Below are 259915 nucleotides of genomic sequence, written 5' to 3'. Positions count from 1 at the left end.
CATTTTATCCCTCTAAACTTCAAATATGTACGCTTTATCCTTTAAGGTTAGTTACATCATTGTTAACACGGTTAAGATAAAACTATATTTTACAAGACCAAAATACCCCTGGCTAATTGTTGAATGCATATAATAATTGTAATCTCTAATAAATGACTATTTTTTCAACAATTAGTAAATCGATTTAAATACAAGGCCTAGAAAATATACAAAAGTGCTCTATATTCCGGTTTAAAAAGGGTAGTATTATCCAACACCCACTCTGCACGGGTAGTAACGTCTTTTTATCAAAATTTGGGATGGAAAGTATTATTATGTTACTATTGATATTTGAGTAACCAATATAAGAGGAAAATAAGTGTATATATTTGAAGTTCAGGAGGAGGAGTGCAAGGCAAACCATGCTTTTCCTATGCTTGCTTGCAATTTGCAAACACGAACCCCTTTGGCAAAATGAGGAGCAATACCGCATGCGTTTGGTCATGTGATGATGGATGATATGGATGAGAAGATGGGAGAGATGAGTGCGCAAGACACAAATTCATTTCATTTCCGGTTCGGAGGAGTTGGACATAACTGCCACTCCGCCCAATAAAGGATCGAATGTTACCACTTGCTGTCCTTTCCATTTTTATGCTTTTGTACGTACGTCCTTTTTTTTTATAATTTGATGATTCCCCTCCAAGTGTAAGTGTTAAGAGTAAGTGTAATGTTTTTTTTTTTTTTTTTAGACTCCTCCTGCCTCTCTCTCTTTTCGCCTTTTTCTTGATTTGCTTCTTTAATCATCAACAAGTCAAGTCTCTCTTTACCTTGTTTTTTTGGCTAGGGGAAATGGTAAAAGAAATTGAGAGAGCTGGTCGGGACTCAGGTGTGGAAATGGCGATGATGATGATGCTGCATGGAATTGAGAAGCGTATGATTACATGCCAGGTGGAGCGGAGTAGTGAAGGGCATGGAAGGGAGTTAGCACTTAGCAGAAGTAGTAGACAGACACGAGGACTAGCCGTACTTTGGCTGCATCTCCAGAGCCACCACCTCACCTCATCTCCCCTCCGTCGTGAATGGAGGATCCATTAGCGTCCACAGAACAGACAAGCAAACAAACAAACAAATTACTCTTCTTAACAAACAGACAAAACAAATGGAGGAGTACTGTAGTAGTTGCAGGCTGGCCGAGTGCCAGAGACTTAACATAATAACAGTAGGAGCAGGGAGTATGTATAACAAACTATATATATATCCTCCATCTGCTGCTGATGCACTGCACGTACTAACAGATTAATCCACACAACAATCGAATGCCGTTGCTGTTGTTGTTGTTAAAGAGCATTGTACTATAGACCAGTAGTAGTGGCTCTACGTCCCACATATATATTTATATATATATATTGTATCTACACACACACACACACAGAGATTCATGTATACATAGGAATGTAGATACATATAATAAGAAGTGAGTGCAGTCATCATCGGCGCCATCCTCATTCATGTATACTCTGTGCGTATAATGGCGGAGCCACCTCCTCATCACCTCCATCATCATCATCATCCACACTTTCCCACTACTCCCAACATCATCTACGACTTCATCACGCAACCTGCTGCAGAACCCAACCCCCATCATCCCCCTCCAAAACCAAAACCAAAACCAAAACCCTACCCGCTCTCTTCATCCTCCTCCACTCCTCCTCGAATGTTCTCCTGTCTCTACTGTTCCCGCAACTTCTGCACTTCTCAAGCTTTGGGAGGCCACCAAAACGCCCACAAGCGTGAAAGAGCTGCCGCCCGCAGGACTTCCTTCGCCGCCTCCTCCTTTTCTTCCCGCAACCCTCCCCAAATATCGCCCAATCCGCCTCCCCTCCCCTCCTCCTTGGACCTAAACCCCCCTTCTTCTAACTCGTCTTACGGCTGCTGCCGCCAACTCCACCGACACCCGCTTGATCATGCCTCTCCGCCACCATTCCCTTCCTTCCCCGGGTTCGCCGCTCCTCCTCCGCCCCCTCTTGCTGCACCTGAACTTCATCACATTATTCCTGCCGGCTCATCCGCGTCGTGGACTACGATAGTCGATCTGGAGTGCTCCAACACTACTTCTTGTACTACTACTACTGCTACTAGTAACTTGGACCTTACCCTCCATTTATGAATTGCCTGTCAACGGATACCAGTTATGATTGCAGATTTTTGAGAATCCAGTCCACTTTTGCATGGATATGCAGCATCACCCCACCCACTCAACGCCTCCTTCTCCCCCCAAAAAAAACCACTCCTCCCGCTCTCTCTGTCTTTTTGTTTTTGGTAGATTCATTCAACTTTGTTAAGTTTGATCAACTATAGCCTAGGCTGCGTACGTGTACTAGCAATCGAGGGGAGGATTGATTGCACGAATTTAATTCATTAAGCCTTCTACTTTTGAATCTTTCTTCTTCTTCTTTTTTCGTTCGATATTCGCTCGCTTGATTTAGAATTACTACTATATACTTTAATCGAAGGAGACGTTGATGCATGTTTGATGTTACATGAGTTGTTTAACAGGAGTTATGATCTCGCTTTCTCTGTGAATTGTGATCAAAACAACAATGCAATGCAATGCAATGCGCTTTCACTCACATGATTTGTTTATTTTTGGCACCAGTACAGTACAGTACAGTGCCCCCAGCGGGCACTTTCATTTCACGTACGTTTGAACATTTTAACGTGATTTGAATAGTTTTTTTTTTTTTTATTGTCGACGCAGGGGTGTTCGGGACCATTAGGCCCGACTAATTCTCTGCAGCTGTGAGAGCCCTGCCCCAAGGTTCACAGCGCGTTAGCTCCCCGGGGGTCGATCCAGTGACCTGCCCCTTATGAGGGGACTACGGAAACCAATCGATCTGCCTGGGCGAGGGCTGATTTGAATAGATTCTTGTTTTCCTAATTTCTTGATCAGATCAGAGACATGTGAATTCTAACTTGAATTTTGTAAGGACTAATTAAGGAGTGAGTTCCACTAAACTTTGTAGTAAATCCTTTTTTAAGTAAGTTTCAATTTTTCTCAATTAATTAACCAACCAGCACTAATTCAATTCATTGATTGATTTGTGCCTAGCCTTTTAAATTTGTTAGTAGTAGTACGCAGTACATTTTAGAAGAAAGAATGAAAGGGATGGGATGGAGCCGGCTTTTGAGATTTCTTCTGGGATTAGATTTATGTATCTAACTTTCGTCAAAAAAAAGCCATTTCTTAGGAATAGGTCAAGAGGCAAATTCCTGCAAGGGTAGTTATACTGGGTTTCGTGGGGGGTCGTCACTTCTTAGTAGCAGCGGGCCTACTGGCTTGCCCTTGTGGGATTGCCATCCCACATCGGTTCTTGGGGGGTTTGGGGTTGGGTTTATAAGTCCCTGGGAGGACCTCAAAAATTGCCGGCTTTTGAGGTTTCTTCTGAGATTAGATTTATGTATCTAACTTTCGTAAAAAAAAAAAAAGGATGGGGCTGCAGTATTCAAGACTGATGATGGAAGATGCTTTGCAACACGTACGTACAAATTACGACTACTATGTACTCACCAACTTTGCATCTATCCGCGGTTAGCAGAGGCTAGGTAGCTTAGCTAGTACGTAGGTAGCAGAATATCCTGACGTTTGATCATGCATGCAGTAGTACATGGTACTGCTACTGTATTATTCCCTATTCACCTAAACTCTTTTATCTACGGACTACTAACTAATTTCAACTCCTTTGTTTGTGGTATCTACATTACCAGTTAGCTGATGCTATTGATTGATTGATGCAAGTAAGTTCCCCCCCCCCCCACCCCCTCTGGTTAATTGTGCATATCTCAAAGATTATATATATATGCAAATTTTTTTTTTACGTATGAAAAGGTCAAATCCCACTTCTTTAATGACAAAAAATAAATATGGATTGAATCCAATCTCTTCTTTTTGTTGTTTTTTTGAAAAAAATGTATATAGTTTGAATCAAATCCCACTTTTTTTTGGGATAAAAATGAATATGCGTCGAATCAATTTTTTTTTTAACTATAAATGAGATCTAACATTTTTACTGTTGAACAAAAAAAAAAAAACTATGTGTGAGTCACATGATCAATTCAGGTAAAAAGTGGTCGAAAACTTACTTTGGAATCAAATTTTACTGATCTAATTTTATAAGAAACGTAAAGTCACTATTATTTTTAAAAGTAAAGCATGACCAGATGAAATTTGACGAAATGTGAATGATAATATCCGAAACATTTGGGAGGGTGCTAAGATTGAATGAGTGTGTGCTAGTTTACGTGATTCCGTATTAGTATATTATATAATCCATCTCCATCTGCCACCCCATCCATGAATTCAACTCCTCATCCTCGTGTTTGACACAATTATCCACTCTAACATCATCCATTAATCCACAAGTCGTGATTTACGTGCACATTCCATCTTTCACATCTGCATGCTCCATGAACGAACTCCAGTCCTGACTGATTCACCGCACTAAGCCCACCTAATTTGTGTTATTGCGCAGCTGCTGCATTTTTGCTATGGGTTTCAACGTGTACAATATGTATTCCGTACGTCTCAACCCATTACAAACTAAACATTTACACTCCCGGAGCAGACACCAGAAAAAAAAAAAAAAAGAAACTCAAAACGTTTTGCCCCGTGCAACCAACAATCTTGATTAATGTTTTAGTAGTACTACCATTTGTTTTGTTTACAAGTAGTACGTACGTAGTTGAATTAGCGCGAGGAAAGGGATACCACGGTACATTAGGACTATTAATAGAGCTAGACCAACTTGAACTCAACTCGTTCGGTCCAAAATGGTCCGATCAATCTAACCTTTCATTGAATTGGGCAGAGGTGGGAACTAAAATTTAGACTCGAATTCAATATGAGCCAAATTTGAATCTTGCTAGACTCAACTCGTTGAATTAGCATGAGACAAGGGATACCACGGTACATTAGGACTATTAATAGAGCTAGACCAACTTGAACTCAACTCGTTCGGTTTAAAAAGGTCCGATCAATTTAACCTTTGATTGAATTGGGCAGAGGTGGGAACTAAAATTTAGACTCGAATTAAATATGAGCCAAATTTGAATCTTGTTAGACTCAACTCGTTGAATTAGCATGAGAAAAGGGATACCACGGTACATTAGGACTATTAATAGAGCTAGATCAACTTGAACTCAACTCATTCGGTCTAAAAAGGTCCGATCAATCTAACCTTTCATTGAATTGGGCAGAGGTGGGAACTAAAATTTAGACTCGAATTCAATATGAGCCAAATTTGAATCTTGCTAGACTCAACTCGTTGAATTAGCGCGAGGAAAGGGATACCACGGTACATTAGGACTATTAACAGAGCTAGACCAACTTGAACTCAACTCGTTCGGTTTAAAAAGGTCCGATCAATTTAACCTTTCATTGAATTGGGCAGAGGTGGGAACTAAAATTTAGACTCGAATTCAATATGAGCCAAATTTGAATCTTGCTAGACTCATCTCGATTAAGGTCCAATCCGTTAATTTGTGTGTGTATATATATATATATATATATATAATTACTAATACTGTGTCTAAATGTCAAAATATATCAAAATCTAGCGAAATTTCTATAAGAGCAAAGGAATTCAATTTTGCATATGGATAATTTAGGCACACCTTCCCCTTGCAAGCGCTTAATTCATTCTTTGTTCTGTGGTCTCTATTTAAAATGATAGAATCAAATATAATAGATTGTAGTTCGATTGGTTGTCGTTTTTGGTTAAAAATTATAATAGTTCAAGATATGGTGCCAATTTCCCTTCAGATGATAGGGCATGTGTGTAGCTTGTGAATCTAGAGTTAAAAACTTTAGGATCAGAATCTAATAGACTTCTCAGTTTGAAGTTGTCCGACGCTTGGATGAGCATACAGGGTTTGACCTCTTACGAAAGATTGTGGAATTCTGGATTTTCTTATTCCTCCATTGCTAAAGATTAGTTGGACTTATGCTAGTTCACAATAAAATGGCAGCTTTCTTATTCCTCTCGGGTCATTCACTGCCAACAAATGAAGTGGATAAACTAATTAGTAGGAACAAATTGAGAAGGCTACGGAGAAATTTCAACTCATTTGAGAATATATTAACTGCTGATCATGTTTTATTACTATTTTTCATGCATTTTGAATCAATTAGATATAACTATTGTTGAAAAATTCTTGATTTGTATACTTTTTAAATGTTGTGGATGTTAAATTGACTTTACAACTTAATAGTTATACTCATTAATAATTAAAATGATTAAGGAGTAATAAGTGAGTTGGACTAAATCCGAATTAGACTCAAAGTCGTAATGTTTTGGGAGTTCGAGTGTGAGTTTCACATTTCTCAATTCGAAACTCATAATTCAAAGTCTAAAAGTGTTACTAACTAACTACATACATGAGCTGAGCCGAACCTTATAAACTAATTAAAAGCCGACTCAGATGGATGATTGGATTGATAGGTCTACGGTACATGTAGTAACTGTGCCTGATATTACCATAATAAATTGACTGCGGAATATTCCCTTTTGCCCTAGTCGCTTGGCTTGGACTTTGCCCCAAAAACTTTTCATCAAAGCTCAAAAGTAGGAACCTCAGCATCGAAGCCATTCACAGCCTGATAAGTCAATCGAGCCAATACATTCCGATACGGATCGTTCTCTCTTTTCTCCTTCAAGTATGCAATGCAACTCTCGACCTCAGATTTTACCTGAATATATACTTGCTGGGCTTCGTCTCTTCTTTTCAAATCCTGCTTCCTGCCTGCAATTAAACAACAACAAACACACTCTTTGGCACCTTCAAAACACGCTCTAATTTAAACAAACATTTAAAAAGAACAAAATAGCTAGGTTTCAACAGCTAAGACGGATCTTTATCAGCAACCATGACTGATCCGACTACCTTACACCTCTCTAAACTTTAAGGTGAATTCATATTCATATTGGTGTAATTCTGCCAATGTTAATGGGCACTCTCTCTGAATTAAGTCCAGTCCAGTAACACTACTTTTTTCTACATTGTTCGGCATGTCAAATGCTTGCACAAAGCGTCTGTAACTGTGTTGTTCCCTCTAAATATATCTCTGCAGCCCCGGCCCAGAAGAGAGAACTGTAAATAAATAAAAGAGGGTACTTCACCTTCTGTTTCAATTGGCTTCCCAAAGAGGAAATATAACCTCCCAGGAACCTTGGGTAGAATGACAGGGAGATGTATATCTTGGTTAGCAATCTCTCCTTCACGTTCACTCCTAGATTTGCATAATAGAGAAACCATATCAAACAAAAAGGCAAGCAACTTCAAGACAAAAAAACAATGACGAATCACAAGGTTAGGATCAGGAAAGAAACTGATAATAGAACACAGGTAACTGGTAGTTGCACATTGGGTTGACTAGAATAGTAAAGTGATTCAGCCACCGTCATTTAGCTACTCAAGGGCACTTGAATGATGCTATAACGATCACTTCTTTTGTCACAAAGCCAGATCATGAAATGACTCTTTTACTTAGTCTCTCAATTTCACAAGCCAGATGAAATGAACAACATGACCATGTATCAACAATACAACAAGCACAGATGTACAGCAAGTTTCTTTAGCAAAAGTTCTGAAAGGATTTTCTTTCGTTCCCCAAGAGAAAAAGGAAAATCTCAGGGTCAAGGCATAATGTAGCAAATTATGACACCTTAAATTCACTGCTTCATCAGTTAGCTCCCGTGTAAATGCCTCAAAATATGGGATCTTCATGAGGTCGTCGTAATCAAAAAGCAGCTGAGAAGGAACAGAAAAAGACACGCTATATTAGGGCCCATCCAGTGATAGAAAGTTGAAGGTATCAAAACAGCTAGTAGTGATATGAGGTTCTCTTGCATAGAAGTGGAAGTTCTACGTAGCATTGTCAATAAACAGGAGTTGAAAAGTGAAATGAGACTCAAATTACGTCCACTTAATCTTCTTCAAAAGCAAATATATAGAGCAAAGCTCTTGATAAGAAATTCCACATAAAATTCTAGGCTTAATAAAGACTCCAATGGAAAAGCTCTGTGAATTGACACCAAGACTCTTTGAGTGTTGGAATGTCATGAACATGGTCCGAGTAATACTGAACAAAAAAAAAAGCTGAATTTTTCTGGAGTAAACAAAAAATTAATGCAGCAATTGTATTCTACCAACTAAGTGATAGGATAAGAAGTGGAAACTATCAGACGAACTTGGCCAAAATCATCTTCTCCAACTGCTCCGAAAGGAATTATTTTTGCACCAAATCTAGCTGCCATTCTGACAAACTCAGACTGTTCGGGCCAAATTAATTTGTGCTCCTCACCCTGAAAAAGAAATACACAAGTAGAAAAATGCGGAATTTCAGTTCTATGCTACGGAAATTACTTGGTTTTATTCGTTTATCCTTCTCAAAGGAAAACAACCAACAGATTACTCTCTTTCGAGAAAGGGCAAGTTCTCTACCAAAAGCTGGTGAAAAGAAGGAGAGTCAGAAGATTATTTAAGCTACGCTGTGACAAAGCACAACACCACAATTCAGGACCAGTCAAATATACAATACCTGGCATAATGTAGTCATTACGGTTAATAACCCAAGGGGATCTTAATGGAATTATCTATTACCTTTCGATGAAGAGCCTCCCTCATGCCCCCTGGATACAATAGGACATGGGATTTTGTAGAAAAAAGCTTATAAAAAGTAGTTGCTGATGCTGGAACTGCACCCATAAATCGAAATGCATCGTATGTTGACAAATCAGGTAGTTTTCCATCTTTCAACCTTTTAAATGCCATTGGATGTGCAATGCCTCTCAAAACAATGTTTCTTTCCATCCAAAAGCGTGCTACTAGAGGGATCAACTCAAAACCTAGCATCATGTGATAACCAACATATAAAACTGGTCCCTGACAAGGAATCCCTTTAAGGCCCTGAACAATCTTTCCATTCTCCAATGTCGAAAGCATCACCGGATTGCATGCCACCTCGGTCCATCTGGAGCAGAGAAACCTTGGAGTATAAACTATCTAAACGGATTCAACATTTCAGAAAATATTATCTTACACTGTATTATCTATTTCCAAAAAGAAGTATCATATCGGTGTATTGACAATTGACGACTATCTTCACGCAAACACCTCTGTTAAACTGTCACTTGGTCATCCAGAAGACAGAGAAAAACCTACCATAGTAATGGCATGACAAAAAATGTAGAACATACTACAGATTCCTGATTCAAATATCCTTTTCGTGGAACTGAAATGTCGGTAATTTAAAAAGAAGCATCCAAAAAAAAAAGCTTGTTCCCCATGATCGGTCGAAACAGTGTCATGAAACTTCGCATAATAAAGAATTTCTTAAGGACAGGCTTCTTTAGAACCCTTATAATTGACTATACTGAAATTATAAAAGAAGATATCAAGATTTTCAGGTTGCTCCCTCAGTACCCATCATACCTGTGTGGTTCATATATTTGTTCGAATTCAGGAGGTTTGGGCGGCAAGTAATCCAAAACATAATCAACGCATCTTCCACGTTGATAAAAGCTTGCACACTTAATGATTGTCACCAGATCGAAACCATCTTCCTGTATATACCATTCAAATTAGCGCCCAAAAAGATCAATTGTTAAGCAAAGATAGAGACAGAGGAGGGGTGTTAGAAGATTTGTTGTTTGTCTTCTTTCTTTCGAGGGTTAAGGAAGATCACTAAGTCAAGAGTGTATCATACCAAGAAAGGAACATGACCTCTGTCGCTAAATGTTCGGATTTGACAATCTGGCAACAAGCGACGAAGCCTTTCTCCTTCTTCTTCACTTGGTAACATTGAATCTCTTCCACTACATTGATATATAATCCAACCCCATCAACAGAGTTGAAAGGTAAGCAATAGTTTAGCAATTTGCAGAAAACCAGCAACTCTGTGCATTCTTGAATTTTGTAATTGAGCAATAGACTCACCACGATGGTAATTCTATGAAAATAAAAGGTTATTAATGGAATCGTTGGAAACAGAAAGGAAACTTCATATAAATTACTTTTAGTAAGTGAAATTAGATGTGAAAGCCTAAAAGGCTGAGAGGGAGACCTGGAAAGGATTAGAGTCCGAGCTTTGATAGCATGAAGACGTGAATTTGAAAATGCTTCAGCTGATTTGAGCATCTTCAGTTTCCAATTGAGGGTTTCTACACCTAAAAGATCAGCCAGAACCTGGGACCCTCATTATTAAATGAAGTTGATGTAGTATAAAATAAAATTCCGGCAGCATCATGATGAATAACACCAACAGAAGTAAGAAACTATATTAGCCGTCTCTGACTTGTTACTATCTAGTCTATTGCATGGTTGGCAAAAAAGAAAACCACGTTCTGGTTTGTCAAAAGCTAGATAACTACAGAGAGGAAACTTCAAGATGCCCATGGTGGCATTATTGATTAAAGAACAACATGAGGAAAAAGAAAAAAGAAAAGAAAAAAAATCATCTGTCTAGGAGAAAACAGTAGATTATTCTCTAGCATTCTTGACAAGAGAACCAGTTAAATAAATGCTTAGAAGTCCATGGATAGAAAAGATGTGACTCACAGAAATATAGGATGATACCGCTCTGGCAGCCTGAGACAACTCTCCAACTGTTTGTTCGAGGGGGAGGCTTTTCTGCAGAGCACCCATGGCCATTCTTGAAGGGATACCTAAGTACGGCAAAGTAGTCTTATTGGATAATACGACAGAGCATGTCACTTTGTTGCTTGTCTTTAAAGGGATATGTGTCAATCTATCGGTAATAGTAGAGATGAGTGCAAAGCGAAGTAAGTCATCAAAACGTAGCACATAATGAAATGACAACTTGGTAATTGGAATGAATGCTGAGTGATCAAAAAGAGGCAAGAGCACCTACCTGATGATAGACATAGCATATAAAGCAAGCTCGGATTCATCTCCTTGGGCATGAGATGTGAGAAAGGTAGCAGAGGGAGCAGCTGGGATTTACTGAAACACGTAGCTGCCAGGCACCAAAGTGGAGCAGAAATTCAAGTTATTATGCCATGAATTGTACAAGCAATACAAGAAAAAGAAACAGGATGTTTTAAGGCAAGAGAAGAAAAATATAGTTCCAAAACCTGGGTTGGCCAAAACTAAGACGAGATCAATGTCGGGATTTCGGGAAGCAATAGCCAGGGCAAGGCATCCCCCAAAAGATTCTCCAACAAGATATACAGGTGTGTGGGGTCTGCGGGAGTTCTCTGACCTGACCGTTTCCTCAACCAGCTTCACCAGGTCTAGAAATGCAACGGTACATAGCGGTGACAAAATTGGAGATAATAACACTAGACTGTCTAAGAAAACGTAGCACTACTAGCAGTTGCTTACTTCTCTTACTACCAAAACCAAAATTATAAAGAACTAAACCCCAAGCTCTTGTGTTACCATTTTTCCCCGACTTTTCACTTACTGTGATAGACTCGTAAATGTTGAGACTTGAGAGAGAGAAGAAAGGACCTGAAAAGGATGAACGATCCGAGAGGGGGATGTGCAAGCACCATACGTTAAAAATCCTTTCACATTGAGGAACGAAAACAGAAAAAGCATCAGCTACACTGTCCTTCTCCATATTTTAATCACTAAGATAAAAAGTACTAGCAGCTAATATGGTAGTAGTACGCATCAAAACTGCTTAATAGCTTTGATAAGATGGCAAAAAAGGACTTACTCGCCTAGTTTTTTGCATTGCAACAGAAGTCCGGATCCAACACCGTCCACCCCTGCATTACTAACCTTCTTCATGTATTTTCTGAAACTCGACAAATATAAAAGTACCACTTTGTCTTCTTTTTTTCTCCACCAACAAAGACTCTGTTGATAGGTTATCTTTCTTTCAATAAATAAATCAAAAATTGAAGACTAGGTTGCCAGCTGAAGATTCATCGCCAATATTACACCATTGTTTTAATACTTTTGAGGGCGGAGAAATTACAACTAATTTTCATGCTAAAATGATTGCCTACAAATTCGCGCAAGTTCTGTTACTTATTTTTGACAGACAGCCAAAAGAGGAACTATTTATTTTTAAAAAAAAAAAAAAAACTATTTATTTGTGGGCAAAAGTGCTGTACTTTTTGTGGGTTAAAGTATAAAAGAAATCTCTTCTGGTATTAGTTGCTCAAAACGTTTTGGATGGATGTCCTAGGCACAAACCAAAACGTTTTGACCAGCATTACTCATTAGTAAACATGGCTAATGGTGCACACTGGATGGCTACTAGTAGTAGTAGGCAGTGACCGCTGACCTGGTAAGTAAAGCAAGAGAGGATTGTGGTTTTTGGAAGAAGAGGCAGAGTGAGAGGAGGAGCAGTGGCAGTCCAAGAGACAAAACCAGCGCGGAGGCCCACCGTCAGCCTCGGATCGGAGGACCAAATCCTCCGATACTTGAAAGTAGTCTATTAAACCAGGACTCATCACAACCCCTCCTGCTGCCGCTGCTGCTTCTTGCTTGGTAGTAGTAGTAGTAGTAGTAGAGAGATGGGGCTGCCGCCTGCTGCTGTTGCTGTTGCTGTCGCTGTCGATGTCGCTGTCGGGGGGGAGGAGTACCGAACTTTGTCCTGGTGGTGGTGGTGGTTCAGCTGAGACAATCGGTTGCCTGCAATTCAGCGATGAAGCACCCGCTTTAGAACCGTTGGAGTATCGCGGTAATAATCTTCTTCTGCCACATATTCTTGTTCTTGGGTAACTGGAGGACATTTTGTGGTGACCGTAGATATCATCTGTACAGGGCCAAAAGCAGGAAGCTGGTGCAACTGCAACCACCCCACTTCCCATGAGCGCCATGGATCCTAGACACCGGTGACAGCAGTAGTAGAGACTCGAGATCCCGTCTCCACCGGGCTAGGCCTCCTAATTAATTAAGTAATGAGTACAATTTAAATGTGGATTTAGGACAAACAAGATAGGCTGTTAAAGTAGGAGCAGGGACCAATCATTTTGTTTTGATTGCGCCTCTGTGTCGTTAGTTTGACTGCCCTTATATTGCTACAACACAACACAACACAACACAACACCACTAGTGTCTTTATTACCAATAGGAATGGGAGCCTACCACAACACAACAAGTGTCTTATCAGGATCATCTCATTTTACTGTACTACCACAACTAACTAGTGTATTATTTATATGCCACCCACTCCCTCCAGGCTCCATCCAACTCCCAGCCCACAGGCGAACAACGGTCATCAGACGACTCTCTCTCCCTCTCTGGACTCTTTGGTTTTCTTCCTATTTCCTGTCTTTTCCGCATGTTTTGGGATCATATGGCATTCCCAGCCTCCAAAACAGAACTCTTCAAGTCAAGATTTGCATTTCCGCTCTCTTTGTTCTGGCAGTCTATTATTTGCACACGCACACACACACACACAAAGAAAAGAAAAAGGTCACAATGGGCGGCGTACCGTCCAATATTTCCATCCATAAAAATAATCCGATTGATTGAAAGTAGGATATATATGCGCTGGACAGCTTGGGACGATATCAAAGGAAAATATGGAGGCGTAGGGTTGAATTGTAAGACAATAATAAAAAATATGTGATGGAGCGATGATGCGTGCATCAGTCTATAGATTATTTTTCTCGGAGTTTATTAGTCTAAAAGTTCTATCCACCATTCATTATTGATTTCTAACTTGTTCCAGTACATTGTCTTACAAAAATAAGCATGTTTTTGAAAATAAATCTAATTCCCACAATAACTTAAAAAGTCGGTGCAGAGGCCCCATTCTGGGACCGTGCACGTGGCAGCCCAGGGTCGACCCGAGTTGGGCTTGCACCCCGGGCCCATAGGGGAACAGCCCAGACCGCACGATGGCTAGGGCTCCCCCGGGGGCCCGAGAGCTACCCCGCAGAGGGCGGGAAGAATCCCCCGCAGCGCGGGGCTGGGGGCTATCCACGGCAAGTCCCGAAACGTACGGAGGTCGGACTCTTCAGCAGGTATAAATGGTAACACATACTTACTGTACAAGGTACGCTCACTATTGGCAATTGACCCCCGTCTGCTTTACTGCTAGTACTCCCCCTACTCCCCGGAGAACTAACTTGACCGTCGGAGTGCCCTCGGGGACCACCTCGGGGCCCCCTTCGTTAGCTCACCCTCGTTCGTTTAGCAGGCTTGGAACCAGCTCTCCCATCAACACCCCGAGCTCATCAAGCCAGCTCGGTCCGGGGAAGTTTCGTGCTTCTTCAGTTGGCGCCGTCTGTGGGAACCCGAAGGTACGAGTATTTGAGTTGATGGCGAGAACGCGTTCCAAGCGAACCATGGACAACACTGATCCCGGGGGCGGCGAGGGATCCCGGCGGCTGGAGACCGAGGCGGCCCGGGACGCCAGGGGCTCGACCCTTTCGGGGGAACGGAAACAGCAGATATACCAATTTGTAACCGAAAACCTCCCCATGCTGGAAGACATAATCCGGCAAGCGAAGGAGGGGGGTGAGGCCGGCGGTGCGCAGACCTCTAAGGCGAAGGGAAAGGAGAAGGAATCGCTCCCCATCCCCTCAGAGGACGAGTCACGGGACCAGCCCCCCAGGAGGAAGCGACCGCGGACTCCTCCCAGGCCGCGAGCCTCGGTGGTAGGGGACAGCAAGAGGTATTCTCGTGACCGATCCGCCGGGGGCCGCTTGAGGAACCCCTCTTCGTGGAAGTTCGCGGGGAACGGACCGGAGCGATCCCCCGCCCGGTCCATTCAGAGCCGACCGCGGGATCCTCCTCAGCGGCAACCCGTCCGGGACGAACTCGAGCAGATCCTGTGGCCACAACAGTATGAGGATAACTACGCAGCCTTGCCCTTCACCCGAGAGGTAGAGGACTACCCGCTACCTCGGAGGTTCAAAATTCCGAACATCGAGCTGTACGATGGTTCGACGGACCCGGAAGACCACCTCTCGGTCTTCATGACGCACATGCGTCTGCAGACCGCTGCGGATGCACTCCGTTGCAAGACCTTCCCCATGTTCCTGAAGGGTAAGGCCCGGCTCTGGTTCTAGGGCCTAGCGCCGGGGTCTATCCGGAATTTCACCGAGCTGGCCAGGCAGTTCACTGCCCAGTTCGTCTCCTCGAAGACTTACTCGAAAAACGCGGCTCACTTGATGGCCGTCAAGTAGAAGCCGGATGAGTCCCTGAAGAATTTCATGACGCGCTTCAACACGGAAAGCCTGCAGATCAGGGACAAAGATGAGAAGGTGGTCATGGCTGCCTTCATGAACGGGCTAAGGGTAGAGGAGCTCTACTACAAGCTCGTCGAGCAGCCCCCTAAGAATCTGGGAGAGCTCCTGAACCGGGCTCACGCTGTTGCTAACGCAGAGGAGGCCGGCCGCCTGAAACGGGAATCAGATCGGGAGTTCGGGGACAGGAAAGGACGAGCAAACCCCCCTGAAACTAAGGACGGCCAAGTCAGGAAGAACGTCTTCGATCGCCTCTCCAAGGACAGGGCCCCCGCTCAACCGTCGCTCCCTGAAAAAGGGTACACACCCCTAACCCGGCCAAGGGCGCAAATCCTGGCTGTCATGGAGACGGAGGGCCTGGGAGACCGGCCGCCTAAAATGGGCACACCTCGGAATAAGAGAAACCAGGACCGGTACTGTGCCTTCCACAGGGACGTCGGGCACGATACTGAGGGGTGCTGGGCCCTCAAGAAGGAGATCGAGGACCTTGTTCAGCGAGGCTTCTTGGGTCTATTTGTACGTCAAGGCCGTCCCGGCCAAGAGTTGGGACGCACCTACCGTGGAGAGAAAGACGAGGGTCAGCACCGGGACCGACCTGATCGGCGTGGCGCACCCCGTGGCTATTCACCCGACCAGGATGCCAGAACTTGGCCGGGGTGATCAACACCATTGCTGGCGGTCCCACAGGGGGAGACAGCCATACAGCTCGAAAAAATAAGCGACCTCCTCCTGCGGGAGACGACTCCCTAAAACGCCTGCGCATGGACGAAGAGATCACCTTCGGACCGAGGGATGCGGTCCCCTTGGCATCTGGCAATCATGAGGCCATCGTGATAGACGTCGTCACCAATAACGTTCGGGTGAAGAAGGTGTACGTCGACCAAGGGAGTGCGGTCGACATTATGTTCTATCGGGTGTTCAAGGAGCTCGGCCTGGAGGATGGACAGCTGACCCCTGTGCGGACACCTCAGGTAGGCTTTACGGGTCCACCCATCAGCCCGGAGGGAATGATCCCCCTGATGGTCACAGTTGGTCAGGCACCCAGATGCCGGACCATCCTTGTCAACTTTGTGGTGGTCAAGCAGCCGTCCCCGTACAACATATTTCTAGGCCGGCCTACATTGAATGCCCTTCGAGCTATTCCTTCAACACTCCACCTCAGCGTCAAATTCCCCACCCCTGGGGGAATTGCCGAGGTGCATGGGGATCCAGAAGTGGCCCGAACCTGTTACCTAGCCATGCTCAGGGGGCCTGAGAAGGTGGTCGCTCAGACAACCAGCTTGGAGCCCTACATCCCGGGAGAGGAGGAGCGGCAACTGGATACACCGGATGTGATCGAGGACTTTCCGTTGAAAGATGGGAGGCCTGACCAGACAGTCCGTATTGGTGCGTCACTGCCGCCCAGAGAGAAGGACGACCTGAAGGCCCTCTTGAGGGAATACGCCCAGGTTTTTGTTTGGACGGTAGAGGACATGCCCGGGATTCCGACCGACCTGGCCGTCCACCACCTTAACATAGATTCTCGCTTCAAACCGGTGAAGCAGAAAAAGAGAAACTTCGCCCCCGAGAGGAATGAGGTGATCAGGAAGGAGGTTGGAAAGTTGCTGGAATTCAAAATCATCATGGAAGTCTACTACCCGACCTGGTTGGCCAACCCGGTTCTGGTAAAGAAGGAGGACCAGTCCTGGAGGATGTGCGTCGACTTTACGGACCTCAATAGAGCTTATCCGAAGGATTGCTTCCCCTTGCCAAGGATAGACAGGTTAGTAGATGCCACTGTTGGTTTTGATGTTTTGTGTTTCCTAGATGCCTTCAAGGGATACCACCAGATAAAGATGGCCGAGGAGGATCGAGAAAAAACATCCTTCATCACCGAGGAAGGGACCTACTGCTACCGAACGATGCCGTTCGGACTGAAGAACGCTGGGGCTACCTACCAGCGTTTGGTCAACAAACTGTTTCAGAACCAGATCGGTAGGAACATGGAGGTTTACGTGGACGACATGATCGTCAAGAGCCGGGCAGGACCCCAGCTCGTCCCCGACCTGAGGGAGATCCTGAACATCCTCCGGGAAAGTCGGATGCGGTTGAACCCGAAGAAGTGCACCTTCGGAGTTAGGTCGGGCCGATTCCTCGGTTTCTTGGTCTCCCGAGAAGGGATCCGGGCCAACCCCGAGAAACTCCAGGCCATCATGGACATGGCCTCTCCGCGGAATGTGAAGGAGGTCCAGCGACTCACGGGAAGGATGGCCGCCCTGAATAGATTCCTCTCTCGGTCCGCAGTGAGGGGGCTTCCCTTCTTCCGGATCCTTAAGTCACCCAAAGACTTTCAGTGGACCGAGAAGTGCGAGAAGGCCTTCGCCGACCTCAAGGCGTATCTGGTCGAGCTACCCACCCTGACCGCCCCAGAACAGGGGGACACCTTGTTCCTGTACTTGTCCGCCTGCAACGAGACCGTTAGCGCGGTTCTGGTGCGGGAAGACAGGGGGGCTCAGAGGCCGATATACTATGTCAGCCGAGCCCTACAGGGGCCGGAGACCCGATACACGCCGGCCGAAAAACTAGTCCTGGCTTTGGTGCACGCCGCCCGGAAACTCCGGACTTATTTCCAGGCCCACAGCATCGTCGTTATGACCGACCAGCCTCTTCGACAGATACTCACAAAACCCAAGGTCTCAGGCAGGATGACTAAGTGGGCCGTCGAGTTAGCCGAGCACGATATCGGCTACCGACCCCGCACGGCCATCAAAGCCCAGGCCCTGGCCGACTTTCTCGCGGAAGGCGCCAGTCTGTCCACGACCGAGCCGAGCACTCTGCTGGAGGAGGTCGGGCCAGTAGAGCCTTGGGTGTTGTTCGTGGACGGAGCCTCGAGCAGGGAGGGGAGCGGAGCCGGCCTGCTACTCACCTCGCCAACGGAGGAAGAGCTGACTTATGCTCTCCGGTTTGACTTCCCGACATCCAACAACGAGGCTGAGTACGAAGCCCTGCTGAAAGGATTGAGGATAGCCCACCAGATGGGTGTGACCGCGATCAGGGTCCGGAGCGACTCGCAGCTCGTAGTCTACCAAGTCCGCGGGGAGTACGAGGCCAAGGAGGACGTCATGAAAAAGTACTTGGCTAAGGTGCAGGATGCGATAAAGCTTTTCAGCCTCTTTGAGATTGAGCGGGTGCCACGGTCGCAGAACAAGCGGGCGGACGCCCTGTCGAAACTGGCGTCCTCCTCGTTTGCTCACCTGAGCAAGGAAGTCCTGGTAGAGGTGGTGAAGCAGAAAAGTATTGACCAGATCCAGGTCCTAACTCTAGACAGCTCGGCCACCTGGATGACCCCTCTCATACAGTTCCTCAGCTCGGGCGCCCTGCCTGAGAACAAAACCGAGGCTCGTAGAATCCAGTTCAGGGCTGCTAAGTACGCCTACGCCGGGGGAGCCCTCTATAGGAGGTCGTACTTATCCCCCTGACTAAAGTGTGTGACCCCTGAGGAGGGCGATTATGTCCTCCGCGAGATCCACGAAGGGATATGCGCGGCACACGTCGGCTCCCGGGTACTGGCCAAGAAGTGCCTTCTCCTGGGCTACTATTGGCCTACGGTCTTCCGAGATGCCGCAGAACTGGTTCAGAAATGCCGAGTTTGCCAGGTACATGCCCCACTGCGCCACCAGCCCACTCAGGAGATGGTCCTCATCCACAGTCCTTGGCCCTTCGCCCAGTGGGGGATAGACCTCCTGGGTCCCTTCCCCCGAGCTCCTGGCAGGTACAAACACCTAGTGGTGGCCATCGACTATTTCACAAAGTGGATGGAAGCCGAACCATTGGCCAGTATCTCGGGAAAAGCAATACAGAAGTTCTTCTGGAAGAACATAGTCTGCCGCTTTGGAATACCGCATGTCCTGATATCCGACAACGGGCGACAGTTTGCTGAAAACCCCTTCAAAAGCTGGTGCGCAGAGCTAGGGATTAACCAGCACTTTACCTCGGTCGGGCACCCTCAGGCCAACGGTCAGGTGGAAAACGTTAATCGAACAATCCTGCAGGGGCTGAAGACCAGATTGGAGCTAGCCCAGTATAACTGGTTGGATGAACTCCCTAGTGTCCTCTGGGCTTACCGCACTACGCCCAGGGCGGCAACCCACGAGACCCCGTTCTCTCTGACATACGGGGTGGAGGCTGTGGTACCAGCGGAGATTGGCCTCCCCTCGCCCCGGACACAGAACTTCGTTGCGACCGCCAACGAGGAAGAGTTGAGGTACGACTTAGACACATTGGAGGCCAAGCGAGAGGAGGCGGCAGTACGAATGGCTAAGTACAAAAGTCAGATCTCCCGCTATCACAACGCCAGGGTTAGGTCCGTAAAATACCGGCCGGGCGACCTTGTCCTGAGGAAAAACTCGGTCAGCCGAGCTCATGCCTCCAACAAGCTCGATCCAAATTGGGAAGGGCCATACAAGGTCTCGGAGGCAAGCCGAGCTGGGTATTGCAAACTCGCAAGGATGGACGGATCCGAGGTACCCCGCACTTGGCACTTCTCCAATCTGCGACTGTTTGTAGCGTAGGTTAGACCAGGCTTTTCAATTGTCCGATTCTTGGGAATTTCAATTTTATCATTCAATAAAGGCTCGACTTTCGAGTTTCAGTTTCGTTTGTACTTGTCTGTCTTTTGAGTTTTTTTTTTAAACACTAGCACACTTAGCGCTCCTTCACTAAATGTCCTAGTGGGGGGCTAGGGAGGAAGATGCGGTAGTGTTCGACCCAGGAGGTCGGTGCGATTGAAAGGCCTTTCAAGGGTTCTGAAAGTGTAACGCTCGACCCAGGAGTCCGAAGCTCGACCCAGGAGGTCGGCGGGACTATCCTGAAAGTTTCGAGTGAACTATTGAGGGTTCGTTGGAATTCGGGAGTCCGGGAGTTCGGCGTTCGACCCAGGAGGCCGGCAGGGCTATCCTGGAGGTTTGGTGCTCAGTCGGCACTGATACCATAAAATCTTAACGTGTTCGACCCAGGAGGTCGGCACGATGGGGATACTTGGAAGGTTTGGTGGTAATAGGTGTTTTGTGTTCTTGGAAGGTTTGGTGTTCGACCCGAGAGGTCGGCACAATCTTAACGTGTTCGACCCAGGAGGTCGGCACCGATACCATAAGCTCTTAACGCTAGTAATTGACGCGGGAGTGTTCGACTTGAGAGGTCGGCTCCAGTTAAAACTCCTAGGTTAGCGTCTGACCCAGGAGGTCGGCATCTGGCTTTCGTTATCGCAAGTAAGGCACGGGAAAGAATTGTAAGAAAGTATCCTCCGAATTTCATATATACATTCAGGGCCTATCTATTACAGAACTTCCAGCCTATCTATTACAGAACTTCCAGCCTGTCTATTACAGGGCGAGAGGCCTAGCCACGCTTTTCTTCTGGCCGGCGACTTGCTGGAGGCAGGAGCTGAAGGTACACCTCAAACATGTTGAGAGGTAGGAGCTGAAGGTGCACCTTAAGCATATTGGAGGTCGGGTGGAGAAAGCTGTTAAAAAGGGAGATGGACCCTCAAGAGCATTTTTAACTGGAGCATGGTCACATCCTTATAAGGCTCTCCGTCTCAGATGGACCCTCAAGGGCATTTTCAACTGGAGCATGGTCACATCCTTATAAGGCTCTCCGTCTCAGATGGACCCTCAAGGGCATTTTCAACTGGAGCATGGTCACATCCTTATAGGGAGACGGAAAGGGTTTCTGGAGTGGCCAGCCTTAGGCCACGGGCTCCTTCCCAGAAGCCCTGCCAGGCGTCTCCTTCTCCTCCAGGGGGAGCTCCGCCAGCTCGGCTCCCACATCACTCCTCCCCACCAGATCCCTCAGGGCATACCCCTTGCGGTACCCATCGAAGAGCCAATCCAGCTTCTCCTCGGCCGTGGGATTGTAGTCCTTGAAATCTGCCAAGTTGAAGCCAGGTAGGTTGAGGCCCTTCACCTTGTCCAGGGTCCGCGTGGCGCCCATCTGGAAGATGGGCTGATTGAGGCAGGCCACGTCATCGGCGAACTGGTCGGAGCAGAGGAAGTCCCGAACAGCCTTCTTGCGCTCCCGGCTTAGGGCGCCAGAGAGCTCAAAGGCGTGCTCCTCCCTCAGTTTCTCCACGCCCCTCTTCTCCTGGTCTAGCTCAGACCGGGTGGAGGCGAGTTGGACCTGGGAGTCCTCCAGCCCCTTCTCAGCCTTGCCCAACTTGGCCTTAAGGGAGTCTACCTCCTTAAGGGCCTGGGCGAGCTTCTGCTCGGTTTCCCGATTCTTCTTCTGCATCTTCTCCAAGTCGGGAGACAACTCGGAGAAGCGGGTCAGCAGTGCGGCGTCGGCAGCATGGGCCTAGGAGGAGGAGAGTAGACGTTAGCATTTCATCAAAGGAAGGGACGAAGTTCCAAGGGGCGTAGGTAGAAAAGGGGGCTTACTTGGGCCTGGGCGGTGCAGTACGCGTCCTGGAGTTCGGACGGGCTGGCCAGCTCCATCCACTTCCTGTCTCGGGGAAGGACGGACCCCGTAACCCACTCGCGAGCCACCTCGGGGAATTGGGCTCGGTCATTGATGGAGAGCTCCCAAGACGGGCAGAAGCGCCGGGGATCATGCATCGTGGGGGCCTGCCCCGGCTTTGTGGGAGCCACGTGGCGGAAGTACCACAAGCTCGGGGGGCGCTCTCCTGGGCGTGCTCCTCCGCGGAGCCTACCCCCAGGTGGACAGGACCCCCAGATGTCAGCAGGAGGGGGCGCTGGGTTGGGCCCTGCGCAGATTTCTTCCCAGGCTGGGAAGGCTCGTCTTGTCGCCCCCTCTTCTGCCCCGTTGCCTTCTTCTTTCCGGGGGCTGGCTTGGAGGGGGACTGAGCTTTGGAGGCCTCCTTCTGGGGGGCCAAACTGCCCCCAGGAGTCGCCGAGGCCTCCGGGGCCTTCTTCGCCGCCTCAGGCTGTTCAGTGGAGGCCGTCTCCTCAGTCGGCGCGCCCAGTAGCCTTGAGAGCCTCTTCACTGCAAAAAAAAAAAAAAAAAAAAACAGAACCAGGTTAGTGCTACAAGCCGAGGAAATGTAAGGGGCAAGGATACAAATAACAGAAGAGCAGATCACGAGGGACCAGGAGCAGTATTATAGGTGCCTTGGTCGGCAGTGGAGAACTCCACCCTCCGGGGGACCCGGACAGCTTCCCCAGCAGCCCGGCTGCGGAGATCTGCTCAGTGGAGAATTTGGCTGCGTACAGCTTCACCGCCGAGCCCAACAGCTGGCCAAAGGTCTCAGGGTCCAGGTCCTCCGGATAGGGGTCGTCTCCGACCCCCCAACCTTCCACGCATGGCGGGGGAATCGCGTGTTTTTAACAAAAAAGAATCCCCCTTCCAGTTTTTCACGGAAGAAGGGACCCCATACAGCAGATCCTGGGCACCCTTCCCGTCGCGATTGCTGGGAGAGCGGCGGCAGAAGTAGTACCACCCAGGGAGAGAAGCCTTGAGGGCATAGTGGGAACGGAAGAGGGAGAGAGAATAGGGGATGGAGCAGATCTGGCAGTAGATCAGGAATCCGACGATGATCCTGATCGAGTTGGGGTGGACCTGGGTTATCCTGAGCCCCCAGTAGCTCAGGATCTCGGCCAGGGCTGGAGGAATGGGGAGTCGAAACCCCGCGACCAATTGCTCCTTGTAGATGGCCACAAAGCCTGGGGGAGGTCGGCAGGCCCGGTCGGTAGGTCCGGCAGCTCGGGGCTCGAAAGCCGAAGGAATAGAGAAGGATGCGGCCAGATCGGCCACCGCCCCGGGCGAGAGGGTGGTCTCCTCCCGGTCGGGGTGACCGTAGTTAAATTCAGAGTCATCCCCCTGCTCGGCGGTAGGGGTCCCCTCTGAGGAGTCCCTGTCCTCCCCAGCTCCTTCCTGGGCCCCTCCGGGGGAGTTGTGTGGTGACCTGGGGGAGGGGACGGAAGCGGCTCGCTGCTCGATGAGGGCATCGAGCTCGGCCACCTCCTCCAGGAGCCGGGCGGAAGGGGAATGAGTGGATGGAGAACTCATGACGTCAATGGGCTCAAGTAAATCAGGAATGGGAAAGTTGGGGTTGGAAGCAGAGCAGGAAGAGGGAGAAGGAGAGGGAGACGATGAAGATGAAGATGAAGATGAAGAGGAAATGAAGATTCTGGTGGCTCTACGACGGACTGGAGTCTGAGAGGCGGTGGAAGTAACGTCGGAGAGGCCCGACATAAAATGCAAAGGATAGCAAAAGGAAGAAAGAAAATGCGAGAAAAGGGGGTGAAAGGACTTACTGATGGTCGGAGTGAAGAAAGGGGTGGAGAAGTCGCCGGAATCTGGGCGCTGTTGGCCGGAAGTGCACTACTGGAGTTGGAAACGCACGAGAAAATGAGAAAATGGCAAATAGAGTTAACCGGATTTTGGGCAGCCACTATTTATAGGGGGCAGAATGGGGGGAAAGCGGTTACTTGAATTTGAACCGTCCCATGTGAACACATTTAATGGGGGTACAGAGACCGAAGGGACGCGACAACTGAAAGGACGCGGGCGCCACTTCCCAATGTCAGCACTGCACCGGGGGTGACCGCGGCAGAGCAGTGTAATGATGGGATTCCACGTGGCTAAGTGGTAGATCAGGTCTGCCTGGGAGCCCGACCTAACCTAGGGGGCTAGTGCAGAGGCCCCATCCTGGGACCGTGCACGTGGCAGCCCAGGGTCTACCCGAGCTGGGCTTGCACCCCGGGCCCATAGGGGAACAGCCCAGACCGCACGATGGCTAGGGCTCCCCCGGGGGCCCGAGAGCTACCCCGCAGAGGGCGGGAAGAATCCCCCGCAGCGCGGGGCTGGGGGCTATCCACGGCAAGTCCCGGAACGTACGGAGGTCGGACTCTTCAGCAGGTATAAATGGTAACACATACTTACTGTACAAGGTACGCTCACTATTGGCAATTGACCCCCGTCTGCTTTACTGCTAGTACTCCCCCTACTCCCCGGAGAACTAACTTGACCGTCGGAGTGCCCTCGGGGACCACCTCGGGGCCCCCTTCGTTAGCTCACCCTCGTTCGTTTAGCAGGCTTGGAACCAGCTCTCCCATCAACACCCCGAGCTCATCAAGCCAGCTCGGTCCGGGGAAGTTCCGTGCTTCTTCAGTCGGTAACTTTTGAAGTCCTGCGAGGGACTTATCTACCCCATTGTTCCATTATTGATTTCTACTAGTTGGCATTTTTCTTTGTTTTTGGCAGTAATTCAGCTCGGGATTGATTTGAGACATTAATTATTATTATTATTGATTTGAGCCAAATCCCTTTCAATTGTGGAGCCCTGGATCCGAATGAAAGCGACTGCCAAGCCACGCTTTGTCCTGTAGGGCCAACGCCAAATCTCTGCCTGCCAATGGGCTCCACGCGACTTCTTTTTTCTTTTTTTTTTTTTTTGAAGGAACGCGGCTGTTCAAATCAATCAAGTTTTCTTTTTCTTTTTCTTTTTTTTTGGGTTGGCGATTGCGTGAGATTAAAGGCCAAGATGAGAGAAACCCGAAAATGAATTGTAAGTTAAGTGTATATAGGACGAAGGACAAGTAACCTCTCTCGTCTCGGCTGCTGGTTATCCGCGTGGCTTAAAAGTCCAACGGTACATGCTGCTCCACCATTTACGGTGAAATTTTTCAGTAATTAATTTAGCAATAATCATTTAAAATATCCCTCGTATTTTATCAGATAAAATTTATGCCTCTTACAAAATCAAGTCAATAAAATTTAATTTCAATATTGATTTTTGACCCTTTTTTTTTTTACTCTAAAGCTACCGCGTGACTCACGCATGATCACTTTTATATGGATAAAAACAGTTACAACCTGCTTTGTAATTAAATAAATGACCCAATTTATATCCATGTTTTTCCCTAAAAAAGTAAGATCTAAAAAAACCATATTCATTTTTCTCTTTAAAAAGAGCAAAATGACGCAATCCATATTTATTTTTTGCTACTAAAAAAGTGAGATATGATGTTTTTGTATATAAAAAAAATGATTGCGCGTAGTGATTTTAGACTAAAATTAGTTGAAAACTTAAATTGAGATCAAAATTTGCTAATTTGGATTTATAAGGATCGTAAAATTAACATTTTAAAAATGAAAGATGGAAGAAAATTCATTTGAATAATTTTTCCAATAATTTACCATAATGGTTCTCCGAGTTATTTTGAATTCCTTCCTCGCCACACCTTCTTCTACCTCCCTCCTACACTGTGGTTTAAGTACCAAGTAAATGTGAACATGAATTAGGGTCTGTTTAGGAGTGCAGTACTTTTTTTAAAAAATAAAAATAAAAATACTTTTGAGGTGTTTGGTGAACATCAAACTATAAATATAAAAGTTAGAGTTTCGAATGTTAAAAGCACTTTTGTCTTTCAACGGTAAATAATAAACACACACACACACACTTAGAATCTAAAGCTTTGCTTGGATTGTTATTTTCCGTAGAATAAGATAATTTCACGGGTTTACCCAGAAGGCAATTGCTGTTAAAAGCATTTTTGAAAAAAATTCAAATTTGGTGTTTTTTAGAATAACTTTTTTGTATTTTAAAAATAAACACGAAATTTAATTATTTTACCCTTATATTACGAATTCAGTAGAACAGACAAATCAATTTAAAAAATTTAAACATGATGATTGATGGAGCAAAGACGTGGATCATGGCTTTAAGTGCAAGGGTTCGGTGTGCTAAATCTAAATGACGATTACCCCTTTCAGACGAAACCAGTTCAACGTGATTTTTTGTTTTTTTTTGGTTTTAAGGAAAAAAATGTTGGGTCACACTCCAGGGACAACGGATTCATTGACCAAAAGGTGGGATTTAATGCTTTACTTTTGAGGAAATATGTTACTACAAACCACCGATAGATAACTACTAAATCATCAAAGAGTTTTGTACACTACTGTAAAAAAAAAATTATTGTACTTAAATTCTAAAAATGACCCGGCCGCTTGTCATTCTCATCTTTTCCAAGTTTGGGTGCTTTTGTGGCAGCGTCCAGAGAATGGTGGTTTTGTCAAGTAATTTAAACAAGAAGGAGATTTTGTTGTATTGTTAATATCATTATTATTATTAATAATATTATAATGATAGGTAGAGTAAGTACATGAATTGAATATATAGATGCAGATGCAGATGCAGATGGTCGTACGCTACACTTGATTGATTTTGTCTGTCATAGAGAAATGGTACAGTGCAGGTAGGCAGCTACGGTATTCATAAATGCGGGTTCACAGATACGGACGCAACAATAATAATATAACAATTAGGGACTGATGATACTAATAAGCTAACGTACGTTTTCTTTGAAGCAGTAGTAACTAATAGTTTGTGAAATAATTTATAAGGTTCTTCTTCTCTTCTCACGTAAATAAATGTCTACATACAAATCATGATTAGCGGTCGAGAGACGAGAGACGAGAGGGAGTCGTTTCCTTAATTAATTTCTAAAACTAGTTTTTTTTTTTTGTTTTTTGGAGGGGGGAGGAGGGAGAGGTTTATTGATTTATTCATCAATTAAAAGGTTTCTGGTTTTGTCTCCGGGTTCATTCTAGTCTAGCGGATATAGGTCTATAAATTGTTTGTCACGATGTAAGGAGGAGTAATAGATGCAGCAGCATTGACAAAAAACACGCAGCAGCAGCAGCAGCAGCAGCAGCAGTAGCAGTAGTACTATTAGGGCTGTCAGCAAGCAATGGAGTTGCAGATGACAAGAGAAAACGCAGACTATACAGTTAGGGCGGCATCTTCACCACAACCGAAAATGGGCGGCGGAGAGGGAGCCGTAGATGATCATGAAGGACAGTCTCTGAGCAGCAGGAGGAGGAGGTGGCGGACGAAAGCCCTGGTCATCACTCAACTCACCCTTCGAGCTTTAGTGGTGGCCTTCTCCTTGGCCGCAATCATCATCACGATCACTGCTAAGCAGACAGTGAATGTTGGCATACTTACTTTTACAGCCCGATACAACTACTCATCTGCCATGAGGTGCTTCTATTTTTATTTATTTATTTATTTAATTTTACTCCTCCTAATGATCTCTTAATATTCGTTGCCTCGTGTTTTCTCCATCATGTGTGAGTGTGTGTTGTTAAATAAATCCGCAGGTTCCAATTGGGAGCAAACTCTGTTGTATGCGCTCTCTCTTTTCTGTCGATGCTCCTCTTCGTCCTCCCTCTCCGCTCCGCTCATCCTCAATCAGAACCCCCCGGAAACTACTTCTATTTGCTTTTGCACGATATGGTACTTGATGATCACTACTACTCTGCTTCCCCCAGAATATTAGTACTGTAGTATGCTGCTGCTGCTGCTAGTTCTTTTCTTTTCTTTCAGTAGACAGTAGTAGTATGAATGTGTTTTTGAAAAAGCCAGGCAGCGCATGTTTTAATCGTCGTTCCGGCTGACAGGTGTTGACGATGTTGGTGATATCGGGATGTGCAGCGGGTTCTACTGTTGGCTATTTGGCCAAATATGGACAGGAGCAGGGCAGCTGGATTGCCTTCTGCACGTACCTCCACCGGTTCTGTAATCAACTGCAGGCGGCTCTTGCATTCGCTTACTTGGCTTTCTTTTGCATGTTTGTGCTCACCATCGTGGCTGCTTCCAAGCTCAAGTCTCATGTTAGATAGAACTTACAAGAAGAGTACTCAACTCTGTGTGGTTTGTATTTTGTGTAATTTGTAAGCTTTTGCTGGAGGACAATTTGTGAGCACGGAATCAAATTAATTAATACTACTATTCCTAGCCGTCATTGACGCCACGAGTGATTAAAATCTCTATTCTAGTAACCACGACTTCAACTTCCTACTTGTGGTAAATGTCGCCCAGACAATCAACAAGGAGGCAGATATACAAAAAATAAAAAATTTTAACAGTCCATTTCAGGGACAGGGAGGACTTGGGAAAGAGAAATCCATCCGTCCGTCCGCCCAATTCCATCCTCCCGATTCCTTATCATCAGATGATACTTGCTATCATCATCCATTAACGACGAGGAGGAGGAGGAGGAGAGATACTAGTAGTAGTAGCATCGAGGTGGGCGACTGGATTTGGTGCTGTGGCTGGCTGGCTGGCTGGTGGTGGCCGGTGGGTGGTCTATACTCTTTTCTACTAACTAATAAATTTTAGTTTTAATTCAATGTGGAGAAATGGAATTTACCTATATATATATATTTTTTTTTTGATGAAAACGGAAATGCTAAATTATTAAGTATTATTATTAGTAGCAGTAGCAGACTAGTAGTAGTAGTGTGGTAGGGATTTTCTCCCCAACCCAGCGTTGGACTCGGCTATCTTCTTCTTGTACGACTTCCCCATTATTTACTGGGTAATAAAAAATTACCACTTTTATTTCTAATAATAATAAAACTCCTACTACGAATAGATTTGATTTGAGCAGTGCTAATTGACTTTTTGTTTCTCTTTTTTCCAATCACAACTGACTGGGTGTACGTATCGGACGATGGTGATGCAGAGGAGGATGGCGAATCCGGGATTGATCTGGTGGCATTTGGCTGCCTTCTTCGTTTTTCTGGTATCAGTATCGCCGGCTAACGGCGACGACGGACCTTTCATCCTGGCCCACAAGAAGCCCACCCTCACCAGGCTCAAGTCCGGCGCCGAACGTATCTCTGTCTCTATCGACGTCTACAACCAAGGATCTGCGTACGTTTCAACTCCCAACTTCCTTGTCCCCCGCTCCCCCCCCCCCCCCCTCTTTTCTCTCCAAAAAAAAAAAAAAACAAGCCCTTATCATCTACCGTATCAGATCTGATCTGTTTTTCCACATACGGTAGTACCCATTCTCTTGCCTGCTTTGCTCTTCTATACTCGTCCTAGTACTTGTTTCTTTTATGTGATCCGTGCGACGCTCTGTTTTGTTTTGGTTGCCGAATTCCAACAATTACTTTCTTATGTTTTGTATTTATTGCCTTTTTTTTTTCTTACTATGTTTCTATTTTTCACCTCCAATTGTTGAATCGTCACGTGTTTTTCCACCTCGTCTCATATCTACTTAGCTGGATTTCCTTGTCCAAACACCCCTCCTTCCCGGTTCTCCCCCCACCGCCTGCGCCCCCCGGGGGGTGGGGGTGGTGGTGTTGGTGGGGGATCTGCCAATTCCTGCCCTGATTCTTCGGTGCAACTTCAATCTTGACTGTTTTCCTTTGTTTTTAATTTGATGAGTTTGCAAACTAATACTGGGACTATGCTATCTCCCCTTGTCTTGGTTCTGCCTACTCAATCATGCATTTCAAAACTAGGACAATTTCTTAAACTAAGATTTCCAGTGTGACAAACTTTAGAACTAGAAATTTTGATTAATTTGGAGGAGGACGTAAACCTAGATTTTGATTCTTCTATTCTAATTCATCGATTGCGTTTCTAAAGATTTAGGAGTAATTATTTCCCTCCGTGTTTAAAGTTTCTGCATTTTGCCATTACCTAAGAGTTTAATATAGTTCAGTGTATCCTACATATTATCTTATTCTCTTCATGATTCCAAAGTGAAAATCAATGTCGAACATTGGAATGAACTTGTCAATCACTTCAAGTTGTTGCTTTCAATTGACTTTCACCGGCTGTTATGCTGTCCGCTGAGCTTTCTCCATATGCTCCAAAGCATCATCTCCATTTAACACTTTTTCTCTTGTTTTCCCCCTCTCTCTGGTTTTCAATATCCTCGGAGCTTCTTGTGACAGTATATGAAACTCTATGCAGGACGGCCTATGATGTGACTCTCAATGACGATAGCTGGTCCCGAGATGTATTTGACATTGTCGGTGGTAACACCTCAATGTCATGGGAAAGGCTTGATGCGTGAGTTCCGGACTTCCCTCCTGCTAAATGATATTGTGAAACCTTATTCACCTTTAATTACTGGTTGCTTTGCCCTCTATCTGTTTGCAGTGGGGCTTTTCTAGCACATTCCTTTGAGTTAGAAGCCAAAGTTAAAACACTGTTTTATGGTGCACCTGCTGTTATCACTTTCCGTGTCCCCACAAAGGCAGCCCTCCAGGTTTGGCTGTTTCACAAATTATCTGTTCCCTTAGCATCCTTTGTCTAAAACATTTATAATATATACGATCTTCAATGTTTTGCTGGTTGCCATTGTAGGAAGCATACTCAACGCCAATCCTACCCCTTGACATTCTAGCTGATAGGCCTCCTGAGAAAAAGTTTGACTGGGTAAGCGTCATGCCAGCTGGATGCCTATAACCTTCTTATGCATTCTTAATGTTCGAAGACTAACTAAGTGTGTGATTCTTTGCATGGAATTTCCTTCTTGCTGGTCGCTTGATGTTTTCAGGCTAAGGTATGATTCGCTGTACTTATTCTTTGGAATTTAGAGTTCCCAAGATCAAAATTCTATCGTTGTTGCTTTACGCTTTAATTCTGCACTCTTTGGACGGAGAGAGTAGGATTGCAAGAGGACCAAGAAGGGACCTAGAGATATCAAAGAGAGAGTGTGTGTCTGTGCATGTACAAAAATTGTGTAGTAGAGAGTTTTTGGTTAGCAATGTATCGTAGGTTGTGATAATGGACCTGTTTGATTTCTTTTCTCTTTACCCACCCACCCCCCCCAACAGAAAAAAAACAAAAACAAAAAAAAAAAAGAGAAGAAGTTTGTAGTAGTACTGGCATATGTAGGTTCAGTGTTTGTTTACATTCTATTTGAATTGGTTTGTTGCTTCTAATGAAGTCTCTCTTGGATATGCCACTGATGTGCAATAATCTTCAAATCTTCTAGCCCTTTTTTTGGTAAATTATCTTTTTGTATAAGCTCTCTGTCTCCTTTTTTGCAGAGGTTGTTGGCAAAATATGGGTCCTTAATCTCAGTTGTCTCCATTGTAACTTTATTCATTTACTTGGTTGCAACCCCGTCCAAATCCGGTGCTGCAAAGACTAGCAAGAAAAAGCGCTGATTGTCGAGGAGCCGAAGGGCTGAGATTGTCGAGGAGCTGAAGCTCATCTTCCACTCGCTGCCTTGCCACTTGATTTATGTTGTAGGCAGGAACTTGGCTTTCTCGCTCCCCATTCTGCTATGTTGTCACTAGTCGAATAGTTGTTCTCTATCATCAATTTAGTTGTACTTTTTATGATCTTAGAACAGTTTTGGCAATTTATGGAAAGCTAGTCATGAAATGGGAACAATTTTTGACAATTTGGATAGCGAATTTTGAAGCTAGTTTGCAATTGGTATGGAGCAGATTACCACTACAGGATCTTTTCTCATCTGCCTATAACTAGCTGATTTTAATATATATATATATATATATGAGATAAAAAAAATAGAAAATGACTTTATAGTAATTTTTATGATATGATATATGTGAGATAAAAATGTGGATAAAAAATGATTTTTATTTTTGTGATATTTATTTATAGTAAATTTTGTGATGTGATACATGTAAGATAAAAGGTTCAGTTTTTGTGAAATTTATTAATTGTAAATTTTGTGATGTGATATATATGAGATAGAAAGCTTTACGTAAAACTTGCTTATGAGGCGAGGGAAAAAAATTCACCAAGGCAAGGGGTGTTTTCTTTTTATTTTTTATTTTTTGCCTCTTCGCTCCCGTCCCTCCTACTAGTCTCTATGGCAGGTTTTTTAATCTTTCTTTTTTGGTAGAGTGCAAGGTATTTGTGTGTGCGTGGGTTTTTTTTAAAAAAAAAAAAAAAAAAAATAACCTCTATACCTAGCGAGACAGTGGGCAGAGGAATATACCCTGAGTTGTGCTTAGAGCATTCACAATGCTATTACACCTTGTGGAGTGTAATCCACATGCCACATCAGCATTCCACTTTCTCCTCTTTTATTACACTTTCACTCACAATGGATTACACTCCATAAGGTGTAATAGCATGGATCCACAATTAAATCAAATATTTATTTTAATAATGCATAACTCATATCCCATAAATATATAAAGTAATTTTGTTATTTTTAAAAAATAAAGTACTAACTTTCATTAAATTTTTTACATTTTGAATTTTTTATTTTCTAAAAATGATATTATTAATTTTTAAGTTTTGAATAATATATCTTTTTCTATCTTTCAAAAATAATATATTGTTTTTTTTTCAAAAATAATTATGCAGGAAATTAAACAAATATTTGATACTATAAATGCGAAGATATCATAATAATTCATACTTAATTAATAATTCGACATGTAATTAGTTGAACTCCATAACATAATGGGATTACATTTAATCATGGTCCCACCTTCTAATGGGATTACACGCATCATATCCATGATGCGTGTAATCTCCATGACACGGCTCCAATGGGAGACCGTGTCATGGAGTGGTGTAATGGCCCTCCATTACACCCGTGCTGCTGTTGCTCTTAAAGCAAGTTAAGAAGGGGTTTGAAGCTGCTTCCAGTTTTGTATAGGCTATAATGCTATATGTGAGCAAGCACTCTGTTGGCATTCTTGTACGAGGCAAAAAGATCTTATTCTGTGCTTCAATTGTTCTAAAAGTATCGTGTGATTGTGAAGCGTGTAGGGTATCCAGGCCGTCAAACAGATTTTACTCTACTCGCTATTATTTGGTGCAGAGATTGGGGGTAAACTTGGGACAGGGCTGCAAACGAATCGAGCCGAATCGAGTTTTGAGCTAATCGAATCGAGTCTCGACTGAATTTTATCCAGTTTGAACTCGACGAATCGGCGATTTTCAAGCTCGAGCTCGACTCGAATCAAGTCGAGCCGAGCTCAAGCTCGAGCTCGAAAAAAATAAAAAATAATAAATTTATTTTTTAAAAAATAAATAAAATAATATTTTTTTAAATAAATAATAAAATATTAAGAATATATACGTAATTTTATTATGAAAATAAAAAATATATATATAATATACGTAATTTTATTATAAAAATAAAAAATAAAAAATAAAAATAAAAAATAAAAAATAAAATATACGTAATTTTATTATTAAATAAAAATAATAAATAATAAATAAATAAATATATATATATATATATAGTCAAGCTCGCGAGCTAACGAGCTTAATATTCTGAATTCGAATTCGAGCTCGAGTATGACTCGAACCGGCTCGAGCTCGACTCGAGCGGCTCGATTCGTTTGCATCCATATTTGGGACTACCGATCGATCATGGATTGGTATAGAGGGAGTTGTCTCCTTGATCATGGAGTGGTTAGCCGTATCTTGTATGTAGCATGGTGGTGGTAGATTGCCAAATGCTAAGATGAAATTAACGGTGGTGGTGATATCGGTCTCCGGCGGCCCATAAGGCGGCCTTTGGCTTTGTGGTCGTTAGGATGGCCTTTTATCCGCAATCTCACCATTAATTAATCACACCGTTATAATTATGCTTGGACTGATCAGGATCCGGACCGCAGTGCTGGAATCGAAAATGTACGAGAGAGACGACCAATGATGGTGGGCGTTGGCAATTGGCATTGATGGTGGTGGGTGAAGATTATGATGATGAAAGAGGGGTCTCCTTGCCCTTGGGCAGGTGATGAGGAGGAGGTGCTTTGAGATTCTATGCAAGTGATTATGAATAATGTATTTCAATTCTCAACGCGAATAATTTAATGATTTTCTGTACACTTTTATCCTCGTTCACTAGTGGCCAAATTTGATAAAAAGCCCTTAAACGTGACACACTCTATTATTATTACAGTAGTATTACTGAGGGATTTATTTACAATAATATATTATTAAGGGGCCAAAAGTGTGAAATGGAAATAGTTTCGGGGTCGGTCGGACGATTTATTTCCTGTTTCGCGGACCCCACCCCCCCCCCCCAACAAGTAGATCCCAGCTGTATGGAAATGGAATAGCATACATATATGTATATTCCAATGGACGTGGCACCTTGTGATTGGGGGTGATGCCTGCCAAATTTCCAGGAAGAAAAGCCTATCTTCTCTCCCCAGCATTTCATAAAGGGCAAAGAAAGTGGACTAAATTATTTCCTCGGTAAATTGGAGGGGAAAGGGGGAAGGGTAACCAAATCGCTCCGATCACATCTTCCCGCTTTACCAGATACCTCAGAAATTCACTACTACCAGTGATGAGTTACCAAAAAGCATCGCCTTATCCCCCTCCAGGTACCCCGCCCACTGCCAGCAACTCCCTCTCTACCACCAAGATTTCCTTATTTTCGTTGATCAACTAGTAGTCTTTGTTTTTATCTTCTTTTCTTTTTTTTTTCCTTTTCTTCCTTTTGATGGTTTGTTTTGACCTGTAATTTATGTCAAAATCAGGGACTGCGTATGCTGCTCCACCGCCACCGGGCTACCCATCAGCACCACCCCCACCCTCCTATGGAGGATACCCTCCACCAGGACCACCACCACCACCACCACCCTCAGGCTACCCTTATCCGCCACCCCCACGTCCTGAGGGTTACCAGCAGTATTTCAACCACGGCTATCCTCCTCCGCCTCCGCCTCCACCCCAACCTTATGGGGCCTACCATTCCGAGCATCACCACAACGATCACGATGACCATTCTGGTTGTTCCTCTTTCCTCCGTGGCTGGTACCTCCAACTCTACTCACTGTCTCTTATTTATTGCCATTTTGCTTTATCCGGATGTCTTCTTATGCTTCTCTTTCTTTTTCTTTTTCAATTTTTTTTTTGGGGTTAGAATTTCTTAAAATGGTGATTTTGATCAAGTCAAACTGGTTTCGTATCCCCAGAGCCTTTTACCATCGGAGAATTGTTTTGAGCTGGGCTTATATGAAGTCTTTTTTTTACCGGATTCTCTATGCTTTCTTCCAACTCCTTTTTTTTTTTTCCTTTTAAATTTAAATCTACCTCTCTGTCTTTACGATCCCGACCGAATCAAACGTGGATTATGATCCGATCAGTCACTTAATGGTTAAATGAATTTGTTTTCAACAACGACCTGGTCTCATGCTTCCTATGTTTCTCTGAATTGCTTATATTTTAGCCATGCATTATACAGTTTTAAATGAGTCTACTACCCTTCTAATGCTTCCTAACACACTGAATTGCTTCCTCCGCCGCACCCTGCACCCTTCCTTTCATCATTCTTTTCTAGCTATTCATCCAGAAAGAACCGCCTTATGGTATTTAAGACACAAGTCTGTTGGTTGTTGACAAAATCATATAGTAACTAGTTTTAGGTGTGAGCGCCATATGTGGTGTGATACATCTGTTTCCTTTTTTGGCTGACCTGCCCCGATCATGAAGCAAATCATACTTTTCCATGTCATTTGCTTGCAGATATTTTCTTGCCTTTCTCTACCGTGTCATCTTACTGCTTCTGCAAGACTGCTTCTTGTTGTTTATTATCCTGCTGGCTTCTTGCTTAAACAGAACAGTATTCTTTGTAGTCATCATTGTCCAATATCTCAATTTAACACAGTTGCCTTTTTTAACCATTCTGTTTCCTGATTTAACTAGCTAGGTAGAAACACCTCAAATGGTTTAGATATCTTGGACCTTCTCTTGTTTATTCTTGTACGTGATGATAGATAATGGATTAAAATGCTGTTGTTCCTCACCTTACAACATCTTTCAGAAGTATTGTCTCAAAGTGGGTCACATTCTAGATGTAAAGTACTTATGTTGACTGAAGGAGCAGGAGGTTGGATATTAAGTGTGACTTTTAGTTAATATATTGAGACTCGTGGAGCATCTTTAAATTCCTGTTTTCCTCTGTTTTCTTTGCATATTTAGTCATCGTCTTCGATTAGATATCTGTGCTTATGTCAGAATCCTACATTTGATATGCAAATGCACACTGCTTGGACTTTCGCCTGCTCCAAGAACCGCACCAATATCCATAAAGCACCTTAATTCATTCATAGTCAAGCAGTTTTTTAAACTCATTTGTTCTTGCCTAGTTGTTTTGAATTTTATGGATTTGTGTACTGTAGATCTCTAGGCTCTAGACACTGCTCAGGCTGACTGAAGGTATGATGTCTTTCAAGCAAATTCTCATAAAGATATTACTACTACACGGTGGTTGGTGCTATATCGTGCTAGCTTCTGTAAGGATTCATTATTAGCAATCGGCTGTGTTTAATTAATGTTCACAAACTTGATTTAGAAGTAAAAAATAATAAAGGAAAGTATAGGAGTAATAAATATCATTATCTTGTGAGCAACTGAGCCTTGTGCAAAGGTACGGTTGCTTTGCTTGCTTGTGATTCCAACTTGGTACACCTTGTCTTTTGTATATGGTATCTTACTCTGTTCTTTGAAGTCTTTCCCACCCTGGACCCCGACCTCCCTACACGTTAGACACGGTATGGACTTAGCATGGTAAATCTGATAACGTTTCTTGTGCAAATGCAGTTTGGCTGCCCTCTGTTGCTGTTGTCTGTTGGAGGAATGCTGCTTCTGAGGCCCTGAGTCAGGTTCTTAAATTCATTAGGTACCTGTATTCATCTTGTTGGTTTACAGCGAGTGTTGTTCATCCGTGTATTCATAATCAGTACTGTCATGCGATATTAAGAGATTTTATTTAAGGACCCTTTTGGATTGCTCTCATGAGTGATCATATTGTGTTGTATAAAATGTAAGATACTCTCTGTTATTTTCGAAGTGAATGTGTATTTGCACCGCCTATTTATTTTGCACGCCATACACATTTGCTGATTTATGCTAAATGCTCATTCAGACACGAAAACAAACATGAAATTTGGAAGTTGTCCGCATCATTATCCTTGTGAAGAAATTAGGAAGTTGATTCTAGTTGGTGCACTTTTTAGTTTTTTATACTACCCAGTTTGGGAAGTACAATTTGATAATAAAAAATCTATCCTATTTCAATTATGGTGAAGGAGTAAATTGGATTGAAAAAAGAAAAAAAAAAAAGGGTTAGAGGGTGTAACGTCTCTACCTGTTTTTAATCAATATGAACTGAGGGCCTTTCAAAAAAAAAAGATCTCTCTTCAAGTTTCACGGATACGAGTTTTCGCAGTTTAATAAAGAAAAAAGAAAGTGTGCATTTCCCATCTCAAACCTGTGCCTGTTTGATGCCAAACTAAGTGAAACTGGGAGTTTGAAAATTAAGGCATCATCATCAACTTTTACAGCAAATGATTGGATTAGTTTCGGGACGACTTGATGAGGGAAGAGTTGGTGTATCGTGTAACTAACTGAAATTCTTTCCTTTAGTTACGAGGATGAGGATGCAGGGAGGCTGGTGCTGCACTGTCAAATGCTAAATGTTGCCGGATAAATCATCATTGTGGTTAGACCAATATCAAAACGATAATTGTGGTTGATCCTGTGATTAGGGGAGAGACTCTTAGAATTCTCCTTATTTATATTGTAAGGTTAGGTTCAGAAATCAAATTTTGGGCCTATTAGTTGGAGGAGGTGGGGAGGGATGGAATTTAGTTGGAGTGGGAGATTTAAAAAAAAAAAAGCAAGAGACAGTACCAAATGCTATTGCTTTCGCCCCAGGAATGGGCAGCCTGATGACTTCCAAACCTTAATTAAGTGCCTTTTCTTGAATTTCTTCCCGGATTGGCTGCTCACGGCGAGCAACTGACTTATCCGATTTCACACTTCAAAATTTTGAAATTCACAAATAAAAGAGCGAGGAGAGTGGCAACAGATCCTAGTCAAGTACTTGGCTGGCATCCTATCTAGGCCTGTCAACGGGTCGGGTCTAGACCCGGATCCGGACCGGATCCGTGAAATTATTGCGGGTATGGGTAGGGATTTAATTCCGTTTCCTGGATCCGGATCCGGATCCGTTTTGTCAAACAAAAAAACGGGTCGGATACGGAATATAGTATTCCGACCCGTATTAGACCCGGATCCGGATATAAATGAATTAATAATTTAAAAAATATATATTTATCAATATAATTTGATTAGGGTGATGTATTTTAATAAAATTAATTTGATTTCTTTTCTTATTTGGTTTTTTCTTTGCATTAGTTAGAAATTAGTTTATAAATATATTTTTTTCTCATTTTTATTAGAAATTATAAAATTTGGTAAATTTGTTCGGGTAGACCCGGATCCGGATCCGGGACCCGCCGGATCCGGATCCGAAACATAGAATAAAAGACCCGTCAGGTAAACGGGTCGGGTCCGGATCCGGGATAGTAATTCGGGTCCGGGTCCGGGTCCGGAATAATGAATTCCGGCCCGGACCCGGCCCGTTGACAGCCCTAATCCTATCTTCCACTCCTCTTTCCCTAGACCAATTGTTGAGTTGCCAGCCTAGCTGCCCTGCATCAACTTTGGGGAAATTTGCACCAGTCGTCCCTCATAAATTATAAATAGAGATCGAGAAAACTGGAGGTAAAGAGGAAACAAAAGCTGATTATGGACCGGTATGGGATCCACAATGGATGGGATGGTTGGTTGGAGATTGATGATATTTGCTCACAAAGCAGATTCGACAAGATTGCCATTGCAAGATGGGTTGCGCTGGCCACAAGTCTCCGTGCTCCAAACATCTCATTTCGTAAGTGAATGAACAAACACAAGCCCCTTCATTTAAAAACAAAAGTAACGAAACTAAAAAAATACTTGTACAATCACTTGAAGAATCTACAACTACAGCCGAAGATAAAAGACTGGACGATTTAAAAGGGCCAATCTGGTAACCGAATGTTTCAATGATTAAATTGGAAGCACAATCCTCCTGGTACTTCACCTAAACTGCGTGATGGTACAAAAGCTGATAACTGAAGAGTTTCAACCTCCTACAACGTCCACACAAAGGCTGGAGCGTCTTTCCGCGGCCCGACTAACGTTCGATACAAGTACATCTTCTCTACCTTCTGTTTGTCATCAGTGCTAGCCTCCATCTGCTCATTTTCATTAATGATCTCCACATTCAGCCTCGGCATCTTCATTGCAAGCTTCTTGCATGCTTCAAGGGTCACTTCACAGGACGACATCCAAAGGGATCGCATTGTTTCATACTTTCCCATGTCCGCTAGAAGTGCCACATCACCAAAAGGGCTGTCCCTGATCTCAAGCTTTTTAAGCTTCTTGCACCCATTCAGCACATAGAGCATTCCCTTGTCACTCTCCCCAGCAAATGCTATTGAGAGCATTTCTAGCTGCTCAGCATACATTCCTATATAAAGGAAAACCTGGTCAGTTAGAAGGCCAGAGACTGACAATCGCTTGAGACCCTTGCATGATTGAACAATTGCCCCAAAGCCTTCATCAAGTGGCAGCTGTGTGACTGCATCTGGTACAGTTGGGTTAAGAGTGCACAATCTGAATCTAATGAAATTGGGGCAATTTTTTGCTACAGTTATCAGTGCAGCATTGGTCATCTGCTGGCAAAAATAGAGAATTGAATTCAGCTTGGGGCAGCCGGCAGATACAGCCACCAAGCCCTCTTCAGTCACAGCTGTATACCCAACTCCATGGGGATCAAATGGAAAAACCCTCAATTCTTGCAATTCTTTACATGTGGAAGCCACAACACCAAGCCCTTTATCCCCAATGGTGTCCAGAATCTGCAAGATCAACATTCGAATTAGTTACTGTAGTTTTAACATAAGAAAACAGTAAAATAATAAGTATATCAAAAAGGGCTAAAAGGTCAAACCCATAGGCGTTCCAGTTTCTTGCAGTGACGAATTAGGTTCACGAGTTCATTACTGTAGATTCCTGGTGCATAGCTCAAATTCAGTGAAGTCAAACTCGAGCATAAGGGGTATATTGAAGGCAAGCAGCGAGAAGCAACTTCTAGAAACCCTGACAAGCTCCTAATTGACGTACAATTCTGGATAGCATTCTTCAATTTATGATAGGTCTCAGAATCAGGATCATGGACAAAAGATCCTGTTCCTAAGTCAACCAAATGAGGTGCTTGCGCCAAGATCCTTTGCAGGGCATCAAGCGGCACAGCATGGTTCAACCTGAGACTTCTCAGGTTTGGGCATCTTGCAACAAGCCTCTCTAGAGCTGCCAAATTGACTTCTCCCTTGAGGCATGCAAAATTTAAAGAGACAAGGGACGTACAGCTGTCTGGAAAGCAGCTAAGCCACTGCCCTCTTCGATCCTCCACCTCGTTCTCTTGCAAGTCCAACTCCCTCAGAGACCTGACATTAGCAAGTCAGAAACGAAGGAAACAGAAATACTGGTCGGCAGAATCCCCATAAATATGTCAGAAAATCCACCCACCCTACATCCCTGACTCCACTTCACTAGAGACTAAATAACAGGCGGTGCCACTTTTTGGTTGAGGTGCACAGAGCACTTGATTATGGATACATAAGTCAATAATCCAGTAATGAAGGGAACCATTACGAATGCAACAAATTGAAGAAACTTTTCTTCTATCACACAGCATTAGTAGAAGCCGAACCTAAACATATGTTTTCAAGCAAAAGTAAAGTTAGTTGGCAAGGTAAATTGGAATCCAAGGACATAACACCAAGTGCTAAGCCACCCAGCAGAGAAGAATTGTGAAGAATTTAATTGAGATGACCATGGGTTAACTTGATAAAACAATTTGGCAGTTCTCCTGAATTGCTTTGCCAGGTGCATAAAAGCTCTTACCAACCATGGCAAATAATACAAGTATTCAGTTGGTATTTGGCCAAACGAGAACACATCAGCACATCAGTTGGTTAATTTCTTTGACACAATTGTGGAGCATAGCATGGAACAGTGAGTGTAAATCAGAGCTAATAGTGGAAGTACATTCCACGGAAGCCACTCGAAGAAAGAAAGTAAAAAAGAAGCAGAAGCAGCATTAGTAGCAGGAATAAAGAGGAGGGAAGGCAGCTAGTAAGTAGATACGGGGATGTGCGGCAGTACCTGCAATTGGCAGCGATGGCAGCAAGGCCGTCGGTGGTGAAGCCTTCACAGCTAACTAAGACCAAAGACTTGAAAGAGGGAAAAGAATGGGCGAGAAGGTCGAGTGTGTCGTCGGAAAGGACCATCCTTTTCAACCTGAGCTCCTCGAGATTGGCACGGGCCTTGACCATGGCATCAATCCAGGGGTGGAGGTAGCCGCCCCAATCAGGGGGGACTAAATTGAAGTCGGCGAAATGGGGTTTGCCTTTGAGGGTCAAGGACCTAACCCGAGGGAACGTAGAGAGTAGCCTCTCCGGGCTCACCGCATAGCAGTTCCCGACGAAAACTTTCTCCCTGCTGAACCTCTCCACTCGGCACCAGGATTTGCACACCAGCGACACCGCATTCCGGTCCCGGTGCGACGACAAGAAATCGAACACGTGCTCCAAAACTTCCTCCGGAAAGTAATTAATCGTGCTCTGAAAAACGCACATCCTTATGGATCCAGAGGCTACCTAGTGTCCACCACTCGGGCTTTTCCTAGTAAACCCGACCCGATCCAAGCACAAGAGGGACTTGATGCAGACCAAGAAGCTCTCTTTCTCCAACGGATTAAATATTTTCAACATCCATCATCCCAAACTAGTATTGGATTTACTTGCTTGCTTACTACTAGTAGTATGAACAGCCACCACTACTACTACTACTTCTTTTTTTTCCCAAAAAAAAAAAAAAAAAACTTTTCCTGACCAGATCTGGATGAGTAAACCAACCTAGCTACAGTAGATCTGAACAACAATTTATGAGGCCAAAACTGAAGCTAGAGAAAGGAATGATTGTACTCCTTGTACCCTTTCACCTCTCAGATCAGATCCGATCTGATCTGAAAAAAAAAACAAAAAACAAAAGGAAAAAGAAAGAAAGAAACGACGAGCGGAGATTTGTTTTGGGGGGCGGAAAAATAAGAACAAGAAAAAAGAGAGAGACTTATTAGTGCTGCAACTCCGTTTATACGGATGGTTGAGAAATGCAACGAAAAGAAAATAAAACAAAAATACAGCCCCAAGTACTGAAAGGGAATGCAGCAAGCAAGCCCAGGAATTCACTGGTTTGTTATTTTGGTTGTGGATTAAAGGATTAGGAGGGGAAAAAAAATGGGGAGGGGAGGGATATTTAGTAGTGATTACTGACCAGCTATCAGGTTATCACAATCATCATCATCTCATCTAATATCAACAAAAATTAAAAAAGAGGAACCGAAAAAAAAAAGTAAAAATACAGTATCACAGAGACCAAAAAAACCCTCTTAAGATTTATGATGAATAATTGTCCAGATCTGGGCAAACAACACAACTTCCCCAGCCCAATACAAGAAAAAACAAATTTTTTTTTTTTGGAAGGGGGAGGGTGCGGATGAGCTGTGGTGGTGGCTGTTGCTGGGGGAGGGAAGTGGTGTTAAAATGTATATGATATTCTTTTGGTTTTCCCTTTTTTTTTTGGGCAATCAAGTCAGAGTCAGTAGTGTCAAAGAAGACTAGGATTGTAGGGCTAAGTAGAATGGATAGAGGAAGGAGAGGGAAGGGGGGAGAGAGAGAGTTGAGTGGAGAAAGAAAGGGTGAATGAGCGAATGAATGGGAATTATAGCAACTCCAATCATCAATCATCCGTCCATCAGATGAAGAGATGATGAATCATCATGAACGTGAGGGAGGGAGAGTGTCCGTGGTGTGGTGTGGTTCGTCTCCTCTCCGTGTGTGTAAAATGAGACAGTACTAGTACAGTAGTACTCCTTCCCTATCTATCATCCCTGGCTCAGTCTTCTTGGTTTCCTCAAAAAATATATTTATCTAAGAAATACGATACGTTTTCTCCATTTATACCCTACCCACACCACACCACACCACACCATACCATTTGTTAGGCTTTTTTTCAATTTATTTGTGGTCCGCTGTCTCCTACACACAAAAAGGATCAAATTTTTATATTTAATTTTTTTAAAGAAAAATGCTTACCTTAAAAGGGGACTATTTACAAAGTGATCCCTGTCGTGATATTCACAAAATGAGCTTGTTGCCCTGCTTCTTATCCACTGTGTAACCCACACATAGTCATATTTTTAGATGAAAAATGATCATATTCTACCTTTTCTAAGGGCAAAAATAGTTGTGGGTCCGGTAAAATTTGTTTAGTTGCAAATCTTTTTTAGAGACAAAAATGAATTTGGATCAGCTTATTTATTTAACTATAAATGGAATCAAATATTTTTACACCCAGTTACATAGTGTATTCATACTAAAACGTGGTCAGAAACCTAAATTGGGACCAAATTTAGTTGACTTGATTTCGTAAGAAACGTAAAATCAGCATTTTTAAAGTAAAAGGCAAAAAAAATTCATTTGACAAAATATAAAGGACATTTTAAACAATTTTCCTTAGTATTTAATTTGTCAGCACAAATACGTGCCAAATATCAAGTCCTCTGTGGTTTTCAGGTCAATTCATTAAACTTTTCTCCCTTGGCTGTTAAAGTTAAAATTTGGCGCAATTTACAGAGCGTAACATTTTGGTTGTTAAAGTTACCTTTAAAAGAGAGAGAGAGGAATATATGCAAAACAGACCGGATTGTAACAACTTTCTTTCACGCTCCATCTTGTGTTTGGTTAGTAGCCCGAAGACAAATAGCCGATTCAAAGACCTATAGAGCTTGATGCAATCGGCCCAAATATGGGTCCAGAATCTAAAAATATAATGGAGACGAAGAGCTAACAAATTTTAATAATCAGATTTCTACGGTTTTAGATACCAACTGTTTTTTCCCCCCCAAAATCGAATATTTCAATCTATCTCTCTTCGAAAACAAATGATAAAATTCCAATTACACTGGATGCATATAAGTGAATCCTTCATATGAGAAAATTGTTCCCTGTTATTCTCTACATTTTCTATAATTTTGTTTGTTTTGTTATTTTACGTATATCACATCGCATTGAAGCGTTATCTCAAATAAGAAAAAAAAAATTTAGATAATATGGCAGTAATTAATATTTTGTATTTTGTGGATTGAGACGAAGTGTTGTGTCTGTTCTTTGTGGGCTTTGAGAAATCTAGCATAAGCTTTTGACATTGTTTTCCGCCGTACTACATTAATTTTGGACCCAACATCCTAAGGTCAAGTATCGAAACAAATAAGATTGTTAAAAGTAATTCTCCAGACACGAGTCGACTGGTCTAGTCAACATTAGCCACCCCCTCCTTTCTTCCCCTCTTTCTTTTTTTTTTCTCATTTTTGGTCGCAGTGATTATTTCTTGAAGTTTATCTTTGACAAAAGACCACAAGAGGGTGATACCCAAAAAAAAAAATCGCAATCACAGGATGATATGTAAGGATAACAAATAATAATAATAATAACAACAAGAAGTTGTGATCAATTAGGCATGCAATCTAAGTAGAAAATATAATATATATATATATATTGTGTGTGTGTTTTTTTTGGGATTTTTTTGTATATGTGCATATTTTTATGGGATATTTTCACAAACCTTCCTTGAAGTATCTGACAGTTGCCGAGCTCCCCTCAAGTTTTAGAAATTACACATAGTTTCCTTATTTTTACTATTTAGATAACAAGATAGACCCATCAAGTTATATTTTTTTCAAATATCCTAAATTACCCTTGTTCTATAAAAAATAAAAGAAAACTAGTTTCCTCAACACTTTCTTCCAAGTTTGTAACAACACCACCACCAAGCAAACATTTCAAACTCCAATGCCAAATCTAATTATTTCCAAACGTATGACAAACCTACTAAACAAGTAGTTTGAATAGTTCAAGAATTTTAGCAGCTCAAAAAATCTCAACATCTGTCTTGTAATATCATCGCAGTTTAAATGTTTTTGAAAAATCAATTCTCCTTTGACAACCAACAACCAAACTTACACTCTAAATTTCAATTCAATACTTAACATTACCGCAAAACAAATAATAATCTAACCTACCATCACCAGTAGAACAGTATTACGACCTCCATAGAAATATATATTAACGTTGTAAAACAGAGTAAAGCCATCCATAACAAAACCAAAACCAACAATATTAATCAAGTAAAGAAAATCAAATGCATTTATTAACATCCTATACAAGTCTTCAGGATAATAATTAACCCAACAATTTTTCCACTAATCCCTCCTTCCAATGTTTCTTAGATATCAATTGCATTATTTATTTCTTCGTCATCAATACAAGTATATTCATTTCTCTTTAGTTGACAATGAAATCTGCTCCTGCAAGTAAAATAGTGCTATATTCAGCAAGTAAATAGCGATGGTTATGGTATGATAGGCCATCACTAAGATAAACAGAGATGTGGATATAGATAAAAAGGAAAAGGAAAGGAAAGGTAAAGGAACAATGAGAGAAAGGAAAAAAGAATCGTTGTTTACAAGAGTGAGAAAAAAAAAAAGAAAGAAGAAATAACTATTGGTAGACAATAGAAAAGGTAGGGTTTCTTTTTATTGGTTCTATTTAACCCTTGCATCATATTATGAAATATCTATTAAGTGAATGACATTATAGTCATATTATTACAATAAGGGAGGTTAGTATAATCTTTTAAATCTGAAGGGAGCCGAGTGAAATTGTCAAAAACCTCAGGAGAAGTTTGTGAAATTATCCCTATTTTTATAATTATATAAAGAGAGGAGAATTGAGCATTGTTATAAGTAGGAGGTGTGAGTGGCTACTTTGGCATACTAACGAGGGAAATGAAGGAACTAGTGCTTAGACGGAAGGATGATGTGAGTATAAAGCCCTGAGACACGTTAACTCGCCTAGCTTCCCTCTCTGATTTTACTTGTTGGCGGTAAGACTATAAGAATTAACCAAATAACTTATCTTGGCAATTAGTACGAAAGAAGCTAAGAAACAATTATTAACACGCCTAGCTTCCCTCTTTTTTTTTTTTTTTTTTTCTCTTTATTATTGTTATTATTATTTTTTTATACCTATGCATGTCACGTTTATCAACTTTTGGCACAGGGCTTAAGGAAATAGCTAAGTAGGCATTTGTATATAACTAGACATGACTTATGAATGTGTGTTTTTTGCAGACTTGAAATTTGTAGTGGCAGAAGAAGCTTGTATTCATTTTCGAATAGAAATATCAGCTTTTTCAGTTAATTAAGGAAAGAAAAAAAAGCTTTTTTCTTTTCGGTTGAACTATGTGTTATTTTAAAGACCGATGAGGGACACGAAAGAAGCAGACACGCGCACGCTTACGTATTTTACGATTTGTATTGACGTTTGATTACGCAGTTGAAGCTGTTAACAGGCGGAGGAGGAGCACCGACCACCGAGCCACCGACTCATTCGCGGACCAATGAGACAATGAAACAATAAATTGAGGATTCATCACCATTCCACTAGTCAGTATCCGGCGGAGCAGTGAATATTAATGCAAAACTGAAACAGGGCCCGTAGCCGTAGGTAAAGCAGGATCGGGAGACTAGTCCTGAGATTTCAGTCGTGTGCGTATTAGCATCTAGGCAATTCATAACAATGGCATCCACTAACGCACTCTGTATCAAATCGATATTGCACAAAACATGAAAAATAATAATAAATTACACGTTGAAAAACCATAGTGGCTAACGTCTTATTAGTCTTGTTTTAATTTCTTTCTTGTATTTGATGGGTAAAAGGTTTGTTTGAATGTATTAAGGGTGCGTTTGATTTACGGATTAGATGAGGCGATTATTTATTCTCCGACTATTCATGTTGGGTTGAGTCATCCTTAGATGAGTAATTTTATCTAGGGTTTGGTTAGTCTTACATTAGATAGGATGCGTTAGGAAATAACATCATTCTGTGTTTGGTTAGAGATAAGATGAGGTGAGATTGCGTAGATATAGACCAAAATACTCTTTTGTCAAACCAACCATTAAGAGTATTAATCGGTCTTGATAAACCCAAATTCGACTTGTAAAAGGTAGAAATTTTGGATTTTGGGTCTCAAGCTAACACTATGAGACCATACTTGAGTTACAAATATGTTGGAGTTTTGAATTTAGTTCAAATTTGACTCAAAGTCACAAGTCTCAATTGACATATCTAACCTTTTATGAACTAAAATTGACCGAGCAAGTATGGTTTTGTTTTTAGTAAAGGTAAATTAGTCAAAATATTAATTTTATTAATAGTAGGGGTAAATTAAATTAGTTCAAAATTTAGTTATTTCATTAACATGGAAAAATTAATCCAAAATATAATTTTTTTATTAGTAGGGACAAATTTGTCCAAAATTTTAATTATTTCATTAATATGGACAGATGAATAAAAAAATTAGTTTTATCCCCCATCTAGGGGATTAATTCAGTTAAGTGGGATGTATCATTCCATGTGAAAAAATCAACAAAAAATAGGATGGCGCGGGATTAATAATTTAATCCCGTGACATCCTGCAAAACAAACAAACCCTAAGAGTATTACTATTACTCATATACTTATTAGGATTTAAAAGGGAAAAGAAAATGATAAAGAAAAAGAAGAAGCTGCTCCTTAACTCTAATTGTTTCGGTAAATAAATAATGAAAGGACTAAAAGGAAAGAGAGATAGTACTACTAGTACTACAAAAGCCCCGTTTGGAATAATAGTGACTTATAAAAAACCACTTCTAACAGAAAAAAGGACTTTTAAGTTATCAAAAGGCGAGTTGCTTAAATTATGAAAAATTAGTTACCAAACGCTATAGAAGTACTTTTAATGTTTAAAATATTTTTTTTTAATAAACGCATTGCAATCCTAAACGGGGTCTAAATAAGGTGCCAATACATGTCAGTTTAATTAGTGAGGAACCAAGGATCAATCGTAACCTTATAAAATAATGTGTGTTTGAATCTTATTATTGATGTGAAACGTTGCGGTGATAGGTGATATGTAAAACTTTTCGTAGATGGCAGGAAGGCATGTAAACAATAAGGGAAATGGAAGACACGAATGATATGAACGAAAGTTGAAATAGGGAGACACACATGATACAGAGTCAATAGGAAAATTGTATTAATAGATAATTTGTAAGAACTTTTAGAAATGATTTATTGTCTCAGAAGCATGTTTCAACTTGCGGTGGGAGACCAAAACTGAAATCATCCAAGTTTTATTCGCATCGAAACAAAAAGGGAAAAAAAAATGAGGAGGAGGACAAAGGGAGACACACATGACATGGGGGAAGCCAAAAAGGGCGACATACATGACATGAAGGAAGGTGAATTTTTTCCTTTGTTTTTAAAAATTAAAAAAGAGGACTTGCGGTGAGCTAAATAGCATTATATGTTGGGATAATTTCAAAAACTTCCCTTGAGGGTTTTCACAATTTCACTGTCCTCTCTCTTGAAATTTATAAAATTACATTTACCTCTCTTGGCAAGATCGTGGGCCCAATTGCTTACATCACATGGGGAAAAATTACTCATATACCCTAAGACATTTATTCGTTATTATAATGATTGAGTAATTAGGTCTAATTAACTATTGGTAACTAATTAATGAAAATAGCGGTTTGGAATTCCTTTAATGATGAACAGTAACTTGCAATTATAAAATAATGCCAATTGATATACCAAATGGCTCAATTTTGTTACTTAAAGAACTTGATAATGACTAGAAATTTGTTGTACACAATGTGAAAAAAGGTGTTGTGATAAAAGAAAGAAAACTCAAGGCAAAAAAAAAAAAGACTGTTTATAAGGAAATTTTCTCTGAAACTCTTAAAACTGTGATGGTTGTAAAAGTGGTTTCGTGGAAGTGAAAAAGAAGGGAGAGAGAAGAACAGCAAAATTCAATACATTTTTTTGGTTCAAAATCACAAAAATCGTAGCAAACCTCGTGTAGAGATAGATAAATGGCATGTTTTGTTGAATCTTGCGATCATTGATATTGTTTTGTAGTTGTTTTTTTTTTGTTGTCTAATGTATTGATTGTAAATTTTTTGAGTAGTGAAATGTGAGCGTTAATTTTTTTCAGCATTTATTTATTTTCATTATTTTTTTGATATAACTTATATACATCCATAAGGGGTATTTATGGAATAAATCTTTCTTCTCTTCCCTTAAAGTGCCTTTTGAATGATATATATATATTTGTTTTATAACTTGGACTGATTTTGTTATCAAAATCTTAATCTCTCTAACTAAGGGGAGGTGAGTGACATTTTGTCCCTTATATGTTTGGTTTATTAGATGAGTGACATAGTAGCAGTAGCAGTAGTACCGTAGTCGTAATACTGCTCCCTTACGGATATGAAACGAGATACCCTCAAACATTTAACGGCCGTGACGTTGGATATAATGTGGGAAAGGGTCCCATTTCACCGCTCCGACGTGGGAATTGTGGGCGGAGTCTCCACGTCCATTCAGATCGACGACGTCACGAAACAAAAGCCAAGCGGTTTCGGTTTTGCTTTCGACCTTCCTTCCTATAGAGTCCTACTACTCCTAGCCTAGCCTTCCATCTACGTACAAGTTATTCGTAATGATTAGCAGTATAACGTAGCACTGTAATCAATTGGTACTAAGCAGTAAGTAGTAAGTACTACTGCTGCTATATCATAAAGTAGTAGTATAAAATATGCGGGGTTTGTAGTGCGTAGTAGATGATGGATGGTCGAGAGAGTATTGGATTGGAGGACGGAAATTCCAACGCGCACCCGAACCCAGAGTAGACTGTACTGTAGAGAGCCAGAGCGAGAGTGTCTTTTTTTTTTTTTTTTTTCTTTGCTTAAAATATATATACACACACACACACTCGTAAGTCGTAACTCGTAAGAAGAAGACAGACAGAAAGAAAGAAGGAAAGAAATTAAGGAGGGGAGGGGAGGGCAGATCTCTAAGATGATGAATGGACGGATGAGCAGGTGGCAGAAAAGAGAGGGGGCAGTCCAACACCTGGCACCTTACCCACACCACCTCACCTCATCTCCCGTCTGCAATGCATCCGCCATACATACCATTCTAAGCAGTCTTCCTTCCTTCTCCTTCTATATACGTACCTTCTGCGTGTAATGGCTTCTGCATTTTGCACCATCAATCCTCTACATTCCCACAATCCCTCTATGCATTAAGCCAATAAAACCTCAGCTTGCCTTGTATATATATATACATATACATATATATATATATATATAACTGCTACTACTTGCTAATTAAGCTAGGCTACCATAGTGGCCTATTGTACTAATGCAGACGAAATCCAACAATATTATGATTAATTAATTCACAGCCACAACGTACTCTCCACTCTTAACTAACTAACTAACCTGTCACTAATTCTTTTAAATTATACTATGTATATATATACATATGTATATAGCTTACCACGCAACGTCATATACTAGTAGTGGAGTGGAGTATATATTATCAATTTATGTACCTCTCCAAAATGACCAGTTAAGCTATAAGCTAAGCTGCACGCCTACTTCAACGCAACAATTACACTACTACTTTCAAGTGCAGGATATGCTACGTACTATCATCTATATACAGTATTCAAGGAAAACTGAGACCACTACTGTTGGTACTAGTACTGGTGCATGCTAGCCGCTGTTGTAATGTTGTATGAGAAGCTATTAATTACTACATTCATCACATAATTAACTTAAGAGTCCTCCCTCCGAATCCAAATTAGTCCAGGAGATGAATTAATTGGTAGCTACATAAATACATATCTAATAATAATCATGTAGAGGTTCCAAACTAGCTATTTGAGGCATGTACGCTACTGGTATCATTATCATATACTACTACTACTACTACTACTACTACTACTACTACTACTACTACTACTACTACTACTACTACTACTACACACTGAGAAGGATGATCAACGAGTAATGCTTAAATCACTCAAAACTGAGAAACGCCACCTTGGATAATGAACGGTACGGTGCAGCACAAATGTCAGTAGGATTTTCTTTTCTTTTTTTTTTTTAAAAAAAAGAAAATCCTTGTAGTCTTCGCTCTTCACGTACATCCTTTTGCCGAGTTCCGGACAAATGCATCCTACTGTTCTTCTTTTTCTTTTTCTTTTTTTCATTCAAAATGAAAAACAAGTCCCCCCATATATTTATCGATCACTTCATCATCAACTTGTTCTTCTCTGTCATTATTAATTAATACAAGTAGAGAGTATCAGTGCATCTCTATCTCCCCAACTTCCCCTCCTCACCATAACTCGCCTCTCTTTTTCCACAACACAACTCTCTCACTCACAAACATCAGAGCCAAGAAGAAAGGCACCAGAAACCCAGGGGGAGCAGGAGGGGGGGGGGGGGGAGTAAAAAATAAAAAATAAAACTACCACCACTACTACTACTACTTATACTGCTAATGCTGCTGAAAAAGAGATACCACTATCCACTAGTAGAAAACTAGAAGAAGAGAGAGAGAGAGGCCAGTCACAAGTCACAAGAATTCACAGCCCTACGGCCCCCTGCCCAGTGGCCGGTTTGCAGGACTAAACACCACAGTTGCAGCTAGCGCAAAGGCTTTTAGACATTTAACATTATCATTTATCATCATCCTATCCTCCAGGATCATCATGGACATGGAGACAACCGAGGCCTATGGAATGGTGTCAAGTGCGACCGAATTGTTGAGCTTCGTAACGAAGCAAGCAGTGGAAAATACCAACAACCCCGGACATTTTGATCATGGGGTCGTGGTCCCTGGCGGCGCGGCGGGAGGATCAGGTGGCCTGGGAAGTAGCAGTGGTGGTAATGTGGGTGGTGGCCCGGGAAGTACAGGTGAGGGCAGCTTGAAGATGAATAGCGGTCAGAAGAAGAAAAGGATTTCCAGAGTGAAGCGGTCTTCAATGAGCACCTTGCGTCTCCCCTTCGACACCACCACTAGTAGCTCCAATGCCTCTCAATTTGTTCCCGCACGTGTAAGCTTTTTTCTTTTCCTTCCTTTTTTATTTTTAACTAAACCTTCCAGCTGGGACCATTTCTTGCTTTCTCTCTTAACACCCTCTCACTCACTCGCCTTCCTACTCTGCTGCTTTTCTTTTCCTTTTTTTTTTTTTTTTTTTTTTTTATAAATTTTAAGAACAAATACTACTAGTTCGTACCCCAACTCCTCCTCCTCCTTTTTTCCTCTGTTTGTTCTTTGTTGTAGTTTCATTTCATATACAGGTTCTTTTTTTCTTTTTTTTTTGGGGGAAGGGGGGTTGGTGGGGGTTAGGGAAAAAATATAATAACTTTCTTGCTCTTTTTTATCTCTCCTTTTTTTTAAAAAATAAAAAATACAAAAATCTCCATCGGGTTTCCTCATGTGGGAGTGGGGGCTCTGATTTTGGTCTGTCTGGTGATTGATGCGTGGAAATTGAGTTGTCCGGAACCCGAATGCTACTGGTACATGGATGATGGATGATGGATGACGGATGACGGCGTCTGATTATTATGAGCAGTATTTATTTTCGGTTTATGTAAACCAAGTTTGGGGTGGTGGTGGCAGGGCTATTGATTGCAAATAGTAGTTTGTGTAATGTAAAAATCTGTATGTATACTCCATTCCATAGGATAGGAGTAGTAACTTACTAAGTAGCAGTAGTAGTAGTAGTGTGTTTTTTACTGAAGAATACTAGTAGTATCATGGGGTAGTAAGTAGGAGGCGGGAGGGCGGGCTGGAAATAATAGGAGACTTGGGCGGGTGGGCGGTGTTTCCTTGTTGGATTGGTAGGGGCGGCGGGTGAAGAAACCACCCGAATAGCGCAACCCATTGAGAGTGAGAGTGTGTGTGTAGTATAGCAGCAGTAGTTAGTAGTTATATTAGTGATAGAAAAGAGTAGCAGCGGTAGCAGCAGCAGTGTGTTTGGTACAATTAAGCAGAGGAAGCAGTGGTAACTTCAGATGCGTGTCATTTTGTGACTGAGTCCCTCTCCAATGTTTGCCTCTTTCTCCCACTATTTTTTTTCCTTCCTAAAAAAAATAAAAAATAAAAAATTTGAAAACAGAAATAAATCTGTCCATTTGTTGTTGTCTTACCAATTTGGACTCAGGTTGTTTGTCGATCTTTGTGGGGAACAGTGCACTGCACTTTCCCTTCGTTAGTTTCTAACTTTCTTTTCTTTTGTTTCCTTTCTCTCTTCCCTATTTGACGAGGCGGTGCTGCTTACGATGATCGGTTTCTTCCTTCTCTTTCTTTCGTTCGTTGTGGGGGTGGGTGAGGGGTTGCTTGGCTTGATACTGTACGTAATTCTTTCTCAGGCTGGAAACGGTGCCTAGATTCTGTGTCTGTGGATTTTTGACGAGGATCCCTTCTTTTAATTAAACTATTCAAAGTAAGAATTTCGTACTGGGGTGGATGCACGCGTCGGTTACCCGCTCCGTACCTCATTTGACTGATCCAACCGACACCTTACGGCTCAGGTATTTTTTAACCCTTATCCACTCCATACCTTTCATTGGGGTTGATCGATTACCCGCTCCGTACATCATTTGACTAACCTAACAGACACACCTTACGGCTCATGCATTTTTTTTTTTAACCCTTATCCGCACATATATTCAATAATCGGGTGTCCGCTGAAATAAGGTTAGATTAACGGATACCTCGTCCCCACTCCGCTCATCATTTAAATTTTTTTAAAAAAATAATTTATATTAATTTAATTTTGTGTATATTACATATTTATCCAAAATTTAATGAAGATTTTTTCTAAAAAAAAAAAAAAAATTTCTACCAAGAAACAAATATGAGAAGAGAATATAAGAAAAAGGAAACAATTCAAAGAATTCAAAATCAATGAAAATTTGAAATAAATAATATCTTTTTTTAAAAATATATATTACACATTGATTAAACTCTTTTTTAAAAAGTATAAGATCGTAACCTTTACAAATGAATCTTGTAAACAAATTATAATCACCGATATTTTTAATATAATTTGTTTAATAAAATTATTTATTTAGCTTCAAAAATATTATTTTGTTGTATGTGTGTGTGTAAATTTTAATCATGTGATTCTAAACCGCACCGTGTCTAAACCAAAGAAAAAATATTAATAAACAACTCTTTTTAACCTACTTGTACTGATGTTCCATATCAAAGACGGGAATGGGGGGAACTTTTCGTTAATACCCAGGAAAGAACAATCCTAATCCATTGACCACCATTAAAAATAAAAATAAAAATAAAAATAAAACTGGACCAAAACCAAATCACCAAATATATATATATATATATATATATATATATATATATATAGGTAGTACGACGCACAGATACAAAGGCGCACACACACAGACACACACACTCTACAGTCTACTCCCATCCCATCATCCCATGTTAGTGAAAGCACTCAGCACAGCCTTGTTTCAGTTTCACACACAGCTTTGAACTCAACGAAGGACACAGGACACACTACTCTGTTTCCCGTTGTATTCATCACGCTACACCAGGAGAATCGAGATTAACGTTAGAAACCGCAAGCAAGAATATTTTGTTTTTCAAGTGTACCACAGTCCATGATACCAGTTTCGCCGCTGAAGCTGCCTTGCTCCTGCCGGTTAAATACACATCAACTCCAATCGGAACGATTCTGGTTGGTCCACGGCAGCCCCCCCCCCCCCCCTCTCCCAGGGGCTTATGAGTTGGTGATAATAATCAGTAAAGTCCAATTCTACCTAGTACCCAATTGATCCTCCTCATTCTAGTATAAGATCCTGTTTCTTCATTACCAGTTTCCTTCATTTTGTTTGTAATTAGTCCTTGTCATTGGATTGTCATTCTACGCGTGTTGCTTGGATTTTATTGCAGCTTACCTGCTTGAATTAAAGCACTGAAATTCTGTTGCGTCTTTCTGTGAAATTCGGCCCTTGGCTGAACCAGTCATACAAGGTACATGGCTAGGTATTATCAGCTGCTGAAACGGAAGGCCGCAGCAAACAGTTTACCGGTTCATCACTTGAAGCACGGATCGCGGCATGCAATGCACTTTTCTTTTTCTTTTCCTTTTTTTTTTTTGTTATTCTTTTAGTGCAACTTAATGGAGCTATTAGCTCCATTATGGTTCTGTCTAACCAGCTGTCAAATCTATTAGGAAATTGTGATCTACAGAATGATATGATATTACTAGTGTGTTCTGTGCTACCACTTCTGTGTTGCTGTCCATATCTGTAGTTGTACTTTTTAAGGTCATCATCTATAGCATAAAAACTTGCAGTTCCTGCAAAACTATCAGTGAAGTGTTGCTACTGTCCTGAGAGCTGGTAATTTGTGGATTACTATTGTATGTCGACAGAAGGCCTACCTTCCTGGCTTCACCCCTTGATTATGGAATCCGCTATTGTGGTACAGTCAGATTGTAACATCAATGAAGAGGATCCAGAAACCCAACATTTATAGCTGTTAATTGTAATATGAGCAAATGTAGAACTGGGGAAGAGGTGGAGGTTTTGCCTAGCACTCACTCATAGGCTATACGATCCACTCGCAGCATTTTTACTTTGCAGAGGGTCGGAGAACATGAATAGATTGGATCCAGAAAACTCAACACTTGCATTTGTGATATGAGGAAATGTAGGACTAAGGCTGAAGTGGAGGTTCTGCTGAATGCTTCCTTAGAATTATTCGCTCATAGGCTACAATAGCATTTTTACTTTGCAGTGGATCCTTTACTCAAGTGCTTTAATCTTCTTGTAAGTGGATTTTTGGCGGCGGTCAAAATTCATATGCCACAGCAGTTAACTCAGACGCCTTCTGTCAGAAACTGCCGCTACAAGTATATTCTGTAACCAGTTTCTGCAACAGTTGAAGATATATAGTGGCGGCCAGGAACGTGCCAGGGAAAAGTTTCCCACTTTGCAAATTCCTATTTGGTCGCACAAAATTGGCTGGCATGTGAGGTTGCTGCTGGAATTATTTAAAAGCACCTTTTTCTGTGTTTAGGAGAATGAAAGACATGCAGCAGAGGTCAGGGATAGGTTGGCAGAATCTTTAGCAGGAGTTACCAATTCTCTAAGTTGCTTCAGTGTTGTGCAACATGTGAAATGGCCCATTGGGTGACTAGTTGATCATATCCGTCATCTTCATTTTGTGTCGTTCTGAAAGTAGTCCTTCTAATGGTTTGTTATGTGCACTTTAAGCGGCGGCCAGGCTAGCGCCACCACTATTTGGAAAATTCTTAATTGATTAACTGCTTTAAGTTAGTGAAATGCTAGTTTAGAATTAAGTGGTCAATAGGTGCCCTGTTTATTTTGGTTGCTCTTTTTTCCAGCAAATTCTGCGCATTAACTGATTCATATCTGTTGCTCTTTATTTCTGGTGAATTTGGTCTTTGTATGTTAAATAATTTAAGGTTGCTCCAAAAAGTAAGTAGTTTTGATTTCATGGCTTTATGCTTTAGGTAATTGATCCAACAAGGCTCAGATTTCTTTTTGAAAAGGAGCTTCAGAGAAGCGATGTTGGCCCTCTTAGGCGGATAGTTCTCCCAAAGGTAGGCATTTGGATTTTCTCCCCTTCGGTTTGGTGTTTTTGTATTGTTACATTAAGTACTTTTCCATGATGCTGTATTTTAATGCAAATGCTGATTCTACTTGTTAATGTGATGGATTCAGAGAGCAGCCGAGGAATATCTTCCTGTACTTGAGTCCAAGGAAGGGATGTTCATTACCATGGATGATATGGATGGTAATCATGTTTGGCGACTCAAGTTTAGGTAAGAACTTTCTGGCTTCTTCATCTTGTATGCTAAGGGGTCATCTTGACTAGCTTTTTGATTTTATTATTTTCACAGGATTCCCATGATCGACCAAGCTTTTTTGTTTGATCATCATATTCTCTTGTAGAAACCATATCATAACTCAGGATGACTGTAACTCAAAATCTAGACACTCAGCTTGTTCCCTACCATTGCTTTGGCTCTAGGTTCAGCGAAACTAAGGCCTTGAAAGGTTTAGGCCTGATAATATTCTCTCATTTGAATTGAATGTCTTTGTTGAATGACTATTATGAGGTGAAGCATTCTTACGTGGAACATTGGTTGATCTTTCTAGAGGTAATAGAGCGGTCATTGTTAAAATGTTCTCCTTCATAATGCAGATTCTGGCCTAACAACAACAGTCGAATGTATCTGTTTGAGAACACAGGTGCCAATTTTAGAGCCTTTTTATGACGTCTTTTATGTGCTATTTGTGGATTTCTTTGGTCAAACTCACTTGAGGACATGTAAAATCTCTTAAAGGGGTATTTGTCAAGACTCATGGCTTACGACATGGAGACTACATTGTTCTGTATCAGGATTTGGTGGGCCGCAACTATGTAAGCAGCAATCACCCTCAATCTTGACCATTCCCCATGAAATCCACTGTTTTACACTAATTTGAGATTTGCGTTAAGGCTGAAACCATTCTCCTGATTTTTGATAGGTCATTCAGGCTAGGAAAGCATCTGATTCGGTTGTACATGATACTTCTGGACATGGAGCTCAAGGCATCCTAAGTGATTATGCAGCAAGTGATGTTGTCCAGGGCCCTGAGTCGGAGATAAATGCATCCGGATATATCCCTGAGATGTTCCCTCCTGTGAATGAGATGGGTGACATGTCCTTCATATACGACACTAGCTTCTCAAATGACTCCCCACTCGATTATCTGGGTGGACCGATGACTGACTTCTCGAGGGTAGGAGGACATGAATCAAACTTTGGATCGATCGACAACTTGTCTCTTGACGATTTCTTCTGACTTTATCCTCTAAAATGGTGCAATAGGAATAAGATGTTGTATGCTGGCACTGGTACTACTTGCTAAGCTACTCTTTCCAATAAAACTCGGAAAAGAAGATGGGGAATGTATGTTGTGAACTTATAGCCCTGCGTATATATATGTTCGCAAATGTATGTTATCAGGAATAAAGTTGTGAAATACTACTACTATTACTCTATTGCTGTGGACTATATTCTGAGTTCCCGGAACTGCAAAATAGCCATTTCAGCTTTTATTATTCCCAAGGCCAGATGAGAGTAATGGCAACTGTAGGATGTAGGACGATCGCAGTCCAGAAAAAATATATATATACACGAATATCTTCCTATTCATAGCTATCTTCATTCATCCATTCGATACAGTTTATTGAATTGATGTTTACCAGGTTGTCTAGGTAATACTTCTGACTGGAGAACAAACATTAAAATGAAGCCAGTTAAGAAAGTAAGGAGATATGCTGGTGCGTCCAAAAGCTATGCCTGTTCTGCACTGCAATCTTCTCATGCATTTGACTTGACTGCTGCTAAAACTCTGTCCTTGTGGCAAATAGCATCCATGAAACGCGGTACGCTTAAATGTCTTGAGAAGAAGATTGCATTCATATCGTACTCGAAAGCTAAATGTCTAACCATGACAATAATATATTATATAGTAGTAGTACTCTACTTAGTACTACATTAGAGAAGGAACAACACGCTGCAGTTATTTACCCATAGCTTGTCGGTATTTTTTTTTTTTTTTTTCAAAAATTTATGAGTAAATTATTTATCTTTCTTTTTGAGATAAATTTGCAAGCAAAATATTATTTATTAATCTCTCAAAAACAATTATTTATCTTTCTTTTTCTTTTTCCCAGGAGAGAGAAAACATTTGACTGAGGCTGTGTGTTTGACACCCGTGAGTCGTGACCAGGGGTTGGGCTGTTATCCCCTCTAAAACACTACACGCGGTGCGGGAAACGGTTTTTTAAGTATCACTCCGGAGAGGCCATCCAAATTTTAAACCTCGTCCGCCGTCAACAAACAAACCAGGTATTGATATCTTGATTCTCATCTGAACATGGAATAATAATACTAGCAACATTTTGCCCCCTGTTCCGAGCTTGTGAAGAATTAAACATAACGTATCTAAAATGACGCCGCCCCAAAAAAACAAAAAAAGCACAATATATTTGATAATCCCCTTTCTCGTAAAAACTCCAAGAAGACTAAATGACAAACAGCAAAATTGAATACACGTAGAACCATTGTAAAAAATGATATGGATACACCAGCTGTATCTTTGCTTCGAGTAGATGGCCAGAAGCCACCGGCACCAGAATTCTGCCCATTATTTCTAAGTCATTCATTGTTGTGACGACAAGTATCACCGACAATCCTGTTTCTATTTCTACAAAACTTTCTGAAGGTCAACAATTTGCGGAGATTCTAAACCTCCAGGAATCCAAAATCATCATCGAAATTCAACAATTATGTCTGAATTCTATAAAGGATCATTAATTAAGTGCATCAGCTACTCAAAAATTATTAATCCCTCCCTTGGCTTAATCTCAATGTCTCCAAACAGCTTAGGAAATGTTCAGCTGAGCCTACACCTTTGCAAGCTCAGTGGCAGGGACAGCTGCTGGTGCAACACCACCGGTCGTCGGCCTGATATAACCATCAACAATTAACCAAGTCAGCTCTTCCAAAGAAATCAAACACGCCTTAAGCTTCACAAGACAAGAGAGTCATCCTCACATAGCAGCAAAATGAATCACCGTCTTAAAACACAATGGGGTACCATGAGGTGCAATCATAATTGACAATGTCCAAAACATTGGTTAAAAAAAAAACTTACAGTCCAACAAAAACTTTGAAAGCATCATAGATTCCCCATTGGGCTCCAGTAAGAGTTCCAATCATGACAATACGCAGAGGAAGTCCCCGAGTGAAAAGACCCCAAACGCCAAGCTTTTTCACGGCCTACAGATTTCAAATAAGAGCATGACAAAAGAATAAATTAATATTTTTTTATAGGAGGGGAGGAAGAAGGGGGAAGTGGGGAGAGAGCAGGTAGCAGCAAGGCTTGTCAACTCACATCACCAACAGTAGCATCCTTGGCATTGTTGAGGAATGAGACAAGATTATCAGCAGGGTGAGATACAATAGCACAGAAGACACCAGCCACATAACCACCAGCAAAGCTCACTCCAAGCTGCAGAGTTTTGCTGCACTCATTCTTAGGTGTAGGGATACCATGCTTGTAGATCATTTCCACAATAGTCTCAAAAGATGCAAACTTCATCATTGTATCTGCAGATAATTTGTGTCAATTCAGCAGTACAGAAGTCACAGTGAATTACCAGTGTAATTTCATTGGGTAAGACTACTAAGGTGAAAGAAAGGAGGATCTACCAAGAAACCAGAAACAAGATTGGAATTTTACATCCCTGAAAAAACCATCAGAGTTCCAGCCACCAGATCCAACTAACCGCAATAGTGCATATTTATTTGAGGTTTTAATCAAGTTATGATCAACCTTATCAAGACACAAGGATATCTTTATGGGAAAGATCACTGATAGCTTCCCCTTAATTGAAGCCTTTCCCATATCTTCTTTATGATGCTTCTTGTGTGGGAAGGGGGTAATTGAGGGAGGAGAGATCAGCAACACTAGGTCCAAAACCATCTTGTAAATGTTTCAAATAAGCTAATTCATTTTTTATAAGAAAAACTAAGAATGAGATGCATACCATATCATATATGTAGAAAGTATCAAGTATAACGTTTCACCATGCAAATATAGCTCTTCACACAACTAATTGGACCTGACCCGCGCTTCCCTCCGGGATACATGAATCATTCTTCTTAATGTTACAGAAGCAGTGTACAATCCATATTAACAGATAAGATATTTTCATCAATGCCAAGACTCGATACTTATGACAAAGGCTGCGTAACATAACAGGACGCTATTTTTGCTTTGCTCTACATTGCCACATAACTCAAAAAAGATCAATAGATATGAAATCTACATCAGCAGCAATTGACCTTTGACATAAAAGGACTGCTAAATAACCCACCATCAGGCATGATTAAAAATCAAGAACCTATCAATGGAGTTAAAAACACTTTTAACTACCACGCTGGTCAGAAAGTACTGACAGATGCACATTTACAACCACCAGGACAAAAAAAAAAAACGCAGCAGCTACATCTATTCATGGTCCAACCCCATAAATGAGTAAATTAACTTGATTGGAGAAAATATCAGAACTTCAGCTGGTTGGGCGTAGAGAAAAAATTCATGGTCAAAGAATAAAAATAAAAATAAAGAAAAACTTGCAAAGGGGGGGGGGGGGGGGGGGGGAGGGGGGAAATGCGTAAAGGAAAAATCCGGTAAACAAGACAAAAAAGAGACAAAGATGAATTTGCAGCAAACATGTAGTACAACTCCTAAAACCGTGGGAAAAAGAAAACCCTAAACAAGAACATGTAAAGAAGCAAAACAAAAGGTTATTTTGCATATGCCTCAACTTACATGGAATTTGACGACCCCAAAGAGGAACCAATCCTTTGTACAACCTGAAAAAGTTGACAAGACATAAAAGCTATTTGCATCTATCAACTTTGAGCCTGAGATCAGTTTAAAAATGACAAACAAGCACATGACATACCCAAGAGCACCTTCAGACTTGACGAACTTGGGAAGTCCATCGGATAATCCTCTAGCAAAACCAGGCTGAGTCTGAACGCGAACCTTTACAGCCTCAAAGGGGCAAAGAGCAATGTCAGCAATGAACTCCGCAGAAGCTGAGCCAGCAAGGTAGATGAGAGTCTTGTATTTGGAGGCATACTCGGGACCAGCAATGTCAGAATAGTACTTCTTGAAGAATTCATAGAATCCAAACTTGCAGGCGCCCTGGGCACTGTAACCAAGCAGGGTCGGGACCCATCCCCTGAAGAATCCCCTGATTCCTTGTTCTCTCAACAAGACTCCGAAACCAGATGAAATGCTCTTGTACTTAGATGGGTCAATCTGACACGTAAAAAAATGTCAGTTAAGTTGACACAGAAGATCACAAGATGTGTACTAAAGAAAGGAGAATCAGTTAATCAGGTGGAACAAAGCTTGCCAGGAAAAGAAAAAGAAACAAGAAAACCAGATCCATTCAAGCGCGCATACCAGAACCCAATTTGAAAGAGAAACTGTAGCGCAAGCAACATATCATTAGAAGAATCAACTGAATAAAAACTGATCCAGATTTGACAAACTTAAGATAACATGGGACGAAGCTTTCAACTAGGAAAGAGGTTAACATAAGCTAATCACAGATCCACAGACCAGTAAAAGAAAAAAAAATAAAACTTGATAACTATGAAAGGAAAATATTGGTTTTTTTTGTGGGGATACAGCAAAAAGGGCAAAAATAGATCTACTGATAATTTAAAAAGAAAAACATAAAATAAAAAAGGAAGAAACAGATAAGTAAAGACATAAGCAGGTCACAAACGAAAGGGAAAAAAACATAGATGCAAGTAAGAGTGTGGTAATATGAAGTAGATCTGAAGACAAATTAGATAGTAAAAAGGGAAGGGGAAGGGGAATAGATCTGGGGTAAAGTGGTTTTTTTTTCTTTTATTGGGAGGAAGGATTGAGAGAGAGAGAGAGACAGACCTGCATATTACATTTGACGAGGTCAAGAGGAGTGACAGCCGTGTGGGTAAGACCGCAGCTCAAGATTCCACCAACGGTACAGGCAGCGTAATATTGCGAGGAATACAACTCGACCTTGCCGGGCTCGGAGGGGGCGGGGATGGCAAAGGCGGTCTTGGGGGAGGAAGATGAGGGAGAGACGACATCTTTGGGAAGGGAGTCAAAACCACCTAGGGTTTTAGAAGTCAAAGGAGAAGAAGAGTAAAGGAAGGTTGGAATGAGAGATTGACGGGGGGAACGATCGGGGAATGGGAGAGCCATGGCGGGTGAATCAGAACAAGAGACAGAGATCTCCGTACGCGAACCAAAAAATTTTGAAGAGATCCCTTCGCCTTCGATATCGATCTCTATCTCTCTGTGTCTCTGTCTCTCTGTCTGTTCAAGGCTCTTCGACGGAAACCAGGAAAATGAAAAGCAGCTGCCCTAAATACCTGCGCCCTCCAAAACATTTGGCCCTCTGCGTCGTTTATGGGCAGGCAAACCCTCTTCCCTCCCTCCTCTTTTCTCGCTCCTCGTTTACCAATTTGGACCCCACCAAATTCTTTTCCTTCTTTTTTTTTTTCTTTCCCCATCTCCGGCCCTGTCTCCAAATTTCCATCCATACCCCTCCACTCTACAGTGATGAGTGATCACACAAGGTATATTCCCTTTTTTTTTCATTTGAGGAAAAAAATATTTTTTTTTGTGCTAGATTTCCTTTTTTTTCTCTCTCTCTCTCTCTTTGTTTTCTTTTGATCTCTTCTTAATTTTGTAGACACTTTTTTTAGTCCCTGTTTTATAAAAAAATATTTTTTTTTAACAGAAAATTCGTTTGCTGTTGATATCGAATCAAATGGTCCTGCCCACCAATAAATAACAAAACTGGCGCACAAAACAGAAGAGAAGAGTTTGCCAATGCAACGGTGGGAGCGTTGGCAGAGTCAGCAGTCAGTCATTGAGGAGTCAACTGCTACTAATAAGTATATATATATATATACTAGGCCGGGAATGGCCGTGCATCGCGCGGGTGTTTGGCGCGTATGATTAAAAAGAATTTTTTAAATGTATGTGGTGAGCAATTAAATAAAGATAAAACTAAGATAACAACACATATTAAGTAATATTAAGGAAATATAGCTTCTGCTGAAACCATTATAAAATGCTGAATGTAAAGGCTGAAAAAATAACACAGGCTTGGAAGTCGAAATGGAGAAAATTGAAAAATGTGAAGGAGGAAAAATTGAAAGAGCCATAACTGAAGCAGTAGACAATAACTCAGCAGTATATCCACCTTATTGGGCGTTTAATTGGGATGTAAATAGTATTTTATTGTTGGTAGAAAAGTTGTTTCAAGGCCGAGCTTATAATTATTAGTGTTGATATAATTATGAATGTTTCAAACAATTGAAATGGAGTTATATTGCAATTACTGAGGTTATAATTACATGGCTCTATTAACATAATAACCCCATTTTGGTAATTGTACAAAAACACAACTTATATGAATTAGACCAAATGCACAAATGATTGTCAAATAAGCCCATATTCCATAAATACCCAGATGTGTCTATAAATACAATATTTAAATGTACAAACATGGGGCTTTAATGTAAAAACAATTAAACACATGCTGCAATCAGTTGCACTAAAAGGTTGAAAAAAGTAACACATTTTTCAAATTCCCAAAATACCTCCACCTATGCAGTTGAAATTGAACTTCCTCTTTTGACCAATACTCAATCTTATATAGTATAAGTATATATATATATATATATATATATATAAGAGGAGGAGACATATTCAGAGTGTTGGGAGGGAGATGTGCATATTTTAGCCATTCTCTGCTTGTTAAGCTGTTTATTATGGTTGAAGCAGAGTTGACATTTTTTTTATCGCAACGATAGGATTCCTATAACCTAAACTAATCTAATCTAAGGGGGAGGGGGAGGGGACTCGATGTGACAATGACCCAAAATCTTGTCAGAGTTGAACTAGCACATGACCCATCAAGAACCCAAAATCTGACCATGACCCAAAACTTGAAGCTGAATCTGAAACCCGAAGCTCTGATATCAGTTTGTTAGGTTTGGTCCCAGGAAATTGACCAACGAGAATAATGTGATTCGATCAAAATGACTTACGTCCACGGGTGAAGGGGTAACGGATTTACTATAACAGAAAGAAAGTACAAAAGAGGAAGTACAAAACCCTAGGAAATAATTCCTTAGTCCAAAAGCCACCTAAAACTGAAAATACAAAAGAAACTAAATAGCACTAAATGCTTAATGATCCAAAGGCCCATGACTTGCTCTTTTGGTTTGATGCCAAACCAAAACTCCTCTCAAATTGGGGTACGAACCCCCTAAAATTCTCTTGGATTGGCGCACATGGCACTAGGGCTGGTGCCCAAGTGCCATGTGCTAGTTTAGGTTATGCTAAACTAGCATAATCATGTACAGAGTTGACATTTTTTTTTGTCGATGTGAATAGAAACTCCGTCGAAAATAATCAACGAAAACCTTCACATATTGTGACAATTTTTGATAGGAGGCAAGGATCGAACTCTTGACCTCCCAACACCACCAAGCCTTAGAAGGCTGGACAATGACCACTGGACGTTGAAGCAGAGTTGATAGTAGACCAGAAATATGCATACATTGATCCACGGCCTAACAAAAAAACACGAAGTGTAAATGGTCAAATTGGATTTGGATCATTAGCGCTGTGCATGCCCCAAAAAAAACTTGGGGTTTAAGAAAACAGGGAGAGAAAGATAACCCTAAATTGGTATGCTGGTAGTAAAAAAAAGAATACTGTCTGATTCCAATCAGAAGCATCATGAAAATAATTTTAACATCCTCACTGGAAAAATGCAACTCCTCCTAAACGCCGCCTTTCCCCCAAAAGAAAAAAATAATAATAATAACTACTACTATATCTCCAAAATTTTGTTTGTCCTCCCAATTACAGTACACCATGACCAAGTAGTACCTGTCTCACTGTGATGACAACACCTTATTGTTTACCCCACAAAAAAAGCTAGTAGTAGTAAAAGAATCACTCCAAGGCCATCCATCCATCCATCATCCCGCCATTCCCCCCCCCTTCCACCAACAATTTGTTTTCTCTGGAGTGTCCAAAGCCTGGAAATAATTTTTAGCCAAGATTACGAGAACCAAATTAAAATCCTTGCTGCTTTCCACCCTGTGCCGACGATCCTCTCTTCTACAAGTACAACAAATACAATTAGCCCCCCCCCCCCCCAAAAAAAAACCAAATGCTACGAGCCAGGGAGGGACCAAACTCCCCTCCTCTTGATGGCAGATTGACATCCAATCCCCCCACAGCGACCATCTTTTAACTAACTAGAGAAGTCTAAGGTGGGCAGTATCGTTCAATCTCTTTATTTGCCAACCCATTTTCCACGAGTGCTGTAAGACCGTAACTGAAGAATCTTCGATCCAGAGTTTATGTGACATCACTGAACCGCATCCGAGGATGCCTGTAAGGAGACACTTTATTGGCACCGAGTGAGTAAAAACACCAACAGATGAAGAGGCACACGATGCGGTGCTCCTGACATTGATGTCTCGAATTAGGTCTTGATTCGTGGGTTGTCGAGGAGACATCTCATCATCAGCCTCGTGATCTCCAGTGGAGGTAACAATCTGTAGCCTGCTCTTACCAGACTTCTTCCGTGGAAACCCCTGTCGATGCCTGTGTACCAAATCCCAGTTAGCTGGATGGAGCGAGAGTCCATCTCTGTCATGAATGGAGTTAGTATATACATGAGAGCTGCGATGTGGAAACCCCTGCGTCTCACACTGATCTGGCGGTGACAAGTCAGATCCGAATTTTTCAGGCAATCGCAAAAGAGTTCCATTTAGGAACTGAACCATTCGAAATTCAACCTGCCTCAGTGATTCTCCAGATGGTGCAGAAAAATCAGGCTGTAACCTTTCTATGAAGCTCAGAGTTTCAGGTGTATATATTTCTGATCGGTGGCAACCCTCCCAATGACCCTGACTCATCTCCATAAGCACATCAGAAGATTGTATCTGTTCCTCCGGAAAATTTAATTCCTGCATCATTTAATGCATCACCCAGTTCAGCAGAAAGCAAGAAGCAATTTGTACGGGTTTTAACTGCCACTACTAGCATATTACACCTAGAGATTTCCAGATTAGCTAGTAATAGTTGTTCATCGCAAGATGTTGCTCAGACCTAAGACAAAAATTAAAGCCAAGACATATAGCTAATTCAACTGACCAAAACCTTGGGTCAAACTTAATCACCTTATTATATCCAATTTTATCAATGAGCACCATCATAAGCCAATCAATGTCCAGTTCTGATATGCCTTTGATTTTGTCTGAGTATATTACAATTTACCTGCCACAACTTCACTGGCAATACGGTCTTCCCACTCTTTGTTATTAGTTCATTTTCCCAGACTCATTTATATATTCAAGAAAGCTATGGATCTATATCCCATCTTATTTACAAGTTACAACACACTGGAAATGCAGAGACCAAGATATCAAGATCACCCAGAACTACAACTAGATGTCATAACCTGATTGAAGAAACTAAGCGCCAGTTGTAGGGCTGTTCAAACCAACCCGACCCGACCTGAAATTTCTTGGTACCCAAACTGCTTTTGAGAGCCGGGCAAGTTAAGGTTCAGGTTAGTAGCTACACGGGTCGGTTTGCAGTTAACCTTTTCTTTTCCTCTCTCTCCTTTCCGTATGGAAAGTTAACTATGTAAATTTATTTATCAAAACCAAAAATCAGGTCTAATCATCTCTCAAAAAAATTTTATGTGAGATGATGTACATTATTATTTCAACAATATACCGTTGTTAACTTTTTATTAAAAGTTAAACTTGTTAATTATATAACTTCTCATTTTTTGTTGCTGTACATCAATGTTATTTTAAAATTTTGGTTAGATGAATATATAAGGGATGATAGCTATGGAATCATTGTTAATTTTAATAATGAACAAATAATGTTGTAGAATTTTGGTTAGTTTTTAATCACTTATTGTTTTAAACATAGACACCGGGTTGGGTACATATGAGTACCCGAACCAGTGGGTGCCTAAACCATTGTGCCAGGTACCTGACGTGGGGGCAGTTACGGTTTGACTTTGTGTTGAACCGTTAGAATCAAGTCCTTCACAATTTTGCTCTGCGGCCCGACCTGTGAACACCCTAGCCAAGCAAGTAGTCATGTTTGAACTCTATCTCAAAGACGCAGTAGATGAATTCCCTAGAGTATCTCTACATAAAGCACAAGGGAAATCTTATCTTCAGAGATATTAAACCAAAATCTCTGATACAGTGTTCTGTCTTAACAAACTTAGCCAAGCAGAGATTACTAGCAAATATGTCTTCTTTTCCACAAGCACATGTAGTACTTGATACAGCAAGCTTTGGCCGGACGCACAACAATTTGTGGCATTTATTTGACAATTCATAGAATGTACAAGAAAAAGTTGCAGGAGAACCCACAATGAACAAGGAAAAAAGGGTAGAGTGTTGGCTGAGAAAAATAGAGAAAAACCTTTTGAAATAAAACTTCTTAGCAATTAAGACAACAAATATTACAGCAATTAAACCATTATTTCAAATTTCAACTAGCTGTTCTCTACACAAACAAATGGTGAGAATTGTTTCTGGATATATACTGTACTTTGAACTGTTGGATATAGTGTTTGTCCAATATAAGAATCTGTCGAGGGCAAAATTTTGCTTCCTCAAAAATTTAAGTTCAAAAACATGCCAAAAAAGGAAGTTTTTAGTCTTTTCCTTTTAAAAAAATAAAAGCAAAGGAAATTTAGTATCTGAAAGTCAGAATACAATCTGACCACAAATTGAAATCATACAAGATTTAGGCCTCTGGATGAAGCTCTAGGTTAGCAGCTCAAGTTAAACAGGATAATTTCCTTTATACCCCTGAAAATTTAAATAATTACTGAAACAAATATGTCCTTATTTGTGAATGCTAATAAGGTTTTGTGAACCTTGCTACAAACCCAGGGCAGATAAGTACATTTTTAAAAAAATCATAATTAGAAACTGGTGTAGAATGCACAAAGTTGGGATGCCCAGCTGAACACTCAATGAATCTTTAATATTTAACACTCAATAATCAAGGAACCTGTCACTGATTCCCTTCCAGTGCACTTTCACGGCTTGCAAAATAAAGAAAAGAATGTAAACACCATTTTACGTCTAGCGCTAATTTAGATATTAAATCAAGCCACTAGCTTTCTCTCAGAAAGAAACATACACAGACACGGAGCAAAAAGAAGAAAAACTGGCTCATCTTGTTTTGCACTGTAGGGGCAAGCGGTTCACATGTTGACTTCAATCATTTTATGCTGTCATTAAGAATACAACTACTTTGGTGGATATGGTCACTATAAGAAAATAAAAATGGCAGTCAACAAAAAGAGCCCATAAGTTAAATCATAAGTCCCTCCTTTCAATGGAGACCTCCACCAACCTTCCTCCATTCCACACCCCAGGCATCCAAAAATAAAAAAGAAATTGTGAGCCCTAGTTAGTTCATGATTTTGTGAAAGTAAAGCTTTTGGTTGAAGAGATATGGGAACAAAAGCAATAGATTATGCAATACATGTTATTTGAGAACTTTGAGAGACTTGTGCCGAGGGAAAGCAAATGAACTTGAGGGATGTTGGAATAAGAAAGATATAGCCTTTAGGCATTTAAAGTGGAAAAATATCCAATGCCAAAAGTAGTTGGATTTCAGATTTCAAAAGCATGTCAGTGACAGAAGCAGGGGGATGGTATCACCAGGACTTATCAAGGTTTCTTAAGTCATCATCTTGTCAGTTTCCTATGACCTGAGACCCAAAAAAAAATCTGAAAAATTTGAAATGACCTGCTTAACTAAGCCTAACATACCACAAAAGTGAGCAGCGTCCTAAACAAACCTATTTCTCTGCAGATGATGACCACAATAAAACCGTGTTTCCAAAAAAGTCGATGATGTGTTTATGAGTAGTTTGTGCATGTACAAATAATAAATAGGTCTGTGAAAGCAATATCTTGTAAATGGCCCTGGAAAGAGACAAAAAAGTAGCAAAGAAAGTCAAGGTGAAAATGAAATAGTTATTTGTCCAGGGAAAGAGGTATTATTTTCCTAGATTCCAATGGTTAGGAAATTTTTTATTCCATCATGAAGACTTAGCCTGCAACATTCACAAATCTAAAATAGTTACCACATTTTCACAATAGGGCTGAACAAGGAAATACAGCTGAGTAAATATCTGATAGTAATGTAGTGTCAGATAGATACTCCTCCTCCTTGCTTAACTTCCATTAAGTCTCCAAATCACCAGCCTTGAAGGTTCCAAAAGTCTTTTACATTTTTTAACAAAAAAAGGGCTTAGATTTTATATCACCACTTGGGCATGCATACGAAGTTGTGAAGCTTTGAGGAGATGTGTGAGAATGACAGAAGGCACTACAACCAAACAATGGTTGCTAACACTGGAGCAACAGCAGACAAACCTTTGGATTATTAGCATTTCATTTGGATGCAACTCGTGAGAAAGCTGGGCTTGCTTCCATTTGGGGAACAAAGGGGTTTCAAGCTGGGTAAGGACTACAAAAGCCAACGAAATGAAGTATTTATTATTTCTACTTGGTTTTTAATGTCTTGCTCCAATACCACCTCCCCACCAAACTAAGGACCATAAGATTAAAGGCCGGAAAGTGCAAATATGCTTCCAAAATGGTCTGGTTAGAAGATCAAGCTGGACGGGAGCACATTTAGGATTGCCCAGATCATAACACGGTAGTAAAACAGCTGAATATGGGGAATAGGAAAAAAGTGGCGTCAGTGAGTAATGAGATACAAAATTACATGATAGGAATAATTTTAGCATATTCGTATTTGGTGAAGCACTCCGAAGAGAAGGGGGAAAAAACACAAACGCAGAAATCTCCTCAGTAACAATATAGGTGCGTATTACTATTTTTTTTCTTTTGTGATTGTGTATATTACTGCAAAGTACGGGTAGTAGAGTAAACTACCTGGCAAACCAAAACTGCGGTAGCTCGGGCGCGATCCAACGGGGAGCCATAAACAGCACTGAATCGAACCCCCTGTGACTTTAAGAACACCGCCAGGGCTCTGGCCTGACGCCTCCCGTTGGGGGTGAGGGCCGCCTCGGGGCACCTTCCGGCGATCAAATCAGGCCTGAGATTCATGTGGCACTCGCCGTGACAGATAAGATAGACCTCGGTGAGGGTGCGATCATCGTCCACCAACGCCACCGCATCGGAAGGGGAGGCCCGGGAGAAATGCGGTGGCAGGGAAGGGGGAGGGGGAGGGGGAGCCAAGACATTATAAGGGTCCCAGACCTTGATGGATGGGCCAAGACGGGGAGTGCCCAAGGAGGAGAGCTGAGGGGATAGAGGGGAGGCGGAGGCGTGACAGGGTAACATTTCAGGCTCTTGTTCGAGAACCTTCTTGGCTAGATTGCTGCCCCCGCCGTCGCCCAATTGCCTAATCTGATTGGGGTTATCCATATTGTGCGTATTGTCGTCGTCGTCTTCTTCATTTGCTTCCTCCTCCTCCTCATCTTCTTCTTCTTCTTCTTCTTCCGAGGGGACTTGGGCAGACTGGGAAGAGCCCATAATGTTCAGATTTATGGACTGTAGTCCAAGAGATGGGAGCTGGGGGAATTCTGAATGGAGAGCTTTGTGTAATTTTGAAGCAGATCTCCGTTTCTTTCTCCGTTACTTTGGTTTTCGATTGAGATTTGATTTTGAGGGTGTCTAATATTTAATCTTCTTCTACTAGTAAATGAGTCAGTAGCATCAGAATACTACGAAATGGTGTCATGATTCAAACGGGATGGATACATCATACATACATACGGCGTATAATCCTGGTGATATATTTTTTTAAATATAATTGAAAAATCTCAAATTCGGATTTTACACTTGTACTCCTTACCCTGGACCACCCCACCCCTTCATCTCCAATCCCGTGTTAAATTAATTATTTGGATTCTAAAATAAGTATTTTTTTCTCTTTAGATATTTTTTGACAATTTGAATAATTTAAAAAATATCAAGGTTTATAAAATGGATGATGGTTCTCTAAATGGGCATGATTTTTTCCTATAAAAAGAATAATTTCTTAGCAATTTTTTTTTTTAAAAAAAAAAAGAGTCCTTTAAGGAACTATAGAATTTTCCCGTAGCTAGATAGACTACTGCTTTTGCCCAAAAAATTTTTTTAAAAAAAAACGACTACTAATGTGTTTCCTCTTTTAAACTAGACTAGAAGTAGCATCATGTTTGATTGGTTTAGCAATAATCACTCGTATCAAGAAATAGTACTACACTAATAAATCAACTTTGTTTTAGGCAAGAGGCAAGTTGACCAGGAAAAGGGATTCAAAATCCTTTTTGGACTACAGATAGGGAGTCAAATATCGCATCCTACAATTCAAATATTCAAAAATGTGCATTTGGATTTTCATTCGGTGTGGATTTAGTAGCATGAAACATGGGTTTTGGAAGTGGATTGTTGCTTGATCCCAATCTAGATCCAAACTCTTATGAATTTAAAAAAGCAAATCCCTGGGTACCTATTGAGCATTCATAGATTTTTTTTTCTCAACATGAAAAACCAAAGTAAAAATATTAAAAATAACATAAATATCATTTAATTTTTGTTCACAAATAATAAAAATCAACTAATTCTATTTATTTCAAAAGCTTCATACATACGATGCATATATATGTGTGTGTGATCCACACACATATACATACATATATATATATATATATATATACACACATATACATACATGTATACATGGATCTAGACAGAATTTGGGTTAAAAAAATTATGTTTGGCCCGTGTAAGATTCAATTCAATCCATTGACATTAGTTTTGATGCCATTTCCTTTAGGTGGTACTGGAAGTAAAGGAATTACAGTTACTACTAGCAATAGTTAGTATATTCTATAGCAAAAATCAAGTTTGATTTGGATTGTGTATTTTTCTAGTGTTTGTCTAAAATTTTATTATAACTCATTCAAAAATTGTTGCCAAAAGCCTTTCTATGTATTTGAAAATATTCAAGGAATAGTTGTAAAACTCCACTACCCCAAGTAACATCTATCCTGGTTACAACACTAACCGGAAACCACCACTACCCTTATCTTATCTAGCGCCCTCTCCTTTATCTTTTCCTTTTTCCACTGCCATCTCAACCTCTATCATACTCACACAACCATCCCACCCTCGTTCTTTCTCCTTGATCCATCCTACCACTCCCTCATCATTTTTTTTGTCACCTACTGTGGCCATATCTTATCTCCCCATATATATATATATATATGTATATATTTATTGCTTTTCTTTCTCCATCTATTCTTTCTTATCTATTTTCTGGCCTAGATTGGACAGGGAAAAGGCAAAAGTCCATGAGAGGGAAAGAGAAGAATGGGGAAAAATGAGGAGAATAAACAGAAATGCACAAGGGAAGAACAAATGAGAGGTAAGTAGGGATGACAGAAGTAGAAAGAGAAGAGAAAAAGGGAAAAAAATGAGAAGAAATGAGAGATGAGAGGAGATGGCAGAAGTAGAGAGGGAGGAAAATAGGAGAATGGGACAATGGAAAATGTGACGATGGTGGATAGGAAGAAGACGACGACAATAATAATGATGGGAAGCACTACAGTAACGGTGGATCGATTGATTTTTTTTTTTTGTTTTTGTATATTTTTCCCTAGAGAATTATTATTTAACACGCTAACGTCTCTAACATAACATATAAATAGTACTCCATATATTATTCAAGACGACACTAATAAAAAGTAATCCACATCAACATCAACATTTTGCAACTTCTTAAGAGGTAATCCACGTCAATATTCCACTACTTAGTATATGTACATGTATAATTTGTTTATTTAACATTCTATAGTAATGCTCGTTACAATTACTCGATAGCAATATGTCAGCAAGTATTGTTATTTAACAGTTAATGGTTCTTAACCTATATGTGCGCGCGCGTATACATACACATACATATATATACACACATAAAACTAACATATAAATAATACTCTATCTACTCCATCTACATGACACTAGTAAGAGGTAATTTATGTTAATATCTTGCTGTTGATTAAGAGGTGATTCATGTCAACATTTCACTGCTTACTAAGAGGTAATCCATGTCAATATTCTGCTGCTTAATACATGTACATGTATATTTTATTTGTTTAATACCCAACAGTAACACCGACTTCGATTACTTGACAGTAATATATTAGGAAATAGTACGTACTATAATTACTTGACAGTGATATATTAGCAAGTGAATAGTCAATCTGTTTGGCTGGTGTATTTTTTTTAGTATTTGTATAAAATTTTACTGTAATTTATTGTAAAATATGTAGAAAAAAACTTTTGCATATTTGAGTGTTTTGGGAAATTGAAAAACTTTTTTGTTCTTTTTATTTCTTCTTATTTTTTCCCCTATTACTTCCTCTCCATCATCACTAATCTTCCCTCTCTCTCTCCACTAATGTCATTGTTAGCCCACTACCATACATTCTATTTTGTTTATTTTGTCTCTCGCTCCCTCTCATCTTCCTTCATTCTCCTCTCATTTCCTCTCTCCCTGCTACTTTGACTCCATTTTCTTCCTCACCCTGCCTTTTTCCAAAGAGTTGTTGGGAGGAGGAGGGGTGAGGGAAAGGGGATAGCAGGGAAGGGAGAACGGGGGACGAGGTAGGAAAAGGAGAGGATGAAGAGGGGAAAAAAAGAAGAGGGGAGGGTGAGGTTGTGGCGGATGTGAGCTAAGGTGGGAGGATGGCAGTAGATTAGGAAAACGGGCATATGTTTTTAAGTGTTTTGAGGTGTTTATTTTAAAAATTTTGTAATTTTTTTTGAAGGAAAATATTATCTACACTCCAAGTTTTGTTATCACATTCTCACTATCATTTTAATTATATATTTTTTATTTATTGAATTATATGATAAAATAAATCATGGGAGTATAAATAACAAAACATGGAGTGCAGATAATTTGTTATTTGAAAAAATGGGGTAGCAGCAAGTAGGCACTTTAGCAGCATGGGATGTATAGTATTAAGTATATAAAGCGTTAAAGCACTGTAGTACACACGGGTACTTGGTACGAGTAGTAAGTACGTATGTAATAAGTTGACGGGTTTTAAGTATTCAGCGGCGCATAGAGGGGCGGATTGAGTTGGGGACGAGACGCCGCCGCGCTCGATGTCTCTGTCTCTCGTTAGACTCACAGCGGTCCGTCCTGGATTCAAAAAACTCTCGATTCCTGTTGGCGTATTACCATTAGAGCATCCCAATTAGGCGGCGGTCAAAAGTGGGGAGCGGACTCTCTTCGACCCACATCCCCCAACCCAGAGATCCTGGCCACATTTTCTTCTCCTCCATTCGCACTTAAGGTATGTAAATCCTCCAACTTCCTAAATTTTATTTCCTTTTCTGCGTCTTTCTTTCATACTATTCCCAGAAACGGCGCCAAATCCGCACATTTCTTGGTAAGGAAGGAGAGAGAATTTCCCATTATCGTTCCATAAAACCAAAGTAATACTCCGTAGTTGATTTGATTTTCTATTTCCTAATTGAATCTTTCGTCTTTCTACGTGTCGAGAGAGCCGAGCCCAGCAATAGTACACATGGTAGCATTACGATGGGTGAGAGAGAGGCTCAGGCTCAACTCCCCCCGACTTTGTTGTCTTCCAAATTCCAAGCTCTCTTGATGAAATCCCATTTCGTCGTCTATGCCTCATCTGCTTCTTCTTCAACCCAACGCCCCCAAATAAATTACTAGTGTACATGTTCCCATTTGAGGAGGACAAAGATTAAGCTACTCCCTAAGGCCTTCATTTTCATTTCATCTTTCTCTTGAACCCACATTCCTATTTTTGTTCCTAAAACTGTAAGCAATTCCAAGTTCGGTAACATTAGCAACCTATTGTTTCCTTCTACTTCAATTTTGATTTCCATTTTCTGTGGTTTCGTTTATTTGGACTAATTGATTGACTATGCATTTTGCAGGTTGTTTGATTAGCTGATCGGAGCCTTTCCAGATTTATATATTTGCAGGGAGAGCTTTGTATTGGCTCTCTCTGCTCTATATCATACCCTAGTCTGCCACTCTATTTGTCGAACTAACTCAATTTTTATTGGCTGGTTTTTTGCTGAGCTTATTAGAAGATAGCTCTTTACTTCATTATCATGGCAACTTCGATGCATTCTGTATGTGGAGTTAAAACTCCTTTCCAGGCGTCCCCCTGGAGATGCTCGCGCTTCCAACCACTTCTTCAGTCCCAGCAACGCTTTGAGTCTTCTGTCTCCTTGCTTTCTTTACCTGGGGGTTTTTCATCCCTCAAGGTATCATATCAGGAACGAGATATTAGAGTCCGATGTCAAGGAGGAAATCTCCACATTCTTGAACGCGGCCAAACTGAGACCCATGATTTTGAAGAATCAGCTAACGAATTGACCTGTGTGATGAAGTTTGGTGGATCTTCAGTTGCCTCTGCTGAGAGGATGAGAGAGGTTGCTGATCTCATATGCAGCTTCCCTGAAGAGAGGCCCATCATTGTTCTCTCTGCCATGGGGAAGACAACTAACAATCTTTTGCAGGTTTTCCCTCTGTTTGTCATTTCTTTAAGCATGCTGGCAGCCTTTTGACAAGTTTGGAACCAAATTTTCTTCCTTCTGCTTTGTACAGTATTGAACATGCTGAATATTGAAATTTCAATTTGAACTGTTCTCTCAGGCGGGAGAAAAGGCTGTAAGTTGTGGTGTTTCAAATGTTAATGAGCTTGAAGAGCTGGACATTATCAAGGAGTTGCATTTGAGGTAAAGCTGGAAGAAAAACTATATGTTTTCTTTTGTATTTGGGGTTTCCTCCCCAATCATATACAGGAATCCTTAGTTGGGCCTCCCTTACATTTCTCACGATCACTTTCCTGCTCAGGACTGTGTGCGAGCTTGGACTTGAAAGCTCTATCATTTCAAGTGAGTTTTTGCAATAAAAGTAGTTTTATATTTTATGGATCCTAGGATTCTTCAGTTGTACGTGCTAGTTTTGATAATAAATCAAATATTTGTAATTCTTTTTTTAGCTTATATAGCTGATTTCAAAATTTCATGTTCTAGCTAATTACTTGAAAAGCCAATTTTATGTTGCCTTAAATTGTGTATCAGTTCATTTATGTTTCTCATCCATGTACTTCAATTTCTCCTCACCTTCATTCCCATCGTCCTATTAACCCCTTACATCAGTTCCCAATAATAATTGATGCATATGCTGCTAGCAACCTGCTGCTTTCGTGTAAATGTTTGTTGTATCTGTAGTTAAATTCTTCTGAATGATTTCTTTGAATTATGTAGACTTTGGTTTTGTGTTCATTATTGTTTATCAGACGGTGAAAGATATTTTGGACACCTTATCCAAACTCGTTCAGATAGGTAGCATTTGTTACTATTTTCATTGGATTTTGCTTGTGTAAAAATGTATGCAGAGCGCCTAGATGAGTTAGAGCAACTCCTGAAGGGTATTGCAATGATGAAAGAGTTGACTCTTCGCACTAGGGACTACTTGGTGTCATTTGGAGAGTGCATGTCCACGAGGATTTTTGCTGCATATCTAAATAGAATTGGTGTGAAAGCTCGCCAAGTACGCCCCATTGTGGTGAATTTTGCTACATTTGCTCCATACTTTCATTGGAGTCTAACTCTTGTGTGCTCTATTCTTGCAGTATGATGCATTTGAGATTGGTTTTATAACTACAGATGATTTTACCAATGCGGATATATTGGAAGCAACTTATCCAGCTGTTGCAAAGAGATTACATGATGACTGGATCAGTGACCCAGCAATTCCTATCGTTACGGGCTTCCTTGGAAAGGTCCTTCCATTTTGAGATTCCATACCATTTTAATTGGGCAGTGATTTGCTTTATTTCGATGACTTTTTTGCTTGAAAAGTAAATCCTTTGGTATTTTGAATTGTAGGGCTGGAGAACTTGTGCAGTCACAACATTCGGCAGGGGCGGTAGTGATTTGACTGCCACAACTATCGGCAAAGCCTTGGGGTTGCGTGAAATTCAGGTCAGTGGAGACCCTTTATGCATGTCCAATGTTATCTTGCTACTTATGCTGCATTTTTGCTAACGGTTTGATTTGTAATATGTCAATCTTTACTCATGCAATGTCCGTATAGGTCTAGAAAGATTTTGTACTTATTGTGCACGTGTTGATTCTGTTATCATCTACAAAGACAATGTGATGTTTTGAAGGTTGGATATACAAGTTTTAATCTTTAATCAATCAATCTCTCAGGTGTGGAAAGATGTTGATGGTGTTTTGACCTGTGATCCTAACATATACTCCCGTGCAGAACCAGTACCCTTTTTAACTTTTGAAGAGGCTGCTGAGCTTGCATATTTTGGTGCACAGGTATGATGAAATTGCAATTAACATAGTGATAGTTTTTCCATTGAGTATCTTTTGTTGTAAGGGTTGGTGGTATAAAGGAGTGGCCTCTTTCAGACCCTAAATCTATCTTGTCTAAGTGCTAGTCTCAAGGTTTAACGCCCGATTGAGTGAAAGAATTGGACACCATCTATATAAATTTCCTGGCTAATTGCTTGATTGGATCCCTGTGCATGACAGTACTTATTTCCTTTGTATGACCAATTAGAATGACATCTGTTGACCTCCGCTACACAATTTCTTTCATGAATGATATCTGTTGACCTCCGCCATGCAACTTCTTTCAGGAATCGCAATTTTTCTAAGCTAGGTGGTGTTTTCCTGAAAAAGTTGCATGTCATCTTTTCTGTTCTTCATGACCCAGATCTTACCAGTTAATTTCTGTCCTTCTGCTTTGGGATCCAAGTAGATGGCACCATTAGGAATGATCAGGACATTTTTATGTATTGATAGGATTTAGTTGCCAATAACAAAAAGACAAAGGTTTAATGCAGCCACGTATTCATTGGATAAAAAATGTGTTTCAATTAATCCTTCTACAGGTCCTCCATCCGCAGTCTATGAGGCCAGCTAGGGAAGCTGACATACCTGTTAGAGTTAAAAACTCGTACAATCCCAAGGCTCCTGGGACCCTGATTACCAGAGCAAGAGACATGAGTGAGGTTTGTTGAGTTCCAGTCATAAGCTTGATACCATTTATGAAATTATCCTAAATCTTATGCAGTTCTTTTGCCATTGGCAGGCTGTACTAACTAGCATTGTCTTGAAACGTAATGTTACCATGTTGGACATTGTTAGCACTCGCATGCTTGGTCAGTTTGGTTTCCTTGCTAAGGTAAAAACAATCATATCATCAAGAGACAATGCTCCCTACTCTGGGCTTATGAGACTACCTTAATCTGATACCAATGTTTCTGTCCTAAATCAGGTTTTCTCTATCTTCGAAGATTTGGGCATATCCGTTGATGTTGTAGCCACTAGTGAAGTTAGTATATCCTTGACATTGGATCCGTCGAAGCTCTGGAGCAGAGAATTAATACAGCAGGTACATGCTATTGTTAATTGGTCATATTATACTTTCATGATGGATTTCTCCAGTTCGGAATATTGGCTCTGTGAAGGATGCTTGAACTCATTCTGCTTTCTGTTTTACACCTTTGCCTTACCTAATCTAGCCATGGGGTATAACCTTTAAATTTAGCAGGAGTTGGATCACGTCGTGGAGGAGCTTGAGAAAGTAGCAGTTGTGAATCTCCTTCAGCGCAGATCAATCATTTCTTTGATTGGGAATGTTCAGAGATCCTCATTAATATTAGAAAAGGTTAGTTACGCATTTGCAATCATTACTCATGATTGCTACTTAGTGTTTTATCATGAGAACTACAGTGCTTTTAGAACATGTTTTCTAAGCAGCTTTTGGTACTCTTGCTGTGTTACTGTAGATCTCTCTCTCTCATAAGTTATCTGCCACCTACAAATTTTGCATCTCTATGCGTTTTAGGATGGAGTAGTGAATTAATTTGCTTTTATAAGAACAAAAGTATTGTCTAATTAAGGATCTATTTTAATGGTTTACCTACTTAGAATTATACTCTTTTGAGTAACTTTTGCCACTTATTATAGGAACATGTGATAGTATAGATGCTAGATATGGCTAATGAAGTTAGCCTTGTGCTTTCTCATACTCTTGACTAACTAAAATGTGATAGTCGTTTGTTGCCTTTGTTGCTATGTCTTTTCTGTTCTTCCAAAAAGAGTCAATTTGCAAACATTCTCTTTTTCCTACAGAAACAGTTAGTAAGATACAAGATGGTAAATAGATTTGTAAGTGGAAGCCTGAAACTACCCAAGTCTATACCTTTTAGAGATGCAATCTCTGGCAATATCTGGTTCAATTCAATGATAAAGCAGCAAAATTCCTCGGACTTTGATCTAAATTATCACTTTTACATCCATGAAACTTTTGCAAACTACCCCATCAACTTGGGAATTGTTCCCGATAGCTGCGGTTTCCTCGGACTTTGATCTAAATTACTACTTTTATATCCATGAAACTGTTACCCTAGGAAATGATAAGAAGAATTTGACAACTCCATTTCCTCCAAACCTCTGTTCTCCTAGGGCGGTGCTTCCTAAATGAGTTGGTTTTGCTAGGTTGGCTTTCCTTAACTGGAAGTGTGAATGATCCTTGGTGTTGTTATGGCAGGCTTTCCACGTTCTTCGGACTAATGGAGTGAATGTTCAGATGATCTCTCAAGGTGCATCTAAGGTATCTATGGCTTACGCTGTTCAGCTCATGGTTATGCTTCATTTGCTCGTGGATGTTCCTAAACAGATATGATAACATAGGCGCAACATATGTGGTTGCTTGGTGAAAGCTCTGGGATGCAGAAAATAGCTTGAAATCTGTAGCTCCTGCACTGTATACCTCTTTTGGTAGACGATCCTAATTGATCTTTTAATTTGGTAATCAGGTGAACATCTCATTGATAGTGAACGACAGTGAAGCAGAACAGTGTGTCAGGGCTCTTCACTCTGCGTTCTTTGAGAGCAATCTTTCAGATCTTTACTGGGGAAGCAGATCAGGAAATGGTTCGGTACCAACAGAGTCGAATGGATATTGACGTATGCTGCTTGTTGGGTGAAATCCTAGTTGGCATACCGGGAATTCACCCCACCCACATTTGTCTTCAGTCCTTTTGTCTGGTTTGTGGTCTGGTATTGTACCGTATATTGAAATATCAATTGAACTATGTAATTTGGTCCGCGCTGCACGGGATGAGATATTATTTATGGTGCACAAGATAAGATAAAGAGAGGCGTATGTTTTTGGGAGGAATCCAGCCCCCCTTGATGAGTTGTGGCAAAGATTTGACAAAAGTGCGTGCGTGCGAAGGAATGGTTGGTTTGTTGTAATGATCATCAGGTCATGAAAAGCAGCCAGCGGCATTGCACTTTTTGATCTCGTGCTGGTCTTTGGGGAAGTTTGAAATTGTGGGCCGTGGGGAATTGTTTTGCCTTGCGGCTCTTCAAAGCGCTCCATCACGGGCATTTGATCGACATAGATTTGGAGAACTAATCGTGTTGTTGGGTCCAAGGGCGACCCGTTAACGTGTTCAAGCGTCATCTCTACTAGCTGGGCTCTGTAGTCCGTTCCCGAGCAGTAGGAGAGTTATCAGTGCTTGAGGCGCACTCAGTGCATGTGTAACTGTGACTGAATAACGGAAGAAAAATTGATAAAATTATTATTTTTTGTTGGAAATTGAAGTATTATGGGAAAAGTAAATTATAGTACTCCCTTTGACTCATATTGATGGTTCTAGTTTTTTTTTTCACACAGTTTAAGAAAAAATAGTTAAATTTGTTGGAAAAACAAATTTAGATTGCTATTTTTCTAAAATATCCTTACATTAAATAAAATTGGCTTTTCATGTATCAATATGTTTTGGAAAATCTAAATGCATTAAATGGGGTAGGTTATATTCAATATTAACAAAATATATTAAATAAAGTAGTTTATACTTTATAGTAAGAACAACTTACATTAAATAAATAAGGGTATTTGAGAGAAATTAAAAGACAATTACATTTTTCAATTGAAAAGTGGACTACAATTTGGGACAGACGAAAAAGAAAAACATAACTACTATCAAAGTGAGACGGAGGGAGTACTTCAACAAGTAATAATATAATTTCTCTTTGAAGCTATATATGCTGATTTACCAGGCAAATAAATTTGTGACGGCTTATTTAGTGAAAGGATACTAAAGAAATTAGGATTATCTGCGGAAGCATTCTATGCTGCAGGAAAGTAAAAATTTAAAAGAGTTGAACACAACATAAATGATGTAGCTCTCTCTAAAGATGATGAGGGTAAATTTAGCTGTGTAATAGGACAAGTGCCATAATTTGTTTACAATGCCGAGGAGACTTTCGATTGAGGTCAAAATGTAGAGGTTCTGGATTTTAATCTTTCTACTCCCTCTTCACTCCTTAAATTTCATCCTTCTTTTGTTAGGGAAATTTTTTTTTTGTTTTACATCAGAAGCGTACGAAATATGAGACAAGATAATGAAATTTTGTTTTACGTCAAAAGCGTCCGAAGGATGAGACAAGATAATGATGATAAAAATGAAAGAAAGACAGGAAAAAAAAAAAAAAAATATATATATATATATATATATATGAGGTGTGGGGTGAGGAGAGCATGGGCCTGAAACTCAAAAGCCCAGCTGGAAGGGAACAAACGTGTCTCGTGGATTTGATTTGAGAAGAAGCTCTCAATATGTAAAACCCAACACAGCCCAGCCCAGCCCACACCTAAATTAAAATTTTAAATACCAGTACTAGGGTTTCTTTTTGGATGAGCTACTGGTTGGCCGGCCTAGCAAGGGTCTTCTTCTTCCCACTCCCAGGTGTAGTAGCAATATATATACTACTACTCCATTATCATTGGACGGACACACAGAGATAGACGAAGGTCTCGGAGGTAGATTTAAATGGCGTGCCATATCGATTTCAGATGCTTAGACGAAGGTTTCGGAGGCAAAACTCTCAAGCGCAAGAGATCCCTCCACCTCCAGCATCAGAATCATGACCATTCCGCCGCCACGGATGACATGGAGTTGGAGGATTTTGAGGCGGACGAGGATAACACCAACCTTCCGTCCAACAAGAGGCAGGCGGTGACCTCATCGGACAACCCGAACAAGCCGGTGGGTCTGCCCACCAGCTCCGGCAGCCGGAACGTGTCGGGGAGGAATTGGAAGCAGGTGAGGACGCTCAGGGCGTCGGCGAGGAACGCGAGCAGGAAGAGGAGCACGACGGCGGAGGAGCAGCGGAAGAGGGAGAGGGAGATAAAGAAGGCGTATCAGGAGAGGATGAAGGAACTGAAGGAGGAGATAAGGCAGAACAAGGCGGAGAAGAGGAAGAAGAGGGAGGAGAGGGAGAAGAGGAAGCAGGACAACATCCTGAGGTCGGGAACCAAGCTTCAGAAGATCACTAATCCTAAGACTCTCAAGAAGATTTCCAAGTCTGCTAAGCAGCGCAAGTTGCTCAAGCTTCTTCCTGATGCTGATCCTCCTGCCAAGTAGTAGCCCTATCAATCCTTTTGAATCCAATTAGTGGGCGACTTTTCAAAATTTCAATTAGTCGTCATGAGTTTTAAGGCAGCATAGCATGGCTCATGATGTGCAAAGAAGAAGGAGGAGAAGAAGAAGAAAGGAGTGCGCCATCCCCCGCTTATAGATCAGTTTTCGAAGATAATAGTAGAGTAGATCCATGTCATGTGTAGTGTATTCCTCGTTTGTTTGCGCGGACGGCAGCATCACATATAGAGCATCATATTAATTAATCACACTTACCTCTCAAGCAAAGCATCCAGAATTTGTAGTTGCAAGAAAAATAAAAAGTAATATTCACGTTCATTATTCCAGAATGCAAAGCATTTTATTATTTCACAACATCACCACATTGATGGTCTATGATTTACTTTCAGAAATAGAAATAGGAGTAGGTTAATACCACTGCTACAATTAATTATTACAGTAGTATGTGATATAATAACACGCAGGGGCTGAGGCACCGAGGCAGCAAGTGCAAGGGACAAGGAGTTCACTGCTACCTGCATTTTGGTGTTGGTGTGTATATGTTGAACTGGTTCTTGATTGCAAAATTAGATTGGAATTGGATGCTTTGGAGTTGGAACTTCGGACCACATTTGTAGAGCTCGAACGGTACCCGAAAAGGCCACCCCTCCCCTACATACTTTTCCAGGGAGTGGAGGATGGTGGGGTTGTGGATAAACCGTTTTTACTTTTTTCAAAGAAATTTCATAATTGGTGGTCACCCACCCGTCGTCGTTTACGTGCGTAAAAATTGTTACTGCTACCAGAACCAGCAGCATTAGATGCCCTGTCTAAAAGGCCCAAATGTTCAAAACCGTAACCTACTTGGGGCCCCGCTAGCAGTTCAACATTAATCTATTGTTCCTTACAACTGGCAATGCAGATACCAGCTTTCTTAATAAAAGCAGTAATTTTCCGTTCCCTAAATCAAGAACATTGATAAAAAAAAAATTGCCAGAAACAGCCGAGAGGCTGATTTCCGCTCATGCCTTCTCATTCTTACAACTGAAGGTACTGTAGCCTACATACTCGACATGTAGGACACAGTTACATGAAAATCAGTGAGGGCATGCTTTCCTCTCATATCAGTCAAAGCTTTTCACAACAAAAGACAGAACATTCCCAATGCATGAATTCGGGATTACAAATAGCTCATGTCTGGATGTCGTAGTCCTGACCTTTCAGAGGTCTAAAAGAAACCAAATCATATCAAACTTTTTCTTCAAGTCCATGACTCAACATGGATCTTCAGAATCAAAGCCCCCATTAATGCAAGTTGAATAATACCCAGTCAAGCACTCGCACCAAGCACAGGAACAATGGGCAGATAGATAACTGGAGTAGAGTCATTTGTATAAGTACCTGAGCCAATATAAATCATTTGACCAAAAACCAGGATGATCAGGCTTTTCAAACATACAGATGCATGACTCTCAGACAGCCCCGTGTATTTTCTCAATCATCAATCAGAACTCAAAGAATGTCTGACACACACCAAATCTTCCAATTTGTTCCCATCCATTTTGTACAGAGAGACCCCATGCATCTGCATAAAATGATCCCGTGCTTCTTGTCTTAAACTATTGAAAGGCATAACTTCCCATTTGCTGTAATTTGAATTTTTCCTTACACGACTCATGTCTGGAGATCCAGATACAGGGCCCCTGCTGTAGCTACCTGCATCGCCCCATACCTTACAACTGCCAAATTGCCCAAATGCACCTTCTTGGCCAGATAAAATCCTCTTCAAGCGCAATGCTGCCATATGAGCCCTCTGTATTGTTTCTCGGCTTGGAACATCAGACCAGTTTTGCTTTCTTTTTGATCTCATGGGAGAATGGATCCTAATAACCTGAACGGTGAATAGTATTGTATTGGTGAATGTACCCAAAACAATCAATCTCGGAAAATCAAAACAAGCAAGTTATTACTTACACCAAGACACTCTAGGAGTTGATAGTATGCTCTTCCCTGAAGTGGATTATGCCCTTTCTTGGGCTCAGAAAAGTACCTGGTCCTGAAAAATGGTGATTTTTGAGTTATTGGATTTTTTCCTTTTCTCTTTTTTTTTGTTTTTGTTTTGGGGGGGGGGGGGTGTTTAGTGGCTGCATATATTCACAAAATGACCATAAATGTTTTTTCGACCTCTGAAGAATATAAGCAAAGACTGACCATTCCGTGTAGCCAGGATCTACAGTGAAACCATATATGTCGACATCATCACACATCGAAAGTGCCAATTCTATTGATTTCATTCCAGTTCCCTTGGCACCCCGCCGCAGGACAATACCTTGGAAGAGATACACAGGATTTGGGATGCCCTACAACAAAATTGTGAAGGTATAATCCTGGCTCATTTACTTTGCATGTCAACTCCAAAAGAAATTTTTTTTTCTAACAACAAATAGATAGTGTACATACGGTAACTAAATGCTGATTGGAATGCTTAGTAAGTAGTCCCCTGATTTTATCATGATAGCCTTGTCCTCCTTGTAAATAGCGTTTCCATCTTAGTTCGACAAGAATTAAATGTTATCACAGAGGTGACACACTTTTATCCCAAAATAATAATCTCCTAGTGTTCTAATGAGCTCACCAGGGCCATCCAGGTTAATTTCTATATTATTCTTGAATTCAATACTGTGTTCTGAATTTGTAATTTATTCCAAGAAGTCCTTTAGTAGATAATTTCATCATCTTAATCATTGGGACTGAAATCCTATTCTCAAAGCTCATAAATTGCACTTTATCTTTGAAAGGATAAACACAAGGCATTCAACAAAGTACCTTATCATTGCATTGAAATCTCTATGAGTTAGACTTTTGATAATTAGAGCTAGGTCGGCTGCAACAGCGAAGGGAAAAGATAATCACAAGGCATCCTATAATAAAAAGTACCTTTATCATTGCATTGAAATCTCTATGAGTGACACTTTTGATAATGAGTACTTCGTCAACTGCAACAAAGAACCAAGGAAAAAGTTTAAGTGCTGATGACTGATGCTTATCATGACACTGCCAATATTCTGCTTCCTTTTGATCTTGAGAAAACTGAAAGATCAATGCCACACTCTACAGAAACTAATAAAGAAGTTAAAAGGTTTTGAACACATTTTTTTTTTATCAACAAAAATTTAAACAAGTCATTATTGCTTGAGTGATCATCATAAAAGAACTCAGTGCATAGTCTCATTACAATATCAAGAGATCTGAGAAGAAACAATCTAAGAAAATTGACAAATAAAATTGACAAAGAAAGGACAAATTATGCATTCGGCAGAAGGTGAGGAACCAAATGTTTTACATCAAAAACTGTAAGAACTTGAAGCTAGATGCAGCCTAGCCATCACCATGCAGAGACCAGCACAAAGAAAATAATTGTGCCAAGTCAAGGAACTGTACAGGGCACCCAAAAAAAAAAAAAAATTTACCTGATCCATTTAGGATTGTAACCATATTACGAGCAGCACCCCTTACTACCAACCGAAAATCCCTTTTCAGTCCAACATACTTGGCATATTTCTGGAAAAGTATAAAAGGACAAAGTCTGAAAAGAAATCCCAGAAATACACGTACATGATAAGAGTACCTAAAATTATTGGTTAATTCCCTCTATCTATACTGGTCACTTAACCTAATTAAAGCTACCAAACATGCATGACGGCATCTTTGTCTTTTTTTTTAGTAACTCAGTTAAGCATAAGAAAGTTCCCCTCGGCAGCAACCCCTTAGATGAATCTGAACCTTACTTCAATTTTGACAAGAAGCTAAGACATTTCATGATATGTGAAGTTCACTACAGAAGCATGGAAATGCATCTCAGTTTTAACTTTTCTAAGGTCAGCTCCATCAATTGTCATCAGTATTGTTAAAACTATACATTCAAGAATACAAAGACAAACCAGAAAGGCAGTGGATCACCAGGTGAATCATGGTATACGATGATTCACCTCTGCTACACAATCTTATTGCATGTACTCTGATAAGTTAAAAAGGAAAATCTAACAATTTATACCTCTGGCTAACCCCAAAAACAAAAATTATAAGGAAATCTGGAAGTACCTCATTTACAGGTGCCTCATTGTCTCGTATAACAGCATCATGACTATCAATTTCCTCACCAAACTCAGTCTTCAATAGATCTCCCGAATTTCCAACAACGGCACAGGTTGCAAACTGACGAGGGTGAAAGGGAGGCTTTGCTGGTAAAAGTAGATTAAGATGCTCCTCGCAGAGAGTCCTATTGTAGCACTTGTCTGCACCTCTGCGGCAAAAGGCAGTTAACAAAACAAGACCAGGAAAAGGAATATTTAAAGTTTTGAGGTCATCATATACAGAAAGGAAAAAAAGAAACTGCAAATTGTGTTGAAAAGAACATACAGCTGTGCTATTCTTTTAGCTGCATAGTCTAACCAGCCATCAGGACGAGCATCCAGGTATTCTCTTGTTAACACAGTAGTCATATTCCGATACTGCATTTCAGATAGTTAGTTCAGTTTGTGATTGTTGAAGTGGCTAGCCTAAAGAATAAAGAGTGAATAGGTCAGTAGAAACCTGTTCCCACAGAAGAAGGGCTTCACAGGTGTCATAAGTATACTCCAAGGGTTCAAAGATCTTAAATTGTTCATTATACTGCAAAGAAAATGTAATGCAATTGTGATGAAGAATTTCTGTTTTTCATTTTTTTTTGGGTTGGGGGGGGGGGGGGGTGGGGTGTTTCAAGGTTCAGCCAATATTGTAAAAATGTAGATGTGAAGATGTTAGTGAAGAAGAGACACGAACCCAGGTGCTATTAGTTCCTTGAGGGAACTTGAGTACCAGTTTACAGTGATCAATAATGATAGCAGTAAGTCCGAGGCCTCTGTTAGCCTACAAGCAAGTTTCAAAACTAAATCAGGGAAAAGCAGGAATTATGAAAGAATTGAGAGATGAATATTGAGTATATGGCAGAAAGGAAGGGTGACAAGTTTTTGAAACCCACTCAGTGCAATCAGAATGAAAGATGGCAATTAACAAGGGTGATCATTTTCACAACCGACCCTGTACAATCAGAATGACATAAGAAAGAAAGATAGATGCATATCTGGCAGATAGGAAAACCGCCCAATGCAATCAAATAATAAAGCAGATTTCTGCAGTAACTAATAATAAGACGTTAAGAAATAGTATAAAAAACACAAGCACATGGATGTAATAACAGGCCAAAGAAATGGGGTAATTCTGGATTATAATGTTGAAGAACTAAACCACACAAAATGCCAAGCAAGGAGTGGCGAAAGAACAAGTGTTCTTGTGAGTACATAAAGATGCGGACTATTTGATAGGTATCTCATGCTCGCTTCTGATATGATATGATCTCCAAAAAGATATTACCAGGCCCTCTTATCTGAAAGGGAGAAAAAAATAAAAATAAAAACGAACCACACATTGCTGGACACTAGACTGAAAGTCAGATAAAATCCGAAATTCCTCCTCGTTGTTGTGGATATTTACTGCTCTCTGCTTCTGATTGCCTCCTGCCGGAAAAAAAAAAGAGAGATAGAACACGAATGGGATTAGTGCAGAACTACAGGGTATTTAAAGATATGACCGATAAAAGAAGGAAAAAAGAAAAAAGAGATTAGTAAGAATAGGAGGCGTACCGGTGAAGAAAGAGGACTGAATTAGGAAGACGATAAGAGAGAAGACAGCGGCGGCGCAGACCAGATGGAGAAGAGCGGGCCTCCTACTAATTAAGGCCAGGTTATTGGCCGCCGATGTCGATGCTGACGATAACTGCGGCTTCAGATGTCTGGTCATATTTATTATTATCTATCCAAATCAAGGGCTCATAATGTTTTAAGCGAGCGGAGCGGAGAGCTGCCTTCTCAAGAATGAGCAGACCCCGACTGCCAAGTAACCAACCGACCACCTAACATTTAACAAAAGCTCCTCTCCGCCTCCTCGCTCCTCCCTCCTCCGCCTCCTCCTGTTGCTGCTTTGGACCTTCTACTTCAGCTCAACTAGGGCTGCAAACGAGCCGAGCCGAGTCGAGTTTTGGACTTATCGAGCCGAGCTCGATTTAATAAAATGTAGGCTCGAGTTCGAGCTCGAGCTCGACTCGACTAAGAAAAATCCAAGCTCGAGCTTGACTCGATAAGGCTCGCGAGTTGTAGCTCGATTTTTGGCTCGCGAGCAGCTTGAATTGTGAGCTCGAATTTCTGGCTCGTGAGCAGCTCGTTAGCTCGAATTTTTGGCAATTAATCTAACAAAAACAGCATTTTATCAACTTATTCCTAACCAAATTAATAGCCTACAATTCATGGCTACAATTGACCAAAACTTTACACATGATCATAATTGAAAAAGTCTAGAATTTAAATGCCCAGCACTTCACACAAGTTCAACATTCTCAGTCACAAAGTTCAACAACAGAAAATAAGTAAATAACAGCTAAAAGCTGGCCAAGATTTCTCCACGTCTCCTTTCCAGCTTCCAACAAGTGAGCTGTAAAAAAAATAGCCAAACACCAACCAATAGAATAAGTCAAAAAATCAGCCAATGTAGCCAACATAGTAACAAATTTATCAAGTTTAAGGCTGTCAATCTAGCCAAAATCATTGAATTTGCATTTGCCTCCTAATGTTTCATCACAGAAAGTCATAGATAGATAATCACATATACAAAAGCATACTACTTAGCCAAAGGAAAAGAAAACTAGACCACAAATAAATCAAGGTCAATCATAAGTCTTGCTACAAACTAAGTACAATCATTGATTTATGATCACATTTATAATCTCTTAACTCACTATCATGAGCCCATCCTTAAATATAAACAGCCAAAATATAGCATGAAACTGACCCCAAAAAAACTACAAAAAAAATAAGCATTCTCAAGAAGCATTCTAAAATTAAAAGAAATTTTTTTCCCCTGCAGGTTTACCTCTTCATTAATTGCCAATGCCACACAACTTCTCAAATAAGCATTCTCAACCCATCCCTCCCCTTTGTCAAATAAGCATCACAAGTAGTATGAACGGATCCTCAGTTGTACCAAACAGTCTACTGATTGGGATGACAGAGCAATCACAATGCAGACTCATAAAAGGGTACGAGAAAATAATTGCAGAGCCTGCAATAGAGAGTTCTCTCATTTTAGTTCACACGTCCATTCAAGTTTTGGAAGCAAGTAGGCCAGAATGTCAAGTGCACAACCACACCTCTCTGTCTTTCACATGCACAAACTGATGGCCGGAACACATCGGAATATCACTACTATGGAAAGAGTCGTTAATTTACCCTTATTAGATTAGAAGGTGTTTATGCTCATTAAATTACCCTGATTCTGTTGCTGTGGTAAGAATGTTAGAGAATTATTTAATGAAAGTGTCATGTTTATGAGTTTATCGAGGCGGCATAAAATGAAAATCATCATGTTAACAATAATCATAACCCGGAAGATTAAATACTCAAAACAACTTACTATAGTCCGGTCTTCACACACACACACACGCAAAAAAAAAAGGAAAAAGAAGAAAAAAGAAAACTTCCTCTTCTTTTACTATAGGCTGTAGCTGGCACTAATAAATCAGCCTTGCATAAGATTAGACACAAACAGCAGAAATCTGGTTTTGGATTATTTTGCCTCAAACATTTTTCTCTAAAATAAATAAATGGGAAGTGAAACGGACTTACAATGTGGCAAAGAAGAAAAGGATTCTTCTGGGTCAATAGTCCAAGAGGAAGAAGCGAGTGAGAGCTCGATGAAGAAAATTGTGTTGCAGAGATGCCGATGCTGCTTAGCTGCTACTACTTCTAATGTAAAGGAAGCTGACAAACGGGAGAAAGGTTAGGGGCTTAGGGCTATGAAGTGTTGGTCATTCATTGAGGGGTGGCTGTGGCGGTGGCTAGGGTTTGTGTGAGAAATTGTGAAGGAAAGACGGAAAGAGAGATACGGGAGGAAGCAATTAGAAATGGAATGCTGGAAATGAAACTTTTGATGAATTCTAAGTAATTAGTTATAAAAATAGGGATATTTTTGTAATTTCACAAGGCTCGTCTGAGATGGCTCGAATTTGACTCGCTTTATAAACTAGCAAAATATGACCGTGCTTGCGCACGGTGGAAAAATATTTTTGAATATGCCCAGTAAAAGTTAATAATGATAAAATTTGTGCTTAATTAGTTGTTAATTTGTTAAGGAGAATACTTTTTAGTAGTATAATTCAGTAGTTAAAAATAAATTGCATACATGTTCCAGGCGTTAGGAAAGAATGAAGCGGTACTATAATGAAGCATCTTAGCAAAAGACGGATGCAACCTCGAAGCCCACAAATGGGTAAATGGTGGTATAGGTAAACGACTAACAAGAATGAAACTTGTCTTAAGCAAAAAATTCTAAACTTTATTTTTTCTATCTTCATAAGAAAAGCATTTATCCTTAACTTAAATAGTAGCTAACATAACAACTAATTTTACACTGGCAAGCTGATCAGTCTATCCTACTTGCAAGTTGACTACAAACTTTGGAAATTGAGCAAAACTCATGCTTGCTCCGTTACAATTGTTTTTTACCCTCGCTCAACTCTCAGAAAGTTAAAAAACCAAGAAGCTAATCTAAATACATGTGTATCAAATGTAGCAAGAGTGACAAATAATTCCCATCTGAATTAACTTGCCCTGTAACGTTCAATCAATCATTCTACATAAAACAATTGAGCCATTGGATCTGGTATTAAATTGCCCTGTAACGTTCAATGGATCATTCTCCATTAATACAATTGAGCCATTGGTACTGCACACAACTCCACTGTTGCCGTAGTTGCCTCTATTTTCACCAGCTCTAGGCAGGATTTACCTTCAAACCTTTTCGCCATAACCACTATAAGCTTGCCTTAACAATCACATCAATCCCACGTCCCTCCAAGTTAATAAGTGCAGCTCCATCAAAGTTCGCTTTTATCAACACCCAAATTCAGACTGTATTAATTTGCTGAGACCACTGCTGACACATTCCACCAGCTCCACTCGGTTTCCTTAATTCTCAAAGTAAACTAATTCCAAAAGGAAACCGTTGCAAAGGATCCTTAGCTTGACCACCATGAAGCACAACATTCCTAATGGATTTGATTTTCTGTAAAGTTATTGAGTAAAATAGATGCAACTAAAAAGATAGCAACAGGGAAAATAACATAGCTAAATAAAATTTAACAGGCGTGGAGTAAAAAAACAATTTAAGAATTTTAATATTTACAATAATGGATTAAAATCTATATCCAAAACTAATAGGTAGCGCTCGCCCTTTGTAGCAACACAAGAACAAACATAAGTAATTTTCTATTACACTGTATATTGGCTAATATTTACAGCCTTATAACACAATGCAAATCTTTTCAGCCGGAATCCCTCAAATTTAAACAAGAAATTTGATGAACGGTAGACTGCAAAACTTCCAAATAGTTCATGTTTGCATTGTCAACCGAACAGCAAATATAGGACTCCAATAGCAAAGCAACAAGTGAAAACACAACTACACATGCATATGCCACCAATGGCACTTCAGGAGAAACAGGAAGAAACTTAACAAATTTGCTTCATGGTTCAAGCACTGAATTACAATAACAAACTATTGGTACCTAAATTTGATCGTGATGTTAATCTAAAAATGTGAAGCTTATTGCACCAGAAATACCTCATCTTTTTAAGGGGTCCTACAATTTCCTGGATACCCATCTGTATTGATACGACTTGGAGAGAGAGCTCTTTTTGTTATTCAAATGGATTTATGAAGGCTGTGCTATTAGCTACTGGTTTATGTTTTGCTTTCCTCTTACATGGTAAAGAATCGACTCTTCACAGCATTATCAATCCTATTTGTACAGACGAAAATTAGTCCATACCAATGAATACCTTTTATGACTAAGTCTAAACTGCTCAGAATTATTGAAATACTGAAAAAGTAGATCTGATCACCTTGCATCAATACTTGCCTCTTGCAATTTTAGTCCATCTGTTCTCAAATATCTTGTAGGCTTGCATGTCATGTTTAGATTTCAGAAATTTAATAAGATTGGTGAAATTATGCAATCAATCCTAGATCCAATGTCATGTAATGGAAAAATCAATTTAGCATATTTGAAGTCAGGGAAAAAAATGGAAGCAAACATGAATAACATCCTCCAGTTACTCTATCGACTAATTTCATAAAACTGGATGATTCCATAAAGACGAAAAAGTCGCAAAGGCCCTATAATGTGCGAATAGCCAATAGCAGCAAATTAAGGTAAAAAACAGATGATACAAAAACAAGGGTAAAAGCAAGCAATAGCTAGATTCCTAGAAGCAAGTAATAAATGTTTAAGCATTCTAGATAACAAAAAATTATCTAAAAATCAATTACAATGGCCCTCAAGCAAGCCTCGCCCATATCAGAAGTTAGAACATTTATTAATTTTAAATTTAATCCATGCCAACCCAAATAACCATTTCCATTCTATAGAAACAAAAAAAATGAGAGAAACTGTGATAGTAAGCCAGTTATTCAGAGGTTGAGTACTTAAAGTACAACATGAATTTAAGCACCTAAGATTCAAAGTTCTGGTTGCCTTAAGAAAAGACGCACCAAATTCAACCTGAGAGCAAGCTTTGGTGTCGTTCACCCCTTCACTTCCCCTCCCTTTCTCTTCATGGCTTTGGTGTCGTTCAAGATCCCTAGCAAACTTAGACTGCCGGAATATGCCATGGCAGTGAAGTTAGTTCCAAGGATTCTCTGAAGTCAAATTCGGGCGACTTCAGGAAAGCGTTCAGCATGATTGATGGGTTAATTTCTCGTCCCCTTTTTCCGGATTGTCCATTGATTGATTAAGGAAGGGGTGAGTTTTTATCCCGTCAATTTAGAAGACTGAAGTTTAATATGAAGAGAGATGTAACAATTGTCTGGGGTTTTTAGAGAGGAAAAAATGGAGAGGCATGGAGGAGGTTGAGTTGCAAATGGTGTTTTTTGAGAAGTGAGAAAAGAAAGAGAAGATGCAAATGGTAAGAGAGGAAGAAGGTGAATAAAACGAGGCTTTTGCCTCGGGCCCCTTAAAGCTAAAGCATCGTTCCTTTTTTATGCTTTTCATATAGACATACTGATTTCTTTTGGGTTCCAACACATTATTCCCTTTGAGTTCCAAGGCACAAAAGAATTCAACCTAAAAACAAATTCTTACACAATATGCATGTGCACTGCACATGGAGGACGACCATGTTTTGGCAATCTCCATTCTCACTTTATATACATTCTTTAAATTAAACAAACTGTTTGAGTTCGATTCGAATTCGAATTTGACCGAACTCGAGTTGAACTTTGACTCGAGCCGCTTAGCGGCTCGCAAGCGCGTGCAGTCTTAAGCTCAACAAAAACTGCCAACTAAACTCGTGCTTGCTTTGGGTCTCTTCCTGTTTTCATTTTAAATATGACCTAGCAAGCATGACAAATTACGAAAACCTGAAAACGAAACACAAATTAGAAGTTGGAAACCATAGTGAATTCCCTCCAAATGCAAATCGTTTTAAAATTCAGGAACAAATCCATTTTCTTCATACCCTCAACGAGTGATTATGTGGTCATTTGATGCGCGAAATTTTTCTTTTTCTTCTTAATTGTGGTAACTAAGATCTTTGTGGTCAAGTAGCATTTGCAAATTATTGATAATTAATCCATACAATTGATTGATTCTTAGTTACTAAGTACTATTTCTTAGAAGCGAAAATGACTAAAATGGCCCCTCACATTTAAATTTTTTTTTTCAAACGTATGACAAACATTCCAATTTGGTCCCAACTCCCATAATCTATTTCTGACCAAAATTTCGACTTAAAACAATGCACGTCCAAATCGTGTTGTCATACTTTCAAGAGCACAATAATTTTCTTATTAAAACAGAACCCTCCAACTCCTTCGCCCCTCCGCCCAGAAACGGTGGTGCGAAGCCTTTCAAATTTTAACAAAGAAAGCATTCCCATTCCCATATTGTTTCTACAATGTATGTACTGAGAGTATGAGCATAGAATTTGGACGAGCATTTTTAGGCCAAAAGTATGGTCGGAACTCTCCACGCGAGAGGGGCAATTTGGCATATTGTTTTAGAAATGGGGGGACCAAAAAATACTTCTTTCGAAATGTTAGGAACCATATTGGTCATTCTCCCTTCTTTGATTCTGCAATTTATTTGTCCTCCTACAATAGCATAGTTCTTGTCTGGTTCAGATACCCGATATATTCTAAGAGCCCCTCGCTCGTCGCGTACATATTACATATTGACAACCAGAAACAAAGAGGTGTTTGAACTAAGGCCAAAAGAACAAATGTAGAGCGCAGACCACTCCCAGTGTAAAAGCAGATGTTCCAATATTCACAGATGCTAGTGGCTTATATCATTCTCTATCGGATCGGTCTGTCGATCAAGCTTCAATAGCGCCGACTGCCAGCTGTTGAAAGGAGAACACGACTAGGCTTTTTCCCTTTCTTTCCCATCTTGTTCACCTCGGCAACATCAGTCCTTTCAGGAGGTTTTCCTCTGGATGTTATATTGGCGAAAGAGGGTCCGCTGTTGTTCCTTGTCCCTGGAAAATTTTATTGGTCAATAATTAGTACAACAGTCGATCTCCAAAGATATAAAAAATGTCTATTTGCTGGTCATAGACAGCAATCCCAGGTCCAAATGAAAGATGCACCAAAGTGAAATCTCAACCACATCCCACCAAAGAGGACTGACAGTAGTGCTCCTATCTTTTTTCAAAATTACAGCATCGTATGTTACGACATACCAGTTGACACTTCCATTCCTGTGTGAGAACGAGCCTCCTCAATTTTTAGAGCTGGAGAATCATGGGCAGCAGCAAAACCCAGCCTAGCAACATTTGAAAATGACTGCCTTTCTCGAATATTTGGAGGACTTGATGACGTCGTAGTGGAAGTTCCCAAGACTTGGAATTGGCAAGCACAAGCAGATTAAAATAATGAGAAATGCCAATATCAATAGTTGTGGGGAACAGAAAGTGTCAGCTGCACAAGGTAAGACAGTACACAAAAAACTTCCATGTGAAGACAAGAAAATTTCGAGGCAAAGGGATTTTTTTTTTTTTTAATTAACAGATAAAGAAAACATGCACAGCATCAAACTACTGAAAACTCATCTAGTACAAAATCATTAAAAGTCCAATAACTACGGTGCCAATACTTCAGCATTCAAATGTCAAAAGTAGACTGCATCGTTACGGTGCTCAACTGTTAACTACAGTGCCACTAGTTTAGCATTCAAATGTCAAAAGTAAACTGCATCATTACGGTGCTCAACTGTCATGTTACACCATATTCAATCAATTTAACATAGATAGTTTATCACCTTCAAAGTCGTCAATGGAGAAATTAGGCGGTTCGTCATGAGGGGTATGCTCCAAATTAAGCGACATGGCATAATTTGACCCAACAGCTTCAGCCTTGACTTTGTCACGGTGTTCCTAGAAATGTAATCATCAAGTTGAATACAACAGATCCTTTAATTAATATGTGTGTGTGTGTGTATAATGAACGTAACTTAACATTTCATCTAGCTATTTAAAGCAAAAACAAATTCACAATTCTGTATGTAGTGGATATTAAGAAAGAAGGTGATCTTAGCTTCACCTAATTGTGTTAAATAGCCTCAAGAATTAAATCACATAGGCCGCAAACTGAACAGTTGAAAGAAAAAGGAGGAGCAGAAGAAGCAGCAAAGAGTAACAGGCCTATTAAGATTCTACCCTAAGTTACATAAGGTTTCTGACTTTTGGCAGTTAAACAAGCCAATTCACGAAATATGAGAGAAAGAGAGAGAAAGAGAGAGAGAGAGAGTGAGAGAGAATAGAAGTATTATATGATGAAACTACACATACAAAGCCTTTCATTGCAGCAACAGGCAAATCGCGGAATAGTAATTTAAGAAGTAAAGGACAAAATTGTCCAAATTCAAAAGTCAGATACCTTCCTTGCGACTCGCTTCCTTTGCTTTTCCCTGTTCCTGATTTCGTCCAAGAACGGAGAAAGGGAATCAGCAGGCAGTACCTCACTAAGATCAATCTCACAAAACTGTTAATTCAGAAGTAAATAGTAGTGAGAAATCCAGGATTTTACTAAAAGATAAGATTTCAAACAGGGCCACTGCATTCTTTTCCCTTCCACGATTTCTTCTTTGTTTATCCACCTTTTGTGTTCATTTTTCTTTTTTCCCATCATGGTTCTTTCGATTATGAAAGTACCTGAAATGTTGCTGTCAAAGAAAAATGGCCTAGATAGCGATAACGCCTTCTCATTGCCTCTGACTGTGTTACTGATTCCAACTGTAAGATCTTCCCAGTGATTCTGTGATTGACACTTTCAAAAATTATCTCAAAGAGCTTAAAAAACTTTCAAACCACTAATCACTATTACAAATGATCAAGAGTATTTTACTTCAAGTATCTCATTAGAATAAAACACATCCGATTAAAAAAGATGGCTTATATGGAAAACCAGACAAGCAAGCACCATAATCACAGACCTGTTCGGAAGTCTATCATAGCTCCCATAATGATGTAACAGACACTTCATGTTTAAAGGATGAAGGATAAGGTTTTGGCCATCAACCGCCTGAAATAGGCCAGGGAAAAAACCCATAAGCAAAGGGGATTGCAATGACATAACGAAAAGTAGTGCAAGAATCACCATCACCTGGTAAAAATTGTACGAATCGCTGTCCTTTCCACCATTGCACCCATCAAACCTTACTTGTAAACTCTTATTATCCCTCGATGAAGATGAAGAAAATCTGTCACGGTCATCTAATGATTCTCGTAAATCAGAAGTTTCAAGAGAACTTGACGACACATCTGGAGTTGAAGTTTCTACCCATAATGACTTGTCACCAACAGAATTAGACGGAGATCCCCATGGAGATTCGTACACATCTACACCAATATTGGATACTCTTGCAGTAGGAGGAGATCCAGGAAAAGTTGTTAAAGAGGAATTGAGCCTGCTAGTCATATAGCCATTAGAAACCTGGCGCTCATTCCAATATTTCTTTCTCTGCTCCAACTGCTTTATTGCAGCACAGACATACGGAAGTTTCTCCATATCATCTACTAGGCCTGAATCTGCCCTGGCTAACCAACTATCTAGATCTGACATTGCTTCTCTAACTGAAAGGTCCACATCTGAAGTAAATGTAAACTTTGAGAAGGAATCATGAACTTCATCAATTGTATCTATCCCTTCATTATTTTTCAGAGATAACCGAAAAGAATCTTTTTGACGGGTTAAGAGCCAAAATTCTATGACATCACCAATAGAGTACAGCTTAACATTTTCGATATAGATGGTATACAAATCCTTTGAAGATATCATCATGAAACACAAGGGACACTGCTTACTGTATTCAGCTTTACGATCATCTTCACCCAACATTAAATACTGCATAACACAAGGAAAACAAAAGATATGACCACAAGAAGTTATCTGTGGACATAGAGGTTTGTCCAAACATATTGGACAGTGTACTTCAAACGGAGTAAAATACTTGAGACAGATTATGTCTTCCCACAATAGCATCTTATCCGGGTCCATGGATTCAGGTTCATAGTTTCCTGAATCTAAAATAACGAACTTGTAATTTGCCTGAATAAACAAGTCTTTATTGTAAGGCTTTCTCCTCTGCTGTCTTCTGGGAGGTGGGGCCCGAGGCCTAGGATTTTGCCGAGAAATGGGATCATAATGAAAATTGAGCAAGTGGTTACCACTAACCATCAGGGTCTTCCTTCCAGCTGAAGTTGTAGAACTTCCTCTAGGACCTCCTCTCGAAGTAGTGCTCTGACCATTGTTTGGGGAAGCAACTGATTGAGACAATTTTCCTTGATCTTGAATAGATCGAAGTCCATCACCTACTTGATCAGCAACATTTACCATATTCTTTCCAGCACCATGTTTCTCCCAATAGTTTACCTTAGGAAAGGAGAACAAAGCATTTGAGTAGAGAATCAGATTTAGAGCTTACAAGCAACAATTTTAACTTGAACAGTTACTAGCACAGCAGCCAATGCTGATAAGGAATTGAAGTAGGACGCACAAAAAAGCGACTAGATTCAATCACTGGAATAGAAAAGCTGAAGAGCAGCAAATTATACCTTTTCAGAAGGTCCATCAGAATCGTCATGTGCAGCTTGTATGACTGGTCCCAAAATAAGCCAAAACAAAGTAATAAGCAGAAAAAAAAAATTTAAGGGAGTTGAAAGTACTAAAAAAACTGCATTCTTGTGAAAATGCACACTAGAATAAAAAAGAAAGAAATTATGAGAGTAAGTAGGAGTAGGAGTAGGAGTAGGAGAAGGAGAAGGAGAAGGAGAAGGAGTAAATAAGGAAGGGTTCAGGCATCGGTTGTTCAAGGGGGGGAAGACTATCACAGGTAAACAGCAACAGGGAGTGCATAGTAAAGCAAGAAATGAAAAAAGGCATCTGAGATTAGATAAATTTAAGTGAGGGTAGAAACACAAATCAAATTCAAAACCAACAATTAAAGACGTTGACAAGGTAAATTCGATGGGAAGAAGAAGGAACAAGATGAAGCAATTTAAATTAGACAAATAAAATCTGCTACAATTTTTATTTTTATTATTCTTGTTCTTTTTGGTGGGGCTTATGATGAAGGAAACCTAGAATAGAGTAAGTGGTCTAAACCAAAGTTTGAAAATGAATGAGAAATTGATGATGCACATTTGCGTGATAAATAGTTTAGGGTTTGGCAGAAGAAAAGCAACAGTAGTAGCAAAACCTCGTGCACGTATCATAAGAAGTTTTCGTTCAATCGTAAATAAACACTGTTGTTTTTAAGTTGGATTTTGAAGACATCGACTTTGAGTACATGGAATTGAGTTCTAGTTCTTGTCCTACTTGTTCTCTCCCAATTGCAAGAACTCTCTACCGCCGCCGCCCCCGCCTAAACAGGTGTAATCCAATCGCGACTTGAGGCTCTCCGTTCCCTTTTTCTTGTCATCTCTGTCACTGTTGATCCAACCCTTCTCAACAGTTCTCGCCTACCCATAAACTACAAACCCCCCGGAGATGGCTCAGCAAATTACAGCTCAAACTCAATTTTCCAAAGAAGTGGTCGATTTGTCTAATTAGTTATCGAAAGCCATTAGAAATAGAGAAAACAAAAGCAAGGATAATAATAACCCTAGCAGTAAAAACCAGGAAATAAATAAATAACGAGCAAGAGCAGCAGAGGAACTAAATTAGTAACAGTAGACAAATTTTTTTGAAAAAAAAAGTTCGGAAAAACAGGGGGGGTAAAAAAAAAAATAAATTTCACCTGCGGTATCATGGTAAGAAGCAGAGTCAGAGATTCGGACGGATCGGAGGACGGCGGAAGGAGACAAATGCTGCAGCTGCTGTTGTTGTTGGGAAGAAGGAAGAGGTGAGATGAAGCTGCCATGATCAGAATTAGGAGTTTGCGGAGAGACTGTAGACGATGATGAGGACGACGACGACGAAGAAGCAGGTGTGTTGGAGGGCAAGATGGACATCAAACACACTCTTTCTGTTTCCTGCTAAACTCACCGTACCTGCGACACGGCAAACAGACAGAGATAGAGAGAGAGAGAGAGCTCCGGTTTGTTTTGTTAGTTTTTCTTTTTTCTTTTTTGGTTAAAAAGTAAAACTGGAGGAGGAAAAATTTTTAAAAAGAAAAGAAAAAAAAACCTGGTGGGCTTACCTTGTGTGGCGGCCCAACGACCGAGCCCATTAATCCACTTCGAACTGTTCTTCCCAAGCCCAACAATAGTAGCAGGTGAGGCACATACCATCATGTGTTTGAATATTTGGGAAAAAAGCAAATAATAAAAAATATGGAATAAAAAATTAATTTGAGAGTTTTTTGGAAGGTGATACCATATTCATTAGTGAATTAATTAATTGAAGAGTGTAATAATAATTATGTAATGGATTAGTTAATCCGTTAATCGAGGAGTGTAATGATAGTTATATAGTGATAATTAAGTTGAAGTGAAAGATTTTCTAGATAAGATGTGAATAAATAATGATAAATGTTGCGAATGTGTTTTTGAAGAGATAACTCTTTTTTTTTTTTTTTTTGGTTAACACTAAATCCTGCTCCCATTTATATACTCACATGCTTTGGTTATATAATAAGATGGTAAGATACAAGTATGAATGGCCGCGTGTGTTTGTTCAGATTAGATGGAGCATATTATCACATCTCTTTAAAAGTAGTCTAATATGTATTATTAGTTAGTAAATAATAATAGTAACTCAATCCTAGTCAGACTCTCTCTTTTTTATTATCTACGTAAATGCAAATGCAACGACGAGACTAGTCTTTTTTTTTTTTTTTTTGTCAACAAAAATACATTTGTATAACCTATTCTATCCTCTAATCTAAAGGGGAGGGGGAGCCTAAGAAAGCTGTGATAGAAAACTAGTAGGTATACAGACCCAACTAGATCAAGAGAATACTCTGACACAACTCTTAGATTTTTTTCGCTGCAGGTGAGATTTGAATTCACTTAGAGCCCAAGGAGGGACTTAAGCCCCTCCCTGATGGCCACTGGGCCCAGTGGTTACAACGACGAGACTAGTCAATCAGCAACGATTCACCGACCCCCCGGGTCTCCTCCGTCAGCCGCCTGAGTCGATGTGACGGCTTTTGTCAAAGATGATTTGATTCGTCAGAGGAGAGATCAATTCGGCCTGTATTAACAAAAAAAGGGAGAAGCTAGCAGAAACAAATTAAATCGCAGCCCCTCTTCTTCAACTTCCTCTTCTGTTAGTGTTAGCCACACACTCCATGCCATCCAAATTCCAATCGTCTACTATACTACAGTTAATCAAATCTCTTTCCACTGATACAGGCATATGCGTCCAGCCATTATTGTTTTTCTTCCTTTCCTTTACACCAACCAACACAACGAAAAAACAAACTGGCACACACACATGGTCTGGTCCGACATAGAAAACAGATCTACCAAGACGCACTGCTGGGAATAAAAGACCCATACCCACCACCCCTTCTCTCCCTCTCGGAGATTCAAGAGCCAAACATTCTAATATAATCAAATTCAACTTCAAATGTGCGAATCTCCGATGGAGCCAGTTCCACCTCCAGTCTTGTAGGATCAAAGGCTCCTCCTCTTAAACCCCTGCGTTCTTCAGAAGCCCCTTCTACTCGCCACTCTAGTCTCTTCTTCTCCATCTCACTTCTTTCTTGATTAGCAGACAAATTCATCTCTGTCACCTTGCTAATCTGCAAAACATATCGACACCATCAATTTGATTGCTTTGTGACACCCACCCGGGAAAAAAAAAAAACCATGCTCATAACTAGATAGATAAATGTTAAAAAAAAGTAGCATTTCTATTGCCTTCTTTCCCGGGAAAAGCTTCTTCAGTTCCACTTTTTCCATGACCGAGTAGTCTCTGTCTTCACCAGTCTTTCCATGCATCAAATACACCCGACATGGAGAAGAAGAAAAACAAATTAGCCTCAACAGTATAATCACTAGATATTGGGCACCAAATGTACAGCTAACGAGTCTGACATTTGACACTGAAAACATCCACAGCTAATGCAAAGGTGGTAATAAAAACAGGACGACAAGCACTAGTCTGAAAAGAAAAGCACTTGATATCATTGCCATTATTTTTCCACCTCTCTCTCTCTCTCTCTCTTCCCCTCTCCCTCTCTAATTATTACTATTATTAAATCATTGTAGTTCAAACACACTGGAACATGTCCTTAAAGGGTGTATACAAGTTATTACAGTTTTCTTAAGCCAGATTCAATCACAAAACAACAGCAAAATGCAGCTTTTCTAATAGCTTAAAGACGACGGAAGCAAGTCAAAAGTCAAATACCTCATATAGGTGAGCCAACCGTAGTAGTACTTTGCCATTCTCCAGTTCCTGCAATTGAACAGCAAAAAAATTGAATTTGCTGGACTGATGTATGAAAGGTTCTAATTAGCATATCAAGTGGGTAAATTTTTTCAAGTTGAAGCAGAAAGAAGTATTCCAAATTGAAGCATGCACACATTCACTTGCTCTTACTAGTATTGCATCCACATTCATGCATAAGTTTGTACACACGAGTCCAAAGAAAGTTCAGAAGGCTTCTAGCCAAACGTGCCTGAAGCGTAATAATTGCAATATTCTCGGGTAAGCTATAGGCAGGATCAATAGCAGAAAATGCAGCTACGTGAGTCCCCATCCAGTTGTTCCCATCCTGCAGAAGAAAAAGTTAAATCACCTAGATTTGGTGATCATTTGATAAAAGCAACTTTAAATGCACCTACCTGTTCAGCAAATGCTAGGAGCAGTGGAGAATAAATCTCCTGGCCAAACGCACGACGCCACTTTGCCCCCTCTCCCCGGGGATCAATTCTGAGATAGAATTTCCCTTGAATCTGCATGAAGGGGGAACAGGTGACCCAACTAACAATGAAGACGAGAAAAAAAAATTTAAGGGAATTTGGTTGCTGATAGAGATTATCAAGTTATTGAGATTTGTCAGCCAATGATGTACAACAGTAAAGCCCAACTGTACTTAGCAGATAATAAACACATTTCTTTCTTTATAATTGTTATGGTTGATTAAAATGGAGAATATCCCTACCATCAAACCTTTGCAAGTGTTGTGAACACAAACTTCTTCATTCAGTGCCTCACCAACACCTCTAGCATCATCATTAAGCAACCTCCTATGGAGCAAGATGCAATAATGTGCATCACAAACCATATATGATTGATTAAAAAGCAATTAAAATAGAATAAATGTTCGTTTTCAGAGGTATAATTAACTAACTAACAACCATAACTCTGGCAAACCAGACCTGTGAAGCATAACTTCTATTTGACCATCCACCAGACTTGTTGCACCAACTGCTCGGTCCACCAGAACTGAAAGTTCAATATCTTCATCCTCCAAATATATACCCAAATTTATCTAATGATAAAGAAAGAGGAAAAACGTATAAGCACATTAATCAACAGGCACAACACGCATTCATGATGCATAGGATGGTAAATCTTGCAAGTTATATTTTAATCATAGAGCAACAATAACAAATCAAAGATTCAGTCAGGATAGCAACAATAATGACATACAGGATAGTAGTTTCCAGCTATTGGTTGGTGTACTTGCAAATCCCAATCAGATCTGTAGTCTCGCACCTGGAGGACATCAAACTTAAATGCACTAAAAAGGAGAATAGTAACAAATCTTGAAACGTCAAGTTAGCAACTCTTCTTTATCCTTTTATATAGGGGGTTCAAAAGGTGGAGGAAAGAACTAACAAGCTCCAAAAATATATATTTATGCACAAGGGCACGCTACCAGACAAAGACCCTTGGCTTCTCTCTTCTTGTGAATATCAACAGAAACTAAAATTAGGTTCATATAGTTATGTAAATTGGTGATCAAGCATATACGTACTCTTTTGATGAAATCTCTCCCATTAGAATCTGTATAGAAAGTTCTATTGCTCCTCAAGGAGGTGGCAATTCTAGCTATTACTTCCTTACCAACACCATCATCCACAGGTATAGGACCAATCTGATAATAGACATGTGAAAGTTAGAACATCAAGCGACCATAAGAGCCTATGAGAATAATAAAGGTGAACTTACAGTAAACTCAACTTCAGCGTGTTCCTTCTCCTTGTATACCCTTGTGACCTGTCTAAATTCAACTTTCATCAGTCAACGTTAAAAATCCTTGCATTAGCAAGCCAATCGATAAGTTTCAACCGGATCTCTCAGATACTACATCTCAACGGAAACTGCTGTTGTTATGGATTTTATTGACTTTTGGTAGCTAAGCGATCCAAGTGCTTAACAAGATTTATGCCCAATCTGATTTGGTATCTTTACTCATTATATTGTACAACCTTTAAAATAACTTACTCAAGCGATACAAAAAAGTACAATTTCTATAATTCCTATAAATATCAAAAGACATGAAATAATACAATGATTTTAGTGTAATTAATATACTTGCCAATGATGTAGATAACAGTTTTTTACAAAGAACACAAAGAAATCAAACTAATTAAAAGGGATGAAGCTGCTAGAAGAAACAGAGACAAACTAAGAAATAAATAAATCTGAGTTCAGGCTAGCAAGTAGAATTTGTAAATCTGATTGGTGGATCACAAAACTCTCTTCAGTTAGGCGTGCACCCTAAGAGAGAGAAATGTAGTGATTTCATATTCTGCTTTCACTGTGGTAGCATCTCTTATTGTGCCATTATCCGCTAAGTACATCAAACATGACCTTTCTCAGTATATGGTGCCAACAATTGAAATTTGCGCCTACCCAGAACTTGTTCTGCATATCATCCATTTGGTATTCGCAGATCTTTCTAGCATTTTTCTCCATTCTATCATGTACATTGGTACTAATTGCACTCATATTCACATTAGACACATTAACATGACTTCAAAAGTTAGGACTAAGTTAATCTAACTAGTTCTATTTAGAATAGTTTCAGCTTCTGAAAGCACACAAAACTAGGTTCGACGATAGCTCGTTGCAATTGAAACTAGGATAGCAATTGTATAAGCTGTTACGTATTTTCCAAATGTAGGCCACCTGATGTAGCCATGAACTCAGCTGTTGATGTATTTCATCCAATAACGGACCCCGCACAACTGTCAAGGGAACCTAATTGAGGAGGACGGATCAAAATCAATTGTTTCCCATAATCTGCATTGCACATGACTACAAGCTAAATACTAAAGCTGAAAAGCCATAAAGAACAGAATACCTGGCTATCAGATTTTACAGGGAATGTACCATTTGGACGGAAGATATATGCCCCAGATGCCTTCCAAAATAAGGAGAATCCGTAAGTTAAAAACCAAATAAAGAATTCAATTCAGTAAATTAACGAACGTTGTTGCATGCTTAAATAAAAAGAAGACGTACAAAAAAATGCAAAGAATAGGGAATTCATTAAAAAGATGAAAATACCTGATTAACTCTGTCAGTACCATTATAACCAGAATAATAGCCATATGATTGTCCAGCAAATGCTGTGACCTTTATAATGAAACAAACAACAATCGATATCAGAATTATCTTTTCCTGTAACCTCATTCCATAAGCTTTTCAGAAGTCCCTATTTTAAGCAGATTCAAGAAACCTTGTTAGGTTGATTGTAACCATTGTCTTTGTCAATGATCACACTACTGTTTCCAAGTTAAATGACAAAACACTAACATTGGATAAAGGAAAAAAGAGAGTGGATGGCAGTAGATGCTACTATTAATTTGGGAGAAACCAAAAGAAAACATTATAAGATGAAAAATCTGGGAAAAAAACATGCATACCTGATTCCTGCTATTAATGTAACTGGTAAGCTTTCCTTCATCTGCAGTGTAAAGCAGTTTCAAATTTCCTTGACCAACTTCAATCGTATTATTACTATCTCTTTCTGACAGAGACCATTTGGAGATGACAGACCTAGAACCTGCTCCCAAAAATTTAGAAAGGGAATAAAAATTAGAGAAAACCAAGAACATCAACAAAAACAAATCTGTTTTCATAGTAACCAATTCAGGTTCTACATTCTTATATAGAACCACAACAACGTGAGACACGTTGTGATAAGTTGACCTGTTTTTCTTGAGCTTGAGACTATGTAAGTACTGAAACCAAGGGGTGGTACAGATGCTGAGAAGGCGAGCCAATATTTATCCGAGTCAGTAGCAGATCCACCCAAATTTCCCTTTAGATGATAGTTTCTGGTTGACAAAGAGGCACTGGAAATAGGAATTAGCTGAGACTCAATCTCTCTTCCATCAGAATCCTGAACGATTAACCCCTGGGAAGAAACCTGCAAATTCCAAAATGTTCACCATTTTTATATCCAGAAACTTGAAAAGGGCATTTTCCATTAGGGTGTTCGCCACTGTCTATGCTCTTAGGATATCCTCTCTTATGGACCACAAAAGGGCCTTGGGACAGGTCTCAAGTTCAAATATACTGCCACTAGGGGTTACCCGATAGGTTTTGAAGTAAAGACTTCACCCCAAAACTTAAACTGAATATTCCTAGTTTGTTTCTCATACATAGATTGTACTTCAAGAAGATATGTTTTCTCACATCTTTTTCAATAACTTTGCATAGTTTATTGCATGCAGCTTACAAGTCTTAGATAATGCACTACAATATACTTCATGATTCAACAAGGTTTCCTGCTTCATGATTGTACTATATTGTGATATAGTATATCATCATTTTTACTACTTACTTTACATATGTTTTACCAGCACAAACCATTTCCTTACTACTGGATCAATGGCTGAATAATTTTCTTAGGATTCTGCATAATTTCCTTTCTACTTCTTCCTTTTAGACTAAGTGTCTTACCTCTATTTTTTTTTTATTGTTGAAATTAACTGCAATGAATATGATAAAACTTTTCTGGTGGTAATTGGATTTTCAGCTCATCAAAGTTGGAGCTGTGGGCATTCTTTCTGTCCCTGAAGGCGAAGCAGAAGGAACCAACCCAAATGGGTGTGCGAGCACTTCCTCAAGTTTGTGCACACATTTTTCTTAAATAGAAATCAGTACCTGGTACCTACAATGCTTTTCTGGGTAAGGTTGGTGCGCAATTTACAAACCTCACAGGATTTAGGGGAAGTTTGGAAAAATTTTCTAATCTCAGTCCTTTATGCAGGTAGACCTCAACATCAGCATACCTACCTGTACCATCCTTTTAACATAATCCCCTTGAAAAAATATGAAACTCAGATCAAATTGTGTGCAACATAATGGCATTTGAGAAAAAGTCAATAATTGATGCAAGTAACATTCAGTTTCCCAATGATAATTTGACAATTTAAAACATGTTAAAACACAAAAAATCACACATTAGCCCAAGTTTAAAACATGGTATATTTGCCAAGCATTCCCCCAAACAATTTAATCAAAAAGAACAGGGAAATTTGCCAAATTGGTCCCTAACATTACAAAAAAAACTTTTTTAGTCCCTAACATTTAAAATCAACCAGAATTGTCCCTAACATTTAAATTATGATCCATTTTGGTCCTAATGCTTGTATTTGCTCATTTCTCCAACTAAAAATAGCACGCCTCTCTCACATGGGCATATTTTCAAGGGCAAAACTGGAAAAACACTTCATTTCCAGTTGAAAGCAAAAGTACACGGGACCCCATTACTCTCTCTCACCCTCACCCTGCCTTGTTAGCCTTGAGTTCCACTCTGCTATTTCCTCTTCAATTCACTTCACTCTTTCTCTCTATCTCTCTTTCTTTCTTTTTCTCTCTCCTTTCCAGCTTTATATATTTGTAGCAACAATAGCTAGTAGTATTAGTGGTACAACAGAAAGTGAGGGTAATGGAGGAATAGTTTAAAGGGTTTTAGTGGGTTTTGGCTGTTTTTTGTTTGTCTCTTCCTCTTTTCCGGTTTTCTTCTTCTTCTTCTAAATCCCTTCAACTGGGATTTTTTTGAAACTTGTGCCGAGGCGAATTTTATTCGACTTCTCCAGTTTTCTGCTATTGTTACTAAGGAGTAGGGAAGTCATTTAGGTAGGAGAATTTTTGGGGCCTTCCATTCAGCTTTGATTCTGCATTTTCTGTAATTCTTTTTCTACTTATGGCACATAAAGGGCTAAAACTGTTTCCTTTTATGAAAATTTACCCTATGAAAATCGATTTGCCTGGGTTGTTTTTGAGAATTCGGGAGATGCATACCAAGGGGAAGAGTACGAACATGTAAAGTTTGAGTTTTTATAGTTATTACTTTTCTTTTTGGTTTTGAGAGCCAAAATTACCAAAGTTTCAAAATGAAGTATGTTTTCTGGTTTTACCCTTGAAAATATGTCCACGTGAAAGAGGCGTGCTATTTCTAGTCAAAGAAATGAGCAAATACAATCATTAGGACCAAAATGGATCATAATTTAAATGTTAGGGACAATTATGGCTGATTTTAAATATTAGGGACTAAAAAAGTTTTTTTGAAAAATGTTAGGGACCAATTTGGCAAATTTCCCAAAAGAAAAAGCTACGAACACAAGACATTTACATTTTTTCAGTTCATTAGTTACTGGTGCTGAGTATCGCTTAACAACCCATGTCATTAGAAGAATCCATTCCAAAGGTGAAAGCTAGATCACATCTACTGGCTAATCGCAAATTCTCCACCAAAAAAGCAGAGACTTTTCAACAAACATTGAAAAAACAACAAAAAAGTTGAGGGAAACACTTACAGGAATTCGAATGATTTCAACTCTTTTCCATCCTATAGGATTATAGGCAACCACAACCTAACAAAGGTGACAATAAAAAAAACAAAAAATAAGGACAACAGACAGAACCCACACATCAAGGTGACAAAAGAATGAACAGGAAAGAACAAAGGAATGGTATATACATACCAAACTTTTCCCGTTTAATAAATTGGCTTCCGTAGGAGGACAGTAACTGATATTGAGTAGAGGGCACTAAAAACAGACATAAATAAGGATCAGGCCATATCTTTAATCATGTACAAACAGAAAGAGAGAGGGCAGTTATGAACAGACAGAAACATTATAAATGCAACAGCCAACAGAACAAGAATTGATTGTTGGAGTAACTATCATGGTTCATCACACTCCACGTAAATGACACCACTTAAGCAATTATAATGTCTCGCATTGTCTATTTTTTTACGACGACTTGTGTAGTAAAAGGTTTACAGAAACTCGTCTAATCGAATTTGAGCACTCATAGTGATAATTCATCAGATAAGCATCTTTAGATGGTAAACATTTTATAGCATAATAGTTGTTTATCACTGTCGAGGGGTGCAGATACCTACTTGTTTATTATATGAAAATGATCTAGAAATATCCATAAAAAAAATTAATGCTGTCTACCAAAGTCAGGATGTATGGAAAACTAGAATCACATAACTCCTTTTCCACAAGTAGCAAGCGAATAAGCTGAAGAATTCTAGGATCTACATAAGTGTGATATGTATATAGGTATTGCCTGCTCAAATTTAGTGACTGGATTGTTGTGTCTAGTGCTTAATTTTGACTCTGCTAAAAACGCCAGAGAAGCTGCCACCACTTTCTCAGCCTGCAAAAGTCAATATTCAGAACAGCTAAGAGATTTAGTTCTATAGCTGCAATAAAACAAGTAAGAGGCCAGAGAGCTGATAGGACCAAAAAATGAGAGTGAGATGACTATCCATTGCGCATAAATATTTGATCTGATCGATGAGCACCTCTGTATAGCCAATTGAAAGTCTCATCGCATAATCAGCAGCCACGTGCTCTCTTTCCGTTCCAGTGATGGCATCATGGTGTTGCGCAATTGCAAGAGCATCAGCCAGTGCATCTGTGTTTGGTCCCAAATTACTCCGGCCTTTAAAAAATTCCAATTGTCTGGCTGCCTAATATGGTTCCGAGGAAAATATTACATTTCAATAAGTGCAACACGCCACAAGCATAAAAATGACTTCATCACACTTTTCAGATCAGGTAATGGGGGACAAAGAGCCTACCAAAAGATAACCACTCATCATTCTGACATAACCTTTCAAGGCTGGCCTACTGGTAAAGTAACCAGTCCAATATGCATTTTCCCGATCAGCATACCTAGATCACATATTTGTTAAAAAATCTGGAAAAGTGATTGAAGAGAAAGCTCACTATATCCCGTGCATTCAATATATATTACTCACGGGAAGAAGTCACCAGTTTTGAGCGGCCATTTCTCATTGGCAGTATGTTTTGCTTCTGTATAAATGGATGGTGTAGAATACAGAGCATTTACACGCCCATCCTAAGTATTTCTCAAGAGGTTTCAATATGTTAATAAAAGTAAAACTAGATGCTATAAGGGGGAAAATATGCATAAATAAGCTTGTATCTGCTTCATTGGTCAACTCTAGTAGAAAATGTGTACCATGTTCACATAATGAATAAATTTATCCATCTGCCTGAACCATGAAAGCGCATATTGATACCGAAAGTCTTCCCCCATAGTCCACATTATATGGTTTGTTCTGGTCACATTTGCCTGGAAAAGGACAAAAGAATGATGAAGCTACAAACAAATGACAATGAGCACATACTAATTCAAAACTTTTTCACGAGCTGAGGATTTCTGAAAATGCTCTCAAGAACTTCCAAATTTCAAAATTTTTACACATTATTCCATGCAAGGCACTCTAATCCCCTTTTTCATAAAGAATTTTTCTACCAAATGGCAAGGAAAAATCTATCAAGGGCTATGCCACCAAAAGTATAATGCACGTATTGAGATTGAGGAGGCTACCTAGAGCAGCACATTGAATATCCAACAAAACCACAAACAAAACTTGAGAGCATATGGTGCAATCAGCAAATTATACCTGTGCCAGAGCAGCTATGACAAAATCATCGACTCGCTCTTTAACATTGTAGTCAAAAAGGGTGAGATCATCCTGCATCCAGGTCCATGGATCTAAGGCCACCATGCAATATCAAATGCAACATTTTGAAAAAGATATTGCAGAAATGAAAAACCTGAATTGGAGCGGACACGTCATTTACTTCAAACGTGAAACCATCAGGAGGACTATAGTGCACGGGGAATATCCCAGTGAATATCTGATTTACAGGGTTAGAAGATTAGTCTGATTGTTGACACATCTAAGTTGAAGATTTTTATTATATTTCTGACTGAAACATGGTTAGAAGTTCAGTATCCCACGCCATGCATCCAGTAGTAGCTAGCACATGCCAAGAGTCAGACAACATGGAAAGCAAAGAAGGCAGGTTGAGTTCCAGGAGTTTCCAAGTCAAAGACCTGTGACGAAGAGCCAAGTGACTGAGATCCCTGCCAAACAACCTCCAGTGACTTGTCAGTCTTGCGCTTAGCCCTATCTTGGTAATCAATACGTGCAAAAAATAGGGAGTCAAATCCCAGCTGCAATAAGATCAGTAGCGACGTGAATCAGAATGTTGATAGGTGGTGCAGTTGGAAGACAATCTTTCACTGTACAAATATAGACCAGGAGGCACAAGAATTTAGTAGAATAGGAAAGTCAAGATAGTATCTTATTGCACCTCAGCACCGAGCAGATAAGCCTGAACAGCAGAATGCCCAAAAGGATCAATCTGCCAACCAACTCTTGGTTTCTGATTGAATTCGTGTTTTATAAAACGATGTCCCAGAGTTGTCTGATCAATCATGTCAATGTAATGCGGAGTTGCCTCATCATGCATGCACATGCCCCCATTTCTAACCAACCAGAAAGAAAGATTGACGAGCCAAATGAATTGTGTGGACTGAAAAATTGATGCGAGGGAGAGTTCAAAGGACACGGTGAAAGATAAGTTAGTAAATACATAAATTCAAGGCGACCAGAATTGACAAGGTCCCTGACTTCGGCCTTGAGAGTGTCACTCTGCTGCCTCCACCAGCGCTGGAAGAATGCCTGAGAGCATTGTCCTGGGTTAGAACAAACCTTAAAAACAGACAAATAAAATAAGAAAAGAAAAGGAGTAGTCCGTCCTAGCTGAAAATGAAATTCAGTGCGTTGTAAAATATGCGAAGGAACATGCCATTTCGACATAAATGAACCTCCGATTGGGGTCATCGAGAAGGGCTGAGATGACAGAATCCAAGACGTTTTGCACACAAGCTCCCTGCACATAGTGGGTGGGGTTGATTAATTAGTCGGCGGTAAAATAAGGGGTAGCTATCCTCCTCCCGCATACCAAGTCCACCAGCAGTTAAGAATGAGAGTAACCGTAATAGGGGAGAGAGAGAGGAGTCATAGAAGAGAAAGAAAATGAAGGGGTGAGGAGGGTGGGGGGCGCAGAATTTTGGGGAAATGGGAAGAGAACAACAAGCTAAGATGATAGTAGCAGTAGTAGTAGTAGTTTTTTTATTAAAAAAAAAAAAAAAGGGAGTAGGGAGAGGGGAGAGGGGAGAGGGGAGAGGAGGAGAGGCGGACCCGAATGGAATTGTTAGCACCGGCATAGTACTGATCAATGGTCTTCAACCAACCGACGTCGTCGTGAGAGTGGGGAACTAAGTGGACGTTGATTTTGTGAGGGTCGATGGCCATGGTAGTGTTGTAGAACATGTACTTGGCCTGAGTCGCCGGGAGCAGGCAGATGATGATGATGATGGTGGTGGTGATCGTAGCCATAGAGAAGCAGCCGCATTCAAACAACGAGAAGATGAAGAAGTTGTTCTTGTTGATGATGATGTTCTTCTTCATCAGCTAATTAATTAATTTAACTAGTAGTAGCAGTCGTCTACCGCCAATACAAGATTGTAGGGCACCGGCCTGCCTTAGAGGAGAGGGAGAGGGAGAGGCTTCACGCCTTCACCCAAGAGGAAGAAGAAGAAAGAAAGAAATACACCACGGACTTAGCACTAGTGATGATTAAGAAGAAGCAGAAATGAAATGATGGAGTAGTAGCAGACTCCTCCAAAATGGGCCCCCGAGGAGCACAGTAATTGGAGCGTGAGGGGGGGCGTGGGCTGGGTTTTTGAGGGCAAATGTTAGTGGGATTGGGCCGTTTGGGCTGTTTAAATAATGAGCAAGTGAACTGATGGATGGGGGACTGCAGGGGAGACTGGGCCGTTTGGCCTATTGATACATGAACAGTGCAACGGACGATGCTGGATCATACATTTCCATCATCATCAGTCGTCGGATCGGGTCTCATATCAACTGGAACCACCGCCATCATCAGATGTATATACACTACTGACTGCCGTGTAGCTATCTGCTCTTTTTCACAATAATCAATTTGCTAGCTACTGCTCTACTGCTAAGGTATTATTTATATATTCAATATTAGTCCTAGTAGGGAGGGGAGGTGTTCTCCTGGACTTCGGGTGAGGAAGACGATGGAAGACAGTTTCCGGGTTCGGGTGGACAGGGTTTTTGGGTCGCTCGTCTCTTCTTCTCCTTCCAATAATCGCAATAGTAACCATACGCCGCCGTCGTCGTCGTCTTTGACTTCTCTTTGGAGCCTCTCCGACCAAGAGATTGAGAGAAAGGAATGGAAGAGAGACTCCCCCGACTGCCCTCCTCGTTCCCCTTCCCCGCCTTCCAACCTTCACCACCCTCTCCTCTCCTCCTCCTCCTCCTTCTCGCCTTCCACTGCCGCCCTATCTCTTCCTCCACCTCACCGACAGCACCTCTATCCCGACCGCGGTAACTACGACCACCAGGACCACATCAGGAATAACGAGGAGCAGGAGGAGGACAATCCGGCGGGCAAAGGCCACCAAGATCACGAGGACGGACAAGATTGGGATATTCGATCCTCCATTGGCCTCGACTGCACTCTTGACTTTGAGGTATCCCACCCCCCAATTCTCCTCTTCCTTTCTTTCTTTTTGGGATGTAGGTAGCTATGTATGTGTGTGTGTATATTATCATGCGGAATTAAACCCCCCAAAAAATAATAATAATAATAGCACTACTCTGGCAGTGTTCTTCATTGATACCCTGCGCTCAGCTCTCATTCTTGCTTATCACCTGGCTGGAAACGTTTAAAAAAATAATTAAAAAAACAACAACTACTACTACAACTACAACAACAGCAACCAAAGAGAGAAACAAAACTGAACACTGACTCCCTACAACATTGCCACAAGAAGAAGGAGATGGTAGGCTTGTTGACTCTGATTGGGGCTGTTGCTTCTCGTCATTTACTACTTGTCTTTCTCCATGGTTGTCTATCTTTTGTTAATACTACTATCTCGCTATTATTTGCATTTGCAACAAAGGAACAATTTTATTCCCAGGGGTCACCAACCAGTTTTACTGTTTATAACCTGCCTAGTGTATCTATTCTTACAGGATGAGGAAGATGAATATGACAAAGTGGCTGTAGGCAGGGAAAAAGCTGGTGATATCCTATGCATGGGCGATGTTGTCGACTATGGAATCGAAGTAAATGCCCACAATGAACTTCCCAGCTCATTTAAGGATGCTCCCAGAGACCCCCGTGCAAATCACATGGCTGCTAAACTCAGGCTCAGGGAAGATGCAGAAGCTGCTGGAGATTTTGATACCTCCAAACTTTCTGAGATGTGCATGTCGTCTCTAACGAATAGACAGGGTCAACAAAAAGTAGAGGATCTTGTCACTCCGAAACCAATTCTGAGGAAGAGGGAAAACCCCATCCACAAGAAGTCACCGAAACGTGTCCGCTTCCATGAGCAGCAGCAGCCTAATTTAGGACCCAATGATTCGGCTCTCGGTACTTGTTCGCCAGAAGAAATTTCCTCCTCAGAAGAAGCACTTGATTTGCCTGGCAATCAATCTTTAGTGGTAGAAGCTAAAGCATCAGATGTTGAATCTAGTGTCCCCCTGAAATCCTCCTCCAGTGGAGAATCTGCTTTGCTGGAGGATGCGTCTACTGTGCCTCGAGTTTCTAACTATATTCCGGACTATTTAAGGAACCCCACAAGGTATACACGCTATGATCTCGCTTCATCCTATGATACAGATGAAGAATCCAATCGGAAGGCCTACATGGAGTTTCTGAATCAGGTGAACCCTGCAGAAACGCACCCCGACGAGGCATCTCTCACTTTTCAACATCCGTTGACCTTTACTCCAAAAAAGAAGGAGCATGACTTGTCGATGGTGAAGGAGAATGGGGTTAAGCAAAACCAGGTTGAAGTTTCAAAGGACAAACCCATTGCTGTTGGCATTGCAGCTGGTGATGCCTATGCCCAGGACAATGAAGTCTGTGCTATGGAGGAAGATGGGTTTGAAACTGTGGTTTGTAAAAACTCACAGAAACCAGGTCGCAGGTACCGGAGTAGGACTAGGACGGGTATGGATTCTGATGATCATGTAACTTGAGTGCAACTTCTTCAGCATATTGCTGCTGATGGAATGGGATCCTCCGGTAACTGGTTATCACTCTGAAAGAAAACTTGACATCTACTTTCTTGATGCTTAATAGTTGCTTTACAAAATGTTGAGTTGGTAGGCGATGTAATCTCTGAAAGACCTTGCAGCTTTCTACTACACGTTTGGAGTATATGCCATTCTGTGGAGTTGACCATGATCAGTTTTTTTTATTTTAAACACCATGAGTAAGTTGTTCAGGAAGCCATGTGCAGTATTTTCTCTGGAGTTAATTGTTCAGTCGAGGATGGTTGTGTGTTGTGTTGTCCTTGGCTGACCAGAACGTCAAGGATGTCGCTTTTGATATTTCTGCACGGTCAATACCTGTCATGGTTCTCGTTGCAGAATTGCGCACTCTCAAACGAGTAATGACAGAATTTAGCAAAGACCCTCTCACCGCTTTCATTATTGTTTCAGTGCTCTATATTATTACTAGGAGGATGCGCGGTGTAATTTTCAATCTTGACCATAAATGCCCAATTATTCAAATTCAGATATTAAATATGAAAAAGATTATTAGATGCTTCTCCTCTTATCGCATGGACGAATACCCTGCAACCAGATTATTAGATGAAAAAGATTCAGGCTTCAATATGAATGTAGAAATTATGCAAATAAAATCTGAATCTTGAGTAATATATTCACCTCTACCAAATATCCTCTAGTCTTTCATAAACAAGAAAAAAAAGGAAAATGGAAAATTCACTGGATTTAAGTGGAAGTAGTCATAATATTTTAGTTCTAAAAGAAATATTCAAGAGTTCCAAATAATTCCCTTGAACTGGATAAAGCATTTGAGCTTAGTAATTAAATCAAAGGTTCCTTTCTACCCGACTTGAAACCAAGAAAATCAGAATGCTATCCACAGCCACAAGAATGTTCACGTTTAAAATCAAAAGTGCACACATAACCTTCAAAGGACCTACCAAATGCTCTTGACAAAGTTCTAATGCAACAATAGGAGGACAATTAAGGCTTGAAATTGCAGCATGCCGACTATTTCCTGCATTTGCCAACATGAGTGGCAAGATATCCGTCCTGTCTGTATGCCATCACCACCAAATACCCCAACAACAGTTTGCATAGTCCTGTAGTGTAAGAATAAATCATCATAACCAAAAGCATACAGTCAAGGTGCCAAAGCATGCCTTTTCATATCAGGTTAGAGCTTGTGGAGCAACTATTCAGTTGAATGTATAACAGTTAACTTTAGTCTCTTTGAATCAGGGGACAGAAGGTATTGACAGCAATTACCCTATAAAACGTCATCCCATTGTACTTGAAAATGTGTGCTCAACCATATGGGAATGGCATTGACAGATCACAACTTAATGCTCAAAAAAAGAAAGGACCAAAGAGATAGTCATTGATCTATAATTTAGAGGTACTATCAGGTTTTGAGGCTAGCTGCAGCCTAATTCTGCTGGAGTTTCTTTCTTCATACAAGAAATTCAGTTTACTAGTTCAAGAAATGAAAATATGTATGTTTAAGCAATTGGATAAGCAAACCCAACATTGACTGCAAAAATGCCAGAATAGAAGAGTTTGAGGAGTCATTCTTTCCAAAAATGATAGCTTATGGTAGTTAATACACGAAAAGTTAAGAGAATTGGTACCTTAGCAATGGAGATGTGACAACTAATTCAATCCTGTTCAAAAGCCCACTTGTATGTACATGCTTGCGCAAATTATCAACCTGATACAGGAGCTAAAGATTGTCATACCCTATAGTTACCATTAAGGACTTTGTTCTAGATTGAAAAACAAAATAGAGGTAAGAGATTCAACTGTGCATCACAGGAAGTCAGCTATTTCCCACCTGTTGCCAGCCAAGTGGAGTAAGGTGTGCGTCGAAATATTCTGGAGACGTATATGCTTTATAGTTCTTATCCCCTTCCACATTATGGAATCCTTGAGCATGCCTCACCTAAGTTATTTCACAAAATAAAAACTTAAAAGAGTAGCTCCCAAAATGCTATACAGCATAAAAACTCTTGGCAACATTGTGCAGGCAACACAGATACATGTAAAAACTAGAGCTCCAACACTGGGAAGTCAACACATTTTTGTCTCTAGCTTTCCTGCTATACATTGATCATCCCAGAACAGAATGAGAAACTGCATTTTACAATCTAATAGGCATCAACTCATGAGCTTATCTTGGTGTAATTCTGTCTGGATGCATATAACCCATGCCCTCTATCAAATTAACAACATGCAGCAGTAAACGCATTGGGAAGTAATGTGGTGATAAAGAAAGCAAATCTCAGGGTTTATTGAAAACAAAATTCCTTAAATGCCTAAACTTCTAACATCTTACAACTTCATGAGGGAAACTTCTCCATCAAAACTTGGTAACAATCCAAAAAGAACTTGATGCTCAGAGAGTTGAGAAGCCATTCCCTTAGTAATCCGAACACGACGGCACCAATTCACCCTCAATGCATGACAGAGTAACATAGTCATTGACCAGCATAGTGAGTTTGTAATCTCTCCTCTCAAACTCAAGCTAGCAAAAACACAGAAGATCAAAAAGTCAGTAATGAGGTGAGATGACACTATGCATTTCACTTAACAGAGTTCAACTTTTAGAAGCATCCCAGTTGACAGTCTCACCACTTTCTGCACTCGCTCATTAGCAGTTGGAGTTCCTCCAAGGACGGACTCAGGAAGATATGGGCTACTAACGCGCACTTCATTCATCACAACTATAGTAGTCTTGTCCCAGTGCACTGGAAGCCTGTATACATGATGAAATTAGTAATATGAATCATAATCCTTTGTTTCATCTTTATTTGGGGTTATGCATAAGATAAATTTAAAGGTCGAACAAATACTAAATGAAAAGTAGCCACTAACAGTAAATAACACCATAAAAATCACTAAAACAACTCTTCTTAAACGATAACATACAAATGGTCATCCAGATAGTTCTTTTCTGGATGACATAAGGTAGCTGAATGTATTAAATATTCAAATGTGATGGTCTAATCAGGATATGTGTGTGTATGTGTGCACGCTCGCACGAGAGAGGGAGAGAGAGAGAAATTTGGAGAAGCATTCTTTTTCTTTTTTGTTTTTGGGAGGGGGGTGGGGGAATCACCACAGTGTAGCACCTCTATTAGCTTTGCCCAAAAATGTCAGCATGCTATGCATATAATGGATTCAGGATGCCAGAAATGCTGTAGAGTTTCACTAAAGTACTAGAGCCAACTGCTTGCACTCATGTCCATGAGTCAGTTAACTGCATTTTTAAGAAGCTCAGGGGGCTTATTCTTCTGTTCTCCTGAGAAATTTCTGATGAAGACCATAGACATTAAACAATTTCAGGCTCGGTTAATCAGATGATTCTAACCAGATTCCTATATGAAGAAATGAAAACTAAATACCAAAGTTGAAAGCAGAGGACTGCCATTTAGAAGGATTGACATGTTTCCTTGAAGACGTCTCCCTTGGTGGTGTTGGCAAGAAGAAATATATTAGTCTTCTCATGAATTTAGACAACATGGATGGATTTGTTTTGCGTACAACATTCATATGGTGCACAATGACATTCGAAGAATTAAAAAGGAGATTCTGCACAGGAATAAGATTTTTCAGCAGTTTTGCTCTCTAATTCTGCATCTAACACAACTTCTAAAATGGAGTTGTTTTATGCATCTGACCCTCAAGGCTAAGCTATTCGAATAGCCCAATGAACTTTATGAAATTAACAATCTCAAACCTGATAGAACCTTTAAATGGAAGCCATACTATCTAGTCAACATCTATGATCTTTCACTGGAAACAATTATTTTGATTAGTAAAGATTTCTTTATGACGATAGACCCTTGGAGTTGTATAACCACAATTAATTCTTGAAATAACATGCCATTTAGTTCATGCAAAAATCTGTTTTTTGCCAACAATTGGATGTCATAACAACACTAGCATTACCAGAACGTATTTATCACAAAATTGAAATAACAAGTCAAGACTGCAAAGAACCAATATTTTCAACTAGTACAAGAGGAAAGAAAAATCTTCATAAAATATACTGAAAAATCATATTGAGAAAGTCAAACCGGTAATAGAAGATCAAGAAACAACAATAAAGAAATGACAAACACAAAAACTTACGTTTTGGACAGAGCATAAAAAATGCTCTGAGCTTCAGCTGTAACACCAATCCCAAATCTTTCAGCCACCAACTCACCTTGCCTAATGAAAAATGCCACTTATAAAATCAACCACAATAATCACAAAATAGTCCAAATCCACAACTTCGTCAGAAATTTTTAAAAAATAATTCGAAATACCTAATAGCAGAGTCTTCTCTGGCTTGACGATTATTAATATCAATAAAACATTTCTTGAGATCAAGAGGGTCTTCACCTTGACCCAAAAAAGTAAACTCCTTTAGTTTCTATCGTCGTTGCCCCCTCAAATACACATCTCAGCTAGCCTTGCCTCTAAAGCCTCTAATCCTGCATACAATTATGTTTTGGGATGAAAAAAAGCAACTCTACTCACTTAAAGATGAGTGAAAAGCCAAAAGCAGAAAGGAAAAACTTCTGGTATATAGAATTTCGACAAAATGTCTAAACTCAGCGTTGCTCATCTAAAATGAACCCGATATGAGCAAAAGGGACAGTAATATTCCAATTTTATATTTAAATTAAAGGAAAAAAATGCAACGACAAATTGGGAAGAAGAAAAGGTTGAGCTTATTTGGGCGAGGAAATAACCCATTTTTTAGAAACTTACCATATAGAGACGACCTTCAAAAGAGAAAACAGAACTTAGAAAATCCCATGAGGGTGGTGGAGGGAATTTTCAAAATCTGTACCTGCAACATTACAACATCATAAAAGAAAAAAATTAGACAACAAAACTCGTAAATAATTGGGGGGAAAAGAACCAGAAGGCTGAAGAGGCTTTGGAAGAAAGAAGAGAAGAAGCAAGAAGAGGTTTTTTTTTTTTAAGAAAAGAACCGAAACAAAGCAGGGCTCATTATCACAAGCACCTAATCCTCGGGATAGAACAGAAAGAAACAGTGGGCGAAATGTACGGCTGCTGAGCACAAAGTCACTTCGCCCACCTTCTCCAACACCGCATTACCAATACAACCTCCAGAAAATAGCAGAACAAAAAAATTCAATAAAAGGGCAACTGTAAAAAAGAGAAGCGAAGTGTTAAAATGGTAAATATCAACGGGGCTAGGAGCCCAACGACTGCATTAGCAAATGACTGCTTCACCGGTTCAGGAGCAGCCACAAGGAGAAAATAGCCTGTGCAAAAATTGTACGACAAATACACAACCACATGAAAGTCAAATGGCAAGGAAGAAGGAGAAAGAAGAAGTAAAGAAAAGTCACAATCTCTCATCAGAGGTATTGTACGGTAAAGTTAGAGGTGGCAAAATGGGCGGGATGGGCGGGATTTGCTTGGGTTTGTGATGGAACCGAGTCATATGAGTTTGGGCCCAACCTTACCCGTATGTGTTTTGGGACTAACTTGGGCGGGATCACTTTGGGATGGGTTTAGATTGATCCCGCCCAATACCCAAATCTATTTTCTACATATTTTTTTTCCTTTAATTCATTTTTATTTTTTATATAATTTTAATATTTTTGATTTATTAAATTTTTTTTAGTTTTATTAAATAAACATGCAAGTGCTTTATACTCAAGATTCCCATCAAAAATTGGATTAACAAATAAAAGAAAAAATAGATATACAGTCATATTCCAACATATATCAAGATGGCCAAGGTACTTAAGGTGTTGAATATTTATTCTCATCATTGTCCAAAGATGACAGGTCTAAATTGACTGAAATGTTGAAAATTCTTGTGGACAATGACTAGGAAAACTACTAGATTATATTCTCTAGTATGACTATAAAAATTGTTAAAGATAATTTTTGAATCTAAGACTCCGTTTGGATTGGCTATTTTTTCAAAAAATAAGTTTTTCAAATATAATGTTACAGTAATATACAATAACTCAAAAAACATCCCATCCATATTAGTATATCAAATATTTCAAAAAAATTTTATAGTAAAAATTTTTCATATACACTGTTATAATAAAATATTTCAAAAATACCCCCCAAAAATAGCTAAACCAAACAGAGCCCTTGTTATTTGAGCCCAATGGGTACCCAAGTATTTCCCAAGTATTCCCATCAATTAATGGGTACAATTGGGATTTGTCCCATTTTAAACCCAATATCAAAATCCAATACCCATCCCGCCCAAAGTCCCCATGGGCATGGGTAATCCATTGGGACTTGGGACAAATTGCCACCTCTAGGTACAGTACAGAAACAGAGCTCCGATAGGAAGGTGAAGAAAGAAGAAGCTCTCTACCAAAGCCAGCCAACAACCGACTACCAAACAACTACTCCGCTGTTTTTTGACCAAAAAAAAAATCGGACAGCATGAGGAAGGTGAGTATTATTATCACCACTATGACTCTGTTTGTCAGTTCCATACAGGCAAGCAAAACACACCCCATCTACGTTGAGCAGGTGCACGACTGCAACTTTTCCACCCATCACAAAGCGACACATCAGCAAACCACACACCTTTGACAACTTTCCTAAGCACTTAGTCTACTTTAGGTTGATATGATGATTGATATTTATCACCACTATCGGTCCATTGCTCGGTTCCATGCAAGCGGCTAAATTTTCCTAAGCACTCAAAACATTTCCATTCATTCAAAACACACCCAACACCGCAAAGCAAGCATTGAGCACGTGGAGTAGGACGACAACATTTCCACCCATCACAAAGCGACACATCAGCACCACACAGAAGACGATTTGGCAACTTTCCTAAGCACTTAGACTATATATGGTTGAGGAATGGCAATGGGGCGGGTCCCCCGCCCCAACCCCGCCCGTTGCCATCCCTATATATTATTATTATATTTCAAATTGAAGGATCGCACCTGGATTGTTTACATCCGCCTTTCCATTGGCTTAATACCCATGGGTAAATGCCGAAATGGGATAAGGAGCCAGGACATGTCATTGGATGAGGCCTTTATTGAACCATTCTTTTTCCTCGCAGCATAATATCCTGAAATTTTAATCGGAATGGTATCGGTAGGGCAATGGATGTAGGAGGAAATTTAAGATAAAGACCATTCCAAGTCTTGTATATTGCAGCTGCCCCACAAAGGCGGACGTAAAAGAACCCAGAAATGGGTGACCCCCTTATTCTTTTTTCTTTTTTCCGGGCAAACATTATTGGATATCCACGGTGTTTAACGGAACTAAGGTCGGAATAATTGACCGGAATAGAATTAAAAATCCCAGGATGCTTCCCTAAAAGATGACAATTCATGGACTGACTCTTTAATTGGGGCACCCACCTACTTCTGAGCAAATGGGAATTATCATGCCAGCATGCAGCAGAGAATTTTCCAGAAGTCTCGATTGGATATGAACAATTAAAGATGGAATGAATGAATAGAGTCATGCAACATTTCCGAAAAGTTTGAAGAGCAATCATCATAGTCCCAAGTGAAGTGCAGCACGAGACGTAAAATCACTTTTTCTCCCTTACCAATACACACTTTTCTATTAAAGCATTAAAATCACTTTTTCCTTTGAGCAAGGCATCAATATAGGGGATCTAATTCATCCCCATTTTGCAGATTCTCAGTCGTAAAGGGGCGAGTCAAGAGCAAGAATTACAGTTTAAATATAAACATTACCCCAATAATTGGCAAGCAAAAGTTTAAGAGAAACTGCATTTCAGTAACTCCCCCAACCCTGCCTGCCACCACCCCTCGGGAATGGGGCTTAACAAGAACAAAAAGGTACAAGCAAACACAAACGCGGGGAGCCAAGACCATCCAACTAGAACAAGCGTTTCCTACAATCAGCTGCACCGCAGTAGCAAGGCATCTGCTTAATAATGCCATCAGGGCCTGCAACACTATCAAGGGCGTACCCGTAGTCGTATGTAAGCTCCTTTAGAAAGACACAAGAAGACAATGAGATACTACTTGATCTACTGCTAACAAAGATTTAAATTAATAATATGGAGAAAGCATTCTTTCAATCAAAGACACAGAATAGCTAAGATCATTATCAAAAAGAAACAAGAATGGAAAATAACTAGATTCCAAATAAAATATATCAGTTATTACTCTGAAAGGAAGTCCTTATCACACTGCAATTCAATGAAACTTCTAGGGTCAATCTCATTGACTTTGCAGAAAAACCATCCAATTGACATTTGAAAAACCTGAAAACCTAAGGTTTTATGTTCAATGCGATGTCCTGATTGTGCACTCGTCCACAAGGCTTAAGCAAAAAGTACTTGAAGCACGGGAGTATACAGATCAGCTTAAGATATTATATCAAGTAGTTGGCCAAGATAATCAATTTTCAGCATAACTTCATGAAAACCAGAAGACTGAAAAGCGTAGGAACATCCAGTTGCTTAATGGTTTGTAGAAAGAAGTAGAGACGTTCTTTTTTCAGTTACTGGTTGAAGTAAGGTTTTGAGCTTACATAAGACATACAAAAGCTATCATTTATTGCTGATAAGCAACTGCTACAACTGCACGTACTAATTGTGTTTGCTAAATGTCAAAGTACATAAAGGTGTCAAAGCCCTGAGAGAAAAAACAAGCGAAGAAAGAACCTTTAGTGGGGGTATATTATCTGCAGCAATGAGCACCACCCTTGCAAGTTTGATATCATGGTGGGTGCTCAAAATACACTGGACAAAGAGGTTAGGCTGACAACTGTGGTTGATGAACCTTGCAACATTGCCTGCAGAGCCAGCATCAATGCAGAACTCTGGGACACTTTCAGACATCTTATCATCATCATTCTCCAGATTTACAGGTAATGATACATCTCGCAATCGTCTCTGCAGAGAAAGCCTCTGGAATTAAGAGCAACAAAAGGGGAAAACTTGCAACAGAGGAAAGTGGGAGGGGAGAAAGGGTGGTTTTTTGGTTGGTGTGGGGGGAAGAGCGCAACAAGTGCATTTTGTGTCCATGAAAAAAAAAACTACTGAAAAGATCAATTTCGTCATCTTGGGTGTAAGATTTTTTACACCAGGTATTGTTGGGATGTTACATCTGTACACAAAATATAAATGGTACAAGTTACAAAGCTTACTAACGTCTCAAGCTTCCCTGAAAGGAACAAAATACTTAGTCCTGACAAGTTTAGTCCTTGGGTACTAAAATTTATCCTAACTTCATGAGCATCTTGAAACACCTCACTAGATTTGGCCATGGTCTTTTATCTGCCACATCAATCTTGCGAGAGGTTGAGCACCCTCTTCACCCAGGAGTTAGAAGAGACGGAAGCAATAATATCAGGAAACAAGGGAGATAAGAAAAAAACTCCTTACGAGGGAGACAGACAGAACAGCATGATTACCGCATCGCAAAGATGATTTCACAATGATTACAAAATCTGTGTATCAAGCTTTCTAAGGGTACTTTCTGCTATGGGCCTCAGGAAAACAAGTGTGCACTAATTATAGAAAATATTTTCAAAGGGCACAAGCAAAATAAAATGCAACCATACAGCTTTAATTTGAAACTTGTCAGGGCAAGCCGGCAAGTGTGATTGCATAGGGTCAAAAAGAATTTACATACCTCTCGTCCATCCAGCCCCTTCATTGTCTGCAAACAATCTATGTCAAATATGTAACTGTTTCCAGCAGCAGAGTCGATATCATCTGTCTTTGTTAGACGCCCTATATATTCACAAATGGGTGCACCAGAAGGTATATAATCCCAACATCTGACACCCCAACCCCTATTTGGAGTACGAAAAACCTGTTATTGTGATATACAAATTGTTAAGACATTAAAGGGATTAATAGCAAGTAATAGAATGCACAGCACTTGAATGGTTAAGTCAGAAAACCTCTAAACGATACTTCAGTCCTCTTTGAGAGATCCGATTTACACAACCAGGTCCACAACCACAATTTGGATTGCACTCAAATACAACAGCCTTGGGTTCAATCAACCTATGAAGACAGATGGTAAGAAAAGCACCAAGTGGTCACAACTAATATATCTGTTTTTGAGCGTCCTAGTTATATAACTACTCCAATCTTCTCTAATTAAATTTTTGTTTTACCCAATGGGTCTCTGCCCAAACTAAGTCAATAGAAGTGGGATAAGTCAATACATGAGAACAAATAAACAACCCAGAACAATTCTTCAACACATTACAGCATTGTTAGGATGATCAACTAAGAGGATCAAACAGTTAGTATACTCTGTCTTATTAAGAGTGAGGAAAGGATATCTGAACCCACTCCCCCCCCCCCCCAAAAAAAAGAAAAAAAGGTTGCACTTTTATTTGGCATGCAACAGTCACTGTAGACATTTTGAGTAGCAGGAAAATTTAGTTGACCTCAACCATGGGAGAAAAGGATTTGAAGAACTGGATTTACCTCTCTTCCATCATGAGAAGGTCGAAGTGCTAAAATATGATGTTAGATTTGCCCAGTGATTAATGGGAAATGACTAGAGAAGCAAAGTTATTGACTAGTTGGAGCCTGAGATTCAGAAGATAAGGAGATAGAATTGCCTAGATTCTGGCATCCGCAGATCTCATTTAGTCAATATGGAGAGAGAGGGTGGAAGAGCTTCTCAAAAGTTGGAAAACTCAACATGGACTCTGACACGCAATATTATCTCTTTTACTTGCATATTGTATAATAGCTGCTTACCTTCTTGTGTAGCCTAATTTATGGATTTCGTCAACAAAATTTAAAGATGGTCAGTACACTGCTGTATTTCCTTTTCTCCAAGTCAATAAAAAAAAATTACTTACCAGAAAGAAGAATTTTTTTGGCAAAATCTAACAAAAGCCCTAAAGATTAGGGAACTAATAATGTCTTACCTGCCACCATCACGGAAAACATACGGAAAGTCTGAACCATTTAACTTAGCACAGGCACAAACTCCAGGATCGGTGCATGTGCCCCTACAACTACATCCAGAAGCATTCAAAGGAAGCTTAACATTTTTAGCAAATTTCATGTCCTTATGGTAGGTGAAGCCTGAATATCAACATAAGGGGGGAAAATGGAAAATAGTTCAGTGCAAGTACCCAGCAGAGCTAGTAAAACCAAGACGAAGACATGAACAAGACATATTGCTTTCTAGAATTGAACAAGATTACGAACAGAACATCTGGATTGGCAAAATAATGGATAATGACAAGCTCCAAAAATGATGTACTCAAAGAATGCAAGACAAATATTCGCCTGAACATCAAAGTTCAAACTACAACCTCATATTCAATATCCCAAAATATATCCATCCAAAGGATATTGACTCATGTTGACTCCTAATTACTTATATTTGCATACTAACCATTTTTTGGTTTATCAGCGAGGCATACAATGAAGTAAGACATTCGACAGGGAAGCTGCAGAAAATTCTACTTGACATTAGGAAGCCAACAGAAACAGAAGTACGGCCTGTCAACAACTGAAAAAATGCCCTTTGTCTCTACTCCCTAATTCTATTCTCCAACCATGACAACCCAAAATCCCACTATTTTCGTATGCCAATTCTTTGTTTTCCTCCCTTTCCTATAAAAGTGGAAGCACCACAATTGCAACAATAAAATAATCAAGATACATAGAAAAACTTTTCAAAAACTTGGTAATCTTCCATGAAATTTAACATTTTCAGCAGAGCGAGAGTCAGATATTCAAGTAAAAACAGCAGCATTTTTTTCCACATCACATGTTTAACTGAAGGGCTCAGGGAAATGAAAATGTTGCTACAAACATTGCTTCAGACAAGAGTGGACTTCTCCATGGAAAAACCAGGAAAATATATATATATACAACAATCCACATCATGGGCCAGAGTTGCTTGCATGAAAAGCTGCAGCAATAGATGGAAAAAGTATGCACAATCAAGTCCTTAAAACCAAATCTGGCTTTGTGTTAATGCTTTAAATTTATAAAGTTAACAGTGATCATTACACATATTCCATTTCATTGTCCTTAAAATTAAGGCCAAGACGAGTTTAAAACATCCCTGACCAGGAACAGACCTTGCCTCTATAAATTTGTATAAAATTAAAATCAATCTCCAAATGTAAGGTTGCTTTTAGACAGAAATATTGCATGACATGCCGAGACACCATCTAGCTAGTACATTTTTCATTGTAAAACATGAGGGAACAACATCAATTCCTCTACCATATTTAATCAAGTTCATAACAAGTTTTTTCTTCATGGGGAAAACACACATTTCAGTACTCACGTTACGAAGGGAGACCAAATGCAATCTAAAGCAGAATTTGACACAGGAAGGAAGCATAAAGTAAAGTAACAGAAACCAAATACTGCCATTCAATCAATGTCAAAGATCAAAATTTCAGTTAATATGTTCAACTCAACATACCTGTAGGTGGAACTGGAGGATCATCAACCAAATTGGTTGCTGGAATTGGAATATCCTCCTGCCCTCCAGTAATGTCCTTGCAAACCAACCTTTTTACATAATTACAATAAGATTCTACCTTTCCAATGTAGATAAAAAGGTAAAAAGAGATGTTTATGCAACTAGGAAAGGCTTTCATCATACCCACGTATTTCAGCAATGGAGTCAGGCACACGACTTCGAGTATAATGCACCTGAATTCAAAGGAAAAAGTTTAATGACACCATCAATTGAAAATGCTTTAGCTCATGTGATTATAGTATAACTTGTGTTGTGTCAGCTAAAAACTTATTTGAATTGCCTGACAAAATCCAAAGTGCTCAAGCTAGAAAGTCTAAAATGGGCTAAGCTTTGGCTTTCAGTACAACAACCGAGACACGTAAATACAGAATAAAGAAACTAAACTCATCCTTCATGTGTAAAAGAAATAGTGCTATTCCACTGAACCGTCATCAATTTTCTTCTCTCAGCTCATTTAACAATTAGTTCATCAGACTTCTAAAGGGTGATCTTCAATTTTGGTGGTATTCTACACAATTCATATTGAGAAGATTTCAAACTCAACTAATTCCCCCGAGTATTCTTGTTTGGCTGCTAGAGGAATCGAAAAGCCAAGACAAAATTAAGGTTCAAACTATTGCAGCAACACATACTTTTCAAAGAGGCTAAGCTCAAACTTGGAATTCAGATCAAGAATGAGCTAGAAACTGCAAAAAACAGCCAGGCCCAAACAAAAGTTAGGAACATCCCCTCAATAAGCCTACATTAAGTAACTAATTTGGCTAAACAAAAGCAGCCATCAAGTTGACATGTACAAAATCATGAGTTACTAAGAAGACATCTACCTAGAAGAATGCATACAATTCCAGGTAAAAAATTACAGCTTCTTAGCTTTTAATAACCATTATTAGTTTAACAAAAAGATGCACAATCCATGTATGGGCAACAGTAGAACTTCCGGTACAGATACCAAAAGACAATGTGCAAGCATCCAAAAAGACACCCAGAGGCTGATAAACCAAAACCAGCCCAACTAGATCAAAGAGCTTTGGTATGGCTTGATGGATGGATTAAAAATTGGGAACGACCACCAACTTAGGAAATAAAATAAAAGCACTTAGGAAACCACCACCAACTTATCTACAAGTAAAAAAATTAAAATAAAATAAAATAAAACCTGACTAGTGGTCAAAGGAGGTTGACCCTCCAGCCGCTTTAGTCGAAACTTATATACAGTGAATCCGGAAACACCTTTCTCTGCCCAGTAATTAACAACCTGCAGAATGGAGATCCATGTAAACTCATGAACAAACAAAACAAGAATAGGGGGAAAAAGCATTAAATTGGACAGGTACTAGTTTCATAAGCTTACAGATGATATCAAGTCAAATATTCAATGTATATCATAGACCTCAAAAAAAACATGATACAGAAATTTGTTAGCCTTGAAGTTTTCTCTAATCCATAATTCCATTTCGTACTTCTGATAGACTTCCTAACTAAACAAAAACTTTTTGGTTTCAACTCTGATGCATCTTCTTACAAGACTTTACTTAATCAAGTACATCTTGATCAATATTTAAGTTATTCTATTAAACCTTTTCAAACCAAGAAGAGCCCAAATCCAAAAATCTGTGGTCAACTAAAGTGAAGCACAATTATGAAATTCAAATGGACAAAGTTGCCACATCCTTTAGCAGATCAGTGCATCCAATGAATGAGAGTCTACGATTCAAAAATCAGATATAGATTGTCAAAGACAGATCAACAATGTGGGGTGTAATTTACGATTCAAGGGGGAAAAAAGAAGGGGAAGGGAGAATGCAAATAGTAACAGTTCATGGAAGATAAATACATATAGACAGATATCCAAAACCATGCACATGGTAGTGGGTGTTTTTTAATTTGTTCAACAGCAGGGAATGCAGGGTATCTGCGCGTTTGTCTATGTCCCATACAAGCAAGGAACAGGTGCTATGAAAGTGGTAAAGCATCTTATACCCATGGCATTATAAACCACTTTCTTTCATCCAATGACAATCTGAAACTGTTATTGGACAAATACATATGTCAAATGTCTGTTCATTTCACAACATTTCTGTCATGTATGATCATGATATATACACCTCCTGAAGGTAAAATTTAGTGGCTGCAATAATCACAAAATGGGCAATAAGTGTATGATCTACTTGTACTGTGTCCAATGAGGGTGCAAAACTGTAAACTTCAGATTTTATTTATTTGTTATCTAATATAACCTGGACAAAAAAAATGAAGTCAATTTCCATCTTAACAAAAATCACCCAAACATGCATGTTTTCTCAATCTACAAAGATAATCATGCAAACAATGCTCAAACAACAAGCAAAATCCATGATATGCCTACCAATATAGCAGCAAAATCCCTGCCATTTTGCATTACACAAGCAATCCTGAGAAATGCATCTAATCCCCCAAATAACACTCTTAAACCTATCAGTTACAAGGGATAGATGGCAACCGTTTCACTGAAGAAAATGTTCAAAGTAAGTACCTTATACAAACCATCATATGTGTAGACTTTCCCAACATAACTATTTGTACATTTATGCCCACGCACAACTCGAACTGGCACTGAATGCTCGATGCAGTTCTGCATTAAAAATATATTAAAAAAAAAGGAACTTAGTCACACTAACTTAATCAAAAATTTCCTCCCATAATGCACAAAAAGGTTTCAAGACACATCCATCTAGAGGAAATACACATATATTCTGATTTATCATCCAAACTAATTGACAGGAACTCAATATCATTCTATCACTAATTGTTTTGACCAACTTTGTTCAAAGATACTCAATCTCTATCTGTAACTTCCACTACGACATTCTCTGCTCAAGTTTATGAGGAATGAAAACTTCACTACATCTGAAAAACAAGGCAGGCGCCTCAATCATCCATGCATAAGAAAAGAAATTTGAAAAGGGAATCAAGAACAATGAACATAATGTACCTTGAGCCCCAAGTTACCAAGTCTCATTACTTGATCCTTGATCTGACGCTTGTCACCAAGCAAGTTATTACCACCTTGACCAGTGTACACTATTTCCTCAAAATTATCCAGATCATCCTCATACTGGCCAGATAAAACAATTGATACTGCAAGTGGTAACTTGTAGTCACCCAGGTCCTGCAACATTCAAGAGTCAAATCTTTTCAACATATACCATAGTATAAAGAAGCATGGCACTTGGTTCAAGCTGCTATTAGCACTTAAAATTAGTTTAAACAAGTTCCCCAAAACCCATGTACTCTCTAAATGAAAAAGAAAAGAAAAAATGAGGAAAACCACTCCAATTTACTGTACGCCAATCATATCGTACTAAATATTTTAAACTACAATCAATCTTTTCAGCACAACCTTAGAGCAAATGAAGAATGCCTAAACCAATAAAGGAACATTAAAAAAAATTGACAAAGAACAAATGCTCCAAAATTGAAAAGTGATAAATGGCAGCAGCCAAAACAAAATTTGATCTAGGATTCAAGCAACCATTTTCTATGTTCAGACTATATTCCCTCATCTATAACATATGCAGAAGAAACTAGTGAATGGATGGACAAGTCATGAGATAAACAATAACGACTGGACACCACACCAAAGTCAATTTCCATAGGTAAGTGGAAAGACCAATATGGCAAGGGAATATGAATAATAGAAAAATCACAAGTTACCTGCATTACACATCAGATCAGCATTAATTGGACAGATAGATCCCAGAACACCATTGCTCTCGGACTTTATTCTGATATCCCACCAGCATCAAAAAAAAAAAAACATTCGACACAAGTTCCTAAATTTTCCTTCGAAGTCAACCCAAAAGCTTTAAAAGCCATTCAGCTACCATACAAACTAATGCAAGTAACCACACATGAATAAACACACTCAGACAAAGTTAAGTGATCCTTACTTCAACAAATTACAAGAAAATTGTGATCAAAAGATTAGAGAGACAAGCACATAAAACAGTTCGCTAAAATATAAAAAACCAGCCGATTCAACTTTTAGTATCTAAGTGTCCCACACCATACCGATCTTCTTGCTTGCCCTATGTAGTCAATTCCATTAAGCCAATGGCTATGAAAACCCAGCACAACCATCTCCGCACGTGAAAAGAATTGATGACCGACGTCAATCCCTGAAATAAAAACTGCAGATTATGAACCACTGAATAGTACTTATTTTTAGAATTGATTTTTCCCACTTAATAGTACTTATTTCTAGATTTGATTTCTCAAATGCACATCACTGGCAGCTAATAACTCACAAGGTTCTATAAACTTGAGAAAAACTCAACACAGACCATGTTAGATCTTTAGCAAAGTAAAGACGTTTGTAAAGAAAGAGTAAAGCTAGCTTATCAAGAAATGCAGAGATGAGATACAAAACAAACTTAGTCCAAACTTTTTTCTTTAAATTAAAAAGAAAAAGAACAAAGCATGAGATAACATGAAATTTGAATGTATCAAAAACAAACATACTTCAACATAATGCACCATGATATGTAACTAGGACAAATGTATCACCACCAAGTAAGCACGGTATAGGAATAACAAGTAAGCACAAAAAGTGAAGGCGGTGTGGTAAAGAGTCCAAAATCCTTTTAAAGGCCACTATGAAGTAAAGAAGCTCATATAGTGGAAAACAATGAAGCTTTTAAGATCCCTAGAAATCAATATTCAATAAATGCAAAAATTACTTGAAGGGAAAGGCAAAACCACTAACCTGGAATGGAGCCTATCATTTTTGTTGGGTTTAAAACAGAGCATGTCTCCTTCATCTGGAAAAACATTAGTAAACCACTTCTCAAAAGATGAAATATTGAAATATTTAACAAATTATTGTTATGTTAAATATTGCTCTTTCACCACATCTAAAATGCGATCAGAAAGTCTAAAAGAGAAACATTAAACAAGAATCTTACTACACGAGAAAAAAAGGGAGATAGAATAGCCACATGACTTAAATAGGTATGCTTACAGATGCACACCCAATGACCACGTGAGAGCAATAAAATTTGGAGGCAAGACACATTACAAGCATCTAAGAAAATACAACAGATAAAGTATGATGAGCAGCATAATATGGCCAGAACGTGGTAATGAAAGTCTTAATGTGTACAAGTAAAAAAAAAATTAACTGGGGAATTGTAAATTCCAAACGCTTCAGCAAGAAAACTGGTTGTTTATCATATAATGCTGCCAGTTTCATCACAAAGATGGACCATCCAGTCACAGAAAGACCCAAGATATGACAAGTAAAACTGCTTCTTTATCATAAGCAATGCTTTCACGAATGTAATCCATGTTATGTTCAGACATCATGTTTGTTAGATCTAAGAAATAGCAACTATAAACAATTTTCTTTGCATGAAAATTACTGTCTCTTTGCATCTTGATGCACCAAGTGTCCATTTAATCCCCCATATGGTCAGACTACATTTGAATGCAAATTGGCAGTCATCGAGTATATTCCAAGCAAAACTGGAAAGATCTCCATGAACATAAATTTGAAGGCAGAGCACCAACAAATCACAGATTTACCCCATCCAAAAGAGTGACATGCCTTAGTTATGGCCTTCAGATCGGGTCGCTTGGAACCCCTTTTAGTATCATCTTCAGCTATGTTCTCCTTCTGCATGTGTTTGAACACAAACAATAGTGAAAATGTATCAGTTAGTATGATATAATAACTCCTTAAAAGGAATGTCACTTTTTCTCTGGTAAATTAAAAACACGATTACAGGACAAGAAGCCTTGTTTTTTTGCCGATCGTCCAGCTTGCCACATCTTTTCTCCTCTTCCTAGCCACAATCAGAACCACAGTAAAGGCAAGATTCAGAAGCAACATATGTTACACAGTTTTACCTCCGCAGCCCAATCGCATGCGTACGAGTTGCTGATTTAGTAAGCTAAAAAGAAGAAGGGGCAGAGAAGACGAAAGATGAAATAGCTAAGAATAGGTAGAGGCAGTGATAGGAGGAATGTGGGGGGTTTAGCAGGGAAATGAACAGATACCTGAACAAAATGGAGGTAGCATTTGTTAAACTGCCTAAGTGTTTCCGTAACACTGGCAGAGGCGCTCCTCTCAGTTGGAACCGGGTTGCCGTGGGCGTCAGCGTCGGCGTCGGCATGGGCATCTTGTGTCTGGTGGAAGTCGTGATCAAGATGGCGGTGGTGAGGTCCAGGGGTAGCAGTAGGACCAGGGGGATGGGCATCCTCGTCACCAAGCTTCCGTTTTTTGTGGTTAGGGGTGGAAGGAGTTTGGGAAACCTTGTTGACTTTGAGGTTGTGACATGGTGGTGGCGAGAGGGTCCTTTTCTTTTGCGGTTGTTGGTGGGACTTCTTCTCCTGGAGCAGCTTGAGTCTGGCGCTACTCCTCCTCGCACCCCGGCTGCTGCAGTCGTCGTGGGAGGGAACAACATCCTCGTGGTTGCATTTGGCGTCGGCAGCCATGTCAGAGATCTCGAGGCTGTCGTTAGTTACTTTGAGGGTGCATTGCACCACCATCTAACTGGGTGAGGTATCAAATGGCAGAGTGATTCGGTGTGTGTGTGTGTGTGAGAGAGAGAGGAGGGAAAGCGGACTGACTGAGGCGAGTGAGGAGGGTTGGGGGGAAGGTGACGAGGTGGTATTTAATTTGAATTTTTAGGGCAAATTCGTTGATATCACATGAATTCTAAACCCACCAGACCCCTTTTCCCTGGGTTTGCCCTTGGCAGCTTTGTTTGGATTGCTTTTTTTTTATATATTGTTTAATTATTTTTTTATCTCAACTACACTGCGCTGATTATTTTTAAAAATTCTTCAGAAAATGCAATCCAAATAACCTCTTAATTTGGGAGAGATTAGGAAAAAAGAGAAAAGAAAATGAGAGTGTTTAACTAGGAATTATAATATTTGCTTACATCATAAACACGTTTTTCAATCAATTTTTTTTATCTTTTCACCCACTTTTTTATCTCGTATACATCACATCATAAAAAATATTACAGTAAATATCCAAGTAATGTTTTAAATAATTTTCTATCCAAACACATTCATATTTTTCTAGATAATGGTCAATACAAACACACAAAAAATTGAAAATACTCATAAAACAAAAAAAAAATTGAATATGATTACAAATTTATAAAGGCCAAAAATGTAATCTAAAGCTAACAAGATGTGGTGGTGGCGTTAATGTGTTGAAATTGCTTAAATGGAGTAGAGGTGAGAAAAATGGAAAAATAATCATATTTTATGTATGAAAATAATATAGAGTTGCATTAGCATTTCGTATTGTCATATTTTTCGTGAGAAAAACGAAAAATGTGATGCTCTTTTTTTCAATGTTGTTTAGTCATTCAAATCGTTGCAATGTGAATCACTTGTTTTGATTTATCTACTTAATGAATAGTAAAGAGGTGAATTCTTCGTGAATGAATCGAGATCATCAAAAAACGAACTCACCTGCAAAATTTCAAGTAGCCGAGACTTTGTTCTCCAATCTCAATCCGATATTAAAGTCAGAGATAGTCCGGAAGTTGAATGCACATGTTAGATTGCCTACCTCATGTGGGAATGGTAAATGGATATTTATAGTAGATGAATCTATAGATGGAATTATGAGGTCTACCCACTGTCAGCCATCATGAGGCGGTCTAACGCAGTGATGTCTAGTGTAGGTCTGAACAGTAGAATGGGTGGCAGTCACATTACTCTATCAGTCACAAATCACCCAGAAAGTTAAGATGTCAGTTGTTTTGGACAAAAAGTAGGCGAGGTGAAACTTCTTTTTAGAGTGATTTCAATAATCACTTCGTCGAAAAGATACCTAAGACGAGATGTCTCTTGTAAAAAGGAAATGGACAGGGTTGACAAGCTCGGGCAGGTTGAGGTGTCCACATAAGCCCCATAATTTCGAATGAAATGAACATAGCCGACGGTTCATCCAAGGCTATGTCCAGATATTCTAAAGGGATACATGTCAAAACACGTGTGACGAGGAGATGAAATGTTGCTTGAAGATGATTGACATGTTCTGTTGAGCGGGTGTTAGTTACTCCGTCATACATTTAATGTAGAGAGAAAGAGAGGAAAAGAGACGGACGTTTTAAAATTTGAAAAATTCGCCTTTTTGCCTTCCTTCTCCACTATAAATAGGGGAGAATTTACAGTTCATTTTCACCATGAGTTAAAAATTATTAATCCATTCGAGGTGATAATTCAACGAGTTTGTATCGAGTAAATATCTACCAAACTTTCTTTTGTGAAGAAATAGTAAATTCCTTTCTTCTTAGTTTTAAGTTATGATTATGGTAGCACGAACTCATAAGGAAACTGTAAGGTCGAATTTCGAGAAAGCAGAAAAGCCCGACCTATCTAAAGAAAAGACCACCAGTTTAGAAAAGACGACCAGCTAAACAGAGATAGTTCAACATAGGGGATACATTCTCACAGTCATTGTCAAGGTGATCATACCTTCAGGGAAGATGATATGTCCCCCAAACAAGTGGTCATACCTTCAAGTTTGAACTAGGGCCAATTGGTCGTCTTTCAAATCCAATTTTTCGAAGATTCGTTAGTATAAAACATCGATCAAGTTTTTAGGATCAACATATGCCTTTTTTATGATAAAATTGTTGATGCTCACATCAATGACGAGTGTCTCATGATTACTTAATACTGTTGGTATCGGATTATTTGGGTCATAAGCAACCACTTGGATTAGGCGAGAACTCGGCGACATGGTATCTAAGCTGACCTGCTGATATGTTATTTTTCTGAAATTTTAGCTATCACCTCCAGTGGATCCATCGAAAATGGTGTTGATCACCCCAACTATATTAGGTCTATAATCAGGGAATTTATCTCAAGGAGGTCGGTTCGACTCTCTAGAATTTCTCGGGGGTTTGTCATGTCCCTTTGAGTCACGTCTATCATCTCGCCTATTGTCACGGTGATCTTCTCGGCGTTCTGCTCTTCGATCATTCTTGATGTATTGTTTGAAATAGCCTTATTTCAAAAGGTTTTTAATTTTTTTCAAGTCATTACAATTCTCAATTTCATGTCTAATATCTCTATGATAGGAACAAAAGATATTTGTATTTCTCTTTCCTTTCTTCCCAGTCATCTTAAGCGGTGTCCTACGTAAATTATGTCGTTCCATGATAGTAAAGATATATGATCGAATTGTAGTGAGGGGTGTTAGTTTAGTGTTAGCAATTGGAGACTTACCATTAGCTATTCTATCGAATACATTCCGTCGATCTCGAAAAGAGTCTTGCAAGGGAGTTCCTGATGTACCGAGTTCGGCTCTTCCCTGATTTTTTCTTCTTCGGTTAGGGGTTGTCCGGGATTCTTGGGGTTCTCTCTTCATACGATTAACATCTTATTCTTGGATGTCTCGATCAATCTTTTGTCAGAATTCACGTAATGTTCGATGATAATCTTGGTGTACCTCGGTGTTGAAAGTACCAACTTTCGACCCATTGATGAAAGTCACAATGGTTACTCACTTATCTGGGATTGCAATTTGCATGTTTTTCTCATTGAACCTTTGGAGATATGAGCATAAAGATTCAGCAAGTGTCTGGTGTATATTCATTCGGTACGCTAACGTCTTTGTCATTGAATGAGATGAGACGAATCTATACATGAATTTATCCACCAATTATTTTAAAGATATATGGTCCTGGGTTTCAAATTTCAGTACAATTTTCAGACAATCCCCTGAAGAAAAAAAAAACTCGACATATAATTGAATCAGGTGCAGAGTATAAACGGACGATCGAGATAAAAGCCTGAATATGATCTTCATGGTCATCTTGTCCATCATAAGATTGTAAGACTGGGGTTCCGTTTGATAAAACTGAATATGAATTCTGAATTTTGAATATTGAAACAATTAATTTGCTCAATATTAAGCACTGAAAAGAAATATATGAATATCTGAATCTTAATACTGAGCATATTTATACTGTTTGATAAACATTTATAACTTAATACTTAATAAGCTAAATTGTACAATTTTGCCCTTCTATCTTTTAATCCAAAAAGGAAATAGAACATATGATTTAATTAGCTTAAAATTGTTAGGTATGAAAATGACAATATTTATTTTTAAATCAAAATAATATAAAAGAAGAAATATATTATGGAAAAATCCAAATATCGGTGCAAATATATTTTAAAATCAGAGTTTGATAAGAAAAGTCCAAATATAAGCAAAAGGAAGTTGCAATAAACAAGTTTTAAATTCACACCAAATTATATAAAAATTTAATTACTTCAATGGAAAAATGTTGACGCTACCTTGGAAATAGTGAATTTGAGATCGGTGAGTACGGTAGCAATAAAAAAAATTGGGAGGAAAGAAATGACAAAATTATGAAAGAATAAAAAGATGGAAAAAGACAAGGAGTAGACAGATGTGAGTAGTATGGAGAAATTGTAAAAAAATCATTAAATAGGGAGAAAATAGAAGTAGAAAGCCATTAGACAGAGAATGCCAAGTTGTTTAATTAGATAAGGATTTTGGACAGAGAATATTAAGTTGTTTAATTAGATAAGGATTTTGAATGTAATTAACAAACAAGAATATATTTGGTAGATAAGATAAAGCAGTTGAAATAAATCTCTTGATTCTTATCAAATTAAGCATTCAGTTACGATTCTTGTGCTGAAAAAAATACATACAAATTCAGCACCACTTAATAAGTTCAGCAGAAAAATTTTTATTTATCAAACACCAAAAACATCTGAATGTCTGAATGAATTCAGTTTCAGCACTTTTTTATGTTATCAAACAGACACTGGGTGTTTAAAATTCAAAGGAACCAAATCGTCATTTGTTTCATTAGTAAAATGTGGGGTTTTCATGTAGTTTGTAGCAAATCCGGTAAGGCACTTAGGTCCGTCATTCATTCGCCTTTCAAGTAGACCATGAGAGGAGATTTGGAGATAGAGGCTAGTTTAGAAGTAGACTTTGTGGAGGTTCGCCTGAAATAACTCCGCCTCGAATGACAATCATCCGATTCCTCCTCAGAGAGAATATCTGGAGAAGTGGCGGGCGTCGCTTTGATGACTCGGGTTTTTTCTTCCTCTTCCTCTTCCTCTTAAAAAATCTCCCTAACTCTTCAAATATATCAGAGTTTTCGATCACGAATTTGGCCATCTTAGTAAGGATCTTTTCGTTCGTGGGTTGAGAATTTTGTCTAGATTCCTCTGCATCCAAAGTGGTCTCGTGTTTGTTATCAGCATCAGTCTCGAGTTTAGCCCGAGAAGTTTTTCGACATTTTGATTGTGTAGATATTATGGTAAACGAACTATCGTTCCCACAGATGACATCAATTGAATAAATGAATTCTTGATGAATAATGCGATGTCACCAAAGACCAGCTCGCCTGTAAAATTTCAAATGGTTGTGGCTTTGCCCCCAATCTCATTCTGATGCTAAAGTCATAAATAGTTTGAAAGTTGAATGTATGGGTTAGATTGCATACCTTGCGTGGAAGTGTTAGATAAGTATTTATAGTAGATGAGTTTGTAGATAAAATGATGAGATCTACCCATTATCAGCCATCATGAGATAGTTTAGAGTGACAGTGTCAGGTGTAGGTCTGAACAGTAAGGTGGTTGTGCGGTTACATCACTCCATCAGTTACAAATCATCCAAATAACCAAAATATCGGTTGTCTTGGGTAAAGGAGTACGCGATGTGAAGCGACTTTTCAGGGTGATTTCGATAATCATCTCGTCAAATATGCCCAAGACGAGATGTCTCCTGTAAAAAATGAATGAACAGGATTGACAAGTCTGGGCAGGACGAGATGTCCATGAGTAGCATATTATTTGTATTTACTACTATTTAATAGGCAGTCATACATGGGAAATAAATAAACACAAAGCAATTTTAATTTTAGAAAAGGATAATTAAAAAGTAGAGAAAAACAATCGAAATGGGTCACACAAGAACTTAAAACCTATGCAAGAAAGAAAATGGGCCACAACACAACTAGAGGTAACTAGAACCATGAATAGTCCCTAATGAGGTAAAAAGGTAGTACAACTATCATATGAAATTACTGCAATAGTCAAGACGGAGATGGACTAAAGGAACTTCAACTTAAGCAGAAGAAAGTGGAAAATAGAAGGTTTTGTTTGGGAGTTGAGGATTTGGATAGAAAAGAAAGAAAAAGGAGAGAATGTTTAGTTTTTCTTTGTTTTTTAGTTTTTAGTAAGAAAGAAAAGAAAGGAAATGGGAAGATTCAAAATGATGAATAGTAGGTAAAACTTTTTCTCCTAAATTGGACCAAAATGGAGAGAAATTTTGAGGAAGCTTGTCAAATTTTTTTAAAATGCCTATTTTTTCTTAAAAATGTTTTGAATAAATATTTAATGATTTTCATATCTAAAATCATTTCACTAATTCTCAAAACTGCCAAATAATATAAATAATCGCTTATCTTTTCTTCTATTCTCTCATAATTTAAGTTTCCCTTATTTTTTTTTATTTTCTATCTAAGCTTCCAAAGTAAAACCTTGTTTAATAATTCAATTCAACACTTAAATTTAATGGATTCAAATTTTAACATATTTAGACTATTTGATAACAAAAAATTGAATATCTAAATTAATTAGAGCGAATTGCGCGAAATGTCACTAAACTATTTCAAAGTGCCGGTTCTGGTCACTAAACTTTTTTATTAGCGCGAAATGTCACTGAACTAGTAAATCTGTACCGTTTTGGTCACTCCGTGTATTTGTGCTGTCAGGAGAGACGGAAATCAACTTTTTGAGGGGCAAATTCGTCTGCACAGTCTCTTCTGTTGGTTATTTAATATAGTGAGAAAATTTAAATTCTTTTTTCCCAATTTATGATTTGGGTGCAATTCTCTTTGTTTTCCTTACTCTTGATATATTTTAACCATCCAGCTTGAAGATCTTGGCCTTAGTAGCAGCTTTTTTCCTTTTATAGTTGCTGAAAAGGATGTTTGCTCTGAGATCCGTATGCTTGAAAGTGAAATGGAATTACCTGAGACAGATTGTCTTGGTGTGAAAACCGAAAGTAGAAAATTGGCCATGGATTTTATACATGAATTTGGTTGGCTTCTCCATAGAAGTCAGTTGAAGTCTAAACTAGGGCACTGAGATCAAAATTCTCATCCATTTGCTTTCACACGATTCAAGTGGATTATACAGTTCTCAGCAGACCATGGTTGGTGTGCTGTCGTGAAGAAACTCCTAGATCTTCTTCTTGATGGTAATATAGGTGCAAGAGAGCAGCATTTGTTAAGGTCTGCAATGTTTGAGATGGGTCTCCTTCACAGAACAGTGAGAAGAAATTCCAGGCCTTTGGTGGAGCTACTATCAAGATATGTCCCAGAGAGAATAGCAAATGAACTGAGTTTGGAATACGCTTCTCTGGTTGGTAGTGAAGGAAGCCCGTTGTTTAGACCTGATGCAGTGGGTCCAGCAGGATCCTGAGTCAAACGAAACCTTGACGCTTTTAGCCCGATTTTTGTCCAAAGCCAAGTCCAAAAGCACAATCCCAGTTCCGCCAAGAACAAACATGAACCCAGAGGAGAGCCCTTCGATAATATACTGCCCATTGACCCGACCCGGGAGGAAAACAACAGGTCTAACTGATCCGGTACGAGGATCCTGAGTAGATCCGATGCCCGGAGGTTCAACGATGACATCGTAGACGAGCCCTGACACGACGAGGAAGTAGGTGAGGAGGATCAAGGCGTAGATGGTCATGGCGGATGGAAGAGTGAAGGATGGGAGCTTTAGACGTAGACGAGGAGGGCGGAGGAAGAAGTAGGGAAGGATTTTGAGGACGTGGAAGAATGGGTCGATGGCGGATGCAATAGGATCCTGCCGGGTTCAAGCACTCACCTATCTGTTTCCCAAATTTTCTTACGAAAGTAAGAAATATTATGAGCGCTACTTGGCAGCGTCAATTAAAGAAATATTACACTGATTGAACTTTGGTTTTTATTTAATATTATGCGTGATGTAAAGGTGGCAGTTGAAGCATGGAAAAATGCTCGTGACAACAATGGTTTTTGACTGTGCAGACGAATTTGCCCCTCAAAAAGTTGATTTCCGTCTCTCCTGACGGCACAAATACACGGAGTGACCAAAACGGTACAGATTTACTAGTTCAGTGACATTTCGCGCTAATAAAAAAGTTTAGTGACCAGAACCGGCACTTTGAAATAGTTTAGTGACATTTTGCGCAATTCGCTCAATTAATTAAGTGGCACTATATTTTCTAGATAAAACTTGCTCCTAAAATTAAGTAATAAACTATTCACTTATCACTGAATATGATATGCATCCAAATATATTAAATTTTATAATTAATAATTCAATAATTTAATGAATTTAAATTTCGAATTTTGTATTTTAATTTTTAGGTTTCAATTTTATCAAACACGCCCTAAGCCAAAATGTCCGAACAAATTGAAAGGATGAAATGGTAATTACGGGACCACACCAGACGAGCCGTGCTGCTGAGACACGGACGACCCCACTCCTTTTATTTATTTATTTATTTTTTCCCTCTTTGGCGTATCAAAAGAAAAATTCCATCTAGGAGTGGCGGTAATGGCCGACGGCGGCGGATGGCGGAGGTGGACAACTGCCTGCTGATTACCGAGTTGGTGAGGTGAGAATTCCATTTCAAAAGCCACCCCTGCTGCCCACCATCTTTATTTTTTATTTTGTACTTTTTCCCTTCTTTCACGAGACTGCAAAAGTGAAGCATGTTTTTCCCATTATTAGTTGAGGAGTACCAATTAGTGTAGTAGTAGAATAGTATTAGCAAGTTTCTGCATCATCATTTAAGTTCACTGCTACAAGAATAGCAGCAATAGCTACAGTCATCAGTCTTCGAACTCAGCATTATATAAGTATGATATTGTGAAATTCACGTTTATCTGGAAAGACTTGGAAGACATCGATCATTTTTCTTATTACATTCAAGTTAATTATCGGGTTAGGGTTGAGTTAATTTATGAGCCATAGGCCTCACTCCATCCATTACAAGCAGATCAGAATAGTGCTCCTGTGGTGGTGTGGTAGAGAAGTTACAATAAAATAAAAGAAAGGAAACACGAGACTTGTAACCACCGGAGTCAAATAGCTAGTTAAACTTATTGTGCAGTTTGTGTTTATATATATATATATGTGTGTGTGTGTGTGTGTATTTATTTGTTCGTCTTTCCATTTTAATGAATCTCAGCATACAACTGGCTTTGCTGCAACTTTCTTCCTGCATGCTGTTAATGCCTGCGTGTGATTTATGAGCTTTGTATGTGCTTCCGTTCCAAGACAGATGCTGTGACCACATCTTACTTTCCCATTCAGATCTCGTTCTATTAGCTCAGGATGCTAATTGTTGTCTGTACCAAAAATTTGCTAGTCAGTGGATCCTTTCAATTCGAAGTCACGGTGTAAAAAATTTTCAGCTTCTGCATGCAGGCAAAATATGTCGCCTCATCTTTCTTGTTTCTCTCAGCATTGATGGACTAATGCTTAAAATATATGCCTTTATCCTGGCAATGCTTTGCAGTTTTTGTCCAATAAACAATTTTGCCCCTCTCTTCTGAATTCTCCCACTTTAGATTTTGCGTTTAACTCTCACAGAAATGGAGGAACTATATCTGGGGGTTTGATCTGATACTCTTTTATACGAGGGAGTAAGCCAGCAGGGGTAGCTTCAATAGCCCTCCTAGCCTTTAAACCTTTCTTCTACTCTGTTGGCAAATGATGGTTCAGAAAGCATGTGAAGTTCCATTTACTAAGGATGCTTGTTTCCTCCAAGGCCGAAACCTTGGTTGTTAACTCCTTTTGAATTCTGATACTAGTTTCCCAATCATTACTTCTACGTCTGCATGCTCCCACAGCTACTGTTGTGCAAATACGTGTTGTCCGCAAAGGTTTTACCCAATGTTGGAACTTATGGTATAAAAGAATCCTGGAAGCTTGTCATCTACTGTTCCAGTGGGCTAGAAAATGTTGATAAGCTACATACACTGCATGACAAGTTGGGATGGGAAGAAGGTTAGCCTTTTATGGTTTAGTTCTTGTCTAAACTCTTGGTTTCTGATTTAAAGTGTATAGTCTTCTTCCTTTCAGGCCCATTTTAATTGCTTTATGAGTCTTGTACTTGCAATGAGCTCTTCCAGGAACTTTGCTGCTTCTAGATCTGCTTCTCTGTTATATTGTTTTTCATAATCGTTGAGAGCTAATTTCTTATTCATTTCACAACAGTACATGAAATGGCAAATGATTGAAGCAAAAGAGGTTCAGTCAACTAATCTAGTTACTAACTAGAAGCTCTGGCTTCCCAGGAAGTATATTGCATTGGATATTTCCAAAACGACACATATTTCTCAGCGCTGGTCAAACTTCTGCTTATGCTCATCTGCTTGTGGTGCCATGGCCTCCCCCTTTACAAATGTTGCTTTTGCTCCATCTTCTGATGGAGTAGAAAATTTTGCTTGCAAGGATAAACTTTCAGGCTATATATTCATGTGCAATGGAAAAACAAAAGCTGATTGCTACAGGTATAGAGTTTTCGGGCTTCCTGCAGCTAGATTGAATGTTGTTAAGAAAATCAGACCCTGCATGACGTTGTTCTTGTTTGACTTTGAGTTGAAACTTCTTTATGGTGTTTACTGTGCAACTTCTAATGGAGGACTTGGAATTGAGCCAACTGCTTTCCAAGGGAAATTTTTAGCACAGGTACAAATTTATCGTTTTCTTTCTTTCTATTCCTTTTGCTTCACAGGCTAGATCCATTCAAATGTTGAAACTTAAGAGATTGTAGAACTACTTGTCCTAAGACTGCAGCTTTTACCTGTCGTCTTAGTCTGCTGATATTTTTTAACAAGGACTTCAATGGGAGCACCTACATTTTTTTTTGGTAATCTCCCACCCCTCCCCACACCCTTTGCACCCCCCAATTGCTAGGCCCAGGATTCAAACCCTGAACCTAACAGTGGGTAGAACTCTAAGAGCCCTCCCCTGGTCACTGGACCAACGCCTGTGGTTCAATGGAAGCACCTACTAGTTGTTCTCTTTCCCATGATCTTTATTTATTGTATTAACCAGGTGTTGAACGTTTCAAGTTGAACCTTTTCAGGATTAGTTCATCTAAAATCTAGCCGCCTTTCAAGGCAGTTTTGTTTGGTTTATGCTTTCATTTCTAATCAAGTTTGTGTAGGCCTCTTAATCCATGGACTTATCTACTTGTTTTGTTTTTCAATAGGTAAGGTTTGAGATATTCAAGGATTGCTTGCCTTTGCCTGAGAGTGCCTTTAAGCATGTTATTAAAGATAACTACAATGCAGGTTCCAAATTCAAACAAGAGCTGAGTAATGAACAGGTGGTGTTGTATTTACATTGTTTATTTCCTTTATTTTTTAGGGCATTTGTTTCCACTGCTCGCTTATCAATTAATGCTTTGCAGGTGACTAATCTGATGTCATTGTTTCGTCCAATACTGACAATTCCAGTACCATTTTCAAATATATTGCCTGAAGCTGAAGTTTCTGCTTCATATGATCGATATGTAGTAAAACGGATACTTAATCGTTCAGGACAGCCAAGCAATTATCATTGTAGTCAGCCTGCTCACCACCCATGTAGCGAAAATGACATTTCTGTGATTGCGAACGATACATATGCTTTCCCGTTTGATGCTATTTCAGCTACTGACGCTTCAGTACCAGCATATGCTCAAGTTCCGTCACATGTTTCTGGACCTTCATATGGAAATGCTTATGCATCATCATCATCAGGAGCTGCTGCTTACTGGACAACTGAGGCTTCTCAAAGCCTTTATCAGGTAAATTCAGCTGCTAATCAGATGTGGTAGTGGATATGCTTGTCAAGCTGCTTCTGTCACTAAAGAAATGTTAAAAGCCTATGGTCAAGTGTCTTACCAGGTACCAGCATCACTGTACGAGGCAGTATATCGTCCTACTTCAAATGAAACCTTAGCTTCTTGGATGGCAACTACAGCAGCACCTAACAAACTAAATTAAGTCCTTGCTTATTCTTCTTACATGTTGTGTAGTTGAGCAATTATATACATGCTTTTGGTGTTGTTTTTAATGCCGTGCAAGCACTCACTACAGGCCAAGTAGGTGAACTGGAGCAGAATTTACAGTCTATAGGTGTTGCAAGTCGTATGTGCCTGCCCAATACTTTAAAGATTCAAGTTTGAGCTACATAGAAACACAAGTGATTGAATCTGTTTACACTAGTGGGGCCATTTGGTTACCATAATTTGCAATATATATATATATATATATATATATATATATATATATATATATATATATATATATATATATATATTCAGCTTGAATCATGTACATATTTTTAACTATCTTTTTATTTCACTTATATCCATCACATAAAGTGCTACAGTGTTATTCCAAATAATCCCCTATCCAAACTGTTTTTTATATAGTGCATCTTTCTTTGTTTCTTTTCTTGTTGGCTTTTAAGCCTTGGCACTATTTTGGTAGATTTTTGGCACTCCCGCCAATGGCTTGGGGCAAGACCTTACAGATGAAGAGCGTGAGTTTAAATTGTGCATTAGGTGAAAATGATGACTCTGGAGCAGAGAAGAATTTAAGTGGCCCGACAGAATTAAGCGGAGCATAACGAAGTCGGGGACCTCTTTCAGTTTAACCAGGAAATCGCGATGGAAGAATGTGCTTGATTCGTAGGACAGGATATTATTTAACCATTATGAGAGTTTTTTTACCTTATTTTGTAGTTCAGGGAAGATCCCAAATCTTATTATGGCAAAAGAGAAAAGTGAGAGCTTTGGAATCGCTAGAGATGTCATTGAGCATGTAATCACCTGATTAATGTCTCCATTGAGTATGTTGTCTTGACTCTCTTGTTGACCGGACAACTTAATTCGTCATTGCTTAAGATGGATTTTGTAGTAGGATAAACTGATTGGGATCAAGCATAATAACAGTAATTGAGTATGTAGTATTTACAGATAAAAGTTTTTAGTCATTAGGGAAAAATCAACATACTCAATGGAATATCCAGTTACTTGAAAAAAGGGTCTCAATGGAATATGGTTGTGAATGAACATGGGAAAAATTTCAAATTTTGGTTCAAGATGAAGAGCACTAAAAGGAAGATGGGTTTTTGTGGCATAGTACTATTTTTTAAATAGTCATATAAAACATCTCTAATATCTTAACTAAAGCAATCATGGATCTTTGCTGGTTTCTGACTTGCGAGGCCTCTCCTTTTTCCCTTTTGCTGCACAATCTCCTTTGAACCCAAAACAGCCATATATACAAGTCTTTGCAGCATATAAAGAAGCTAAAAGCTTTTACTTTAAAAAAAAATGAAGAAGAAGAAGAAGCTAAAAGAGCCTTGTACCATTTGGTCGAGCGTTTCTAGACCATCCGTCCACACATCACACCAATGATCGAATAGGTGATTGCTTGTCAAGGAAGTTCATTCAATCTAAGTTTAGATGAGGGGACATAGTCCGAATTGTATGATACTCTGGACACTTTACAGCGTAATAAGGGACCATTTACAACCATGAATCTGGTCATTTGATTACAGTACGCAAAGACAAAAACAGCCAAATACAATCCTATAATTATATATTCCAGAGATCTATCAATTGACTTGCTTGCAGTATAAAAATAGTGGAAGGTCATAAAGACAAAGAAACTGAAAAAGGTTCACTAGTTATCATTCAGCAGAGGTTTCCTCGTTTTGTTGATCGCTACCCAGTTCGTAGGTCCCAAATCCCAGTTTCATAATTGACTGATGCTGGTGTGCCTCTGGCCGGGGAAACAACAGCTTGAGCCGGAAAGCATCAACTCCGTTCAAATAATACCGGAAAAGCCTCTTTGCCCTGATGAAACCAAGACGGCCATATAGAGCCAGTGCTCCTTTATTTGTAACTTCTGCTTCCAAGGTCACCTTCAAAAGATTGCGAGCAAGTATGAGCCACAAATGCAATGCCACATCCATTCATGTAAAAAATACTAGGTTATCAATCAGGGGAAAAAAATGTGTTTCTGGGAATCATCAAAATAAATCAACCACTACGCCCAAAAAATTTTTTTTTTAGGTTTTTAGGAAGAGGAGGGGGGGGGGGGGGTGGGGAAGAAAAAATTTACAAAAGATGTAAAAGCCCTAGGCTCTAATTAGAAACATACAACAATGATTAAGCCATTAGGAGTTTCCTCTAAAACTAAATACTTCCTGTGAAATGGAAGTTCTTCACCCCTTACCCTAGCCCAGCCAAAAGAAAAACAGACATAAAGGAACACTAGAATCACTCTGTCCAGTACTCTAAAAAATTTCTAGCCACAAAAAAAAAAAAAAAAAAAAAAAAAAAACCTCTCTTCCACTTTTCACCCAAAATGCTAATGGTCATTTTCTGCCAAAATCAACAACCAAAATGCAAACAGATATTTCATTGATATCAGATCAGCTGCTAATCTAAACGGGTGCATGACATCTGTTCAAGATATATCCAATGCTTGACTTGTCCTAAACCAAGTCAACAAAGCAAAGAAACCTCCTAGTCAACAAAGAAAAGGAACCTGTCAAAGATGCTTTGCATATCCAATAGTGTTGACAACCATGTCTAGATGACCAATTAGTCCGTTTAAAAACAGAAAAAGGAAAATTATATCAGGAAACCAATGACAGTTCTCCCTCTCTCTCTCTCTCTCTCTCTATTTGGGATAAGCTCAACAATTGAATAAATAAGACAACTTCCTCGTGCCATCCAAAGCTAGTAGTTGCCAAAAGCTATCAGAACTACTGGTGTAATGTGTGTGTGTATATATATGTGCGTACGTGAGGGAAAGCATGCAGTAACGAAAGAAGGGTATATTAATCAAAGACAGAGTCGAGTATGGTTATGATTCTTTAATTGCAGTATAAAAGGTTACCATGAGCCCCAACTAATCTAGCCTCAGTCAAATACTAGAGGTTTGATAAGTGGCATGATTAACAAGCACCATGCAGCTAAAAATCACCCCCTTTCCCTCCCAAGACGCCAAAAGGTGGATCGCTAGATTAATACATTCCTGGTACCATAAGCTTTGTACTTGCTGGGGAGAATTTACTGAGAATCCCCAGACTGAAGCTGAAAGTTTTCCACTACTAAAGTGATCTCCCAGTTATATTCCCTACAGTTCCCTTTTGTTTTTATTTTCCAACAATACAATTTCCTTTGCGCTGCAAAGAAGAGTAGAAAGCCATAATGCATTAGCGAAGGCAAAAAAAGAAAAAGAAAAAAAAAGCAAATTCCAAATGCAGCAGGACCAGTGACATACCTCTTCGCACCCTGAATCCATCATTACTCTAATGGATCGAGTAACAAGCTCTGTAGCTGCAATATGAAAGTATCTTTAGTTTTGCAGGCAAGTAAAAGGTGCTGTTCCAAGTGATATTGAAGTAGCAGAATAAAAACACTGATTCACATGTGCAACCAATCACATCACTAAGCAACTTTTAAGCAGATAATAGTGATGTGCCATACTATTTCTATCGTTGACTAAAAATGGTCAGGAGTAGGGAGTTGAGATATGCTTGTGACAGCTCAATGAAATGTAAGGTGCAACTAAATCAAGTTCAGTTCATCCCAGATTTAGGGACCTGCAAAGGGGGTTTGGCGGGAAGGGAATGGTAAGGAGAGTAAGTAAAACTGAAGGCTGGAAAAGTTGGGGTTCATGAAGTTGTACGTGTTCATGATTAGCAGCTCTGAACTCTTAAGTGCTTTAGTCATTTATTAGACGAACGGCCAAACTGCTGACAAGCAACTTAACAAAGTAAGAGATGCAAACGGTTAAGAGAATCAACCAAAGACTCTAGATCATGCCAAATAATGCGTTTCCAGCAAGAGAGGGAAACATAGAATTGCAGGTGGTGAGCAGAGAAGATGAAGTAAAGAAAAAGAAAAAGGGGGGGGGGCGCTTACCGATGCCTCTGCCCCTGTAAGGCTTAAGTACAACAAGCATAGCAATGTAGCCTCTCAAAGTATTCCGGTGCTCTCCCATTTTGCACACCACAGTCCCCACACATTTACCATCATGGAAGGCCTACTAACCAATTATAAGCACCCAATTACCAGGTTTGTGCTGCCGGCTCTTTGATAATTACGGGTAACAATATCCATATTGATTAACATAAGGAAACGGTAGAGAGATGAAGGGAAAACATTATATATTTCAGAGAAAAATAAATAAAAGGGAGAGAGAGAACGATACGAACTAGAAAGGAGAGTTGGGGCCAGAGATAGACGAAGTAGCGATAAGTGAAGATGGAGTAGGGTTCACTGAGTTCTTGGTCAACAAGATTCATGATAAGCGGCAGGTGATGTTCTCCGCCGTAGCTCACATATTCTATTTCCGAACCCTCCTGCAGCCCCTCCGCCTCTTCTTTTTTGTCTTCTTGATTTGTATTTTTCTTGTTGGACTCCATTCAATGACCGGGTGTCCGAATACAACAGCTCAGGACAAAGGAATAACAACACAGATGCAAATATACACCCAAATGAAGGACCTAATCATAAAACAAAACTAGCACAAGTAGGATATGATTCCAAGAAAACAGGCAATGAAAGGATTCAAGAAGGTGCTTTGATTCTTGAACCTGTGGCTGTGGTGGGAAAGGAGAACTGAGCTGCAGTTGCCGATCCCTCTTTTATTTTTGAAGATCAAATTCTCCTATTCCACTCCACTTCACTCCAGTCACCACTTCTTCTTCTTCCCAAGCACAAGAGGGTTTAGGGTTGTGGGGGGATTCCTAGGAATTGAGAGGAGAAACCGGGATTGGTAAGGGACCACAGGGATTTGTGTATTAAAAAAAAAATTGAAAGACGATTTATTACTGCCCAGTAAACACAAAATTGAACACGTCGCAAAAAAGGTTTGGCTGGACCACCCACTGGTTTTTTTTTTTTTTTTTTTTGTCTGCAACAGTAGATGCACTGTAACCTAAACTAGCCTACTCTAGGGGAAAGGGGCAAGGGAGATGATCAACTAAGACCAGCCACATATTGTGACAAATTTGAGGAAGGTAGGGTCGCAAAAAAGGTTTGGCTGGACCACCCACTGGTTTTTTTTTTTTTTTTTTTGTCTGCAACAATAGATGCACTATAACCTAAACTAGCCTACTCTAGGGGAAAGGGGCAAGGGAGATGGTCAACTAAAACCAGCCACATATTGTGACAAATTTGAGGAAGACAGGGTTTGAACCCCGGGAGATGGTCAACTAAGACCAGCCACATATTATAACAAATTTGAGGGAGGCAGGGTTTGAACCCCTGATCTCCAGCACCACCAAAGAGGGTGATGACCACTAGATCAAATGGACCACCCACTGGTTACTCCTACCAAAAAGAAAGAGGAGGAAAAAGTAGTAAATCTACGTATAAGGGGTATGATGAAATTATAATCTCCTACCATGGAAAACTGGAAAAGGTGTGAAATTGTGAGAAAGGTTGTTGGAAAAAAAATATTTTGTATATATGTCCCATTGAATTGCTACTTTCTCAAATTTTTATTAAAAAAATATACTTTAGCGATTTGATATATATAAAGTAAAAAATTAATTGAGAAATATACTCACGTAAAAATTTTTTTGTCGAATATTATAAGAAAAAATCGTTCAAAATGTTCATCAAATAAATTTTTTGTCCTTCATTTTTAAAATAATAACATTACATTCCTAACAAAATCAAGTCAGTAAAACTTAATTCCAATCCAAGTTTTCCACCATTTTTCCTTAAATCTATTATATGATCCGTACATAATCATTTTTATAGAAGTAAACAAGTTAGATCCCACGTACAATTAAACAGATGATGCGCTATACCTTCATTTTTATCCTTAAAAATATAGGATCTAATATGAATTATATTCATTTTCCCCCAAAAAATATGAGATATGACCCAATCCACATTCATTTGCCAGTGGGAAAAGTGTTGTCTGACCTTTTTATACATTATGAAACAATTGTAAGTACGAGAGTCACGTGGTGATTTTGGACTAAAAAATGGACAAGTAGGATTGTTCGGATAATGATTTTCCCAAAAAAAAAATTTATATTTTTCGTTGGCACATTTTCTAATCAAATTTTTACCTCACATACATCAAATATATTTTACTACAAAAATTTCTAAAAATAGCAATTCAAACAAAGTTACATGGTGATTTTGGACTGAAAAATGGTCGAGTAACCTTGTTCGGATAATGATTTTTCCCAAAAAAAATTTTATATTTTTCGTGGGCACATTTTCTAATCAATTTTTTACCTTACATACATCAAATATATTTTTCTACAAAAATTTCTAAAAATAGCAATTCAAACAATTAGAATTGAGACTAAATTTTATTAATTTAAATTTATAAGAAATGTAAAATTAATATACTATTTTAAAAACAAATGACAAAAAAAAATCATCTACTATTCCACTGAATAAAGGTCGAGTAGTCGTCCGTAAATTTATGAGGTGTAGGCAGAAGCAGAAAGATGGTGTAGGCCAGGCCAGCGTTGCGTTTGTGAATTATGAAGAATGTTCCAATTTATTTGGCAGCGGTGAGCGGAAGACTAGCCCAGCCGGTAGTAGTACTATTATTATATTAGTAGTAGTAAGAAGAAAGGGTCACTATTTATTTTTTTTTTAAATTCACAATATAATTGTCGGTGCTGATTACTGCCACAGAAAGGTACTCTGCTGCATCAAACAACAACCAATAACGATTATTAACAACCCACGAGTCGACATGCTGCGAATTGGGAGTCGGAGGTTGTCGTCGTCGTCGTCCTCCTCCTCCTCCTCCTGGTTATGGAGGCCAACCCAAGCGGCCGCCCATCCCCTACCTTCCTCCACCAAGGACAACAACCGCCCAGCAGTCCCCCTTCCAGACCACTTTACCTCCAAGTCCAATCCCTTTTTCTCTGCTCCTACTTTCACTCTTCATCCCCGTTTTCACCTTCCACCACCAGCAAGAGGTACCTTTCTCTCTTTTACCTCGCCCTCCCCTTCGCCCCCCCCGCTCCCGGGGGGGCTGTTTTTTGTTCACTTCTATTTCTTGTGCAATTTTGGATTTGTCCATCCGATTCATTTTTTTTTTCTTTTCCTCCTATGCTCAATGCCTCCCTTCCTAGCTTTAATTTAATTATCTGCATCTTTATTGTTCTTTCACTTCCTCATCTTTGATTGCAAGAATTCCTTCTTCTTCTTGTTCTTTTAAACATGTGTTCATTTATTTATTTTCTCTACTTCTGGCTGCTGTAAGTAGCAAGTGGCTGCTGTAGTAGGAAATCCTTAATCCTGCTTTTATTCTTCTTCTACTTTTTCTTTGGTGTCTTTGCTGGTGCATTTTCGTCTGATTCCTCCTCAGGTTTGATGCCTTCTTGCTTATTTTCTTCTCCCCTTCCGTGTTTCTGTTGTCGTCACTACCTTTTGAGTGAAACTTAAAATGAGTTTGCCAAAAGGGAAATGATTTGAGATGACATGAATGAAAATACATACAATTTGCTCCAAGTGGTTCAAAATTTAGTCCACTAACCAAACACAAAACGAGGAAGGTGATGTTTACATTTGATTTGCTACAAAACATCAGCTGAAATATCTCCGAGGTTCTTGTACTATTCACTGTCTCCCACTTCATGGGGACACATTTATCTCCTTGTTAAAGGATGATCTTGGCAACGTAATCATCATAAGCTAGAAACATACTCTTGTCACAACACTTCTATGCACTTAAGCACAGTGGAGGTGCCAACATCCATTCTTAATTTGCATGCTTCTCCCTTCTAGAGCTTGAGACTTTGTTTCTTCTTCTTCTTCTTGTTTTCAATCGAAATACAAGTGATTACTGAATAAAAGTCCGGAGGAGGTTCATGCCCAGGTTTATTTGCACCGTGACCAGGAATTTTGATATCTTCAAATTTTCGAGTAGGTGTTTCAGAGCAGCAAGTTTTCACTTTTCGTAGTCTGATTAGAATTAGATGGTGTTCTTGGTCTTAGTTTTGGTCTGGAAGCAACTTTTTGCAAGTTTATTAAGCGGACTTATCATTTACAGTCAATCTGCTTTATTGTAACTCCAGGAATGGATCATCAAAGTGATTTCTAATTGTCCATTATGATATGTTGTGTATCTAATTGGCAAATGGTGACCGTTGTAGGCTTCGCTTCCGAGTCCCTCACCCCTAAGAGTGAAAAAAACCTGATGCCTGAAGTTCCAGCAACAGTGGCTGCTATCAAGAATCCATCACCAAAGATAGTTTATGATGAGTACAATCATGAGCGCTACACCCCAGGTGACCCCAGCAAACGGGCCTTTGCCTATTTTGTCTTAACTGGTGGTAGATTTGTATATGCCTCCCTCATCCGCCTCCTTATTCTCAAGTTTGTCCTCAGCATGTCAGCCACTAAGGATGTTCTTGCACTGGCTTCCCTTGAGGTTGATCTCTCTAGCATTGAGCCTGGCACCACTGTTACTGTGAAGTGGCGTGGAAAACCAGTATTTATCAGGCGCAGAACTGAGGAGGATATCAAACTGGCTAATAGTGTTGACGTGCAATCCCTTCGTGACCCGCAGGAAGACTCTGAGAGGACTAAAGATCCAGAATGGCTTGTTGTCATTGGCGTCTGCACTCATCTGGGTTGTATCCCTCTACCAAATGCCGGTGATTTCGGTGGCTGGTTTTGCCCTTGTCATGGTTCCCACTATGACATCTCTGGTAGGATTAGGAAAGGCCCAGCTCCCTACAACCTGGAAGTACCTACTTATACCTTTTTGGATGAGAAAAATTTATTGATTGGTTGAGAACTCGGAAAAAGAGTGATATTTCAGGTATCAAAGATACAAATCCACATCAAGTTTCTGTGATGGGTGTTGCTGATAGTTTATGTTTTCAACCCTCTTCTCTTGGGCATGTTTAGGATTTTTTTTTTGGTATTTTTGATCCTTTTTTATGTTGGACCTGCTCAGCTTCAATAAGCCGTGTTTCCTAATACTCCTGCGTCATGTAACGCGCCAGTTAGTGTGAGATGATTGAAAAGTCGGAGTTTGTTCCTGTTTGCTGTCAAGTTCGCATTCCTGTTTTTTCTTATACAAGATGTTTAATCCGGTTGCATTCGTGCAATTTCTTAATTGCGGCACAGATTTTGACTAATTGGTCTGTTATTAAACTGTCCAAACACATGAACAAGCGTCTCTTTCCAGTATGAAAAATGTTTTTTTTTTAGTTCTGCAGAATGGAGCTTGCGGACGTCATATTTATGTGAAAATCGGGATCCCATCTTTGCCTTATGTGTCAACGGCATTTTTTTGTGACACAATGAAGCTCTCATGGGGAACATGTTGAAACTTGTGGGTGTATAATGAGCTTTCATGGGGGAGTAAATCGAAGTAGGAATGTTGTTCAAATTGCCTTGACCAGTTTGTGAACAAAAGAAGACCATGTTTTGGAGATTTTTATTCACCAAGCTAATCTCATCTCTCAAAGATACCTTTGACATAAATCATTCCCTTCTCCGTCAGCTGAAGCTCCCTTCTCATTCGGTCTACTTGTTGGTCGTCACCTTGAACAATGATCTCTGAAAGGCTTCCATTCTCTGCTACTATCATTTTGACTTTTATCTGTTCCTTCCTGGATGCCCTTGTCCAGTAGTATGCGCCTCTGTTTAATTACGAGTTTATTAGATGCTCAAAGTTTGAATACAGAGTTTAAGAATGCAAAGATTACACTTTGGGGGAAGAAAGATGTGGTGAAATAGCAGGAAGGCTGCAATAGAATGCTTACGCTAGGGGGCTTAATGTGGTCAGCCAGAACCAGTTATTGCCTGCGTCTGGAACAGTTATGGTAAGAACGAGGGCAACACTGGCCAGACTTATGCAGGTGCAGAAAGTGAGTAGTGCTGCCTGGCTTCGACTTGGAACCATCATCCCTTCAAACCTTCACCAGTGATAGGAAGAAGAGTTGGAACCTCAAAAATGCACATGTAGAAACTAGTTGAGACAGCTTGAAAGCAGGAAGGACAAGAAGCAATTAACCAAGATGATTTCTAGCCAAGATATTGTCACTGGCTTTTGCTTGCTAACTTACGTAATAGTCTCTCCTCTCTCCAACACCACGAAATTGTTGCGAGCAAAGAAGGACAGAATTGCTCCAGCCACCTGATTGGGCATCAGATTCCCCTCCCCATCTGACACTGCAGTAAATGTCTTCTGAACGATCTAAATTGACCAAAGAGAAAGAACAATCACGCCATCAGCTAGCTAGCTACGCACTCTTAACTGCGACCAAATTGTAGTCAAACACTTACCAGGAAACTGGCTCCTATAACATTTATTCACGAAATGCTAGTAGTACTAAAAATCAACGAAGGGAGCAGGGAGAAAGGTGAGAAACAAAACCAAACAGTGCTGGTGGAAGTATCCATGCTCAGCCAAAGGTGAACCCTGTCGACTGTATCCCTTTTCTCCTCCTCCCAATCCATATATTATACATGTATGTAGTATGTTACTTTGCTGTTTTTAACAACTTTAGCATTAACCAATTAGTTAATACGATATGTAAACAACTCAGACACATAGGTGAAGGTGAGGCTATATGAAGATGGGTCAATGAGGAGTAGTTGCTCCTACCAATCTAAGTACTGTGAAATTACGGTATTCAAAGTTAGCTAGCTAGTTCATGTGCAGCTGCAGCTGCAATTAGGGGAGGAGAATACGTACACAGTAGTATATACTGTATGTGTATGTATTAGAACTTAGAAGAAGAGAACACTAGGTAGAAGGTCAGTCTAAAAAACAGAGGCAGTATTCATTATTTACCTTGGATTTGACAGAGCGCTTGATAAGGGACCAAAGGCCGGGAACGGAGATGACAAACAGTCCCAGGGAAGTGTAGTAGCTGGCTTGTGAATAGCCGCCGCCCACGAAGCTGTCGGCGAGGAAGAAGTGTATCGTCATCAGGGGAGGAGAATTCGGATGCTGGAGTCCAAGATGATACGCTGCTAAAGCTACAGGTACTACTGAAGACGATAGAGTTTCGTGAAGCGATGACCGTACTGGAAGAAGAGCTCTGCAGGCAGGGGGATGTGGGTGAAGAAGCCACAGTCGTCGTCTCCCATGAGAACGACGACAAAATCGTCTGGTATTGGGGCGGTAATATTCTTGTATGGCACTTGCTGCTGATGAGTGTAATCTTCGGCCTGCAACAACTATGTCTGCGGCTGCGCTGGTGGTTTTGATTAACCGATTATTATTAGTATTGCGAGGGCGAGAGAGACAAGGAGGAGAGAGCAGCAGAAGCTTCGCTGCCATTTTTTGGCTTCTGTGGTGACTGGTGACGCCAGGACACCCAACACCGCATCACATCCATCCATCTACTCTCCTAGTCCTGGCTGGTGCTCTAGTTTTCACCTTAATTTAGGCAAATTTGCCCGATCACATCTTTTATTCCCACCTGCGGCGCCAAAATTTATCCCATTCTCTGTTTTCTACCCACGTACTTTCATCATTTCATGCGCCTCCAAACCAAACTTCCTTTTTTTTAATTTTTTTAAACATGCCTCGTGACATTTTTCCCTTTGGTTGTTAATTGATCACCATTGATTTACAAGCTTATACAATTGCCTCCGGGTTTTTTTTTTTTTTGGGGGGGGAGGCGAGGGTGGGAGGTCTATCTCTATACCATAATTGCGTGATGAGATGATTAATTATCGAAAAAGCAATTATTTAAGGTATGATTGATATCCGATCACGATTATGTAATTTTTTTTTATAGAACTTTGAATTTTTTTTCCCAATTTCACTTCCCAATCTTAATTCCTCTTTTGTGTATAATTTTTCATTTAAATTATTTTGTGTATTTGTAAATTAAACTCTCGCCAATACCTATAAAGGTCAATACAAAATCCAATTCGATGCTTTCTATTTTCTAATTCTTTAATTTAAGGAAAACATTACTTGAACAACATAAAAATCAAAAAATTAATTTTAATATTTCAAATAAAATTTTTAAATAAATTTTCAAACAAAGCTATTAATCAATTTTGAATAATGGTAGTGTGACGGGACCTCTAATGCCCCAAAAACTAATATATTAGTGTGTTTTCATCACCAAAAATACTTAATTTTTAGGGTTAATTGCATCCACCTCCCTAGTGTTTTAACCAAGTTATCGCTAGATCCCTGAGGTTTAGAATATTACATTCCGCCCTTTTACCTAACAAATTTCAAATGGTGTTAAATATTTACCTGTAATTACTAGGGTACCCTGTGTCAATCTAGATTAAAGTAGAAAATGAAACAAAGGAGTAGTCAAAAATAGAAATGAAACAAATGAGTGTGAGTGATACTGGCTACCTACTATTACTTTTACCGCAACCAACAGCAAATATTTGTTGCTGGCAAAATTACTTAGAGCTAGGAGAGACGAAAAGGAACAAAAAATAATTGATGATTATTTTTTCAAAGAATTGGAAGCGCACTTGCGAGACTCTTAACTTTACAGAATCTCCTAAACTGGCTCGCTGACCATTTCAACCATCCAAGCCTCTCCCCAATTGCTTCCCACAGTAACAATAACAAGGAAAAAAACTAATCTACCTGCTTAAGAAACCTGCATTTAACTGTATACTGAACTATCCAATATGGAAAATGAATTGCCTTACACCCCATTAGCGATTAGGCTCCGCATTTGATAGCACTATTAATTTCTATGTATTTGCAAATTTGAGTAAGTTGGGCTTCTTATGCTTTTATATTGATTGAAAGAGCCTTACATGTCACATGTTTTCATGAAGATTTAACAAGAAGTGCCATTGTGATTAAGGAAAACTTTGAGAGAATAAGGGAAGAAAAAGTGAATGAGTTGGTTATGGAATTAGTGGATTTGAACTATTAGTCTACATGGTTTTGGCCTATTTGGATGGAAATTGTGAAATCAAATCTAGATGCATGGTTGTGATTAATGGCAGTGTGGATAAAGAATGGTGTGGTTGTGAGAAGATTGGCTTTGAGGTGTTTAGAACTTGAATGGTGTTATTGGTAGAGGTGGCGGAGCATCTAGGGTTTCAAAAAATGATGGTGGTGGCCAAAAGTTATGAAGAGCATGTTTTAGTTTTTCAAATTTTTCCCTTAAATTTTTATCACATTTTTTTCTACTTAATAATTTTTAAAAGCTTAAAATATAATAGTTTCTTGGGGTAACTTTGTGTAAGCCCCGATGCAACCAAATACAACCAAAATACTCAACCAGACAAGTAGTCAAGTAAATACAATGACAAAGAATATAAGCAATTTTAAAGCACAAAAATAGAGTAACAATAAAGTAAAAGAAATTCAAACCAATCAAACTCCCAAACTTCTTCCAAACTTGGAGTTGAATCCACCAAATAACTTCTTCAATTGATGGTAGTGCTAACCAACTTGTACAAGTGAAGGCTCACTCCTTCCTCACCCCAAACATACTTTGGTTGAGCAAAGGAATTTTACTACTCTCCAAGTAAACCCTCAACTAGCTACAATTGAAAGCTTACCCACTCAATTAAGAATTACTTTATACAAGTGAGGCAACCTTTATCAAGGTTTTATCACTCCAAGTGATAGGTTCACCTTCACCAAGGTTTTACTCCTCCCAGAGAGTAACCTTCACTTGAGCAACCTCACAACCCAACTTTCCCAACCCCTTATACAACCAACAAATAATATTTCTACTCAAAGATCTCACTTGTAAGTTTGTATTTAGTGTTGGCCAAAAGTCTGTGTCTTCTTGTGTTTTGGGGTATTTATAGAAGGTGAGAAATGACTCCAAAAGGCTCTCCAACGGTCAAATATTAAATGCTGTCGAAACTAGCCGTTGGCCTGTCGGACGTCCGAACCATTTGTACTGTGTCCGAACCCTGCGTCCGATAGAAGTCAGAATGTTCAACTTTCATTCTTTTTGTGTCGGACGGCCGAAGCAATGAATGAGCGTCCGATCCAAGCGTCCGAAGAGTATCGTCGTCTGTCGGACGTCCGATCCTCTATCGAGCGTCCGATTCTCTACGTCCGAACCTTCATATTTCTTAACTTCTCTTTGATTCAAATTTTTTCGATTCTCTTTTAGATCAATGACCTGTTCTAACAAATTTCTCACATAAAAACATTAGTCCAAATCTACATTTTGGTTTGTTAATCATCAAAACCAAGGACTGATCAACCAAGGTCAACACTTTGGGTTATCACTCAATTTGCTAGCTTAATGATGGCAACAGACATTAGTTTTGTAACGTCAAGGGGCTTTTTGCTGTGATTATCAAGTTTAAGGGTATTGACTATAATATTTCAAACTTAATGGGGGCCAGCAGTAGTCTGGCTGAAACACTAGGGAGGTGGATGTAATTAACCCTAATTTTTAAAACAAGCTCTATATACGGATATGTTTAAAAAATGGCAATTTACAAATTCCTTTTAAGTTTTAGGAAAAGGTCTGGGTAACCTCTATTATCGACTTGAGTCACCGCCAATCCCGCTTCAACTTATCGTCATTTCACGCAACAAACATGGAACCGTCCATCAATTTATCTACTTTTGTGCCTTCACTGTTCTCACTTGCCAGTTTATTCCTTTTCTCAATAGCAAATATTTTCACTTAACCTAAATTAGACACGATAAAAGAAAAAATCCCTCTACTTTTTTCTTTTCATATGTAAAATGATGGCTAATTAATTTTGATTTTTATTCGTTTTTAAAAGAAGGGTTTTTTTCATGCACGTATTATCAAATGTTGCTCCAAAGATGATTTTTTTTCCACGATAATTTTCGATAGATCAACTTCGAGGAAATATGACATATGCGAAATCTATACACCTTTATCCATCGTTTCTGGAAAAAAGAAAAAGAAAAAGAAAGTAATCTGGACACCTAAATTATTGCATTTCGAAGGTCCTTCGCATGCACTGCAGGCTTAGAAAAGGGGAAAAAAAAGGTCCTCCAACGAAATTTGTCCTTCAACTAAATAAGCAACAAGAACAGAAGGATTTTGGCTTCAAAAGTTGAGATGTATATGTCCAATTCAAACCAATTCGTATATTTTTTACTGTAATTCATGTACATTTTTAGTCTAATAGTGAATTTTACACCAATTAATTATTTAAGTAAATTCGAGTTTACATAAAAAATTGTAATAATTACATCAATCGATTTAATTAAAGAGGCCCTGTATTGGGGATAGAGATGGCATAATAGATTGTTCACCTTAAAATATTAATTACGAATTAGTATAATTATGATTATTTGAGTAGGGCTCAGGTACAGCTTTTAACGAATCGAACTGCTCATGAATATATTCATATTTGACTCGTTTGAGTTCGAAAAAAATAACTCGATCGTTTAATAAACATGTTCGCGTTTACCTCGTTCAAGTTCCCAAAATAGGAAAAAAAAGTGATTGTTTTAATAAACGAATCATATTTGAACACAATATTAGACTCGTTTAACAATCAAGCTAAACATGAACTCGTTTGCGAACTATTCAAATAATTCATGAACACATATATAATTATATAAATAAATATAAATATAAATACATTTAATATTATGAAATATATATTATATTTTACTCAAAAAGTGATCACGCATTATTTATTTTTCAACAAAGAAATAAAATAAAATTTATTCTCAATGGTATTAAAACATAATTAAATTATTTTTAAACTCAAATTCAAACTCGAGTTTGTGCTTGAATTCGGCCTGTTTATATTTCAATGGTTTACGTTTGCTAAGCTGGGTAAGACTTCCTCCATATATGGAAATGAATTTGAAGCGAGTTTTCAAGAAACTGTTCGAGTTTTAGCAAAAAACTGCTCTTCGTAAGCGTATCGATTGGTTGAAGGGTCTGAAAAGAACGTAGTTTTGGGGGAATGATACCCGTTGGGATCCCACCTCAAATTCAAACTCAAATATTTATACAAATTAACAAATTGAATTTTAACAATGTTTATAACTCTTTTATTATTCGATCGAATTTGAACCCCGTGAACACTAAGGTTCCGTTTGATAAAATTGAATCTGAATTCTGAAATCTGAATACTGAAACGATTAATTTGTTGAATTTTAAGCACTGAAAAGAAATATATGAATGTCTGAATTTTAATGCTAAATCTATTTATACTGTTTGATAAACATTTATAACTGAATGCTTAATAAGCTAAATTGATAATTTTGCCCTTATATCTTTTCATCCAAAAAAGAAAATAGAACCTATGATTTAATTAGTTTAAAATTGTTAGGTATGAAAATGACAATATTTATTTTTAAAATTAATATAAAAGATGAAATATATTATACGAGGAGTATGGAGAAAATATGAAAATCATTAAAAAAGGAGAAAAGAAATATAGAAAACTATTAGATAAAGAATGTCAGGTTGTTTAATTAGATAATAATGTTGAACATAATTAACATAATTAAACATTCAGTTAGGATTCTTGTACTGAACAAATACACACAAGTTTAGCACTGCTTAACAAATTCAGCAAATGGATTTTTATTTATCAAACACTCAAAACATCTGAATATCTAAAAAAGTTCAATATCAGCACTTTTTTATGTTATCAAACAGACCCTAAGTATCGGCTCGATACAAGCTCTAATATTAGGCCTTGTTTGGAAGTCAAGCGTTTTGCAAAGTTTGTTTGCTACAAGTTTTTTAAAAAATTTTAACTACAGTAACCTCAAAAAATTTTTCAAAAATTTTAAACTATACACTTCAAAATATTTAAAAAAAAACACACTTCAAAATTTTTTTAAAAATTTTTTATAATAAACTACAGTAAAATTTTAGATAAAATCCAAAAAACTCACGTTACAAACGGGGAAGTTGCCGGGGAACTGGGACGCAGGAAAATGTGTTTATAATCAGACTCGCAAACAGGCTCGAGCTCGTAAAGAAGGCGCCTAATTCTAGCCCGCACTGGAATCTCATCAAAGGCAATCCAAGCTACAACAGACCAATGGGCAGACTTCCTCGCGTCCTCCGCAAGCACTCAGGAGGCTGGTGGGGGAATGATCTAGAGGCGCTCCTACGGCCCGACTAGTTGGTAGCAAATTGTAATGGGCCTACAGCCCTCCACGAGACTCAAAAAAAAAAAAAAAAAACTCTCAGAGGGGTCGTATAGTAATTCGATAAAAAAGCAGGGAGGTTAGCGTGTAAAAATTAAGACAAGAAGTGGCTCTCTCCTCTCCTCCTCTCTCTGTCCTCTCGACTCTCTCCCCAGCCTCCTCTACTTGTGTGCGTGGCCTTGGGCTTTGTCTAATCTCTCTCGACCGAATCGGATAACGCCTACGCCGTCTCCTCTTCGCTTCTTTGTTTTTTCGCCCCTTCTCCCAAATATCTGTTTCTCTTTGACATTAAATCCATTTTTTTTAATTACCTCCGCGATGATGACGACGTTTCGGTTCGCCAATCAAGGGTTAAAGTGCAGCCGTTAAATTGTGTGTTTGTCTGCGTCCCAACTATTTGACCGCTCTACAGGTATCGTATTCTGGATTCTCCTCCTCCGGTGTTGGGTTTCTAGGGCTTTTTCCCTCTCCCACCTCTTTGTATGTGATTTTTTTTTTCTGATAATCTTGTATGGGATGCTGATGTTTTGCTGGATAGTTTATGAATTGTTTTATTTTTCATTTTCTTTTTTTAAAATTGCGGGTATTTTGTAATGCCTTCCCTCTTCTTTTTCCGCTTAACTTATACGTCCGCTCATCACTTTGTAACTTCCGCATTTTTTTAATTGTCTGTACTTGGTTAAAAATTTTGTTTAGGCTTTTGGTAGCAAATGGTAGTACTAATATTTAATAGTTTTTTAAAACTAGTATTGGAATTCATATTTCTGAATTAGTTATTTGTCCGCAAATTTAAAATCACGTCTATCATCCTATTGGAACTAATGTATTGTGGTGTCTATTACTGTAATTGGCTATGTTTGTTTATTGCAGTTCTGCAAGAGGAAAATTATGGTCCTAACGTTTTAGGATAACATCCATTAGGCTTTTGGTAGCAAATGGTAGTACTAATATTTAATAGTTTTTTAAAACTAGTATTGGAATTCATATTTCTGAATTAGTTATTTGTCCGCAAATTTAAAATCACGTCTATCATCCTATTGGAACTAATGTATTGTGGTGTCTATTACTGTAATTGGCTATGTTTGTTTATTGCAGTTCTGCAAGAGGAAAATTATGGTCCTAACGTTTTAGGATAACATCCATTTTTCCTCCCGCTTTGGTCTTATATGGGCCTACCCCTTTTCTCTTTTGCAGTTTTCTCAGTAACTCCTGAACTTAAGTACATGCATGTCAGCAAATGCTAAATGCTTGTGCTTTTACTTGCTAGTTTTGTCTGCTAACACTACATACATATGCTTTTCAATGAGGTAGTTGAATTTGAAACCAAATATTGTATCTTTCTATGCATCTGACTCTCCTTTTATCCTTTTACTCTATTTGCTAATTACTCTGAACTCCAGTTTGTCTTTCATAAAAGGAAGCATCGGGATACAATTTCACCTTTTAGAGTCACATTTAGTTGAGCTGATTGTCCGACCAATTATTTCTAGCGTTTCAGCATATTCCTGCTTCTATGGTACTTATCGTACTACCAGTTGTCATGAAGAATTTTTCAAGGCATTTGCATTTCTGGTTCACCTCATGTTTATGTGTTTATAGGGAAATTGGACCTTATATTCTTCTACCCTCTATCAATCTTTGGGTTTAGTTTTCTTGCATTCCTTGACAATATTCAGTTGGCATAGTTTTACATTGTAACTGCCACCATTGTTTTCACCTAATCTGTCATTACTCTCTCTGTTTGTTGAGAGTTCCGAGGGATCACGTGCCCTTTCAGATGACTGTGTTCTGCGCATGTATATGCTCCCTCTTGTGCAGATATAACTGCAATTTTACCTACATGCAAAAATATTTCTTTACCATTATTTCTGTTGTTTTGAACCTGCCTAAAAATAAGCTCAACTTGCATTGGGCTAATTTTTGTTAATAAAGTCCATGCTCACAATTGGTGCAGAGAAGAAAAGTATTTGTGAGATGTGGAGAACCTTTAGTTTAGGAATGTCACCTGAATTCAACATGACTGTTGTTGTTCTTGTTAGGCTTTACAATAGTTACGAATCGAATGAGTAGAGGATACGAGGAAGGAAGAAAAAAAAAAAGAAAAAGAAAAACTACAAGTGCCTCATCCACTGGGTTCTGCCTTCTAGCTAAAGATGGTGGGAATAAACTCTGTTATTTGTTGTTTACAAGATGGATTTAGTTCATTTGTTATGCCATATTCTATCTTATGTGGTGTTAATTTGTTAGTTTCTCTTCCAGTACAAGAATGTTAGAACATGATTTGTGCATGTGGCTTACTCAACAAATGATTTTAACATGTAAGTAACTTTACTTTGCAGAAGAGAGTTAAAGGTTTGGTCATTGCTCATATAACGAGTTCGTATATTTTGTTTGTCCTCTTTTGAGTTGCATTTTGTTTACATCCGTATTACACTTTTACTTATCCTGTATTCCCCGAACTTAATTGACTTATTTGCTAAAGCTTAACAGCGAGTACAGTGATTTGGACTATGTGCTGACTGTTGAGACTTCAAGGGCTTCTTGAGAATATTGTCTTTGTATTTTAGAACTTATTGGCCTAGTTATGCCTCTAATTCTTTTACAACTTGTATATATTTGCAGCTCAGCTTCCTAATTTATCTATCTTACAGTATACTTGATCATTGGATATAGATGGTCCACTTGGGCTTGCCATAAAGCTGCAAAACACACAGTCAGTAAATAAAGTTTTCCACTTTGCATTTTCAGGCTACGCATTAAGGAGATTTATTGATAAGTATTGAGATTCCATTTTTGCCGGTATGGTATACTGAGACTTGTGAGATAGTCTGCTACATGGCAGCTGATCAGCGGAGGAGACGTCTCAATTCCAGCACCATTGTTGGTTGCTCTTTTCGAGAGCATAGGGAACAATACAGAGCTAAAAAGAAGAAATTAGGATTTCCACAGGATGACACAAATGGGAGGTCTAATATATCTCTTGAGTGGGATGACAAGAACAAGAGTGTTGTTGCCAAGAGGGAACAGATTGGCATTTTGCAGAGAGACTTGGCCCCTTTCATTGATTCTGTTCCTCACAGCTACAGCAGCTTGGCTGACATTCTCAGCGTTCCTCGGGAAATATTTGAATTAGAAAATTTAGTAGACGTCCTTTCATATGAGGTATCTATCCTGATGGTGTATGTTTTTATTTCTTGGATCCCAAGCAACTCCTGGCTTAATTATTATATATATTGCCTGGCATTTGTCTTAGGTGTGGCAGACTCGTATATCTGAAACTGAGAGAAAGGTTTTGACCCAATTTCTGCCAAAAGGAGCTGAGCCTGAAAAAACTGTTCAGGAGCTGCTTTCGGGGGATAACTTCCACTTTGGAAATCCTTTTCTCAAATGGCAAGTTTTAACATGCATTAATGCTTTTGATAACCCCTGAATTAGTTTAGCAATGACTCAAGGGTTGATTTTATATCATAATCAGTTTTTGAATTTGTATCAAACAGGTTGAAGGACAGATGTTCAAATTGGTATATTATTTTTGTATACTTGGTGAAGGACTTGAAAGTTACCCTCCTGCTTTCTTCTGATATTCCTGTAGTTGTTCCTACTGTTAGTGTCATTGTTATTTCCTATGTCTCAGCTAGATCTTCTTTTGTAGTTTAATCTGCCTTTTTTGTATTTCAAAATATTTGCTGGAAGAGAAGAAGAAGAATTGTTTGGTTACACAATCTATTGTTTAACTGTTGGTACAAGCTGGGAAAGCTTTAAATTAGAGTAAATGTTCTATATGGGCTTTGTCTATCCCAATTTAGAGTCTCCGTTTGAATTAGCTGATTTTGGGGGTGTTTTTGAAAAATTTTGCTGTAGCAGAGTTTTGAAAGTATATTTTGGGATATTTTTAGAAATTATTTTGGGATATTTAAGAGTAGAAGAGTTTCTAGAATATATTTTGAGATATTTTTTAAAATTTTTAAAAAATTTAAACTAATTTTTAGATTACCTTTTAGAGTACTTTTTAAAAATTTTTATCGTATTTGAAAAATTTTTATCAAAATTTTTAAAAGTTCGTTAGTGATCATAGAGTGTTTAGTGTCTTTGCAGGGGTGCTGCATTGTGTGCTGGTGAGTTCCATCCTGACGATCTTCTTCAGTTGGAGCAGCATATCAAGGCTAATAAGAAAGCATACTTTTCTGAGTTGCAAAAATATCACAATGAGTATGTAGTTCTATTGACCTAATTTTCTTTAGTTGCATATTACAGCTTTTTCTGAACCACAATAATGAGAGCACTAATCCTTTCTCACACTGTGAAGCTGTGAGTAATGATGCTTTGAAGGTTAACAGAAATTTGGCTCTGTTTCAAGGATTCAAGTGAACTTGATTATTTTTTTTGAAACAAAATTTTGGATATGGTGTTTATGGCAGCATGATTGAGGAATTACGAATGTGGAAGGATAGATGGGATGGATGCAAGGATCCTGAAGAGGAAATTCTGCAGAAAATATGGAGGTTTGTGATCATACATGTTTCTTAACTACATAAATATTTGGTAGACACATTGGTTTGATAACCTAACAACTATGGGCAATGCATTCTGTTTAGGTTTCCCTAAGATTTTACTGTAAAAATTGGAGGTTGCATGTCCCATCCTTCTATTTGTATCCATGGCGGGCTTTCTGTAGAAGTAGTAAATTACACTATTGAAATCTGCTTACTTTTTAAGTTAGACATGATAATACTTTGCAAAAATGTTTCTGGTTGTTGTAATTATGCATTTTGACTAACTTGCACACGCCTGAGTAAAGCCAGAATGGATTTGGGCAAGTATTATTGGCAAATACCTCTTGCATCACTCTGCTAGTTGCTCTTGATTTTTTGAACACATATTTCATCCATATTGTTGTATTCATTCTCGCATGTAAGGTGGCGTATGATATATAACCCTTCTGTTTGATTTAAAAGTAGTTGAAAACTAGTTTCTCCCGGTGCATTGCACAGGACGTCGTTTCAATCTGTGAATTCCAATTTAGTTAAATGTATGACTGCTTATCATTTAGGTTCAATTATGTTAATATGTCTATTGTTGGTATTGTTACAATGAATTTCTTATAGGATCCGGGGATATTTGTCCAGATTTGGATATGGGTGTGGGGATTCATTTCTTACAGTCATAGGTGCATAAGATATTTAAAAACAAATCATTCTAAAATTTATCTACAATCATGTTTGAAATATATGCTAATAAAAAGTTCAGTTTAATGTGCAGTTAGGTTGAAGATAATCATAAACTTGGTTAAAATCGTTATTCTTTAAGTATGGGGGCTAAATTAATATTACAAGAGGGCAAAATTGTAAAGAGATTAAACACAGTACTAAACAAAAAAATATAGGTTAAATACAGGGGTTTAGTTACAAAACGCTTATCATAGTGATGTCCATCATGCACTTAATTCTTTTAGATGATAAAATACTAAATCTTATTTAATAAATTAATTAGTAACAGCTTTTATTTTTATCCCTCAACATCTCGAGTCCAACTATTACACCGAAACTCAAGTCCTTGTCTTTTCCCAAAAAATCTCTTCATCTTCATTTATCAGTATATCATGTCATCTTCATCTTCATTTATCAGTATCCCATCTCATCTACCTCTTTTCATCGCCATCTTTTAGCCAGGTTTGCTACAGTCAATGCACCCAAAATTTTTTGACCATATCCGACACATATCCCACATCCTTGTCCGTGTCATATTGTGTCGACATCGGTGTGGCGGAGGTAAATGGAGAGTCCGTGTAATATATATATATATTGGCAAAATAAGTTTTAAGTTAACATTTCTTAATAGTAATTGATTTGTTTCATAGAATAAATTAAAGATCCACGTGAGACAATGTGAGATGGAAAATAGACCTTCCCAACAATAAATTTTAGCAATAAGGACCTTTTAATTACAGCCTTTGGGTTGAAAATGGAGAGTGAGCTGGGGGTGGGGGAAGGGTAAAACTTCTCATGAAAGGGAGGAGTGAAAAGGGGGGGGGGGTGAAGAATAAGAATAAGAAAAGTTGTAAAAGAACTTGTGAGCAAAAGAAAGAAGGTTAACTGGCATTAATCTATGGTCTTAATTCACCTGAGGTGTAGATACAAACATGCACAAAACATGTGTATAAAGGAGAAAACACAAAGAAAATAAATAAGTTCCATTTATAATTTCTTGGAGTAGAAACTAAAGGGATAATGAAAAGTTTAGGGCTTAAGGGATTTGTAGTAAGAGGCCAACTTGTACAAGTCCTGCATAATATTAAGTTTAATATTATTGTTTTTTTTAAGTTTAATATTATTGTTAACTAACAATTACTAAACTGTTATCTTACGAGCATTACATCTTTTCTAACATTGATGTTTTGACTTTCTACCTTAACACTTGAAATGTTTAATTTCCTATTTTACAGTGTAAAGAATATATTAGCTCGCTTGCTTTGCTGCATTGTCCTGAATATTGTCTAATTACATTGTGACCTCTTGTTGCATGGGGCATGGTATATATCTGATTTCGATCAATAAGAAATATTAATGCAGGCCAGGAAGCCAGGCTGCAAAGAGTATGCAGTTCTCCGAGACTAGGTTTCATGATCCTGAAGAGAACAATGTTGCCACACCAGAATCTTGTTCGTGGGCTACATCTGAGAAGGCATGCAGTAATGAAAATAACCAAGATTTGCCTTGGGATACACAGGGGAGGTAATCAATCTGAATTTCCATATTTTCCTTTCTCTTACTCCAGCTGGGTGAGCAAAAGGAAAATCATGCAGTGTGTTAATCTTCATAATGCATATTGGTTGTCTTGGGTGCTAAATTTTACAGGAAAGGGTTTTCAGACAGCAATCTCAATAACTCATCAGATGGGCTGAAGGGTATTGCAAAACCAAAAAAAGTGGAAAAGCTACAGAAGCGCAATATCCAGTTTGGTGATGGTGCAAAGTATATGTCTTACATCAAGGTAATTTATGTCAATAGAGTTCTTTGGAATCTTACGTTGAACATCTCCTTGCTTGATAGCAAATAGAGTTTGCGGAATTTTGTATGCTTGTCTATTACTGCTGGAGCTGTTGTCATTTTCCTTGACTTGTATACACATGAGAGCCATTTTTCATTGCCCTCCATTGGTTCCCCCCTCCTCCTCCTCCTCCTCCTCCTCCTTCTCTTCTCTCTCCAGGTCAGCAAAGAACAGCATCAACGTGTTAAGAGAACTATGAAGCATACCAGTAATAGCATACAACCTAGATCTCTGAATAATGTTCTGGGTAACCTTGAAACCCTCCATGTACAGCCATTTGAAGTATTTGAAGAAGAAGAGAGGCAGAAGTTGCATGATTATTGGTTAGTTTTCTGTTTTCTTAGATCCTGTTAAATGTACTTTTTTTCTTTTGGTGTTTTCAATTCAAGTATTTGTTGGACAGGTTACAATTGGTGAATAAAGATATTCCAGTTGGCTACAGAAGCTGGATAACAAATAAGTTGAAAGTACAGCAAGTCGCAAAGTCTTTGGGTCAAGAGTTGGAAGAAAAACTGAAATTCCAAGAAAAGGTTTGTCGTTTTACTTGCTTTTCTCCCAGAGGCTTCTTTGACTGAGGTTTTTTATGTGAAATGAATGTTACTGTATATTTTCTGTCTGGGCCTGGCTTGAAAATAATTTGACAAATTTTTAGTTGCACTCATTAACTTCTTAATGTCGTTTTCTGAGCAGGATGGCGAGAGAGATAATTATGATAATTTAGAGCTCATAGATGATATAGGAGCAACAATTTCACCCAATTCAAGTGCAGAAGAGGTTTGTTACCTCCCTCCTTTTGTTGTAGATGGAAATTGGGTTGTAGAAGCTGTCGCAAAGTTACGCCTGTTTGAACATTTATGGGATCCTTTTGGAAGAATGCTTCTCGTATATTTATTCTCTGCTTTGTTTTTGTGCCAGTTGTTGTATGGCGAGGATGAGAAAAGAGAGGTTTCCCAGTCCTTCCTGGAGGATCAAAAGGCTAATCAAGTTATAAAAGCTGAAAGTTCTATACAATTAGAGGTAGGCTTTCACTATCAGTCACTATCACTTGTCCTGATCTTGTTATTGCCATGGTGCTGCTGCTTCTTGTTTTCCAACATTTAAGAAATGCTTCAGCTGTAAGTAGTGATATCAGCTGAGGGACTTGAACTTTAAAGAAATGCTTCACCTGCTTCATGGTTACTATGGTTGTTGCCTTTCGAGCTTTTAAGGGCTTGTTCTTGTTAGATTATTTTAGCTGGTTATGGATGATGCGTTTTTTTTTTCTAAATTTCTCATTTGCTTTTGTCTTTTAATTGTAGATTTTTATTAGCCAAAAAAGGCAAAATCCAAAACCTAGTAAAGAGTAGTTCTCAGTGATTCTGATCATTCTCTATGATGACTTTTCATAATCAGCTTTTGCACAATCTAAAGCAAACGGGAACAAGCCCTAGTGTCTTGTGCTATGTCTAAATGGTTGAATTGCCTCATTTTGCTGCTATGACTTTATGCCAGGATGAAGAGGACAAGGAAACTGATAACCTACCTCAGCAAACACTTGATGTGACAGAAAACGTGGAAGAAGAAGGCGAGTCTGTCTCAATTTCTGCTGAAGAAGATCGTGAAGAGAACATTGCATCAATCAGCAGTGCCCATCAGGTCAAGGACATGACTGTGGATTCTCATGACAATAGTATGCTTGCAAAAGTGGATGATCTTCCTTTGATGGTGTCTGAATACCCAGGAAATATGAACCACATCGATATACCTGTTAGTCACAGGGATCCTCGCGATTCTGCTGATGATGTTTGGTCGGCAGTTAGTGAGCCTGGTTCTTTCTATCATTCTGCTGCCTTTGGTCATCAGTATGTCTCTTCAAGTGAGTTGTCACTTTCACATCCCCAAATTATGGAGGAGCAACCAACTAATATAATTAATTTGGAAGCAGATGCTGAGGAAAAAGATTCTGAGAGGGAGCTTTTGCACAGAGAAGCTGACGAGCTGTCATTCTATGGTTCTTTCCCTAGTCAAGAACAGATTTTACTGCAGGAAAAGAGTGATGGGAAGCAGATGATGCATGGACAGCCTCATGGTGTGTCTTTCTTTGGTGCTTATCCTACTCAAAACCGAAATGAGCTGTTTGAGTCTTTCTTCAGGGGCCATGATGGTAGCCTACCTAATTACCATCCAGATCAGAAAAGGATGGCCTTGGATTTTCAACAACCAGATAATCTAGCAATGGAGAATGGCCAAATTTCAGCCAATTTCAGGGATCAGGTTAATCTTTCACTCCCGCTGGAGATGAGGCAGAAAAGAGTGAATGATCTTTATGTGGATCACAATATGCAGGACAGTGTATACCCTGATGGAGGAAGATATTCCATTCAAAAGCACTTGCCAGTCCACGTTCAGGATTGGAATGTGAGTACAGTTCGCATGCTAGCACCTTCTCCCTCTCATTTAAGTAGTGCTGGGGGTTTTGTGAGTCAGAATTGGTTTCCTGGAGAAAATCGGGCCCGAGGTGGGTGGTCGAGTTTGGAAGGTGCTGTTGCTTCCAGCAGGAGCATTGGAAGTCAAAGTAACTCGGACCAAAGCTTGTTCAGTGTTTTATCAGAATGTAATGAGTTGCATGCTAGTGGGCCCGCCTCTGCCCCTTATGATTCAGTAGGTACCACAGACCGGTTCATGCAGCCTGGGACGTACAATGCGTTGGGTGGAGGGATCCCCAGTACAAGCAACATTTTAGGGCAGACGGCAGATCCACTGAACTACTTTGGCGGACATGAAGCCAGCGCTGGCCGTAAGGCTAACAACTTGGGATGGATAGGCGTGTCACATCAGAACCCAGGATTACAGGACTCGATGAGCAAACCATTTGTGAGGTCTTGGAATCAATAAATGGACCATCTCGCGCAGGATGTGGTTGCAACTTAAGCGGGGTTGGTGGTTAGAGCTGATGCTGGCCATGAAAATTTCCTATGCAGCAAATGCTAAGTCTCAAATAATCTCTGCTTTCGTTTTGTTTTAAAAAAGGAGGAAAAAGATCCAGGAAAGAAAAGAATTGGTTTTGTTTTTTGTTTTTTTACTTCCCTCCCTCCCTTCAGCAGGTCATTGTTCTTGTTGAAGATGGGCAATCAGAGGTGTCTCTTTGTACATAAATAGAGTAGAAAAAAAGCCAGTGCAGTGTATATGATTTAGTAGGAATAGGTAATTGGTGGAGGAGAGAGAAGGATCTCTCATTTGATAGGTGCGACTCAAAATTTGATTAGTTCTATGGTTTTTCTTTCTGTTTTATTTATTTATTTTGTTTCTGATTAGAGGAAAAAAGAAGGGTGGATGATGGATGGGCCTTCTTGGGGCCGAGAGTAAAACATGGGCAATGCTTTGACATAATAAGGGCTGCCGGGGATGGTTGTTTCTTTTCTGCTGGGAATAGTTTTTTGTTAATTTGAGTGGCTGCACGTTAGCAGGATGGTGCATCTGGTGGCCAACCAGGGAGTGGGGGAGCGGAAAGAAGAGGGGGGAGGATCATCCTAGAGTCGAAGAGTCGGATTCGTTCACTGGGATTCAGCCGGTTGAGAACACCATCCGCCTGGGAGCCACCCGCCCTTGGAAGAAATTGAGTTTGGCACCGGGAGTTCCCACCTTCAGAGGCATGTATGTCGATATGGTGATGTAGTTGGTGCTTGAACGCCAAGACTGGAACCCCCTCCAATGTGTACCAAGAGGGAAGAAGCAGCACCCAAAAAACAGAGACTCGTATTTTCATTGGCATCGCATGCTAGCAGAGTACAAGAATAGCGGGAGGAACAGGATGGTGCGTAATTGATGGTGCACTGTGTATTGACTTTGTGTCGACTGTTGAATCAATGGTGGATGGAAGGAAAGCCAAATATGGCAATAAAGAAAAAGCGTAATTCCGTAACATTGACAGTAGTGCTAGATCCAGATGCATATGTAGTAGAGAGTCTGCTGCGGAAATGAAAATTGAAATGAATGCAAGAGTTAGTTGAGGAGGATCAATGGAGTGCAGTACAGGTAGCTGTTGGTGCTACAGCTGCTTCTCCATGTGCTTGTTTTTGTTTTGTGGAATTGTCGGGTGGTGGAGGGCAGCAGTAGCACTGGGGTTGATATGGATTTTTTTTTTAAAGAAAAAAATATTATTTGACTTATATCATAAATACATTATTTAACTAATTTTTATATTGTTTAAAATTACTTTCATATTACAGAAAGTGTTGAAATATTAATTTCAGATAATTTAACGTAAATAATTTCCTATCCAATTATTATTATTATTATTAATGGGCGGAGGGCTGGGGAGGTGGGGTTGGGGGCGGTGGTGGAGCATCTGCGGTGGTGAGGAGGAGGATGGGCCATGGATGGTCGCTGGCTGCCGCTCTGCTTTCTGGTCGGGTCCTTTGCTTTGTTTATTCATTTTTGGCTCTCAACTCAAGCGATAAAACCCGGCTCCATTAATGTGATTACCCTATGCTCTTTGATTCAATGCCAAGTTTGGAATTTAATTAAAACCCAAAGAGAGAAGCAAGATACCATTATAATCAGTGTCTTTAAGGCCTTGTTTGATAATTTTATTCAACACTTTTTTTTTTTTGGTTTTGAAAGACTAATTCAACATTTCAAGTTAATAGAATTAAATTTTAAATGATTAATTCAGCACCTAAACTTAATATATTCAGATGTATTTGATAACAAAAATTAGAACGTCTTAGTTGATTATATGTCTTTGAATTACTTAGGCAAAATTTATTTAAAATAATAAGTGATAAGTTGTTCACTTATCAATTAATACAAAATATTTTCAAATGTTAAATTTTAATACTTAACAATTAAGTAATTTAATAAATTAAATTTATTTAAAATAATAAGTGATAATCTCTCAGTTAATGCAGAATACTCTCATATGTTAAAAATTGAGTATTTAATAATTTAACAAATTTAGATTTTATGTTTTAGTTTTGTCAAATGCACTTTTACTTGAGAAGAAGGAAGGAATGATACGATGCTACGAGGCGAGGCAGGAAAGGTAAGGGAGAGATTGTAAATTCAAGATCTTACGCCCTTAGTTTACTATTAGCGTTTATTACTTTTGGGGTGTTACAACATATATAGTAGTTAGTTAGTTACTACTAGCGTTACAACTTACAAAAAAGAAAAAAAAAAAAAAAAAAGGAACGCCAATCAGTCCGGAGGGTGGGGGATGCCTGGAGTATTGTCGCTGCTGCTTCTGCTTTCCTTGAGAATCAGTTAACCATACCAATTAATTCTCCACTTTTTTCTTTTCATATATCGTCGTTTATTAGTGTTGTTAAGAAGAGAGAGACTTTTGTTGAAGAAGATCTGAGAGAGACAGAGATCAGAGGGAGCCGCGAGCGAGACTGGCTGATTAAATTGATTCTGATTTTTGAAGAAAATTAGGAAAGGATGGGGGATGAGGAGGAGCAGCGGCGGAAGGCGGCCAAAAACAAAGAGGTGATTCGACTGGAGCCAGAGTCGGTGATCCCAGTACTCAAGCCCAAGCTTATCATGACCCTGGCCAACCTCATTGGTAAAATATATGCTTGCTTCCTTCTGTCCTCCTTTCGTTATCTCGTCTCCATTATCGTCCATTTCACGAGTACAACTAATGCAAGGTGGACGGCTTGTTCTTTTTTCCATTTTTTTCCCCCATTTCTCCTCTCGTTTCCATCTGATCTGAGAGAGAGTCTGTGTCAGTGAGTGTGCCTGTGCTTTTTTGTTAGTACGATGACATTTGAACATCTGAACCTGACCCTAGCATAACTAATACTCAAGCCACAAATTTCATCATCATCCTTTCCCTTTTAATTTTGTTGAAAAATGAAATCTCTAATAACTGGTACCCACCTACTTGTTTGTTGTAACGCCGCCACTGCCCGTTCCCTATTGCCCTATTGCTTGCTTCTCATTTTGCTTTTCCTGCTTTCTGCCTCCAGAACATTCTTCTGACCGCTCTGAATTCTTGAAGCTCTGCAAGAGAGTTGAGTATACTATTCGAGCTTGGTACCTTCTTCAGTTCGAGGACCTCATGGTATTCTACAATTTCAAAATAATGCCTGTCTTTTCCCTTTTCCCCCCTTTTTAACACTACTAACCTAGCTGCACTAGTAGTTCTTCTCCTTCAATTCCCGTTTTCTTTTCTCTCTCCAGCAATTGTACTCTCTCTTTGATCCTGTTCACGGGGCTCAAAAGTTGCAGCAGCAAAATTTATCCCTGGATGAAATTGACATTCTTGAACAGAACTTCCTGACATACTTATTTCAGGTACAATGCTATTTACATCCTTTTTGTGTACGCAGGAACGCTGCCTGTTTTACAAAATCCAGTTCTTTCACTTTATCTTATTCCTCATCTGGCTCTTGCATTTTTTTTTAAAAATTTTATTTTGCTCCATCCATCTATTATACTGTCATGTTCTCTTCTATTTTGCTATTTATCTGTCCAGGCAGAGGCTTTAATGGGGAGGTGCATGCCTTTGGCGTTTTTAGTTTTTTACATTTGAAATTACAGGCATCTGACTGCAGTCCCCTACTCGGGGATGGGGATTGGAAACCACCATCTCCTCTGTTTTCTAACTAGCCGTCTTCCCTATCACTTCATTTGCCCTCCTCCCCGTGATCCCCTATCACTCCAGGTGTTTTTATTTACTTACTGCTCTGTGTTTCAATTTTTACCTTATGCAGGTGATGGAAAAGAGCAACTTCAAAATAGCCACTGATGATGAAATTGATATTGCGCATTCAGGTCAATACCTTCTGAATCTTCCAATCACCGTTGATGAGTCAAAGGTTGGGAGCACTGAGCCTTCTAGTTATTGAAAATCATCTGCGTATCTGATAAGAGTCTTGGTGCAGATGCTCTGTATATTGTGCTTCTATCAATGAATAGAGTATTTATGCTAGTTACAAAATTTCTCTCTGTTAAATGCAGCTTGATAAGAAACTCCTGAAGAGGTATTTTGAAGAGCATCACCGTGAAAATCTTCCAGATTTTGCTGACAAGGTACAGATTCACCTGTAGCTTGACATTCCAGATATGATCTTATCTCTTATTAAAAATATCAGACTATCTGGTCTATGCTCTCGCTATCATCATCATATTTTTTATCTTGTCTACTGCTGCTACCAAAAATTTTCTTCTTTACTTGATGATTGTAGTCAGGAAACTATAATGAATAATAGATTGAACATCTGATTCATGTCATCCTCTTTTTCCTTAGTATGTGATATTCAGACGTGGCATTGGGATTGACCAGACCACTGATTACTTTTTCTTGGAGAAAGTTGACATGATCATTCCTCGCCTTTGGACATGGTTTTTAAGAAAGACTAGGTGAGATGCTATCCATGCTCTTGTAATATGCTAATTGAGCAGCTTTAATTGAAGTCATGAGATGAATAGCCTGAGAAAACATCTATGCAAAGTATGGTTGCATATGCAAGGTACTTAGGGCTCTTAGTGGTGGGAACCTGAGGCAGTATTTGTCCCTTTTTACTCGAGCTGCTTAAAAGTTCATGCATCTAATTTTGAGTTGATCTTTTTACTTCGTTTCTGTAACAGATGATGTCTTTTAGTTGGTCTGATAAAGTTGTCTTTGACAAGAACCCTGCAATTTTGCCCTTTAACTTCGTTTACGTTATGTTGCTTGCAGGTTAGAAAGGTTATTCTCCAGGAGATCAGTTTCACGTCAAAAAAGTGACCAGAAGAAAAGTGACGAGAAAACTGCTGACAATGAAGAAGATTGCATATTTGTTGAACGTATCCGTCTTGAGAATATGGAGATCAGGTTTTTACTATATGATGTTCCTGGTTTTGGACATTACACATTGAGCTATAGTCTTCTACTTGCAGTTTAAGATTGCTAGAGTATAATCTTTCACTGCTGTTAGCAATATAGATTTTGAATGCCTGAAACTGAGAATGTCACCTTTCCTTTTTCTGGTCTTTTGGATTTATTGAAATGGTCTCTGGAACTTGTATATGCAATGCACTCCTGATATCTGATTCATTGGTGTAACCGGAACGAGAAAAGATATGTCATTCATTTTTGAACGCTGTGGAGTTTAGATACTCTTGAATGCTGTTTAAAGCTCTATGGGACCTTGGTTTTCTTTGGGACCTATTTGACGTTTAATGTTATTATCTGCTGCATGACTACTGTTTTTGTTGGTGGTAAAAAATTTCTCTGGAGTTTCTATGTTGAATGTAATGACCCATTCACGTGTGGCTGATCAATATATATATGGTGTCATTAAGTGCCAAACAGCAACTGGGCACCTCTTTGGCTCAACAGTAGAGTTGCTTGGAGCATGATTTAATGATATTCTGATTTTTTCTTCTCTCACTTCATCCAGTTTTCGTAGTCTGCTGAGCAAAATCACAATACAAGAACCTACATTTGATAGAATCATCGTCATCTACAGGTACGGATCTTAATTTCTTATATAGGTGGCTCTTGAGGTATACATTCTGGTTAGTATTAGCAAAATTTTGCTCTTCTTTAAATACACCATTATTATTAATTTTGAGTATCTGTGGTAGTTTGATTTAGTAAAGTGCCAGCATCATTTATCTCCTTGTTCCCGGACGTTGTCAGCTCAGCAACACTTCAATTCTTCTCCTCTTGTGTTGGTGAATTAACTTCATTAGAAAATTGAAGTATAACACTGGTTAAAGGGCTTAAGTCATTGTATTAGAATGGGTAAGCTTCTCATTGCTGCATTTTCCTTCCTCCCTTTGTCCCTTCCCTTCACAGAAAAACAACTAACTTTGGTCATGATGCATGACGAAGCACCAAAAGCATACATTCCCATTTTTGCATAGATGTACAATACTGCTCAAACCATAGAATTATGACACATACGGGGGAATCTCATAATTTCATTAGTAGAAGGTATCCAATGCTTCAGTCATTTATGTGCCTTCTAAAGCTCCTTTTTTCTTGCTTTGGAACCGTACCAGTGCCAAGTATCTCACACTAGGTGTTTGAATTGTCTTGCATTTATGAATAAGCAACAAATGATGACTATGCAGGCAAGCAGGTACTCAACTAAAACCAGAACGAGGAATATTTGTGAAACATTTCAAAAATATTCCTATGGCTGATATGGAGATTGTACTAGTGAGTTTCTACATGTGTTTGATCCACTTATGTTCCTCATGTGCCTGTTTGAAAGTTTTCCCCCCTTTTCACTTTCTTGAACTTTCCTGATCCATTAACCCTTTCCTTTACTCACTGAATGTTAAATCATATTCTTGCATGCTTTCTAATAGCCGGAGAAGAAAAATCCAAGTTTAACTCCCATGGATTGGGTCAAGTTCCTCATTTCTGCTGTAGTTGGGCTGGTCAGTTGTCCTTTCTGAAACACATTTAAAACAATATTCATTTGATAGTTTCCGTTTATTTTGGTTGCACGTTTGTCTCTTTTTCTCAGGTTGCTGTTGTTGGTTCCCTTGAAGTACCTAAAGCTGATCTCTGGGTGATTTTTGCAATTGTATCCACAGTGCTTGGTTATTGTGCCAAGACATATTTCACGTATGTCTCGTCTTTGGTGCAATGTGTCTTTCTTGACAGTGCATATTAACTTCTCTTGTTGAATACTTTTCATTGCACTTGATGCTTTAGTAGATCTCCTTTCTGCCATCATGTGTTGGTCATTGCAGTCTGTTCAATCTGAGACGGTAGTTTCACAATGGGTTTTCCTGTGTGCTGTATGTGTATTTGTTAGCTTAGTATTGCATATCTTTTGTGGCTTGTATCTCAATTGGTGGCAGTTCTTTTCCTCTGTTGTTTTTGATCTACTTGGAAGTATTTGTGCTTGTATTATAGAAGCTTTTGGAACTCTTCAGCTTTCAACAGAACATGGCTACATATCAGAGCTTGATCACTCAATCAATGTATGACAAGCAATTGGATAGTGGAAAGGGAACTCTTCTTCACTTGTGTGATGATGTCATTCAGCAGGAAGTGAGTTACATGCCAATATTCCTTTTACACTTTCGACTTAGTAGTTTTGCGAGCCATATATTAGTTACTATGTGTTTGAATCTAATTGAATAGTTAAGTAAAATTAAAATTACAAGCAGACTGGCTAGTGAGCTTATGTTTCTCAGTATAATTAACTCAAACATGCTTCTGCTGCTGAAGTGGGTTGGTTATTCTGGTAGTACCATTAGATAGTTCTGTATGGAAGTCTTACAACTTCAGCTCCTGACAAAAGATGGAGATGTGTACCAAAGCAATGATTTGAAGTATTTTGGGATAGTGCGATTTGTCTTTTTCTTTTTGTAGAATGTTGGTTGGTCTATCTGGAATTTACTGCTACTTGTGTTAACTAGCCCATGCCTCAACTTGTTTAACCTGTTCTAGGAATTTAGTAATTGAGTACTGCAAATCAGGTGCTTAGGATTTGTGGTAGAAGCATCTTACAGGATTCTTGCATTTGCAGGTGAAGGAGGTGATAATTTCATTCTTCATATTGATGGAACAGGGGAAAGCTACATTGCAGGTTGGTTGCACTAGTTGCTTTTCTCTTTTATCAGGTACTTTTTCTCCTAAAATCACACTTGTTTTGATTATGCTATAGGATCTTGACCTGCGGTGCGAGGAACTAATAAAAGACGAATTTGGTGAAACGTGCAATTTTGATGTTAATGATGCTGTACTGAAATTAGAAAAGTTGGGCATTGTTGCTCGGGTGAGTTTGTTTCTCTTCTTTCCAATTGTATTTTAAACAAATTTCATTTTCAGATTGACTTTTATATCCACCATAGTACATCAAATTGGAGTCAGACTACTGATTGTTTACTGGGGGGAGGGATTTGGGTAATAATAATAATAATAATAGTAAGGCCTTTCTGAAGAATCTGTTGAGTTCATAAAAATCTATTAACAATTATTTGTTCAAGAAATTACGGTACATCAGGACCTATTCTTCCGGCTTAGTGCTCATATAGTGTCGGTTAGAGAACATAGACAGGTCTCATTATATAGAACGGTCTATTTCATCCTCTTCGAGTGGTTTCTTTCTCCTTATGTTCAAACTGGATGTGAGTAGTTGGGGTAATCATGTCAAATGTTTGCTTCTGCTTGTTTTGGTTATCGTTTTCGACATGGTTGTGATGTGTGAATTCTGATCTAATTTTGAGGTAGCATTGCATGGTTTAGATTGCCTTTGAAGCAAAACTTTAATATCTAACTTTAGTTCCATTTGTCAATTTAGGACACCATCGGAAGATATTACTGTATAGGTCTTAAGCGTGCCAATGAGATAATTGGGACCACCACAGAGGAGCTTGTTCTTAAAGCTAGGCAAGGTGGTGCTGCTTCTTGAGTTCTTTCGGGAAATGAAAGCTCTGCCATTTTTTGCCTAATTTCTTTGCTGCACAAGCTACAGTTGTAAATTCTGAACGAACAGTTACTCTGCAGTAGGGTGCAATTTTCATTTCTGTTCTTTTTTTTTTTAATTTTTGTTCCCCATTAGATTTTGGCTTTGGAAAACAGTAGTATATTTCTTGAATATTTGGAGAATGAACTCACGAGGGTAGAAATATTTGTTGAGAACCGGTTGGCTCGTTAGACTGGAATCCTCGGGTAAAATGGTGTGATGATGTATGCTAATAAAATTCCTTTTTTTTTGCTTGTAAGAGTGGCAACCAACTCTGCCTCTTCTTCTCGTCATTTTAGCGAAAATGTCGTCACTTCTCTGGATATCTTCCTTCATTCACAGTGGTGTGGTTGAAGAGGAGGCGGCAAGATTTCAAGAGGAATCCCCGAAACGTAAAAGTAGATCAGGTACAAGTGTTGTTATGGAATGAATGTTGAATTGAGAAGAAAAGGGACGAAATCTCTTCCCCCACCACGCTTCTAATTACTCCTCCGGTACAAGGTACGAGGTGGAGGAGCTGAGAGACGAACTATTAACCAGAGTTGCAACTAACAACTTCTAAATTAATATGGCATATTTTAGGCTAGAACTAAAAAAGATCTTGAGAAGAAGTTCCAACTCAATCTTTAGTGTAATAATATTCACAACAACAACAAAAAATAATTGTTTCTTCGAATAAAAGAAAAAAAAAATGATTGATTACAAGAATACAAAAAATAGGAAAAATAAAATAAACAGCTGTCGTTTATACAATTACCAAGCAGCTGAATTCATTTAACTGTGATATTTTCCCAGAAAAGTATTAGAAAAAAAGCACGCTCAAAATCTCTGCAAGAAGGAAAGAAAAAAATAAAAATAATAATAAACTGAATTCCCATTTTAAGTTGTTTTATTTCGAAGACCTGAAAAGTTGGCTTCCGAGTGTCACGACTGGGGTTCCTTCCCCCACCATGATTGTTGTCAAACTCATTTCTTTTTCAAGTATGCGGTCTAGCTCCAGAACGACATAACTCATGGCTGGCCGCCTTTCGCTTGAGGGGTCGACACAACGGACTATCAACTGTATGAACTCTTCCATGCCTTCCTTGGTGAAGCTATTACCCAATCTCTGGTCAATGATGACAGCTATTGCGCCAGATTCCTGATAGTTTTGCAGCTGAAAAAGGAGAACATGACATATCAGATGTATCTATAATCCTTCTTGTATCTTGAAGGTTTCTCATGTACAAGAACAAAATCCAAGGCATATATATATATATATCACGAGATTATCAACATCAATGGAGCAAAATGAAGCAACAATGAAACATCCGATTAGCAGATGATCTACTGTAAAGTAGCTGAATTATGTATTTTTAAGGTCATGGCGACACTTTCTGTATCATCTGGCCTATGGTGACCAAATCATGCCTAGAGGACGACAACGGTAAAAGCACTCTAGATCGCGAATACATAAAGCACTGCACGGAACTGTAAAATACCCATTCAACCAGGTTTTGATTGGTGTCAGAAGATAGTAGATCCAATGCTTCTCGGCCACTGACCAACTCCAGAAGAAACACACCAAAACTATAAACATCACTTTTCTCGGAAAACCGTCTAAACTCTTTAACCCTACACCAAAAAATAAAATTAAAAAATAAAAATAAAAATCTTTAACCAAACAATCTCAGGAAACAAAAGATAGAAAGAGTAATACTCTGGTGCAAGAAACATCTCATCAGCTGCCATCTCAGAAGACGGGCCAGCAATATCAAATCTTCCAAGAAAATTGCGTAATCCTGCATCAGCAACCTTTGCTATGAAATTTTCATCTACAAGAACATTTGATGTTTTGAAGTCTTTGTGTATCAAACGAGGACTCAAGGCATGGATGTGAGCAAGACCTGCATATTTTAGTATAGAAGTAAGGTTTTACGTGTAAGCATATACCTCAAGATGCTTCATGTTTGAAGAGGTTTTGACCAATATATGTGCCACAATGTCCAGGGAAGGATTTTGTCTGACTATGACTGCTATTAGCTATTTCCAAAGAAAAGATAAACCAATACCAGGAAAGCCAAATACGCTCACTGGTTTTGCAAAGGATCACCTTTAGCTGCACCTAGAGCTATTGAAAGCCTGTGCTTGAATTCAAGCTTCTCTTGTGCAACATGTCCAGCTCCTGCAGCATTTAAATACTCTGGATCAATAAATTGCCAAGATAAGAAACGAGACCCAAAACCAACTGCAGAAACTCCTGATAGATGAAAAAAACTCTAATTGAGATTAGAAGCAAAAAAGATACAATAACATGCAAAAATAGCTTCATGTTGGACTATCTTACTGGAAGCAAAGATTGAAGGGAGGGGAATAAGAGAAGGAAATTTCAAATATTAAGGTGCTATTTCTTTTATGAAACTAATATGCAGTGGGTAATGATGTTTTCCTTTCTCTTTCTATTAAATTGTCAGGTGACATATTAACGCGCACGCACACAGAGAGAGAAAGAGTCCTGATAGAAAGGCATTAGTAGAAGAACAAGGGAAGCTTCAGCTTCCAACTCTTAATGAGCATTTCTGCCTTTGCATGAGGGGAAGGAACAATGAAAAAGCAAGAAGGTCGACTTAAAAGATAATTACCATACAGATGAATAGATACACTTCCATTGGGTATGTATTCGTAGACAAGAATCTGTTGGCCATTATCCTGGCAGTAACCCAGAAGGCTGACAAGATTGCGGTGCTGAATAGATGAGAGATATCGAACCTGATAGAAAAGTCAGCAAATTAAAGCGTGGAAAAAAATACCCAGAAGAATTTGATGATTGTTGGAGATTATTAAGACGGATACAGTATACAAACAATGCAAACAATGCCCAAATTGTTTTCCATATACAGCTTGGATACACAATCCTAAAAGGAAAAAATTCACATGCAGCAAAAAGCATAGAGCACCTGATAAACAACTAACATTTAGTTCTGAAAATATTTTGACAATTTATCATCAGAAATGGTAATTAATACAAGTGATATGTTGCCAAATAATTGCACTACTTTCTTTTGGATGGACCATGACAAAAGTGGCATGTAAGACAGCACATTTATGCACGTCTAAGGATAATGAACCCCGATCCCATGCAATGCCAACGGATCATGACAGAAATGCGACATAGGATGCCAAGGTCATACGTCTAAAGAAAAATGGTTCTGATCCCACAAAATGCCAAATTCATAGAACCAATTCCTCATGTTTCAGTCTTACATCATTGCACACTTGCCCAAAGCAGAAGTCCTTCTCCCACTGGCCATCATGCACAACACCACCAAAACAAATTGAAACAAATAAAGGCCCTCCAAGGAAAACTAGATATTGTTTTGAAGCAAATGAAAGTGTGGAGTTCTAGAATTCGCAAAGGTCAGAATGAGTTCACCTCCTCAATAAATTCTTGACTTGGAGCACCAGGTCGCTTTTTAATGGCCACGAGCATCCCATCGTGAAGTAAGCCCTTGAACACCTCTCCAAATTTCCCTTGCCCAATTAAGCTTTTATCACTAAAGCTTTTCGTCGCCAGAGACAATTCCTCAATCTCAAATCGTCTCGCATCTCGCAGACTCAATTCGATCCCAGCAGTTCTTCCATCTGGTCATCCATCGAACCAGTTAGTGAAACAGTACGCATCTAATGTAGAAGGGGGATTGCGCTTGATAGGTGTCATAGAATACAGAATTAGGTCAAAAGAGTCAACCTTGATCTGATGGATCAGAAGACCCATTCTCAGAAGTTCTTGAAATGCTCCTACTGTGAAAAAGGCACAACCGTATTATGACAATCACAATCCCCACCAATGCCACGGCTCCTGCAGCACCTCCTAGAATTGCTGCAAGAGTCCTTGACATTTGGTCAGGCAGCTACTTCAGCAACACAACTGAGGAAATGTGTGGTGGTGTAGATTATGAGACATCGAACCTGACATGGATTGGTGAAAAAAGAAGCCATAAGAGAAAGGGGCATGAAGCATCTTATAAAGGGAGCGGGGGGCTGATGACAACAAAGGATGATTATCATTAGTAAGCATGATGGTAATAGATTAGTCGGAATGAACTTTGACAGAAGCAGCTGCTAAGACCCAACTCTCCAAGACCTCTTCGAAATGCGAGGTGCATAAAATAGATTATCATCCAACACAAGGCTAAAAGGTCCACGAGTGAAGTAAAATTATTGAGATAATGCAGCATTGCATCATAACGGGAAAGAATTTGCAGAGTTAACGGGAAATTAAAGCTTGAAAACTGAGGGAGAAATTTGAAGACGAGAAGTGTCTTAATGGAATCAGACAGGAATAACCCAGCCATTAAAACAGAGATTAGTCCTAGATAACCGAGATGTGATCTAGATATCCTAGTTTTAACATGTAAATTTAACCTGCACAGACTTGGCCTTCCATTGGAGGTGGATGCACAAAATAGTAGTAATAAGCACGCACACACAACCCGTATACAAATAGTCTATGATCCGAAGTTGAGAGGTAAAAAGGTGTAAGGGAATAAGAGAGAGAGAGAGAGAGAGAGCTGCTGGAAAAATGGGGGGAGGGAAACCTGGTTGGTGGTGGTGGCCAGAGAATAGAGTGGCAGAAGTGAGATCCCGATGATGGACAGCTTCATTTGCCGGCGGCGGTGATGATTGCCACTGCTAGTTGTAGTAACAGGAAAGGAGAAACAAGAATAGCCGGATCAACAGAATTCAGCCTCATTCCCACATTTGAATCGGGTACTCAACTGTAGTCCCTCCTACTATTACAACTAGCAGATTGAAGGGAATTCAGAAGCGGATTGCGGAAACAGGTGGCGGTGGTGGGGTTAGTTGGTTGTGGGAATTGACCGGCAGGCGTAATAAATCATCGAATGATTAAACAAATTGGAAAAAGAGTCTCTACTCTAATACCCTTGGGAAAATCAGAATCAAAATTAGCACCGCCTCCGGCAGGAGGGATTGGTCGGGTGTGTTGTTAGAATGTTAGATTTTTCGGTTATGGTTTTGTGTAGTGGAAAACAGGACAGCAACTACAATTGGGGGGGTGAGGGTGGGGGAGGTCCTCCTCCTCTGAAGTTTCATCTTCATCCGCAGACCTATTGAAATGGTAGTAGTAGATTGGTGGTGTGGTAGCATCGCTCACCCATTCCCATTAGAAGGAAGGAGAAAGACAGGAGGCTGCGGACGACGACGACGACAATGCCGACACCCTCCACCGACACACACGCTGAAATAGCAATCAAGTAAGACTGGTTGATCTGATACTACTGAGTATTTGTTGGTTAAGAAAATTTTTTTTTGGGGGGGGGGGGCGTTGAAAATGTGTTACTGCACGTAAATTTGGCCACTTCACCAAATTGTAGTGGATGGGTGTGTTTGAGGGCGGGGAGATTGTAGTTCCTAGTTTTCAGAGGATTGGATGAGTAGTAATTAGCAGCTTTTGTTACGGCCGAACTATGCAGTGGGGATAGTAGTGAGAAAGAAGCAAAACTGGCCAGCCCAGTACGGTACAGGAACCCCTCCCCCCTCTCCCTCTTCCCTTTCCTTTTCAACGGGGAGGGAGTCTTCTCCGGAGTGGGAGAGATAAGCGCACAGAGAGAGAGAGGGTTCGTTGAGGAAAAGAGAGAGAATAAAAAAAAAAGGAATAAAATACTACTCTAGTCTAGGAGGAATAGGATTGCCGACTCACCGCTGCAAGAGCATTATCAATCAATCAATCAATCAATCAATTAATTTGTGTATTAGGAGGAGGAGGAGGAGGAGGAGGAGGAGGAGCAGCAGCAGCAGCAGCAGCAGCGCAAAACACAAAAACATGACAAATTAGTAGGATTACGACCGACTGCCGGAAAGGTATTATTATTCTTTTCTTACTTATTATTTTAGTATAGTAGTAGTATTACTGTACTTAAATTTGAGCTTTCCCGTCTTAATTTCATGAAATGACGGAGGAAGTTCATCAAAAAGTATATATATTTTTTTAAAACTCTAAAAAAGTATATTCTTTTTTATTATTAATCAAAAAGCACCACCGCACCACAACTCCAAACGAAGCCTTAACAGCAGTAGAGGGAGGGTCAAGGGTGGAGAGCATAATATTATTATTATTTCAATCAATCAATTAAAGAAGGAGTTAAATCCACGTGTATATATAGATAAGATCACACTCACACACTTGGTATGTATAATTTTTATTATTTTAATAGTACAAATTATTAATGCGCAAAAATTGGTATATATATAAGTCACTCATCCGTGTATTAAAGTATAGATTTAGGCGCATGAAAATAGCATGTCCTCATCAATTAATTGGAGGAGCACGAGAATTGGTTTAGTACTTACTCCGTCCGAAGTTGTAAGGTAGTAATGCTGCTGCTGGCGGCGAGACGGTAGTAGTGGTGGTACTCAGTCAGGGCAGGGTGTCGGAAGATCGAGTTTAATTACGTACTACTACTAATACAGATATACTACCACTAATAATAGATTAGTATATTGAAAAAGAATTTTCTTTTTTTGGCTGTGGGTTGGCTCATGGCTGGCATAATGGCAAATTGAGAATTGAGAATTGACATCCCCACCCCACCCCACGAAAGGCCAGCAGCCAGCTAAGTTGACATTCCTTCTGCCAACTCATCTCTCTCTCTCTCTCTCGTGTTCATTCCTGATCCTTGATAATTAATTAAGCGTTAATAAAAGCTTCTTCTTCTTCATCATCATCCTCTCACCACCAGTTACCAAACCCCCAGACACAAAAAAAATGAAACAATTCATCTTCCTCTACTATATATATATATATATATATTTTACACTTGTTGAGTACACTCTTCCACTCACTACTCATAATTTCTTTTTTATTCGTAATTCTTCATCAAAAAGGCTTTGGATTCTTGTCACCCTCGGCTCTAATAACACAATAATAATAATATATTTGAAGTTGTTGCGCAGTCCACTCCACCTCATCAATCTGAACACTACTAATACTAATCATTATATTGAACCTGTCAAAATTAAATTTTTGTTACTCAACAATTTTAAATTTGCACTTTTAGTCCCTAACATACATGTGGATGTGGAGTTCAAATCATCATTATAATCCCTTGAGTTTTAAATAGTTTTAAGATGAAATTCTATGTGAATTGGGTTATTCAATTGTAGTAATTAATTTAAAAAAGATACGCTCTTTAAGATGAAAAATAGACAGTGTTGTATTGATGTAATATGCTTTAGAGATTTTTACTTAGATTTAAGAACACCATTTTCAAATTAATTCATGTTTTATTTCATTTGAAAACCTTAAATATAACTAATTGCAGCATAAGGGATCATATCGGACAAAACTTCAAATATTAGGGATAAAAAATGCAAAGTCAAAACTTTTGACTTTGCATGGTACATCCCCCCATACATGTAGTAGTTACATACCTATGTAATTATCATCCTTTTTTCCGGGGTAAAGTAAAACTCGATGCATGCTACTTGATGATCAAATACTGTACTACATTCATCGACCAAAAAGAACACCACTAGTATTTGGTTGTTTTTTCGGACTTTTGGGATATTGAAATTTGAAACAGAACCAGATTGCTCTCGTGTCGTCCCTTTCGATCCAATCATTGTAAATCAGAAAACCCTAGACCCAAAAAAAAAAAAACCTCTTTTCATCTTTTACACCTGAATTTCCATGATTCGTGCAACAAAAACCAAATCTAAAGGAGTGAGTTTAAATGATTTCTTACCATACATTATTATTGTGTACGAATCGAAGTATGTATCCCCCTCCGCCGCTTTACCCACTTCATCATCGCAATTCATTGGCCAACAACTTTATTGATCGATGAACATGTATCTTCAATCTTTTACTTGAATCTTCGCTTTTTCTACTTTGGAATGGACGAACTCTTTCCCGCAAGATTCAAAGCAGTTTGGAGGAATTTCGAGGTATGAATTGAATTGTTCCATCTACTAATGTGCTTAAAGCTGTTTGGATGATTTCGCCTCTCAAAAAGGCCGCATGCTCGTCACATGGAGGCCATTCCGTTTCTCTTCGCGGTCAAATTTTGGTAGAATGATCCAAATCATACACTTTTGCTAGTCCTGTCACATTTTCGGCTACAAAATTAGTTTAGTGACCTAAAGTGATACAAGACCATAGTTTAGTGACATTTGTTCCATCTTAAATTAATTTTTGAAATATTTATTTTCAATATTGAGAAACTAAATCCTAATATGAAACATGTGTTTTATGTATATATGAGAGAGAAAGTATGCAGGCAAATGGGTGTGTTTGAGAAAGAAAGATGTATGTTTTGATATGTGTAATATACAAGTTATTATGGTTCAATAGTGTGTATTGCCAATGTTACATGTGCTTTGCATGTGTAAGAGTATATCTATTCATGTGAAAATATATGTGTTTAAGAGAGAGAGAGAGAAATACTACATGTATGTATATATATATATATATATATATATATATATGTGAAAATAATTGTGAATGATACTAGTACTGAATATGTTTGGATTGCAAAATAATATCAATTATTACGTTGCTTACAACACAAACACAATTTTCAATCTAACCTTTTATCTTTTCAATCATTTTTTTATTTTACATACATTATTTCATAAAAAGTTTTACAGTAATTATTTCAAAAAATCTCCTATTCAAACACACTTATTATTAATTTAGTAGAAACGTTCAGTAAATTAAATGCTTAAAACTTTCACTTACATTTTTGCTGCAAATTAAATGCTTAAAAATTTCACTTACAATTTTTTATACAAAATTTTGTCTTTATTTTTTGAAGCACAAAATTTATTTCAAAAGAACCAATTTCAAACTCGGCAAAAAGTGTTTTGAATACCGGGAGAGAGCATATATTGCGTACATGTGTGAAAGTGGGTGATTAAAAAAATACGTTTCAATGAGTATCATTATTCTAGTAGAAAAGCACGGGAGCTCAAGTGTTTAAATTTTCACTTAGAATTCTGTACAAAATTCTAATAGGGTAATCTGCCTGATACATACAGTTAGAAAAAGTGGTGGTGCCAAACTGCCAGTGGCCAATATGCATGGTTGCTGGACCATGAGCCCGCTGGACATGGCGAATTTCCTCTACCGACGGTGCCATGAATATTGATCGCCTAATATCTGTTTGCAGTAATTATACATACATACAAATATATATATATATATATATACATGCATACATATAAATATATAAATATATAAAATAAATAAATAAATATATATATATATATATATATGTATATGTATACATACACATAAATGGGTGAGTGCCTGAGTGGGATAGACGGCATCGACAGTGGCGGCATGGATGGGAGTGGAATTGGGTGGCGGTATCAGTTAAATAAAGGAAGTGGTGTGGGTGGGTCAGACGCGAGGGCAGTTGCCTGTACGCCTTGCTATTTTTTCTCTTCCTCCTCCTTCCCGTATGTAAAAACTCATGACGAACTGATTAATTTTCTTCATGAGAAAATTTCCCATCCTGGCCTCTAGAATAAAATATTCAATCACTTATTTCTCTAATTCAAAGTATTCTTCGTTCTCTTTAATACAAGTTGATTAAACTAGCCGACAGTAGCACAATATTATTGAAGCAATTGCCAAAAAATGGTTTTTTTAAAAAAAAAAAATTATTTGTTAGTGGTACTACATTTAATTCTTTGAATCTTGTGAATGGATAATAATTTTCCTTTCAAAAATATCATATTTTTATATGATGGAATTTCATTAGAAAAAAAAAAGTTACGAGGGGTGCGATTCACAACATTTTTCTTGAAAATTAACATTTAAAAGACAGAGGCCTATGGCAAAAAGAGTGCTATGGCTCTCTTTCTCCTTTTTTTTTTTTTTCAATTAAATTTGTGAGGGGAAGAGGGTGAAGACTTGAAGAGTACATATTTGAGTGCTATATATTTTTGATAGGGCGAACCAAATTCCTCTTTTTGATGTTTGTTTGGACAGCTGATTATTTTCTCAAATATATTTGCTTACACGATCATTACAATTTCCAATACACCTTTTTATCTTCCCAATTACCTTTTTATCTCATATACATCACATCACAAAAAGTGCTACAGTAAAAATATCTCAAATAACTTACAATCCAAACAAATTATTTTTTCAATAATATAAAAAGCTTCTTCAATTTTCACTAAAAAAGACGCGATTTATGTTTAAAATGCTCAATTGCACGACTCTTACTTCAAACTTATTCAGGATTGATTTGATTCACCTGTCATTCAATATAGAGAAAAATGCAGTTTTGGTACCCAAACTTTGACGCACGAGTAGTTTTAGTCCCCAAATTTTGGACCAAAACAAATTTGGTACCCAAAATTTTAAATTTTGAGCACATTAAATACCCTGAACGATTTTTTCCCAAATTGCTACCGGAAAAAGCCACGTGTCTGGCCACAATTGTATGAACAATGCCCAAAAAAATTTCAAGTGCCATTCTAATACTAACTATTAAATTTAAGGACTAATAGCATAATAAAGTAAAAATCCAAGGACTAAAATAAAAGAAGAAGAAAACGATGGTGCACTAGAACATGTAGATTCTTCACGTGCAGTGCACATCGTTTTCACTACTACTTTTTTGTTAATGGAACAGATACTGAAGAGGAGAAAGCAGAGCTCGTTCATTAAAGACTTTCTCTAGCTAAAGATGAAGACTTTTACCAGTATTAGTAATATTTTCTTTTGCATTTACTGCTGTTTCTTTACTTCTTTCTTCACCACAGCTTCCTCCTCCTTCTCCACCACCACCACCACCACCACTAGCCACCACTATGGCCACCGTATCCTCCATCAGCCATTGTTCCCTGTTAGCCATTCTCTTCCACCAGCTCCTCCACCAACCACCCTACCTCAACCTCCTTTCCCCTCCCCACAGTCTCAACCTCAGCTCCAACCAAGGTACGCTTTCTCCTCACTTTCACCTCCCACTAATTCTCAGTCCGAAAACAACCCATTTTTCCCTTCTATTTGGTCTCCTCCGCCAGCTTCTTCGCCGCCCTCCCTCCGTTGTCAACTTTTCCTGCCAATATCTCATCTCTCATCCTTCCCCATTCTTCCTCTTCCTCTAATAACAGGCCCATTTCTCACAAACTGATAGCTGTCATTGTCTCGGTATCCCTTGTCTCCACCGTCTTCATCGCCAGCATTGCCGCCTTTATCCTTCTCCACCACCACCGACGCCTCCGCTACTACTACCAACACCAACGGGCTTTCTCCAAGACAGACAGTCTTCACCTTTTCTCACCCAACGCCACTCCTTTCGACAGCACCACCACAAAAAACCCACTTCCGGGAACACCTCTGCCGCCACAGCTGCCCCACCACACTCCTTCCACTAACAGCTCGGAATTTCTCTACCTGGGAGCTCTAGTAAGCTCCAGAGATGTAAAAAAACGAGGCATCTAATGTTCCTCAGAGCTCAGAAGATCACCATAATACTGTCCCTTCAGCTTTAGTTTTAGCTTCACTTCAGTATCAACGGCTAGGCTCGCCGGAGCTCCAACCGTTGCCGCCGCTGCCACGTCAATAGCAGCAGCACCACCATTTCCACCAAGACTACAGAAATGGTGCTGCAAACAACATGGGTTCCGACGAGGATGATGAATTCTTCTCCCAAAGAAGGTCCACTGGGGAAAAGTATAGTCCTGTCCACAGCGGATCAAGTGAAAATCTCCCTAGCCCAAGTTCAAATTCACTTCTGTTCCATTTTGGAGCAATTTCTGCAGCAAGTTCAACTCCAGTAGAACCACCTCTGACAATCAAAACGGAACAAATTCTAAAGTAGAAGTGAAAACGATGTGCACTGCACGTGAAGAATCTACATGTTTCAGTGCGCTATCCTTTTCTTCTTCTTTTATTTTAGTCCTTGGATTTTTACTTTATTATGCTATTAGTCCTTAAATTTAATAGTTAGCATTAGAATAGCACTTGAAATTTTTTTGGGCATTGTTCATACAATTGTGGCCGGACACGTGGCTTTTTCTGGTAGCAATTTGGGAAAAAATCGTTCAGGGTATTTAATGTGCTCAAAATTTAAAAATTTGGGTACCAAATTTGTTTTGGTCCAAAATTTGGGGACTAAAACTGCTCGTGCGTCAAAGTTTGGGTACCAAAACTGCATTTTTCTCTTCAATATATACACTAAATTGTATAAAGCACAACAATGAAGAAATCACTTGAAACCGTGCCATCTACCAATCCTTCCTCCAATTTTATCAGTCCCTATTTAAATATAGCTATAAAAGCCAGAATTAGGGAAAATTGAGAGAAAACTCATGCAGTAGTAGGCTATACCATGTGTTTGCCAATATACCCATTTCCTTATCTCGCGGGCTGAAAGTCTTCGGTTGCAATGTTTGGAAGTACTTTTTTTTTTTCAAATATACTATTCCAATGTAATATATGTGAACTAAAACAAATTGAGAAATGTGTTAAAAGAATATTTTGAATTCTTTTCATAAAAAACTAGCAATTCAAACAATACCTACTTGCAGTCAACATCAACAAATAAATGTTTAGATTTTTCTTTTTTGTTTTGTAGGGGAAGGATGGTTGCGAGAAATTGATGCATCGTACCTTTTCTTTCTTTTTCTCCCACTCCATTATGAAAGGCATGCAATTGAAATTTGTGTGAAATATTTATACTCGCACTAACACAAAAGGCAAAATTTTAATTCTAAAAGTGTCCAACGCAACGGATATACCTATATCTACACGACTATATATATATATGTATATATATTGTGCCATGGAGGTATAATTATGAAACCCTGCCCAATTCAACGGTCTAATTGGTCATTAGATCGAACTAGGTCTCTAACTGGATCATTTAAACACAAAACTTGTTAATTGACTAATGACCCGACGGTTCAACCAAATTAAACTGGAAACCTAATCAGTTTTGTGGTTCAAATTTTATTAAGATCTTGTGACAATTCGAACTTGAATCTTATGCATGTATCCACAGCATAGTTATTAAATCCGGTCCAAAACTCAACCCAAAGAGTCATTGGGTTGCCAATTCAATTGCAGGGGTTGAGCAGTTCAACCGTAGGTTGCACGATAGTTATATAATATAATTATATATTTTAAATTATAAAAATAATAAGATTTTTATTTTGGTGGTTAAATCAACGGGTCAATTGGTAAATTTTTTTTTTCGATTGATCTGTTGAGTTCTTGATTGATTAATGGGTTTGTTGTTTAACGGGTTTAATTAGCAACCCAATCCCATCCCATGGCCAGTTCACCTGGTCGAACGATTCAAACATCAGGTCGAACCTGACTTTCTTACATTGATTTTGCACTTAAATTTCGTAAATAAGCTCCTATTAAGGGGAAAAAAATGTCATTGCAGCTTTTCTTACATTGTTTTTTTTTTCAAATTAATCAGAGTAAGGTGCCAAAAATTTGATCGATTAAGGTGGCAAAATTGCTAAAATTCATAGTGCAGTGAGCAAGGCAAAAGTTAGTTATAGTTGCGGGGGCATTTTGCAATTAATTGTTTTTTTTTTTGTTCCTCAGTTTTGTGTTTGACGGTCAACGGTAACAGTAAAGGTTGAATGATGAGTGTTATGTGGTGGGTGGTCTGTGATTTGCGCGGGGGTTGCGCACTGTTCGAATAATTGGGCTTAATGGAAAGAGAGAGAGAGAGAGAGAGAGAGAGAGGAAGAAAAGGAAAGTAGGATTTGTACAGTAGCTGGTGTTTGTGGGATTTCCACAGTTTGAAAATGGTCTCTCTCAGTCTCAGGTAGCGGTGTCGACGACTACCACCTGTACATGTCCTTGTAATTCATGTACGTATATCTGTACAGATATAGTGAATACGACTAGATTAGTAGTTGTAGTACTAGTTTTAGTACAATAGGCTGCTATTCTATTCTACTGAGTAGCAGGTGGCGCTACTACTACTGAGTTTTGTGTATAAGAGAAAGGTCGGGTGGCCGGCCGAAGTGAGTGTTTGGGGTTGAATTGCAGGGACGAAGGTGTTGATTGTGCCTTTTTTTGGCGTGATAATTAATAACAGATCCTGCTACCCACACCCCTCCCAATTGAGCTAGCTTAAGCAACTCTGGAAAAAGCTATGGTAGATGAGGATCATCCTACCACATCGAGGAGGATGACGTCGTCGTCAGGTTCCGTCCTCTGTGTGTGTGGTGCCGGTGTCTGCCTCCTTCTTACCTCTAAGTCACAGGCGAATCCCGGTCGCTCCTATTATCGTTGCCCCGCCGCCAACCGCGTTAGTATTTCACTTCACCTTTGGGTTATTGATTTTTTTCCCCCCTTTTTTGGGCTTCCTACTTTCATGTTATCATGACGGGATGCGGTCGCAGGGGTGTGGGTTTTTCAGGTGGCTTGACCAAGTGCGGCCTGACCAGCTCATCTTCAACATTCCTCAATGTGGTTGCGGTGCTGGAATTTGTCGGTTAGATATCAAGACTACTACTGGACCCAACGCTGGTCGCGAATGCTTCGTCTGTCCCATTAAGAAGGTACCTCTCCCAACTTCTTATTCCAAAACTTTTTCCTCTTGAATAACCACAGAAAGCAGAAAGCGCTCCACGCTCTTCCTCTAGTCACTAATTAACTTAAACTATGCTGCTAGAGTACCCAGTTTCAAAGCTGCTATTAGGTTTTGGCTTACTTCTTTGCATGAGTTTCCTGAAACGGTAATGAAAAGATTCAATTTTCTTTTGTAATTTAGGCGCATTTGGCATAGTGAGCAAGAAACACTCTGTTGTTGGTGTTTTCATCTCGCTCAAATCCAAGATTATAAAAATTATACAATTTCTGCCAAAATGAAATTCTAATAACATGTAGAAACTGCTTTATTATGCTAAACTTGAACTGCAGTTTGTTTAGATTGGATCCACACTTAGGAGGAGTAACTATGTGAAGTGCTTCTGTTCTATTAATTCCGATTTGGTTGCCTGGCAGGGACAAGGTGCTTGCAATTTTTTCATGTGGTTAGATGCTCATTCAAATGCTGCAACTGGCTTCCAGGTAAATAAAAGTACCATTTTACCACAATCAACCTTGACCAATTGCAGCGATGTCATCTCAGCAAAGAATGACCTGGTTGAGGAAAATGAACCAACTAACTTGGAGCAAGAAATTGAGTCACTTGTACATACTTCTCAGTGTTCTAGATCTCGTCGACCAACCTCTAGTCCCTTAAAGAGGGATAAAATAATACTGGAGGAATCAAAGGGATCGGATGATGACCCTTTAAGGAAGCATTGCAAGAGGCTAAGACATGGAGACTCTAAAAGCAATGGTTGCCCTTCTGGCTCTTCATCTACATGCCAGAGAACACCACTAGCTAGCTCAGGGAGTTATTTGACTGAAAAAGATGGCCAAGATTCATCTCCGACAATTGAGATGGCAGTACATCAGAAAAAGACAGACTTTGGGAGGCCGATTTTTTTTGAGAATACTTTGACAGGTTTATTTTTGCTTCGTTTTTCGATATAGTTCACTTCTATTTGGTCCCTTTACTCAGATCATTCTTTGTTGGTTCTTGTAGCCTCTAAAAGCTTCCTATTTTCCCGCCACCAATCTTCTGTGTTGCCAATTAACTTGGAGGGATTGCAAGAAACTAGTTGGATAGTAACTGCAATCCGTCAAAACTTGTGTCTTGAAATCAAGGGCTGGTGGGGCAGGCTTGCTTTTCCTCCTTCTAAAAGCTTGAAAGAACAGTCAGCTGAGCCATTCTTCTGCTGTAAGTTTGAGAAAGTTCTCCTGTTTATCTGTTGTTTCTCAGCTTTATCTTTTAAGCTTTTACGTGGTTTCTTTTCCTTCTCAATTTGAACAGTGGAGGAATGATGAAACATGCACAGGTGCTTTTTTGTCCACCAAAAACCACATATTTCCTGAGACAAGCAAACAAAAGGGAAAAATAAAAAATAAGGAGCTGTTTTATAGTGAGGCTTGGTTTATCTTTGGGGTAGGACTAGAAAAACGCACTGCATCTCCCAAGATTATAGCTTGCTTAGAGTTCGGTTCTAGCATTCTGCTTAGGCATCTTATTATAGTTGAGGAATAAGCCTCTTGTGATTAGAATTTGTTGATATTCATTTTGTTTGTCCCTTCTTTCTTGCAGGTGCTTTTCCTTCTTTTGATCCGATTTTCGTCCCACCGAATGTGAATTTACTTAGTGATGATGTATCAGTTGCCCCAGTTGCAAGTCCTTTGGGTGCTAGCAGGCAATCATTGCTAAGTCTGAGTGAAGGGGCTCAACTCTTGGGCACTGAAGAAAACAGTATCATGAGGAAGTTGGTATCAGAAGCATTTGTTAAGGCTGCGGAGCAACTCCAAAGTGATCTTCTTACTCTTCTCAGGTCATTGGACATTCAAGACCATGAATTCATGGTCAGGGAGGCGGACGCTACTTTTGATGCTTTGGACCAGTTACAAATTGAGCATAAGAAATATGGTGAGCAAGTCAAGGAATACATCCGGTGTGCATCATTGTTGGCCAAAATCAACCAATCTGTAATAAGTGACCATTCTTGTAGGATGCTAGCTGATCGTTATAGTCATGAGAAGTTGAAATTAGATGAAATCGATGATGCTTATGCAAGGGATGTAGCTGCCTTATCTGTCTCAGAGCAACGTGCTGAATACTTTGCTAAAGAAATTTCTCATCTTAAGGATAAGCTGTTCCAAACTGAGGCTGGATTATCTTGTTGCATGGCTGAGAGCACAGCTTTGAAGGCTCGCATATTGGGGATATCAGAGGATAAGGAAATAATTGAACGGTCCTTTGAAATGACATGTAAGCAGTTAGAGGATGCTAGGAAAATGCGCAAGCAAAGAGAAGCAGAAGAACATGCTGCTAAAGCTGCATTTCAGAAGGCAAAAACCTTAATTTGGGGATTCTAGATTTTGTGTTCATTCTCGTGTTGGTACTTATATTGAATTTCAGCATTTTACTAATGGCTCATAATGGATTCTTATAGAACATCTATTTAAGTCCTGAATTTTTGTCTTAGTTTTTATTGCGGGGATAATTTCATAAATCTCCCCTAAGGTTTCTGACAATTTCACCGAATTCCCCTAAGATTTGAAAAATTATACCTATCTCCGTTGATTTGATAGTTTTAGTAACAAAATCTTAAAACAATATTGACTTGGTCAAATTTTTAAATGAATATCTAAAAATGTTTTTGTGTAATGAGTTTTAATTTACTTCTCAATATAATTATAAGAGTATCTAGTATAATTTTAAGGAAAAAGTGTCAAATTTTTTATGTTTATACTAACTATTTGATAAATAATTAAAATAATAATAATTTTACAATTATGACAGGTTTAGATTTATAAGATGGAAAAAAATATTAAAATAATTCATTTAGAATTTATGAATTTTTCGATGCAGTGGGATTATCATAATTTAGTAGTGATTTTGGGCTATTTTTTTATTTATTGTTAATTGTAATACCAAAAAATAGAAAACAAAATTTAGCAAAAACATTGGATTGCATGTAAAATTAACTCATAAAAAAAATCACTAGTTCGACATTTGATTACAATAGAAACTAGAGTTGATAGTAATAGTTCTACAATTTTATTGACTAAAAATTAACAAAAAAAAAAGGAATAAGAAGGAAAAAGAGTGAAAAACATTAAAACTCATTCTAAGTATAAGCATACAAAACAAGGGAATTTCATTAAAATATTTAAGGGTAGTATTATTATTTAAATGATAAAGAAGGTATGTGTAATTTTTAAAATCTTGAGGGAGCTAAATAAAATTGTTAAAAACCTCAAGGGAGGTTTATGAAATTATCCCTTTTATTGCGTGCATTTTTTTTCATCCCATCATTCCATTAAATCTAATCCTCCATATTTTATGCATACTGAGAAATCAAGATTAAGATCAACACAGGTACCATAATTCATTTACGTAAAAAATTTTCATGTTATAACAAATTGGTCTCTCACAGGAAGACGAGAATTCAAAACATAATTTGAAGGATGGGATTTAAGTCAAATATGTCTTTTTCATATGGTTTAATAAATCATTATTTTTGGAATACATCTTTCTTTCACGTTATTATTTTCACATCTGTACTCGAATTGCATATCTCCATACCATTATATACTCAAGTTTTGTAGAAAGCGATTGAGCTAAAAAGAAATATATGGATGAATCAAATTGCTCCGGTACGTATCGACGCACACTCATTACATCTTTTTTATATTATTAAATCTTAGCGATTGAGTAGAGTAGAAATTTTATATTAAATCTTCTTTTTTTTTTTTTGTAACAAATAATTTGTTACAAAAAAATATAAGATGTGACATATTTATTCTTGTCTTTAACAAATAATACCTTGTACTTGACTCCATACTTCTTATACATTCATAATACCTTGTAGTACATAGAAGAAGCTTTTAGGCGAAAAGAAGGTATAATTTAAAATTGAATACATCAAAGATCGCAATCATCACTTTAAATGCGAATAGTAGCATGCAAGTTGAGACTTCATTTCTGCAATATGAAAGAAAATAAGAGCAACTAAACAAAAGAATAAATAAGAAATTTTAAAAAATTAATAAAACGTTTAATAAGAAATTTAAATGTCATGGCTGACCCAATAATAATTTATAATGGTGACTTGAATATTTGGGCAGGACCAGTGACAGAGCCAGGAATTTTTCTTTTTTTTTGGAGAGCCAACATTTTTCTAAGCAAAATTATCTTAATATGTTATATTCAAAATAATTTTCATCTATTTAAAAATATGACATTTAAAAACATCAAATATTAATTTTAATTATAAAGGTATATCTATTTGATAAATATACAATATAGTCTTAACGAAAATTAAGACAAGAAATAATCTTTGATTAAATATCTTATAATATCACAAATCATCCAAGTTTTATATTATAAAAAGATGCTCCAATATGTCACTTGTACCAAGAAACAAAAAACTATGCAATATAAATATAAATATTTTCAATTTAAAAAAGATAATAGTCATGTTAACATAAATATAACCATTTACAATTAAAAAAAAAAGATAAAAGTCACCTTAACATACTTTGAAATTAGAGAAAAATGCAGTTTTGGTACCTAAACTTTGATGCACGAGCAGTTTTAGTCCCCAAATTTTGGACCAAAACAAATTTGGTACCCAAATTTTTAAATTTTGAGTACATTAAATACCCTGAACGATTTTTTCCCAAATTGCTACCAGAAAAAGCCACGTGTCCGGCCACAATTGTATGAACAATGCCCAAAAAAATTTCAAGTGCTATTCTAATGCTAACTATTAAATTTAAGGACTAATAGCATAATAAAGTAAAAATCCAAGGACTAAAATAAAAGAAGAAGAAAACGATAGCGCACTGAAACATGTAGATTCTTCACGTGCAGTGCACATCGTTTTCACTTCTACTTTAGAATTTGTTCCGTTTTGATTGTCAGAGGTGGTTCTACTGGAGTTGAACTTGCTGCAGAAATTGCTCCAAAATGGAACAGAAGTGAATTTGAACTTGGGCTAGGGAGATTTTCACTTGATCCGCTGTGGACAGGACTATACTTTTCCCCAGTGGACCTTCTTTGGGAGAAGAATTCATCATCCTCGTCGAAACCCATGTTGTTTGCAGCACCATTTCTGTAGTCTTGGTGGAAATGGTGGTGCTACTGCTATTGACGTGGCAGCGGCGGCAACGGTTGGAGCTCCGACGAGCCTAGCCGTTGATACTGAAGTGAAGCTAAAACTAAAGCTGAAGGGACAGTATTATGGTGATCTTCTGAGCTCTGAGGAACATTAGATGCCTCATTTTTTTACATCTCTGGAGCTTACTAGAGCTCCCAGATAGAGAAATTCTGAGCTGTTAGTGGAAGGAGTGTGGTGGGGCAGCTGTGGCGGCAGAGGTGTTCCCGGAAGTGGGTTTTTTGTGGTGGTGCTGTCGAAAGGAGTGGCGTTGGGTGAGAAAAGGTGAAGACTGTCTGTCTTGGAGAAAGCCCGTTGGTGTTGGTAGTAGTAGCGGAGGCGTCGGTGGTGGTGGAGGAGGATAAAGGCGGCAATGCTGGCGATGAAGACGGTGGAGACAAGGGATACCGAGACAATGACAGCTATCAGTTTGTGAGAAATGGGCCTGTTATTAGAGGAAGAGGAAGAATGGGGAAGGATGAGAGATGAGATATTGGCAGGAAAAGTTGACAACGGAGGGAGGGCGGCGAAGAAGCTGGCGGAGGAGACCAAATAGAAGGGAAAAATGGGTTGTTTTCGGACTGAGAATTAGTGGGAGGTGAAAGTGAGGAGAAAGCGTACCTTGGTTGGAGCTGAGGTTGAGACTGTGGGGAGGGGAAAGGAGGTTGAGGTAGGGTGGTTGGTGGAGGAGCTGGTGGAAGAGAATGGCTAACAGGGAACAATGGCTGATGGAGGATACGGTGGCCATAGTGGTGGTGGTGGTGGTGGTGGAGAAGGAGGAGGAAGCTGTGGTGAAGAAAGAAGTAAAGAAACAGCAGTAAATGCAAAAGAAAATATTACTAATACTGGTAAAAGTCTTCATCTTTAGCTAGAGAAAGTCTTTAATGAACGAGCTCTGCTTTCTCCTCTTCAGTATCTGTTCCATTAACAAAAAAGTAGTAGTGAAAACGATGTGCACTGCACGTGAAGAATCTACATGTTCTAGTGCACCATCGTTTTCTTCTTCTTTTATTTTAGTCCTTGGATTTTTACTTTATTATGCTATTAGTCCTTAAATTTAATAGTTAGTATTAGAATGACACTTGAAATTTTTTTGGGCATTGTTCATACAATTGTGGCCAGACACGTGGCTTTTTCCGGTAGCAATTTGGGAAAAAATCGTTCAGGGTATTTAATGTGCTCAAAATTTAAAAATTTGGGTACCAAATTTGTTTTGGTCCAAAATTTGGGGACTAAAACTACTCGTGCGTCAAAGTTTGGGTACCAAAACTGCATTTTTCTCTATATTGAATGACAGGTGAATCAAATCAATCCTGAATAAGTTTGAAGTAAGAGTCGTGCAATTGAGCATTTTAAACATAAATCGCGTCTTTTTTAGTGAAAATTGAAGAAGCAGTATTTCTTAGCCTATCTAGTTGGATTCCGACTTGTCTTTGGTTCAAGTGTTTCCATTGAAAAATTTTATAACCCTTTTGAGTTGGGTTTTACGTTTCGACTATGAAACCCTAGTTATTTTTGTCCACGGGTCCAAATGTTCTCGTTTCACTTTAAAGTCATTTCTATACGTTTTATTCATCAATTGGTGGGATTCTTCGATTTCACCTAATTGTTTGTGCTAGATAGACTGTAATATTCTTTCTCATTTACTCTTAGGTTTTCTCGGTGACTGAGGTAATATCCGGAAGGATATTTGCACGTTGTTTTGCGTAAATAGGTGAGTGTTCCTTGTTTGCTATATTTTTATTGACTTCATGACTTGTGTTCTTGTTTGATAATGTGTTAAGTGCTTTTAAGGATTTCCAAAACGAGTTTTCTAGGCGAGCGTTTACTTTACCGCGCTCGACCTAAATGAAATGTGAAATTTTCAATGATTTAATGATTGCTACCTTAGTTGCGCATGATGTAAGCCTTTTGGCTGAATTGGGCCCTACTCTTCGTTACCGATCGACTCGAATCAGAAGCGGACTTGGTCGGGCGATATGGTGGCCCTTGTGAATTTGGTATACTCGAGTATTATCTTGTAGGTTGGTGAAGCCTGACCAATTTCCAGGAGGGGGTGAACGAAACGAAAGAACGAACGAGGGTTTTATTTACCAAAAATGCATTTTATTTACCAAAAATGCATTTTATTTAATTGATCGGAGGAATAAGGGGAATGACAGAAGAACGAACGAACGAACGAATATATGGCTCCTTGTGAGCCCGTATCCTTTTAATGAATGTGTTTATCGCTTTATTTTGTATTTGTATCTTGAATTATTGGTTATATGTAATGAATGCATTGAACTTCTTGTTGCCTATGTGTTCGGAACCTCACTGGACTTTTAGCTCATTCTTTTAGTATTGTTTTCCTTAACAGGGGACGGCGAGCAAGGACGAGAGCTCGATAGAATCTAGCCTAGACTGGTTTCTTTGGTTTTGTAATGGTTCTCGCCCTAGTGCTCGGCACGGGTTGGATGTATGGTGAATTGAGAACATTTGTATATTCGATGTTTGTACTCCCTTTTAAGATAGTAATGTACATAAGTTTTGCTTTAAGTTTTGGACTGTCGTTATATTTATTCTTGTGGGTTTATTCTGGTTTTGTTTAAGGATTGAAGTGAACGACTGAGTCCCGGCGAGAGCTGGGCAGGCGGTCCGCTGACCCCTTTGGTTCGCCTTAGGGGGAGGTGGAGCTGTCACAGCGGGGACACTTGTTAGAAAAATTCTTTTTATAAATAAAAGAATTAAAAAAATAAAAATTATTTTGACACTGCATGATGCATTCTCGCTTTTTCTTTACTTAAGAATATAAATGTTTGCAATCATTACTACATAAGAGTTTAATTAAAAAAAAACAAGAGTAGAGACTAAAATATAATTTTGAAAAGGATGGAAGAAGTTTAGGAATTGGAAACAAATAAAATGCAATTAATGTTATTGGCAATTTGACATGTGAGGAAGTTATGAAAGAAAGAATAGGTGGTCCCACAAAATTAATTTGACATATGAGGAAGTTATGAAAAAAAGAATAGATGGTCCCACAAGATTTTATCTCACATTTTTATAAATGTGTTTTCTATTTTTTAAGTTAAATGGATGTATATGGATAAGATGGATAATCCATTTAAATCCACCAACATAATTGGATTTAAATGGTTATCTATTTAAAACCATTGAATTTATATGGATCATCCAAATCCATTTAAGGTTGGTTTATATGGATGGATTAGTGGATATGAATCTATTTTGCCACTTCTAGTCACGACAATTAAGTACCAAAGTTAATATGGATAAGAATGGACATGAACCCATATTTTGCGGCTAATTACTTAAAATATTGCAGAAAAAAAAAGTCGCGCAGTAGAGCCTCGAACAGGAGTTTCTTCCTAAAGTTAGCTTGGCAGGCAAAAATCGCTGCCAGTCTTGGCAAGCATGGCGGCACCAGAAAATTTTTTTCAAAAAAAAAAAAACCAGCACGATGACATGGTTTAAATTTATTTTTAAAAAATACAAGGCTCTGATGCCATATCAGCACGACGAGCAATTTCCTTTTTAAACTACGTTATGAATAAATTAAAGTTTATTGTTATATGTACTTTATTTATGTTGTTGGATTGGATTATATTATTGTTTTCTTCATTTATTTCTTGTGAAACTGGTTGTTCAAGTGTTACATTTTTGAAAACATAAGTTTAATTAGCAAAAGAAATTAAATATAAGAGAGAGTAGACAAGATTAAATAAAAAAATATACAAATACAATTTTTCTGTCTGTTATTTGTTTACAATTCTTTCCACACATTTTATTTGTGAGGGTTCGAGTGAATACTTAGAAGTGGGAGAGAAGAGGAGGCAATATACAGGGAGACCATAGAGAATAAGTGGGACCCAACAAATTATTATATTCCATATGTTCCAATTATTTAATATAGATTTGTTTGGACAGCTGATTATTTCTCCAAATATATTTGCTTACATCATCATTACAATTTCCAATACACCTTTTTATCTTCCCAATTACCTTTTTATCTCACATACATCACATCACAAAAAGTACTATAGTAAAAATATCTCAAATAACTTACAATCCAAACAAACCCATGTGGAATACAACTTTTTAAGAATAGTAATTTGATTGTAACGTTCGTGTTTCTCTTTTCAATTTTATCCCCATAAATTTAAAATTTAAAATTTGAATGTTAACATGCATATGATAGAAAAGCTATATTGAAATGAGAAACTAAAAGGTGCTTTGATTTTTCCAACATGATAAATATTTTAAAAATGAACAGTATGACACTTTCAATATAATAGAGGGAGTACTTGTTAACAATCTCTGGTTTTCTTATAGAGATAATTTCACAATTGCACTCGGCTCCCCTCAAGTTTAAGAAATTACCCTTACATCTCTTGACATAGTAAAATACCTATAATGCCCTTTACTTAGTAGACAATTTTAAATTTAAGACAATAAATTTACAAAATCTTAAAAAAAAAATCTATTGTTCTATCTCTTGTCTATTTTCTAATTAATATAATCTCTTTATTATCTTCAGTTTTGTGTATATTAGCAATTTAAAATTACAAAATCTACAAAATGAGTAGATTATGTGTCAAACTAAAAAATAATGAAGAGATTCGCAATAATAGAAAAATAAATAATAAAATTGATGATTAAAATAAGAAGAGGAACTAAAAATGTAAAACTTGTCATACTTTATTTATTATTAAGAAAAACTTTTATAAAATGTCAATAATTACATTGGATCAAAATTTTTTATTATGATTTTATTGTGGAGATAAAATTTATTCTCAACTATTAAAATATTAATATTTTTAAATCCATAGGAGAATTATAATGATAATTCTAAGTCAAATTAGCTTATATTAAAAAGGTATTTGAACATTAATATTTAATTTGGGAGTATACAATTGGTTGTCAATGGAATTTTGTGTGTGTGTGTTTTTTTTATCGTAGCAAGTATAATATTGTATATGCAATTTGAGATCTTTTGGATAGTTATTTGATTTTAGAACTTATGCTTGGATGGTTGTTAGGGAGTTGACTTGTTGATTTATGCAAAATGCGAAGTAACCAGCGGCACAGGCTTCCCACGCATGAGTCCCAATTCTTCCGTTTTCACTCACACATTGATCCCCTAGGGACCAATATAACTAGTATCCTATAGGAGGTGGGAGATGAGATCTGATACAGGAGCTCGTAATAGCGAAGAAACGATAGCTATAGACATGAAAATCAAGATAGTAGAAAATGAATCAGAAGCCATAATGAGCAAGAAAAAAGACGCAAAGCTTGGATATGAAGCAAAATGCTCGACACATGTACCTATGCAACTGACATAATCAAGATGGTCCAGAAATAGGACATGCAAATGCGTTCCAAATGGAAATGTCTCAAACCGAATATCATCCCATCCGACTAGTAGAAAGCAGCACCGATGCAAGCACACCAGATGACAGGTTTACAGCAAGCTCAAATATAAAAAGAATAACAGCTTTCCAGTGATTGGATCTTGCATATACAAAGATCCCTCCTACAGAGTTCATTTCCCCACAGTGCCCCCTGTAATATCAAGTCACTACCTACCTGGATATCCGTCACCACGAAAGATCTCAAACTTGATTTTAGGGAAGCCAACAAAATGCTATGTAATGTGAGACCAGGGTTATTTTACCCATTATGAAACACAAACTTTTTAAATGATAAAAAAATTAGAGATGATGAATCAAATGCGCGCAAGTGATCGAGGGGTTAAGCGGAAAAATTTATCAATCTTTCTCTAAATATCAATTCCTGGTAGAGTGACAGTAGGAATTACGTTCTTGCCTTGCTTTTTGTGATAAGTTAGAAGGTTATCATCAATTTCAAGGGAAGTGAGGGCATTTTTCATAAATCTTAGTCATGTTATACTTTAAAAGTATGTTACCCACATTGAATTGCCCCAAATACTTTTACACCAATGACATGCAACTTCTTCTTGCTCAGAAATCATAAAACAAGATAGAGAAGTTGTTGATGTACTTTTACACCAAGGTGCTCTTGTTTACATGTATGTACATTTTTCCTGAACCAGCTAACAAAACTTGCTTGCTAAGATATTAGGACAAAAGATCCCCGGTAACAAGTTCTCCAGGAATTAACTCAAATTGTACAACAAACCCCAACTGGTACAGACCATCTTGCCCAAAAAATTCCCCATGAGCATAACAAATTGAGGATGCAGAGTGCTAACTTTACACAGACCAAAAATGACATAAAAAGAAGATTGGATAATATCGCGTCGGTGCAGAAATTTTAAATGGAAACACTTGACCTTGCAATGTTTCTCTATCACACACCAAAATCACAATTGACGTTTCTGGAATTCATTCTTAAGCTCTCTCTCAGGTCTTTAACGGGATATATCTACTCCTAGTCAGTGCGTTGTAAAGGCCACAAAACCTAAGTTGGAGTTTACTTAACAGGTGACAACATGGAGGCTGGACCTACAGTTGAATTATCATCACCAGACCAACTAAACAAGCAACAGAACTTCTGACTTTGAACATCTGGAAATTTGGACAGCCATTCATCCCTGTTACCTTTTTTCCTCACCTACCTCTACAGTAATTTTTCTACGAAAAAAAAAATCCAAGAAAATGCAATCCAAACAAGGGATAAGAAAACGGTTATTGCAGCTACGGTAGCGATTACCTGGGATCCAGACAATGAAACACGAGTCATACCCTCAGAATCTGAAGCTTATTCGAGAAGGCGATGGCAACCCAATCAGGCTGGGAAGAGGACCACTGTAGCTGCTCAATTTCGGCACCGGCAGTATAAGCGAGAATGGGGTCCAATCCGCCCTCAATGGGCTGGCCCATGGAAGAGAGATCCCAAATGAGGGCCTGGGAGTCATCGCCAGCAGTGCAGATGTGGCAAGAGCTGTGGGGAGCCCAGGCGATGGCGTTGACACTGGCCTGGTGCCGCTGCAGCTCCACGACTGGAAGCGTGGGGAAGCGGATGTCCAGGACGACTACCTTGGCGCTGTCCATAATGATAGTGGCCATGTACCGGGGGTCCTGTTTGTTCCAACCAAGGCGGACGAGCGGCGTATCGGGCTCGGAGCTCTCGTAGATAATGGTGGAGTGCTCCTTGTCGCGGAGGTCGAAAACCCTAACGGAGCCGTCAGCGGAAACGGAGGCAAAGACGCCGACGCCGCCCCAAGCGATGTCATAGACCTCCTTGTCGTGGGCGATGAGCTGGGTGTCGACGGTCTCGCGGTCGATGTCCCAGATGGTGCAGGTGGTGTCGATGCTGGAGGTGCCGATGCGCTTGGGCTCGGCCTCGTTCCAGTCGAAGGAGGTGAGGGGGCCGGAGAACTCGCTGTTGCGGTTGTTGTTGAGGAGGCTCTTCATGTCGACGCGGGTTCCATCGTCGGCGACCCTCCAGACCCGGAGGTAGTCACTGGAGGTGGCGAGGAGGTCGGGCTTCTGGCACTCCTTGTCAGGGATGAAGATAACCTTGGTAGGGGGATAGGGGTGCTCGAAGCAGAGGTTGGGGTCGGAGCGAATCTCGCCGTTGGTGTCGTCGAGCTGGACGATTTCCAGGCGGTTGGGATACTGCTCCATGAGGCTGGAGATGGCTAACCGGTATTTCTTGTCCCTGCGGACGCTCCAGTTCATGGCGTATATGTGCCACGGCGCCTCGTAGGTGTAGATCTCCGACCTTCGCTGCTGTTCGTCAGACCCATCTTGGGTGGGATCGCTGCTAGCGCCCATCTACTCCTGATTTTTACTACTACTACAGTTTTACTTACTAGAGACTTAGGGTTAGGGCTCAGTTGTAACAGCAGTATTTATCATTTTTCCGCAATCTGTACACTAGGAAAGGCGATTGATTTCTCGCGCCTCCGACGGCAAGCCAAACTATAATGCTCCAAAAAATTACAACGATTAGCTTCCGTCCGGGCCAAAGCAGAGCAGCATTTCTCCTCCGACACCGAGGTTAATTGAGTAGATGGAAATTCTGAAGAAAGGACACGGGAAAAGGGAGGAACCCAAGGCATTCTTTCATTTCCGCGATTAATTTCGTTTTCTTTAATTTTGATTTCTCTTTTGACTTTTTAAGTTGCGTCTAGCGTCCCTTTCTTTTCTTTTTTTTTTTTTTTTTTGGAACAATTGGGTCCAATGCCTGATTAAATGTCTAGAATTAATATATATAGCAAAAACTTGGATGGATCGAATTTTGTAGATCACATGACACAAATTTTATCATATCTTCAATTCTTGAGGTGAAATAATATGATAAAATTAGATTACACGAGATCGAATCTACCCAAATGTCTGCCAATATATATTACTGTTAAAGGCACACCTATGTGCATGTGTGTAATTCAAGAACAAATTAATTTTTATGAAAATTTCTTTATTAAACTGATAGTTAAGTTTTTTATATGTAAAATTTTAGGATAATTAGGATAAAATTTAATTTTTGTGAAAATAAAAATAGAAATTTAAAAATTAATAAAATATATTTATCCCAATCCCTTCCTCTTCCTTTATATATTATGGGAAAATTCTAATCAACCCTAGATGATTTTAGAAATTTAAATTATTGAATGACGTGCCAAAAATGCAATTGGATTGTAATCATGGGTGATGGTACGAAAAGAGATGGTAGAAATTCCGTGTCGGGAAAATGGCCAATTTCGTCTATAAAATTTTTTTTTTACATATTTTGCAGCTGCAATTAAGATCTTTTGCAGCGGCACTATTACCTAAAATTGATCTAACTCCTAATTAACTAACTAAATACGAGTAGTATAGGAATGCCACTCACTAAATTATAATAAAACAAATAAATTGTGTAAAAATTTACTAGATAAAGCTTTAAATCATGTATAAAAACACAAGATTAAACTATTTTAAAGTTTAATTTTGTAATTTTTTACACAATTTACTTGATTTATTACAACTTTGTCGCTGATATTTTCGAAATGCCTCTATTTAGTTGATCAATTGGAAGTCAGATTAGTTTTAAGTAATGCCGCCACCACGAAGGTCCTTACTTGAAATTGCAAAATACACTCATGTATCAAATTGGCTAAGAATAAAAGTTAAGGAATATATGGGCACTAGTGACAAAATTTATGAACAAAATTGATCATTTTTCCTTCCTTGGATTATATAGCATGGATAACATCCACGGCATTGGAAACGCAACAGTACACAATCCGCCCATAGGGAATAGGGATAGGAGAGGATTTATGACTCTTCTTAAGTGTCCTGGTACACTTTGTATAGTGGGTTGAGCAGTTGCTCAAATATTGTACAGTTTCATTATCTATAAAATGTCATCTATCGTTTCCGAAACAAAAAAAAAAAAAAAAAAGGGATAGGATGCAGCCGAGGGCAACACCAACCCTCCAACCAATATCCGGTTGGTTTTTCAAATAAATATAGCATCCCAACTCCCAAGGAGCATCTTAAGGAGAATATTTTAATACTCTGTTTATCCCACTTTGATAATATTTAAAAGAAGTAGTTAATTTTAATGAAAAAAATAAATCTAATTTAATGTGTTTTTAAAATACCCTTGCATTAGTTAGCTTTGTTCTAATATTAGCAATATCACGAATTAGGACACCTTTTTATTACTTATAACAGCAATAATGATGATATATTTCACTATTCAAGACACATATCAAAGCAAATTTATGAAAAATTGACTGTATTAAATAAAATAGGCTATATTTGCTGATAACAAAATGTATTAAATAAGAGTGTTTTAAAAAATTTAAAATTAACTATATTCTTCAATTAGGATATGTCCTATAATTTAGGATGGATGAATTAAAAGGAAAACAAGACTATCAAAATAGAACACAAGACTTTAAAAGAAAAACAAGACTAATTTCAATTAAAAGTAAAACAAGACTATCAAAGTAAAACAGAGAAAGTACTGTCAAAGTCTCTGTTAGATGCATCGTCTCAAGAATCATTTATTTATTCAATCAATCAGGGAAAAAAGAATTTCATGAATGACATCCAATTTACAACGTTGGACACAACGTATGTTCTTCTCTAGTCCAATCGCTAAGGTAGAAAACGTGTTGTATGCTCTATAGTACCATCGTTCTACTCAAATGAGTTCATGTCTATATATGCGTGGTTGCATATTATGTGCATTCCAGCAAGATGTACAACAAACTACACAGGCACAGATAAAAGTATACCATGTTCCTAGCAATATCTGTGGCTGATGCCAGCAGCTATAGTTAAGCCTCAACTGATGCTGATGGTCTGTGGGAGCATAGAAGTCGTCTCCAACATACTCTCTCTATCCTCCTCATCAACTGAGATCTTACTCCAACCTGAGCCTCGTGGGGAGAATAATTTAGTTCGACCAAAACCGCTCCCTCGAAACCCAGTCATTTTGGAAGAGACCATCGGCATTACAAGCACCGAAGATGCATGAAGCGAGTCTTCTCCCAAACCCAGGGATAACGAACATGCAGCCTGCAAGATAGGCCAATTTCTTTTCAAGTTGTAGCACAGAATTTATCCAATCTAAGAACAAAATCTAATATATCTACTAGCACAACCTTTGCCTTAACCACCACATTTGCAGCCTTCACCTTCATAGCTCGGGCAAAAGAACTTATATCTTTTATTTGGGAATCTTCATATGGTATCACCAGCCTGTGGTAAATGCAATGCATCAAAAAGAAGTGCCCATGATGATACCACAATTGAAGTTACAGATGTGGAGACACCTTATAGTGTGATTAACTAATTGCAATAGGGTTATAACCAAAGAGTAACAACTCACAATTTTCCTTATAAATGTAATGTAATACCCAAGGCTGAGGGCTGGTCCTGTAACTTTTGACCTTAAACCATGCGCCCAAAGTGGTTGACCCAAGTCATAGTAGCTCACAGCCTTGAGTATATTATTAATCATTCAATCTTCTTATATGTTTTCAATTTGGGACAGAGCATGACAGGTATCATCTTGGAAACATTAACTCTGCCAGCACAATAAACCGACAGTAACAGTTTTCTTACAAAACTCAAGCCTCTCAGATTTAGAATGCACCTGTCTACATCAGTTGGCAAACTTGAAGTCACAGATACTAATGAAGTATCCTTGGCTTCACCTCCTGCAAAAATTTGAGCAACCCCATATGAATTTTGCAAGAGTGGTTAGGAGAAGCTGAACCAATTTAATGTGGTACCTTTCAAATCATCAGGTGCTAGCAAAGAAATGCCAATGAATACAGAGATCACCCCAAGCACAAACATCGTTGTTCGTAGCGCATCCAAAACCTGCTTAAGATAACATCAATAAAATTTTCCATCTTTCAGACCAATGTACCGACCCTGAAGACATCCACCCATCCTAGCCTAAGTGAGATCATGAAAGCATCCAGACATCGGAGAGCAGTATTTGCCACCATTACCCCCCAGCTACCCCCTACCCACCACAAGGAAAAGCAAATTTTGATAAACATTTCTTCTCAAAGTACATAAAAACATCCAAGTAATCCCATCCAAACAATGGTGAAGACATGGAGAACTACAAAATTTTTCTGATGATAACACGACATCTAATCCAAAATTTGGTTAACAATATTACTTTGTCAGCTGCAAGATGAACACTGCTTCAGAAATTAAACCCCACTGATAATTACCCAAGTACACAAGCTAGTTAGTTTGTTGCATCTATTAACAATGAGAAAGCAGACCATGAAAATTTTTGAGCGTGTAAATACAAAATCATTTATAGATTTAGAAGTAAAAATCACAAAGGTGTGAATACGAAGAATTGACCTGGTACTCCTGAAAATACACAAATCCTGTACAAATGGAGAAAAAGGTCCAAGCAATCTGAAACATTGGCACGATTAGTATTGCGTCAAACAATGACAATCCCTCGTTTAGCCTGGCCATCTGCAGCAAGAACAAACTGACTGAGTACCATACGTTGTTACAGCAAACACTTGGACAATTCAATTATAAGGAACAAAAGCTGTATAATATTCACCCAAAATCCAGCCGTACTAAGAAACAATAAAAGCATTGAGTAAGTGAACCAGCTATGCAACTGATAACCACTTGAAAGGGACAATCTTAAAAGGTTTGAGCTGAAAAAAGTGAAATCAGAGAGCATTAGGGGAAGAAGTGGGGAAAAAAAAGGTACCAACGCAGGTTTGCATAGTGACACTCACAGAGATTTAGCAAATAATACTGAACATGATCCCACAGCCCCAGAAACAATAGCATATGAAAATGGAAGCAACATTTGCCAGTACGGTTTAAGGTCCTGACCAGGGACAGCAAGCAGCAACTCTCCTCTCCTACATTTTCCAAATTGAGTCATAACAACTAAGGCAAGCATTTTTCACTTCATTTGCCCAACAAAGACAAAAAAATTAGAAGCAAAAGTGTAGGTATAATGACTCATCATAAAAACGCAAACTGCCATATCATTTCCAGAGTTACCTCACCTGTAAATTGAGTGATGCAAGGCAACCACTAAGACCAAAATCAGACAATACAGAAGAAAAGTCACGTTGCTGTACTTCTCTGCCAACTGCTCTGGAGTGAATACTGTAAGACAAGAATAAACAGATTTTTAACTGAGAATGAGAAAATTGCATACTCACATGGTATAAAGAAAAATGAACCTCTAATGTTGGTTGGCAAACAATCATAGATTTAAGACCGCATTGTGTCGTACTTCCTACACGGTTATGTTTGTGTTTTCAGAAAACCCTTAGATCCAACTATATCATTGTTCATTTGGAAGAGACAGTATCAAATGTTAATTTCACTGGACTATGCTATCTTAAATCATTATTTGGTAACTGAATTCTCATACTTATGTAGGAATACTGCAAAATTGGTTGAGTTTAGGCAATTAAAAAAATTTTTTTTTTTTTTTTGGTTCATCGCAACTATGGGACCACTAATAAAACAATTATCAGGAGCTTTAGCTAGAAGCATAATGTCATTAGGTTCTGGGCAGGTTTCAAGTTGTGGATCACCACTTTTATTCAGGGCTCTGGGAATTCCTCACACAATAAGATAGACTTAAATGGGTGATTATGAGCCACTAATAATGCATTCTTTTTCATCCACTTCCATAATAATGGCACAATAACCACACATCATATTTTTTATTAAAAGAATTCTACAACTCCTTCTATTGTAGCATTTTCAAAGATTAAAGAACAAAAGGCAAAGCAAACACTATAAAAGTATTCCAAGACATCAAGGAAGCAAAGCTTAGACCCAGTATCAAAAGAAGGGCTACTGGATTCAGTCAAAACTAGAAAACTTTGACAAGCATTCTTAACTGAAGATGGTATGTCCGAAAATGTGTTAGTCAAAGGTACATAGTGATAGCAACCCACTCAGTCACTATGAACACCCTTGATCAGTACAATTTGATGTGTCTATTTATCTGTTGACTCGAAGTGGAAGCGGTTGGGAAAAGGATCTTTGGGTGTCTAGTTGAGTTAATCACTTCAAGTGATAACAAATATTTGGACGATATGTATGGGGACTTATAAAATAATCTGCAAGAATGTTCAGATTTCAAGTCAAATTAGTCGACTAAGTATTAGGAAAAGAATAGAACACATGGCAAGAACTAGGTTAAATGCAGTTAATACTACATTTGAGAGTTGAAATGTCATCTTAGACATCAAAAACGAATATTTGTGGTAGAGTAATGGCAGTCTTGTACTCCTAGTTTTGGATGGCATGTGAAAAATAAAAAGTATAAGAAATTGACAAGTGGAAACATGAGAGGATGGGAAGAAATGACACCTTCATTAAAAAATATATATATTTTTTGGGCTCTAGGCGAAGAACTTGTGATGCAAGAAAAAATCTACCTAAATAAGAGGGTTGTAACTTGTAAGGTTAGGACAAGTAAGAAGGTATGAACAAAAAGAATAACAAATTAAACTGATTATGTATTTAGGGATTAATATAAGAAAAAATTAATTAGAATGTGAGTCTATTTAATTAGATTCGACCTCTATAAATACTCCTGTTTCGATACGTATTGCATGCAGTTTTGACGTTTAATGAGTATTTTCTTTCATTTAAATTCTTCAAATACAGTTATGGTTTCTTCTTAAGTTGGCCCCCAAATCAAAGGTCACTTCTTGGTTTCCCTGAAATCCACAACATTGATCATGAATGAAAGCGATTTCCCTTATTCTCCTGTTCATCTGAAGAAGCTGCTTGTCTTTGATCTATTATATCCATAGTTGCAATACAGATATTCAAAATACAACAAATATCAGCAACATACTTTTGACTCCAAAGGCACATGAAATATACAAATGAAACAAGAATTTGATACTATGAATCAGAAGCTTTACCAGGTGATTGATGGTTGCCAAACGCAACCAGAAAAATGTTTCCAAGGACAATGAAAGCGGTGGCAATCAGTACTCTATAAAACAAACAGGTTTATCAGCTTGTAACAGTCATGCAAAGGGGGGCAAATGAACACCCGACTATTCTGGAAAACTGCTCTTTTCCTAATAGTTGAGACTTCAAACATACTTAACCGTCACTGTTTTGTTCAAGACAAAGTAGGCAAAAGCAATATTTGAGACGAACTGTATAGACCCAAGAGCTGCAAGAAGTGACTGCAAGAAGATAATAACACTAAAATTAAACAGAACTGAAAGAACAGTGTTATGTTTCTTTCAAAATCAATAGCATTATATCGTCCCCACCAAAATTCTCATTATCAATTATGATGATTTCTTCTAAAAAAAAAATGTCAATATCCAATTTACATACTGAGACATCCTAATTGGTAACAAATTTTAACTGACCTGTGCAGCATAGCCAAAAGAGATGAAATTGAGACAATTCCCAAAAGCGAAAAATAGAATACCTGCATGATATTATTAATTAGCATCTCAAGTATCATCAAATTTGCCCTCAAGCACTGCAATGAGAAGAACTATTATAAGCAAGCACCATCAACCGTGCCATACCAACTCTCCAACTCTGGAAGTATATTATGTGCTTTCCATTAGTTCCATCGATACCTTGTGCAGATTGCCTTTCTCTCTGAGAATAAATTAGCAACTAATTACAGCTGGCAATTGGGAGTAGAAAGAAACTTACCCAGAAAAGGGGGAAAAATCAGACAGCAACATCAAGAAGGGAAAGGGGCTCCTAACGCACAGAAGAGGACAGAAGGAAGTGTAACCTATAAACCAACCGCCACCCCCCCCCCCAAAAAAAAAGAAAAAAGAGTGGGCCCCGCGGGGGGTGTGGTGTGGAGGAGGGAGGGAGGGAGAGATAATCCAGCTAAGGCAGTTATAGAGTGCTGCAAAGCAAAATGTTGCACCTTACATTGATTGTAAAATTCAAGACAGGGCCCACTGATAAAACACTTAGTAAATCATATCACAAGAACTCAATCCAAGGTAACTGAACCAGGAAAATCTTATATCTTGTCAGGTCATACGAGGCCGTTCCCCAATTATGCATTGATGGGTCATGCTTAAGACAAAAAGGAAAGAAGAACACAAGTGAAATTTACCATGAATTGCTAATGCAATAAAAAAGGTAGTAGGGAGGAAGCACAAGAAAAGGACTCCACAAAAGGGGGAGAAAATCACCTCATCGTGTCCCAATTTAAGAAGGTTGGTCCCAAAATTGATAGCAATGCTGCCAAAGAGATTGATGAAGGCTCCAATAATCCACTCCCCCATTGAATAAAGATTTAAAAAGGTAGCCTATTAGCTCTCAGAAAATGAAGAATGTAGACTATTAGCGTTGCTGATGCTTAAACAGCGATAATCCAAATAAAAGTGGAAACTCCTGCATCCACCAGGGATGTAGGATAGCCCAGTTCAAACAGACATCAGCACCTGCCATTGATGAGCATGATGTTTAGTCACTTTGTAGAAAACAGTCTGTTCCTCACAAGTCATAGTGTGTTAAATTTATATTTATTTTTTCATTGGAAGAAGCAAAAAGAAAAATTAAAATGATCAACTATAACAAGGAAATGTTAATGACGGTTGATTAAGGGAGCAAGAAACTAACAAATCTATAGCCGCAATATGGAAAGGAAAATTGGAGAAGAAAGTGGTGCCAATCAATTGAGATTACGAGGGATGGGTGGGTAAGTCAGTAGATTATGAACGAAGGAGTAAGTCTGTCAAGCCAGCTCAAGTAGCCAAGTACTTGTTCTGCTAGTTAATTGCATAGCAGGGGCATAAGATCTAATAACTTTGATCTGATGGCGGCATTCCAGTCTGGTGAGAACGAATCAAGCTATCAACTAATCATAAAAAAAAGTGCATTATAAAAGGTAAACACAAGTGAGATCCCTTGCATTCTGGGAAAATCGCCTGATCTGGTTTCTAAGTTTAGCGAAAGATAAAGCCGCTTTCGCACAACCGGTGAAACTGGACGACAACCAAGAAGGGAAAAACTACATGGATAAACTACAAAGACGAGAAAATTCGACAAATAATTGATATAGGAAAGAATTGAACTCGCAGAGAATGGAATGAAGCTGAAGACAACTTCACCTTGGAAAGCCTCGGTGCAGTCAGAGGGAAAGAACCCTAGAAAGACGAAGATGGAGGACGAATCTGAAGGCTCGCACAGCTGAGGATCTGTACTGGAGGCGATGCTATCTTCTGCTTCTTCTTTATCCTTTTTGGATTGTGGAGAAAGATTGAAAATGTGAGAGAAATATTAGAGTCCAAAGGCAATAATATATCTTTATTATTATCTTCTTCACTAGCAGTACTAATAAGTTAAAATAAGGGGGAGATGTCCAGCGGAAGAAAGGACCAATGTGAAGAAGGGATAGAAAAAGAAATCTCAATGGAATGTTGACAAAATTTGAAAATTCTCCAGCGGAGGAGGAGGTGGAGGGCGACGGCGACGGCGGCGACGCGTAGAGGGCCTTAGAGGCTGCTATGTGCATTGGACCATTGCGTTGAATTTTCTCCTGCGCTGGGCTTTGGCCCTCTTTTACTTTTACTAGTCCTCCTCGCTTCAGCTCATGGGTTTACATCTACAACTGACCCTTTCTTTTTCTTTTTTTTTTAAAAAAATTTCTTTCTGTCAAAGCCTTCCTTTGTCCTTTGCCTTTTTCTTTTTCTTTTTCCCTCTCTTTCCCCATATTTGGATTGTTTTCGAAAGAGATGCGGAATACTCCAAAATTCATGAAACACAAGGCGTCATAAGCAGAATTCGAAATGCATCCGATACATCTTTTGACAAAATATTTAATTCGTCTTCGTTGATGGAAACAAGAAAGCGAAGGATGTTTCCCTGGAAACACTATGCTAAAACTTACTAATTTTGAAGTTTGTTACTAGGGGTGAAATCGAGCCGAGTCGAGCTCGAACTCAACGCAGACCACCAGAGCTCGAACTCGAGCTGGAGAAATAAAGATCAAGATCGACTCGATAATAGCATATGCAGACTCGAACTCGACTCGATCGAGCTCGACATGTCATTCGAGCTAAATACCAAGTCGAGTACTCGAGCTCGAATTGATCCTGGTTCTTGCACAATTCCTAATAATCTAAAGAATCTAGTCTTTGTATCTTAAATGCAACACTACTAATTTGTACTAAATAATAAACTAAGTTGCACTAAACATTCGAATTAAAGTACATTAATATCAATTGAACAAGATTAATTGCAATGCAAAGAAACAAAACTTAGAAGCCAATTAAAGTCTTGGAACCAAGCACATGGACAAGACTTAGAAGCATGCCATTGCTTCTTTAGAATTTGAAGGACAAGCACCTCACGGCCAATAAATCCTTCCATGCAAGTCCACATTAGACAGCACACACAGCAAGCAAACAACCGAGAAACATCAAATTAGATCAGAAATCGAATTAAATTGATTTCCTGATCATGGCATGGCTCACGGCCCTTAGACTACTTCCAATCACCTCACGGCCATGATCAAGATTCCAACCAATAACCAGAAACCAAGTATGGCCACGATCAAGATTCAAGAATTCTAGCTTCCAAAATTCAGAAATTCCGCAAAAGAGAAACCAATGAGAAACAAAAGGGTAGGCAGATTAAAGAAAAACCATACGCATGCAGAAACTAAGTGGCCATGATCCACGTTAACATTTCAGCAATATACACAAGTAACAACCTGATCTCAACCTCATCAGAATTTCACGAAAATACAAAAAAGAGTGCAGCCAATTGAAAGGAAAAATTTAGGGAAATTTTCTAGAGTCTAATGAGCATTTAGAAGCTCCTGTTTGTAATATGGTAAATCGAATAGCTTGTTTGCTCCTTATGCATCTTCAAACTTCGGTGTACAATCTACAACACCTAGCCATACACAAATGACAAATCAATCAACTTATGTACAATTTAAATTTAAAATTTGAACACAACTTAAAGCAAATTAAGAATAAGAAAATGAGAATTCACAAAAAAGATGGACCTGATTTCCAGCAAGTTATTTGCTTCTTATGCAACTTCAAACATTAGGCAGCTCATATTCTTTGAGAGCTTTCTGTGGCTGCATTTAGGTGGTGGAAATGCAAATAAATATAATACTTTAAAATTAACAAACAAACTAATAAATACTAATTTATCTCTACAATAACAAATTTATATAGATATAACTTACTTTCAATTTCTTTTTGACCCCGTGTAAATTTCTATACCAATTGCCCGCACACATTAATATCTGGACTGTCTCTGGAGCAAGTGAAACACGGTATGAATCAATCACCTTAATTCCATCACTAAATGTGGCCTCAGATGCGATGGTAGTGAAAGGAATGACTAATACATCAGCTGCTAGCTGAGAGAGTATCGGGTATGCTGATCTGTTGATTTTCCACCAATCTAAACAGTTGAAATCCTTTGAATTTTGTCCAGTAGGTTGGTGAGGCTTGTCTAGGTAATCCACCAACTCGCTCTTATGGGGTTCATCGGATTCGAGTTCACCACAATACTCATCCAAATCATCCCAATAGTCAGTACTTGCTCGAAGTAGACACACTATTTCGGATGCAGGATTTAATGAACAACCTGTCCCTGCACTTCCACTTGTAGCCATAGCAACGTACTCGTCATAAAGCTCAAAGATGGCTTTTCGAACATATGTGATATTCTCTTGAGCTTCATATGTGGAATACATCTTAGGGAAGGCAAACTCTATTGCTCGCATTTTTTGTCTTGGATCCCAGATAGCTGCAATGGACATCAATAAATTGCACTCTTTCCAGTATTTGTCAAACTTGAGTTTCATTCTTGTAATCATACCCCAGACAAAATCATTTTCATCATCCACTCGTGCATCCAAGAGTTTCTTCACCTTTAAAATCTCAGGGAAGAATAGGTTGCTAGTTGGATACTCACTCCCCGAAATTATGTGCGTGGCTGTGTAGAACTTCTCTAAAAATATATTGATGACATTCTAGTTAAAAGCAGGACTGTTAAGAGCTTCATCCCGGACATGCGAGAGGTCCAAGAGATCCTCAGAAAAATCAGAATGATGCTTAACCCAAAAAAAAACATATTTGGTGCGATTTCAGAAAAATTCTTGGGGTTATCTTATTTCTCACCGAGGTATTGAACCCAATCCCGATAAAGTTAAAGCTATTCAGGAAATGAATCCTCCTTTAAACGTCCACAAGGTCAAGAAATTAACAGGATGATTAGCAGCATTGAATCGCTTTCATTCTCGATTCACCCAAAGGGAATTGCTTTTCTTCAAAGTGTTAAAGAGAGTTGAAAATTTTTTCTGGGATGATGAATATCAAAGAGTTTTCAACTAGAGGAAAAATTACCTTAATCGGCTCCCAACTCTCACCTTGACCCGACTAGAGTAAACGTTGTACCTCTATCTCTTTTCAATAGACGAAACTGTCAGTGTGGTGTTAATCTAAGGGGATGGGGTCCCGCGGCCTATTTATTATGTTAGTCGAACCCTTCGCGGAGTCGAAACCTGATATCTCAGATGGAAAAATTGATATTGTGTCTCATGTATGCCGTTCGGTGGTTAAAACCCTATTTTTTGGCACATCCTATCTGTGTCAGGATGGATCATTTTATCCGACAGATTTTAACCTGGCCTGAAGCCTCTGATTGACTTACTAAGTGGGTTATCGAGTTAAGTCAGTATGATTTGACTTACGAATCTCGAACCTCTATTAAGGCCCAGGCTTTGGCCTGCTTCCTAGCCGAGTTCACCTCTGTGGAGAACCAACATGCTAGCCTTCAAGCCTTGGCTTTCGAGGAATGGATCCTGTATGTGGATGGTTCCTCTAATGATGAAGGGAGTGGGGCCGAACTGTTACTTGTCGAGCCAAATGGGGTAGAATGCTCGTATGCCCTACGTTTCAACTTTTCAACTTCCAACAATGAGACCGAGTTTGAGGTTGTGATCTCAAATTTATGGCTAACCCGCGAGTTAGGAGCTCAGCACATCCGAGTTAATAGTGACTCCCAACTGATGGTCCGTTAGATCCTAGGAAAATATGAAACTAAAGTGGAAGCCATGCAAAAGTACCTTTCACGAGTCCAGCAACTCTACAACCTCTTCGAGTCGTTTGCGATACAATGCATACTTTGATTACATAACAAGCGAACAGATGCCCTTTCCCACCTAGTCTTTACCTCATATTCCTAACTGAATAAAACTGTTTTGATGGAGGTTTTAACCACCTCCGAATTTAATGAAGAGATTATGTACCTGGTGCACATAGAGGGGACATGGATGGATCCTATTGTCTGATTTCTTGACCAGGGTGTTCTGTCGAAGGATAAGGCCGAGACAAGTAAACTACTGCAAAAATTGACTAGTTATATTCTACACCATGGTGCACTGTATAAGAGATCTTACCTTGTACCCTGGTTGAAGTGTATTACCCTAGAAGAGAGAGAGCAAGTGCTAGAAGAAATTCATGGGCTTTTGTGGAACCCATGTGGGGGCTCGGATGCTAACTAAGAAGGCCCTGTTATTCGAGTATTTCTGGCAGACTCTACGCAGAGATTCCTAAATCCTAGTACTCAGCTGCCTATCTTGTCAAGCCCATGCACCTGAGCATCATCGATCTACCAATATCATGGTCCCCATCATCTCTCCCTGACCTTTGGAGCAATGGAAAAATGACATAATCGACACTTTCTCTCGAGCTCTAGGTAACTACATTTATTTAGTGGTGGCCATTGATTATTTCATCAAAGGGGCTGAAGCTGAACCCTTAAAAAGTATAATGGGCCAAACCATCCAGAAATTCTTTTTAAAGCATATAGTCTGTCACTTCGCGGTGCCTTGGGTTGTTATTTCAGACAATGGGAAATAATTTGCCGACAACTCGTTTAAAAGATGGTGCAAAGATATGGGAATTAAGCAATACTTCAACTCAGTAGGGCATCCTCAAACTAATGGTCAAGCTGAATATTTTAATAGAACCTTCTTGTACTAGTTTAAGAGTCTCCTGCACCGAATTGGGACGTTGTGGGTGTACGAATTGCCTAGCGTCCTATGAGCCTACCATACCACCACAAGATCGGAAATGCAAGAAATGCCGTTCTCCTTAACTTACGGATCCGAAACTGTTGTTCTTGCAGAATTCCTCACTCCCAACCCTCGAATGGCGACTTATGTAACTGAGGCTAATGATGAAGACCGGTGAATCGACCTGGGCTTGCTGGAAGAAAAGAGAGACACCTCAGCAGCCAGGTTTGCTTTATACAAAAATATTCTTGCCACCTATTACAATGTTCGAGTCAAACACCTCGACCTCCCGCCAGGAGACTTGGTATTGCGCAATAACTTAATAAACCGAGTCGAACCCCAGGAAAATTAATTCTAAAGTGGGAAGGGCCTTATAGGGTTGTCGAACCCAATCGAAATTGTTATTGTAAATTAGTCTACCGAATTGGTAGTTTAGTATCTCGGACTTGGCATGTCAAAAATCTCAAATTGTATCATCTTTATTGTTCTAATATAAAGGTTATTTGCGTTCACCATTTATTCAATTACTTTTAATGTAATTCAATTATTACTGTTAAAAATAGAGAGGAACATGGGGGCCACAGCCGAATTGATAAAAAAAGGAGACGATATTTTCATTATCATGCAGAAAATTACATTAAGTGATGTTATAAAGTTGGAGCCGAGAGCATTCCTAAGTATCCCCTGTCTCGATCCTGTTACTACCTTCCATCGCCTTGGCGCCGCCTCCAGCATCTTCTTGTCCAAGCTCCTCGACCTCAAACTCGGACAGTTACTGGTTAAACTCCTCACGAACTTCAGCCAGGTCTCGCCCTTCTTAGATTCCTGCAACCATTCGATCATACAATTCTTTGACATCATTGTTATAATTGTTATTAGATTTGAAGGAATCCAAGATTTCTTGGAACAAGAGTGAGCTGACCTCATTTATGCCCGTGGTGTACCCAAACATAAAGTTTGGCAGAGTGAGCTCGCCAAGATCCTTATTAAAACCTTCAGACTTTGAATTCCACTATCGTGGTACCAACCTTTTCAATAGCCTCCTTATTGGGATCATTTTCTTGCAATTGCCTCTTTTACTCTTTGTTGACAGCTGTCCTAAGGGAGTTGGTCTCAGCAATGACTTGGTCACGCTCCTCTCATATGCGAGCCCCTTCATGATCGGCTATGATCAATTTTTTCTCCAAGAATATTTTATTCTAGAACTCGGCAGTGGACTGGTGTTGCTCTAGGAGATAGCCGTATTGCCGGGATATCTCGACGGTAAAAGCTGAAGTCGAGGCCCAAGTGATAGCCAAGTGGTCCATTAACTCGAGAGCAGTCAGCTTCTTAGTATACTCTAAATCTCTCGAGGTGATGAGATCATACACTTTTTCCACTGCACATGGAGGATATATTATTATTCAAACAAGTAAAAAGGATATCAATTAATGAAAAAGAAATTATAATGTTTCCGAAATCTAGTAAAGTAAGAGGGGATTTTGCTAAGGTGAAGAAAAGTTTGGCTGATCCCTCCGTCTACTAACACTGCTTCAAGAAAAAACCAACTGTTGATCCTGAAATCCAACCCATAATTCTTTGGAAGTGGTATTCTTGACAAGCCCGGAAGACGGGTTGGTAGGAGCGTTATGAGGAGGCCACCAGAAGCCTCGTGAAAAATCTTTATTGGGGACGAAGACGAAGTTGTTCTTCTACCTTTTCACAGAGGTTGATGCGTCCACCACCAGTTTAGGAACCTTCTTATTTCGAGTGCCGAAATAAAATTACCCCTTCTTGTTCCCATTATTTTTAATGGTGTAGAATTTTTGAAAAAGATTAACACTAGGTGACACCCCTTGTTTTCGGCAGAGTATCTCGAACCCTATAAAGGTTCGGATGGCATTGGGGACGAGTTGGGTTATCCGGACCCCCCAGTAACGAAAACTATCTGGAAGAAACCTCATTGTGGGTATCCTTAGTCCTACCTCCACTTGATCTGCATACACTACTACCCTTGACTTCGTTGGCGTAGCAGTTGATTAATTGGCTCTAACCCAATTTATGCTATAGCCTTGACGGAAGAGGTATTTTCATAGTATGACCTCTGCTCCATCTTCTTCGATTGTGCTCCGAAATAAAGAGAGCTCTTCGAAATCAATTTGATCTAACCTCGGCAAAATTGTCGGTTCAATCATCCCCTTATTTTAGAGTACCTCCGATCCAAAATCATCATTATACATGACTTCGAAATCTTTTGTCTCGACTACTTGAAACCTGTGTATCTCCTCACTGGCGTGGCTTGCAAATGTCTCTTCCCTGGTATTAGATGTCTCTAAGGATGATCCTTCTGATGGGTTAGGCCTCTCTACTTTAAGGTTCGATCTCACCGTCTCCTTATATGTTCTAACTATCCTAGCCATAACTTTATTCAAGAAAGACAAGATGACTTACTCTCCGAAAATTTGGAATCGGCTACAACCGATTTGTGAAGAATGCCTTGTGTGATCACTTTGACTATACTATTGTAATTTTCGCTTACGATCAAAAGTGAGAGATGAAAACCCACTATTTATAGGTGAAAGGGGAAACGAAGAGGCGGGAATTTCAAATTTTGAAAGACGTGTCCTTCTCTCTCTCCTCATTAATGAGCGCCTGCTCAACTGACACTCGTTCAAAACACGATGCATCAATCAGACCCTCCAGACGTTTGGTCTTCTCCTGTCTAATCTTGTGACACGTATCTCAAAAACCATTCAGTAACTCAACCTTGGGCTGAAAGTTGCTTGGGTTTCCTCCTTTCTCCTAGGCTGGGGGGCTAATTGTGGATGCTCACCTTGACTCACTCGGCCTGACGTATCGTCAAGGTGTACCAACCCACCATGCTTTCGATCAAGGTGAGCATCCCGGCTATCTAAGTGTCTACCCTCGATTTCATCCTCTCGAGATGACACCACCTCGATCGGTTGGCCCCTACAATCAATCAACGTCCGGTATCTATAGTAAAAAGCTGACTCATGTCAGAGAGATTGATGTGACTGCCGCCACTATCATGCTCAAACCTACTTCTGATATCATCGTCCGGGGCTGAGCCCTTGCAGGTAACGAAGAGTAGATTTTATCATTCCTTTTGCCAGTTTTCTTACTATAAATACTCTGCTCCCACTAAGAAATGGAATATCCTTTTCGAGCTTGATTTCTCTGATTCACAACTTGCCCAGCTAACGCTACTTTCACCTCTAACCTCTGACAACTGACTTTAGTATCGAAGATAGACCAGAGGACAAAGCCCCGATTGTGTTTCCATCTTAGTAGGTACGTGTGCAGGGAATTCAGTTCTTCAATTTGGAAATCACCTCGTCAATGTTCATATTTAAACAAAACCACTCTTTTAACTACCAAACCAAGAAGAACTAGTGTGTTTGGATAGCCATTATTTAACTCCAAATTATTTGCTTGTATCACAAATATAATTTTCAACATACATTTTTTATCTTCTCAATCATTTTTTTATTTCACATACATTGCATCATAAAAAATACTACAGTAATTATTTCAAATAATCTCATATCCAAACACAAAGCTTTTGAGTGACTAAGCAGAAGTACTGCTGACCACTTTTCATGTTAATAACTACAACCAGTAGCAGCCAGACATGATACAATATCCCTATAAATATATACTATGTAGTATTGTTTGTTTATCTTAATCTATGATGACAGTCTCCTCAAGTTTGAAACAATTTCTATTGACAGACATTTTTTTTTCAAAAAAAAAAGGTTAAAAACAAAAAAATCCCATGTGATATATACAGAAAAGTCTCTCGTGATTTCAAAACATACAAAACGACACCTCATGTGTTAAATTAAATTATAAACTAATAGAATTCGTTAAATTTAACGAAATCTAGTAAATTTAACAAAAAACTTAACGAAATTCGATAAATTTAACGGTAAACTTAACGAAATTCAATAAGTTTAACAGTCGAAACCGTTATTTTCGTTAACTTTAACGAATTCTGTTAATTTATAATTTAATTCAAAACATGAGTTGTTATTTTGTGTATTTTGAAATCACAAAGGATTTTTTTGTATATCAGGTATATTACATGGGACTTTTTTATTTTTAACCCAAAAAAAATTTATTTCTATTGACAGACTTGATCACTCGAACTACAACCTAATTGCCTAAAACAAATTCACCTGAAAATTTTATTTCTATTGACAGACTTGATTACTCCAACTAAATCCTAATTGCCTAAAACAAATTTGCCTGCCCATCTCATAGACAATGGCAACCTCACGCAACCCGTGATGCCAAAAATTAACTAGAAGAGATACGATATCGGTCTCCTACCGCCGTCAAATGATGAAGCATCTAATCAAAATAAGCCACGGGAAAATGATACTGCCGATGTACAATTATTTCTTTTTATTTCCGCAATCTCGCCTTGCCAGTTATCAAACATTCATTGATCCTTCAAGCAAACATCTTGCAGCACAGAAAAATTGGACTATGAATTGAAAAATAACAGCACTTAATTCATTAATATAAAACCAAATACAAATGCACCCCATATGGTACGATTGAACAACTTATATGCCAATAAACTCTGCCTTGCACCCAGGTAGTATCTCGTGTTTAATTTGAAAAATGAAAAATATAAAACTAGACCGATATTTACAGCATAACCAAAAGAAAAGGAAAGTGAACACCCTCAAATAACAAACCAGGAACCACCCCCCCCCCCTTCCCCAAGGACAATATTTCCCTTCCCAAGAAACAAATATAGAATATAAGAAAACAAAACCAGGAACAACCCCTCCCCCTCAATATTTCCCTGAAAAAACAAATCATTTGTATGCTTCAGCTGCACTTCAACTCCCGCACTAAAAGATCAGTACAAGTAGTACTATGATCAGCACAATCACAAGGATTGCCAGCACCCACCAACACTGTTGCGGCAAAAACCAATATGATATAGTTAAGCACAGATACAATGCTTTGCAGCACAAATTTCACAAAGAAAGAGAGCTCATAGAAAGCCTAGCAAATAGCAATGCATTTTTAATGAGTCTTGTTATTTGCATTTCTTCTGGAATTTCTTCATGATCAAGCAGTACCCACTGTCCCATCTGTTAGCTCATATGGCTTTCATTTAAAAAAAAAAAAGAAGGTACCAGTTTTATTCCCAATTTCCGACAAGCCATGCATTAGAATAATGCCTTTTCTACTATTAGTATCTTATTTATCTCTAACAGAAAAAAACTGACACAAAATGAACATATAATAAAAAGAATGAACTAGAGACAGCAGATGCACTTCATCGATTCACACATATGTAGTTTTAGCTCGTATCCCTACACTGCTTCACATTAAACATTAACAAGCACAATAACCAATTATATAATGCTCCAAAAAAAATTATTAAATCAATGCATCACTGGTTATCAAAATAAACCCACACTCTGGCAGAGTTTTCATATCTGAAAGTTTCTTTTGCACCTGTGACAAGTTCAACTCCAAATGAAAATGTTTTCTATTTTGTAAGGCCATATCCAATGATGAGCAGCCCAAACTCAATCCCTTCCAGCAAATTCATATCTGATAATCTAAATTTACTCACCCAGGAGGATTTAGATTTTCCACTCTTTGATGCCTTAAAAAGCTGCACCCTAGCTTGGGTTGTTGCTCCAGATGAAGCCTCGACGTTTGTCTGAATGTCATCTGCATTGTCGAAACAAAACTATCATACAAATAAAAGAATACGAACAGTTTATAAAGGACATGTCATGCTGATGCGGATGAAAGCCTCTAGTTTGTTTTCAAACATTTACCAATAACCACGCCCTGCTCATGAACTAAAACAGCAAGATCCTTAAATATTTCACTTGCTTCTTCAATTTGATCCTGTATCTCTTTAATCCCCAGCTCTCTTTCCTCAATTATAGCCTCATTAAAAGCAATTTCATTTCCCAACAGAAAGACCTCCTGCCTGCAAGATTTAAAAGTTGATAAAATTTTGGTAAGACCACGTGGTCTTGCAACTTCTGGTAATAAGTCAAAAATAAATTTTCATTTAGGTGGTACTAGAACCTTTAAGTAATAGATGAAACTCCACATTTGACATGTAAAATCTAGCTTCCTTTACACCTAGAGCTTTAAAGGCCGAGCTGCAGCCTGATAAAGGCTGGCATCCACGTTTTTTTTGTTTTGTTGGGGGGGGGGGGGGGGGAGGGTGGTGGAGGGGGAGGGAGAGGGAGGGAAAGGATGGGTTTTGGAGGATATGTCAAGGTGCCATCCATAGATATCTACAGATGATTGCGCGAATACTATTGGCTTGAAATTGCATATACACAGAAATCAATGAGAAGCAACTCATCCACTATCATTTGCTAGGTTGCAGTAATTCGAATATTAAGATAAACAAAAGCAATATGATGCGCTGTGTTTCAAAAAGCCTTCTTCCAAGCTCAAAAGGATTAGAAGGGAAAGGAGAAGCAAGTATTAAGAAAAAAAATTCTCAAAAGTAAAGCCCCAAGTATTTAAAGTATCTCAAACAGAAGCAGTGCAACTTGTTAGCACAGATCAGTTATAAAGGCGCCAAAACTTTCAGCAAATTATGGTCCAGATCATGAAAATTTGCCATTCCATTGTGCTCACTTTACCTCTTTTGTTCCATAAGAAAGGGCTGATTCTCTAGCTCCATAGTGGTCGCTAAATGTTCATCAGAGCCAGAGCTGAGGAGCAGAAAAGCAGTTGGAGAGAAGGCTAACATGGGGGAGAACAAGTATGACAGTCCAACCATCTAGGAAATGAAAAGAAAGAGTACATGGTGGACGAGGAAGATGGAGGAGCAGAAGGTGAGTACGTAGATTCACGCTCAGATGCAAGCTGCTGCACTTTCTGGAACTCTTGCAACGTGGTTTGAAAATCTCTGGCAAGCTTGGCATCTTCTATTCTCTTACTTGCCTAGAAAAAGATGGATTTGACGGATCCTCATCTTAGTGCTTGAATTCAGATTGACGTGCAAGAAAAATCAAAAGATATCGCGACAGGAAATCTGTTATTAACCCACCAAATTATGTCATTCAAAGAAGGATCCTAATTAAATGCCATCATATGATTGAACTTTCTAAATATTCAGAAAAATAAAAAAAACAAGTAAGTGAAGGTACAAGATACTAGTACATGTTTAGAGGTAACAATTTTGTTATCCTCATGATAGAGAGCGCAATATCATATGGAAATCACAAGCGGAATGAAGCATACGAGATACACACATGGACATGGACACTACGGTCAGAGTCGCCGAGAGATTTGAGCTTGGCAGAGGTTTCCTTCACCAACTGCAGGATCCGCTGTCTGGTGTTGTGCCTGCCTCCATCAGGATAAAGAAAAGATATATCTCAAAGTTAGATAAATTAAAAAGAAAAAGTGGTACTGCCAGATTTTAGAATCAAATTACTACAAATTCATCATCATCGTCAGGCATCCAGGCAGGCTGGTGATACTAAAAAATACTACTTGTACTACTACTACTAGGAAGTAGAAGCTAGGCAGCAGTAGGAATGAATAAAATTAAGGAAAGGACTGACAGCTTTTGACGATGATCGGGAGTGTCTTTGGAGGTCCCAATTGCATCGACGAGACGACGTAAACTGGCAACAGCCGTGTTGATCTGAAAGATAGAAGCGGCCACGGCCTGAGACGGTGAGGAGGACGATGAAGATGACGATTGAGAAGGAGGCTTGCCGCCGGCATTACGAGTTTGGAGATCTTGGAAGCTCATTTTTAGTTATTATGGCTTGGATCGGTGACCTCAAGCCTCAGCGACTTCAAATATATTACCTAGTAGTAGCAGTAATTGCTTTGATCCGTATATTTTTCTTGCATAGCCCTAAATTCCACCGAATCCTCCTCAGAGTTTGGAGGAGGCAAATAGGTTTTATAAGGGTATAATATAAAAAAGTGTTGAAATGAATTTTTTAGACATTTAGATATTTTGAATATTTGATAAATGAAAATCTATCTGTTGAACTTGTTAAGCAGTGCTAAATTTGTGTATATTTTTTTCAGCACAAAAATATTTAATTCTGATAAGAATCAATAGAATTACTTCAACTACCTTATCTTATCTACCAAATATACCTTTGTTTGTTAATTATGTTCAAAATTCTTATCTAATTAAACAATTTGATAGTTTTATTTAACGATTTTCTGTTTTTCTTTTCTCCCTTTTTAATGACTTTCACATCTTCTCCATACTTCTTATATAATATATTTCATCTTTTATATTAATTTGAATTTAAAAATAAATATTATCATTTTCATACCTAACAATTTTAAACTAATTAAATCATAGGTTCTACTTCTATTTTGAATGAAAACATATAACAGCAAGATTGTCAAATTAAATTTATTAAACATTCAGTTATAAATATTTATCAAACAATATAAATAGATTTAGTATTAAAATTCAGACATTCATATTTTTTTTTTCAATACTTAAAATTCATCAAATTAATTGTTTCAGTATTTAGATTTCAAAATTCGGATTTCAGAATTCAAATTCAATTTTATCAAACGCAACCTAAGCAATCAAAATCAATACGTTTGGCTTCTTTGGCAATCTTTTTTCCCCTTTCCTTCCTTCTCTAGGCGTAAAGTAGTCATGACTAATCGCCTTTACGATATTACCCTTTCCATTTTTATTTTATTGTATCATCATCATCAATTCATCGGCATCTAGGCATCGACAAGGCAACCAAGCCAGTCGCAAGCGTTTACTGAAACAAACCCAACCGGTACAGCGCCTTTCCCGCATTAGTTTTTCTCACCCGAGCAGCCCAACAAGCCACTGCCTACTCCAACCAAACCCTTTCTCAAAAGTCAAAACAGAACGTACCCCTGTTTAGTCCATATTTGATTAGAGGAGTATCATAAAATCTTGCCGTATTACTGATTGGTTAAGTTCATCACTGACCAAAAGCAGGGGAAAAAAATGAGGGAGGGGCTAAATCCACGCCCTCACATCCTATATTAATATGAAAAAATTAATAAAAATAACATGCACTGAATTTACAAAAATTAGGAGAATAATTGAAAGAATAGTGTTATGGCAAATTGTTTTTATTGTATAAAATGATGATTTTGGAATTGTAAAAAATTACAAGTGAAAGTGATTAAGTGATAGGAGCTTAATTGTCATATTAATAGTTAAGCTGTGGATTTATTATGGAAAGGTGTGAATTTAACCCCTTCCAAAAAATAATAGAATAGAAAACCTTTTCCGCTAATTTCTTTACATCCCCTTCATCCCAAAGCTTCAAAGTTGGATCAGCAAACCACTCAAGGTGACGGACGTATCGAGAGAAGCAAAACAACTTCTAATGATGTTTAATCAGATTTTTTTATTTGAATTAATGTTTTTTTCAGACATATAACAGGTGAATTTGAACAGTCATACACATGTGATATATATATATATATCCAAAATTGCTAATGTAAAAAAATCACTATAGCATCAATACATAAAATAAGTTTATCCTTCATCTAATTCTACTTGTGTTAATTCATTCTTTTTTTTTCCTTTGTTTTTCCTGTCACTTAACTGTAATTGATGAGCCATTCTGGCCATACAAAACTGAAATCCGTGGTGCTTGCATCACTGCCAGTATTACCTGCGCATGAATCGTCCTGGATAAGGGGTTCTAGTCGAAACATCTAATAATTAAATGATCAATGCACCATATGTTCGCGAGCCTCACCTAAAGCAGTATTCTATCAGTGTGTAATTTGAATCCTCCTGATTAATGACTACCTGCCAGAAAACAGTGCATTTTCAATGATGCTGCTGGCATTGTGGATACCATAAAATCATATTGTCAACAGGTATCTTGGGAGGAAAAACATCTAGTCACCGTATTATGAGTGACCAACTAGTATTTATAAGAGTACAAACCTAACAAACTATTTACAAGAATACCCTTACTAATTTATTATCTACAAAAAATACTTATATTCTCTTAACACTCCCCCCTCAAGTTGGAGCATATATATCATAAGCACCCAACTTGTTACAAATGTATTTCACTCTAGAGCCCCCTAAATTCTTGGTAAACACATCAGCCAATTGATCTACAGACGGTACATGAGATGTCTTGATGACCCCGTCAAGCAATTTCTCTCGAATGAAATGACAATCAACTTCAATATGTTTTGTCCTTTCATGAAACACTGGATTAGACGCAATATGAACAGCCGCCTGATTATCACACACTAAATTCATAGGCTGTTTATGCTCAAATCCAAGTTCCAGTAACATGCTCTTCAACCAAACCAACTCACACACAATGTGAGTCGTAGCCCGGTATTCAGATTCTGCACTTGATCTGGATACAACTGTTTGCTTCTTACTCTTCCACGACACTAAATTACAACCAACAAACACACAATATCCTGTAGTCGATCTTCGATCTGAGGCAGAACCAGCCCAATCTGCATCACTATATCCTTCAATATCAGTGTGTCCATGATTTTGATACAGCAACCCTTTTCCAGGAGCACTCTTAAGATACCTGAGAATTCGTATAACAGCATCCCAATGACTAGTACGAGGGGTATCAAGAAATTGACTTACAACACTCACTGCAAACGAAATGTCAGGTCTCGTTACAGTGAGATAATTTAATTTACCCACAAGTCTTCGATATTGCTTAGGATCATCAAGTAATGCACCTTGATCTCCTGCTAATTTCACATTGGGATCCATAGGAGTATCCACAGGTCGGCAACCTAACATCCCAACTTCACTCAACATATCGAGTACATATTTTCTTTGACATAAATAAATCTCATATTTAGACCGAGCTACCTCAATACCCAGAAAATACTGTAGATGACATAAATCCTTTGTCTGAAAGTTTGCCTGCAGATTGGATTTAAGTTTTTGGATCCCCACAACATCATCACCTGTAATCACAATGTCATCCACATAAACAACTAATAAAATTTTACCAGCATTAGAATGCCGATAAAATACAGAGTGATCTACTCCACATCTTGTCAGACCGAACTCCATGACAACACTACTAAACCGGCCAAACCAAACCCTCGGAGACTGTTTCAATCCATATAAGAATTTTCTCAAACGACAAACCAACCGCGGATTCCGCCCCTGAACAACAAATCCAGGAGGTTGTTCCATATATACCTCTTCTTCCAAATCTCCATGCAGAAATGCATTTTTCACATCCAACTGATGCAATGGCCAATTATAAGTTGCTGCCAAAGAGATAAGAAGACGAACAGAGGTAATCTTTGCAACAGGAGAAAATGTTTCTAAGTAGTCTACTCCATACACCTGAGTAAATCCTCTAGCTACCAGACGAGCCTTCAATCTATCAATAGAACCATTAGGCTGCACTTTTATAGTGTACACCCATTTACAACCAACAACAGGCTTACCTGAAGGACGAGGGACAAGATCCCAAGTACCATTTTGTTCCAAAGCAGACATCTCTTCTTGCATAGCTAATCTCCAACCAGGATGATTAAGAGCACATGTAATAGACTTAGGAATGGAGATAGAATCAAGGGAAGCAACAAAAGAAGAATATGACATAGAGAGACGAGAATGAGAAACAAAATTAGAAATAGGATGCGAAATACAATGTCTCTTACCTTTGCGTAAAGCAATAGGAAGATCTAACTCAGAGGAGGGCGTCATACCTGGATTTGAAGATTGAGAGTTAATTGGTGAAGTGCGTGGCATATCAGGAACTTTCTCAACCATGGAACGACGAGAGTAAACTTGAAGATGAGGACGAGATAATCGAGCTATGGAATCTGGTGGACTAGATAACTCAGGTAATAAAGGGGAAGGTACTGGTAAAACAGGAGAGAAAAAAGATGAACATTGGTCTAACTCACAAGACATACTTTGTTTGATAAAATATGGAGTGGATTCAAAGAAAGTAACATCAGCACAAGTAAAAAATCGATTTAAAATTGGACTGTAACATCTATACCCTTTTTGCGCTCGTGCATATCCTAAGAAAATACACTTAATAGCACGAGAATCTAATTTATCCACCCCGGGATCAAGCTGATGAACAAAGCACACACATCCAAAAATACGAGGAGGCAATTTAAACACAGGTTCATGAGGAAAAAGAATGGAGTGAGGTAATTGACCTCCAAGAATATTAGATGGCATGCGATTAATTAAATAACATGCAGTTAGAACTGCATCACTCCAAAAATGTTTGGGCACATTCATGTGCAACAACAGTGTTCAAGCAATTTCGATTAAATGTCCAATTTTTCTTTCACCAACTCCATTCTGTTGTGGAGTGTGAGGACAAGAGAACTGATGAATAATACCAGACTTAGTCATAAAGGTATTAAAAGGAGTGGAAAAATATTCTTTCGCATTATCACTGCTGTAGACACCAAAATTTTGTCAATTTTAATATTTTCTTGAATTTTTTCTATCTATTAAGTTATTTATTTTCTTGCGTCTTAATGTGCAAATTTTTCTTATAATTGCAGATTTTTTTTAGAAAAGAAAAAAAAGAGAAAAAAAAGAAAAACAAAAAAAAAGTTTAGTTTTTTAAAATAAAAAAAAACATCATCATGAGCCATCATGATGACTCATGATGGCATCACCACCTTTTGACTAGGAAAGGCTCTCAACGGATCCAATAAGAAGAAAATTGCATAAAAAGGACCCAAGGGAAAACTCATTTGGGAGACGACGGAATCCTCATTTCTCTCGGGAGAGCAACGGACAAAAGAGAGAAGAAAAGAAAACTCTCTCGGGGACTGACTCTCGAGGTCCTTTGGCCGCAAAGAAAGCAAAAGAAGCAGAAGAAGAAAAATTGCCATAGACCTCCCTCATTTGCTCCCTCTCTCAGGCCTCCGGTGCAGAAGGGAAGAAAAATCTTTCGGCTCTCTCTCAGATTCTCTCCCTCATTTTTAGCAAAATAAAATACTCACTCTCAGATTTTCTCTTGGACAGGGCAAAGCCAATAAAAATTATTGGAGCTTGTAATTTCATCAAATTTTGTCAAGAGACTACAATTTTCATTGAGGTATTTATTCTTCTTTCATCTTTTTCAGTTTTTTCCTTTCCTTAATTTATTAAATTAAATACATGATTTGATGTTTGTTTGTCCCTTGGCTTCGTTTGTTGTTGTTACTGATATTGTTGAATTTTTGGGGAATCCATGAATAAACATAAAAAAAAATGATTTCTGTGAATGCATGTTAATTGCTTGTGAAAATGCAAAAATAACAAAAAATGAATTTTGGGGACTGTTTTGATTTATTTTAGTTTTTTATGTTGTTTTCTTGCCGGATTAAATCATAGTTGTATTGCAGAAGTTGTAAGGAGTATTGTAATATATTTTTTATGATTTTTGGTGAAAGATTTGGGTGTTTTAAAAAATAAAAATTGGACTGTATTTTGACATTTTGGCCACTTTCAGATCATCTTTTGTAAAAACAAACTCCGAAAATGGAACCTACGCGAAAAATCGAGTGGGGAGGTGTATTTTGAGGATTTTTGGTGACCGGAGAGGTCATCGGCGGCGGCGGTCCGGTGGCGGCGGCGCCACCGGCGGCCACCATGGCTGCCAGCTGAAGCTTCTTCGGTTGGCCGAAGAAGAAGGAAAGGAAACGTATGGGGAAGAAAAGAGAAAGAAAAGAAAGAAAAGAGAAGAAAGAAAAGGAAAGTGGGTTGGGTTATTTATTTTAGTGGGCTTGCGTTTGTTTTTTAGTTGGATTTTGACTTGGGTTTTGGTTCTTTTTTTTGGGTTTTACGGATGGGCTTGGGAGTTGAAGCCCATGTATTTCAGCTGGGTTTGTTTGACAAAAGAGATGGGCTGGGCCATTTATTTTCCTTTGGGTTTCAGTTGGGCTAGGAAGCTTTCGGCCCAAACAAATAAGAAAAATGGCCCAACGGCCTGTTTAGTCAAGTATTTGGTCAACGAATTTGTAGGATGGTCCCTGTACTTTTCATTAAGTATACTGTGACCCTAAGGCCTTTGATTTCTTTCAGTTATGTCCCTATTTTAATTGCAAATAGGTCCCTTAACTTTATTTTTCTTTAATTTGACCCCAAAACTTTGTTTATTTTTGCAATTAGATCCCTAATAGATTTGATTGCTTAAATAGAAGTTGCTTTTCTCCTAGAATCATTGATTACACTTCATTTAAGTGTTTCAATTGATTGATTTCATGTTTATTTCCACTTGTTATGATTTATTTGTTGATTAAATTGGTGCCTTGATGATTTTGTTAATTTTGGAGTTAAATAGGTAAAACCAAACCCAATTAGCTACTACTTCAAGGGAGGTATCTTCTTGTTTTATTTTAAATTCTCTTATGTGCTCCAACGTGTTTTATGTGTAATTACATGTTTTGAGTGTTTTTTTTCTTTTATTTATTATTATTATTCGTTTTTAATTTTATTAATTTAATTTAATTTAATTTAATTTTTGATTATTTGAGAGGTATTTAAATGTCAAATTGTAATAGTTAGATTATTATTATTATTATTTTTTTTTTATTCTTTACCCCTTTAGATTGTAGTTAGGGCCCCGAATGTAATAGTTAAGTCTCTATTTGTTTTTTATTTGTTTGTGCGATTGCATGCTTGTGTGATTACGTGTTTACTTGCTTCTTTAGGATATTTGCATCTAGATATTATGCTCACATGTTATGTGCTACGTGCTCTTACATGTTTATTTGTTTTAATTTACGTATTATTTATTTTACTATGTATTGTTAATGCATAACGTCACCACACTAGTCCAACGCTAGTTGTGGCTTCTCATTCCGTTTACTTGCTAGTCCAATGCTAGTAAGGGCTTTTAGAAATGGGTTAGTCCAACGCTAGACCCTTAGTTTGTTCATGCATTAAATTCATTTTGTGTGATATTCATTACTTTCTCATGCATATTTTTTATTTTTAGGATCTTTTCTCATTTGCATGATATTCCCTATTATCTATTATCCTCTACCCCCTACCCTCTATACGTGTTAATCAAATCATTTAGAATTGCACTTCATTTAAGAAATTGTGAAATAAGTTAGTTCATTTGCTTGTTCATATTAGGAGAATTATTTTTGAACATGGATATGGGTGATTATAACTCTTTAGTTTAAATACCCCATTAATCCTTGTATAAGAAAATTATGTCACGAGTTTTTGTCTCCCGTACCCATTATGCTGCATTTCCTTTTTCTTTGATCACTTATAACTATGTATATAATTTAATTTATTTTCTTTACTTTTAATTTCATCATTTGCATACTCGTGACACCTTCAAGGAATTATTTTGGCCTTTGCAATTAATGCGATTGGTTCAATTAAACCCTTGAATGAACATTTGTTCCTTTCGATATTTTTATGAATTTAGATTTGCATCCATGTAGAAAACATTCAAATGTGATAAATTAAGGGTTAAATTAAGAAAATTTTGACTAAACCACGCAACTAGCTTAGACTAGGTTGAAAGGGTGCCTTAGGTTTGAGTTGATTGAACCTTTGCCTTCCCTTTCTCCAACCGTGACTCCCGAACTCATTTTCTCTTGTTTTCAAAGACCTGGAGTTGTCTAAAAGGGTTTTATTTTATTTTATTTTGTTAAAAATATTTTTGGGTGACTTGGTACACCCAATCTCGATACCAAGTGGCGACTCCTAATTTTTCTTCAAAACCCTTTTAGACTAAATTTTGGACCCAAATTGTCGCATTTTTTTAAGTCCCATTCTTGGTCCTTTTCCGTTTATTATTAATAAATCACATTTTTTATAAACACTTTCTTTTTCCATCGCAAAAAAATGGGGTGCGACAACTGCGAAATATACGTACAGGCACACCAAATTGATTCTTTATTTTTGTAACAAATGCACAAAAAATGGAATATAATTCTGAAAGATCTTTCATTAAATAAAGCCATGTAACTCTGGAAAAATCATCAACAAAGACTACAAAATATTTAAAACCTAACTTTGAAGTGACTCGACTAGGATCCCAAACATCAGAATGAACTAACAAAAAGGGTTCAGAAACTCGTTTATTGACTCTAGGAGCAAAAGAAACACGATAATGCTTTCCTAACTGACAAGACTCACATTCTAACGAAGATAATTGACTCAAAGTATGAACCAACTTTTTCAAATTTTGTAATGACGGATGACCTAAACGACAGTCAATTTCAAGAGGGGAAACAGTAGCAGGACATGCTATCGGACCATTGAAGTTGAGAAAGTAAAGACCATTATGCTCATGCCCTCCACCAATCGTCCTCTTTGTCTTCAAATCTTGAATGACAACAGAATCAGGAGAAAAAGTAACTGTACACTGTAGAAATTTAATGAGTTTACTAACAGACATTAAATTAAAGGGCAAATTGGGTACGTAAAGAACAGAAGACAGCGAAAGTGATGGATTAATTTCTACAGTGCCTAGTCCTTTAACTTTAGTGGTAGATCCATCAGCTAAAGTAACATGAGGAAAGGGAGTAGACTCTTGAAAATTAGAAAAAATTTTAGAGGTACCTGACATATGATCAGTAGCCCCAGAATCAATAATCCATGAGTCATTACCTTTTTGTGCTAACGAAGCAGAGGGAAGAGATGTGTGATTTGTAACTTGGTACTGTAGGAATTTAACATAAACTTTCTCAGATATAGTAACAGTCTTCTGGGACTCATGTGCTGAAAAACTCGATTTAATTTGATCAGTGGTAACCGCATTAACAAACCTTTCAACCATGACGAATAGCACGTCAAACCAAAGACAGGGTCAAAACTCGAGACGAACAGTACGCGTGAACAGTGCGCCGTGAACAGTACCGGCGTGAACAGTGTGCCGTGAATAAGGATGGCAACGGGGCGGGGTTGGGGCGGGGGACCCGGGCAACGGGGCGGGGTTGGGGCGGGGGACCCCTCCCCCGTCCCCCGCCCCGTTGCCTATTAGTTCCCACGGTCCCCCGCCCCGTCCCCCGCCTCCCGCCCCCTCCCCGCCTTGCCCCGCTTCCCCCGCGGGGGCACCCGCAGGGTTAATAAAATTTTATTATATAATTTTATTATAATTAAATTTTAATAAATAATCAAATACTAAAATATCAACACATCACCAAATTATTATTCATTGTAATTTTACAATTGAAACTCATAAAAACAATCAAACAGAAGTTATTTGAATACAATCCAATATGATGAAATAAATATAACTAAAATAGTCAAATTTTCACTTTTAGTACAAATGCAATCACTAATTCATCATTGCGTTTGTGCTTTTTTTGAGAAAAAAGTGTTATTCTATTAAGTGTAATTAGAAATTTAGTATAAATGTATTAGTAAATTTAGTATAACTAATTAATAAATTCTATTAGTAGACATTTATAATTATTCATATAATTGATATCCCCCATTGCCATCCCTAGCCGTGAACAGTAACGGCGTGAACAGTACTTTTGCTAGATGTTTAACCTGAACCCTAGGACTCTTGCTCTGATACCATGTCAACAGGTATCTTGGGAGGAAAAACATCTAGTCACCGTATTATGAGTGACCAACTAGTATTTATAGGAGTACAAACCTAACAAACTATTTACAAGAATACCCTTACTAATTTATTATCTACAAGAATACTTATATTCTCTTAACACATATCATAACAGCCTGTTCAGTGGTTGAATCTCTAACTTGTCCAGAGCAAGTGGCTTCAGTGAAGATTCAAGGCTGTAGTCCTTCCAGAAAACACTCGAGATGGGAGGAATACTTTTTTCCTGTACAAGTTGCCTCCAAAAAGTAGTTGTACCAAGGTGGGCATCATTGACGTAGAAACTAATATTTGATCAAGGCAGGCAGAGAAGCATAGAGTTCCGCTAAGCACTGGAAAATCCAATTTAGCAACTGTTCTCTTGGTAGCTCCAACAGAAGTTCAGCCTGGAGCGCAAGAAGCAAGCATTAGAAGTTCAGTGTTCGGAGGGGTAAAAAAGGAGTACAAAAGAACCAAAAAAAAACTCACATTGGCAAGCACGTTAATATCAAGGTTAATTGACACCATCAGCAAAAACAGTAAGATCCCAAAAAAAATCCATTCAAATAATTTCCAACAGTTACGGCCAGTACTAACAAACACCTATTCTAACAAGATACGAGATCATAAAGAATTGACCATGTGATAGTTTGGCTGATATTCTTTCTTCAAATGCGACAAATAGTGCAGACTCAAGTATAGGACAGCCAGTCAACCTCATCTATACTATTCTCATTTTCAAGCCCATTGGAGACCATGCGCGGATTTTATTAACTCAAGGAAACCATATCAAGTACGTCACTAGCAGAACCACTTCTGGCAATTGCAAGAGAACAACATGCATCTTACCTTGATTAGGCCATTCTCAAAAACAAGGGAATTGCAGTGTATGTCAGATGCCACTGAATCTATTATGAGCTTGAAAACTTTCCTGCTCATGTTTGATTTCATGCCAACTATCTTTCCTGATGAATATATCCTGGTAATCCCCAAATCCGCAGCCATTCTCTTCACATAGAGTTTTTTCAACAGGATTTCCATGGAGTAGGGCTCTTTTCCATATTGCCGGCGCAGGCTCTCAGTAAATTGCATCAAACTCCAAATGTCTTGCCTGGCAGCTTTTTCAGCTTCACTTATTACTTCCATGGGATTGTCGAGATAATTTATGTACTCAGAAGGGAGATATGGATTTATATTTAGATCAAGCTGACACAAATAAGGCAAAAGGATGCAAAATAAATTAATGGATCCAGGAATCGTACATATCTGTCAAGATATTCATAATGTATTCAGATACATCTCTCCTTAGGTCACCGTGATTATACAAGCCAAAGTAAAGTTGAGAGCATTGTGCAACAGAGAGTAGTAATACAGTCTGTATTGCTCCCCCTTCTGGAAGAGATATTATCCAGTTGATTAGAATGTACTACAATCTAAAAATGTGGCAGAAGGTCACCATGTATTAGAATGGTTTCTTCTGCAGATGGCAGTTATGTACAAAGCCATCAACTGCCATGATATTGCTGTGTGCACCACTAAAAACATGCAAGTGAAATGAGATAATTTTCCTGGAACGTGTTTCAACAATACTATTTATACAAAAGTGATAGAACTAGTCAAATTGTTCAAGCGGTGTCATCAATAGCTCCAAACAGAATTCTTATCTGTGCTCAATATATTTAGTCATTATTCAATATCAATTAATCTAAAGTTATTTTTTCTGTTACATGAATTTTATGCCTTATTCAGGCCAAAGTGGGTTCTCTTTCGAAGTTCTACCACAAAAATATATAGGTTTCTGGGCTATATAGACAAGTCAAAGTCTTTGGCTTTTGCAGCAAAATTACTACATAAGGTTTTGCAGAGAAATTTCTTAGAGTGAAAAGATAAGACTACTCATTTTACCCTCTTTCAATGTGGATATGAATACCTGCACCGATTGGTAAGGAACTGAGATTACACGGTGTTCATCAACCTGGAAGTCAAAAGATTAAGTGAAGATCTATCCCATCAATCTAAGGTTTAATTACGAAATAACTAGCCATTTATCATGTGATTATAAAGTATGCATGTGTCAAAAATAAATAAGGAGAAAAAGATTATTATCATTGATGATGACAGCAAGCTCAAAAAGATAATCCAAACATTAGTCAAGCTTTCATCTTAAGAAGAACAAAAGAACTAAAACAGCTTCTGTTACTTTCATCTCTGGCTATTGAGCCAAGTTGAAGGAATTATTATTGTTATAGAATCTGCTCTTACTGGTCTCCTAGCCAGTGCTAGTGAATTCTAATATTATGGAAAAAACAAACCTTTGACAGGCTCTCAAATAGCATTTCAAAGAAAAGATCAATGCCCACATTTCCAACATCCCCTGTTTGCTGCTCACCAAAAATATTACCAAAGCCTCTAATAGCCATGTCCCTTTCTGCAAGCTGGAAACCCTGGCCAAGATCACGACACTCTTCAAGGGCAGTTAGCCTCTCCTAATACAACACAGATATCAATGTCACTTAACCCTGCATAAGAAAAAGCATAACTTTTCTACACGGGATGTGGCAAGACAAGGTGCACACAGAAGAACAACCCATAACATACTACATTTCCCAATCGTCCAGTTTTCCACAAAAATAGAGGAAAGACAATAGGAAAACTTACTAGCGCCTGATCAGAGAGCAAAGACTTATCAGCGTAAAACAAGTGTGCATGAGCTTCTTTATCTGCTCGGCCCACCCTTCCACGCAACTGTCAAGTAATTGTACAATGTTAAAAAATTTAAAAAAAAAGGATTAAATTTAAAGTCTAAAAAAACCAGATAACAACGAGTATTTCACAGTATACATTTATGTAAAAAGTTCGAACTGACAATATTAGCTACAGAAATACCAGGACTGTAGTCAAGACAACTAGACAGGAAAGTTTTGATCAACTTCCCTCATATCTCCCTTACAGGACTATTCATTACAGGATAGAGAGCATGCTACTGATCAAGACCATGTTAAGAGATGTTCCGGGTACCAGAATAATTATAGTCCAAAAAAGGAAAAGAACACATAGAAATCTTAGAAAGCCTTTAAATATGCTGCTATACTATTGAAGCCCGAGATTACAGTCATAGCTTCTTTTGAGATTGTGGTTTTTACTGTAAAAAATCACATATAAATAATGACGCAAACTTGCCTTTTGTACCCATAAACAGGAAGATATCTGCTAGGTCACCCAATATATCTATCATTGTCAAAGTGAAGAACTACTTGATAAAATAACATGCACCAAAAGTAAGCAACAAAACCCACAGATGCAAAAGGGGTCTGTACTAAGAAGAAGGAAATAAGTTATTGATCTTCAGAGTTCGGGATCAAGCTGCAACTATAGGTTCATCTCAGGTTTCATTTTTGTTTCCAAGTTCTGATTTTATTTTATTTTATTCATTTATTTGTTTATTGTTTTAGCAAGGGACGGGTGGGATTTAAGAAGCGGGGTGGGGGAAGGAGATTTGATCCCAGGACTTCTAATTTCTGGGGCCTCAAACTTAGCCACTAGACCAGGCCTCCTCAGATATGTTTGCAAGTTCATTTATCTCAACTAATTTATCAAAATTTTGAAGAGGAATAGGGACAAAAGAGTACCTGATACAACTGTGCAAGGCCAAATTGTTGGACATCCTGGATTATGATTGTATTCGCATTTTGAATGTCAAGCCCACTTTCAACTATGTTTGTGCATATAAGGATCTTAATTTCCCCCAGTGCAAATCTTGCCATGGTATCCTCAAGCTGCTTCGAGTATTGCTGCCGAAATATTTAGCTGATTTGTGAGAGAAATATGTGCAAGATCCTACTTTTCATAGGTTTATACAGTACAAACAACCACAATCACCATTTAGATACAAGAGTTACTTGAAACCATTGTTTGATTTCCTTTTGAGCAGTAGGTATTACAGTCATTGCAGCACAGGGGGAGAAAATGATCTACCAAGCAGAAACAGCAAAAGATTTATTTACAAGATGACAACAAACAAAATAACCACAATTACCATTGGTGATAACCACAAGTCACATTCTTTCATTTTTCTTCTTTTTGTTCATTATTTTAGGTTGTTGAAAAGGATTAATGCACTGGAGATGGAAGAGTATGGCTCTCTCATTGTTGGGCAGCTGCTTTATAACCTATGCTTGTTAAGAAGTTATTCATGCATGGATACAGAGGCTTTCACAATGCATCAAAATGCAAAATCTAACATTTTGGCAATTAGGAAGACCAGAAACAAGTAAAGTTGGGAAGAAGAGTGGAAAATGTTATATTGAAAGAAATTTGAAGAAAGTATATATATGAAATCGTTAAGAGGATTACTTTCACATACACTTTTAGTTGTAGGAAGGCATTAATACATCAGTTTTCATGCACAAATCAATTTATATCACAAATTTCAGACAGACCTACTTTTCTCCTATCAACTGCTGCTAGTGTCCATTGGCTTCAATAAAATATCATTACTAATAATAGATTAAATAATTCACCAATCAATCCCATAGACTAAATATACTTTTCAAAATGGTTCTAGCTTCCCAAGCACTGGACTCCAATTTCAATACAAGAGTGGCTCGAAACTAAGTTCTATTAGTGGCAATGTATCGACACCATTAAATATGCAGCAAAAGCCATAGACAAATAAGAGAATGTAATGGCATATATTGCTTGGAGAAAACCCAAAAGCGTCAAAAGTTTTACTATAATATACCCATCCTAAGCACAGATATACCTGCCACCCATCAAAATCCGAACTCTATCAATAATTAACAAGATCTGAATGACTACAAATCCTATTTACACAGGAATTCAGAATTTACAAAAGTTCAATATTTATCAGAAAAATTCGGAAGACTCAAGTCAAAAGGACAATGTTTGTTTCATGTGGATGGATTAAATGCACGCAATACTTCAATCTGAAGATCCTAAACTACATGACATCATATAATCGTGTATTTTTCCTCACAATGGCATCTAGACATTTCATTCTCACTAAACCACTTTCTAGGGCCTTGCGATGTTAATCTACTTCCCATCTCCAGTTCTGTACCTTCTAAAGACGGTCATTATACTTGAACTTTGTTAGTGGCTCATAGTGCTTTCGTTGTCCTCATATTCATCCCTCTTTGTCTTCTTTCACTATAGGAAATAAGATATCAAAACTTAACAAACAACATAGCAGGTTATCATAAACTTCTGTAACCACCTTTGCCAATGTGACTAACTGAATTCAAGTCTCCCTCATACAAAGCTGCTAAAATTTCTTCTTAATGGTGTCAGTCCTTACATAGTGGTTTGGTACTTTGTAGTTTTGTATTTTACCCACGCAGAGTGAAGTGGTCATAGATCTAGCGCTCCACTTCAAGCAATGAATTACCTTTCCATGAGCAATAGCTATTTCAACCTCTGGAAACGATTCTTCAAGAAACTCCATGACTTCTTCAAGCCCTATGAAATAGTTCACAAGTCCATGAATAATAAATGTAGGCATAACTGAACACCATCTAAGAAACTCATTTAAACTGCTCAGAAATTTCAAAAGTTAAAACCACACGAGACATAAATCTCCTGATGACTGTCTAAAATCATATAAAAGTCATAACAAAAAAGCCAATGTAGTCAATTCACCTTTGATTCGGGGCAACACATAAAAAACCTGTCCATCTCGGTCCAGCTCATACTTTATAGCTGATACCACCTTTACCTTAGAATATGATGAAAGATGGGTTCTTATTGGAACTCTTTCAGGAGGTGGTGTAGAAATTAAACTGCAAAAGGGTGAAACAAAATATACACCAAAAAAATAAGGACATCACATTCAAGAAAACTTGCACAAACAAAATGGTATTAGCTGAGATCACCAGCCCATATTCTAGTCTAATTACAACCACTTCATATTCAAAATGGTATTAGCTGATATCGCCAGCCCATATGTTTCTTTGTAATTACACCACTCCATATTCACTCAGGTTGTAAAGGAACAAAAGATAGGGGTACTTCTGTCCTTTCATATGGTTAAACAGTCAAGTGGAGTGCCATTGACAAACAACAGAGTGCCAATACCAGCTCCTTATATGTACACAAACACAAGACTCACCCCTCCCCCTGAGGACAAAACAGCAAACAGTGGCCCAGGCAGTGGTTACAGATAATTAGTTTAATAGCACAGTGACTGGAACTACCTATCAAGTAAAAGATCATAAAAATGACGTAGCAGAATATCAACTCACATCAATTTGAATTTACTCAAGAATTTAACACCTGAAACTTTTCATTTTAATGAGCAAAAATTACCTGGCATCACGAAACCCAGTCAAAGCTAAATAGAGGGTTCGTGGAATAGGCGTTGCCGAAAGCGTGAGTACATCAACTGAGGTTTTAAAAGAAGCAATCTTCTCCTTTTGTTTCACACCAAATCTCTGTAAAGCAACATCTCACACAGAAATCTAAATCATTTGTTTCTCTTGATATCAGAATACTAAATGCAGAAGACTAAGTGAAGATGTCAAACCGTCTCTCTTTCAAAGGGGAGCAAAACAACCCTTTATAATAAGCATTCCAGTGCACCTAAACCCCAATATTTAAGTATGATATACTATTTGCAGTGACTCTGTAGCATGAAACTTTTGTTACTTAGTGGCAAACAGTCTCTAACTTGCCTAGATAGAAGTAATGGTAACAATGAACTCGATTGTCAAGCACTGCAGGACGTTTAATTCTCTAACTCCATTCATCATAATGCAAATAGACTTCAGACAATCTAATCAAAGATAGGAAGGAAGCAACAACCATTCCAGCAGTTTAAGCTATCAGGAACTGGGCCAGGGAGAATACCATCATCTCATCACAAGGAGGCTGTAGCACAACTATCATTCCACATTTTTAGCCATAGGTAAACTAGTTCAGGATTCACTCTTAGAAAGTCACAAGGCATGGTATCATTCAACCCCAAAACAAAAAATAAAATCAAGCATTAATTAGCAAATCACAAACTTCATGATAGTGTAAAGGATATTTTGGGGATACCTGTTCCTCATCAACCACAAGAAGACCAAGATTATTATACACAACACGGTTGCCAAGTAGTGAATGAGTCCCAACTGTAATGTCCAGGTGCCCATGTTTAATCATGTGCACATACTCCTCTTTCTCTGACTTGGACTTCATAATGCAAGTTCAAAGATGAACGGTTACTTCGCAATAAACATCCTTTCTACTCAACCAACATGCCACACAAGTCTATTTAAAAGTTTCGAAATGAATCAATCAATATGTGTATTATCAGTGTGCTGCTTTTTAGACAGGTTATAGCTTTGAGAAATAGAGAAAATCACTGGCAGCAAGCAAGTACAAGAGTTTTTGTGATAAAAAAATATATATGTGATCAGCCGTGGAATCAAACTGAACACCAAATGAGTCAACTAAATCCAAGTAGGAAGACTAAACACAACAATCACATTAGGCAAACCAAACGCATCACTTGCAATAAATACAAGTTTAAAAACTCGATTAGAATTACATCCAAACCCAATGCTTTCATCAGAAATAATAATTTGGTCTGCAAGAATGTAGTTCTAGTATGGTAAAGTTCCCTTGTCGGAATGGTAAATAGATGCCAATTCAGTCAGTGATAACAGAGACGCTTAGAGAACATTTTATGCTTTTTTCAGCATATAAACCTACAGCTGGCCACTAGAAGTATCCGATGATATCACCCTAAATGTTCACGAAAATTGTCATAGAAGGTATTCTAGCATAGTAAGAAGGTGGAAAACTCCTGCATTTAGTTTCAAACTTTTCAACTCAAAAACAGAATGAAATTAAAATGAGTTGTAAAATTCCTTTTTTCATATCTAACATCAACTAGGCAAGAATTTTATCTTCACCACCAAAAAACAAAAAACTTTGGAATCTTCAACATACCTGAAACCTACTCAGAAGTCCAACCTTGATATCTGGATATCTTGAGAATCGATCGGAGATAACATCATAATGTTGTTTAGCTAGAACTATTGTTGGTGCTAGAACCATGGCTTGCTTCCCTGCTGAAACCACGCAGAAGATGGCACGAAGCGCAACTTCAGTTTTGCCAAAACCAACATCTCCACATATCAATCTGTCCATAGGGTTTTCTTTCTCTGTCAAGTCTTTTTCCACATCAATGATTGCCTGTTATGAGAATTCAATTAATTAGTGCTAAGTGAAATTACTCTATAAGCAGGCTCAAGTGGTGCTATAGATGATGTCAAAAGAAGAAAAATCACCTATTTCTCCAGAAAATGGCATTAATTCAACTGAGGGAAGATAACAGGATCATCTGGTAGAACTATATCTATCATGAAATTGAGCAGTTTCGCAGAAGAAGGAAAAAGAGAAAAATGGAATAGACCTGCATCTGGTCTGGCGTTGGCTTATAAGGAAAATGAGATGCAAATTCTGCAATGGCATGCATTTTGGGGTAAGGAGGCCTTCTTTGTTTGAGCCTGTGTATATACAGCTCCATCAAGTCAACAACCATTTTTTGAACTGCAACCTTACCCTTCACCCTTCTTCTCTCCCATGCACTTGGGTCGCTTAGTTTGCTCAAAGCACGTGGCTTTTTTGTTTCATTAGGTCTGAGAAATAAAATAGCAAAGTGAGCGAGCAACTGCAGGATACGCACATTGGCTACAACTTAGCAACAACCTTAACTAATGGTTGCACTTACTTGAGGAGAAGTCAGATAAAATGATGTTGTTCCCAGAATGGCGGTATTACTGAATTAGTGTTTCTACCCTGACTGGGAAGGATCAAACCAATCCCACTGCCCAAGTACCTAACCTAATTCCCCCCCCCCCCCCCCGGGGGCTGAATAACCGGAAGAACAAATTATCAACAGTTTGATTGCTGCAAAAATTAAGGCCACGCTCCTTGAAACATTACTGAAGATATGATCATTAGCTTCAAAACGAGCCTCCTTAAGGTTATCCCAAGCAAGTCATCATTTAGGTCCATTGGTTTATGCATCCTATAATCTAGTTTTACCACAAGACTTTTGGCGTGCATCGAGTAATTAAAGGGAGTAGTCACGTAAATGCTTCGGAAATTCAATCAAATTTTGTCAACACCAGCCGTCACTCAGAAGTCTATTTCAGAGGGGGTGAACATTGTAGGTTGTAGTAAAGAAAGGCAAGGAATAAAAGGCGTGCGTACAGATTATAGCGGTAGAGCATGCGGGAAGCCTGCTTGACAGGGAGCTTGGCCATTCCATCGGCGTACTCTATATAGACATATTCAGTCGGGAGTTGGGGGTTGTGGTCCGTATTATAAGTATTAGGATGCTTCAACTTTGGCAGGTCAAATTTGATGCTAACAAATCGGCCGATGCCGACCTTCTTGTGCACCACGTAGTCGCCGGGGCAGAGAGTGTAGGGGTCGACCTTGTAGCTAAAAACGCCGTCTTTCCAATTTTTGTTGGTGACGTCACCCTTGAGCTTCTGCAAACCCCTCAGCTGCTGCTCCTTGACCTGCTGAATGTATTTATCAGCCTCCTTGGTATCCATGACGGGGGGCCTCGGGGAGGAGGAATCTCTCTTGCCGTGCTCTCGAAGAATTCTGTCGTTAAGCAGAGAAATGTCGTCGCTGCTCTCCGTCACATTCTCGTGAGTTCGGAGGGGCGGAGGTGGCAGTAATTTATAGCGTCTAGCAGAGGGGGCAACGTCGGAGTAGAGGACGGGCGATGAAGATGATGATGAAGATGAAACTAAAAGCAACGAAGAAGGAGGAGGAGGTGGGGGGTTGAATTTGGTTGGCATGGAGTAAAAGCGAGAGTTCCATTTGCAAAGGGGGAGGAAAATTTTTATTCTTGTCATCCAATCCCTGCTTCTGCTGCTGCTCCTTGGCTGGAAATGGGCGCAACTATTAGTAGCAGAAGCAGAAGAAGGATTTGACATTTTTGCAACATCACAGAAGGCGGGGAACAGTGGCACTTTAGTAGAGGCCATATTTTATTTCAATTTTCTACAGTAGTAGTGGCATCAATTTCAATTGTAATAGGCGAGTAGAGCGTAATGCACAGTGTTGAGAACTGAGAAGAGGCCGAGGATGAGGCCCGGTCTGGTGTGGTGAGGTGAGTTGAGGTCAACTGGCACTTCCTGAATCCTAACGGAGATGGTGATGGGCACTTCTATGCTTGTAACAAGTAGTTTTTTTTTTTTTTTTTGTCAAACTGTAACAAGTAGTTAGTAGAGGTGGCAAAATGGGCGGGATGGGCGGAATTTGCTTGGGTTTGAGATGGAACCGAGTCATATGGGTTTGGGCCCAACCTTACCCATATGTGTTTTGGGACTAACTTGGGCGGGATCATTTTGGGATGGGTTTAGATTGATCCCGCCCAATACCCAAATCCATTTTCTACATATTTTTTTTCCTTTAATTCATTTTTTATTTTTATATAATTTTTATATTTTTGATTTATTAAATTTCTTTTAGTTTTATTAAATAAACATGCAAGTGCTTTATACTCAAGATTCCCACCAAAAATTGGATTAACAAATAAAGGAAAAGATAGATATACAGCCATATTCCAACATATATCAAGATGGCCAAGGTCCTTAGGATGTTGAATATTTATCCTTATCATTGTCCAAGGATGACAGGTCTAAACTAACTGAAATGCTGGAAATTCTTGTGGATAATGACTAGGAAGACTACTAGATTATATTCGCTGGTATGACTATAAAAATTGTTAAAGATAATTTTTGAATCTAAGATTCCGTTTGGATTGACTTTTTTTTCAAAAAATAAGTTTTTCAAATACAATGTTACAGTAATATACAATAACTCAAGAAACATCCCATCCATATTAATATATCAAATATTTCAAAAAAATTTTATAGTAAAAATTTTTCATATACACTGCTACAATAAAATATTTCAAAAACACCTACCAAAAACAGCTAATCCAAACGGAGCCCTTGCCATTTGAGCCCAATGGGTACCCAAGTATTTCCCATCCTTTCCCATTCATTAATGGGTATAGTTGGGATGTGTCCCAACTTAAACCCAATACCAAATTATAATACCCATCCCGCCCAAAGTTCCTTTGGGCATGGGTAGCCCGTTGGGACTTGGGACAAATTGCCAGCTCTAGTAGTTAGTTACTGAGTCCAGTGGTCTAATGGATGTCTTGTCATGTTGTACTGGACAGAAAATGTATGGATGGGTGGATAGAATGCCACCGATGATTTTGATTCAATAGGATCCGGAACCCGGAAGAAAGATGGATGTTTTACGCGGAACTAGCCAAGTGGCACAGTTTTTGTGCGATCTATTCATTCATTTTTCCTGAATCTCGTTCTCTTTCCTTTGCTGCAAAGCACAAGCCATTTGGACTCAATATAGGGATTTTTCTAAACTCTCAGTGTCAAAGGGTAAAAAGTATGAATTTTTAAAATTTAGGGAAGATGCCCACCTCCAACTCCAAGGCTCACCTAGCTTTCAAAGCACTGTTAGAAATTATTTATTACTAGCAATCTGATCCATTCTTTGCACAGATTTATATTTCAATTCAAAACAATACTTACATATTATAGTATAAGATAAAGTATATAAAAAAGACAAAAAAATTTAAAGAAGTGTATGCTTAACATGTTAAAAAAAAGTTTATTTCATAAGTACAAAACATGGACTTTCCTAATTTTAATATCTTAAATAAGTTGAAACCAAATTTTGTTAACCTATTGTTTGTCAATATACGATAACAATTTTAATAAAATAATTTAATTTATAACGATTCATATCATAGAGCAATTATAAACTTATTTATAAATATATCAATATATCATGTTATACCCATATATCAAAATTTTTAACATTAAAAATATAAAGTATAACTAATTCATTTTCCTCAAATTTAGAAAAATTTTCTCTCATTTTGTAATCCAAAAATTGTTGAGTGCTTATAAAATAATGTTCTTCATAAATTTTAATATATATTTAAAATAATCTTCATGAGATGTGTTTCAAAATTACTAAAAAATTATCACCATTTCTATCCTCTCTTACCTACTAATTAGCTATCCGCTGTCTTTTATGACTTTCAGATCTCTTATCACGGTGCCATCTTTTATGTCATATCCTTACAATTTCATTCTTTCTTCTCTCATCTCTTCGTCCAATTTTGTAGTAATTTACCTTTATTTTTTGACTTTTCCCACCACTCTTTAACTTTTTGCTACTCTTTTTCTCTCGTCTATAGCTAACCTCTAATTTTCTATTTTTGCCACCCAATTTTCTATTCTTTTCCCTTCACAATTCTTTCAAACCCTATAAATTCATAATTTGTTTTTTAGGCTAGTAGTACTTTGTTTTCTATTTAGTAATTTCATAATTTATTATCCACAAATGGTACTATTATTGATATTTTAAATCCATGACCAGTGAATATTATTTTCTTTTTGTTTTCTATATACTTTGCCTTTTTAGTTGGATTACTAAATTAAAGAGTAAAATATTGTTATTTACTTTTTTGCTTTTAGGTTGGTGGTTTTCCTCTTTATTTACCCTCACATTAATAGATTTCAAATCAAATTCCTATATGAGTTTGTTTGATAACATAGAAAATTGTTGAATCTGAACTTTTTTCATATATATGTTTTGAGTGTTTAATAAATAAAAATCCATTTGCTGAACTTGTGTGTATTTTTTTAAGCACAATAATCCTAACTTAACATTTAATTCTGATAAGAATCAATATAATTACTTCAACTAATTTATCTTACCTACAAAATCTACCATTATTTGTTAATTATGTTTAAAATTCTTATATAATTAAACAACCTAACATTCTCCATTTAATGATTTCATATTTCTCTTTTATCCATTGTTAATGACTTTCACATCTTCTCCATACTCCTCATATAATATATTTCATCTTTTATATTAATTTGATTTTAAAATAAATATTTTCATTTTCATACCTAACAATTTTAAGTTAATTAAATCACAAGTTATATTTCTTTTTTGGATGAAAAGATATAAGGGCAAAATTATCAAATTTAACTTATTAAACATCCAATTATAAATGTTTATCAAACAGTATAAATAGATTTAACATTAAAATTCAGACATTCATATATTTCTTTTCGGTGCTTAAAATTCAGCAAATTAATTGTTTCAGTATTCAGATTTAAGAATTCAGATTCAGTTTATCAAACGGATGAGCCACTTCTTACCTTTAAATTCAAAAGACATGAAAAATATATATAACAATTTTAAAAACTTAAAATTCTATAAAAATAAATAAAGATGAGTTATAAGATTTCTAATTTAATCATCCAAAAAACTCTCCCTACAATACATATAGATATAGATTTTGATAGTATTATGTGTTTTACCATATTTCCTAGGTTAGGCAAATTGCATTCCCTATTCATTGTTTTCTTTGTAAGGTTGTTATCTTAATAATTTATTTAACCCAAATGGAAGTCTCACATTTGACTCATTCCTTCTCCATATCTCCGCAATTTAGCGCTTGTTACTCATTCTCTCTAGAAAGAACTTGAAAGAGATGGTAAATTGTAATTTTTGGTGAAATTATGTTGTTATCTCTTATTATTGGGTTGGAGGAATTTTAATCGGAATGAAATTGTTAATTGGAGCGAGAAGGTGTGTGAGGAAATGAGAGTTAGTTGGAGTGGTATTTGTATTTGATGAAAACGTGGACATGATGTATTTATGAGTTAGTGGAGTAACTAATGTAAATAAAGCAATTTCATTTTATGAGTTAAGCCAGTTTTACAAAAAATAAAAATAAAGTATAATCCTTTGCTTTTCTTATTATTTTTTCACTAATATTAACAAGCACATGCATTTTTTTATGATGTGATATATGTAAGATAAAAAAGTGAGTTGAAAAAATGTGTTTATAATGCAAGCAAAATATTATTTGACAAAACTTAGCTATTCACACACACCCATTATGTATTATTAGAAGATTAATATCTAACAAATGAATACTTATGGTTCAAATTAATTGATTCCAATTGATTATTGAACATAACTATGGTGAAGTTCTTAATAAAAATTTATAACTATAATTACAAAAAAAATGGTGCGAATTGATACCCTAACATGGCCCCATTTTTTAATTGACATCAATAACAATAAGAACAAATCGATTTTATCACCTGTTATATTGATAATAATTATTTCTAGCTTTTATTATTTACCATTATTTTACTACTGCAACTTGTATAGCCACAAAAGGGACATTTTTGAGAACTTTTCATGTCTTTCCTCAAAATACCTGTTTTAAGTGTACTTTTTTTTTCCTGACAAGGACGGATTTTGTTACCAAATACTTAATCTCAAGGGAGGTTTGCGTAATTTTGTAAACCTTAGGGGAGGTCAATGAAATAGTAAAAAATTAGGGTAGGTTTCTGAAATTATCCCTTGAAGAAGACGACTAACCCAAATGCCTTTCGAACGACCCCACTAAAATAAGTGTTACACAACTTTTGCTGAGAAACTATTATTATGCAACTAAAGCCCACCAGCCCACTGCCAGTGCCCGATCGACTCCTGCCGAACAGCCACTTCCCTCGGCCCCCCTCCCCTGGCAACCCCCACAGACATAGCCTTCTCCTTGCTCAAGCAACATCATTCGCCCTTCACCTTCTCCTTGCTTATGGAAGCTTCACCAGCCCATCTCCTTATTCCCCGTCTTCTCTCCCACCACGTGCTGTTTTTTGAGCAGACAAGTTCGGCCTAAATTTGGTAGGGAGATTAGTTTCTTTTTGGTTGTATTTATCTTACGCTAACTTTGTCCAGATTATTTTACTTGTCACTGTTTTTGGGATGTTCTCGTGGGGATTTTCATTGTCTTTCCCCTAATTGCTGCAAAGCAGAAAGCTGTTGTTTTATGTTGGGGTTTCTTTTTTTTTTTTTTTTTGGTTATAAGTCCCGAGTTGAAACGGGTCATACGATTGGCTTGCTTGTTCGACTCTTTGACTCGAGTCATCTCGAATCTTCCGAATCCGAGCGAGTCGCCCCCGCCCCCGCCCCCGCCTTGTAAGGATCGTTCCCTGACCGGTTCAAATTGCGCGGTAGTTGCCTGCATTTGATTGTAGTGTCCAGGGAGGCAATAGATGCAAGTTTCCATGAACCACAAAAATAATCACGACCAAACAGCGGTTCCTCACCTTCCCACTGAACAGCCACAACGTCAAGGTGGCGGTCCCCAGTTCCCCGGTAATTTCCAATTGTCTGAACGCCTCCAGGCTCAGGGGCTGGGCCATGCCCTGGCTGCTCATGCCCAACTTGAAAATTCTGCAACTGCCAATGCTGCAGCTGTATCTTCACCTGGTCCATCAACCCCTGCAACTTCAGCGGGCAGTAGTAGGCGGACCCCATCTCACAAGCCCCCGTCGCGGCCTTCTGGTGGTGTGTCCTCTGGTGGACACGGACAAGGTGCTACTGCTTCCCCATTAAAAACCATGGAATTAGCTCCTGCTGTGCGGAGGAGGAAACGGAAGCTTCCTGAGAAAGAGATCCCCCATAAAGCGGCATCGTCCTTGCCGGAATCAGCTCTTTATGCCCAGTTGCTTGAACTTGAGTCCCGTATTGATGCTCTTCTTGCCAGGAAGAAGATTGAAATTGCAGATACCCTTAAGAACCCGATGCGCATTCAAAAGATGCTCAGGATTTATGTATTTAACACCTTTGCCAACCAGGAAGGGGCGCATACTGACAGCAAAAACGCTGATCCTCCCTCTTGGTCGCTTAAAATATGTGGGAGGATCTTGGAAGATGGGGCTGATCCTGCAGCTCTTGGTTCGCTCAACATTTCAAGCTCTCCATATCCTAAGTTTTCCTCTTTCATTAGGAAAATGACTGTATACTTGGATCAGAACCTGTATCCTGATAATCATGTGATCTTGTGGGAGAATTCTCGGTCACCGGCACTTCATGAGGGGTTTGAGGTGAAGAGAAAAGGAGATAAGGAGTTTACTGCGATTGTTAGATTAGAAATGGATTTTGTTCCAGAGAAATTTAGGCTTTCACCTGCTTTGCAAGAAGTTCTTGGGGTAGAGGTTGAGACACGCCCTAGGACTATAGCTGCACTTTGGCATTACATAAAGACAAGGAAATTACAAATTCCAGGTGACACATCCTCTTTTGTGTGTGATCCACCTCTGAGAAAAGTTTTTGGAGAAGAGAACTTGAAATTTGCTGTAGTTTCCCAGAAGATAATACAACATCTAACTTCACTCAAACCAATACATTTGGAACATAAGATTAAGCTTTCTGGGAATTGTCCAGCTGGAAATACTTGTTATGATGTACCGGTTGATGTTCCTATTTTATTAGAGAGGGAAATGTCAAGTTTCCTCACCGATTTAGAGAGGAATAAGGAGGTTGATGCCTTTGACGAAGCAATTTCTGCTGCTATTAGGAAAATCCATGAACATTATCAGAGACAAGCTTTCTTTCTAGGATTTAGTCATTCTCCAGCTGAGTTCATCAATGGTTTGCTTGCTTCTCAAGCTAGGGACTTGAAGCTTCTTGGTGCAGATACCAGCCACAATGCTGAGAATGAGCGCCGATCTGAATTTTATAACCAAACATGGTAAAATACAAATACCACTTCTTGTGTATAGCTCTATCTTACTGTACTTGGTTTATAGTTCTACCTTCTTGTTCATATTGTTACATCGAATGTTGCTTCTTATCTCATGTTACAACTCATTTATTTTGAAATACAAATATCCACTTCTTAGTCTTGGCCCTTGTAATTGCAATTTTCGAAGTAGTAGTCAATCTAGTGTTTCAGAGCATTTGTATGATCTTTATTATATCTAGCTTTGATAATAATAGAGACAGACAACTTGAGAGTGTAGATTAACTGATGAAACAATATGTCATGATTAAACAATGCAAACTGTTTTTGCACTTCCAGAAATTCTAGTTTCCCTCTGTCATTTGTTTGATCATATATGCTTTCAACTAGCAAATACTGCTAGTTTGAATTTCCTCTCAGCTTGTTGCTTTGACTTTATTTTCAGCTTGTTTACTTATCTTCCAGGGTACGTGACTGACTCCCTGTAAACACTTTATCTGATTAAATCTTATAATCTCTGCTGTAGGGTTGAAGATGCTGTCATTAGATACCTCAATCGGAAGCCTTCTTTTAGTGCTGAGCCTCGAAACAAATGATACTGGAACTGTTTGATTGTTAATGTAGAAGAGTTCAACATCTGGTGTGAGCGTTTTCACCTCCTGTCTCCTGTATATTCTACTTCAAGATAATTGTGAGATTTTCAGCAATTTGGCATTTGGTGAAGGTTATAAGTTCAAGGATGCTGTTTAGTTTGTAATGTGTTGGAACTGCTTCTTGAAGTGCATAGAAGGTTGTAGGACAAATTTTAGCCTTGTGCATTTACTGTCAGCTCATTCAGTTGCCTATAGTCAACACAGAACCTCCATAACCTATCTTTCACCTTGACCAGTAGTACTGGAGAGGCAAAAGGGCTGCTACTGAGTTGGATGATTCCATTATGCAGCATTTCTTTTACTAACTTCTCGATTTCTGCTTTCTACACATAAGGACATCTATAAGGCCTGCCTTATCTGGAAGGGTTTAGCTCCTTCCTTGAGTGTAATGGAGTGATGATGGCTCCTCATAGGTGGCAGACCCTATGGTTCCTCAAATACATCCTTGAATTCTTCTAATACCTTCTCCATTTCGGGAATCAATTCCTCCTAGCTTTTCTCCTCCTCTTCCACCACCTGTACCTGTGCAACAATTCCATAAGCTTGTTTTCTGAACCACTTTCGTATCCTGCTTCTCCTGATAAGTTTTAACTGCACCTCATTGCTTTCTCCAGTCAATTCTATTGGTTGTTTTCCCTTATAGAACTTCATGCTTAGCTTCTTCAAAACAAATTCCATAGGACTATACCTTGCCAACGAGTCTACTCCTAACACTAAATCATAACCACCCAACTTCAAGGTATTGGACTGGTGCTGGAATTCATGCCCTTGCATCTTCCATGTCACTGGTTTGACCAAGCCTTTAGACTGCAGTTTCTCTCCATTGGCCACATTAACAGTCAATGTTTCCCACCAGTGTTTAACCCCAAGTTCCTAGGCACTTGTTTATCCAGAAAACAGTGGGTACTGCCATTGTCAATCAGTGCTATGATCCTTCTTCCTTTGATGTTCCCCTTCATCCTGATAGTTTTATGATCATTTCCTCCTGCGACCTCCATCTGTTCATTTACCAGCTCAACACACACACTATCGCAGTAAACTTCTGAGTCTTCATCCCTTTTCTCCTCATTTTCTGCTTCCTTTTCTCCTTCCTCTGAGATTATATAATGCAAATGGGATTGTTTACACATATGGCCCAGAGTGTATGGTTTAGCACACTTGAAACATAGCCCTTTCTCTCTCCTATAAGTAAGCTCAGCAGGGGTAATCTTCTATATTGGGCCTGTGTGTTGGTGAGGTTTTTTGACGCTTTTGGGGAGGGGTTATCTATGGTTTTAGAGCTGGATGGGATCCACTTAAAATTATTTGGTGGTTTGGAAAGAGTCTTTTGGCCATAAGGAATAGTAGTAGTTGTCTTGCGAATCTTTTGCATGGCTTTTAGGTTCTTTTCCTGGTAGTTTTGCTGCTTCTATAGCATCAACCAGGGTTGTAAGATTAACCATTTTGACCATATTAACTATTTCATCTTTTAAACAACAATCAATTCAACAAAATTACCCGAATTTCCATTAATGAACTATGCTCAACGATTTACAGAATTCGGAAAGGAATGGAAAAGGGGAAGAGGAAGGAAACTTGGGAGAAAAGAAAAATTAGAGGGATATGCTCATGAGAGCAATCCAAGCCTCAATGCAAAACTTGTGAATAATCTCTTTCTATTACAAAGAGAAATAATCCTACTTCTTTTATATATAAACCTTACGAGGGTTTAAGGTGGTACATTATTTTTTAATCTACTTCTTTTTACGCTTAAAATAAAGGATAAAATGATTTAGTCTTATAAAAATATAATCTTC

General features: G+C 38.6%; 28 protein-coding genes, 5 long non-coding RNA genes and 1 pseudogene across 84 annotated transcripts; 16 read left to right on the top strand and 18 right to left on the bottom strand.

Moving 5' to 3' along the window:
* Positions 1-6293: 6293 nt before the first annotated feature.
* Positions 6294-13169, bottom strand: LOC113723085 (phytyl ester synthase 2, chloroplastic). Of its 5 annotated transcripts, none has more exons than XM_072059055.1 (14): positions 12299-13077; positions 11723-11774; positions 11465-11511; positions 11133-11291; positions 10910-11014; positions 10597-10703; positions 10103-10224; positions 9746-9854; positions 9472-9602; positions 8641-9010; positions 8229-8342; positions 7703-7788; positions 7158-7267; positions 6294-6780 (listed from the first exon to the last, which is right to left on the bottom strand). In XM_072059055.1, exons 1-14 carry the CDS (start codon positions 12834-12836, stop codon positions 6590-6592), a joined length of 2241 nt encoding a protein of 746 aa, XP_071915156.1. In that variant the 5' UTR covers positions 12837-13077; the 3' UTR covers positions 6294-6589. The 5 variants fall into 5 exon arrangements, 4 of the variants coding, with proteins under 4 accessions (XP_071915156.1, XP_071915155.1, XP_071915158.1 ...); XM_072059054.1 differs by lacking the exon at positions 11465-11511 and adding an exon at positions 11512-11567 and having other exon boundaries at positions 12299-13070; XM_072059057.1 differs by having other exon boundaries at positions 11465-11567; positions 12299-12385.
* Positions 13170-26451: 13282 nt separating this feature from the next.
* LOC113722857 (CASP-like protein 1F3) lies at positions 26452-27958 on the top strand. The gene is made up of 3 exons (XM_027246078.2): positions 26452-27195; positions 27315-27450; positions 27615-27958. The coding sequence occupies exons 1-3, from the start codon at positions 26903-26905 to the stop codon at positions 27834-27836; spliced, it is 651 nt and encodes a 216-aa protein (XP_027101879.1). The 5' UTR covers positions 26452-26902; the 3' UTR covers positions 27837-27958.
* A 118-nt stretch (positions 27959-28076) lies between these two features.
* On the top strand, positions 28077-31369 carry LOC113722858 (uncharacterized). 5 transcript variants are annotated; one of them, XR_011818340.1, is made up of 6 exons: positions 28077-28293; positions 28682-28872; positions 29926-30024; positions 30115-30223; positions 30322-30520; positions 31011-31369. XR_011818340.1 is itself a non-coding variant. In XM_072059285.1 (5 exons), exons 1-5 carry the CDS (start codon positions 28670-28672, stop codon positions 31128-31130), a joined length of 609 nt encoding a protein of 202 aa, XP_071915386.1. In that variant the 5' UTR covers positions 28557-28669; the 3' UTR covers positions 31131-31369. The 5 variants fall into 5 exon arrangements, 1 of the variants encoding a protein (XP_071915386.1); XR_011818339.1 differs by lacking the exon at positions 28077-28293 and adding an exon at positions 28379-28534; XR_011818341.1 differs by lacking the exon at positions 28077-28293 and adding an exon at positions 28428-28509.
* Positions 31370-34017: 2648 nt separating this feature from the next.
* On the top strand, positions 34018-36802 carry LOC113722856 (uncharacterized). 2 transcript variants are annotated; one of them, XM_027246077.2, is made up of 3 exons: positions 34018-34292; positions 34449-34725; positions 36514-36802. In XM_027246077.2, the coding sequence occupies exons 1-3, from the start codon at positions 34256-34258 to the stop codon at positions 36560-36562; spliced, it is 363 nt and encodes a 120-aa protein (XP_027101878.2). In that variant the 5' UTR covers positions 34018-34255; the 3' UTR covers positions 36563-36802. The 2 variants fall into 2 exon arrangements, with proteins under 2 accessions (XP_027101878.2, XP_071915018.1); XM_072058917.1 differs by lacking the exon at positions 36514-36802 and adding an exon at positions 36093-36297 and having other exon boundaries at positions 34067-34292.
* A 1854-nt stretch (positions 36803-38656) lies between these two features.
* Positions 38657-42684, bottom strand: LOC113723050 (protein AUXIN SIGNALING F-BOX 2). Its single transcript, XM_027246313.2, has 3 exons — positions 40969-42684; positions 39752-40247; positions 38657-39659 (listed from the first exon to the last, which is right to left on the bottom strand). The coding sequence occupies exons 1-3, from the start codon at positions 41439-41441 to the stop codon at positions 38889-38891; spliced, it is 1740 nt and encodes a 579-aa protein (XP_027102114.1). The 5' UTR covers positions 41442-42684; the 3' UTR covers positions 38657-38888.
* Positions 42685-50824: 8140 nt separating this feature from the next.
* LOC113723048 (B3 domain-containing transcription factor FUS3) lies at positions 50825-57881 on the top strand. The gene is made up of 6 exons (XM_027246312.2): positions 50825-51882; positions 56344-56433; positions 56555-56655; positions 57039-57085; positions 57181-57257; positions 57365-57881. The coding sequence occupies exons 1-6, from the start codon at positions 51538-51540 to the stop codon at positions 57680-57682; spliced, it is 978 nt and encodes a 325-aa protein (XP_027102113.1). The 5' UTR covers positions 50825-51537; the 3' UTR covers positions 57683-57881.
* A 1034-nt stretch (positions 57882-58915) lies between these two features.
* LOC113722842 (mitochondrial phosphate carrier protein 3, mitochondrial-like) lies at positions 58916-62889 on the bottom strand. The gene is made up of 6 exons (XM_027246066.2): positions 62363-62889; positions 61362-61723; positions 61226-61269; positions 59783-59997; positions 59543-59667; positions 58916-59352 (listed from the first exon to the last, which is right to left on the bottom strand). Exons 1-6 carry the CDS (start codon positions 62660-62662, stop codon positions 59292-59294), a joined length of 1107 nt encoding a protein of 368 aa, XP_027101867.2. The 5' UTR covers positions 62663-62889; the 3' UTR covers positions 58916-59291.
* Positions 62890-62907: 18 nt separating this feature from the next.
* On the top strand, positions 62908-63501 carry LOC140010953 (uncharacterized). The gene is made up of 2 exons (XR_011818156.1): positions 62908-63039; positions 63204-63501. It is a non-coding gene; the product is annotated as an uncharacterized lncRNA (long non-coding RNA).
* Positions 63502-64530: 1029 nt separating this feature from the next.
* On the bottom strand, positions 64531-71287 carry LOC113723035 (uncharacterized). Of its 2 annotated transcripts, XR_011818155.1 has the most exons (3): positions 70450-71287; positions 65372-66462; positions 64531-65049 (listed from the first exon to the last, which is right to left on the bottom strand). XR_011818155.1 is itself a non-coding variant. In XM_027246302.2 (2 exons), exons 1-2 carry the CDS (start codon positions 71053-71055, stop codon positions 65746-65748), a joined length of 1323 nt encoding a protein of 440 aa, XP_027102103.2. In that variant the 5' UTR covers positions 71056-71287; the 3' UTR covers positions 65155-65745. The 2 variants fall into 2 exon arrangements, 1 of the variants encoding a protein (XP_027102103.2); XM_027246302.2 differs by lacking the exon at positions 64531-65049 and having other exon boundaries at positions 65155-66462.
* Positions 71288-74583: 3296 nt separating this feature from the next.
* Positions 74584-81199, top strand: LOC113723034 (aspartokinase 2, chloroplastic). 5 transcript variants are annotated; one of them, XM_027246300.2, is made up of 14 exons: positions 74584-74873; positions 75490-76080; positions 76217-76299; positions 76418-76458; positions 76965-77119; positions 77202-77351; positions 77458-77553; positions 77785-77901; positions 78480-78599; positions 78680-78772; positions 78866-78982; positions 79142-79258; positions 80144-80206; positions 80412-81199. In XM_027246300.2, the coding sequence occupies exons 2-14, from the start codon at positions 75670-75672 to the stop codon at positions 80559-80561; spliced, it is 1713 nt and encodes a 570-aa protein (XP_027102101.2). In that variant the 5' UTR covers positions 74584-74873; positions 75490-75669; the 3' UTR covers positions 80562-81199. The 5 variants fall into 5 exon arrangements, with proteins under 5 accessions (XP_027102101.2, XP_071914769.1, XP_071914771.1 ...); XM_072058668.1 differs by having other exon boundaries at positions 74660-74873; positions 79139-79258; positions 80412-80776; XM_072058670.1 differs by having other exon boundaries at positions 74866-74969.
* Positions 81200-82285: 1086 nt separating this feature from the next.
* LOC113723056 (uncharacterized) lies at positions 82286-83366 on the top strand. Its single transcript, XM_027246318.2, has one exon. It carries the CDS (start codon positions 82437-82439, stop codon positions 83028-83030), a length of 594 nt encoding a protein of 197 aa, XP_027102119.1. The 5' UTR covers positions 82286-82436; the 3' UTR covers positions 83031-83366.
* A 637-nt stretch (positions 83367-84003) lies between these two features.
* LOC113723055 (sialyltransferase-like protein 1) lies at positions 84004-91054 on the bottom strand. 2 transcript variants are annotated; one of them, XM_072058667.1, is made up of 13 exons: positions 90740-91054; positions 89988-90176; positions 88706-89549; positions 88485-88579; positions 87846-87932; positions 87618-87695; positions 87444-87535; positions 87126-87327; positions 86495-86585; positions 85962-86020; positions 85236-85384; positions 84999-85080; positions 84004-84915 (listed from the first exon to the last, which is right to left on the bottom strand). In XM_072058667.1, the coding sequence occupies exons 3-13, from the start codon at positions 88860-88862 to the stop codon at positions 84526-84528; spliced, it is 1482 nt and encodes a 493-aa protein (XP_071914768.1). In that variant the 5' UTR covers positions 88863-89549; positions 89988-90176; positions 90740-91054; the 3' UTR covers positions 84004-84525. The 2 variants fall into 2 exon arrangements, with proteins under 2 accessions (XP_071914768.1, XP_027102118.1); XM_027246317.2 differs by lacking the exon at positions 89988-90176.
* Positions 91055-91477: 423 nt separating this feature from the next.
* Positions 91478-94268, bottom strand: LOC140010952 (uncharacterized). Its single transcript, XR_011818154.1, has 2 exons — positions 93666-94268; positions 91478-92177 (listed from the first exon to the last, which is right to left on the bottom strand). It is a non-coding gene; the product is annotated as an uncharacterized lncRNA (long non-coding RNA).
* A 939-nt stretch (positions 94269-95207) lies between these two features.
* On the bottom strand, positions 95208-100753 carry LOC113723007 (uncharacterized). 4 transcript variants are annotated; one of them, XM_027246274.2, is made up of 9 exons: positions 100411-100752; positions 99227-99270; positions 97776-99044; positions 97606-97694; positions 97325-97427; positions 97050-97154; positions 96433-96547; positions 95855-96013; positions 95208-95650 (listed from the first exon to the last, which is right to left on the bottom strand). In XM_027246274.2, the coding sequence occupies exons 1-9, from the start codon at positions 100622-100624 to the stop codon at positions 95496-95498; spliced, it is 2253 nt and encodes a 750-aa protein (XP_027102075.2). In that variant the 5' UTR covers positions 100625-100752; the 3' UTR covers positions 95208-95495. The 4 variants fall into 4 exon arrangements, 3 of the variants coding, with proteins under 3 accessions (XP_027102075.2, XP_071914766.1, XP_071914765.1); XM_072058665.1 differs by lacking the exon at positions 100411-100752 and adding an exon at positions 99990-100102; XR_011818152.1 differs by having other exon boundaries at positions 95465-95650; positions 95855-96092; positions 100411-100753.
* Positions 100754-101905: 1152 nt separating this feature from the next.
* Positions 101906-113513, bottom strand: LOC113723008 (alpha-mannosidase At3g26720). Of its 3 annotated transcripts, none has more exons than XM_072058661.1 (29): positions 113074-113513; positions 112679-112762; positions 112463-112551; positions 112181-112355; positions 111921-112040; positions 111638-111721; positions 111484-111555; positions 111036-111149; positions 110812-110912; positions 110632-110725; positions 110353-110520; positions 110115-110204; positions 109517-109582; positions 109349-109405; positions 106731-106950; positions 106445-106584; positions 106086-106154; positions 105880-105939; positions 105705-105776; positions 104742-104789; positions 104548-104667; positions 104220-104285; positions 103946-104058; positions 103729-103813; positions 103409-103519; positions 103243-103338; positions 102972-103019; positions 102479-102547; positions 101906-102360 (listed from the first exon to the last, which is right to left on the bottom strand). In XM_072058661.1, the coding sequence occupies exons 1-29, from the start codon at positions 113341-113343 to the stop codon at positions 102145-102147; spliced, it is 3117 nt and encodes a 1038-aa protein (XP_071914762.1). In that variant the 5' UTR covers positions 113344-113513; the 3' UTR covers positions 101906-102144. The 3 variants fall into 3 exon arrangements, with proteins under 3 accessions (XP_071914762.1, XP_071914764.1, XP_071914763.1); XM_072058663.1 differs by having other exon boundaries at positions 112698-112762; positions 113074-113140; XM_072058662.1 differs by lacking the exon at positions 110115-110204.
* A 327-nt stretch (positions 113514-113840) lies between these two features.
* On the top strand, positions 113841-116208 carry LOC113723010 (uncharacterized). Its single transcript, XM_072058666.1, has 2 exons — positions 113841-114437; positions 114943-116208. The coding sequence occupies exons 1-2, from the start codon at positions 113982-113984 to the stop codon at positions 115954-115956; spliced, it is 1470 nt and encodes a 489-aa protein (XP_071914767.1). The 5' UTR covers positions 113841-113981; the 3' UTR covers positions 115957-116208.
* Positions 116209-116445: 237 nt separating this feature from the next.
* Positions 116446-118404, bottom strand: LOC140011069 (phosphoglycerate mutase-like protein 1; annotated as a pseudogene).
* Positions 118405-118690: 286 nt separating this feature from the next.
* Positions 118691-121146, bottom strand: LOC113723011 (uncharacterized). 2 transcript variants are annotated; one of them, XR_011818153.1, is made up of 4 exons: positions 120751-120891; positions 120379-120470; positions 120124-120204; positions 118691-118744 (listed from the first exon to the last, which is right to left on the bottom strand). It is a non-coding gene; the product is annotated as an uncharacterized lncRNA (long non-coding RNA). The 2 variants fall into 2 exon arrangements; XR_003456878.2 differs by lacking the exons at positions 118691-118744; positions 120124-120204 and adding an exon at positions 121010-121146 and having other exon boundaries at positions 120440-120470; positions 120751-120832.
* Positions 121147-123558: 2412 nt separating this feature from the next.
* LOC113723057 (histone-lysine N-methyltransferase, H3 lysine-9 specific SUVH4) lies at positions 123559-135193 on the bottom strand. 3 transcript variants are annotated; one of them, XM_027246319.2, is made up of 15 exons: positions 134508-135193; positions 134234-134293; positions 134056-134124; positions 133216-133270; positions 132522-132628; positions 131443-131619; positions 130984-131082; positions 129628-129726; positions 128595-128644; positions 128412-128500; positions 126889-127048; positions 125899-126004; positions 125625-125807; positions 124652-124882; positions 123559-123972 (listed from the first exon to the last, which is right to left on the bottom strand). In XM_027246319.2, the coding sequence occupies exons 1-15, from the start codon at positions 134997-134999 to the stop codon at positions 123859-123861; spliced, it is 2091 nt and encodes a 696-aa protein (XP_027102120.1). In that variant the 5' UTR covers positions 135000-135193; the 3' UTR covers positions 123559-123858. The 3 variants fall into 3 exon arrangements, with proteins under 3 accessions (XP_027102120.1, XP_071915731.1, XP_027102121.1); XM_072059630.1 differs by having other exon boundaries at positions 123559-123937; XM_027246320.2 differs by lacking the exons at positions 134234-134293; positions 134508-135193 and having other exon boundaries at positions 134034-134124.
* Positions 135194-142991: 7798 nt separating this feature from the next.
* On the top strand, positions 142992-147397 carry LOC113722998 (uncharacterized). 8 transcript variants are annotated; one of them, XM_027246246.2, is made up of 6 exons: positions 142997-143148; positions 144389-144545; positions 144836-145229; positions 145756-145872; positions 145957-146334; positions 146435-146754. In XM_027246246.2, the coding sequence occupies exons 2-6, from the start codon at positions 144535-144537 to the stop codon at positions 146531-146533; spliced, it is 999 nt and encodes a 332-aa protein (XP_027102047.2). In that variant the 5' UTR covers positions 142997-143148; positions 144389-144534; the 3' UTR covers positions 146534-146754. The 8 variants fall into 8 exon arrangements, with proteins under 8 accessions (XP_027102051.2, XP_071916039.1, XP_071916038.1 ...); XM_027246245.2 differs by having other exon boundaries at positions 143005-143148; positions 144129-144545; XM_027246244.2 differs by having other exon boundaries at positions 143030-143148; positions 143850-144545.
* Positions 147398-147966: 569 nt separating this feature from the next.
* LOC113723012 (N-alpha-acetyltransferase MAK3) lies at positions 147967-151365 on the bottom strand. 3 transcript variants are annotated; one of them, XM_027246278.2, is made up of 5 exons: positions 151152-151365; positions 150771-151061; positions 150478-150598; positions 149834-149889; positions 147967-148463 (listed from the first exon to the last, which is right to left on the bottom strand). In XM_027246278.2, exons 2-5 carry the CDS (start codon positions 150978-150980, stop codon positions 148230-148232), a joined length of 621 nt encoding a protein of 206 aa, XP_027102079.2. In that variant the 5' UTR covers positions 150981-151061; positions 151152-151365; the 3' UTR covers positions 147967-148229. The 3 variants fall into 3 exon arrangements, with proteins under 3 accessions (XP_027102079.2, XP_027102078.2, XP_027102081.1); XM_027246277.2 differs by having other exon boundaries at positions 150771-151365; XM_027246280.2 differs by having other exon boundaries at positions 150478-150601; positions 150771-151364.
* Positions 151366-153185: 1820 nt separating this feature from the next.
* LOC113722852 (cytochrome b-c1 complex subunit Rieske-4, mitochondrial) lies at positions 153186-155665 on the top strand. 2 transcript variants are annotated; one of them, XM_027246076.2, is made up of 2 exons: positions 153186-153515; positions 154695-155665. In XM_027246076.2, the coding sequence occupies exons 1-2, from the start codon at positions 153287-153289 to the stop codon at positions 155336-155338; spliced, it is 873 nt and encodes a 290-aa protein (XP_027101877.2). In that variant the 5' UTR covers positions 153186-153286; the 3' UTR covers positions 155339-155665. The 2 variants fall into 2 exon arrangements, with proteins under 2 accessions (XP_027101877.2, XP_071914822.1); XM_072058721.1 differs by lacking the exon at positions 153186-153515 and adding an exon at positions 153543-154464.
* A 249-nt stretch (positions 155666-155914) lies between these two features.
* On the bottom strand, positions 155915-157929 carry LOC113722851 (protein COFACTOR ASSEMBLY OF COMPLEX C SUBUNIT B CCB1, chloroplastic). The gene is made up of 4 exons (XM_027246075.2): positions 157352-157929; positions 156621-156751; positions 156318-156470; positions 155915-156194 (listed from the first exon to the last, which is right to left on the bottom strand). The coding sequence occupies exons 1-4, from the start codon at positions 157841-157843 to the stop codon at positions 156008-156010; spliced, it is 963 nt and encodes a 320-aa protein (XP_027101876.1). The 5' UTR covers positions 157844-157929; the 3' UTR covers positions 155915-156007.
* A 5776-nt stretch (positions 157930-163705) lies between these two features.
* Positions 163706-173948, top strand: LOC113723023 (uncharacterized). Of its 7 annotated transcripts, none has more exons than XM_072059415.1 (14): positions 163706-164039; positions 166376-166789; positions 166881-167017; positions 167125-167148; positions 167723-167836; positions 168046-168129; positions 170197-170358; positions 170482-170617; positions 170834-170997; positions 171078-171204; positions 171365-171448; positions 171590-171691; positions 172166-172515; positions 172599-173948. In XM_072059415.1, exons 2-14 carry the CDS (start codon positions 166463-166465, stop codon positions 172603-172605), a joined length of 1818 nt encoding a protein of 605 aa, XP_071915516.1. In that variant the 5' UTR covers positions 163706-164039; positions 166376-166462; the 3' UTR covers positions 172606-173948. The 7 variants fall into 7 exon arrangements, with proteins under 7 accessions (XP_071915516.1, XP_071915512.1, XP_071915513.1 ...); XM_072059411.1 differs by having other exon boundaries at positions 172166-172529; XM_072059412.1 differs by lacking the exon at positions 167125-167148 and having other exon boundaries at positions 172166-172529.
* Positions 173949-175806: 1858 nt separating this feature from the next.
* LOC113723024 (uncharacterized) lies at positions 175807-182335 on the top strand. Of its 4 annotated transcripts, none has more exons than XM_072059418.1 (15): positions 175807-176219; positions 176626-176720; positions 176840-176953; positions 177373-177477; positions 177620-177691; positions 177909-178021; positions 178341-178475; positions 179044-179112; positions 179723-179810; positions 179963-180034; positions 180124-180183; positions 180549-180656; positions 181138-181197; positions 181276-181386; positions 181912-182335. In XM_072059418.1, exons 1-15 carry the CDS (start codon positions 176096-176098, stop codon positions 182020-182022), a joined length of 1437 nt encoding a protein of 478 aa, XP_071915519.1. In that variant the 5' UTR covers positions 175807-176095; the 3' UTR covers positions 182023-182335. The 4 variants fall into 4 exon arrangements, with proteins under 4 accessions (XP_071915519.1, XP_071915518.1, XP_071915517.1 ...); XM_072059417.1 differs by having other exon boundaries at positions 180522-180656; XM_072059416.1 differs by having other exon boundaries at positions 180519-180656.
* A 396-nt stretch (positions 182336-182731) lies between these two features.
* Positions 182732-188008, bottom strand: LOC113723025 (proline-rich receptor-like protein kinase PERK2). 4 transcript variants are annotated; one of them, XM_072059420.1, is made up of 8 exons: positions 187778-188008; positions 185804-186024; positions 185489-185697; positions 184698-184824; positions 184169-184258; positions 183776-183962; positions 183558-183690; positions 182732-183232 (listed from the first exon to the last, which is right to left on the bottom strand). In XM_072059420.1, the coding sequence occupies exons 2-8, from the start codon at positions 185952-185954 to the stop codon at positions 182966-182968; spliced, it is 1164 nt and encodes a 387-aa protein (XP_071915521.1). In that variant the 5' UTR covers positions 185955-186024; positions 187778-188008; the 3' UTR covers positions 182732-182965. The 4 variants fall into 4 exon arrangements, with proteins under 4 accessions (XP_071915521.1, XP_071915520.1, XP_071915522.1 ...); XM_072059419.1 differs by having other exon boundaries at positions 186654-188007; XM_072059421.1 differs by having other exon boundaries at positions 184169-184240; positions 186654-188004.
* Positions 188009-195732: 7724 nt separating this feature from the next.
* On the top strand, positions 195733-199124 carry LOC113723016 (uncharacterized). 2 transcript variants are annotated; one of them, XM_072059515.1, is made up of 6 exons: positions 195733-196370; positions 196465-196623; positions 197069-197134; positions 197273-197576; positions 197658-197852; positions 198234-199124. In XM_072059515.1, exons 1-6 carry the CDS (start codon positions 196215-196217, stop codon positions 199013-199015), a joined length of 1662 nt encoding a protein of 553 aa, XP_071915616.1. In that variant the 5' UTR covers positions 195733-196214; the 3' UTR covers positions 199016-199124. The 2 variants fall into 2 exon arrangements, with proteins under 2 accessions (XP_071915616.1, XP_071915615.1); XM_072059514.1 differs by having other exon boundaries at positions 197069-197576.
* Positions 199125-203467: 4343 nt separating this feature from the next.
* On the top strand, positions 203468-204356 carry LOC140011036 (uncharacterized). Its single transcript, XR_011818280.1, has 2 exons — positions 203468-203515; positions 204161-204356. It is a non-coding gene; the product is annotated as an uncharacterized lncRNA (long non-coding RNA).
* Positions 204357-207740: 3384 nt separating this feature from the next.
* LOC113723041 (WD repeat-containing protein LWD1) lies at positions 207741-209888 on the bottom strand. Its single transcript, XM_027246307.2, has one exon. The coding sequence runs from the start codon at positions 209562-209564 to the stop codon at positions 208524-208526; it is 1041 nt and encodes a 346-aa protein (XP_027102108.2). The 5' UTR covers positions 209565-209888; the 3' UTR covers positions 207741-208523.
* Positions 209889-211761: 1873 nt separating this feature from the next.
* LOC113722826 (probable magnesium transporter NIPA8) lies at positions 211762-218844 on the bottom strand. 2 transcript variants are annotated; one of them, XM_027246049.2, is made up of 14 exons: positions 218369-218844; positions 217448-217699; positions 216815-216890; positions 216650-216711; positions 216372-216457; positions 216185-216258; positions 214295-214397; positions 214016-214144; positions 213832-213931; positions 213618-213737; positions 213023-213113; positions 212884-212947; positions 212390-212486; positions 211762-212303 (listed from the first exon to the last, which is right to left on the bottom strand). In XM_027246049.2, the coding sequence occupies exons 2-14, from the start codon at positions 217538-217540 to the stop codon at positions 212070-212072; spliced, it is 1329 nt and encodes a 442-aa protein (XP_027101850.1). In that variant the 5' UTR covers positions 217541-217699; positions 218369-218844; the 3' UTR covers positions 211762-212069. The 2 variants fall into 2 exon arrangements, with proteins under 2 accessions (XP_027101850.1, XP_071915025.1); XM_072058924.1 differs by lacking the exons at positions 216650-216711; positions 216815-216890; positions 217448-217699; positions 218369-218844 and adding an exon at positions 216712-216732.
* Positions 218845-227798: 8954 nt separating this feature from the next.
* On the bottom strand, positions 227799-231214 carry LOC113723069 (syntaxin-21). 2 transcript variants are annotated; one of them, XM_027246331.2, is made up of 7 exons: positions 230877-231214; positions 230562-230655; positions 230150-230250; positions 229947-230018; positions 229116-229273; positions 228905-229005; positions 227799-228233 (listed from the first exon to the last, which is right to left on the bottom strand). In XM_027246331.2, exons 1-7 carry the CDS (start codon positions 231068-231070, stop codon positions 228168-228170), a joined length of 786 nt encoding a protein of 261 aa, XP_027102132.1. In that variant the 5' UTR covers positions 231071-231214; the 3' UTR covers positions 227799-228167. The 2 variants fall into 2 exon arrangements, with proteins under 2 accessions (XP_027102132.1, XP_027102131.1); XM_027246330.2 differs by having other exon boundaries at positions 230111-230250; positions 230877-231213.
* A 4799-nt stretch (positions 231215-236013) lies between these two features.
* On the top strand, positions 236014-238194 carry LOC140010878 (uncharacterized). The gene is made up of 2 exons (XR_011818040.1): positions 236014-236375; positions 236772-238194. It is a non-coding gene; the product is annotated as an uncharacterized lncRNA (long non-coding RNA).
* A 2462-nt stretch (positions 238195-240656) lies between these two features.
* On the bottom strand, positions 240657-251012 carry LOC113722993 (ATP-dependent DNA helicase At3g02060, chloroplastic). 4 transcript variants are annotated; one of them, XM_027246238.2, is made up of 13 exons: positions 250059-251008; positions 249256-249481; positions 248790-249035; positions 247893-248027; positions 247161-247285; positions 246495-246634; positions 246154-246314; positions 244466-244627; positions 243495-243581; positions 243149-243322; positions 242767-242811; positions 241686-242042; positions 240657-241243 (listed from the first exon to the last, which is right to left on the bottom strand). In XM_027246238.2, exons 1-13 carry the CDS (start codon positions 250847-250849, stop codon positions 241142-241144), a joined length of 2751 nt encoding a protein of 916 aa, XP_027102039.1. In that variant the 5' UTR covers positions 250850-251008; the 3' UTR covers positions 240657-241141. The 4 variants fall into 4 exon arrangements, with proteins under 4 accessions (XP_027102039.1, XP_027102041.1, XP_027102040.1 ...); XM_027246240.2 differs by having other exon boundaries at positions 246244-246314; XM_027246239.2 differs by lacking the exon at positions 242767-242811 and having other exon boundaries at positions 250059-251009.
* Positions 251013-255689: 4677 nt separating this feature from the next.
* On the top strand, positions 255690-258269 carry LOC113723083 (SWI/SNF complex component SNF12 homolog). The gene is made up of 2 exons (XM_072059060.1): positions 255690-257475; positions 257993-258269. The coding sequence occupies exons 1-2, from the start codon at positions 255995-255997 to the stop codon at positions 258060-258062; spliced, it is 1551 nt and encodes a 516-aa protein (XP_071915161.1). The 5' UTR covers positions 255690-255994; the 3' UTR covers positions 258063-258269.
* The last annotated feature ends 1646 nt before the right edge of the window (positions 258270-259915 follow it).

Source organism: Coffea arabica, chromosome 7e (assembly GCF_036785885.1).
Source record: "Coffea arabica cultivar ET-39 chromosome 7e, Coffea Arabica ET-39 HiFi, whole genome shotgun sequence".
NCBI lineage: Eukaryota > Viridiplantae > Streptophyta > Magnoliopsida > Gentianales > Rubiaceae > Coffea > Coffea arabica.
Note: the sequence above shows the minus strand (reverse complement) of the source record. Positions and strands in the feature narration are given on the sequence as shown.

What these genes read in the sequence shown, in the direction of transcription:
- LOC113723007 (XM_027246274.2), bottom strand. Translation starts at nt 100,624, where the DNA reads ATGTCCATCTTGCCCTCCAACACACCTGCTTCTTCGTCGTCGTCGTCC. An exon ending in CTGATGGACCTTCTGAAAAG is followed by an intron (nt 99,045 to 99,226) that starts GTATAATTTGCT and finishes TCCTTTCCTAAG; the next exon opens with GTAAACTATTGGGAGAAACA. An exon ending in GGAAGCGAGTCGCAAGGAAG is followed by an intron (nt 96,548 to 97,049) that starts GTATCTGACTTT and finishes TTACATTTCTAG; the next exon opens with GAACACCGTGACAAAGTCAA.
- LOC113723050 (XM_027246313.2), bottom strand. Translation starts at nt 41,441, where the DNA reads ATGTGCGTTTTTCAGAGCACGATTAATTACTTTCCGGAGGAAGTTTTG. An exon ending in GCCATCGCTGCCAATTGCAG is followed by an intron (nt 40,248 to 40,968) that starts GTACTGCCGCAC and finishes TGCTAATGTCAG; the next exon opens with GTCTCTGAGGGAGTTGGACT. An exon ending in AGAAACTGGAACGCCTATGG is followed by an intron (nt 39,660 to 39,751) that starts GTTTGACCTTTT and finishes TTGATCTTGCAG; the next exon opens with ATTCTGGACACCATTGGGGA.
- LOC113723024 (XM_027246289.2), top strand. Translation starts at nt 176,096, where the DNA reads ATGGGGGATGAGGAGGAGCAGCGGCGGAAGGCGGCCAAAAACAAAGAG. An exon ending in TTCAGTTCGAGGACCTCATG is followed by an intron (nt 176,721 to 176,839) that starts GTATTCTACAAT and finishes TTCTCTCTCCAG; the next exon opens with CAATTGTACTCTCTCTTTGA. An exon ending in TCCTGACATACTTATTTCAG is followed by an intron (nt 176,954 to 177,372) that starts GTACAATGCTAT and finishes TACCTTATGCAG; the next exon opens with GTGATGGAAAAGAGCAACTT.
- LOC113722858 (XM_072059285.1), top strand. Translation starts at nt 28,670, where the DNA reads ATGGTGATGCAGAGGAGGATGGCGAATCCGGGATTGATCTGGTGGCAT. An exon ending in GTCTACAACCAAGGATCTGC is followed by an intron (nt 28,873 to 29,925) that starts GTACGTTTCAAC and finishes AACTCTATGCAG; the next exon opens with GACGGCCTATGATGTGACTC. An exon ending in CCACAAAGGCAGCCCTCCAG is followed by an intron (nt 30,224 to 30,321) that starts GTTTGGCTGTTT and finishes TTGCCATTGTAG; the next exon opens with GAAGCATACTCAACGCCAAT.
- LOC113722856 (XM_027246077.2), top strand. Translation starts at nt 34,256, where the DNA reads ATGAGTTACCAAAAAGCATCGCCTTATCCCCCTCCAG. An exon ending in ATCGCCTTATCCCCCTCCAG is followed by an intron (nt 34,293 to 34,448) that starts GTACCCCGCCCA and finishes TGTCAAAATCAG; the next exon opens with GGACTGCGTATGCTGCTCCA. An exon ending in TCCTCTTTCCTCCGTGGCTG is followed by an intron (nt 34,726 to 36,513) that starts GTACCTCCAACT and finishes GTGCAAATGCAG; the next exon opens with TTTGGCTGCCCTCTGTTGCT.
- LOC113723069 (XM_027246330.2), bottom strand. Translation starts at nt 231,070, where the DNA reads ATGAGCTTCCAAGATCTCCAAACTCGTAATGCCGGCGGCAAGCCTCCT. An exon ending in CCATCTTCCTCGTCCACCAT is followed by an intron (nt 230,019 to 230,110) that starts GTACTCTTTCTT and finishes TCTGCTCCTCAG; the next exon opens with CTCTGGCTCTGATGAACATT. An exon ending in TTTCTTATGGAACAAAAGAG is followed by an intron (nt 229,274 to 229,946) that starts GTAAAGTGAGCA and finishes TAAATCTTGCAG; the next exon opens with GCAGGAGGTCTTTCTGTTGG.
- LOC113723057 (XM_027246319.2), bottom strand. Translation starts at nt 134,999, where the DNA reads ATGGTGGTGCAATGCACCCTCAAAGTAACTAACGACAGCCTCGAGATC. An exon ending in TAGGGCAAGCAAGAAGATCG is followed by an intron (nt 131,620 to 132,521) that starts GTATGGTGTGGG and finishes TGAATGTTGCAG; the next exon opens with GACCTGGGTGACTACAAGTT. An exon ending in ATAATATACCCCCACTAAAG is followed by an intron (nt 123,973 to 124,651) that starts GTTCTTTCTTCG and finishes GTCTTTCTAAAG; the next exon opens with GAGCTTACATACGACTACGG.
- LOC113722852 (XM_027246076.2), top strand. Translation starts at nt 153,287, where the DNA reads ATGCTGCGAATTGGGAGTCGGAGGTTGTCGTCGTCGTCGTCCTCCTCC. An exon ending in CCTTCCACCACCAGCAAGAG is followed by an intron (nt 153,516 to 154,694) that starts GTACCTTTCTCT and finishes TGACCGTTGTAG; the next exon opens with GCTTCGCTTCCGAGTCCCTC.
- LOC113722993 (XM_027246238.2), bottom strand. Translation starts at nt 250,849, where the DNA reads ATGGCCTCTACTAAAGTGCCACTGTTCCCCGCCTTCTGTGATGTTGCA. An exon ending in TGTGTTGCCCCGAATCAAAG is followed by an intron (nt 246,315 to 246,494) that starts GTGAATTGACTA and finishes ACTATTTCATAG; the next exon opens with GGCTTGAAGAAGTCATGGAG. An exon ending in TTGAGAATGGCCTAATCAAG is followed by an intron (nt 241,244 to 241,685) that starts GTAAGATGCATG and finishes CTTGCGCTCCAG; the next exon opens with GCTGAACTTCTGTTGGAGCT.
- LOC113723008 (XM_072058661.1), bottom strand. Translation starts at nt 113,343, where the DNA reads ATGAAGAAGAACATCATCATCAACAAGAACAACTTCTTCATCTTCTCG. An exon ending in TTATTCATTATGTGAACATG is followed by an intron (nt 110,913 to 111,035) that starts GTACACATTTTC and finishes AGAAATACTTAG; the next exon opens with GATGGGCGTGTAAATGCTCT. An exon ending in GGAGAGATTTCATCAAAAGA is followed by an intron (nt 104,286 to 104,547) that starts GTACGTATATGC and finishes GATGTCCTCCAG; the next exon opens with GTGCGAGACTACAGATCTGA.
- LOC113723056 (XM_027246318.2), top strand. Translation starts at nt 82,437, where the DNA reads ATGGCGTGCCATATCGATTTCAGATGCTTAGACGAAGGTTTCGGAGGC.
- LOC113722842 (XM_027246066.2), bottom strand. Translation starts at nt 62,662, where the DNA reads ATGGCTCTCCCATTCCCCGATCGTTCCCCCCGTCAATCTCTCATTCCA. An exon ending in TTGGGGTCGTCAAATTCCAT is followed by an intron (nt 59,998 to 61,225) that starts GTAAGTTGAGGC and finishes AATTATCTGCAG; the next exon opens with ATACAATGATGAAGTTTGCA. An exon ending in TTCAAAGTTTTTGTTGGACT is followed by an intron (nt 59,353 to 59,542) that starts GTAAGTTTTTTT and finishes TGGTTATATCAG; the next exon opens with GCCGACGACCGGTGGTGTTG.
- LOC113723034 (XM_072058668.1), top strand. Translation starts at nt 75,670, where the DNA reads ATGGCAACTTCGATGCATTCTGTATGTGGAGTTAAAACTCCTTTCCAG. An exon ending in TTACGGGCTTCCTTGGAAAG is followed by an intron (nt 77,352 to 77,457) that starts GTCCTTCCATTT and finishes TTTGAATTGTAG; the next exon opens with GGCTGGAGAACTTGTGCAGT. An exon ending in CCTCATTAATATTAGAAAAG is followed by an intron (nt 79,259 to 80,143) that starts GTTAGTTACGCA and finishes TTGTTATGGCAG; the next exon opens with GCTTTCCACGTTCTTCGGAC.
- LOC113722998 (XM_027246251.2), top strand. Translation starts at nt 143,105, where the DNA reads ATGGCGGAGGTGGACAACTGCCTGCTGATTACCGAGTTGGTGAG. An exon ending in AAGAGCTGAGTAATGAACAG is followed by an intron (nt 145,873 to 145,956) that starts GTGGTGTTGTAT and finishes AATGCTTTGCAG; the next exon opens with GTGACTAATCTGATGTCATT. An exon ending in CTTCTCAAAGCCTTTATCAG is followed by an intron (nt 146,335 to 146,434) that starts GTAAATTCAGCT and finishes GTGTCTTACCAG; the next exon opens with GTACCAGCATCACTGTACGA.
- LOC113722826 (XM_027246049.2), bottom strand. Translation starts at nt 217,540, where the DNA reads ATGGGGGAGTGGATTATTGGAGCCTTCATCAATCTCTTTGGCAGCATT. An exon ending in TGGCAACCATCAATCACCTG is followed by an intron (nt 214,398 to 216,184) that starts GTAAAGCTTCTG and finishes CTTGTCTTACAG; the next exon opens with TATTCACTCCAGAGCAGTTG. An exon ending in GTATTATTTGCTAAATCTCT is followed by an intron (nt 213,932 to 214,015) that starts GTGAGTGTCACT and finishes CACTTTTTTCAG; the next exon opens with CTCAAACCTTTTAAGATTGT.
- LOC113723083 (XM_072059060.1), top strand. Translation starts at nt 255,995, where the DNA reads ATGCAAGTTTCCATGAACCACAAAAATAATCACGACCAAACAGCGGTT. An exon ending in GAATTTTATAACCAAACATG is followed by an intron (nt 257,476 to 257,992) that starts GTAAAATACAAA and finishes TCTCTGCTGTAG; the next exon opens with GGTTGAAGATGCTGTCATTA.
- LOC113723010 (XM_072058666.1), top strand. Translation starts at nt 113,982, where the DNA reads ATGGAAGACAGTTTCCGGGTTCGGGTGGACAGGGTTTTTGGGTCGCTC. An exon ending in ACTGCACTCTTGACTTTGAG is followed by an intron (nt 114,438 to 114,942) that starts GTATCCCACCCC and finishes CTATTCTTACAG; the next exon opens with GATGAGGAAGATGAATATGA.
- LOC113723035 (XM_027246302.2), bottom strand. Translation starts at nt 71,055, where the DNA reads ATGGGCTCTTCCCAGTCTGCCCAAGTCCCCTCGGAAGAAGAAGAAGAA. An exon ending in CCGCAGTTTTGGTTTGCCAG is followed by an intron (nt 66,463 to 70,449) that starts GTAGTTTACTCT and finishes TAAATGATGCAG; the next exon opens with GAATTAAATTTTCCGGAGGA.
- LOC113723085 (XM_072059054.1), bottom strand. Translation starts at nt 12,836, where the DNA reads ATGGCGCTCATGGGAAGTGGGGTGGTTGCAGTTGCACCAGCTTCCTGC. An exon ending in TATGCTATGTCTATCATCAG is followed by an intron (nt 10,704 to 10,909) that starts GTAGGTGCTCTT and finishes TGCCGTACTTAG; the next exon opens with GTATCCCTTCAAGAATGGCC. An exon ending in GAGGTCATGTTCCTTTCTTG is followed by an intron (nt 9,603 to 9,745) that starts GTATGATACACT and finishes TGGTATATACAG; the next exon opens with GAAGATGGTTTCGATCTGGT.
- LOC113723012 (XM_027246277.2), bottom strand. Translation starts at nt 150,980, where the DNA reads ATGGAGTCCAACAAGAAAAATACAAATCAAGAAGACAAAAAAGAAGAG. An exon ending in GGCCCCAACTCTCCTTTCTA is followed by an intron (nt 150,599 to 150,770) that starts GTTCGTATCGTT and finishes ATTGGTTAGTAG; the next exon opens with GCCTTCCATGATGGTAAATG. An exon ending in TGGATTCAGGGTGCGAAGAG is followed by an intron (nt 148,464 to 149,833) that starts GTATGTCACTGG and finishes AATCTTTTGAAG; the next exon opens with GTGACCTTGGAAGCAGAAGT.
- LOC113723016 (XM_072059514.1), top strand. Translation starts at nt 196,215, where the DNA reads ATGGTAGATGAGGATCATCCTACCACATCGAGGAGGATGACGTCGTCG. An exon ending in TCGTCTGTCCCATTAAGAAG is followed by an intron (nt 196,624 to 197,068) that starts GTACCTCTCCCA and finishes GTTGCCTGGCAG; the next exon opens with GGACAAGGTGCTTGCAATTT. An exon ending in AGCTGAGCCATTCTTCTGCT is followed by an intron (nt 197,853 to 198,233) that starts GTAAGTTTGAGA and finishes TCTTTCTTGCAG; the next exon opens with GTGCTTTTCCTTCTTTTGAT.
- LOC113722851 (XM_027246075.2), bottom strand. Translation starts at nt 157,843, where the DNA reads ATGGCAGCGAAGCTTCTGCTGCTCTCTCCTCCTTGTCTCTCTCGCCCT. An exon ending in GAGAGAGGAGAGACTATTAC is followed by an intron (nt 156,471 to 156,620) that starts GTAAGTTAGCAA and finishes TCACTGGTGAAG; the next exon opens with GTTTGAAGGGATGATGGTTC. An exon ending in ACCACATTAAGCCCCCTAGC is followed by an intron (nt 156,195 to 156,317) that starts GTAAGCATTCTA and finishes GTAATTAAACAG; the next exon opens with AGGCGCATACTACTGGACAA.
- LOC113723041 (XM_027246307.2), bottom strand. Translation starts at nt 209,564, where the DNA reads ATGGGCGCTAGCAGCGATCCCACCCAAGATGGGTCTGACGAACAGCAG.
- LOC113723025 (XM_072059420.1), bottom strand. Translation starts at nt 185,954, where the DNA reads ATGTCAAGGACTCTTGCAGCAATTCTAGGAGGTGCTGCAGGAGCCGTG. An exon ending in GTCAAGAATTTATTGAGGAG is followed by an intron (nt 184,825 to 185,488) that starts GTGAACTCATTC and finishes CTTTTCTATCAG; the next exon opens with GTTCGATATCTCTCATCTAT. An exon ending in ATCAAAACCTGGTTGAATGG is followed by an intron (nt 183,233 to 183,557) that starts GTATTTTACAGT and finishes CTCCTTTTTCAG; the next exon opens with CTGCAAAACTATCAGGAATC.
- LOC113723023 (XM_072059409.1), top strand. Translation starts at nt 166,463, where the DNA reads ATGGCAGCTGATCAGCGGAGGAGACGTCTCAATTCCAGCACCATTGTT. An exon ending in ATTCTGCAGAAAATATGGAG is followed by an intron (nt 168,130 to 170,196) that starts GTTTGTGATCAT and finishes ATATTAATGCAG; the next exon opens with GCCAGGAAGCCAGGCTGCAA. An exon ending in CCAATTCAAGTGCAGAAGAG is followed by an intron (nt 171,449 to 171,589) that starts GTTTGTTACCTC and finishes TTTTTGTGCCAG; the next exon opens with TTGTTGTATGGCGAGGATGA.
- LOC113723048 (XM_027246312.2), top strand. Translation starts at nt 51,538, where the DNA reads ATGGACATGGAGACAACCGAGGCCTATGGAATGGTGTCAAGTGCGACC. An exon ending in GGCGGATAGTTCTCCCAAAG is followed by an intron (nt 56,434 to 56,554) that starts GTAGGCATTTGG and finishes TGATGGATTCAG; the next exon opens with AGAGCAGCCGAGGAATATCT. An exon ending in GTATCTGTTTGAGAACACAG is followed by an intron (nt 57,086 to 57,180) that starts GTGCCAATTTTA and finishes AATCTCTTAAAG; the next exon opens with GGGTATTTGTCAAGACTCAT.
- LOC113722857 (XM_027246078.2), top strand. Translation starts at nt 26,903, where the DNA reads ATGGAGTTGCAGATGACAAGAGAAAACGCAGACTATACAGTTAGGGCG. An exon ending in AACTACTCATCTGCCATGAG is followed by an intron (nt 27,196 to 27,314) that starts GTGCTTCTATTT and finishes ATAAATCCGCAG; the next exon opens with GTTCCAATTGGGAGCAAACT. An exon ending in ATTTGCTTTTGCACGATATG is followed by an intron (nt 27,451 to 27,614) that starts GTACTTGATGAT and finishes TCCGGCTGACAG; the next exon opens with GTGTTGACGATGTTGGTGAT.
- LOC113723055 (XM_072058667.1), bottom strand. Translation starts at nt 88,862, where the DNA reads ATGACCAGACATCTGAAGCCGCAGTTATCGTCAGCATCGACATCGGCG. An exon ending in GCTAAAAGAATAGCACAGCT is followed by an intron (nt 87,328 to 87,443) that starts GTATGTTCTTTT and finishes CTTTTGCCGCAG; the next exon opens with AGGTGCAGACAAGTGCTACA. An exon ending in GATCCTGGCTACACGGAATG is followed by an intron (nt 85,081 to 85,235) that starts GTCAGTCTTTGC and finishes ACCATTTTTCAG; the next exon opens with GACCAGGTACTTTTCTGAGC.